Source organism: Molossus molossus, unplaced genomic scaffold (assembly GCF_014108415.1).
Source record: "Molossus molossus isolate mMolMol1 unplaced genomic scaffold, mMolMol1.p scaffold_m16_p_12, whole genome shotgun sequence".
In the NCBI taxonomy this organism is placed as follows: domain Eukaryota; kingdom Metazoa; phylum Chordata; class Mammalia; order Chiroptera; family Molossidae; genus Molossus; species Molossus molossus.
In genome coordinates this window covers 75,154,153-75,421,256 of record NW_023425347.1, presented here as the reverse complement: position 1 = coordinate 75,421,256, position 267,104 = coordinate 75,154,153, and the positions used below count along the sequence as shown (strand labels likewise).

The window sequence follows — 267,104 nt, the reverse complement described above, 5'->3', positions numbered from 1 at the left end:
TCCCATTTGTTTATTTTTTCTTTTGTTTCCCTTGCCCTAAGTGATAGATCAGAAAATAATATTGCTACGAGAAATGTCAGGGATTTTACTGCCTAAGTTTTAGGGTTTTATGATTTTGAGTCTAACATTTAAGTGGTTAATTCATTTTGAATTTATTCTGTGTATGGTATAATAAGGGGGTCTAGCTTCATTCTTTTGCATGTATCTGTTCAATTTTTCCAACACCACTTATTGAATAGACTATTTTTATCCCATTGTATGTTTTTGCCTCCTTTGTCAAATATCAATTGACCATAAAGGGGTGGGTTTATTTCTGGGCTCTCTATTCTGTTCCATTGATCTATATGTTTGTTTTTATGCCAGTACCATGCTGTTTTGATTACTATGGCCTTGTGGTATAGTTTGACATTAGGTAGTATGATTCTCCTAACTTTGCTCTTCTTTCTCAAAACTGCTGTGGCTATTCAGGGTCTTTTGTAGTTCCACATAGATTTTTGAAATATTTGTTCCAGTTCTGTGAAATATGCCATTGGTATTTCGATAGGAATTGTGTTGAATCTGTAGATTGCTTTGGGTAGCATGACATTTTAATGAGGTTAATTCTTCCTATCTATGAAAATGGTATATACTTCCACTTACTAGTATCATCTTCAATTTCTTTCTTCGGTGTTTTATAATTTTCCAAGTACACGTCTTTTACATCATTGGTTAAGTTAACTAATTGTGAATGGAATTGTTTTCTTAGTTTCCCTTTCTCATAGTTCAATATTAATGTATAAATGCAACTGATTTCTGGATATTCATTTTGTACCCTGCTAACTTTACTGAATTCACTTATCAGTTCTAGTAGTTTTGTTGTTGTTGTTAATCCTCACTTGAGGATATTTTTTCCATTGATTTTTTTTTAGAGAGAGTAGAAGGGAGGTAGGGGAAAGAGAGAGAGAGAGAGAGACACTGATGTGAGAGAGACACATTGATTGCTTGCCTCCTGCACATACCTTGACTGGGGCTGGAGATCAAACCTGGAACCCAGGTACATGCCCTTGACTGGGAATGGAACCCATGACTCTTTGGTCTGCTGGCTGATGCTCTAACCACTGAGCAACTGGCCAGGACCAGTTCTAGTAGTTTTTTGGTAGAGTCTTTAGGGTTCTATATATATAGAGTATTATATCATATGCAAATAATGACAGTTTTGATTCTTCTTTTTCAATTTGGATGACTTTTATTTCTACTTCTTGTCTGATTGCTGTGGATAGGACTTCCAATTCCAGTACTATGTTGAATAAGGGTGGCAAAAGTGGACATCCCTGTCTTGTTCTGTATCTCAAGGGAAACACTTGTAGTTTTGTGCATTTAGTATGATGTTGGTTGTGGGTTTGTCATATATGACCTTTATAACATTGACGTATATCCCATTTATTTCCACTTTGCTGAGAGTTTACCATAAGTGGGGGCTGGATTTTATTAAATGCTTTTTCCGCATCTATTAATATGATCATGTAATTTCTATTCTTTATTTTATGTGGTATATCACGTTTATTGATTTGTGGATATTGTACCAACTTTGCATCTCTGGAATAAATCCCATTTGATCGTAGTGTATGATCTTTTTAATGTATTGGATCTGGTTGGCTAATTTTTGTTGTTAATCTTTACCTGAGGATATTTTTCCATCGATTGACTTTCAGATAAAGTGGGAGGGAGGGAGGGAGGGAGGGAGGGAGGGAGAGAGAGAGAGAGAGAGAGAGAGAGAGAGAGAGAGAGACATCCATGTGAAAGAGACACACCAATCGTTTGCCTCCCGCATGACCCCGACCAGGGCCAGGGATCGAACCTGCAATCCAGGCACCTGCCCTTGGGTGGGAATTGAACCCAAGACCCTTCATTCCGTGAAGACCCTTCATTCCGTGGGCCAAACTGGTCAGGGCAGTTTGGTAATATTTTGTTAAGGATTTTAGCATCTATGTTCATCAGGGATATTAGCCTTTAATTTTCTTTCTTTGTAGTGTCTTTATTTGGTTTTGAAATTAGGATAATGCTGGCCTCGTAAAATGAGCTTGGGAATCCTTCCTCCTCTTGAATTTTTTGGAATAGTTTGAGAAGGATAGGTGTTAGTTCTTTTTTTGAATGTTCGTAAAATTCACCTTTGATATCTGATCAGTTCCTCACCCTTTACCATCCTATAGGTGATGTGTGTTCACCCTGGCCTGTCTTCAGCAAAAATCCTGTTTGGTAGATTTAGCCAGAACCACCCCCCACCCCCATCTTACCCCTGGTGCTTTCTCTTATTAATTTTCCATCTACTGACTGTCACTCTGCTCAGTGGCTATAAATTCCCACTTGTCCACTCTATATTTGGAGATGAGCTCAATCTTTTATCCCCCACTAAAATCCCACTGCAGTGGTGCCTCTACTATTGTGACAGTCCTGAATAAATAAGGTCTTGCAGATATTCTTTAACAAGTGTCATGAATAGCTTTATTCTTCAACACTTTCCAAGTTACTTTAGAAGACTATAGGCTAGTTTCACTGTTGTGGTCATTTCAAAAGTTTATGAAACCTTATTTTAGACTTGTCTTCAGAATCAGTTTGCCAGCCACACAGGACATTCTTTAAGTATTTATTGTCACAGGACTGTCTTTCTTTTTTCTTTTCCTTTCCCTCCCTCCCTCCCTCCCTCCCTCCCTCCCTCCCTCCCTCCCTCCCTTCCTTCCTTCCTTTTCTCTCTCTCTCTCTCCCCTCCCCTCCCTTTCTTTTCTTCTCCCTCTCTCTCTCTTTTTTCCCCAGCTCAACAGTTTCCTTATTCCCTACATGAAACCCTCATTTTGCCCTACTTCGTGCTTCCCGTTCCCATGCTATCTCCCTTTCCCATGGCCATGCCTCTCGTCTGAGATACTCCAAACTTCTTAAGACTAAAGGAAGAGAACACATTTCAAAAAAATCAACACTTTCTATTTTTTAATTACAGCTGACAATAATGTGTTCCAGGTGTATACTCCAGTGATTAGATATTATAAAACTTATTAAGTGGTCATCCCCCCAAAACTTATACCCATCTGACACCATACATAGTTATTAGAATATTATTGACTATATTCCCTATGCTGTATTTTATACCCCCATGACTATACTATAACTACTAATTTGTACTTCTAAATCCTCCACCTTTTTCACCCATTCCCCCAACCCCCCTCCCTTCTGGCTACTGTAAAAATGTTCTCTGTAAATAAGTTTGTTCCTGTTCTGCTTGTTCATTTATTTTTATTTTTAGGGTCAGTTATTGATAAATATGTATTTACTGCCATTTTATGAGCACATACTTTTAATTTTTTTTCTTAAAGAAGAGCCCTTAACATTTCATGTAATAATGGTTTGGTGGTAATGGACTCCAGCTATTTCTTGTCTGGAAAGCTCTTTATCTGACTTTCAATTCTAAATAATAGCTTTGCTGGGTAGAGCAATCTTGGTTGTAGGTCCTTGCTTTTCATCACTTTGATAATTTCTTGCCACTCCCTTCTGGCCTGCAAAGTTTCTGTTGAGAAATTAGCTGACAGTCTTATGGACACTCCCTTGTAGGTAAGTAATTGCTTTTCTCTTGCTGCTTTTAAGATTCTTTGTTTTTAACCTTTGCCATTTTAATTATGATGTGTCTTGGTGTGGGCCTCTTGGATTCATCTTATTTGGGTCTTGCTGCACTTCCTAGACTTGTATGTCTATTTCTTTCACCAGGTAAGGGAAGTTTTCTGTCATTTTTTCAAATAGGTTTTCAATTTATTCCTCGCTCTCTCCTCCTTCTGGCATCCCCATGATGCAAATGTTGGTATGTTTGAAGTTGTCCCAGAGCCTCCTTACACTGTCTTCATATTTTTGGATTTTTTTTTCTTTTTGCTGTTCTGACTGGGTGTTTTTGCTTCCTCATATTCCAAATCTTTGATTTGGTTCTGGGTGTCCTCTACTGTTGATTCCCTGTGAATTATTCTTCATTTCAGTTAGTGTATCCTTTATTTCTGACTAGTCTTTTTTTATGTTGTTGATGTTCTCACTAAGTTATTTGAAGTTCTCACCAAGTTCCTTGAGCATCCTTATAACTTTAAAAAAAATTTTTTTAACTGCATCTGGTAGTTTCCTTGCTTCCATTACATTTAGCTCTTTTTCTGAAGATTTCTCCTGTTTTTTCATTTGCGACAGTGTTTCTTTGCATTGGGAGCTGGATGAAACAGATTTGTTTGCCTTGCTTCTTTAATAAAATGTGCTTGTTTTAATTGCTTTATTTTTATTTTCTTTTAATCCTCACCCAAGGACATTTTTCCATTTTTTGTTCAAGTAGAGTGGGAAGGAGAGAGAGGAAAAGAGAGAGAGAGAGAAACATTGACATGAAAGGGACACATCGAGTGGCTGCCACCCGCACGACCAACCAGGGCCGGGGACAAACTGCAACTGAGGTATGTGCCCTTAGCAGGAACCGAACCCAGGTCTCTCGGGACTGCAGGCCAATGCTCTAATCACTGAACCAAACTGGCCAAGGCTAATTGTTTTAATAAATCGGTTTAATCACAACACAATCATCTAGAGTTTTCTTGTTTAATTTATACGAGAAGACAAAGACTGAGGTTGGGGATAGCCCTCTCCCTCCAACTCAGGGGTCGGTCCAATAACATCTCTCTGGTGTCTGTGAGAGGTACCTGTTCCAATAGTACCTTGCCTAAAACAAAAAGTTTGTATTGTCCCTTCTGAGGAGTGAATGCTAAGTGAATTTCAACTTGTGATCATTGATTTAAAAATTTTTTTTTTCCCTTTATTGATTTTAGAGAGGAAGGGAGAGGGAGAGAGAGATAGAAACATCAATGAGAGAGAACATCAACTGATTGCCTCCTGCACATCCCCCACTGGGGATCTGACCCACAACCTGGGCATGTGTCCTGACTGGCAATCAAACGGCAACCTCTTGGTGCATGGGTTGATGCTCAACCACTGAGCCACACTGGTCAGATGTGATCATTGATTTTTGAGAGAGCTCTTGGTGTCTCTGCAGGAAGACTGTGTAATTGAACCTGTGTAACCCTCTTGCATATCCCTGCCTGTCTCAGTTTCCAGCAGCTCTGGTTAAAACATATAAAAAGCAAACCAGGGGCCACGGGATGGTGAGTTCATGAAATACCAATTGAAAGAGTGTTTCCCTGTCATCCAGTCCCATCTTTTCTAGCAAAAAGGAGAGGGTAAAAGGATTAATCCCCGGAAGAGGCTCTTCTGACCTGTGACTTTTACTTCCATTTCAAGAGAGACAGGAATCAACTTTTGTCTCTCCTATCTAGAGTTTGACTCATGGCATTACATGTAGGCGCCATCAAGGACTTTGTCCATGGAAGTGTTGTTCGAAATGTTTGACAAGAGAGGTGAGAATTACAGAAGAATGGAGAGTGTGGGTTTATGTGGTCAGGCTCCACAGGAAAAGGAAACTCAGGAGGAGAATGATAACATGGGCAAAGAAAAGAGGACTCAGGAGCTGTTACAGGAGAAATTCTACTTCTTTCCTAAACCCATACTGTCTCTTTCTGTAGGCTCTCACAAACACCAGTGCATCCCCTTCATTCCTCATTGGTTCTTTTAAGATTAAGTTGGCTCCATACTATTTCAGCTGTCATATTTCACCTTTGGGGATCTACTGATTCCTTCTCTCCCCTTACCTAAACGTCACATAACTGGGTTGGTTGGAGGGGCAGGGATGGGAATCAGCAGTCATGAATCAGCCTTGGGGGAGAATCCCTGGCATTTCTTTTCTTTTTTTTTTTAATCCTCACCGGAGGACATTTTTCCATTTTTTGTTCAGGTAGAGTGGGAGGGAGAGAGAGGAACAGAGAGAGAGAGAGAAACATCGACCTGAAAGGAACACATCGAGTGGCTGCCACCTGCACAACCGACCAGGGCCGGGACAAACGGCAACCGAGGTACGCGCCCTTAGCGGGAACTGAACCCGGGTCTCTCAGGACTGCAGGCCGACGCTCTAACCGCTGAGCAAAACCGGCCAGGGCTCCCTGGCATTTTTTTTTTTTTATCCTCACCCGAGGATATTTTTCCATTTTTTGTACAGATAGAGTGGGAGGGAGAGAGAGGAAGGGAGAGAGAGTGAGAAACATCGACCCCGGGTCTCTCCGGACCGCAGGCCGACGCTCTAACCGCTGAGCCAAACCGGCCAGGGCGCTCCCTGGCATTTCTTAACAAAAATCAAAAGACAGGATTCCAAGAGATTCCCCCAAGGAGACTGGAGCTACTTGGAAGAAGAGGTTTGGATGCCTAAATTTGAAACTGAAGCAGACAAAGGCGCGGCAGAGTGCACACCCATATTAAGCTAGGATTGGGAATGGAACCAGAGGGTTGGAAGAGGTCACAGTGTGGTGGAGCTTCCCATCAGAAAAAGGTGCAGGAGGGAGGGCCGCACACGCCTGCCTACCCAGAGGTGCCTGTGCAGGTGTCAGGGGGAACCAGTGAGGTGACATTCGAGAAGACCACCAGCCAAATGAGAGACTCCCATGCCTTTCCCCTCTCTTAGCTTCCAAACGACGAGGAGCCACACTCCGAAGGGCAAGGGGTAGGAAAACCCAAGGCAGGCTCACCCTGGCCCGCCCTGCTTGGAGCCCCGTGCAGCGGCGCGAGCCTCTAGATGGGAAAAAGGGAGGCCATCGGCACTTCCATTGTAGGATCCCAGGAAGTAAAATAAAAAAGTGAGGTTTTTTTTAACCCCTTAGCAAGGCTGAAGAAGGAATCTCCACGTGCCGGGTCACGAAGGCAGAAGCTGTAAATACTGAGGAGGCGCCGCGGGCTGTCCGCGCAGGCGCAGTGTGATCCGGCGGCGGGCTCGTCCCCGCGTGCGAGTGCGCAGCTGGTGAGCCGGCGCATCTTCCGCTGAGTCAGCAGCTAGCTGCTCGCTTCTGGACCGGGGTTCGGAGGGGCACCCTGGGTCAGCTGAAGATGGAGTTCAGGGACCCAGAGTGGGGGTGGGAATGCGGGACGTGAAGTACTAAATCTGGGGCCCCAGGAGTGATGCAGTCACTTGCACCCAGCTTTACTCACCTCAGAAAAGAGCAGTAGAAATCAGCAGCTCGAGTGGCTCCAGGATCCCTTCCTTTTCTAGACTCCATCCTGGGCTCGGCAGCCCAATGCCCCGCTGCTTCCGGCTGTGAGCGCCCCCAGGTCCGGGCCGCCACCCGGGACAGCGGCGATGATGGTCAGCGCGGATGTCCCCGCACAGAGCAGTGTGTGCCGGGTGTCTGCACCCTTTGGGGCCTCAGCGTCCTCCCGCAAGTGTTTGGTCGCCTGTTTAGCAGTCCTGGTGTACAGAGGTCCCTAGCCTGAGTTCCTCCAGGTCTGTGTCCTGGGAGGTGCTTCGCGTAACTTTGAGCCCCACTGGGTTTCCGACTGTGGGACTCTTGCTGGGGGTACAGAGATTTGGGGCCCCAGCAGGAAGATGTCAGCCAAGGAAAGGGTGTTTCTGAGCTCATGGGAACAAAACCTTGCTCTTATGAATGAAGGCAGCTGGAACATGTCTTGAGAGGACACACCTGTGACCTGAAGCCTCCCGCCAAAACTACTGAGCCAAAGCTGGAGTCTGGAGGAGGAAGGGGTTCCGGAGCTGCTGGGGCTGTAGAGGCGATTTAGCAAAGCTTGGGTCAGGTGACCACTTTCAGAGGCCAGAGAGAGTCCATGGAGATTTTGACTCAGAATAGAGGGGAGACGACTTACTTGAGAGGGTGGATGATCTGAAGTGTGGAGAAGAGAAGGCATCATAGGGCAGAGTGGTTGAGGGAGGAATGATTCAGGCATGGCTGAGCAGTTGTCCCAGCCTGCCACTCTGGGAGTGGCAACTCAGGCTTGGTCTCCTGGCTCCTTTCTTCTGCAGTTTCACCTCCTTAACACCCTGGGACCTTGCCCAGGAAGAAGGGATGACCAATTCTCAGGTGAGGTGCAGTTTTCCTTTTTCAATCTAGAACGTGTCTATTTTTGAGGAAAAAGATTAGTTCCACCTCCTTCCATTAGGAAAGAAGGAAACAGCATATATGGAACACTTAATGCATGCTAGATACACTCAACATTGACTTTTAACTCTCACAACAATTGTGAGAAGTGGATATTCCCATTATACAGGTGTAACAACTGGCTCAATGAGGTTTAGAGGCTTGTCAAGTTCACTAAGCTATTAAATTGTAGACCCAGAATTTATCTCTTGGTCTGTTGCCTCTGTGGTACATGTTGTCCATAGACAAGTCTTCTCATCCAGGGACTGAGCCTAAATTGTCCACAAATAGAGGGCTCGGCCTAATCTGTGAAATGAAAGACTCCAAGGGAATGTTCTCTTTTTGCCTGGTGCCTTTCTTTTAGGTCTCTTCTCTACCTAACATGTTGCTCATTCATTCATCCACTTTGTCATGACTGCTCTATGCTCATTTGTAAGCAAATTGACTTAGATACAGTTCTTCAAAATGTGTAGTTTCTTTGGGGGAGATTAATATGCACATATTATAAAATAGTTATTACTATTTATCTATACATGAAATAAAATGAACAGAAGCCACTCTTAAGTTCCAGTTTGAGGACTTCAGTCAATCATATCTGTACTAGAGGAGAGGAAAAACATCAGTGTGCACTGGGGCAAGTGAGGAAGAATTATTTATTTATTTATTTATTATTTATTTATTTTTTATCCTCACCCTAGAACATTTTTCCATTTTTTGTTCAGATAGAGTAGGAGGGAGAGAGAGGAAGAGAGAGAGAGAGAGAGAGAGAGAGAGAGAGAGAGAGAGAGAGAAACATCGATGTGAAAGGGACACATCGAGTGGCTGCCACCCTCATGACCAACCAGGGCCGGGGGCCGGGGACAAATAGCAACCAAGATACGGGCCCTTAGCGGGAACCCGCTGAGCCAAACCGGCCAGGGTGAGGAAGACTTTTTGAAAGAGAAGAGATTCTATTCTATTCTATTCTATTCTATTCTATTCTATTCTATTCTATTCTATTCTATTCTATTCTATTCTATTCTATTCTATTCTATTCATGTATGTATGTATGTATGTTATAGCTGTTTCTCCTTTTCCCCCCATTGACACCCTCCTCCCCCTTCCTCCCTGCCCTGTCCCCAGCTTTGTTGTCCATGTCCCTTGGTTATGAGTACATGCATATAAGTTCTGTGGTTTATCTCTCCCCCCACGTGCCCTCTTCTGGGGATATTCTGTACCCTACTTCCACGTCTCTGGGACTACCCTGTTCTTCAGACTGTTATGTTCATTATATTCCACAAATAAATGAGATCATGTGATATTTGCCTTTCTCTGCTTGGCTTGTTTTGCTTAGATAATACTCTCCAGGTCCCTCCATGTCGTCTCAAAGGATAAGAGATCTTTCTTACAGCTGCATAGTACTCCATTGTGTATATGTACTACTGCTTTTTTGTCCATTTGTCTACTGATGGACACTTGGGCTGTTTCCAGATCTTAGCTATTGTAAATAATGCTGCTATGACCATGGAGGTACATATATTCTTTCTGATTGGTGTTTCAGGCTTCTTAGGCTATATTTCTAGAAGTGGGATCACTGGGTCAAATGGCAGTTCAATTTTTAATTTTTTGAGGTAATACCATATTGTTTTCCATAGTGGCTGCACCAGTCTGCATTCCCACCAGCAGTGTACTAGAGTCCCCTTTTCTCCACACCCTCACCAACACTTGTTTGATGATTTGTTGATGGCGGCCATTCTGACAGGTGTGAGGTGATACCTCATTGTTGTTTTAATTTGCATCTCTCTGATGATTAGTGATGTTGAGCATTTCTTCATATGTCTCTTGGCCATTCATATGTCCTGTTTGTAGAGGTGTCTATTTAGCTCCTCTGCCCATTTTTTAACAGGGTTTTTTGTCTTCCTTTTGTTGAGTTGTATGAGCACTCTATATATTTTGGAATTAACCCCTTATCTGATGTATCATTGGTGATTATGCTCTCCCATACGGTGGGTTGCCTTTCCATTTTGATGGTTGTTTCTTTTGCTGTGCAGAAGCTTTTGAGTTTGATATAGTCCCATGTGTTCATTTTCTTCTTTGTTTCTGTTGCCTTAGGTGATGTATCAGTGAAAATTCTGCTGCGTATGATGTCTGAAATTTTGTTGCCTACATTTTCTTCTAGGATTTTTATGAATTCACAGGTCACATTTAAGTCTTTTATCCATTTTGAGTTTATTCTTGTGTATGGTGTAAGTTGATGGTCTAGTTTCATTGTTTTGCATGTAGCTGTCCAATTTTCCCAACACCATTTATTAAAGAGGCTGTCTTTACTTCATTGCATGCTCTTGCCACCTTTGTTGAATATTAATTGAGCATAATGTTTTGGGTTCATTTCTGGGTTCTCTGTTCTATTCCATTGATCTATGTGCCTGTTCTTGTGCCAGTACCAGGCTGTTTTGATTACAGTAGCTTTGTAATATAACATGATATCCGGTATTGTGATCCCGCCTACTTTGTCCTTCTTTTTCAAGATTGTTGTGGCTATTTGGGGACTTTTTTGGTTCCATATTAACTTTTGAAGTATTTGTTCTAGTTCTGTAAAGTATGTTGTTGGTATTTTGATGGGGATTGCATTGAATCTACAGATTGCTTTGGGTACTATGGGCATTTTAATGATGTTAATTCTTCCAATCCATGAACAAGGTGTGTGCTTCCACTTTTTTATTTTTTATTTTATTTTTTTTGTACATGCCCCTAGCAGGAACCGAACCCAGGACTCTCTGGTCTGCAGGTTGACGCTCCAACTGTTGAGCCAAACCAGCCAGGGCTTCCACTTTTTATATCTTCCTCTATTTCTTTTTTCTATGTCCTGTAGTTTTCTGGAAATAGGTCCTTTACTTCTTTGGTTAAGTTTATTCCTAGGTATCTTAATTTTTTTTGCTGTGATGTTAAATGGAGTTGTTTTTTTAGTTTCTCTTTCTGTGAGTTCATCATTGGTGTACAAGAGTGCCATCAATTTCTTGATGTTAATTTTGTATCCTGCTACTTTGCCAAATTCATTTATTAAGTCTAGTAGATTTTTGATGGAGTATTAAGGGTTTTTTATGTATAATATCATGTCATCTGCGAATAATGACAGTTTCCCTTCCTCCTTTCCAATTTAGATCCCTTTTATTTTTTCTTCATGTCTGATTGCTGTGGCTAAGACTTCCAGTATTATGTTAAATAAGAGTGGCGAAAGTGGGCATCCTTGTCTTGTTCCTCTTCTTAAGGGAAATGCTTTTAGTTTTTGTCCCTTGAGTATGATGTTGGCTATAGGTCTTCCATATATGGCCTTCATTATGATCCCTCTACTCTCACATTGCTGAGCGTTTTTATCAGAAATGGGTGCTGGATTTTGTTGAATGCCTTTTCAGCATCTACTGATATGATCATATGATTTTTATCTTTCATTTTGTTTATATGGTGTATCACATTTATTGATTTGTGAATATTGTACCAGTGTTGCATCTTTGGGATGAATCCCACTTGGTCATGGTGAATGATTTTTTTGATGTATTGCTGGACCCAATTTGCTAGTGTTTTGTTCAGGACTTTGGCCTTTATATTCATCAGGGATATTGGCCTGTAGTTTTCTTTCTTTATGGTGTCTTTTCCTTGTTGTGGAATTAAAATTATGCTGGCCTCATAAAATGAGTTTGGAAGTCTTCCTTCTTCTTGAATTGTTTGGAAGAGTTTGAGGAGAATGTGTGTTAGTTCTTCTTTGAATGCTCAGTAAAACTTCCCCGTGAAGCCATCCGGGCCTGGGCTTTTGTTTGCTGGGAGAGTCTTGATTACATCTTCAATTTCCTTAGTTGTTATTGGTCTGTTCAAGTCTTCCATCTCTTCCCAGTTCAATCTTGGGAGACTATGTGTTTCTGGAAATTTGTCCACTTTGTTTAGATTGTCAAATTTGTTGTTGTATAATTATTCATACTATTTGTTAACAATTCTTTGTATTTCTGTGGTGTCAGTTATTATTTCTCCTCTTTCATTTCTGATTTTGTGTATTTAGGTTCTCTCTCTCTGTTTCTTGGTAAGGGTCCATCAATCTTGTTTATCTTGTCAAAAAACCAGATCTTTGTTTCATTGATCCTGAGAATTTCTTTTTTCATCTCCATGTCACTTATTTCTGCTCTGATCTTTACTATTTCCTTCCTTCTACTTGCTCTGGGGTTTTCTTTTTGTTTGCTTTCTAGTTCTTTAAGTTGTGAGGTTAGGTAGTCAATTAGAAATTTTTCTTGTTTCTTGAGGTGGGCCTGTAGTGCTATGAACTTCCCTCCCAGAACTGCTTTTGCTGCATCCCGTAGATTTTGTGTTGTTGTGTGTTCATTTTCATTGGTTTTCAGAAAGTTGTTAATTTCCTCCTTGATCTCCATGGTAACCTATTCATTGTTCAATAACATGCTATTTAGCCTCCATGTTTTCAAATGTCTTTGCATGTTCTTCTTGCAATTGATTTCGAGTTTCAGGCCATTGTGATCTGAGAAGATGCTTGATATGATTTCAATCTTCTTGAACTTGTAGAGACTTAGTTTGTGCCCTAACATGTGGTCTATCTTTGAGAATGTCCCATGTGCACTAGAGAAGAGTGTGAATTCTGGAGTTTTGGGGTATAATTCTCTGTAGATATCTATTAAATCCATTTGGTCTAGTGCTTCATTTAGAGTCTCTGTTTCCTTGTTAATTTTTTGTCTAGATGATATATCCAGTGATGTCAATGGGGTGTTAAAGTCTCCTGCTATGATTGTATTGCTGTCGATTTCTCTTTTGAGAACCTCCAGAAGATTTTTAATATATTTTGGTGCTCCTATATTGGGTGCGTATATGTTTACCAAGGTTATATCTTCCTGTTGGATAGATCCTTTCAATATTATGTAGTGGCCTTCTTTGTCTCTAGTTATGGCCTTCATTTTGAAATCTAATTTATCAGATAGAGTATTGCTACCCCAGGTTTTTTTTCGCTTGGAAGATTTTTTTCCATCCCTTCACTTTCAACCTATGTGAATTTTTTGTTGTGAGGTAGGTCTCTTGTAAACAACATATATGTGAATCATGCTTTCTTATTCAGTCAGCTACTCTGTGTCTTTTTATCGGAGCATTCAAACCATTTACATTTAAGATGATTATTGATATGTACTTATTTATTGCCATTTTTGTTTAGTGTGGTTATTTTTTTTTTTCCTGTTTCTTCTCCTAATTACAGCAGTCCTTTTAACATTTCTTGCAGTACTGGTTTGGTGCTAATATACTCCCTTAGCCTTTTTTGTCTGGGAAGCTCTTTATTTGACCTATTTTGAATGATAGCCTTGCCGGATAGAGAAGGCTTGGATTCAGATCCTTGTTTTTCATGACCTTGATTACTTCATGTCATTCCCTTCTGGCCTGTAGTGTTTCTGTCGAGAAGTCAGATGATAGCCTTATGGGGGTTCCTTTGTAGGTTACCTGCTGTTTATCTCTTGCTGCCTTCAGGATTCTCTCTTTACTTTAACTTTTGGCATTTTAATTATTATGTGTCTTGATGTGGGCCTGTTTTGGTTCTTTTTACTTGGGGCTCTCTGTGTTCCTTGAACTTGAATGCCTTCTTCCTTCACCAAGTTAGGAAAGTTTTCTGTCACTATTTCTTCAAATATATTCTCTAACCCTTGCTTATATTCTTCTTTGGGGACTCCTATGAGGCGAATGTTATTATGTTTCCAGTTGTCCCACAGTTCTCTTAAGCTATCTTCATGTTTTTTAATTGTTTGTTTTCTTTTGGCGTTCTGATTGGTTGATCTTTTCTACCCTGTCTTCTAATTCACTGGTTCGGTCCTCAGTTTCTTCTACTCTGCTGATTAGTCCTTCCAATGTGTTCATTATTTCTGCTATGTCATTTTTCATTTCCACTTGGTTGTTTTTCAGTGTTTCTATATCTTTATTCATGGTGTTGATGTCTGTACTCATGCTGTTGAGCTTCCTCAAGATCATGACTCTGAACTCTACCTCTGATAACTTGCTTAACTGCATTTTATTTATCTCACCTTCGATAGAGTTCTCTTGTTCTTTCATTTAGGATTTGTTTCTTTGTTTCACCATTTTGGCTATCTCAGTGGGTTTTGGAGCCTGCCAAATTTTCCGTGTGGGTGTTGGTGTTCTGCTGTTTGTGGCTCCCTCTACTGGGTTTGGATGAGCGTGAGAGAGGGCCCATGTTAAACACCACTGTCAAGTCTTACTTTCCTGGGTAGATTTGCAAGCCCAGGAAAAGTTCAGTTATCCTCTAGCTTTTTGCCTGGAGGCTATTAGTCTCAGTTACTCAAGACCTTGGAATGTAGCCCTGGTGTTCTGTGTAAGAGAATTTCCAGAGGGTGGGACAGATGATGGTTGTTAGTGAGCCTCAATTTGCATTTCTTCACCTCACCTGGAAGGGGCTGAATCTCTGAGGGAGGGGCTGCTGCTTTTCCCTACAGCTCTGGGAAGGAGCAAGCTGGCCACCATCCCTTGTGGCCGCCACTCAGAAAAAACTCTGAGTGTCCTCCAAATCCCAGGTGTCCCCACAGAGTTCCAGTCCAGTCCACCCTCCCTCTGCCTAAGCCCCAGGTGAGTGTCTGTAGCCAATTCAGTGCTCTGTTCCGGCCCTCTGTACTGTGGAGCAGGCTTGGTATTTTACCCCTGAGGGTGCTGTTCACAGCTAAGACTGCTGCTGTCTGTGGGATCCCAGCCTGCCACCCTCTAGTGCCTCTGAAGATCCTACCAGTGTCTCTGGCCATATGGTCCTGTCCCGCTGCTTTTCTGTTGCTTTTTTCTTATGATATGTCTTTATTTTACTTGTAATTCCCATTTGGTCCTGGGAGATTGTCCTGTGTAGCTTTCATTCACTCCACCATCATTTTTTCTCCAAGAGCTTTTATTCTTTAAAGCAGTGGTTCTCAACCTTCCTGATGCCGCGACCCTTTAATATAGTTCCTCATGTTGTGGTGACCCCAAACCATAAAATTATTTTTGTTGCTACTTCATAACTGTAATTTTGCTACTGTTAATGAATCACCATCAGAAATATATGTTTTCCGATGGTCTTAGGTGATCCCTGTAAAAGGGTTGTTTGACCCCCAAAGGGGTCGTGACCCACAGATTGAGAACTGCTGCTTTAAAGAGAAGATTTGAATATATGGTGACCTTCCATACCTCTTTCAAATCTTGTCTTGTTTTGTTGTTGCTGATTGATTTATGGCCTAGTATATGTTTACTTTTTACAATGTTTCATGTGTGCTTGAGTAAAATGTAGATTCTCTAATGGTAGATGCCAACTTCTATAAGTGTCCATAAGATCTGACTTATTCAAAATTTCTGTTTATCTACTGATTTATTTTAGTTTGCTTGACTCATCAGTAATTGAGAAAATATGTGTGGGATTTCTTTGGTAATAGATATAGGTATACCTCAGAGATATTGTAGGTTTGCATCCGGACCACTTCAATAAAGTGAATATCACAATAAAGGGTGTCACATGAATTGTTTGGTTTCCCAGTGTATATAAAAATTATGTTTAGCCCTGGCTGGTTTGGCTCAGTGGTTAGAGCGTCGGCCTGTGGTCCAGAGAGACCGGGTTTGGTTCTCACTAAGGGCATGTACCTCGGTTGCAGTTTGTCCCCAGCCCTGGTTGGGTTGTGCAGGAGGCAGCCACTTGATGTGTCCCTTTCACGTTGATATTTCTCTCTCTCTCTCTCTCTTCCTCTCTCTCCCTCCCACTCTATCTGAACAAAAAATGGAAAAATGTCCTTGAGTTAGGATAAAAGATAAAAAAAACATTATGTTTACACTATACTGTAGTTTATTAAGTGTGCGATAGCATTATGTCTAAAAAACAATGTATATATCTTAATATAAAAATGCTAACCTGTCATCTGAGCCTTCAGAAAGTTGTAATCTTTTTACTGGTGGAAGATCTTGCCTCAGTGTTGGTGGCTGCTGACTGATCAGGGTGGTGGTTACTGAGGGTTGAGGTGGCTGTTGCAATTTCTTAAAATGAGACCATAATGAAGTTTGCTGTATCTATTGATTGACTGACTTCCTTTCACAAATGATTTTTCTGTAGCATGCAATGCTATTATAACATTTTACCCAGTAGAATGTCTTTCACAATGGGAGTCAATCCTCTCAAACGCTGCTGCTACCATATCAACTGAGTTTATGTAATATTTTAAGTTCTTTGTTATCATTTCAATGATCTTCACAGCATCTTCACCAGAAGTCGATTTCATCTTAAGAAACCACTTTCTTTGCTCATCCATAAGAAGCAACTTCTCATCTGTTAAAGTCTTATCATGGGATTGAAGCAATTCAGTCACATCTTCAGGCTCTACTTCTGATTTTAGTTCTTTTACTATTTCCACATCTGCAATTACTTCCTCTACTGAAGTCTTGAACCCCTCAAAGTCATCCATGATTTAATGATGGATGAGGTGTGAGGGATGAGAGAGAAGAAGTCAAGCATGACCTGTTTTTCTGACTTGAACACCTGAGTGGTTGAGGTGTCATTTCCTGAGTTAGGGATCGGTGGGAAAGAAGCAGGTTTGGAAAGGGAGATAAAGTCAGAATTGAGCATGTTAATTTAGATGCCTTTGAGACATCCAAGTGGATATTTATTTCATTTAGTAGGTATTTATTGATTACCTCCTATAGATCAGGCACTGTGCTTCACATTGGATGTTCATCAAGTAGATATTTGGGTCTGGAATTCTAGGTCTGGCTAGAGGACTTGCCTGTCAATGTACATATGAGAGTTGTCAGCATTCAGATGGCATTTGAAGATGTCAGAATAGATGAGATCACATAGGGAGAATGAGAAGAGGGCCTAGGCTCCAACCCAGGGAGCCCCCACATTGATGAATTGAGTAGAGAAGTAAATTGAAAAAGAGTGATCAGGGAGGGAGGAGAAAAGCCAGGTTACTATTATATCCTACACTGGGTTTTGAAGAAGACCATGTGGGCAGCAGGGCCAAATAATGCCAGGGAATCGAGCATAAAAAGGATTGAAAACTTTCCATTGGATTTACCAGCACGGACGTTATCTTAATGAGGATAAATTTCTAGAACTGGAATTGCTGAATCAAAGGATATGCTTGATAAATATTGCCAAATTGTTCTCCCAGAAAGTTTGTACCAATTTATACTCCTTCCAACAGTGTATGAATTTACCTGTTTCCTCACACTCTTACTAGTACTAGATATTATAAGTTTTAACCTTTGCCCAATGGATAGTGGAAAATAATGTCTCATTGTTATCTGAAAGTTAATTTCTTTGATAATTTCTGAGGCAGTATATCTTTTTATGTGTTTATTGGTCATTTGTTTTTCTTCTAGGAATTACTCATTCAGATCATTTTAAAAAATTGATTTTATTTTTTGATTTGAGAAGGAGAAAGAGAGAGATTTATTCCATTTATTTATGCATTCATTGATTGAGTCTTGTATGTGCCGTGACTGGGGATTGAATCCACAGCCTTGATGTATTGGGATGATGCTCCAACCAATTGAGCTACCAGGCCAGAGCTTTGGATCATTTTTCATTTGTCTATTTTTAGCTAGAGCATTTTATCTTTTTAAAAATTGATTTTTAAGAGCTCTTCATACTACTAGTGTTGGTGAACCTCTATATAAGATATATGTATTAAAATATTTTTTTAGCCCTGGCTGGTTTGGCTCAGCGGTTAGGGTGTCGGCCTGCAATCCAGAGAGACCCGGATTCAGATCCCGCTAAGGACATGTATCTCGGTTGTGGTTTGTCCTCGGCCCTGGTTGGTCGTGCAGGTGGCAGCCACTCAATGTGTCCCTTCATGTTGATGTTTTTTCTCTCTCTCTCTCTCTCTTCCTCTCTCTCCCTCCCACTCTATCTGAACAAAAAGTGGAAAAATGTCCTCAGGTGAGGATGAAAGGTAGATTTATTTATTTATTTATTCTTTTAATTATTCTTATGGCTTGGGCAGAACTCTGGAGTCCCTTTTATTCCGTCTATCTTTCTTGTTGTTGCCAAGGTTATCCTTTGTACCACAGACACTAGTGTAGATGCTTGCTCACTGAATAGGAATTACTGTTCATTGGTGTTTTAGGAACCTGTTACATTCAAGGACGTGGCCATGGACTTCACTGAGGAGGAATGGGAGCAACTGGACCCTGCACAGAGGGCCCTGTACAAAGAGGTGATGCTGGAGCTCTATGGTGATGCTGGTGTTAGTGGGTGAGGACAGTTACTCTTTGGAGAATTTTGGTTTCCTTGGTTGTTAAAAGCTGTGGGCTCTAAAAGTGTTATTAACTAAGGAAGGGCTTGAGATTCAAATCTCAGTGTCTAACTCACTGTCGAAGAAAGAAAAAATATTGCTAGTAATATTTCACCTAAATAAAAACCTATTTCCCCTCCCTCATTTGTATTTCTTCTTTTCTTTTGAGGTGAAATCCACATAACATAAAATTATTTTAACTTGTACAGTTCAGTGGCATTTAGTACGTCAAAGTGTTGTGTAATTACCTTCTCTATCAAGTTCCAAAGCATTTTCATCATCACAAAAGAAGTGGTTTTGATTCCAGACCACTGTAATAAAGCAAATAATCACAATAAAGTGAGCTATAATCTTTTTGTTGGTGGAGGTTGTTGCTTTCAGCTTGTAAAAAATGCAACACCTATTAAGTGCAAGAAAGCACAATGCAGTAAGATGAGGTATGCCTGTGTTCATTATATATCTGTTTGTGTATTTTTCTGTTTATTTTACCTAAATGAGTTCTGTACCTTCTTTTCACTTATGTCACATATCTCTCTTTTTTAAAATTCTTACCTGAGGATATTTTTTCATTTATCTTCAGATAGAGTGGAGGGGGAGAGAGAGAAACATTGACAGTAGAGAGACACATCAACCACTTGCCTCCCGCACAACCCGACCAGGGCCTGGGATTGAATCACAACCATGGTACGTGCCCTTGACCAGAATTGAACCTGTGACTCTGGTCCACAAGCTGCTGCTCTAACTGCTGAGCCAAACTGACTAGGGCTATGTCACATATCTTTACATAGGCCCATTTCAGTCTTTTCTTTCATTAGTTAGAGCCATTTCAGTCCTTTTTAATGGGTGTATCACATTCCGTTGTATGATATATTGATGTACTGAAATTAAAATTTTTAAAAAATCCTCACCCAAGGATATTTTTTCATTTATCTTCAGACAGAGTGGGAGGGGGAGAGAGAGAGAGAGAAACAGAGAGAGAGAGAGAGAGAGAGAGAGAGAGAGAAACAGAGAGAGAGAAACATCAATGTGCGAGAGCTACATCGACTGGTTGCCTCCCACATGACCCGACCAGGGCCGGGGGTGGACCAAATCGCAACCAAGGTATGTGCCCTTGACCGGAATCAAACCCACAACACTTTGGTCCACAGGCTGATGCTCTAACTGCTGAGCCAAACCAGCCAGGGCCGAAATTAATTTTTTAACCAGTGCTTTATTGCTGGATATTTAAAATTTCAATTTTTCTCTATTACAAATAATGTTTTGTTTTGTTTTTATCCTCACCTGAGGACATTTTTCCATTTTTTGTCCAGATAGAGTGGCAGGGAGAGAGAGGAAGAGAGAGAGAGAGAGAGAGAGAAACATCAATGTGAAAGGGACACATCAAGTGGCTGCCACCCGCATGACCCAACCAGGGCCGGGGCCAAACTGCAACCGAGGTACATGCCCTTAGCGGGAACCGAACCCCAGTCTCTCTGGACCACAGGCCGATGCTCTAACTGCTGAGCCAAACTGGCCAGGGCCAAATAATGTTTTAATAACTATCCTGTGCTTATATTTTTGGATATTTTTGATTTAGATATTTCTATAGAAAAAATTTTAGAAGAGGAATTGGTGGATCAGAGATTATGTATTTACATTACTGTGAAATTGCCCCCTGAGAAGTTTGAGTTAATGTATGTTCTCATCACGAGACTGCCCATTCTTTTTTTTTTTTTTTATCCTCACCGAGGACATTTTTCCATTTTTTGTACAGATAGAATGGGAGGGAGAGAGAGGAAGGGAGAGAGAGTGAGAAACATCGATGTGAAGGGACACATCGAGTGGCTGCCACCCGCAAGACCAACCAGGGCCGGGGACAAACTGCAACCGAAGTACGTGCCCTTAGCGGGAACCGAACCCGGGTCTCTCCGGACCGCAGGCCGACGCTCTAACCGCTGAGCCAAACTGGCCAGGGCAAGAGACTGCCCATTCTTTACACTCTCACTGCTTCTAAACTTTAAAAAAAAAATTTTTTTTTCCTTTATTGATTTGAGAGAGATAGAAACATCAATGAGAGAGAACATTGATTGGCCGCCTCCTGCATGCCCCTCACTGGGGATTTGGCCCACAACCTGGGCATTTACCCTGACTGGGAATCAAACTGGTGACCTCATGGTGCATGGGTCAATGCTCAACCACTGAGCCACACCGGCTGGGCATCCTAATCTTTTTTTAATTTGCTCATCTAAAAAGTAGGAATTATCATCTTTTGATTTTACCCTTTTCCTTTTCAGACCTGGTTTTCCTTTAGTCTTGTCTTGTCTTTGCAGTAAAATGGAAACTCCACTCTTCAAGTTGCTTAGGCTAAAAACCTTGGAGTTATCCCTGATTCCTTTTTCTCTCACCCCCAAATCAATCCATCAACAAATCTGTCAGCTCTACTTTCAAATTATATCCAGAATCCAGTCACTCTTTACCACCTCCACTGTTGTTACCCTAATCTAATCAACTATCCCCTCTCTTGCTAAGTCAAATCAAAACCTTCCCATATCAATGTCCTTTAGTTGGTGAATGCTTAAACAAACTGTGGTACATCCATGCTTTGGAATACCATTCAGCAGTAAAAGGAACAAACAATTGATTCACACAATACCTTGGATCTGAAAGGAATTGTGCTAAGTGAAAGAAAAGTCATTCTCAAAAGATTACATACTGTATTATTTCATTTATATAACATTCTTGAAATGACAAAATTGTAGAGATGCAGAACAGATTAGTAGTTGCCAGGGATTAGGGATGTGGAAGTAGGAAATAAGATAGGTCTAGCTATAAAAGTAGCAGGAAGGCCCTGGCTGGCTGGCTCAGTTGGTTGGAGTGTCATTCTATACACCAAAAGGTTGAAGGTTTTATTTCCTGATCAGGGCACATACCTAGGTTTCAGGTTTGATCTCGGGGAGGGGGTGGGGCATGTACGGGAGGCAAGCAATTGATGTTTCTCTCTCTCACTCTCTCTCTTTCTTCCTCTCTCTAAAATCAATAATAAAATAAAATAAAAGTAGCATGAGGCATCCTGTGATCAAACATTTCTGTATCTTGACTGTGGTAGTTACACATCTACACACGTAATAAAATTGCATAGAACTAAATACACTTAGACTCACCAATGAATGCATATAAAATTGGTGAAATTTGCATGAAGTCTGTGAATTGTTGACTTTATCATCTTAAATATAAAAATTATAAAAATTCAATTTGGAAAAATGTATTTTCTGTAGAAATCTGTATTAGATAACTAATGAAATACAATTTCACATTTTATTTTTAAATATATTCCATTAAAATTGGAACATTATTCAGTGCTAAAAGGAAATGAGCTATCAAGCCATTAAAAGACATGGAAGAGCCCTGGATGGTTTGGCTCAGCAGTTAGAGCTTCGGCCTGCGGTCCAGAGAGACCCGGTTCTGTTCCCGCTAAGGGTATGTACCTCAGTTGCAGTTTGTCACCAGCCCTGGTTGGGTCATGTGGGAGGCAGCCACTCAATGTGTCCCTTTCATGTCAGATGTGTCTCTCTGTTCCTCTCTCCCCCTCCACTCTATCTGAACAAAAAAATGGAGAAATATCCTTGGGTGAGGATTAAAAAAAAAAGATATGGAAGAAATGTAAATGCATATGAGGGAATGAAAGAAGCCAGTCTGAAAAGGCCGTGTATTGTATGATTCCAACTATATGACATTTTAGAAAAGGCAAAACTGTGGAGTTTGTGGAGACCATAAAAAGATCAGTTGTTGCCAGGGGTCAAAGGGGAGGGGATGAGTAGGCAGAGCACAGAGGATTTTTAGGACACTGAAACTATTTTGTATCATACTGTAATGGTAGATACATGTCATTATACATTTGTCAAAACCCATAGCATCTACAACATAAAGAATAAACCCTGATGTAAATTATGGGATTTGGATGATAATGTATATAGGTTCATTGATTATAACAAATGTACCATTCTGTTGCTATATGTTGATTGTGGGGGAGGCTTGTGGGTTAGGGGATGGGCAGGAGGTACACAGGAACGCTATCTTCTGATCAAGTTTGCAGTGAACCTAAAATTGCTCTATAAAATCAAGTATATTAAAAACAACACTGCAGAAAAAACAAAAAAACCAAAGTAAAGGGGTGAAGTTAAATAAACCAACAAATCAGAGAAAACATAAGATTTGATGTGTACACTTCCATTATTATTTCTGATACATAATATATACACATAATGTATATTTATACAGAATGGGGTTATACAATGCATACTTTTCTAGTGTGTACTTTACACTTAATATATTGTGCCCACCTTTCTTTTTATCTTTTCTGACTCAATCTCTTCCACAAGACCCTTACCCCGAAAGTTAACAGAAGTACATGCATACAAAATTTTATATACATTTTAGGAGTTTCATCAGTTCCCTGAAGCCCATTCCTGAACCCCTATCCATTTTATTTATTTATTTATTTATTTTTATTTTTTTATCCTCACCCGAGGACATTTTTTGATATTTTGTTCAGATAGAGTGGGAGGCAGAGAGAGAGAGAGAGAAACATCGACGTGAAAGGGACACATCGAGTGGTTGCCTCCCACACGACCCAACCAGGGCCGGGGACAAACCGCAACCAAGGTACATACCCTTAGCGGGAACCGAACCCAGGTCTCTCTGGACTGCAGGCCGACCCTCTAACCGCTGAGCCAAACCGGCCAGGGCCCCCTATCCATTTTAATAGTTGCATAATATTCCACTGTGTGAAAGTGCCTTGACTTATCCAGACATTTATTAATTGAATGAAATACTTATAGTGGGCACTACTGTAGACACTGAGGATACAGCAGTGACTAAAACAAAGACCCACTAATGTAGCACTTATATGGGGGGAAAGACAGATAATAAAACACAAATATAGATGTATCAGATGATGATGAGTATGTGGAAGCAGGGTAAGGAAAGGTGGGGTGATGGTGGGGTGCAGTGTGATCAGGGAAGGCCTTTCTGATAAAGGGACATTTGCTCAGGGATCGGAAGGAAGTGAGGGAAGAAGCACTGAGGATATCTGGGGGAAGAACATTCCATAAACAATCCACTATTGTTGTCTCAGTTTGTTCAGGCTGCTTTTACACAATACCACAGACTGGGAGGCTTAGAAACCACAGAAAGGTATTTCTCACAGTACTGGGGCTGGAAGTTCCAGGCGAGGGTGCCAGCATGGTCGGGTGAGGGCCCTCTTCTGGATGACAGACTACTCCTGTATCCTCACATGGCAGAAGAGGCTAGTGAGTTCTGTGGGGCCTCTTACATAAGGGCACTAGTTCCAGACATGAGGGCATTGCCTTTCTGACCTAATCACCTTTTAAAGGCCCCACTTTTTAACACCCTAATAATCACCTTGGGAATTAGGTTTTTCAACATATGAATTTGTGGGAGACACAAACATTCAGACCATACATAGCATGCTGAATGTATGCCTTCTTTCCACGTACATGGTTAAACAGTGCTTTAATTTACATCATTATACATTTGTCTGGTTATTTCCTTAAGACAACTTTATAGAAGTAGAAATGTTATGTTAAAGAGTTTAAGATTTTAAACACTGTTCCCACTCCCACCCCCACCCCATGGAAATATCTGTATGCCAGCCATTGTTCAAAGTGCATCACTGGAATTAATTGATTCACTCTTCACAATAACCCTGTGAGATAGACGGATATTAACATTATCCCCATCTTATAGACAAGGAAACTGAGGCACACATATCTATTTTTCTATCCATTCTATAACCTAATTATTTTTTAGTCATTGGTTCATGATGGGCATGATTCCACATCAGTCTATTCAGATCTACCTCATCCTTTTTCTTTTTCTTAACTGCATCCTTTTTACAAAGCTGGACTCTATACCATTGTACAATAACATAATTCATTTGACTAGTCTCTCTCTTTTTTTTGTTAATCCTCACTCAAGGATATTTTCATTGATTTTTAGATAGAGTGGAAGGGAGAGGGAGAGAGAGAGACAGGAAGAGAGAAACATCGATTTGTTGTTCCACTTATCCATGCATTCACTGGTTGATTGTTGTATGTGCCCTGACTGGGATCGAACCCACAACTTTGGTGTATCAGGAGGACACTTTAACCAACTGAGCTACTTGGCCAGGATAACTAGTCTTTTTTTAAAATTTAAAAATATTTTAAATACTCACCCAAGGATATTTTTCCATTGATTTTTAGACAGAGTGGGAGGGAGGAAGGGAGGGGGAGAGAGACAGACAGACAGACAGACAGACAGACAGACAGACATATCGATGTGAGAGGGACACATGGATTGGTTGCCTCCTGCACAACCCCAGCCAGGTCTGGGGATCAAACCTGTAATCGAGGTACATGCCCTTGACTGGGAATCAAACCCGAGACTCTTTGGTACATGGGCTGACGCCCTATTGCTGAGTCAAACTGGCCAGGGCACTAGTCTTTTCTTGATGAACACAGGCTTTTTCCATTTTGGCAGTATTATAATGCTGCAGTTCACATTCCTATGTACTTATCTACTTAGGGCTTTTAAAAGATATATGCAGTAATTTGGGATTTGACAATTGCTTTATCATTTTTATATTCTAGTAGATTATACATTTTGTCCTATTTAGTGTGTTTTGCCTTGAATTCTGCTTTGTCAGATATTTATGTTGCTCATCTACTTTCTCTTGGTTCATATTTACCTGGTATATCTTTGTCTCTTGCATGCTCAATATGGCTGGATTTTTTTTCTTAATCCTCACCCAAGGATATTTTTCCATTCATCTTCAGATAGAGTGGGAAGGAGGAGGGGGGGGGAGAAGAGAGAGAGAAAGAGAGAGAGAGAGAGAAAGGAAGAGAGAGAAACATCCATGTGAGAGGAACACATTGACTAGTTGCCTCAAGCACGACCCCGACCAGGGTACATGCCCTTGACCGGAATCGAACCCATGACTCATTGGTCCGCAGGCCGACGCTGTAACCGTTGAGCCAAACTGTCCAGAACTGGCTGGATTTTTTATACCTAATCTTCGAGTCCCTAAGACTTCAAGAGGAATTTAGCCCATTCACATTTACTGTAATAATTGATATATTTGATTTGATTCCTGACATCTTATTTTATACATTCTGTCCCCCTCCCTTTTATTATCTCAGAGTTCCAAATGAATTTTTTCCCCCTCTATTATTATTTGGAAAATTTACCTCTTATTTTTATCCTTCAATTAGTTATCCTTCAATTAGTTATCCACATCGTAACATATTTTAAAAATTGTTTTTTTTTAATCAATAGCAAATATTAATCAGTATTTATTACTTCCATTCTCCAGAATAAGACAAGGCTATTAACATCCTTATACTTAGCTTTGATACACACACATGAGCGTTTTGTTGAGATCATAATTATTATTTAAAAAATATTGTACCTCTGTTTTCTCAGAGATGAAATTAACCTTAATTTTTATGGGAGCCGTTTCTTTCTGTAATTTCTTGTATCTTTTTTTTTTTTTTGGTACGTGTCCCTAGCAGGAACTGAATCTGGGGCTCTCTGGTCTGCAGGCCGATGCTCCAACCGCTGAGCCAAACTGGCCAGGGCTAATTTCTTATATCTTATATCTGCCTTTTGCTTGGGTTTATTTTTCATTTTCAGATAAACTCTCCGAGTCCCTCAGGTTTGAACAGGTGTTTTAGTCACCCGACTTTTGGATACTAGTTTGATGGAGTAGAGACCTCTAGATTCAAAATTATTTTCCCTGAGTGTGTTCTAGCCACTTATTTTTAAGCTTCTGAAATTGCTGATTCGGATTTGATTCATTCATTTAGTCATTTTCTCTTGTTTTACTCTATTTTGTTTCATTTATTTTATCTGTTTTTCTTTTCCCTCCCTTCTGGAAACATTTAGCATTTTCTGTTTCTCTCTTTTTTTCTGTTTAGCCTTGGAATTTTGACATTTTACTAGGATATGCTTAGATGTGTGATTTTTAAAATTAAAATTTATTTTTGTAATCATATTGCCAGTCATTGAGCCTGTTTACCTCTGAATCTTTCAGCTCAGGGAAGTTTTCTATCAGTATTTCATGAGATTTTATGAGGGAAAGGAGAAACATTATTTATTTCTACTTTTATATTTTATGTCTTCCCTTTTAAAGAGTTTTCATTTTGACTAATTTTGGTTGTCTTTGCTTTTTTTATTATTATTATTTTTGTGTATTTTCCTTTTTCTATAATAGGGGAATCACCAGTTTGGGTTTAGGATTTTTGACTATCATCTTTTTCCCTTAGGACTCTGGAGACATTGTACCACATCGTCTTCTGCCAATATTATTCTCTTTTTAAGGAAGTAACTTGTTTTTGTTTTTAAAAAATATTTTGGCCCTGGCCAGTTTGGCTCAGTGGTTAGAGCGTCGGCCTGTGGTCCGGAGAGATCCGGGTTCGGTTCCCGCTAAGGGCATGTACCTCGGTTGCAGTTTGTCCCTGGCCCTGGTTGGTCGTGCGGGTGGCAGCCACTCAATGTGTCCCTTTCACGTCGATGTTTCTCTCTCTCTCTTCCTCCCACTCTATATCTCCCTCCCCATTCTATCTGAACAAAAAATGAAAAAAATGTCCTCGAGTGAGGATAAAAAAAATATTTATATATTTTGTATGCCTATAAGATATTTTCTTGATCCTTGAAATTCAGAAATTTCATTCAGATATGTGTATATGTTAGTTTGTCTTTTTTTTTATTCAACTTTCCTACATGGTAGTGGGAGAATACTTTCAATCTAAAGAATAGAATTCTCTTTCAGATTAAGTACATTTTCATTATGTCTTCTGTTTGTTCCCTCCTTCTAGATCTCTTATATGCATATAAGGTCTCTAGATCTATCCTTCATGACTTAATATTTTTCTCATAATTTCGCTTTTTAATTTTTTTTTTCTGAGTCCTGGTAGAACTCTTTCACTTGGTCTTTTAATGGACTAACATAGTTTTCAACGTTCTCCAGTTCAATATTCTATTGCTTGCACCCTCCATTAACATTTTAACATTTGACAGTCATGGTTTTCATTGTAAACATTTTCTCATTCTCAAAACATCCCATTTTCCACACAGGAAAGCAGCATCACGACTGTGCCGAGTGTGGCAAGAGCTTTAGTCGGAGCACAGATCTCCGCTACCACTGACAAGTCCACGCTGGAGAGAAACCTTTCGTATGTGACACGCGTGGCAAAGGCTTCAGTTGTAACACGAATCTCCTGAGGGTTCACACAGGAGAGAAGCCTGTTACGTGTGAGGAGTGTGGCAAGGGCTTCCCTCAGAGCTCCAATCTCCGCATCCATCAGAGAGGCCACACGAGAGAAACCGTTTAAATGTGGGACTCTTACATCACAAGCGTTCACGCTCACCAGAAAGTCCGCACAGGAGAGAAACCTTCCTGGCAAGGACGTCGTGTGCAGCTCCCCTCTTCACGTTCCTCAGATGGTGAGATGGAGAGACACTCTGCAGACCTGATGTGTGATCAGGGCTCCTTCAGTCAGAGCATGTAACTTCGAGTTTATCAAAGATTCACGCGGGAGAAAACACATTTATATGAGAGTGGTAAGGGCTTTGGAAAGAGCACTGACCTTGAGGTCACCAGTGTGTCTCCACAGGAGAGGAGTGTTACAGGTGTAATGAGTGTGTGAAGTTTTATTGGGAACACAGATCTTCTCTATCCATCTGCACAGGAGAAATGCAGTACCTGTGGTAAGGGCTCCAGTGGCAACATTGAACCTTCATGGTCATTGGAGTCCACACAGGGTGGAAACCTTGTGCACATGGGAAGTGAGCTCGTCTTTACACCTGTCAGATTCCACAGGGGAGAAAACACTTCTGGTATGAGGGGTGTGGGGAGAATTCTGCCAGAGTACATGTCTCCCTCCGTACCAGAGTCTGTTTCTCCCACAAAACTGAGCATCGTGAGAGTACAGCTCTGTGTGCTTTGCTCACCAAAGTGTCCTCAGTGCCTAGCGCAGTGCCCAGTGCAAACAGCCACTCAGCAAATTGCTGTTGAATGAGAATCCATGTGGGAGAGAACCCCTATTCATGTGATGTGTGTGGGAAGGTCTTCAAGGTCCACACATTAAAACCTAAAGCCCGGCCAGTGTGGCTCAGTGGACTGACTGAGCGTCATCCCGTGGACTGAGAGGTCCTGGTTCGATTCCCAGTCAGGGCACATGCCTGGGTTGCAGGTTCGATCCCCAGGAGGGGGCATGCAAGAGGCAGCTGATTGATGTTTCTCTCTCACATCGATGTTTCTATCTCTCTCTCCCTCTCTCTCTAAAAAAATAAATAAAAACATATAAAAAAAGACCTTTAAAAAAATATATGTTGTGTAGTAAAGATTTCACTTGATCACAGGTTTTGTCATGAGTTAATCCTGTCATATTGCTTCAGATCTCTTTTTGTTAAGGAAAAAACCCCACAGATACAACTAAAGCCTCATGCACCATCTTGTCTCTCGACTCTGCTCAGAGGCGACAGTTATGCTTAAGTTACTGTGTATGACTCCCGTGTATGTTTTTTTTAATGACCTTTATGTTCATGGTACTTAAAAATTTTTTTTTTAAAGGAAGCTCTTTATTCAGATAGAGTGGGAGGGAGAGAGAGGAAGAGAGAGAGAGAAACATCAATGTGAAAGGGACACATCGAGTGGCTGCCACCTGCACGACCCAACCAGGGCTGGGGACAAACTGCAACCGAGGTACATGCCCTTAGCGGGAACCGAACCCGGGTCTTTCTGGACCACAGGCTGACGCTCTAACCACTGAGCAAAACCAGCCAGGGCATTAAAATTTTTATATAGATTATATTATACTGTATATTATCATTTTGCAATTTGTTTTAGTCACAAGACATCACATTTTTCAGATGTTTTATACTAATGATTTAGAACTAACTGATGGTTTTTAACTTCTGTATGTTCTAAGCTATCTCAGATAGATATCTTTTCAATAGATTATTTGTATATCCCTGTGTTAATAACACACTTTTGACTATTATAGCTTTATAGAAATTGTCTTGGCTATTTAAAGTCCTTTATTCTTTCATATAATTGTAGAATCAGCTTGTCAAAATCCTTGAAAAAAAATCTGTTGGATTGAATTTGGGGGTTTTGTTTCATTTTTTTTCTCCTTTCATTCCTTTTATTGGATAATATTTTCTCTCTTCCTCTGCAAGATTAGTAGTTAAATTTTATCTTTTTTTGCTTTATGTTAACATGCATAACTTACCAAATCTGTATTACACTCCTTCTTAACAATATAGAGTAGAACACTTTTAATTCTTCTCTCATGTTACATAATATTGTTGTATAGGGCTCTATTTTCATTATGTTTTTGACATGCCCCCACATTTGTCACTATTATTATAGTAAATAACAAATGAAATTTTGGATTAACCTGCACTTGCCAGCTTCTTACCATTGGTTCTTGCATTTCCTCCTCCTTTTTTTTTATCCTTACCCGAGGACATTTTTCTACTTTTTGTTCAGATAGAGTGGGAGGGAGAGAGAGGAAGAGAGAGAGAGAGAGAGAGAGAGAGAGAGAGAGAGAGAGAGAGAAACATTGACATGAAAGGGACTCATCGAGTGGCCGCCACCCGCACAACCAACAAGGGCCGGGGACAAACTGCAACTGAGTAACGGGTACGTGCCCTTAGCAGGAACCGAACCCGGGTCTCTCTGGAGCACAGGCCGACGCTCCAACTGCTGAGCCAAACTGGCCAAAGCCATTTCCTCCTTCTTTGAGTCCCATGTCCTCAGGCTCCCAGAGCAGAGGCAACTTCTGTAGTGGTTAGAGCACCAACTCTATAGCCAAACTCCCTGGGCTTGCTGCTGGGCTCCGGTGATCTCTAGCTCTGTGACCTTGAGCAGATTTCATAATTTCTTTGTGCTTCAATGTCTCCATCTGTAAAATAAGGAAGGTACTATAACTTACTTATGGGGTTGTTATTAGGATCAAATGAATTAATATGCGTAGAAGGATTAAAATAGTGCCTGCCACATACTGTCAATAACAACAACAAAACAATAAAATATCAGCCAAATAGGTAATAAATAAATAAATAAAATGTCAATGCCATTTTACTCAGAAATTTCACAACTAAGAATCTATGTTAAGGAAATAATCAGATGAATTATGTATAAAAAGTATATATTATCATGTTATTTATACTATTTTTAAAAAGAAGGGAGGGTTACTTTATGATAATATAAATATCTTCTAAATTATCTATATAATACAGTATTCTTGAGGAAGAAAATGTTTTGGGGTCATTTTTAATGGTGTAGGAAAATGAGCATGATTTTGCAGTTGTAAATATACATACATGGAGAAAAATGAAAAGAAACACACCAATGTATTAATAATGTCAGTGGATGATTTTTATTTTCTATTTCCTATTATTCAGGATTTTTTTTTTTTTTTTTTATCCTCACCCGAGGATATTTTTTCATTTTTTGTACAGATAGAGTGGGAGGGAGAGAGAGTGAGAAACATCGACGTGAAGGGACACATCGAGTGGCTGCCACCCACACGGCCAACCAGGGCCAGGGACAAACTGCAACCGAAGCACGTGCCCTTAGCGGGAACCGAACCCGGGTCTCTCCGGACCCCAGGCCGACGCTCTAACCGCTGAGCCAAACTGGCCAGGGCATATTATTCAGGATTTTATAAGCCATCTCAAATGCTGCCTAATCCCAACTGACAATATTGCTTCTTCTAATTACAAAATGATAAATGTCTATTATAAAATATTAAAATACTATGATGCAAAAGTGTAACTGGTTTATTATAGTGTCTACTCAGTGGGAGATATATATATATATATATATATATATATATATATATATAATCATGAAATGGTTTTATTTTTTTCAGTCACTGCCTTCATCTACATTCTGTTGACCATGAATGAATGAATGAATGAGTAAATGAGTGAATGAATACTGAGCGGGAAAGAGAGACTCTGAGAGAGGAGTTTAGGAAAGAGGAAGAATTTCTAGTTCCCTGAGAAAGAATACAAATTAAGTAAAAGATTACAAACTGGTGAAAGTATTTGCAATCCATATCATAGCCAAAAGGATTCATCTCTGTATTTATCCAGAGTTCTTAGAAATCAAGAAGAAAAGCACAAAAAATGTGAAGAGACTGTTCAGAGATAATACAAATAGCCCCTATAGGTTTGGAAAAGTGTCAAACTTTTCTCATAATATGAAAAATACACATTAAAACCATGCTGAGATACCATTTCTCACCTATAAGATTAGCAAAAATTGAAAAGTTAAAAAGCCCATCATTAATGAGGCTATAGAGAAATAAGCATTCTTATATACTGCTAAGGGGAAGAGTTTGACAATTTCTACCAAAACTATAGATACATTTGCCTTTTGATCCAAATATTCTGAGAATCTATCTCCAGATACACCAGCAAATATGCTTTGAAAATATTTGGCATTGTTTCCAATAGCAAAAAAATGGAAAAGAACATAAATGTCTATTAATAAAGCACTAGTTTAATAAACTGTACAGCCACACAATGAAATGGTATGCAGCTATAATAAAAACTGCCACTTTTCTTATTGAATTGGAAAATACTCCCAAAACATATTATTAAATAAAAAATGCAAGGTGAAGAACAATGTATGTGCATGTATATATAACTATAAATGTGTATTGTATAAAATACTATATAAAATATATATAACACATTTTATGTAAGAAGGGGAATGAGAATATGTAATGTCTAATGAGACCAGTTGCTTTTCGGCATTTATCGATATTGGTTTCCCTATTAACATTTTATGGGATTATTATTTTTTTATTTTTTATCCTCACCAGAGGACATTTTTTCCACCTTTTTTCTTTTTGTTCAGATAGAGTGGGAGGAAGAGAGAGAAAGAGAAACATCGACATGAAAGGGACACATCGAGTGGCTGCCACCAGCACGACCAACCAGGACCGGGAACAAACTGCAACTGAGGTACATGCCCTCAGCGGGAACCAAACCCGGTCTCTCTGGACCGCAGGCCAACGCTCCAACCGCTGAGCCAAACCGGCCAGGGCTTATGGGATTATTTTTAATAAAATATTTTATATGTAATTTTTGCATCCATAGGTTTGTCTGGTTTCCTTTATGGGGGGTACTATTTTAATCAGGATTTGGTATTATGATTATGCAGTCTTGAAAATGGGGTAATTCACCTTAAATAATCACCATATCAGAATTACTCAGAGTACTAATAATGTGAATGATACTTTAGTATTTAGTTCACAAAAACATCAGTACATTATTTTTGGGGGGAATTTGTAAAAATGCCAATTTCTGGGTCTCCTGCTATGTCTTAAACTTAGTCTGTAGGTGTGGGGACCAAGGATTTTCATTTGTAAAAGCTCCTCCTCCCCCTTTAGGTGATTGTTCTGTGTACTAAGGTCGGAGAATTACTGCTCTATGGGACGTTTGCATGAAGTTAGGAAAAAGAAACAAAATCCTAGGTGGCACTTTTGCTAGTGTGCTGCATCCACTCAACACAGAAGATTTTTTTTTTATCCTCACCCGAGGACATGTTTCAATTTTTTTGTTCAGACAGAGTGGGAGGGAGGGAGAGGAAGAGAGAGAGAGAGAGAGAGAGAGAGAGAGAGAGAGAGAGAGAAACATCGACGTGAAAGGGACACATTGAGTGGCCGCCACCCACACCACCAACCAGGGCCGGGGACAAACTGCAACCGAGATACGTGCCCTTAGCGGGAACCGAACCCGGGTCTCTCTGGACTGCAGGCCGACGCTCTAACCGCTGAGCCAAACTGGCCAGGCCCAGAAGATATTTTTACCAATAAATTGATTGAAGTAGGAAGTAAAATTCAGGAGACTTGAAAATGTACATCAACTGGCCCAAGGAAACATTGACAAATGGCTGACACTGCCTGAGAGGAGATGGTTGACGGCCACAAATGAAAACTAATGGGGACAAGCAGCCTTAGCTGGGCTTTTAAATGATACTATTTCTAAAGCCTCAGACCAGCTCTAAACATGGTTTGGCGTGGGAATATACAACTTGATAAAGGCCATCTGGTATGAGTCTGTTATGTATGTTATGTATGGAAAATAGAAAACAGCCCTGGCAGGTTTGGCTCAGCGGTTAGAGCGTCGGCCTGTGGTCCAGAGAGACCTGGGTTTGGTTTCTGCTAAGGGCACGTACCTCGGCTGCAGTTTGTCCCTGGCCCTGGTTGGGTCATGCAGGTGTCAGCCACTCGATGTGTTCCTTTCACATCAATGTTTCTCTCTCCCTCCCTCCCACTCCATCTGAACAAAAAATGGAAAAAATGTTCTTGGGTGAAAATAAAAAAAAAAGGAGAGAGAGAGAAAAATAGAAAACTGGTTGAGAAATGCCTGTACTAGAGAAGGGTAATGGTTCAATCATCCTAGTGCAACAATGATTAATTTAGAAATATCGGGATAAATGAATCTGTCCCTGAAATCATCTTCACTGTATCAAGCATCAGCGAATATACTAAAAATGGTCATATGAAATGGCAAAAACCTGCATTTTATACCCTCATATGAATCTGTATCAGTGGTTCCCCAAAGTGGCTGGCATCAGAATCAACTCCACAGCTTGTTAAAAATATAGATATCTTGGGTTCCACCCCAGGAGGCTGTGATTCAGCATTCCTGTGAAAAGACCTGACTAAGCATCTAAGTTCCAGGTTTGGGAATTGCTGCTTTATACACCTTTTTAAAATAGAACCTGGGCCCTAGCTGGTTTGCTCACTGGTTAGAGTGCCAGCCCGAGGACCAGAGAGTCATGGGTTCGTTCCATGCCGGTCAAGGGCACAAACCTCCGTTGCAGTTCAGTCCCCACCTCAGGGCCGTTTGGGAGGCAACCAATCAATGTGTCTCTCTTACATCAACATTTCTCTCTCTCTCCCACTCTATCTGAAGATAAATGGAAAAAAAAATATCCTCCGTGAGGATTAAAAACAATAATAATAACAACAATTAATTAATCAATTAGTTAATTAATTAGAACCTGGGCTTCCTTAGGGGCTGGCTAATTTGGAATCTTGGTCATGGCAGTTAAGATGGGACCTGGGATGCCCTGTAAAGTATTGATGCTCACAGTTTCCTGGGGTCGCAATTAAGGAAGTAAAGGAACTAGACAAGAAGAGGGCTTGTACCTATGAGGATGGTCAGGCAGTGACAGGTGGAGTTTTAAAGCTACTTTTGATCTCCCTGCCTTAGGCTGATGAATATGTTCCACAAGAACTCTTTAAAGAATATAAAAATAATCTCTCTCTCTCTCCCATGTTTTTTTTTTTTGGGGGGGGGGAGGCAACCACATTTTTGGTGGCCTTGTTTCGACAAGGCTGAAGAAAAATTTAAAAAAAAGAAAGGAATATAAAAATAATTGTGCGCTTGTCAGCAATTCCTTACTGAAAGAAATGTTTCTGGTACTGGAACATTTTGCTCTATAAGTAAGAAGCTGTTGGTCCTGTGATTAATAAGCTTCCACTTTCTGTCATGGTACTATAGGAATGAGTGAACCAACAGGACCCAAGCACCCACTCCCAGCTTCTCTATGGAAACCTTAAGATGGGGCTCTGATCCTTTTTCAGAGACATTCAGTGGAGTTCAATAAGGAGCAGGTGTCTGCTTCTGAAAACAGGCTGAGGAAGGGCAAAGAAATAAAAAAGATTGAGCAGTGGGAAACTTAGGGGTGGGGATCACTGTTTTAAAGGGGCCACTACACCCCAACAAATATACCTTTATTTTAATGATCTACCATTAAGCAACTAATTTGGTCAGTGCACATGGACAGGTTATGGAGCGTAAAGATGCACGGTTCCCCTTACCCCCCCCTCTGACTCCTCCAGCTAACCTGACCCATCTGGAACACCAAAGCATATTTTCAGATTCATCCATAAACAGCTCAAGCAATTCATCAAGCTTTGCTCCCAACTTAACATTTTCTCTTAAAGAGAACAGTCAGTTTTGAAATCTTTGTTTGGATTAAACCTTGTCAAGTTGAGGCCTAAGCCCTGGAATAGCTGTCAGGTCTCACTGAGGGAGTTACTTCTCTTCCATTCCTCTGTCCCTATTTCCGGAATCTTGAAAATATCACCCTCAAGTGACTAAGATTGCCATCTTTACTTTTGATCTCTTTCTCATCTGCCCTTTGCCTGCATACTGCTCTTCACCATTGAAACTGAGTAACATCTTATAGACCAGGGCTGTCCTATTTCTAAATCACCCCTAAGGAGTAGCTCCTTTGATCTTTGATCAGCTTCTGATGTTTGGTCTCTTCACCCAGAATTCTGACTGTAATTCTTTCTCCCAAACATCAAGGACAACCATGGCTTATTTCAAAGACTCTAAGTGGAGAAAATAATAAATAAGTATAGAATAGCTTTTTTTTTTTTAACTTATCTTTATTGTTGAATGAATTACAGATGTTCCTCATTTTTCCCCTATTGACCCCCTCCTCCCCATTCCTGCCCCCCTCCTGCTTTCCCCACATCGTTGTCTGTGTCCATTGGTTATACATATAAGTTCTTTGGTTTATTTCTTCCCACCCCCCAAACCCCCTTCCCTTTGAGATTTGTCAGTCTAGCAACCAATTTGTACTTCTTAATCCCTTCACCTTTTTCACCCATTCCCCCAATCCCCCTCCCATTTGGCAACCAACAAAATGTTCTCATTATCTGTGAGAATGCTTCTGTTCTGCCTGTTCATTTTGTTTGTAGATTCAATTGTCAATAGATATGTATTCATTGCCATTTTGTTTGTTCATATTTTTTATCTTTTTCTTCAAGAAGACCCTTCAATATTTCATATAATAATGTTTGGTGGTGGTGAACTCCTTTAGCTTTTCCTTGTCTGAGAAAGTCTTTATATGGCCATCGATTCTAAATGACAGCTTTGCAGGATAGAGTAATCTTGGTTATAGGTTCTTGCTTTTCATCACTCTGAATATTTTTTGCCACTCCCTTCTGGAATGCAAAGTTTCTTTTGAGAAATCAGCTGACAGCCTTATGGGAACTCCCTTGTAAGTAACTAACTGCTTTTCTCTTGCTGCTTTTAAGATTCTCTGTCTTGAACCTTTTGCACTTAGATGATGATGTGTCTTGGTGTGGGCCTCTTGGGATTCATCTTGTTTGGGACTCTCTGTGCTTCCTGGACTTGTATGTCTGTTTCCTTCACCAAGTTAGGATAGTTTTCTGCCATTATTGTTTCAAATAGGTTTTCGATTTCTTGTTCTCTCTCTTCTTCTGGCACCCCCAGGATGTGAATGTTGGCACGCTTAAAGTTGTCCCAGAGGCTCCTTACACTATCCTCATTTTTTTGGATTCTTTTTTCTTTTTGCTGTTCTGATTGGGTGTTTTTTGCTTCCTTATATTCCAAATCGATAGTTTGCTCCTTGGCTTTACCTACTCTACTATTGAATCTGTGTAAATTATTCTTTATTTCAGTTAGTGCCTCCTTCATTTCTGACTGGCCCTTTTTTATGCTCTTGAGGCCCTCACTAGGTTCATTGAGGTTCTCACTAAGTTCATTAAGCATCCTTATAAGCAGTGTTTTGAATTCTTCATCTGTTAGGTTGCTTATCTCCATTTTTTTAGTTCTTTTCCTGGAGTTTTGTTCTGTTCTTTCATTTGGGACCCATTTCTTTGTCTCCTCATTTTAGCCACCTCCCTGTGTTTGTTTCTGTGTATTACTTAACGAGAGGTATGGGGCTGGCTGAGACCAGATGCTGCTTGTTTCAAAGAATTTAGGAAAACCTGAAGCAGGATCCAAGACAGGCCAATCCTATGATAAGGCAACTGGCAACAGCTTGGGTGGGCCTGAAAGTTGGGTGGGGCGGGGCGGGGCCTCAGGGAGTCAGCAGGGCGGGGCTACCAGTGTGAGCCAGGATGCTGGAGTCACAGATATGGTGGCTGTCTGCGCCCCAGGGAAGGGCTTGCCAAAGGAACAAAGGCCTCTGACTGCATGTCTGTCCCGGAGAAAGCCCCCTCTCCAGCCCTTGCTCCAGTGCCAAACAGCTCAGTTCTTTCCTGTGTGTCTCTGGTGCCCCTCGAGCTGCCTCCCCCACGCTGGAGCCTGGAGGGAGCAAGTCCTTGTGAGTCCGTGCGTGGGCCCTTTACGAGGAGCTGCCTGGGGCTCCAGCCGCCTTAGCCTCCCTGAGCCTCAGTTCCCGCTGGTTTTTCCAGCCAGAAGTTATGGGGACTTCTCTTCCTGGCACTGGAACCCTGAGCTGGGTGCCTGGTGTGGGACGGGGACCCCTCAGTCCTCAGGGAGGACCTTCCCAGCCGAGGTGTCCTCCTGATTTTTATCCGCCACACGTGGGTGTGGTACCAGCCCCACCGCCGCCACCCCTCCTACCAGTCTTGATGCAGCTTCCTTAATCCCTAGTTGTAGGACTTCCATTCAGCTTGATTTTAGGCAGTTTTGAATGATGGTTGTTCTGTAGTTTAGTTGTAACTTTGATGTGGTTGTGGGAGGACGCGATACCGCGTTTACCTATGCCGCTATCTTCAGAATAGCTTATTTTTTTAACAGTACATTTTTAACAATAATTTTGTTTTTAATCCTCACCCGAGGACATTTTTTTCCCATTTTTTGTTCAGATAGAGTGGGAGGGAGAGAGAAGAAGAGAGAGAGAGAGAGAGAAACATCGACGTGAAAGGGACACATCAAGTGGCTGCCACCCGCATGACCAACCAGGGCCGGAGACAAACTGCAACCGAGGTACACGCCCTTAGCGGGAACCGAACCCGGGTCTCTGAGCCAAACCGGCCAGGGCTAACAGGAAAATAGTACACAAAAGGTAGTGTTGGTGGTACCAGTTAGCTGGCCCCCTCTCCTAGCCTTTCCTCTCCTCCTCCATCAATTCTGAATATACATTTTAGCCCCTCTCTACATTTGGGATACAGAGACAAGCTTCACTTAATTTACTCCTAGTGTTCTAGTTAAATGAATTGCAGCCCTCAGAATGAATTCGTATAACCTGATATTCATTTCATCTCACCCAGTGTCCACCCTCCAGCCCCGAAGTCCTTGGAGCTTCTTCCCTCACTCCTAAAAATTCCAGAGCTTCACTTACCCATTAAAATCGACTTGAATTCAATCATGAATTGTCCTTGACAGTCTAATTGGGTGGGTACATTTAGTAAATGTTCCTGCAGCTAGCCATTCATTCATTTAAAAAGCGTCAGTGAGTGCCGGCCTGATGTGTACAGGCTGGCCTGCTCCCTGCTCCTCCGCGCGCCCCTGCGTGTGGATGGGAAATGCCTGTCCTCCCCGTGAGTTAGCCAGGCTTGGCCGCGCTATATATGTCCCTTGGAGCATTCTGGAATTTCAATAAGAATGATTATTTTGGGGGATATGGATGAGATCACTTAAAGCATGATTCCCCTTATTCACCCCCTACAAACAGTTGGAACTCAGATATCAGAGAAGGTGCTCATCAGTGCCAGGGTAAAGTGTGGATGGCCTAGAAAAGTAGGTAGAGGTCTAGGACTTAAGGTAGTGAAAAAGAATCACTTGTGCTTTTATACCAGGTGTGGAATAAATAAAATGAGATGTTTCAGGTAGAAAACTTGGCAGAGACACTAAGGTTATTTAGAAAGTGTGTGACAGCAGTAAAGGCTATTAGGGAATTTAGTATTTCTGTCATGGATTGATGGAGACCCAACTCGGTAGTGTACAGTGGGAAGGGAGAGCATGGGAGGGTGTAAGAACTATTTTCCTAGAAAAATGATAAAAAACAAGAGGACAATTGGCAATAGGAAATAAAAAAAAATTATAGAGATTGAAAGTATCAATCATTTTATTTTATTTTTATTGATTTATTTTAATCCTTACCTGAGGATATTTTTCCATTTATCCTCAGATAGAGTGGGAGGAAAGAAAGGAAACAGAGAGAGAGAGAAACATCAGTGTGAGACACATCGACTGGTTGCCTCCCGCATGACTCCGACCAGGGCTGAGGAAGAACTGCAACCGAGGTACGTGCTCTTGGCTGGAATCGAACCCAGGACTCTTTGGTCCGTAGGATGACACTACCAGCTGAGCCAAACTGGTCAGGGCAGGAACTAAAATATTCATTCAAGCTGATGCCATAGTTTCTGGGAGAGAATGTTATGAAGATGGAATGGTCAGATTCATTTCGAGTGTTCTGAACAGCACAGAAACAATGAGCACGAGTTTTGGACTGCTGGTCTAGCTAATATTAGGCTACCGACTTCTCCTCTTGGAGGCTGTATGACTTGACAGAAGTTAATTAACATCATTGACCACTACCTCCTATCTTTCCAGTTTGGGTTCTCTGGTACTCACACTCCAATAACTCTTCAACCTGATTGGGACCTCCCAGAACCAGATGCCTACTACTTTCCACTATCTGTCTCTCCCTGCCTGTATCCGCTTTCCACCTTCCCCAGTGTAGATCCCACAGTCCATCATCATAGATCCTTACAAACAGCTTTAACCTTCTCCCCTTTCTCCATCCATCATACTAATCTAGAAAACCCTCAACCTTTCATTAACCCGCTCTACCTTTTCTGGACCTGTACTCAAGCAGCTTATTGTTGTTGGGAAAAGACCACACAACACTGAGTGCCTTCACTGTGACCCCCTGACTATAGACAAGCATGTTGAACAGCACTACTCATGCCCTGGCCAGTTTGGTTCAGCAGTTAAAGCATCGGACCAGAGAATTCCGGGTTCGGTTCCTGCTAAGGGCATGTACCTTGGTTGTGGTTTGTCCTCGGCCCTGGCTGGGGTCGTGCGGGTGGCAACCACTCCATGTGTTTCTCTCACATTGATGTTTCTCTCTCTCTCTCTCCCTCCCACTCTATCTGAAGATAAATGCAAAAAATGTCCTCAGGTGAGGATAGAAAAAAAAAAGTAAAGCACCACTCATGACATAATCAAACTTTATTTTTATCTTTTACCAATTCTTTAATATTTATTTAGTGGAGTAAACTCCTTTTTGGAAAGAGATTCTAGTGACCTGCAACTTTTCTTAGGCAATGAACAGTCCTACAATCACTTTAAGTCCCAAACTCAGTCTTTTTATTTTTTGGCTAATCCTTACCTGAATATATTTTTCCATTGATTTTTTGGATAGAGTGGAAGGGTGGAAGAGAGAGAGAGAGAGAGAGAGAGAGAAACATTGATGTGAGAGAGACACATAGATAGAGTGGTTGCCTCCACCACCCCAACCAGGGCTGGGGATTGAACCTGCAACCCACGTACATGCCCTTGACCACTGAGCCAAACTGTCCAGGGTCCAAACTCAGTCTTGATAGAGTGATAAGAATGTCCAGGCATGACTTGGTGTTAGGTCTTCGCGCCTTCCCCAGGTGGCAACTGCTTGAGGCAGGAAGCTTACTGTGAAGAAGGGGCTTCATCACTCTGCTCTCTCCTCTCCACCTGCTCATCTCCTCCCTTAATCGTTTTTATTGGGACCCACCAAAGTGTAAGGACAGTGGGAATAAGAACGTAGTCTGTGAACTGAAACTCCTGACATCTGGTTTCAAGCCCTCTGGTGCAAGTCAGTACCCTGGCTGGGTCTGGTTGATGAATAAAGCCAGTAGTCACGGGGGCTTTGGTTATTCTAGGTGGCTGCGTATGGTCCCCTCCTCAGCCCTGGGAGCAAGCACCGCCTCTCAGCCTCTGCCTGCCAAGGTCTCCTCACCCCTCCAGACAACCCAACTGGACAGGATCCAAGATGACACCGTGCCAGCTCCCTCTCTAGCTTCTGGCCCACAGGAAACATTTGTGTCCTCTTGCCATGGAACATTCCAGGAACGAGACTTGTCCCAGTGCAGTACAACGTCCTGACCAACGCAGTCCAAGAGCCCTCCTCCGGCCCTCCAGACTCCACGCCCACAGTCTGCGGCTTTCCCGGGCGCCCCTCAGCCTCTCCGCTCCCAGCTCGGAGCACAACGCAGTGCTGCCCTGGTGGGAGCTTTGAAGCCCACTTTACTAGACTTGGTTCTGGGGTAGCCTCCTCCCAGCCACCCCCAAAGTAGAGGGAGGAACCTCTCAGCCTGGCATCAGCAACATTTCTTCAAAGAAGTCCCTTCACTCATTTCCACCTCTCACTCTCTGACTCCTTTTGAGTCCCTTGGTTTGGCAGAGGGTTCGAGAAGTTCTGGAAGAGATTCTTAGGCCATTTCCTTTGTAGCTCCTCGTAGGGTCTACCAGAGGCCACTCTGGGATTTCACATCTGTGGCATCTTATTTCACATCTACTGTGTCTTGTTGCCAAGTCATTTTTAACAACTCATTGCACTTGAAGTAGTGCTCAATACCATCCAGAAATTCTTCAGTTCACCAGCTAGAGTGCTGCCTGCTTTTCCAGACAACCAGAACGTCAGGGCAATGGTATCTGAAGCTGCAGAGCCTGGGTTCAAACCCTCTCTGTCCACTTAGCTGGGTGACCTCAGGAAAGTTATTTAACTTCTTTGTGCCTCATTTCCTCCTGAAAAATGGGCTCAAAATGGTATTTACCTCATAGGGTTGCCAGGAGGATGAAATTAATTAACACCAACAAAGTGCTTAGAACAGTGTGGAGTCTACTAAGCACTCAGTCAGTCTTAGCTGTTACATTTTTTTCCTCTTTCCCCAAACCAGCTGCAGCTCACCCCACTCCCATTTGATGATGTTGCTTCTTATTTTATTCAAATAGGGCAACCAGAAAGGTAAACCCTCTTCTTCCTGCTACCAAATCTACCAGCGTGCCTGCATTGGTACTAATATGTATGTTTTTCTTTCAATCCTCACCCAAGAATATGTATTAGAGAAAGAGAGAAAGAAGGAAAGAAAAAGAGAAAGAAAGAAAGAAAGAAAGAAACAGAAAGACAGACAGAAAGACAGAAAGAAAGAAAGAAAGAAGAAGAAGAAAGAAAGAAAGACAGAAAGAAAGAAAGAAAGAAAGAAAGAAAGAAAGAAAGAAAGAAAGAAAGAAAGAAAGAAAAAAGAAAAGAAAAGAAAATGATCGAAGAAAGAAAGAAAGAAAGAAAGAAAGAAGAAAAGAAAAGAAAAGAAAAATGATCGGTTGCTTCCCAGAAGCTCCCCGACACGGAATCAAACCCGCAACCTAGGATGTGCCCTGACCGGGAATCGAACCTGCAAACTAATTATGTCTTTCTCCTTCTTAAAAGCTTTCAGAGCTTCCCCATCTTTCATAGAATAAAGTTCATTCTTTTAAAGCCCTTCCAGAAGAGACTGCTGCCCAGTGTCATCTTGTGCAGGAATTCCCTAAAGTTCCACTTGTAATGAACTTGTGGACACGGTTAAACCTCTACTACTCTGTCTTGTGTTATTTCTTTTCCCTGGACATTGCCACCATAATGTACTCACCCTTAAACTCAGCTAATTCTTTTAAAAAAAGGTTTTGTTTTTTTTTTAGACCTGGGCCACTGGCTCCGCCCCCACCAAGTGAGCCACATCATCCCATTCTTATAGGTGTCACCTGTAAGGGACCGAGAAGTCTCTTTCTCTTTCCTGAACCACCAAGTCTGTTATGGGTACCCTCCTATGTACTTCCAGGACACGCTTGGCCTCCCCTGTCAGTACTGATCACATGGTTTCTATTGACCTTTTGCTTATTTGTGTCCCCCTAGATGGGAGTCACTTAGTGGCAATGGACCAGGTCTGCCTTTTCCTCCCTGAATCCGCAGCATAGCGCAGGTGCTGAATAAAATTGGTAGCATGAGTGAAGGATGGGTAGAACCCTGAGCCGGCATTGCCTTTTTGGAAAACAATTTAGCTATCACATACCAGAGCCTGCTCCGCACAGATGTTCCCTCTGAACCGCCGGAAGAGGGGACAGCATAGTGAGGGCTGAGAGCGCATGCCCCGGAGTGGGGTTGCCTGAGTTCAAACCCCTGCTGGGGCACTTACTGGCTGTGTGGCCTTTAGGGTGGGTTGGGGACATTTAACCTCTCCTGGCTCCTCTTTGTCATTGATACAATGGGAATAATAACAGTACCAACCTTATAAGGTTGTTATGAGGATTAAATGAGTTAGTCAAGTGTCTGACATGTAGTAAGGGCTCAGTAAATATAATCTAATTATCCCCTAGAGTGCCAGCTCCCTGATGGAAAGGGGTTTTGTCCGTTCTGTTTACTGCTGTATCATCTATATGTAGAGCAGTGCCTGGCACTAAATAGGTGCTTAAAAAATATTTCTTGAATACATAGGCACAATTCATATAAAACAATTTTATTGTAGCATACTCATAATTAAAAAATCTGGAAAAATTTTAAATGTCCAATAACATGAGAATGAATGAGGTAATAAACAGCAGAATGAACAAAAAAAGGAATGTTGTGAAATTTCAGAAACCAAAGGTTTAAAAAAAAAATTCACAAAGAAAATAGATTCCCTGGCAATGGAGTAGTCATCAGTTTACTTCCGACTTTCCATCCGCAACACTGATTGCAAAAAAGGGGCAAAGCAACAGCTTCCAAAGTCCGAGAAGAAATCATGTTGAACCTAAAACTCTGAACTCAATCAAATTCTCATTCTAGTCTGGAGGCAAAAATATACGTGTTTGTTTGTTTTTTATCCATAGACACTCCCTTAAAAAATGTCTCAGGGATGTAGAAATAAATTAATCTAAGAGGAAGAAGCCAGATACCAAAAGCAATAATAAGCAAAGAAATGAGTAGAATGTATTGGTAAGTTCAAATTCTTGTTGGTTAAAAGGTATTTTTGAATATTTAGAAGAAGACTATGGAACTAAAATCCCAAATGATCTCCTCCAGTTCTTGCTTTCCCTTTCTCGGTGACTGTGGAAGCTGTGTGTCGCTTAGGACATAGGTACAAGATGTCCCGACATCACAGCTGAGAGAACAAATGCCCAGGGAGTGACCGGACCCTCATCCAAGGACATGAATGTAGACAGGCCTTTACTATACAAAGCTGCTGAGATTTCGGGGTTTGATCCAGCAGCGTGACCTGCCCATCTGACAAATAGGCCTCTCTACCCACAGGCCCTGCTGTCAGGGTGCCTCGGCGCAGGTGCCGGAGGTGAACGGCAAATAGACATGGGACCAGGATGAGGCCGGGAAGGTGGTGTGTTTGGGATGAGATTCTTATAGACTCAGAGAATACTCTAGGATTGGTTGTGGCTTCTGTCATCACATCCCTGTCCCCCTTATATTTCCATCCCATTTCCCGCTGTAGTCATTTAATGAAACGAGCACAGAACCAGGTGCCAGAAATTTTGGTACTGGTATTATTACTTCAAGGCTGTGTGGCCTTGGGCAAGTGTCTACGCCTATCTGGGCATAGTTTCTTTCTCCTTCAAGTGAAGGTAACATCCCTGCCCTGTAAACTTCTAATGAAATGAGGGAGAAAGTTGAGAGAGTGTCTAATGCGATCCCTCAAGGGAGGGTCTAAACTCTACTTGACTCCTCCTGCTCCAGGAGTCACCTCCCGCACCCCACATCCCAAACCCTAGGCCTGGATTTGAACTCGGTTATTGCTTGGTGAGCAGGTCAGTATTGGTGTTTCCTTCTTCAGGTTCAGTCTCTTTCCTGGGCATATGCAGTGGGCTTTCCCATGGTGAAGAAACGGGGGCTTATTGCAGCTGCTGACAGTGGCTAGTCAGGGACAGAGATGCTTTTCAAGGCTCCTTTTAGGGTGATAGAGAGTGGTCACCTTCATTGCCTCTATCTAGGGTGAGTCCTAGTGGTCAGAGGGGTCCCCTCCACTCCCTGGAGAGCCCAGAACTTGAATCCACTACCAGCATTCCTGGTCACCATAACCCCGCGCAGAGATCGGAGTGGACGTGTGAGACAGCTTTGGCCCAGTGAGGGTGTGACTGGAAGCTTCCTGAGATGCTCTGTTTTTCCGGTCCCTTTATACAATACAAACACTTGGTTTGGGTATCTCAGTTCGCTTCTATATCATGTTGATCAGTTGAAGTCTATTTGACCATAAGATACATTTATCTTGAGAAGGGGACTTTTTGTTTTAAACCTCAGGAGCAGAGGACTGAGTTACTATTTCTCCTCAGTTCATAACATGCTTTATCATGAGCCTGTGCACGGCCCCTGTCTTGTTTTATTAGGCTATTCACTTTTATGCCATTTCTCACTTCTACTCCCCTCATTAAAAAACCTCTCGAGATATCCTCATATGTATATATATGCATTCTTGCAAAATATATGGTGTTATTTAGGGGGTCATATTTTTAATTTTCATACATATGCACTAGACTTCATTCTAGTCATTACCTTTTCAGCCAGCACTCCACTTTTAAGAGCTGTCTATGTGTGTATCATCTGTGCCTCTAACTCCTCACTGTACCCTGTCGAGTGTCTCCTCCATATGATACTCCTCCATTTTCCCAGTGACAGACAGACATCTGTGCAGACAATTCCAAACTGACCATTCTATACATGCCCACTTTTGATACCAAGTTCTCTGGGATTGGGTCCCAGGACTGGGAGCGCTGAGTTAAAGCGTGCTCCAGTCTATTTTCCACTGATCACGTACAAGTGTTCCTGTTGGGATGAGAAATCATTCATCACCTATTTCACAAGGCATGTTCTGTAAGTTCCCTCTGGGCCATTAATATGCCTGAGACCTAAGAGGTGAAATAATTTTTCAAACCTGCAAAATACCTTTTAGTTTTGCTGAGGTGAAGACTTTTATAGCCAGCCTATAGTTTTCAGATTTTCCTGGACCTTAGCTGATGTTCTTTATCCATCCCTGGAGTTTTGAGACAAGAACACACATGTACAAATCAAGATTGTAGACTCTCCTTTCAACCACCAACACCAGCAAACATTAGCTAGTGGGTCGATGCCTGTTGTTAAGCTTTATTTATAAAGGAGCTGCCTGCCGGGCTTCTTCTGCCACTTCTTTACAACTTGTTCTTCTAATTAGTAGAATTTCTAATTACAGTTGTTGCTCTGTCATATGTCAATCCATAATGCCTCACACTTTCAGAAGTTGTCTGGATCTTTAGCAAGTTCCTTTTCCTTCAGCAGGTTGCTCCTGCATCCCTTATCCCGCCTGGTTGGTGGGCCAGCCCTGAAGGGCAGCTCTCTTTGTGAGTGTCCTTGACACCACTTCGGCCTATGGCCCAATCATGGAAGAGCAGGACTAGTGACGGCTGAGCTAGAGAACAATGCAGGGGCCGACCCTCTGAGAGACCCTCTGAACTGGGTATCCAGGCACACCATCTCATCTGTATCTCAGGAATAATCCAGACTTATCCTCTATGACCACCAAAGCTTTCCTGCTCAGAGAATCCATCTCCTGCAGAAAGATGAAAATTTCCAATGTTCGTATTGAACCTGTGCCCCCTCAATTGGCCCTTGCCCTGGAATTTACAAGGGACCAGGGCTTGGGAGACAATGGCAGTCTAGATCCTACACAACTATAAGCATCTGATTTACAGATGATATTTTTAAAATAGGTATTACAGAGGTATGATTTATCTACACTGCGTCCAGTTTTAAGAATATTGTTTGATGCATTTTGATAAATGTATGCACTGATGTAACCACGATAGCAATTCAGATATGGAATATTTCCCTCCTCCTCCAAAATTCTTTTGTGATCTTTGCAACCAATGCCACTCACCCCAAATTCTCGGGCAACACTGATTGACATTTTTGTCCCTATAGATTAGTCTTGTGTATTCTAGAATTGTGTATAACAGTATTTACCTTTTTGCGTCTGGCTTCTTTCATTCAGCATGCTGTTTTTGCAATCTATCTATGTTGTTGCATATATCAATAGTTCATTCTATGTAGTGCTGAGCAGTAAATGATACTAATATACCACAAATTGTTCTCTCATTGTGCCTATTGACAGATGTGACAGTTATCAATTTGTTGCCTCTCAAACTCCAAATCCACTCTTCATTACCTGCTCTGCGATGGTGGGATAGCCACTGGAAACATTTCTCCTTTGCGGTGAGAACAGCATTGAGCTTTGTCAGTAGATGGCGCTGGAGTGACACTGCGGGAGAAGAAACTGCCTGGTCCATGTGCTTCTGCTTCGCTTCTCTTCCAACTGCAGAGCAGCCAGAGGCTTGTGCGTGGGGACATCCTCTAGCGTTCAGGCCCCGCTGTGCGTCCAGAGCACGCAATGCCTGTGAGCTCACAGCCCCAGCCTAGCCCACCTCACTCCCATCATGGACTCTGCGCACCTCAGAGTCCTCCTTCCTTCCTTGAGTCCTCTTTACACCTTCATAAGTTACTCCCTTGCTGGTGTTAATTTTTAGCATTAAAATTCCCTTGGTTAAATTACTGTGTGGTTTCTGTATTCTGATTGAACCCTGACAGACACCTTAGACATTTGTATTGTTTCCAATTTGGGGCAATTATGAATGGAGCTGCCATGAACATTCTTGTTTTTGGGTGGACATATGCTTTCATTTTTCTTGATAAAGGAGTGGAACTGTTGGGTCATGTGGTAAGTGTATAAGAAATTGATAAGAAATCGACAAAGTGGTTGTACCATTTTATATTGCCATTAAAAATGCACAAAAATCCACCAATACTTGATATTGCCAGTCTTTAATTTTAGGCATTCGTGGTAATGCAGTTCCCTTGATGAATGCGAGTGATGAACATCTTTTCGTGGGCTTATTGGTAATTACATGTCTCCCTTTGTGACACATCTGTTCAAACTTTTTACTTGGATTGTCTTATTAAGTTGTCATCTTATTATGAGTCTTAATGGTGTCTTTCAAAGAGAAGAAATTTTAATTTGGATAAAATCCAATTTATCTTTTTATTTTTATTTTAGGGTTAGTGCTTTTTATTGAGGTATAATTGACATACAACATTATATTAGTTTCAGGTATACAATATGATTCGATATTTGTATACACTGTGAAATGATCACCACAACAAATCTAGTTACCATCCTTCACCATACACAGTTACTAAAAATATCTTTTTCCTGTGATAAGGACTTTTAAGATTTTCTCTCTTAGCAACTTTCAAATATGCAATACAGCATTATTAATTATAGTTACACTGTGATTATTAGTTTTATAATTGGATTTTGATTCCTTTCACTCATTTTGCCCACCCCAACTCCCTGACTTCCCACCCCAACACCTCTGGCAACCACCAATCTGTTCTCTGTATCTATGGGCTTGGTTTTTGTCTTTTGTTTTTTAGATTCCACATATAAGTGAGATCATATGGTATTTGTCTTTCTCTGTCTGACTTATTCACTTAGCATAATGTCCTCAAGATCCATCTATATTATCACAAATGGCAAGATTCTATTCTTTTTAATTGTTGAATAGTATTCCATTATATCTATTACATATAACATCTTCTTTATCCACTCATTCATTGATGAACATTTAGGTTGTTTCAATTATCTTGGCTTCTGTAAATAATGCTGCAATGAACATGGGGGTGGGATGCATATATCTTTTCAAATTAGTGTTTTTGTTTTCTTCAGATAAACACCCAGAATTGGAATTGCTGGATTATATGGTAATTATATTATTATTATCATCATCATCATTATTTTTTTTTTTACTAACCTCGATACTGTTTTCCACAGTAGGTGCACCAATTTACATTCTGGCCACAGTGCACAGGGTCTGTTTACAATCAGACCAGGTAGATTGGTCTCCAAACTGCCTGCGCCACTGTGTCTCCATGTCCCTGTCCTCATTTAGCATTATTCAGTTTTCTAATTTTGGACAGTCTATTATTGGCATAAAGTGATAACTCATTATTGTTTTAATTTGCATTTCTCTTATTCTAATTATACTGAAGCTATTTTCATATGCTTATTAGCTTTTGAAGTTTGCTTATTAATTTCCTTTGTTCATTTTCCCATTGAAGTTGTTGTTTTTTGTTGTTGATTTGTAGGACTTCCTTGTAGATTGTAGCTATTAATTCCATGCCTATTTTTGATGTTGTAAATTACTATTCTGTATTCTGTTTAACTTTTGTCCATGATGTCATTCATTAAATATAAATCCTTTAATGTAACACATTACACAATTTTTAGTGTATGATTTGTGCTCTTGAAATAGTAAAAGTTCTTTCTTGCCCTTAGTTCACAAAAATATTTCTCCTATTACAAATATATTACAATAATATTTCTTGTATTAATTTTACATTTTATTTTTTCTTTTTGAGTCTATTAAAACATCTAGGACTTATCTTTGTATCTTGGTTTAGGTAGGGGATTTTTTTTTTTTTAAGTTATTAATTTATGTTACAGATGTTTCTCCTTTCCCCCCCATTGACACCTATGAACTAGTTTTTCTAAAACATATTTTAAACAATCCATTTCCCCCATTATTTTTAAGGTGCACCCTTTGTCATATATTAATTTCTCAAATACATATGCATCATCTTTGAGTTTGCTCATCTTTTTTTTAAACAGAAGTTGATTTAATCATCAGTGGACTTAGATTATTGGGTAATCTAAGTTATAGAGTAAGTATAGTAGAGTAAGTAGTTCTTAGCATATCAATTGAATTTTTTTATTTAGATTACAATGAATTTACAGATTAATTTGGGGAGAGTTAATATCTTTATGTTAATTAAACTTCTCATCCATGAACAGGGAATGTCTCATTTATTCAGATAGTCAACTCTGTTATTTGTGTGAGAATTTTCTCCATAGAGACCATATATGTTCTTAAATAATCCCTACTTAATAATTTAAATTGCTATTGTGGGTAATGTCTGTTTATCATTTATTGGTTATAGCTGTTATAGAAAAATGCAATTGATTTTTGTAAGGTGATCTTGTATCCAGCAACCTTGCTGTTTTTTAAAAATTAGGTAGTGATCAAATGATCTATAAATTATAGTTTTATCTCTTCCCTTTTAATTCTTACACCTATTCTTTTTCCCTTGATAGCGCTGTACACGATTCCTACGGTAAATGGTAGCAGAGATAGTGGGCCCCCTTATATTGATCTTAATCTTAAAGAGAATGTCTCTAAAGTGTTTTCATTAGTATAATATTTGCTGTAAATTGTTTGGTCCATCAAATTAAGAAAGTTACCTTCTATTTGCTATGAGTTTCGTTATAAATAGGATTAAACCTTATTAAATAACTTTTCTACATTGAGATAATAATGATTTTTCTCCTTTATTAATGTGGTGAATTACAGGGGTGAATTTTTGTGATAATAATGAACCATCCTTGCATTCCTAGGATAAATACCACTTGATTATCATGTATTTTTTTATACATTGTTGGATTTCATAGTTTGTATTTAGAATTTTTACATCTACTAGATTCTACTCTAGATTTTAGGATGATATTTAAGGAGGATTGAGGTTATTCAATGTCTTTATTCTCCTCAAGAACATTTCAAGGACCAATTTCTATACTATTTACCATCCAATATTTTAGTTCATGCTTGTATTTTTTAATTTCACAAATCAAACATTATAGTTTTTCAATATATGTTAATATTTACTAATTTTAAAAACTTACTTCCTTGCTCACTTTTCTTTCTTGTATCTCAGCCCTTCTATCTGGGGTCATTTTCCTTAATAACAGGCACATTTTCCTATGTGCCAGGTACTTTTCTGAGCCCTTTAAAGATATTCTCATTTCAATCCCCCAGTAATCCTATGAGGTGCAATCCATATTCCTTCTGTTTAAAGAAAATCCTTTAAAATTTCTTTCTCTGGATTTTAGTTTTTGTTGTCTGTCCTTTTTTTTCCTTTTTGTGGGGGAAAGAATTTCGCTGTCTAGAAGCACAGAAGTTCTTAAACACACGAGAGTGTACAGATATCTCAGGGAGAACGCAAAAGTGGAAAAGAAGGAAAAGAACCCCGGGGAGCATCAAAGCTCATACAATGTCTCACGAGCCCTCCTTCGGAGATGGTGTGCACCGGAACTGCAAAGCCAAGGGCCAGAGCCAGCACGGTGGAGGTGCCCTGGAGAGCTCCTGGGATGGAGAACGCCAGCCCCTTCCTAGCAAGCAGATGCTCTGCCTGCTGTCCATGTCCGATACCCTTAGACCCATCCCTAGGAGGAAGTGGCACTGCCCAGTAGTGAGTAAATATCAACAGACCTTTCTGTCCCTCCCTGAAGCGGGGGTGCCGAAGGATCAATGATTGATGGCGCTCGCAGCACTGGAGGCCAACTGCTATGTTTACTGCTTATAGCACGTGTGGCTGAAATAAGCAAGACTCCCCCAGCCACGCGCTTGAGCTGAGCTGCTAGATACAAGAGCTCAGAAAGAAATGAACAGTGGGTCATAGGCAGTATCCGTTCTGTTTGGCTCTGGGCATCTCTTGTGAAGTATGTGGGAATAGACGGCTTTGTGGGCCTGTACACAGGGACCCTGGGAGGCAGAGCCAGGAAGATTCCGTGGCCCAAGGACATCACCGTGGCAACAGAGTTTCCAAACAGGAGCCAGAAGCCCAGGTCATATGTTTTTTAGGCCTTTTTCCTGAGATGTACTGCTTTTCCCTGCCTCTCAGCCAAGGCATCCCTCTCCTCCATGCTTCCGTCACCTGGAACCGTTTTCTCCTAGCATTAACAGCCATCTTCAAAAAGCAACACATGAGCCCTGGCTGGTTTGGCTCAGTAGTTAGAGCATCAGCCTATGGTCCAGAGAGAAGTGGGTTCGGTTCTCACTAAGGGCACGTACCTCGGTTGGTCCCCGGCCCTGGTTGGGTTGTGCGGGAGGCAGCCACTCGATGTGTCCCTTTCACGTCGATATTTCTCTCTCCTTCTCCTTCCCACTCTGTCTGAACAAAAAATGGAAAAATGTCCTTGGATGAGGATAAAAAAAAAAAAAAAGCAACACATGAAACTATTTTCAAACTGACTTTAATCATTTTTTTTGCTGCCCAAATACTGTACATGCAGAAGCCATGTGAAGAATTTTCTCCTCAAGGGAATTGGCAAGAACGTTTTACGAACGGCGGGCAAGCCCTTCCCAGCTGTCCACCTGCCACCCAGGAGCCACGACCAGTCTGGAAAGATGCTGCACATAGAAAATGTATAGAGCACAGATATAAAAGGCTAATTGCTTCTTATCTAAACAGTGTGCTTGTCAGTCCCTATCAGCTATCTCTTTCTTTGCAGGATGCACTTGGATATTCTAAAAAAAAAAAAAAAGGGTTCCTGCCTCCGGTGAATTTACATTCTAAAGGAGTGGACAGAACAATCCTAAGGAAGCAGCCACTCTGCCTGCTGAGATGTCCTCTGATAAAAGACATTCTGGAGAGAGAAGTGATTTTAAGGAGCAAAATAGTTGGACGGGAAACGAGATCCTTCTCTCTTCCCATCAGAGAGCATTTCCTTTTCAGTTCTCCAGTGCTCAACTCTCCCACGATGTCATTCTAGCAGCAGCAGTGAGGACCGACGCAGCCTCATCTGCTGGTGGGGATACTGACCTACACAGGGTGCAGCTGAGGTTGTAACATCACATCAGCACCTTGAAAATGGTCCGTTGTGGACACCTCTTAATTATTTCTCACCAGTACACAAGAATAAGAGGGAGTAAACCACAGAGGTGGGAGCAGTCTGTTAGGGTTCCCAGAGTTCTTGGCAGAAGCAGCATCTGGGCGTGGAGGGATGAGGGCCTGCCCCCAGCTTGGGCACCCAGGGCTGGAAGAAACCAGGTGCTAGGTACCAGGCTCACAACCCTCATCGGCTTCGGATCTGACTTTTAAAACCTGGAGGGAACCACACAGCGACTAGCAAATGCTCTGATTTTGCAGATGGGAAGGAAAGCAGAGGCCCAGAAAAGTGAGGAGTCTTGCCCATGGTCACTGGTTCTGGAAACTTTATACAACAGCCTTTGATGCTCTAGAGCCAGCCGTCCAGGCCATGGACCAATGGGGTGGGTGCTCTGCTGCCCCCAAATTCCCAGGGCTCCTTTCTGTTAGCCAGGCTCTCTGGAACCCAGTCCTGTGGGTCCTTCTGGCACCAGGGTGAGCTCCTCGGCAGGCCCGAGGCCCCTGTCCTTACTGGCCAAGTTTCCAGCCAGAGCACTTGCACTTTTCAACGAGCACTCACCCCAGCCAGGCGAGGCCCCTGCGAGAATGCAGGTTTCTCTCTCCGGTGTGGTTTCCCTCACAGGCACAGCCACGCTGGGCCCACAGAAGCCCAAGCTCAGGGACGGGGGAGGGGGAGTTGCTTTGCTACATGGAAAGATTAAGCCCTTTTGTCAGAGAACAAGGTCCCGCCGTCAGGCAGGCCAACACAGAGCTGGTGCCCAAGGAGGCCAAGTTGCTCTCTTTGGCATCACTGACACTGCTCTGAGATGCTCAGGCACGCTTGCAAAATTATCCTTTCCCAGCCAGACCGGGTCGATCCAGCCCCCATCAGGCCTCACCTGACCAGGCAGGGCTCCCCTGCCCTTCCATCACGATTGCTTTGTTTTGCCCCCGTCTCTTCTGACCTGAGTGAAAGCAGACTGCAGGGAGAAGCAGGGACCACCAGTCCACATTCCCATCTCCTCCCTGATCATCTAGTGAAAGATAAAACAATCCAGGAAGCAGCATTTTAAAGACCCTCTTCACGTGTCAGGATATTGGAGAAGAAAACGCAGAGGAGGGGAAGAGAAAGGTCAGGATCGGCAGGGCAGCGGCCTGGTCTTTTCCATCTGCTCGCAGCCACTGCAGAAGCCCTGCAGGACCACCCCCTCGGCCTGAACGCCGCGCCCTCTCTCTCCACCCAGGTGGAGGACATCTCATTACAATATCAAGCAAAGGCAGCGATTTCTTGCAGAGTTTGCACAGTGCAGGGAGCAATCAGAGAAACAGAACAGCAGCCTTACTGAAGCCGTGCTGCTTTCTGGGCTGAGGAAGTTGGGGATCAGAGGTATCAGCAGCTCTGGAGCCCCAGGGGAGGAGCGCAGGTCTCCCAGGCAGCAGGGCGATGAGCAAGAACCCTGGATGCGTGTCAGGGCTCCCGGTAACTCAGTCTAAGATTGTGCTACATTTCATACCCAAAGAAGTACTCTTGGAGGGTACTATTGTCTTTAAAGGGGGTGCTTCTGCTCTCCTCAAGGCTGGCAGTAAAGAAGAGCTCAGGCAGGCTTGCCCTGGTGGGTGTCATGCCCCTGGGGGTACTGGCTTGACCTCAGAGCCATAATGGGCAGTGATCCCACGCACGAAGAGCAGCATGGGTACCCTCTCTCTGGAGCTCCTAGGTTCTGCCTCGGCCAGTCCTGGTCATGCCTGGGACTTGCTGTACACCAACAGCCTCCTGGGAGAGCTAGGCGGTGGGTCATTTTGGAGATGGCTCTTCCCTGAAGGATCACATCCCCCTGGTCAAACCAAGACTTGACCCATTTAGTGGAGACTGATACCAAAGGCCCATCACAGGCTTCCCTGCAGGGAAGCAGTTCGTGGAGGAAGTGGGACGGATTGAACAGAGCAGGAATGTGGAGACAGATGCTCTGAATCATTCGCCATGGTTCCTGCCCACAGCCTGCTTCGCCGCAGGGCCGTTTCTGTCTGCCACACTTTCCACAAATCCTGCCTGAGCAGAGGGAGATGGAGTGACAGAGCCCCAGTCCGGTCTGCTCCGGGTCCACCTAGGCTAAGGGGGCACTGGAGCCAGGACACTGTACCTGGCAGTGGGTTGGTCCCGGGTATTCCTTCCTCTCCCACCTCCTCCTCAGAGGACAGATGCCCCCCACCAGGGATGGCCAGAGTCACCCTCGAGCTCCCTCCTCTCCTGCGGCAGGCTAGCTCGAGTGGCTTTCCAGACAAGCCCTGCTCCCAGGATGCTGAGAAAGACCCTGGAGTCCAGCCAGTCACCACCACACACACTCATCAGCCTCGCACGTCTTCACCCTCACGAGGGGAAATCTAGGTGGGGATCAGTCCCTTATTTGGTACAAAGGGTTAACAAGAATAATTCCCAAGGTCAACTTGGGGGGAAATTGCTTCCCATTAGAGGTGGATTTGTGGAGTGGCCCAGCCCCTGGGTACCCTTGGCAGCTGGGGGTGGTAGGCAGCTCAGCGCCAGTTCCCAACACATCAGGCCCCACCTCTGGCTGGACCTTCCCCTGAGCTAACGGATCTTCCCCAGAGGCAAAGGCCACCGCCTCCAGCGACCCAGCGGCAGTCTCTGCCGGCAGCTCCCACCTTCCCTCACATCTTTCCTGGAGGAGTGAGGGTGACGCCCCTCGGTGATACTCCCCCATTCCCTGGGGGCTGCCAGGTCTGAGGATCACCCTTCGCTACGTCAGCAGACGTCTCCACTGTCACTAATTGTCCCCCCACCCTCGGTGCATTTCCACAGCATCCTCGAGGCGAACACCTCACAGACAGGACATGAACCACCCTTCTGTGCGTGAGTTTCCTCCTCTCCCCACCCCAGGGTCAGAGTACCCAGCCCTTGGCTTCACTGTAGAGACGTGAGAAATGCATGCATTACCCCATCCGGACAAGGGGACAGAATTTCTGCAGAAAGAAAACGAGACCCAGCTGCCTCCTCCCGCTTCTCAGCGCACACAATGGTTCTCATCTGCGGTACAAGAATCCGGGATCGGGCAGGAGACGGGACCCAGGAGCCCACTGTGTTCGTCTTTACTGCCCGTTTTACCTACTCTGTCTGTGGGCAGGACTGACAGGGTCCGGGGTTCTTCCCCTTCTCTTTTGGGAGGAGAGGTACAGGCTCTGCCTTCAGCCCACTGTGGATCCCGCCCAAAAGGAGGCCCTTTGGCAGAGATGGCGGTAACCCCAGAGAGCCTCCCGTCCGCCCTCGGAATCCACCTCCATGCCTGTCCGGCTTTGGTTACAGGTGGAGTCCACGCACTCAGGCCCTGAGACCTCTGCTCTGCTCCCCGGGGAGCTCCCGCCGGCGTCCATGGCTGGCGTCACTGCAGCATTGGGATGATGTCTGGGGAAGAGACAGAGAGCTTGCCCGTACTATGACCCCTCTGCCACCTCTCTCCTCCCCCAGACATGGACCCAAGGGCTGCTATGTCCGTCTCTTGGGCAACCTCCCACCTTTCACCCTAGACCTGAGGAGGGAGGGGGACAGATTTGGGCATTCCTGAGCCAGCCTTCAGTCCGGGCACTGGTCCCCACCCACAGGGCTCTGAGTCTGCGGCTTAGGGGAGCTCCAGCAGATGGGTGAGAGCAGGCGGGCAGGTGCCCAGAGCAGGCCAGGCTGTCTCCGGAGGGCAGTGGCAGAGCCCCAGCGGCGGGAGATGGAGAAGGGAGAGTATTGCTTGCACAGAGCTGGTGACTGTGGGAGACCAGACCCCAGAGCCAGGCGGTCTGTGGAGCTAGGATGCTGGAGCCCACCTGAGTCTGAGCTCCCAGATAAACCCTGGTCTAGAAATGAGCAAGAAGCAGAGCTCCAGGTGACTGCTTCAGGCAGCTGACCCCACAGGCCAGACAGGGTTCTCAACAGTGGCTCAGAGTGTCAGTACCCCCCCCCCATTATCCCAGCAAACAGCCCCACCCTCAGCACCTCCTCGTAGACCAGGCCCCACCCGAATGAGCCCTGGGGGGACAGGACCACCCCCTGAGCCTGGGAAGACACAGGTGCCTCCAGGGACGGTCTGCTTTGGCAGATTACCTCCCCTCTGAGGCCAGCCTCCTGCATGTCAAGACCCTCCCATCCATAGCTCCTGGGGTCCACTGGGAGAGCTCCTTTGGCATGTCAGAGGCGAGGGGGCTTGGAGGGAGGCAGGAGGTGAAGAGCAGTGCTAAGGGCGGTACCGGAACTTCCCCCTAAGGTATCTGGCCAGCAACCCCAGGAACTAAGACCTCCTCGAGTTGCTTGCAGGAGATGGCTCCAGCCCGAGGGAGGAAGCAACCTCCGCGCCCTCAGCTCCCCAGCTTCTCTGCTTCCCGGCCCTGGCAGGGCACTGGAGGACCATGCTGCATGCTGCAGATGCGTTCAGTGGGGAAAGCTGCCGGAGCGGGGTGGGAGGGGTCAGGTTCCCAGAGGGGCCTCGTGGCCAGCTGCAGTGGATGCTACATTCCTCAGAAAAAGCAGCAGTGCTGGGAGAGGCAAAGGTGGAACAAAGAACGAGACAAAAACTCAGCAGGGACCACCAAGAGGAGGCACAGACAGAGACATACGGGCTCTGCCCCCAGCACAGGACCAGGCAGGATGGACCAACGGCCACCTCCCTCCTCCCATCCCTGGACTGAGGGCGAGTCGTGTCCACACAACACTCATTTGGGATTCTTTTCAACGAGACACAGAGGGACATGATATCAGCTCATGTAGTCACCAAGACTGACTATACCCAGACAAATGAACAGATATAATATGGTCACACACAGACACACACACACGCACACACACACACACACACTACACTCTCCACTGCCAGCTGGGACGGGCCCAGTAGCCAACAGGCATGCAGCAGGGCGAGGGGGCCAGAAAGACAATGAAGACTATGTACAGGGGGGAGGTGGGAGCCAGCAGGCACCCCGTCCCACACACATCTCAGCCTCTTCCTGAGGTCCTTAGGAGCACGAGGGGCTGGTGGCACTCTCCAGGGAGGACTGGGACAGGCGCCTGGTAAGGGATCCGAGTGTAGAGTCTGCCACAGAGGATGTGGGGAAGAGTTTGTACCAGCCGGTGACGGCAGCGCTCAAGTCCAGCTCGTCCAGCATGATCTGGGCCATGCCCATGAAGCACTTGTGGTCCATGCGGCCGTAGTCTCCCCAGACGATCACCTGCCGGTGGGGAGGAAGACAGAGAAACTGAGCCCCTCCCCAACTCCAGGGCTGGGTAGTGGGCCCAGGAACCTACAAGTTTCACTAGGGCCCAGATGGGACAGAGAGAACTGGAACTCAAACTGATTTCAAGGTACAACTTACTGTGCACTAAGAAGTGCCAGGTGCCCTCCTCCGGACTTTATATATATCATTTCAATGGGTGCAACCATCCAGGTAGAGGTGCTGTGTATTATTTCCACAAAGAATCAGCCACTCAGAGAGGTTAATTAACTAACCCAAAGACACACAGTAATTGGTGGCAGAGCTGGGAATGTACCCTGGGTCTGACTTCTGGAGCCTCCCAGCATCCCAGATGACCGCCTTCTCCAGGAAGGAGCAGACTGAAACTCCAGGACCTAGGTCACAGCTCCGCTCTGCCGCTGGCTCAGGGGCCTGGGCGGGCCTTGCTCTCCCTAGACCTCCATCTCCTCATCCATCCACAAAACTGGGACAGGGGACCTATTAGCTCAGTGATTTCCTAACTTGTGTTTTTATTGGTGAATTCTTTTTTTCAAAATGGAATCCCAATATATATAAAAATGGAAAACCAAGACCAAGTTTTCCCCACAGAACCCTCGGGCCGTCGGTTCTTACTGTTTGCAGCTCCAAGGCCCATGCTATGGAGCCAGCTCAGCCCAAAGAGACAGCCTTGTGAGAAGTCCCACAGCCCAGACAGACCCCAGCTCAGGCCTCGCCTCTGCCACCGACGTGGCCTCGGGCAGGGCTGGCGTCCGTCACCACCTGCACTGTTACGAGTAGCGAAGAGCTGTCCGTGTGCCAGGCCCTGTGTGAGGACCTCCGCAGGCTTCACTCGTTTCATCTTCACCACATACTGCAGCCAGTAAGTGACCAAGCTGGGACTCGAGCGCAGTACTGAACCCCAAGTCTGACCACCGCTGTGCTCCACCCCCAAGTGACCTCGTGTGGCCTCGTGCATTGCATCTATGCTGTAGTCATGATGACTCCTCTTCCTGGGGCTGTGGTGAAGGGTCTGTCACACTCAGGCAGTTGGGGTGAGATTCGCCCTGACCTGGGCTCAACTCGGCTCAGCAAGTCCCTAGCTGAGACCTCAGACAAATCACTTCATCTTTCTGAGACTGTTTCCTCATCTGTGAAATGGGGAGAATCAGACTTGCGTCCCAGGATCATCTCGAGGGTGAAGCAAAGTCACAACAGAATGCAGCTAACACAGCCTGGTGTGGAGCCGATGGGCAATGAGCACCTGCACCAGGTGGAACCGAGCTACCCTCCAAGCCTTGGTTTCCCTGTGAATCACCTGGAGGCAGTAACACCTGACTGGGTTGTGAAACTAAATGGGGAACGCGTATGAATGCACCTGGCGTTAGTGCCCGGCACAGAGTGAATCACAGATGAAACAAATGTCAGATTATGACTTGCAGTCTACGCGTTGCCCTGACACACTCACCTGCAGCACCTTGCCCTGGGGCCCCTCGTCAAAGAGCAGAGCCTGCTGGTACAGGGGGTCACAGGTCTTCTTGGCCACCTTTGTCTTCTTCTTGGCCAAGCAGGCCCCGTTCTCAAGCAGGTAAACCTTGATATAGGTGGCTGAGGGATGGGAGAAAGCATGATGGGGAGGGGTCCAGGAGAGACTGCTATGGCCTGCCCCATCCCCAATCTCCAGGTGGTCCTGGAGGTGAGCAGGTGAGTAGGACAAGCTGACCAGTGGACAGAAGGTCGAAGAGATGGACTCGAACACTGACTCCTCCATCCTCTGCTACCCCACCCTTAGTCACCGGCCTTCTGGGCAAGCCGTGACTCCAGTGTCGAGCAAACTGATGTAGGCCAACGGGGAATGAGGACTCGTCAGACCCGGAGCTCAGCTGCATACCCCTCCCTGGCAGGACCCCATTTCTAAAATCCTCCCAGCTACTCAGCCTCACCTGGGAGGGATTTGGAGCCAGGTTTGGGGGTCAGGCCCCGAGCCTCCATTACTTCCACTTCCAGCTGGCCACTCCGGTCCATGATGGCAATATGCACGTCCCCTGCAAGGGAGAAGAGGGACCGTCCAGGCAGAGCCAGACCAGGGCCAGGCCAGCCTCGGTGCAGCACTCCAGTCTGCAGAGGACACTGCAACACCGGAAAGGGCACGAGACGAAGAAAACTGCACGTGTGAGAACTGCCCTCCAGAGACCACTTTAAAGCAGCTGAGAAATGCTCTAATAGGTCCTTTGGGGTGGGGTAGGGGCATGTCCCTCAAAGGACATGCTTGGGGGCCAAAAATGGCTGTCAAACTCTCATCTAATTCTGGTTAACCAAGGGACTTGATTTACTGAGCAGAACAGGCAAGTTTGGGGACAGAGCGTCCTGTGTCAGGAAGACAGGGAGGCTGTGGCCTCAATGGCTCTTATTCTCTATAGCCGCCCTCAGCCACTTCCCTAAATACATGTCAAACAAAGAGAGGCTGAGACAGGAGCCTACCCAGGACACAAGGTAGTTGTTGCCGAAGGATGCAGGGAGGGCCGGCAGAGCCCCTGGGAGCAGAGAGCTGAGAATTCCTCACTGTGCCCCACAAAACAGATGACCCAGCTGGGGCAAGTTCTGTGTGTGGAATCGTGTCAGTTGTCTGACTTCTAGAACTCTAGCTCTGTTCAGATTCTGCAGGAGTCACTTGGAACATCCTTCCAAGGAGTGCAGAATCATAAGCCTGATGCAGAAAAACTAGAATAGGCCAGACTGTGGGTTCAGCCACCCATTTTAGATTCTCTGAGCCAATTGTTTGTATTTGCGTACTTGGTAAGATGTGAATACAAACAAAGACATTTTGAAATTCATCCCCCTCCCTCCAACTATTCCTGACCTTCCCACAGGGAAGTGGGAGGGACCTGTCTCAGAATTATTCCTCCCTGTCTCCCTATAACATCCCCAAGACGGGCAAACACAAATCTGTCATTCCAGGTTTCGGACACCAGAGGGCACCATATGCATAGTTCTAGGCTGTGATGGCACATTTGCCTTAAGGAAGTAGCTGGCTCCTCTCGCTGCCTCCCAGCCCTTTGGCTGGGCCAGGGCGGGGTAAAGCAGACTCCCCAGGCCCTGAAGAGCTAAAAGTAAGGGCTGAGAATTAGCCAGATCCAACCCAAGAGCCAGATAAGAGCTGACACTCGCCCTCTGAGGGTCCCATGGACCCCTCCTCCAGGAGACAGGCTCCGTGTGAGCACATTGAGGAAGACAAGGCGGGGCAGCGGGAAGAGTCCTGGCCTGGAAAGCAATCCCAGCTCCCTGACGCTCCTAGCAGGGTACTGTCTGCACTCAGCTTGCTCATTTGCTGTGAGGTCAGTGCAGATGTCTGGGTCAGACACTGCTTAAGTCGGACTGATGGGGAAGAGGGCGGAAGCGAGGAGGCATCTCTGGGGAGGCCAGGCCTGGGAGGAGCCGCTTGCAGCCAACACAGCCAATATCTAAGGGAGAGAGAGGAGGGAGCCAGACCTGCAGTGAGGAGGACCAAGCGCAGACTTTAGGAAGTACTCCTCGCTACAGGAAAGGGGGATGAGAAAATTATAAAGGGCATCTAGGTGCTAGACACTGTTAGAAGTAACAAGTCAAATAAGACACAGTTGCTAAGGAGTAAATTAAGTACTTCGCACAAAGCATAAAAAAAAACAAAACCCTGAATAAATTGTTGGTATTGAGGACAGGTATTTTTATTCCCATTTTACAGCCGAGGAAACAGGCTCGGAGCAGGGACTCCCCCAGGCCACCCAGGGAACTGGTGAAGCCGTGATGGCTTGTGCTCACCGTTGTACGTCCAGCCTTCGCAGAGCTGGGCACAGCCCGTGTGAAGTGAGGGTGGGAATGCGGCACAGCGGCTGCAGGGTAGCCTTCCTCTGAGCAGGATTCGTGAGCGCCGTGCTCACTCCTCACTGGCACAGAGGCCTGAAGGGGGCTCGGTCATGCAGGCCCCACTGATGGCCCCTTCCTGCTGTGTGGCCGCTGCCATCCCACTCGCCCTACCCTCGAGGAGACTCACCCATTGGTGGAGTTGCCAGTGTCTGTCGCCCCACAATCTGGGCTGGTCCCAGCCCGTCCAGGAAATCGCTGAACTGACTTTCGGGCCCAAGCCGGGTAGTGGGGAAGATGAACCTGGGGAAGGAGGCAGAGGGGCACGTGAGGGCATCTGGCTGGCGGGATGCAGCGGCCCTGTCTCTGAGGCACTGGGCATCCCTCCGAGCCTCAATGTCCCTTCTACATAGTGCGAGTGTACTGCTTCGGCTGGGGACAGACAGTCCTGTTCACCTCTGCATGTTAAAGAAAAACGCTTTGACATCCCTTGAGAAGAGACATAAGCCAGACATTTCAATGACTGAAGCAAGTTTCAAGAACTGGGGTTTAGTTGACCCTACGTTTGAAATCAAGTCAATAACATGAGGCGGTGCCCCAAACAGCAACTGAGTCCAAAATAACACAACTATGGGGTGGAGATCAGTGACGAGTGGTGCTAGGTGCTCCATGGTTCGGGGGCCCTGAAAATAGTAGCAAGAAAACCTGACAGTGACTGGAAGTTGGCCAGCTGCCAGGAGTACACTAGCTGCCCTGTGTGTGTCATGTAACTTAACGCTCGCAGCTACCCAGTTTTGCAGATAAGACAACAGAGGCTTCAAGAGGTAAGAGACTTGCCTACAACACAGAGATGATGCCCAACTCAGCGTAGGTTTATGGTGAGAATTAGGACAGATGGTGCATGAAAAGGTCCAGACAAACAGAAAACAGTATGTGGTAGATGTCGCTGCCGTTGTTATCATGTTCATGTCCTGAAGCCTAGGTGTTCTGCGTGCGCCAGCAGAGAAGGGACAGATGGGGAGGGCTGGCCCAGGTCTACTCATGGGCTACAGTGGACCAAAGAAAGCTCTAACCAAGATCTGAACCAGCTCAGGCTGCTGGCTAGAGAGACTGAAGTTTGTCCCAGAACAAATCCCCCGCTGGACAGCTTGGCTGTGAGCCCCCCTTGGCCAGTGACAGCTGGGAGGGGAGACAGGCTGCACATGCTTGTCAGGGGGTCTGTTTCTCTACCCCACCCTCCGGGAAGGGGCTGTGAGGCCACCCACTTTTATTGGCCACCGTCAGTAATAGCCTAATACGGCATTCTTAGGACAACAGGCTCTAGAAGGTTAAATAAAGAAATGTACTCTGGCCCCAGCCGGTGTGGCTCAGCGGTTAGAGTGTTGGCCCTTGCACCAAAGAGTCTTGGGTTCAATTTCTGGTCAAGGGCACATACCTGGGTTGCAGGTTTGTCCCCAGCCCCGATTGGGGTCGTGTGGGAAGCAACCCATCAATGTGTCTCCCTCACATCGATGTTTCTCTCTCCCTCCTTCCACTCTCCCTTAAAATCAATGGAAAAATACCCTTGGGTGAGGATTAACAACAACAACAACAAAAAAGAAATGTACTCTGAGGGGTCATAGAATTTCAGGAGCTTGGTATAGAGAGTGTACAGATTGTGAACAAAGGTTATGAAGTCAAGTGGCCTTAATTCCAGTCCTGACTCCACCACCACTTAATAGCTGTGACCGTGGGTCAGGTACCTCACCCTCCTGTGTCTCGGTTTTATAGGTAGCACTGACATCCCTCAGGATTGCAGGGGCTGTTAAATGAGACAGTTTGGGGTCTGACAGTGGTTAGTAGATACCAGAATGAGAAGCACTGATGTGAAGTGCCCAGTGATACCCTGCCTATAGTGAGACACATAAATGCTAGTGGCTACTCGCATTCATGAATGAAGAACCCTGAAATCGCCCAACCGGTGTGGCTCAGTGGTTGAGCATCGACCCATGGACCAAGAGGTCACTAGTTCAATTCCCAGTCAGGGCACATGCCCAGGTTGTAGGTTCGACCCCCAGTGGCAGGCATGCAGGAGGCAGTGGATCAATGTGTCTTTCTCATTGATGTTTCTCTCTCTCTCTCCCTCTCCCTTCCTCTCTCTCTAGAAATCAATAAAAATATATTTTTTTAAAAAAGAACCCTGAAATCACTGTACCTTAATGAGGCCAAATCAGAAAATCTTAGTTGTGTACTGTAGTGTCATAATTTAGAAGAGATCAGAGAGACTTTCAAATGTTTGACTGCAACCCACATGCAAATGTGAGAAATACATTTCATGTTACGGACCTGTGTGCAACCACACATTAACACAAACTGAAACCAAAGTTCACAAGGTAATTCATCCTTACTCCAGAGGCTACAACTGAGTTTCTATTTCTATTTCTAATGCTGGTTTTACGCCACTAAACTGATTTTACTTCCTGTCTATGAGTCGCCACCCACAGTTTGAAAAATACTGATCCAGTCCAATCTCCTTCCCTAAGCTCCAAGCAAGGCCACTTGTGAGAACTCCATTTATCTGAGACATAAAGACGGTTTTAGATTTAAAGGATTTTCTAATCACATTTTCCTTTCAAACCCTCTCCTCTGGAGCAGGGCAGTGTGTAGGTGCCGGGAGGCATAAAATACACAGAAGGGATGAACTGCTCCTGGGCCACTGGGGTATTGGAAGGAGAAACAGCAGCCTGAAGCAATAGGAAGACTGAGGCCCAGGCAGCAGCCATCCAGGGGAGGGGAATGGAGGAAGGCAGGGGCACAGAGGAACCCAGACATCTGGGCCAGAAACCCAACTGGAGATTTTCCCACCCTGCCCCTGGCTCTGTGACTAGAGGACCAAGGAGTAGGGAGGGGACCAAGGCAAGGGGGACTGCACGCACGTGCCATCGGAGCTGTTGCTGTTGGTGCTGCCGTCGGTGGACTCCCGGCTGCCCTGGCGTGTGACCCGACTCCGCATCTCCACGGCGATGCCAGTCTCTGTGCTCCGGCGGATGTTGCTGCGCAGCTTCTTGGTGGCCCCTTCTGTGACCCCTCCCCAAGCACAGAAAGGGAACAAGGTAAGATCATGGATGAGGCCACTCTGAGAGTGCTGCCCAAAGTCACCCTCTTGGGAGGGGGCATGATGGGCAGGGCTGAGACTGGAGGCAGAGGCACTGCTGAGATGACCTCTGGAGCTGGTTTGCAGCCTGGCCCCTGGCCCTCTCAGGGCAGTGACTCGGATAGAGCAGAGTAGGGGTGTGGGGCTGGGGCTGGGGTGTATGGAGTCACCGGGTAGAGCCCCCACCTGGCAGCTCTTGGCCCTCACCCTCATCCTTGCCAGGCTCCCCTGACAGCTACCTTCCCGCTCCATTTCAGCCCTTGCTCCAACGGTTGTGTTCCTGCCTCTCTTCTGGAAAGTGTGCCTTTCGCCAGACTTGTTCTCCCTCATGCACCCCATCTCACTCAGACCGCACAACCCACCTCTCTGAGACCTTCACAAACCCTGTGAAAACCCCACGTGAACTGGCCACCCTCAAACTAACATGCATTCTCAAGGTGGGTCTGGACACAAAGAGGCAACTAGAGAAGCAAGACTGAGAGGGCTGGCTAAGGCTGCCTGAATCGACTTTGGCTTTGAGAGAGAGGTCTGCAGAACCCTGGAAGCTGTGCTTGCCCCGTGTCTCCCCCCTGTCTCCGTGCCTCCCGTTCACAGGGCCCTCCACCCAACCCTGCCCCAGTGTTCAGCCTTGCAGGGAACATGGGCACTTTGCCTCTCCTAGCAGCATGCCACCCTGCCTGGGTTTCCATGGCAACCCACACAGCATTGCAGTGTGGTCCCTTTAGACACCCTCCCCTCCTGGGGTGGGGGCAGGGTCACAGCCGATGGGTTGAAGGTTTGCAGGGACTCCCCTGCTGAAGCTTGGCTGCCTGGAGAGCTTGATGGGGGAGGGAAGCGGCGCTCAGAGAGGGACTGTACCAAAGGAGCCATTTGTATCACTGGTTAGAGACCCGGCAAGTTAAGAGTAAAGTTGCCTGTAGGGATGGGGAGAGGCCAGGAATAGGGCAGGCAGTACAGTCCCCTTAAAAATACTGGGGGGGGGAGCTGGTTACATTGGCAACTCCCTCTCCCATCCATATCCAATGGTGAGAATATTCAAGACCCTGGTCTGGGAAGGGGGGGGGCCTTATTCCTCTTGTTTTATCCTACTTATCTTTCAGGAAGTCCCACTGGAAGATGAAAGGCTAAGAGAGCTAGCATCCCTGGCAGATGGGCTGGGGGGCTGGGAATGGGAGGTGGTGAGGAGAAATGTCTTCTTTGAAACATCCCAGCTTCTGGGAGACTGTAATAACTAACTATCCAGGAATCAATGAGACCATCAGTGTCTGTCTCTCTGTGTCACACACACAGTCACATTAGCTCATTCATACTCACAGGCATAAGCAGATACACACGAGTGCTGATAATCACATTCATGAAGACAGTGATCTCACATACAAGGTCACGTGTATGTTCATGCAACAGTCACAAATGGTCCTTCCAGGTCCTAATCATACATACACATGATATACTCTGCCACATAAATGTGACCTTCACACTTGCAGTTGAACCTCTCCACTCAATCACACACACAGATGCAAACCCACAAATGGTGTGTGACCCACCACACACAGAGGGCTGGGCAATAGCGGAGGGCCCTGTCCCTGGCTCCTAATTGCCAATGTCCCCAATCCAGTTAGAAGACAGATGGGTCTATGGGAGCTGCACTTTACCCTCCTTCCCCTCAAATCCCCTACACACAACACACATCCTGAGATGAAGCCACAGCCTCACCACCATATGGCCCCAGTCCCCTTCTTCTGAAGCTTGGGAAAGCTTTGACCCATTTGGGAGAAAATTTATCTTCTTTGATGAGAGTCGCCCAAAGCACTGTGATGCCCTGGTAGAGGAATCACAGAATCCTGAGATGCTAGAGACACCTCAGCTAGCCCCCAACCCTGTCATTTCACAGATGGGGAGCCTGAGGTCCAGGCATCCATAAGGCCCAGCTGACTCCCAGTCTATGATGCGTGACTTCTCGCTCTTCTCCACCAACTAACTCCACATTGGTTTGAGAAATGATTCAGCAGAGATTAAGTTCCATGTCTTCTGGGTGGGGAGAAAGGTCTTGTAACCTTAGAGAAAGGTTACTGTTTCATACCTATCCAGCCTCTGAACTCTGTTGATCCAGGGAGTAACTTTATGTAGCATCTCTTTCCAGAGAACCAGGACAAGTTGCTTGCAATGATTCTGTGTTCCCTGGAGACTAAAAGACTCCAGGAACCATCCTATCTGTCTCACCACATGCAAGGGAGAGGCAGTTACAGCTCCCACAGCACTCCAATGGCATCTCCTGAATGATGCTGAGTCTTCTTCCCAACCTGACCCAGAGCCCAGAGCCCAGGAGGGAGGAGCTGCTGTCCTTGGTGCTGACGACAAGAGCTCAATTTGGGCAGAGACTGGGACAGCCCAGGATGGCCTTGTGTGGACCCAATCTAAGGCTAGGCCAGAACCCACCTGTGTCCTGGGACCCTAAGGGTCTCACCCTACCCTCTTCATTGCTCCCACAACTTAGAGAATGTTAGAAGAATATTAGATCTAGAAGAAAGCTGAAAGAGAGTCCTTTTTAGCTCCATTTTACAGAGAAAACAGGCCCAAAGGGAAAATGTCTTTCCCAGGATCCCATGAGAAATTAGAGCAGGACTAGTCCTCTAAAATTTCAAGGCATCTTTTTGGAAGCCACTCTATGATCATATGAGGAATAAACCAGAAGGGGTAGACCAGAGGCAGGGAAACAGAGGGAAGGCTGGTGTAATAGTCCAGGCTTTGAAACAAAGAGGGGGGGATGGGCGGAGCTCAAGCCAGTGCAGGGTATGGATAAACTAGGAGGAAGGAGGCCCCTGGGAATACTGGGTCGTGGAGAGGGTTCCTCCCCACTTCACACAGTCTAGTGCTACAGGGAGCTGAGCCACCCCACCTGGGGGCAACAAAGACACCCTGCTGGGATCTTTGCCCAGAAGAGAGTTTCCAGAGCTGATTCCCAAGGTGAGTCAGCCCCATACATCCCTCTGGAGCCAGACTCCCACCCAGGATGGGACACTGGCAACCTCAAGCCTTGGGAGAAAAAAATGGGGACAAGGAATTACAGGTGGGAGAGGGGTGTGCTACAAGCGGGGGAGAGCTGTGAAGGCCAGAGAACTCACTTGCCCTTTGGCTGTACCGACTTACCGTGGGGGTAATAGTAACACCAATGATGTCCACTATGTACAAGGCTGGTGCCTTTGCATCTCCTATGTCACTTAATTCCCTGGGCAACTCTGGAAAGCATGGATTATTGTCCTTATTCTACAAACGAGGCGGTGAGCTCAGAGAGGTGAAGTCACTTGCCTGAGTCACCCAGCTAGTAAGTGACAGGGTGTGGCTCTGAAGGCCACCTTGAAGTCATTTTTCAGGCAAGTGCCTTCCCCTCTTCACGCTCAGATGCTTCACCAATAAAATGAGTCCATTGGACTAGATGAGCTCGAGGGGCCCTTCTGGCTCTGACATTTGGTGACTGGATGATTCACAGAGACGTTCAGTTAGAAGGGCCTCTCTGTAATTCCCCTGGCTCAGCTGTGCCCTCGCTTGCCACAGAGACACATGATGCAGAAGCCTCATCGTCATTCATCCCCCCCAAGGCTGGAGGTCTCCGTGGTGTCCACTCCAATCCCTGCCTGTTGGCTGGTAGTCTAGGTAGGTGGACAGCCCCAGGAAGATCACTGGAATGTCTCCCAGTGACTCAGGCTCCTCCCCTGGAACACTTTCTCCAAATTGCTTTGGGCATAAAGGGGCCTTTGGATCTGAAGCCAATACAGCTGGAGAGTAGCAGGGCTTGGTCTCCTAAAGCCAGACTCCAGGCCCAACACCTCTTCAGGCTCCTAAGTTTAATCCCACTCCTTGGTCCTGTCCCAGCCCAACTCCTGGATCTCCAGGTCCCCATCTTCCTGGTTCCCCTCATGTCAGGCCTGTCCTGCATATTCACAGAGGCCATGCCCACCCTGGGGCACTGATAACTGCAAGCCCCCTCCTCATTTAGCATTTCCCTGAGCCAGAAACCACATGGCAGCTTGAGTGCTGGAAAAGACCATCCCACATGCTCCTTGAAGGGCTTTGTAAAAAGCTATTTTAAGGCCTGGAAAAGTCCCCCACCCCCAGCCCCAACTGGGACTCTTGATGAGCATCCTCCCCTGATCCTCCGGCACCCCCGCCCCCACACCACCCCCATCCAGCTGCCTATTTGAAGATTTCTCAGGGAAGTTGTTACTCTGAGAAAAAAAGCAGGAAGAGATTTTAATACACAACCAGCTGGTGTCTGGGCTGATGCCACAAAGTGAGGAGGTCTTGGTGGGGAGGGCTGGCTCCTCCGTGACGGAGGGTCCAGGTGCGACTGTGTGTGACAAGGTGGGCCACCCACCACTCTGAGCATAACTGGGACTCCATAACGAGATGTCTGAGAAAGTATAACTATTTGTTGGGATGTAGCTGATAAGGTGTGAATGTGGGTTTTTGTGAGGTATGTGCATACACATGTGATGTGTTTCTGTGACCATGGACCACTGTGTGTGTGTGTGTGTGTGTGTGTGTGTGTGAGACAGGGCTTCTGTGATCTGGGTCTGTCTGAACCAGAGGACTGTGTTTGTGTGAATTGCATGACTGGCTTTATTTGTGATTATGTTGTCCTTAGTCGGCAGTAGGGTAGTGGCTTACCTAAGCAACTGAGCACGCTATTCATATAACTATGCAGGCATGTGTGTTTGTGAGTGTGTCTCTCTTGTGATTTTACGATGTGTGTGTGACTGTGTAACTACATTTGTGTGGCTCTTTGTACTTAGGAGACTCAGATTACTGGTGAGACTGAATTGTGGGGATGTGTGTCTGTGAAGCTGTATCCCTGAGCACAGGGCCAGGAGCCTGGTGGCTGTTTAATAAACAATTGCTGGAAAATGTGCAATTTGCCCTGGCCAGTTTGGCTCAGCGGTTAGAGCGTTGGCCTGCGGTCCGGAGAGACCCGGGTTCGGTTCCCGCAAGGGCGCGTGCTTCGGTTGCAGTTTGTCCCCGGCCCTGGTTGGTCATGCGGGTGGCAGCCACTCGATGTGTCCCTTTCACATCGATGTTTCTCTCTCTCCCTCTCCCTCCTTCCCCCTCCCTCCCACTCTATCTGTAAAAAAAAAAAGAAAAGAAAAGAAAAAAGAAAATGTGCAATTTTGTGCAGGGAGGCAGCAGAGTGTAAGGTTAGCAGCATGAACTGGGAAGTCAGCTGCTGGGGTTGGAATGGGGGCTCCCCCGCCCACTAGCCATGTAGTGGGGGGTATCTTACTCCCCTTCTCTGTCTTCAGTACTTGCCTCAGAGTCACAGGAGGATTCAATGAGTCAGGACGTGTACTGGCCCCAGAATAGTGCCTAGTGTATGATAAGTGCTACATAAGTGTTTGTGGTGTGGGCGTGTGCATCCACGAGGACAGTCCCTGGGCGAGGAGACCCGCCCCGGCCCTGGGTGCCCCAGGCCTCCTCACCAGGCTGGGGGAGCTGGAGTGTGCTCTTGCTCCACTGGGTCAGGCCTACGATGGCCACCATCTTGGCGCCGAGGCTGCTGCGCCGCTTCTTGGCCGTGGTGGTCCCGGTCCCGCCCCCCGCCTGCTGGGATCCACAGATTTCACCGCTGATGCTGGAGCTCCGGACCACATTCCTGGAGCCTGTGGCCGAGGCCGGACCCGGCTCCCCGTTAAACATGGTCCACGGGGCGGCAGGGCCTCAGGCAACTCTGTTGGGGAAATAAAGAGACAAAGGGGTCCCACATCAGACCTCGGGGCCACTCGACCGCAGCCACCACTTCTTAGCTGTGTGATCTTGGGCAAGTCACTCGGCCCCTCTGAGGTTGTGAGGATTCAAGAGTGTGCAGAGTCTGGCTCAATACACGGATCTATTCCTGTTGGCACCTGGCTCCCCTGGCAAGTGACCGGGTTTGCTGTACAGGCAGAGGCTGTGGAGTCAAATGGCCCACTGTTGAATTCCAAAGGCCTCTACGCACTGGCTGTGTGACCTTGTGACCAAGCATCCTGAAGTTTCAGAGACACTTCAGCAAAACAAGAGATACAAGCACTCACCTCAGGGAATTGCTGTAGGGATTAAATGGGCACACGTGAAAGAGAGGACATGTTCAGTACGTGTGAGTGATCGTTAATTCATAGCCACTACTGAGAACAAGAACAGGCCTGGCTCCAGCCTGCAGCTGTGCAGCCCGCTGGAAGGGGCTGGTGCAGAGTACACCGAGGCAGGCGAGTCACCCTAAACTGCGCTACTGGCAGGCACCACTATAAGCACTTTAACCCATTCCTCCCAGTCTCTTTTCTATGCATTAAAAAAAAAAAACTGAACTCATACTGCAAAAACAATTTTATATTCTGGTATTTTTCATTTAACATTATATCACAGGCATTTCCCAATGTCTTTAACGCTTTGTATAAATGTTTTGATGTCACCATAATATTCCATTGAATGGAGGTAGCATAATTGACTTAAATATTTTAACACAGTTAAAATACAGATCAGATCCAACTTTCTTCCTTCTCTCCGCCTCTCCCTCCCCCACCCCCCTTCCATCTCAGTCCTTAGGATTGATTCCCTGAAATTGAGTGACTGGTTGAGGGGGTGTGGACACTGCTGGTAGCTTCCCCAACATCCATTCTCTCTTCCTGCTTCCTGACAGAGCACTGGTTTTATCCAGTACCACCCTGTCCTCATTAGTTTAAGCTACTCAGTGTCATTCACCCTGGTAACTCTTACAGGTCCAAGGGTGGACATGTGACAAAGTTGGCCCAATCTGACTTAAGGAAAATATTTGGATTCCATGATTACAAGAGAGGTGGCAGTCCCCACCCCCCCACACACCCTGCTTCTCCTCCCTAGGTGGGGCACAGCACAGAGACAGAAAGGACTCGGGCCACCCTGGAGCCTGCCTTTCTCTGGCTTTTCCGTTATGTGAGATAATGTGCTTTCCTTTGCTTAAGTCAGTTTGACTCACGGTTCTCTATTGCATCCAAAAGCATCCTACCTGATACCGAGAAATGAACTCTCCCCATTAGCTTCATTCAACAAATGTTTAAGGGCTAAAATTCCAAGGGCTATGTTGAATGCCAAAGATATAGTAGTGAGTCAGGCCAATTTCGTCCTGCCCTGCTAAAGTCACCAGTCCAGGAGGACAGACAGACAGTAAATAACTAATAATGCAATTAAATATTTAATGACGGTTCTGATGAGTGGCAGGGAAAAGGACAGAGGGTGCTGGGAGCTACTCTGGGGTCAGGCAGCAGGTACCTATAGCTCTGTGTTATACAGAGGTGGCATCGAAGGCTGCTCTGGCAGGCTCTGTGCCCAGCCCTTCCTGGCTCTGTCCTGGCCCACAGTGTTTTCCCGGGGCAGCTCTCCATCCCAGGGCTCAGGGGCACTTCGCTTGACCCTCTGCCCTTAGGCCTGTCACCTGGAGGAAACCCAACTTTTCAAAAGATCAAAGAAAGGGGTGGGAAAATGAGGTGGTATGAGGAAGGCACCCCTCCAGCTAACGAGGAAGTCAGACTCCAGGCAGCTGAAAAAGGCCACCTGGTCTCCTGGTCAGTGTGGCTTCTCCAGGCTGGTGAATTAGGGCTGCCAGTGGGGATGAGTCAAACATGTCTTGCCTTCTAGGTGGCTGTCTGGACTGTTCTCACTCATCCTGTGATGTGTGCAGAGCCCCGGATTGTATTTCTCCATCCATCCCCCATCAACTTTGCAGCTAATGGAAAGTCCCCTGGACTTGGGCCTATGATGATCTCTTCTCTTTACTTTCCAATTCGAGTGCCAATTGGTGTGTCTTTTTGGGCATCTGCATGGTCTTTTGGTGGATGATAGGAGAGCGCTTATCTGATACTTACAATCTGCTACAGCGTAAGCCTAACTTGCTCTTGAAAGTATTTCTATTAGGTGTGTAGTTATCTCCATGTTGCAGATGAGAAAGCTGAGTCTCAGTGATGTCAAGGACTAGTCCATCTTGCTCAGCTAGGAAGTGGCGAAGCCTACACTCGAACCCTGGTCTCCCATTTCCACAGAGACAGACACACTCTGCAGCCCCTGCCCCTTCAACCCAGAACCCACCCAAAGACGGGCCCATCTCTCCTGCTCAGGCTTTTCCCTGAGCCTCCGGGCTCTCTGAGAAAACTGTCCCAGAGCAGCCAGCCTATAGGAATCTCAAAAACACCCCTCCCAGGGGATGAGAAGGCAAGAGGGTAAGGACAAAATCTCTGACCCTGCCAACCCAGGGACTCATATTTCCTCGTGAATAATGAAATGGCACCGACAAGCGGACGGTTTGACATCCAGGACTCTGCAACAGCCAGGGCCACTTTCTCATCTTTAACCACCCAGGGGGCCTGGAGAGCTGACAAGTGCCTGGGAGGGCTGGTCAGGTCTGCCATCCCCAAGGGGACAGGAGGAGCCAGACCCAAAACACTGGACCCAAGGCCATAGGGCCTGAACCCCAGGACAGGAGTCCTGGGTAGGCAGCCTGGGGTGGTTACGAATCGGGAGGTGGTCCTGGCCGGTTTGGCTCAGCAGTTAGAGCGTTGGCCTGCAGTCCAGAGAGACCCGGGTTCGGTTCCCGCTAAGGGCATGTACCTCAGTTGCAGTTTGTCCCCGGCCCTGGTTGGTCGTGCAGGTGGCAGCCACTCGATGTGTCCCTTTCACGTCGATGTCTCTCTCTCTCTCTCCCTCCCTCCCTCCCACTCGATCTGAACAAAATATGGAAAAATGTCCTCGGGTGAGGATTATAAAAAGAATCGGGAGGTGGAATTAGAAGGTATCGGATTCCTGCGTTGCCTTCTCCAGGCCTTGGTTTCCTTGTCTGTATGTACAACAGAGGGGTTGGTTAGGTGGTCTCTGAGTCCTTTGGCCTGGGAGAGCAGTCGGTGGCAGGCTCAGGACCAGGATGCTAGTTGCTCCTGTGGCAGCCAGTCTCGCCCAAGAAGGACAGAACAGAGAGACAGACAGAGCTGGCCACCTGGCCCCCACGAGGAGGGAAGTCCTACTGCATAGCAACCCCTGAGCCATCAGACCACAGGGACAGGAAAGGGGCAGAGGTGGAGGTGGCTGGCAGGACACAGAACACAGAGCCTCACCTCTGGTGGTTTACAAGATGGCTGAATGAATGACATCCTTTCCACAAAAATCACTTTCAAATTTCCTGCCTCTGAGAACTGTCCTTTTCCCAGCCCAGTTTGGGGCACCCCAAGGAAGGGAACTCTCCCCCGATCTCACTGGGTCATGGGGACCTCACTGTCAAGTTCTCTCTGCCGACCCTGCTCTGTGATAACAGCAGCACCTACAACGACAGCCCAGATTCACCTCTAGGTGGGAAGCTGCCGCCCGACTCCCGCCAAAGCTCCACACAGCAGATGCCTTCCGAGCTCCCCAAGGCACGAGCCTGGTTTTCTTGCTGGCCTTTGACATTTGGCCTCTACTCTGAGGTCTCAGTACCCTAAGGGCTCCCCAAACCCTCTTCTGAATCTTGACAACAGTGGGTCTCAGGGCTCTGCCAGGCCACCCTGGGCCCTTTGGTCCCTTTTTTTTTGAGAGTCAGTGAGACCATCCAAGATGAGCTTAGCCTCTCACCCTTCAACAGGAAAGAACAGGTGTCTGTCACAGGCTGACAGGCTGCTGGGCTGGAAGGGATGGCAAAGAACTGAGGCTCTTACCACCTCTCCCCATCCCCCGCCCACAGCAGACACCACAGATCCATCTCTTCCCCAGCAAGGCAGGTGTAACCTCAGAATCCTCTCAACACCGTGCTCCAGAACCAACTGATGAGAACCAGCCCAGGTTCTCATGGTAGATGAGTTTCCATCCCTCTTCCAGCCTGAGCCTTTCATGTTGCAGAGTAGGAAATCAAGGCCCAGAATGGGAGACACACCCCGGGTCACGTACAAAGTTGGCGACAAATCAGAGCTCCAACCCGTCTCCTAACTTCCAGATTCCACATCACCTGTCAGATGCTTCTTCCTCACCTCTCACCTTAAAGAAAACCCAGACTCACCAAACTGATGAATCTGAGCGTGTTCCACATCACAGGGGCTGTGCCCCTCCCAACAGCACTCCCCTAGGGCATGGACACGAGGCTTCCATTAACTTCTTCCGAGACACCAGTTTTCAAGAAAGGTGGTGAAGGCAATCAGGGTAGCTCCCAGGAGGAGGTGGTGTGATAAGACTCTGGAAGGAAAGAGGAGAGCTTAGAGGACGCGCTAGAGAAGACTTTTGTCCTCAAGGGCATCCAATAGCTTGTGGAGTAAAAAGGCAGACTTTGGGTGTAGCTATATGACCTGAGCAAATCATTTTAACTCTCTGATTCTTTGTTTCCTCCTTCATAAAACTGTCCAAACTCCTGGCTCTCCCCCCACACCCTGGGGCCTTTAGGAACTTTTAATGTCAAACTGCTGGTACTGAAGTTCAACCCACAACTTTAAGACTTTAACACTTATCCAGGTCCACATGCTAATCAGCTCTAGACCCTATTCTTCCTTCCTCTGCCCTTCCCCTGACTAATGGGGTCTGTGTCCCTCCCCAGACACTCTGTGACATGCCCAGCAGTCGGAAGTGTTGGGGTTGGGGATGGGCGGGGGGAGGACTCCTGGCGCCACCACCAGTCATGTGCCCCTGAGCAAGTCACTCAGCTTCTCTGAACCTCCATCTCCTCTTCTATAAACGCATCCACTGGCCACCTGGCCAGGCAGACTCTCCAGGCTGGGCTGGGGATCTGGTGAGATAACGAGGAGCAGGAAAGCATGGTGATTAAACACACAGGCTTTGGAGGCAGACAGACTTAGTTCAAAGCCTAGATCTGCCACCTCTAAGCTGTGCAACACAGGGAGATTTCCTTCACAGACCCCCTGAGCCGACTGTTCCTCATTTCTAAAGTGGGAATAATAATGACAGCCTTAGGATTCTCAGATGAAATATTATAAAGTCAGGATTGGTACATGCTAAACGCTCACTTGGGCAATTACTTATGACTACTCATAATGGTGACTTTGTAAACAGTAAAGAACTGTACAGGTGTTAGTGCTTATTGGTCTGGATCACATACCAGGTGCAACCACTTTATGAGGAGCCTCAGAGACAACAGGGTCACCTGCCACTCCAGCTCTAGGTGCTCTGAGGACAAGTGTGGGATCTGGGTCCCTGCATTCTCAGTCGGGGCGGGAGCTGCCTTGTGAGGCTGTGCTCTCCTTTGCCAGCACCTCAGCTCCTGGCCCCTCCCCGGAGGCTGAGCCTGGCACTTGAGATCCCTGTGCCAACCCCGATCCAGCACCAGGGCTGCCCACCACATCACTCGTGCCACTCTGTGCCCATGTCCAAGGCCAGGGCCCGCATCCACAGAAGGGGAGAGGAGTTCCTATGTTTCTAGAATCCCCCCCCCCCCCGGGGACATACTGGTGGGTGACAGGGCTAGTATGTGGCAGGAGAGGTGGGCCGGGCTGAAGTAGTACACCCAGCCTGAGTGGGGGACAATGTGACAGCTCCTCTCCTGCTTGTGCAACCTTTATCTCCCCCAAACCAGGCTCACACACACAGGGAGAGACACAGGGCACAGAATTTCAAATGTGTGGTCACTTGCCATACAGACCCACACAGACGATACAAGCCTGAAAGACACAATCACATGCATACACAGATACACACACACTTTTAAGATACTCAGCCACACAAAGGCACATAGGAGCAGCCTTAAGCCTTCACACACCCACACACACCTTTTCCTGGGCCCTGTCCAGCCCAAAGAGTCAGGAAGAGCCCCACCCCTTTAGTGCGCAGAGACCTGGGAAGTGTCTTACCCGGATCTGCGGGTCGCCTTGGCCAAGGCACACACACCGGCTCTGAGCTGGTGCTTGTGTAAGCTCGAACACACACTCACACCCATATATGCTCTAGCCCCCTCTCACCCTCCTGCCCGCCCCCCCCAGCAGGCCAGACAAAGGAGCTCGTCAGTAAGGTTTGTGGTGAGAAGATGAAAAGGCTGGCAGGGAGCAGCTGCTGTCACCATGGCTACCGAGCTGACCCACTTCTCCTCCACCCAGCCTGGCCCACCCAGCCCAGGCAAGGGCAGACAGGCAGCTTTGGGCACGGGGGACCTCTCCCATCACAAACAGTAGAGGGGAAGCCCTCTGAGGGTGCAGTAAGGGATGGGTTGAGCATCATATAGGCCAGGCCCGGTATGGGAAGGCAATCTTCAGACATCCCTTATGGAGAGCAGGGTGCTGAAGAGATGGCCCCTGCATGACCTAACCCCTGGTCTCCCCAGCATTGGGCCTCAGGGACCCACATGGGTCATGCACTTGTCCTGGACACATTCTCAGACACAGTCCTCATGGCAGGACCCAAACCTGTGTCTCCCAGACTCCAGGACTCAGGACATACAGTCAGGCAGCTTAGAGCTGGTTGAGCCATGTCCTGTTCGGAACGAGGTTCCTGGGGGCAGGGCTTTCCCGGCCCCTGGGGCCAGGGGCTGCTGGGGCATAGGCATGCCTTCATTGTTTGGAAGGTACTGTCATGTGTCTTCTCCCAGCCAGGGGGCTCCGAGGACATGGCCGTGCTCTTTCCCTCAGAACGGGGGACACAGGAACAACAGAGCCCTCAGACAGCTCAGTCTTGTGAGGAGACAGCTCACAAAGCAGAGTGAATCACTCCTGCGTGACAGCCTCCTGTAGCTCCCATTGCCTTCAGGAGAAAGTAAGAACCCTTCACCGAGGCCCACGAGCCAGTGACCCAGCTCACCCTGCGCCCTCGCCCTCCTCTGTTCCAGTCGCTCTGGCCTTCTTTCCGTTCCTCCACCGGCTGCCCAGAATGCTCTTCCCCAGTCTGCCTGCACCCTCGCGATCTCCGAACCTGGTCTGTTGCACCACCTTTGCCTGGCTGGTTCCTACACATTGCTCGGTCCCAGTTTGAATGTCATATCCTAGGAGAGTCTTCCCAGATGAGGTTAGTCCCTTGTCATGCCCCCCCCCCCCCCCAGACTCTGTACTGTCCCTGCCTGATATGGATTGAATTGTGTCTCCACACAAAAGATACGTTGAGGTCCTAACCCTGGTATCTCAGAAAAGACCTCGGAAGAGGGTCAATGCAGATCTGATGAATTAAGTTGAGGTCCTTCTGGAATACAGTGGGTCCTTAATCCCATATAACCGATATCTTGTAAGAAGCTGGCCACATGAAGACAGAAACACATTTGGAGAAGGCCATGTGACAATGGAAGCAGAGATTCGAGTGATGCAGCAACAAACCAAGGGACATCAAAGATTGCCAGTTGTCACCAGAAGCCAGGAGGGACCCATGGAACCGTCTCCCTCAGAGCTCTCAGAAGGAACCTAACTTGCCAACACCTTGATTTTGGGATTCTAGTCTCCAGGATTGTGAGAAAATGAATTTGTGTGGTTTAAGCCATCGAGTCTGTGGTACATTGTTACAGCTGCCCTCGGAACGAATACACTGCCATTCCTAACTTGCTCAGTGCCTGCCTCCCACCCCCAGCCCCTGGCTGTGAGCTGCTAGGAAGTAGGAACCATGTCGTCTTCTCTACCCTGAATTCCCAGCGCCTGCCACATAGTAGAGCTCTGTAAATATTTGATGAATGAATGAATGGTGATCTAAAATAAATATGAAATTAACAGTATTTATAGCTGGGTAGTAGAACTGGGAGTCGTTTTTATTTTCTTCATGTGACATATTGTGTTTTCTAAAGTTACCTTTTTAGAAACTGTATTAATGTTACCATAAAGGAAAAACTAAATATATATTTTTGTTTGCAAGTGTACATTAAAATAACAGACATTTTTACCACCGTGTATTTTGTGAAGACAAAAAAGTTCTGCTATATTCTTGATAACTGCTTTTTTATTGATTAATTGATTCCTCCTTGTGTCGCTAGAGTGCTTTCCGGAGTCAGATTTACGGAGTTTGAGCTCTGGGGACTCGTGGGACATAGATTCCAGGCAGAAAGGGTCCAGGCAGACTATGCATGCTTCTCAGCCATCTCTACTGTCCACTGCCTCTCAAAGCTCATGGGATTGGGCCAGATGTGGCACCTGTCACCTGACAGGGGCTGCTAGACTTGGCACTTGAGAACACTACCAGCCCTGGCTGAAGACCTTTCCCCCCCCAAAAAGCAAGCTCCTTCCCTCAATGAATGCACTGCCCAGTGCTCCTCAAACTTAAATGTACACACGAATCACCTGGGCATGTTGTTGAAATGCAGATTCTGATTCCATGGGTCCCAGGGGGAGCATGGGATTCTGCATTTCTTACAAGCTCTCATTCTGCTGGTCCATGGATCACCCAGGGCACTGAGAGACAAAGATAAAATACTCTGGTTGCTCTGCAGAAGGAGTGAGCTCTTGTGGATGGGGAGACCAGAGAAGGCATCATGGGGGAAAGCACTGCAGAGCACCCCAAAAGACAGGGGGCATTTGGAGAGGTAGAGGTGGCAGGAGAGAGGTGGGAGCTACCTGGGAAGGTCCAGAGAGAAAACGTGATGCTCAGGACTGGTGCAGTTGGAGCAGAAGGTAAGTACAACTGTGAAGAGAGGGCTGGAAAGGTAGGCTGGGAACAGCCAACGAAGGGCTCCGAATGAGGGCTAAGAGGCTTGGCTTCAATCCCGAAGGGAGTGAAATCTGACATGACTTAGATGCAGTGTTTTACAGAAATCAATCTGACACGGAGTGCAGAATCAGAAGAAAGCCGACAGCAGGGAGAGCAGTCAGGAGGCAGGTAAGGACTGCACTGCTTCGCAGGTGTAGAGAAAAGGTGGCCAGGAGTCATGGGAGGGCTTGGGGGCTGCCTAGAGTTAGTGATGGGACAGGTTGGGGAAAGGGGAAAAAAACCCCACAGAATCCAGATTTACAGGAAGGGTGGGGGCCGGGAGGTGCCATCGGCAGATCCTGAGGTCCCAGAGGAAAAAGTTGGCTTGAGGGGAAGATGAGTCCCCGTTTTAGATATGATAAGTCTGAGATAATACTGCAACTCCCACATGGAGGTGTTGGGCAGGTAAGCAGATTCTTTGGAGCTCAGAAGAGCAATGTGAGTGGGCAGGATTTGAGTATGTTCCCCAGAGGGAAAAGTGGGGTATGGAAAGGAAGGAGAATGCCCAGAGAAGAGGAGAGTGAGGAAAGGGCCAGAGATAATATCCAGAGTCAGGGGCAGGAGGAAAGTGGAATCCGTGAAGGGTGGAAAGTCGGTGGTTAAAAGTGGGAGAAGTCAGAGGAGATGCCACGAGTACACAGATGGCTGACCTGGAGGCCCCACCACACCCTGACACGGAGACCAAGGCCTTCCCGGCCCAGGATGCAGGAGGAGGCTGGGGACCACCCTTATTCTTTCCTAGGGGCAGGGGAAGTCCAGGTCTGAAAATGAGCACAGCTGGAATGGGAAACAGACTTCGGATGGGTAGAGAAGGGAGCTAGACCCCCTGGGGAGGGTCTAGGCTGCAGCAGGATCCTAAGGGTCCTGGGGCCCCCACGCACTTATTCAAGCTCAGCCCAAGCACAGGAAGAACAATCCCTCCATCCAAACATACACACACCAGTTACACACTCACATAGCTACAGCCCCCCCCCCCCCCCAGGAAAGGGCAGAGCAGAGAAGGTGGGGAGAGGTCTTTGGAACAAAGCCTTATTGCTGGGGAGTACATTGTTTATCATTTTGAGAGTAAGAGTGAACAAGGACACTACTAACAATCACACAAATAAATTAGTAAATTAGGACTATCCCAGGCAAATCCAGCTGTGTGGTCATCCTAGCCCTGGCGAATACTGGATCTCAACAAAATACCCATTTGGTCTCTGTTCCTCCTAGACGAGGTGGAAGAACTAACAGACAGGTGGTAGGGAAGGGACAGGCTAGCTCATCCTCGGAGGCAGGTGGGTGGGGAAGTCTCTCCTCCTGCCAGCCCCGCCCCAGCCTGAGCTCCGATGCCCCCGTTGGGGGAGACGCAGCAGCACCAAGGACAGCGGCCGGCCTCGGCTCGCTCCCTGCCCGCCCGCGCCTCTAGGTCTGATCAATATTTCATGGGGCAGGGGCTCGGGTTACCAGCTCCGCGCCGCGCCGAGCCGGAAGGCGCCGCCTGCGCCTGCCACCAGCTCTGGGGACCCTCCTCGGGAACTCAGCACACCCGCAGCCCCAGCCCAAACAGACACCGCCCTCAAAGCACTCCACATTCCGAACACCTTTCTGCCCCCTCACACCCCGTCCCTTTCTAGGGCACAAAGACCCGCGTGCACAGCACACACCTTCGCGGCCACTCAGACACGCTACATAGCCAGACACGCGCTGTACAAAGACGACGACAAAACAGGCGCACGCCACACCCAGCAAGCAAGCAACCTAAACACACACACACACACACACACACACACACACACACCATATGCCTCCCAGACACACTACATGGAGATGCATTTACCACAGACCTACAGGCACATTACACACAGACACATGAGACACCCTGCCACACACCCTGCACAAAAACTCCCTCACAGAAAATCTCAGACATGATGCAAAGATGCCTTGACCACAGACACCACGTCACACAGCCCACACATGCACACATGTGCACGTACACGCACATACACAATATGCTCTCAGAGAGACCCCCAGACATGTCATCCAGAGCTACATTCACAAGACACACACATATTGCACACACATACACACACAAACTTAAACTCTCTCACACACATACACATGCACATACAATATACCTTCACAGAGACACTCAGACATTCACCTCAGATATACAAGCACACGCCCCACACTACCAGGCCCCCCACCCTCCTGGAACATGGGACTGGGGCAGGGACAGGCAGCTCTTGGGCCCTGTGGATAAATCCTGTATCCTTTGAGGCCTCCTGGGGTTGATGCTCAATCCCCAGGAGCAGGCAGTCAGCAGCACAAAGAGGTGGGAGAAGGTGGGGCAGATGAAAGAGGACCTTTAGACCTGAAATCCTCCTGGCTTCTCCCCCTAGGCCCCGTGTTCTGGGGCACGAGGCTCTGGGGACAGCCTTACACTCCCTGGGACTCGGCCTCTGGGAGGCTGAGACCTGTGTTGTGCATGGAGACCAGGAGAACTGTGGAGCCTGCAGTTCCTGTTCCCCAAGGAGTACCCAAGGCCTGACTCGGAGATGAGGGGGCATCCCACCCCATCCAGACACCCCAAATCCAAGAGCCCCCCAGTAGGCTGAGGGAACAGTGGCACGAATTCTCCTGTCTGCAGGCACAAACATGGCAGGATTCTCCGAAAGAAAGCCAAGCCAAAACACAAGGTGAGGAGAGGGGTGCAGGCCGGCACTGCAGGGAGAGACCCCTACATTTTCCAGGGAGGTGGAAGGAACCTTCAAGATCATCTAGGCCAGCAGTCCACATCTCTGCCATCCCTGTACCACGTCCCAGTTTTGCATTCTCTACATAACACTGTGTACCCCTCAACAGTATCTGTCGAATCTACATACTCCTGAGGTGCTCATTTTTATTTTCTTCAAATTTACACTTTTAACTTAAAAACAGTTCCTTTAATTAAAAAGTCTGTATTACTACTATAAACAGAAAGCCAATAAAGCTTTCAATAAGTAGAAACTGACAGTAAAATAAATACAGTCTTAACAAAACGATATTATTAAATTTTAGCTGCATGGAGCTGCCAGTCAAGATCTCTTTGTTAAAAAGGGGAGGCAGCAAGCACTGGAAGCTGGTCCCGACACACCAGCACTACACGACACTTTGTCCTGGGGACAACATTGGGCTTGAGAAAGGTGAAAGGGAACCAACTTTCTCACTATGTGAGCCAGTGCTATGCAATGGCAGGTCCACAAGCCACTGGAAGTCATCTCAGGTCTCACCAAAGGTACCACTCCCCACGTCGGGAAGCTCTAGCCTTGTCCGCCTCCTGCAGGAGTCTGGGCACAGTGGCCAGCTGGCACCCTGGTAATGACAATCCTTAGAAATTGCTCAGTTCTTTCCTATTTACAAATTGTCCTTACACCCACCATCTAATATTAGACTCACAGCAGGAATTATCAGCCCCATTTTTTTAATGAGAAAACCGATGCTCTGGAAGGTTAGAGTCACACAGCTGCACAGGGTAGGTCTATGAGTAGGAGACCCTCAACTTCCACCCAGATGCCTTTTCTGCTCTACCTGCACCCATTCAGGAGCCTCGCTCTGAGCTGACCTGTGCTGGGCATAGAGGGAAGATGGTATCCTGGGGTCTGCCTGGTATCTGGGGTTCTCACAATCCTGAAAGGCAAACAGGCAAGTGAGTAAGTAGCTGAGTTTAAAAGATATTAAGAGCTGTTACTCTGGAAGCATACTGCTGTGTGTCCTTAGCCTGCAAATGTCCTCTCTGAACCTCAGTTTCCTTGTCTATAAAATGGGTTTAATAATAGTACCCATGTTATGGGGCATGAGGATTAAATGAAATAATGCATGTGCATAGTGTCTGGCACAAAGTGGTCGAAAATATGTATTACTAGGGAAGTACAAACAATAGAAATAATACAGGTAAAGAATAACGGATGGGGGAAGGGGGGGGTAGGCGTGGCATAGTTCTTCACTGAGGAAAGAAAATGACCTACATTTTAGAGGATAGATATGATTTTGGTAGGGAGAACTGTCCTGACTGTTCATGCCCTCCTCCTCCCTCTCTTGACACTCTAAAATTCAAGGTGTCACCTCCCTATCTCTCTGCTCAGGCCTCTGAATGACACTTGACATGTTCTTCAGATCCTGCCCTGGGCACTACTTATAGGGCACTAAAGACCCCTATAAGTCACAATGCACAGTATGTTTCTACCAGGTGCTGTCCAGATGGAAGGCGGGGTCAGGCCCACCCTGGCCCTCCTAGGATTCTAGCAGATGTCCTTTGAAGTACTTGCTATGATAACAAAGACCCACCACTTTCTTTGAGGAGGTTAAGAGCCATGTTTGCATGTCTGACTTTGTGACCCTTCCCAGCAGGCTGCAGTTGATTAGACCAGGGTGGTCACCTGACCCACTCAGAGCCAGTCAGATCTTCTTCTGGAAGTTTGGACTTGGATCTGTCAAGCCCTGTGGTCTATCTCTGAATGTGGCCAGAACTTAGGGACACAATACAGGAACTATAAGGGGCCCAGTGTCTGGGAAAGCAGAGAAAACCTAGTCTGGAGACAGAAAGTAAAGGCAGTCAGTGCAGATGCTCCCATTTCTCCTTGTCTACAGGTCCCACTTCCCAGAGGCTAACACTTTTTTTGCCCTAGTTCCCAGGAACCCCTTATATCCTCATAATAAACCCTTCTGTATCACTGAAGCTGGCTTGAGTAAACTCACTGTAAACAAGCAGAGACCTAATTAAGACAGGGGAGAAGCTGGGAGCTAGAGACACAAAGATGAACAATCCTGAAGTATAACAGTCACTGTGCCTGCACTGGAGGAGCTGTCGAATGTGCGACAAGGAGGACGAGAGGCAGACTCGGTGCAGATGTGGCCCAGGGAGGTGGCTATGTCTGCCCAGGGAGGGCTGGGAGGGCAGAGGCTTCACAGCAAAGGTGGCCCTGAGCTGGTTTTGAAGAATAAAGGACTTTCTGCAGGGAGACAAAACAGGGGTGGGGAGGCTTTACAGACAGAGGGAACAGCAAGTGCTGAGGGATAGAGGCACAGAACAGCCTGACATGTTAGAGGAACTGCCAGGAGTTCAAAGTGTGGTGGGGGAGCAGGGGAAGCGAGGCTGGAGTCTTGCAGCGCACAAAGGGCTTTGAATACCACGCTAAGAAGCCCAGGCCTTTCCTGTCAGCAATGGGGAGCTACCGGAAATATTTTAAGTAGCAGGGGGTGACCGGGTTAGTTCTGTGTTTGAGAAAGATGGCTCTGGGGCCATAACGAGAAAGGACTGGAGAAGGCAGGCCCAGAGGGAGGCAGGGAGGTCAGTGAAGATGCTAAGCAATGATTCATCTCTATTCCTTCATTCACTGAATAACTCACTGCGTACCTACTACGTGCCGGGCCCAGGCAAATCGAGATTCCTGACCCCAAGGAGTTCACAGTCTAGCAAGAAAGAGAGACAAGGAAAAGACAATTCCAGTGTGATGAAGAAGTACAGGTGCTATGGAGCGGGGAGGTGTTTAGTTTCTGTTTCAGGCCTTTGCGGAAATGATGTTCGAGCTGGTATCTCTCTGCAGGATAAGTAGGAGTTAGCAGGGCACCAGGAGGAGGCGTGCCTTCCAGGGCGAGGGCACTCGCGCGAAGTCTTGCAGCTGAGGGAGAGGGAGAATGGTGCAAAGTGATGCAAAAAGATAGGCAAGGGCCAGATCACACAGGGCCTTGTAGATGATGTCAGAGTTGGGCTTTTGTTCCAAGAAGTCTTGGAAGGGTCTTAAGCAGGGAAATGATATAAACATTTACGTTTAGAAGATCACAGTGTGAAAAATGAAATGAAGTGAGGCAAAAACTGACACATAAGGAGACAAGTTCAGGAGGCTGTCGCAGTGGCCCAGGTGAGGGCAAACGGTGGTCTGGAATGGGGCGGAGGGCGGGGAGAGGAATGACAGAGTCATGAGATATTCAGGAGAACTAACAGGATTGGCTGAGGATTGGCTGTGGGATGTGGGGGTGAGGTGTCCAGGAGAACTTCCAGCTTTCCAGCTTGAGCAAGTGGGTGGATGGTGGTGGCAGAGAAAAGCTGGGGACATTCGAGGCAGAGCAGGTGCCTGCAGGCAGAGCTGGGGACCTAGGTTTGGACTTGAGGTTAACTGACACATCTAAATGTGGCCCAGGAAGCATTTATACCTACACATCTGGAGCCCAGAAGAGATCAAGTCAAGAGAGTAAAGGAGATGACCTGGTGGAATGTGCAACAAGGAAAAGAAAAGGGGCCTGGGCAGCTCTGAGAAATCGTAGCAGCAGCAGGGCTGGGGGCAGAGTGACCAGGAGCTCTGAACTTGGAAAACCAGAACCATGAAATCTAAAGGGTACTCCACTCAGCCCTGGGAGCATCTGGCTTTGGCCCCACCTTTCCTGGCCAAGCATAAGGCCTCGGCACAGGCACTTCCCAGCTGAGACAGCCCTCCCTTCCCCACAATACCTTCCTCGTTGGCAAATTCTGTTATCCTTCAGACTCAGCCCAGGGGTCCCTCCTCCTAGTCAAAGACTCCCCCGTTCTAGGCATGCGCTCTGCAGTCTGTCAGCCTGGGTTTGAATCTCAGCTTTGCCACTTGATGACCAGGAAACTTAACCTCACTGCCTTCATCTATACAACGGAGATAATAATAGTACCTACCTCATAGGGGTGTTTGAAGATGAACGTGTAAAGAGCTTAGCAGAGAACCTAGCACACAGTAAGCACTAAATAAATGTTACTATTATTAACATGCCACCCACCTTGGGGCAGTTAGTCACGTCCTCCATCTAATACCTCCTCCACTTGGGAACTATTTGCAGGTCTGTGTCCCTCCTTGCCTCGTCCTACCCCTACCCAATTTGTGGGACTATATGATATGCAGGCCCAGCGCTAAAATGCAGGACCCCTTGTTCAAAATTATTAAGAATTTCAAGATGGTGACAGCAGAATATTAAACCAAGTGTGGGATCCTTCTACGTGGAGGGTCCTGTGCAACCACAGATTCATGAAACCAGCCCTGTCCTCACCCCCAGCCAGCCCTGGGCCTGGGCCTGGACCAAGCAGGTGTCACCTCAATGCAATAGAGTAAAAATGCCAGCTGACAACTGAGAGTTTTGTGATTTCCATCTGGAATTTCATTGTATCCTTCCCATAGAGAGAGAACACCAATCCCATTTTATAGTCAAGGACATCGAGGTTCAGAGTCAGGGTATGCCTTTCAGCCGGAATGTGAACATAGCCCAGTTGGCTCCAAAGCCCTTCTGGTGCCCTCTGGCTCCGTAGGGAGGTCAGGGGAACCTGACCCAAAGGGATGAGCTTCGTCAACGAGGCCCAGAGAGAGGGAGCAGGAGGGACTGGGACTGGCCCCTTCCCTCCTGAGATGAGCCACACAAACAACAGCTCCCTGGGCACCAGGGCTCCTGCACAGGGAAGGGGGTAGGAGAGGACAAAAGGGCACCCCCGAGAAGCTTCTGTCTGAGGGCCGTAGACCCCAGCTCACACCCTCTAAAAATCAGACCCTGCCTCCTCTGCTTAAAATCATTTAGGGGCTGCCCTTGGCCCCAGGGTCATTCCCAAGTCTTTAGTACCCTTCTAGAGCAGGGAGTTCTGGCCTGGCTGTGCAATGCCCGCCCACTCCCTACCCTCTCCACTGCTGTCCTCCCCCACCACACCAGGCCTGTTCCCACCTTCACCAAGGCTATAGCACACACTGCTCCCTTTCCTCACCCCTGCTTTGCCTCTTTAATCCTTGTCACTCAGGTTCCCCGAATCCCTCCTTTCAACACACATCACCTGCTCTGGGCTGTTTCCTGGCTGGAATATAGGCTCCCGGAGGCAGGGGTGCCTGGCTCACAGAGCTTGGTACATCAGGTATCTGAATGCAACCCCTGTAATAGAGATGGGGGGCCCTACACTTTCTCCCCTTCTCTCCACTCCTCCCCAACCATCCTGTTCTTGTCCAGGCATCTTGAGCCCAAGATGTGAGGAGCCCAAACTTGCAAAGGAAAGAGGATTGTCGTACAGTATGCAGCCTCCACCTGCCAGCCCTGGGCTGGGTGCTGTAAGTCAGTTAGTACATTTAACCCTCAAGAACCTTTCGGGTGGGGGTGGGGCAGTCTGGGTGTAAACTGCTGTTCTCCAGAGGTGTCTGAGACCACCAGCCTGGAATAGTAACAGAGCCTGGAAGTGGAGGATGGGCCATGTGAACCGAGGTCTGTCTGTCACCCAAGTGCCTGGTGTCCTTTCTGTCCCTGTGACTCACTTTTCATGCCAGCTCACCTCCAACCAGAGAGCAGTTGCTTCTCACCCATGCCCTCAGTTCACACACACCCCAGGAAGCACAGCTCCTCTGTTGGGTCAGCAAAACACCAGTGGAGAGGCCAGAGCAGAAGTCACTCCTCCCCTGGGTCAACAAAATACCAGTGTGGGAGAAATACCCGCCCCAGGTCAGCCAAACACTAACGGGGGAAGACACCCCCATTGTCAGCACCCCCAGTCAGCAAAAGGCCAATGTGAGAGACACTTCCCCGTAGCCCCTCTACCTGGGCCCATGGCTAGGTGCACAGCTAGAGTCCTCCACGGTGGTGCTCCTGGGGTGTGTGTGTTGGGGGAAGGCAATAGAGTTGGGGCTGGTACTGCAGCTGGGGAGTGGGGCAGACTGGGGTGAGAGTTCTCACATGGCACTAATGAAATCAACACCCAGCCTGCCCCCCCCCCCCCCCCCTGTTCCCCAGGGACCCTCCAGGCTCTAGCTGATGCAATGCCCAGGCCAGATAATTGTTTTCTTCCCTCCTTAAAGGGCCAGCTGCTATCGCAGTTGCAGACATCACCCTGACCTCTGACAGACCCCACAGAGTTTAGCACCTGGTTAGGGATAGGGGGAACCCAGAAAAGAGCAGCTCAGCCCTGGGTTCTGCTGAGTAAAATTCAATTAATATCCAGAGGCCAGAAGTGTCTGTGAGCAAGAAGGGAAGGAAAAATAATAAGACAGAGACAGTGCTTGGCCCAGTAGAACACATGCCCTGAGGCAGGGACCTTGGTTCCTGCTGGGTCCTCAGCACCTGACTCCTGCCTGCCTGTCCTGTCAAGTCCTTGGCACAAGAGTTGCTCCTGAGTTCAGCAGTTATCTTACTGAGCTTCCCAGAGTTCCAGGCACTGTGCTAAGCAGCTTAAACCCACCATTTTATTTACTCCTCCCAGCAGACCTAGAAGGTGGGTCTGTTTTACTGAAAGAGACTCAGAGAAGGAAGTGATTTCCTGAATAGTACACAGCCAGAAAGTGGCACAGCCTGGGTTTGAAGCCAAGTTTGGCCAACTCTGGGCTTCATATCCTGCAGAGAGTCAGGTAGGTTTCACACTCCAGGGCTGGAGATCCCTAAGCCAGGTAACCTGGCACAGAGGGCAGAGAAGGTGTCTGTGAGTTCTAAATAGTCTCTGAAGGACATGATGTTTGGTTTAAACACAGGGTTCACAGACCCCTTCTTCAACCCCCCCCTACCCCCAGGAGAATGCCCCATTAGGTTGCCCACATACCCCCAGGGACAGTTGGCAACTGCTTGATTACAGACTAATTGGTGGCTGCCAGCAACTGTGGGGTTGTCTGGTTAACCCCTTGGTGACCAGGCCTAACCCAGAAAGGCCCTCTCCCCACCAATTCAGGCCCCAAACCCAAGGACCCTAGACTTAAGAAATCATGGGCAGAGGACAGGGCCCTCCTCTACACACTCAGACAACACCCCTGGAGCAGGGGTTGGACACTGACATTCACCTAAGCTCCCCAGACCCATAGGACCACATCAAACAGCCCCGAGGTGGTAGTGCCAGCCACCAGCCCTTGATCTCTGGCCTTGGGCATGGCATTGCCCACCCCATCTAGGACCACAGGAGCTATGGACCCCTTCTTGGGTTTCCAGGCCCAGGATACTGGGAAGAAACACACTCCTCAGGGTTGGGTTGTCCAGAGAAGGTGATGTGGGCATGGGTCCAGGTAGCCTGGAGGCCAGCCAGTGATGATACCTTCCCCTGAGTGAGAGGGTGCCCAGGTTGCTCACCAAGGGTCTTGCCAAGCTTGCCTGAACCCTGGACTCCTTCCTGTAGATTGACCAACTGCTTTTCCCAGCTTCCCAGAAGCCCCCTCTTCCCACCCTAGGGCTAGAGTGAGCACCACCCATTTTCTTTCATAGAGTGGGGGGCCCTCTAGGCACCATAATGGTGTCTCATTGGGAGGAAAGTGTGGCCGCTTCTCAACCAGGGCACAGGCAGGAGGGAGGAAGGCAGGCAGGCTGCCTTCCAGCTCCCTTTCCAGGAGGAATTTTAAGCACTTTCCAAAAATGCTATGCGAGGCAATGCTGTTGAAGACCAGGGCCCCAGATGCTCTGAGCTTTACCAAAAAACTCAAGACTCTAGAGCCCCATACCCCATTTTCCAGGCTTCCCCAAACACCTTACGTTCGCTTCTTACACCTTAGCCCCCACCCCAGAGCCATCACACACGCTGTGCTCATCCCACCCCCCTCGCCGGCTCCCGCCCCCTAGACCCTGCAAGCTCAGATCTCTACGTGGCGCCTCCCGGCCGGAGCCCCCCTCCCCTCCCCGGGTGGTCCCTCAGACCTCGCAGCCCTCTCCCCACGTCCATTCCCAGGCAAACAAGGCCTACCGACTTACCCGGGGTGGGGCCGGGGTCCATACAGGGAGGGGTCTCCCGTGGCCAAGGCGGCTCTGCAAGGCGGGGCAGGTGCTGCCCCGGGACCCCGCCCCGCGGACCCGGCGGTAGGCGCGGCCCGATCTCAAGCGGGCGGCGGACTCCGAGGGGGCAGGGGCGCGGGGCGGGGAGGGGCGGCGAGAGAAGCTCACGGGGGCATTGCCCGCCACCCGGCCGGGCAGCTCCGCTCTGTCCGCCTGCGCTGCCGGCTCCGCAGCCTTCAGGGTTCTCTGCCGCTGCCGGGTGCAAAGCCCAAGCCCTGGCTGGCGGGAGGCGAAGAGGGAGGCGGGGCCTGATGGAGGCGGGGCACGAGGCGGGAGGGGCCATGGTGGGGGCGGGGCCAACGGGCTGGGTTTTCTAGTAGTGGGCGGGGCCTAGTGGAATCCGGGGAGTCTGGGTTTGCCAGGTTGGAGGTGACCCACGCTAATAAGGCCTCGAAGGGGGCGGGGTCTAGAAGATGCCTTAAGCCTCTCCACATCCCTAGGACACTCCCACTCACACCTTCCTCTCCACCACAACCTGTTCTTTTCCATCATTTCTTTCCTTAATGGCACTACAGTACCCCTGTCCCACCCTGAACCAGATCCAGGAACCTTAGATAATGAGAGAAGAGGGAAATGACTTACAAGCATCAAATCCAATTTACAGATGGAAAAACTGAAGCCCAGAGAGAAGACTTATCCAAGTGCCTGCTACCAGGAAATAGACTTTATGGTATCCCTTTCAGCCAGAAGGTAAGGTTTAAAAGTTTCCTGCCCTGAGACCCAAGGGAACCTTCCTCCCCTTCCGTCTCTTCTAGATCAGTGTTTTCCAACTTGAGGTGATTTTGCCCTCCTTTTCCGGAAATATTTGTCAATGTCTGAAGACATCTTTGGTTTTCACAACTGGGGCTTGCTACTGGCATCTAGAGAGAAGAGACAAGGCATGCTGCTAATCATCCTCCAATGCACATGACTGCCCCACACTAAAAAATTATCAAGCCAAAATGTCAGTATGCTAAGGTCAGTATGCCTTGCTCTAGGACTTGGTGTCTGTCTAAATGAACTTCCAACTGGGCTCCCTGAGTCCTGGGCTCCTTGGCAGCCAGGGACTTGAGGAGGATGCTGTATGAAGTGTTTCCTAGGGTCATGTCTATCCATTTTGCTTAGCTGGTTAATTCCACTTCTGGGCTCCAGTGTTCTTAATTCCAATCATTTACAGAGGGATCAATATTATTAGTATTTGCCTTCCTAATTTTATGCTGGAGGCAGGCAAAACAAGCAGTGTTTCCTGCTGAGGGCATGGATTAAAATATGAATAGGGAATGGAAAGGTGTGGGGAAAGGAAAATGATTGGGATTAATTGACCCTCCTGACATAGCTAGCTGTATCTTCTACATACCCCTCACCCTATCTTATCCCTTCTCACCTGGTCTGCGAGACGGGTAAACTGAGACCCAAAAATGTGGGTAGCCCAAAGTTGGGTCCCACAGCTGGCCAGCAGTGGTGTTGGGTCTCACAATTCTACTCACTTATTAACTAAACTTTTGTTATCATCTAATCTACATCAGGCCTAGAACTAAGGCCTGTGATGTAGAAGAATTGCTCTGTAGTAGCAAGGGGGACTAGATTCGCTGGGACAAAATGGGGGCCAGGGAAGTAGCTGGGACATGGTGGAGGTGAAGAATTCAGGGAGCAGAGCCCGTGAAGATGTGAGAGAGAAGGGAGGAATTAAGATTCCTCTATGCTCCTCCCAGGCATCCCATCACAGAGACATGTAAGCGAGGGGCTCCCTTTGGATCATGGTCCCTTTGCACATCTGATAAAAACTTGCACTTTCCCTGTAGAGAAATGTGCAGGTGTACACTTTCTATTTAATTTCCGGGGCTCCAAATATTGACTTCCAGAAGAGTTGGGAGGGTAGTGGTAGAAGTTGATTCTTAAGTGCATATAGAAGAATAAGTGTGCATGAATTTTTTAAAAATCTAGGAAAAAGTAATTGACAATGATTTACTTTACCTGATATTAAACTATATTATAAAGTCAATATATTTAAAGCAGTATGATATTGGAGAAGACCTAGGCAGTGGCTCTCAACCTTCCTAATGCTGCGACCCTTAAATACAGTTCCTCATGTTGTGGTGACCCCCAACCATAACATTATTTTTGTTGTTACTTTATAACTGTAATTTTGCTACTGTTATGAATCACCATCAGAAATATGTGTTTTCCCATGGTCTTAGGCAATCCCTGTGAAAGGGTCGTTCGACCCCCAAAGGGGTCACAACCTACAGGTTGAGAACCGCTGACCTAGAGGAATTAGTGGGACAAAGTGGAGTACAGAAATGGCCAACCACAGAAGGGAGTTCCATGTATGATAAAGATGCACTTTGGGTAAATGGGGGAAAAATATAGACTTGGCAACAAATGGGTGAAATAACTGGCAAGTCATTTGGGAGAAATAAAGAAAGCTGTTTCCTGCCCTGGCCAGTTTGGCTCAGGGGTTAGAACATCGGTCTGCAGACCAGAGAGTATCGGGTTCTGTTCTGGATAAGGACATGAACCTTGGTTGCAGTTTGTCCCCGGCCCTGGTCGGGGTCGTGTGGGTGGCAAAAAGACATTCCAGGCATTGGGGCCAGTACATTCTGAAAACATGGGAGTAAGTTGAGGGGCCAGCGAGTAATTGAGTGTGGCAGGAGCATAGAGTGCAGGAGAGGGGAGTGGAAAGACACCAAACTGGGGACATAGGGATTTGAATGAACTTAGGCTGTCAGAAAGTCCTTATTAAATCTAACCACCTTCACCCTGGCCGGTTTGGCTCAGCAGTTAGAGCGTCGGCCTGCGTCGGTCCAGAGAGACCCGGGTTCAGTTTCTGCTAAGGGCATGTATCTCGGTTGCTGTTTGTCCCCGGCTCTGGATGGGTCGTGCGGGTGGCAGCCACTCGATGTGTCTCTTTCACATTGATGTTTCTCTCTCTCTCTCCCTCTCTATCCATCTCACTCTATCTGAAAAAATGGAAAAATGTCCTCGGGTGAGGATAAAAAAATAAAAAATAAATAACACCATAATGTAACGTAAGAAAACATACTCAATGTTTTAATAATCTTGGAAATGAAAGGCTTTCTAAGCATGATGAAACCTTCCAAATGGAAAACATTAATAAATTTGACTATAAAGCCCTGGCCAGTTTGGCTCAGCGGTTGGAGCGTTGCCAGTGAACCTGAGTCTAGGTTCGATTCCCGTCAAGGGCACGTACCTTGGTTGCGGTTTGGTCCCAGCCCTGGTTGGGGTCGTGCGGGAGACAACCAATGGATGTGTCTCTTTCACATAGATGTTTCTCTCTCTGTGTCTGTCTCCCTCCCACTCTATCTGAAGATAAATGGAAAAATATCCTTCGGTGAGGATTAAAAAAAAGAAGGTTTAACTATAAAATTTATATAGATAAGAAGTGATCATACTCAAGTTTGAAAGACAAATGACAATCCTGGAGGGTATAAATCCCAGTTGACCTCTGCTCTTGCCCCCTCAGACCCACCAGTCCCTCCCCCAAACCAAGAGGGGGTCAAGCTGGAGGGACGGCTGTGAGGATTGAGGCCGAGCACATATCTGAGGCTTGTCCCGGGCACCCTGGCCAGTGCCCACCTGTTCAGGGGCCGGGAAGTCCCGGAAATCCCCACCAGGCCATCTGGGTCCACAGCAGGTGCTTTAGCACAGCGGAGCCAGAGTCCTCCCCGAGGCTGCTCGCCACTTCTCTCGTGTGGCCATCCTGGGAACTGCAGCCCGCCGTTCCAGCTCATGCAGCTCTCCGGCGTTAAGGCGGGAATTTTTTTCCTTAAATAACATTTAAAATTTCGAGGGAGCGAACAATGTTCTAGGCACTGTGCAAACTCTTAACATAGAGTATTTCATTTGATTCTCAAAACAACTCTGCTAGGCGGGCCCACTGTATTATCATGTCCATTTGACACGAGGAAACAGGATTTGAAAAAAGTGACTTGTCCAATCTCTAGTGGTGGCCTCAGGATTCCATGTCTGACTCCTGGACCCTTTCGTAATGTAAGAAAGCCAAGCCTTTGGGGGAATTCAAGAAAAAGTGTTTTGAGGTTAATCTTGGTCCAGACTTTGTCTCAGTTTCTGGGAATCCATTCAGAAGACAGAGAAACAGCCATTAGGCAACACAGGTAGAGAGAAACATTTCTTTTTTTTTTTTTTTATCCTCACCTGAGGACATTTTTCCATTTTTTGTACAGATAGAGTGGGAGGGAGAGAGAGGAAGAGATAGAAAGAGAGAAACATCGACGTGAAAGGGACACATCGAGTGGCCGCCGCCGCACGACCAACCAGGGTCGGGGACAAACTGCAACCGAGGTACGCGCCCTTAGTGGGAACCGAACCCGGGTCTCTCAGGACCGCAGGTCGACGGTCTAACCGCTGAGCCAAACCGGCCAGGGCGAGAGAAACATTTCTGATACAGTGAATCCTGGAGACAGCAGAGGACTTGTTAACCCCAGGAAGCGGTGGGGGCAGTGGGGCGAATTCCAGAGGTGTCCTTGAAGCTGGGTCTTGTGGGGTTTGAGGGAGGGGTGAAAGAGTGGACTAAACTCACAAGCCTGGGAGGAGGAGGGGGTGTCAGGGAGGAGAGGTGTTCTAGGTGCCCTACGGTCCTCTGGAGCAAGTTGGAGATGACACTGGCCAAGTACACCAGGACTAAATTAGAGTTTGGGCCCAGAGGAATCTGAGCATAGGTTCTGAGAACTTTTCCATGTTTCAGTTCACTTGGTTTAGGGGCCACCTGTGCTGCCAACCCAACCTTCCTCTTTCCTTCCAGATGCTCCCCACTTGAGTTCAAGGTACCAGCTGCCTAAGCCAGAATCCTGGGAGTCGCCTTGACTCCTCCCTTGTTCTCACTGCTATCCTGTTAATTGTCAGGGTCTGCCCAGTCTACCTCCTAAATATTCCCCAGTTTCATTTACTGCTCTCCATCCCCATGGCCACTCGCCCATCCAGATTGCCCTCCTGAACCCAGCTGCTGAGAGTGTCTTGGTTTTTACACAAGAGAATCCTTCTAAAAAAAATCTGACCACAACTCCTGTCCTATTAAAAACCCTCTTCAGCCCTGGCCGGTTTGGCTCAGTGGTTAGAGCGTGGGCCTGCGGTCCCGAGAGACCCGGGTTCGGTTCCCGCTAAGGGCATGTACCTCGGTTGCGGTTTGTCCCCGGCCCTCGTTGGGTTGTGCGGGTGGCAGCCACTCGATGTGTCCCTTCACATCGATGTCTCTCCCCCCCGCCCCAACTCTATCTGAACAAAATATCCAAAGAACTAAAAATGTCCTCGGGTGAGGATAAAAAAACAACAACAACAAAAAAATCCTCTTCATTGGTTGCTTCCCGCACCAGGGTCGGGGACCGAACTGCAACTGAAGTATGTGCCCTTGACTGGAATCGAACCTGAGACTCTGGTCCACAGGCCGACACTCTAACCGATAGGCAAACTGGCCAGGGCAAGAATCTGGTTTTTTGTTCCATGTCAACAGTTTCCCTCATATGTGAATAAATTAGTTGGCATATAATTAGCTAAACATCTGATTTATTTTGTGAGATACCAATTTTCAAAAGAAGCTACAAATTTCTATTGGTGTCAGCCTTCTACTATTTCATACTGAAAAATGGATATAATATCAGCAGAAGAAATATGTACTATATAAATGATTATTTCCTAACAGTTTTTTTAGAAAAAATTATATAAATACAATGGTATAACAAAAAAATAAAATAAAATAAAAACCCTATTCACTGATCCACTTAACAAACATTGAGCAAGCATTTGTTACCTGTTGAGTGATGATGAGCAAAGCATAGAGTTTAAAGCCTGCTGCAGTGGCAGATATCAATCAAATGACCCCTCCCAAAATAATATGTAAGTATAAACTGGGATACTTGCCATAGGAGGGCCTGACCTAGTAAGGGAAGTCCCAAAATGCTCCCCAAGTTTGAATAACAGTCAACCAGATCAAAGAGTTAAGGATAGGGTAAGAGCTTATGCAAAAGCACTCTGAAGGTGCTTTTCTGAGTCTCAGTTTCCTCATCTGTATAATGGGAATATTTAGAGATATGAGGATTAAATGAGTTAATAGGCATAAAGTCCTTAGAACAGGTCCTGGAACATAATAAAATTTTCCAGGTTAGCTATAATAGCAATAACAATAATTTTTAAAAGTAGAGAGCCACTGAAGGAATATCAGTAATGAAGTTAAATGAGAAAGTTGCATATTTTAAAAAGTCACTTTGGCCGCAGTGAGGAGCATGGATTGGAACCAGGAAAGACCATATTCAGGGGAACTAATGAGGAGACTCTTGCAGGGGCCCATTGAGAGTTGTGGAGCATTTACACCAAGGAAGCAGAGAGGACTTGAAGAGATTTTGTGATTTAGGTGTTAGAAACTACTGGCCTTGGCATTTGATTGGTGGTGAGAGGCTGTAGGGGGTGGCAAGGAGACTCCCAACATTGTGGCCCTAGCAGCAGGGTGGGGGGGATGTTCTTCACCAGGTTAGGGAAGCCCGGAAGAGGGAGCTGCTGAGTCCAGTTTTGGACATGTTCAGATGCAGGAACTGTGGGGCATCCTGGATGCGGGCCTGCAGAAGCAGCTGATTAGGTCTGGAATTCAGAGGAGAAATTATGTCTGGAGACATTAAATTGAGATTGTTGACAAATACATGAAAATTGGACCTCAATCATCCCATCTGTGAAAAGGTAGGAGATAGCTAGATACTTTTTAAGGTTTCTTCTGGCTCTGACATGTGTAGAAGTCCAAGTGTTGAGGTTGGTAGGACCCAGAGACAGAGAGGGAAAAAAAATGCATGTGGCCTGAAATACTTGGCAGAGGCTATTTGTCATTCCTTCCTCTGATTGTCTTTCACTGAGCAGCTACTGTGAGCCACATGCTCTACTGGGGATGAAAGGGTGCATAAGACCCAGCCCATGCAGTCAGGGTATTCACAGCCTGGTAGGGAGACAGACAACACATAAATCAATTATAAAATACAGTCAGCCCAGCCGGTGTAGCTCAGTGGTTGAGCGTCGACCCATGTACCAGGAGGTCACCAGTTTGATTCCCAGTTAGGGAACAGGCCCAGGTTGTGGGCCCGACCCTCAGTGAGGGGCATCAGGAGGTGGCCAATTGATGTTCTCTCTCATGGATGTTTCTCTCTCTCTCCCTCTCCCTTTCTTTCTCTCAATAAAGAAAAAAAATACAGTCATGTGCCACTTGATGGGGATACATTCTGAAAAATGCATCATTAGGTGATTTTGTCATTATAGGAACATCACAGAGTGCATTTACACACACCTGGATGGTAGAGCCTACTACACACCTAGACTATGTAGTATATATAGCCTATTGTCCTAGGCTACTAAAGGAGACCTGTATAGCATGTTACTGCACTGAATTCTGTAGAAAATTGTAACTCAGTGATAAGTATTGATGTATCTAAACATGTTTAAGTATAGAAAAGGTACAGTAAAAATACAGTATAAAATATAAAAAATGGGGCATTTACCATGGATAGAGCTTGCAGGACTGGAAGTTGCTCTGGGTGAGTCAATGACTGAGTGGTGAGTGACTCTGAGGGCCTAGGGCATCACTGTACACTACTGTGGGTTTTACAAACCTTGTCTCCAAAGCCTCCCCCAGCTTCCTTCCAACAGGGTCAGAAATAGACCATCAAAGCTGTCAATGCTTCTCCCTGAACAGGGATGTGGGCTGGATTGACTGCAAATATCAGGAGGAGGAAAGGTAAGGCGTAGATCAGGAGCACGTACCTGGGTGGCAGGTTTGATTTCCCACCTGGTGACTGTCAGGAAGCAGTGAGAGGTTGGCCTGAGAATCAGCAGAAATAAGAAGTCAAGGTGCAGCAATAAAGGAACATAGCGCATTGCCATGGCAATGTGGTTTTGGCTATTGCATGTTGGAGCAGTGATCAGATTAAGAAACTTTATGGTATCCCTGGCTAGTGTTGCTCAGTTGACTGGGCATCAGACCATGCACTGAAAGGTTGGTAGTTTGATCCCTGGCACATGCCCAGGTTGTGGGCTTGATCCCTGGTAGGGGCCATGCAGGAGGCAGCTAATTCATATTTCACTCTCACATTGATGTTTCTCTCTCCCCCTCACCCTTCCTCTCTTTCTAAAAATCAATTTAAAAATCTTAAAAACAGCCCTGGCCGGTTTGGCTCAGCAGTTGAATCATCAGCCTGCAGTCCAGAGAGACCTGGGTTCGGTTCCCGCTAAGGGCACATACCTCGGTTGCAGTTTGTCCCCGGCCCTGGTTGGGTCGTGCGGCTGGCAACCACTCAATGTGTCCCTTTCACGTCGATGTTTCTCTCTCTCTCTCTCTCTCTCTCTCTCTCTCTCCCTCCCACTCTATCTGAACAAAATATGGAAAAGTATCCTTGAGTGAGGATTAAAACAAAATCTTAAAAACAAACAAAGAAACAAAAAACATTGTGGTATTTATTGGGGTAAAAAGCCATTCCTTTGTATTTGACCTACATTGTGTTTTGCATAAAGAGAGTGTAGAAATGAGGACTCAATATTTTGATTTTGGAAATTTGACTTTGGTTCCTTGACCCTGTCTGGCACAAAGGTCTCTGAATTGATGCTTTGAATTGATGGAAGAAATAAAATGTATCTATGCTTTACATCAGTGATTTTCAAGTAGTGTGCTGCAAGAATTTTTAAAACATGCAATACCGTACTATTTAGTCAGGGGCACTGACCTTTTCCCCTCTTATATGGTCAATCTAAAAAAAATTACAATGGCCCTGGACAGTTTGGCTCAGAAGTTAGAGCAAAGACTCTCAGACTGAAAGAATCTAGGTTCAATTCCCAGTCTAGGGCACATACCTGGGTTGCAGGTTTGATTCCCCACCAGGTCACAGTCGTGTGGGAAGCAACCAATCTCTCACATCGATGTTTCTCTTTCTCTCCTTCTTTCCCTTCCACTCTATCTAAAAATCAATGGATAAATATCCTTAGGTGAGGATTAACAATAACAACAACAAGAAAATGACAACAGCCTTGGTCGGTTTGGCTCAGCGGTTAGAGCGTCGGCCTGCACTCCGGAGAGACCCGGGTTCGGTTCCCGCTAAGGGCATGTACCTCGGTTGCAGTTTGTCCCCGGCCCTGGTTGGTCGTGCGGTGGCAGCCATTTGATGTGTTCCTTTCACATCGACGTTTCTCTCTCTCTATCTCTTCCTCTCTCTCCCTCCCACTCTATCTGTACAAAAAATGGGAAAATGTTCTCGGGTGAGGATAAAAAAAAAAAAAGAAAGAAAGAAAGAAAGAAAGAAAATGACAACAACCAACACAATTGCCATTCATGCGTGTTGGTCATATTGCATAATAAGGTTGCATCTGATCGTTTAATTCTTTTTTTTTTTTTTTTTTATCCTCACCCGAGGACATTTTTCCATTTTTTGTTCAGATAGAGTGGGAGGGAGAGAGGAAGAGAGAGAGAGAGAAACATCGATGTGAAGGGACACATCGAGTGGCTGCCACCCGCACGACCGACCAGGGCCGGGGACTAACTGCAACCGAGGTACGTGCCCTTAGCGGGAACCGAACCCGGGTCTCTCTGTACCGCAGGCCGACGCTCCAACCACTGAGCCAAACCGGCCAGGGCATGCGTGTTGGTCATATTGCATAATAAGGTTGCATCTGATCGTTTAATTCTTTTTTTTAATCCTCACCCAAAGATATGTTTTACTGATTTTAGAGAGAGGAAAAAGGAGAGAGAGAGAGAGAGAGAGAGAGAGAGAGAGAGAGAGAGATATGAGAGAAACATTGATTGGCTGCCTCCTGTCTGGGGATTGAACCTGAAACTCAGGTATTTGCCCCGACTGGGCATCAAACTAGCAACCGTTTGGTGCATGGGACAATACTCCAACCTACTGAGCCACACCAGCCGGGGCTCATTGGTTAATTCATGGTACCAGAAATTCTATTTATGTACAAGTATAGGCACCTGATTTTTTTTAAAGTTACTTTAGAGCAAAACTTCCCTAGCCAGTTCGCTCAGTGGTTAGAGCGTTGGTCCATGACTGAAGGGTTGAGGGTTTGATTCCCAGTCAAAGGCACGTACCTGGGTTGCAGGTTCAATCCCAGCCCTGTTTGGGGTGCATATTGTAGGATTGTAGGCAATAGATCTCTCACATGGATGTTTCTCTCTCTCCCTCTCTCTCTCTCTCTCTCTCTCTCTCTCCGCCTTCCTTTCCACTCTCTCTGAAAATCAATGAAAAAAATACCATTGGGTGAGAATTAGCAAAAAGAAAAGAATAGGTAATTACTATTACTTTTTCTTGTAAATCTATTGAAATTATACCTATTTTTCTGTCAGATTGGCAAAAAGTATATATTTTGTTGTGCTGCAGAATTTTAGTAATTAGTTTCTGTGTGCCATGAGATGAAGAAGGTTGAAAATTGCTGCTTTACATCATTACAACCTGAAAATATTTTCAAAGTACAGGGGCAGGCTGGCGCCACACTGCCACACAGAGCTTTTACTGAAGTGGCAGTGGCACTTGTTAGGGTAGCTCCTGTGGGCCTGTGTCCTTGTTCAGGATCTGAGGTCCTCGAAGGCTTGACTGCAATGCTCTCTGAAGACCAAGGTAGCTCTGGGAGGGCTGGAGGGCTGGGGGACAGGCTCCTCTGCCTAAACCGGTCAGTGACCGGGATGTCATCTGTGCACTCAGAACTGGAGTGTTGTGAGAGATGAGATCTATTGCCAAGCCCCACAAATATTGATCCCATCAGAGAAAAATACTCCTGAACCACTTAGGTCATTGACCAGTCTTCCTTATGCAGTGCATGACTGTAGTAAACCAAGTGCCTTAAAGCAAGCTTGGGAGACCAAGGAATGCTTCCTAGAGGAAGTGACTCCCAGACAAGACCTGAACGTAGGCAGAAAAAAGCTGTGTGAGCAATCTGGGCCTGGAAAGGTTGTTAGTGTGATTGTTGTTTGTGTGGTTATTTTCAAGATCTTCATCCGTCTTGAATTTTTCATTCTGGACTCTACTTATGCACCTTGGGTCCATTTCAGAAACAAAGGCCCAAACAATAGTAGTTACATTTCTTAAGCTCTTTTGAGTCTGTCTTCTTCTCCTAGAGCCTTGTCCTCTTTGCTCCTCATGATCTCAACTCCATTCTCTCTGCCAGGGCTTGGACAAGGGTGGGCAAATGGGGCTCCCAGGGCACAATTTAGAGAGGCTCTCACTCCCAGGGGCATGCGATGTGCTCCCAGCCCTGCTCCCTGCTCACATCCCGCTCCAGCCTCAAGTGCTCCTGTGCTCACATATTGCTGTTCAGTCCCTACCTGCCTGGTCAAAGCTGGCATTGCTCCAAGGCTCAGCTCGGTTATCACTTCTTCCTGGAAGTCTACTGCTTTTCGCAGTTATCCCTGCCTCCTCCCTACGCCAAGATGATCCTCTGCGCTCTAACAGCGTGATAAAGGCTGCATAGCACACAGTGGTTAACAGAGCAGGCTTTGGCGTCAGAGTCTGGCTGTGCTGTTTATTACCTGTGCACCACTCTCTGAGCCTGTTTCCACATGTGTAACATGTGGTGCTGACTTCACAGGGGAGCCATAAAGATTAAATGAGAAAATGTATGTAAAGTGATCAGTAGCGATTGGTACAGGGTACTCAGTAAGTGGTAGCTATTATTACTTTGTTTATACCTCTTCTAAAGCACTCATATATTCTAACTATTTTCCTGCCTTTATCTACTATACCGTAAGTTCCTAGGGCAGGGAGGAGGAGGAAGAGGAGAGGAGGAAGAAGAAGATCTTTATATGACATTTAATGGGCGTTAAGACGTGTCTCCTGCATAAATTAAAAAAAAAGGAAATGATAAGTTCCTTGGGAAAAGTTCTGGGCAGAAAATCTGGAGCCTTGGACTCCTGTCACATGGTCACAGTGATGGCACAGTGCCTGCCTGGCTCACATCCACTTTGAAGAAAAGCTGCTCAGACCACAGACTCTATTGGGGCCATGCTTGAGACCACTTGAACCCTCCAGTCTCTAAATTTGAGCAGATAAATGGGGCCAGCACCAGAGCCAAGGGTTACCATTTCATATATTAGCTGGTGACCTTTAACTAATGGGCTGGCACAACAATCAGAGACAGGCCACTTAGAGTCTCTCTTGAATGAAGGAACAGAAAGAAATTATGAGATGGCAGAGGGAACTAAAATAGGGAGGTCAGAAACAAGTGAGCCTTAGCCAATAAAGCCATGTGCATACCAAGATAAGAGGCAGCAGAGAGCAAGAGTAAGTAGAAGCCTGGTGGGTAGAGGGAAAAAGGAGCAGCCCTGTGCAGAGACGCAGAGAGTGAGGAGAGAGAGATTGAAGTGAGTCCTACACCTGCCTCCTTCCAGCTGGCGTTTCAGTTTCAGTCCTTACCAGAAACTCCTTTATATTTGAGCTAGATTGAGTAGGTTTCTGTTCCTTGCAGCTTGATGAGACTAACTTTACTCATTATCTTGGCAAATCGCTGCCCCTCTTTGGGCCTTAGTTTGACTAGACCATCTCTAAGGTCTTCTCCAGATCATTGTTCTCTTTGAACACCATGTAGAGAGAATGGTTTTTAGGTTGTTGGCAACTAAATTCAGTATTAGTTACAAAGTGTCATGACATCCTAGTTCCCAAAATAGCTGGTGGCTGGATGAAGAGCCTATGGGAGGATCCCACACACACCTGGTTTTGAACCTGAGCCCTGCTGGTACAATCTGCCTTCCCCTTCCATTGAATTCTTTGTTGAATCACAAAGGAACTGAAGAACCAGGGCTGGTGTTTGTCCAGTGTCTTTTAGCTGCTGAATGCCCTACCTACGTTCTTAACACTTTCCTGGAACCACTTCAGCATCTCAGAGGATTCCAGTGCCAGGTCTGCTCCAAAGAAAGTGCCCCTCCAGGTAGAATTTGAACAAAGAAAGTTTCCTTTTTTGGTGTTAAGCTATCCTGTCTTCCAGCTGTTTGGCTCTAGGCCTGTGCCCTGCCTTCATCCTTCTAAGCTAACAACTATGTTGATAATAACACTTCCTTGCTTTTGTGTAGTGCTTTGTACTTTTCAGAGCATTTTAATGCTTATTATCTTATTTGATACAGAAACTAGGGAGAATGGGCAAGAAGGAGGGAGAGAGGATAATACCTATAATTTCTTCTATATCATTCACCCCCTTAAAACAATTTATTTTAAAATAATTTAGAGAAATTATCCCTCCTCTCTTTTTAAAACAGATGGAAATATTGAGACTGAGCTTGATGAAGTAACTTGCCCAAGATAACAGAGCAAGTTAGTGGCTGAGTTGGATCTAGAAGTTTTCTAATCATGGATCACACTTAAGCAGGACTTGCCTAAGACCACCTTGCAAAACACTATTGGCCATGGCAAGGGGTCTCTGACAGAAAATGGTATTCTCGGCACTGCTGCCCTGTTGAGACCTCCAGGAGTCATTCACAATCTTACCCCTTCAGTCGCTACAGAGACGTGGCTACCCTCTTATGGCTTGGGTAGCACCAAGAGCCCACAGAAGTAAGCTAGGTTAGATATAAGTATTTCGTAACAGTATTTCAGGATAAATGCCATTGGAAGAGTCAGGTTTCTTTTTTGTTTGTTTGTTTCTTTTTATTAATTTATTTTTGTTACAGATGTTTCTCCTTTTTTCCCCATTGACATCCTGTTCCCGATCCCGCCTCCCTCCCCCGAGCATTGTTGTCTATGTCCAGTGGTTACACATACATGCATATAAATTCTTTGGTTTATCTCTTCCCTCCCCTGCCGTCCCTCTCTTCTGAAGTTTGTTCTTGTTTTGATTAAAGAGTGCTTGGTGGAAGGTAAGGCAGGAGAGGTTGAGAACCATCAGTCATTCTTTCCATCAGCACCTCTGAGAAAGAGGAAGCAGAAGTGTAGTCCACGTCCCTCCTCCCTTCCTAAACTCTACTCTGCAGCAAGGGCAACCTTCCCTGGGCCCTGTGTTTTGGGCCCCCTTGCCAATTGTACTCATTGCTTCACTCCCACCCAGTTGTTCTGGAGCCTATGCCTCCCAATCACAACACAAGTCAAGTTATCTTGGGAGGCAAGCAGTAAGTTCTCCATCACATAGTTAGAGGCAGGCAAAGAAGGACAAGGAGTAGGAGGCTTTATCTGTGCTTTCTCCAGAATCCATCCCTGCTCTGTTCTCAGTGTCCTAGTGGAGAGCTTAGTGTGGTTCTCTTGTGGCAGCACCCAGCCCAACAACTGCAAACAGCACAACTGGGAAATCAGTCACGGCAGCCAGCCTATCCAACGGTCAGGGCAACACTGTGTCAGTCAGGGTGAAGACAAGAAAACAGGAAAGGTGCTTGGAATTTCAAACAGGGAATTTATTTCAGAGAACTAGTTGGCTTGAAGGACCAAAATGGTAAGGTAGGCAAACTAGAGATTAGTAGCTATAGGAAGCTTCTACCAACCCTAGGCCTGGGCGATCAAATGGAAAGGTGTTACTAGACCCAGAATTGCACTTACTGCTGACACTACTGGGGCTTTTTTTGAAATGATACTGCTGGCAGAATAGACAGAGGTCCCTGGAGCCTACAGCTACCCGTTGCTGCCCCTCCAGTACCACTAACATTGCTGGAACCTGTGGTAGTGGCCCACCACTACCAGAAACACTGAAGGTCTCTGAGCCCATAACTACCAGCTGCTGTCAGAGTCTCAGGTAGATGCAGAGAGAATAATGGCTTCGCCTCTCTTCCCACCATCCCATCTCCAGCTATAGTTTCCCATCTGTACTCCCCATTGGCTGACTCTGACAGGAAGCCAGCTGGCAATGGGAGTCTGGGAAATGTAGTTTTCCAGGCCCAGAACTCTTCAGTACTAAGCAGAGCATGAAAAGGCTAGAACAAACAGGCAAATGACCAGTACAAATGCTATTAAAACTTTCAACTAGTTTTGGCACTTTAAAGGCCACATGTATTGGACATTAGTCGATTACCTCATTTCTCTATTTCCTCCTTTCCAATAGCTCCTGAGCTCCTTTCCAGGATCCTGTGTTTTCAGGAAACAACCCCATCAGGGTAGGGCAGGGCTGAGTCAGTCCAAGGGTAGGGCAGGGCTGAGTCAGTCCACTCACTGGCCAGAATGATTGGTTCAGGGTGATCATATGAACTCAGCCAGTTCAGTCAGGGTGACTCTCAGGATTTTTGCTGAAAAGACTGGCACATAGACTCTCTTCCTTTCTAACCTTAAATGAGGACCTATGCAGCCCCTGGCATCTGATGGCAGTCATCTGGGGCAATAAGGGGAGCAGAAATCAGGAAGAAAGAGTAACCCTGAGGACTAGGAAATTAATTTGGGACTCATATGGAACCCACATGCTGTAGCCACTGCTTAGGAAGCTCTGGTATAGTTGATCAGGCTCATGCTCCTTAGGGTGCCTATTATCTGTCACAAAACAAGACCAATTTACAAACATCATGGAAAACTCTAGGAATGAGACACTTTTCCTATGGTCACATCCTAGACCAGTGGCTTTTAAATATTTTTTTACTGCACTCTCAACAAAAATTAATTGTACAGTGTGACCAGTATATACTTAGCTGTATATATAACTGTAACAAAAGTTTCACAATAGTTTTCACAGTATTTACCCTTGCTATGTGCAATGAATTCAAATTTTCAATTCTACTCTATTCCATTGTTAAACTAAAGCCAGTTACAACCTCCTAAATCAGTTAGTGATCTACTTTAATGGGTTATGACTTGTAATTCAGAAAACACTGCCCTGTATATACCATGCCATCATAAACTGCTACAAAACTTAACTCTTGACTTTAAGTATCCTATCCTTTACTAATATTCCTGCTTTTGTACAAAGCATGTTCTCTATCTTTCTTTGTTCTGAAGGGAAGTCACAGGGACCCAGCTCCTATCCAAGGCCAACCTCTGCCCAACCTATGCTGAGGACCCTAAAAGTTACATCTGCATATGTTCTTTTTTGCATGTCAAATTTTGCTTGTCTACTGAAATATGTAATTTACAAAATTGCTCTAGAGTCTCTCTTCTTAAAAGCAAAAACAAACCATCAAACAAAAAGCTTTCTTTGACCCCATTTCAACTCCTTGAGCCAAACCAGAGAAGACATGGTTGAATGGGACAGGAAGCAGAAGGGTGGCCTGGAGTTGAGCTCAGTAGAACAGATGAGAATCTTGGCTAGAAGACAAGTAGTGGGTGTGGAAGGGAGAAGAAGACATCGAGATTTGTCTGAATGGATAGAAATCAGAAGTGAATTTTTACCCTAGAACTATTTTCCTTAAACTCCCTTTTTGAGAATCCTGCTTCCTGGCTCCCAAATCTTTGTTACTGGAGCCTGGACTTTAGTTAGTGTCCAGTAAGTTCAAGTTCAACAGCGGCTTGCCATTTCTGAGCTGGCCAACTTTAGATAAATCACATTTCATCTTTAAGTTTTCTCATCTGTAAAATTAGACCATTAAAACTGATCTCATTGCCCTGGCCAGTTTGGCTCAGTGATTAGAGTGTCAGCCTGTGGTCCACAGAGACCTGGGTTCGGTTCCTGCTAAGGGCATGTACCTTAGCTGCAGTTTGTCCCCGGCCCTGGCTGGGTCGTGCGGGTGGTGGCCACTCGATGTGTCCCTTTCACATTGATGTTTCTTTCTCTCTCTCCCATTCTATCTGAATAGGAAATGGAAAAAATGTCCTCGGGTAAGGATAAAACAACAACAACAACAACAAAAAACCTATCTCATCAAATTGGCTTAAGGATTAAATTAGATCAACACACTTAGCTCTTGTTATTTTCAAGGCCTACCCCCATCCTTGTACAAGAAGGATTCCCTGGCATCTTACTGCAGAATTTTCTCCCTCTGATAATTAACATTTATAGAGTGAATACCTCGGGCCAGGGAGTGAACTGGGTTACTTGCATTCATTCATTCTACAAATGCTAATTAAGCACTCATTATGGTGCCAGGAACATCGTAGATGTTGGGAATACCAAGATGAGCAAAGCCCTGAACCTTGAAGAACTTACAATCTAGTCAGACAGTAAGTGCTATGTAATGAGGGTATGTATGTGGGACATTCTTTTCTATTTTTTTTATTTCTCACCTGAGGATATTTTTCTACTTATTATCAGATAGAGAGGGAGGGAGTGAGAGAGAGAGAGACAGAAACATCGATGTGATACAGCCACATTGACTGGTTGCCTCCCACACAACCCAACCAGGGCCAGGGACGAACCGCAACTGAGGTACATGCCCTTGACTGGAATCGAACCTGTGACTCATTGGTCCACGGGCCAATGCTCTAACTGCTGAACCAAACTGGCCAGGGCTGTGGAATGTTCTTTCCTTGTGGCTTCCTTGGTCTTTGGCTCTAGACCCCACAACTGACAGTGTTCTGATTCTGGTGTTCTGGCTTTACTTTGGAGCCCTACCTTCCAGATATGCCTTTGAATTCTCAACTGCTCACATGGCCACCAGGATTAGAGACAATTTTTGTGTTCCTCATCTCTTCCAGCCTGGGGTTCCCCCTTCAGAGGAAAGAAACAGCGTATGTCTAAAAGACAGGTAGGTAATTGCTGGTCTGGCTTTTATCCCATCACACTGTTTACATTTTTTTTTAATCCTCATCTGAGGATATGTTTTTTTTTATTGATTTGAGAGAGAGAGAGAGAGAGAGAGAGAGAGAGAGAGGGAGAGGGAGAGGGAGAGAGAGAAACATGAATGTGAGAAACATAGGTTGCCTCCTGTGAGCGCTCTGATAGGGGATCGGGCCTGCAACCTAGGTCATGTGTCCTGACTGGGAACCTGCAACCTTTTGAGATGATGCTCCAACCAACTGAGCCACCCGGCCATGGCCCCATCACACTTTTAACACTTCTTTGTCTTAATTCACCCAGTCTCCTAATTGCCAGATCCAAGGACTCTGTCCCTTTGCAGATATTTTGTCTCTCTATTTTTGGTGTCACATACTGTTTACTGTCCTTTGCATATTTCACTTCTATAGCTCAGAGGGGTTAAGTAGCCTGTTTAATTTATACTACTAAGAAGTAGAGTTGGGCCTTGAACCCAGATAAGGCTGACTTCAAAGACATGCTATAGCCACTACTCCATGCTGCCTTCCCAAGGTCTAGTCCAACAGTCTAGATCTGTGCTGACCAGTATGTACTCATTAACTACACACAACTATTTAAATTTAAATAAAAATAAAATGAAATTAAAAATTCAGTTTCTCAGTTGTACTGTCTTCAAGTGCTAAATAGCCATATGTAGTTTGTGGCTACTATATTGAATAGCACAGATATAAAAACATTTCCATCATAGAAATTTCTATCAAATAGCATAGGTTTAGATAAAATGTGGTATAGCATTGGGTTAGATAGTGTTCTGTCTTCCGAGCTCTTCTCTTTACCCTTTCTCCCCTTATTTATTCTCAGGGAGTGGGCAGCCATTGTTTGGTTTGCCCAACTCTCTAGTTCACTTTTCTGAGAAGTGTTACTCTATCCTGCACCTTGCTGTCACACACCTCTATTCACAGGGGTAGAGTGGATACAGCCATGTTTATACATGACCCTAAACCCTGCTCACAGCAATGTTGGTTTGTTCAGGGGCAGACACCTGGCCAAATCTAGCCCGAGCAGCAGCTTTCTCCTAGGAATTCGAAACAGAGCCTAGAAGTCCATTCACCTGCATGGTCTCTTGAATAGAAGTGACCTGAGATCCATGGGACCATTTTTTAGTTGATTCAGATGTGGAAAACTGGTCTTCAGAATGATTAAATAACAAAACAATTACACATATTCAAGAGAGTTAGTTCTAGGAACTCAAAGGATGTCAGGACTCTGTCCGTCTCTTTCTGTGAGCTCTGCCTTCCTCTGTGATGCCTTCATACTCAAGCATGTTTGCAACTAGTTAGCCTCAGTCAGCAGGACAGTAAGGCCTCACTCAGAGTTGGTCAGCCATGTCTGTGGTTGAGTTGGACCAAGTAGCTATTGGTCTGGGAGCCAAATGACACTCAGAGACTCTGAGGAGCCACAGGGCCAAGATGTGGTGATCATTATTATTGGTCAGACTGGATTGTATGCCTCCCCCTATGGCCAAGGTACTATAGAAGATACTATGATAGAAAGTGTCCCATCCTCTTTCCCCTCATGTCAGTTCAGATCCTCAGAAAATCAGAGACCAAGACAGGATTGAATGTAAGAAATTTATTATGGAAAACACCTATGAGATATAGATGGGTAGGAGCTGGGGAAGTCTCGAGAGAACCATCAGACAATAATGCCGATCTGACCCTAAGTGAAGGAGAGAGAGAAGGAAGGAGTTCTAGGTGGAAGTATCTTAGACTGCAGTGCAGCTCTAAGGAAAGTTTGACAAAGAGGAGTCCTTGAGACAAAGTCATCCATCAAAAGAGTGTCATTTATCCCAGGGAAACCTCTGTCCTAAAATCCATGCTGTGCTCAGTCATTGGCCAGGAGCAGCCTGTGGGAAGTGAGGCTGGGAGTGAAGCTTAGCATGGATTTGAGAACTTAGCAGCTGGACTGTTGGTGAATTACACTCCCCCCTGTCAAGAGACATGCGAAGTGCATTCCCATGGCCACATGCCCTCCTGAACCAGCACTACACAGAGACGAAGGATGATTCTACAATCTAAAATAAATAAATAAATAAATAAATAAATAAATAAATAAATAAAGTGCCATTATCAGTTGAAAGAGCAAGGATGTAGAGCAGGCAAGACTACAAATGTTCATCCTATAGCTTACAATGTGCCATTTATAATTCAAACATGTCCAAATCTGAACTAACGACTTCTCCATGATCTGGAGAAGTCCAGAAGTCTTCATCTGGAACTACCATCTTCCCAGGTGTGAAACCTGTCGTCACATTAAACACTTATTGATCCCCATCCCCACAATAGCCAATTAATAGTCAAGTCTTTTCAGTCCCTCCTTAGTGCCACTTCTGCATTTGTACCCTCTTCCCTCCATTCTCATTGCTATTGATGTGTTCAGGCCTTCATTCCATCTTGCATGAACTATTGTGGAAGTCTCCAACTGGTCATTCTGCAACCCTATTCCATCCTACTCTCTCTGCAAGACTGTTTTTAAATGCAGTTTTGACCATGTCACTCCTCTTTGTAAAAACTATCATTGGGAATGTAAAATGATGTGGCCATTGTGGAAATAGTATAGTGATTTCTTAAAAAAATTAAACATAGAATTAGTGTATGACCTAGCAATTTCACTTCTGGGCACAATTTCACCACAGAAGAATTGAAAGCAGGGACTCAAACAGACAGTAAATAGATAAAAAAAAGAAAAAAAAGAAAAGAAAAATACTGCATAATTCATAATAACCAAATTCATAGAAAATAGAACAGTGGTTACCAAGAGCTGAGGAAGGGGAGGATAGAGAGTTATTGTTCTATGGGTACAGAGTTTCAGTATGGGATGATGAAAAAGCTCTGGAGATGGAAGGTGGGACGGTTGCACAACAATGTGAAGGTACTTAATGCCACTGAACTGTATACTTAAAATGTTAAAGTGATAAAAGTAAAACCAAAAAAGTTCCACCACTAACTCTCTACAGCAGAAAAATAAAACCCAAGAGCCTTAATCTGACCTTAATATATCTTTCCAGACAATTCTTCCTTTTCCTCTTACTCTATTTTTCCTCAGTTGATCCCTGGCTCTAGTGGCCACCTACACATGGCATGCCCTTCCCCTAATTCTACTCATTTTTCAAGACCCAATTCAAATGTCATCCTTGCAAAGCTTCCCTGAACTCCTCCCCTATTTCATACTAAGTGGAAGTAATCTCTCCCTTTGTTGAACTCCCACAGCATGAAATAGAGGGGTGTAGCTTAAGGTCATCCAGCTGGCCCTCTAGACAGGTCCATCTGCAGTGCTATAACCTTAAGAAATTTACCATCATCCTAGAACTGGTCTTCAGCCTTGCAAACTCAGAAGCCTGATTTTAATAGCAGAGTGGAACCATCTCTTGAGGGACTCTTGTATTCACTAAGTTTACAGAAACGGATAGTTATATAAAACAGAATCCAATAGACTACATGAAAAAAAAATGCAGTTATCAAAAGAACTGGAATCTTCAAGTGGCAGATCACTAAATTCTGTCTCTATAGGCAGGACATTTTCACACCAGGAAAACATGTTGAAGCACTTCTTAGCTGAGGCAGCCTGAAGTAGTCTCACCCACTATAGGGATAACATGGACAAGGAAATCTGAATGCTCAGGTTGGCTTAACTGACACAGGGCTTTGAGGGGCAATGCTAGTGCTTGCCTCTGTGACTGCCCTGTCTTAGGCTGTCATGGCTAATTAAGCCCTTTGGTTTATAGAATCACTCTCCAAACAGGATACAGAATGACTGGTTGACAAGATTGATTAAAGTTTCTTTTACTAAATTACAATCACTTCTGCCTTCTTGATTTCTCCTATATGACCTGTATCAGAGTTTGGTTTGTTTTTTGACCATGTTGGCATACATGCTCTTGGCTTACCCACACAGACAGCTAATTTCAGTGCTGTGTCAGTTTAGCCTAGCTAGGTTATGCTGCAGTCACAAACAACTAAAACAGTCTCAGTGGCTTACAACAGAGGTTTATTTCTTACATTAGATGTCATGTGTGCCAGCTGTGGCTATGCACATCTTCATTCTGGGACCAAAGCTGAAGTACCTTGATTTGGGACATGCTGCTCTCATGGCAGGAAAAAAAAAAAGGCAGAATCATGAATGAGATGGCCCATAAATTTCTGCCCAGAGATGGCTCATGCCATTTCTATTCATACTTCATTGATTAAAACAAGGCTAAGCTTGGTAACATTAAGGTGAGAAGTATAATCTCCTAAGGACAAGCCCTGATAAGGAGGGTTCAAGAAAAGAGAGGGGTTGCCCGGCCAGTGTGGCTTAGTGGTTGAGCGCCCACCCAAGCACCGAGAGGTCAAGAGGTCGCCAGTTTGATTCCTGGTCAGTGCACATGCCCAGGTAGTTGGTCCAATCCCTAGTGGGGGGCGTGCAGGAGGCGGCCAATCAATGTTCTCTCTCAATGATGTTTCTATCTCTCCCTTCCTCTCTCTAAAAATCAATAGAGGAAAAAAAATTTTTTTAAAAGAGGGGCAAAGTATATTGAAAATAGTCTACATCAAGGACTAATATTCCCTGTTTTTACTAGTATGATTGTTACATTATAGTATCGAGTATTAAAATACTGAAATACTTTCATACTAGCTGGTAAATAGCTGCTGTCCCAAGCCTCCTGACAACTCCTATCCCCTGTGATTCTACTGGGACCTGCTATTTACAAACTAGCAAATGAGGGGTTAGTTAACACCTGGCACAGAAGGGTAGCTCCAGGACTTCAAATCTGCTAGATCAATGCTTGAGCACTACCTGTTGTTAAATATGTTTAGTACCACCTTTGGCTCATTTCCTCTACTATGTAAATTTTTATTAGTTTAATTCTGAGTGCAACCTGATTTCCAGGCACTTGGAGGGAAACTGCAGCTCCTATATGCTGTCGATATTTAATGGTAACAATAATACTAATCTGTGTTGCTTTTTACACATTTTGACATCATTTGCAAATATAGTATATGCAATATATGCTCAGTATTTGTCTTACATAACTTTTCCCCATTAGCTAAGTTTACCTCTGTTATTTCAACATACTATTTATTTTGTATATCCATTTTTTTAATGCCATTTCGCATGTCTGAAAATAGTATTATCACTAACTTCTTTGTAACGCGTTTGCAATTTACAAAGCACTCTCCCTTACACTATTTCATTCAATCTCCCCAACACTCTTAGGAGGTAGAAATTAGATCATTTTACAAATGATAAATTTGAGACTACATGAAGTTAGGTGTCTTTATAGCTAGTTAGGTTTCGTTCATTCATTCATCAAATATTTACTGAGTGCCTAAAGTTAGATTTATTAAGGTTGGGTTTGAAAACAGTTTTCCTGAATTCAGGTCAAGGGTTTATTTCACTATTCACAACTATGTTATTACCAGGGTCATCAACTCAAAGGAAGGAAATAAGTCTGCTAATTTTTTTGTTGTTGTTGAGGACCCCTGCAACACAGGTCTCAGAAAGGTTCCAAGGTCATTTGTGAAATTCAAGGTAACCACTAGCAGGAGCAATCTCATTTCTGTCTGTGCTCGGTAAAGGCACTAACGGTCTTACTGCAGATAATTCCATTCAATACTTATTTGATGAATTTATCTACAGGTTTTGGAGCTATTCAAATTGAGTTTTAACACTTATTAGCTGTGGGACCTGATCAAGTTAGCCTTTTGAATTTTAGTTTTGTCATCTGTAAAATAAAAATAATAGTAACATCCTAGGACTAAGTAGTTGTGGAGATTATAGAGAAATTATGAAAAAGATGTAATGCTCATTGTGGCTGTGGTTTCCAACTGTCTTTGATGAAGTTTTAAAGTCTGCATTCAAATGAGAAAAACAATGTCCATATCGTTGTAAGGCTACAAGCTGACCATTCATGGGGCGTGCGGTTCTTTATTCTCGAGTATATTTTACAGTTCTGGTGTTAAATCCTCTCTTGCGGTGTTGGTACCTATCTTCTTCAGCAGCACACGTAACCTGGCGTCCCCACGTCGTCCTTCGTCCACCAGCTTTCTCTTCCCCAATCAAAAATGACCCCTCCCTCCACACACACAACTACTTATTCCTTAAACTCAAAAGTGTGCGTATCACATCAGAGGTCCACAATTATAGAACGCCACACGGAGGTCTCCAGGCAACGCCCTCAAAAACCTCTAGAAAAGGGCGGAGTCAGAAGACTCTCAGATCTCTTTCCGCCTCACCATGTCGGCGCCGTTGCCAATTCTCGCGAGACTTCAAGCAACTCAGCTTCTGCGCATTACAAGTTACTGGGAGTCGAGGCGCCATGAGAGGGAGGGCGGGGGGAGTGTGGGGGGGACGGTGCAAACGGCGTTGCCGCCATCTTGTTTGTGCCCCCGCTTCGCGCGCGCTCCGCTCTCCGTGACGCACGCTTCCCCTCCCCTCGGTGCTCAGGCCTCTGCATTGCCTATTCCGCTGGAGCGCGGGGGCGGCTCCTGCTCTTCCCTGGACTTCTAAGCAGAGGCGTGTAAGTGTGCGGGAGCTCTGTGGGAGTGAGGGTGAGAGGTGAGCGGCGGCGGCGGGGGGGAGGGGCAGCGCTTCCCGCCTCAGGTGGAGACCTCACTTCCCTCGCGCGGCCACTGCTGTAGTTCGGTCCGGCCTGGCCTGCCCACCGCCATGTTGTCTTCGCTCCGGGCCCGCCGCTGTCGCCGCCGCCGCGCTCGTGGGGTCCGTGTGCCTCGTCGTCCCGGCCCGCGGGCTTTCTCCCATTGGCGGAAGGCGACGGCGGGGGGGCTCGCTCGTGATTGGTTGGTGGCGGGGAGGCCGCGGACCTGGCACCTTATTGGTCGCGCTGGCTCCGGCCTAGGGGTGATGAAGGAATCGGAGGCTGCAGGGATGCGCGCGTCTTGGGCTCGGGCTGCAGGGTGATGACCCCCCTACGGCGCAGGCGTGGGGTGGAGGCTGGGGCGAGCCTAAAGGCCTTAAGGGGGAAGAGAGGATGATGGTTTGGCAGGTATTTTGGAGTAGCTTGTGCATGGTCGGGAATGGGAGGCCTAGGATAGGGGCACGCAAGCCTCAAGGGTGTCGGGTTTGGAGACACTGAAACCCAAGTTACAGGCTGAGAGGATCTTCGAGCTCCAGGGGTGCTAAACGTGCAGGCTAAGGCAGTGTGGAAGTGATCTTAATGTCCTCGGATGCCAGGTCTGAGAGCATGGTATAAGAGGGAAGGGCATCAGGGCCCTAGGAATACATCGGAAAGATAGGAGCAGATCAGAGATTTTGCTCGACAGTGCCAGCATTGAAACACCGAGGTTTAGATGGAGCCCTGGAGTCCCAAGTTACCACATCTGGTATTTGATGTGAGGAGGAAGTAAACAGACTCAGCCTGAGGGAGGGATCCTGTTGGATAGGTGTGCCAGTGTTAATTGAATGCCAAGCCTAGGAGGCACGGCATTAAGTAGTGATAGATCTGTAGGAGTGAGAAAGTACAAAGCATTTTGGGGAACATTTTCTGACTTGGGAATTATAGTAAAATAGCAATTATAGATTATTGGGGCTGAGGACCGTGCATCTAGTTTTGAGATGGTCTCTATGAAGTTTTTCTGCTGTAGGAAGTATATGGGTCAGTGCTGAGTTTCCAAAGCTACACTTTATAGCAAATATTAGATACTTGGTAATTATTTGTTGAATGGATAGTCTTAGGTTCCTCTTTAAGGGAAGAGAGCTTGACAGAGATCCTGGATCTTGGCCTATTTATTTCCTTTTATATGTGCTTTTAAAAAGATACCCACCCTAATAGCATTAAAAAATTATCTAAAAAATAAGCAGCCCAGAACGAAAATAAACTAGTGCATAACTTCTTGTATCTTGTCTTAAGTAACAGGACTTGTCAGCACTTTCTGGTTCATGTTTCAAAAAGCTTTTGTTTTAATTGAGAGTTGTTAGAGGTACATTCCTTTCTCATTGAGTGGTAATGACTTGGATTGTTTTACATTTGTATCTTCCAAGGTTTGGGGATCAGGGAAACACATTTATGTTAAACCTCTGTGTTTTCCTAATTTGTTTTTCTTTATCTATATTAGGTGGTTCTTTCTAGCTTTAGATATTTGTTACACTTCTGTTTTCATGTCAATTTCAAATACTTGTGGTTTTCAGCTTTGATCATTTTATGTGAATGCAGCTACATTTTTGAGAGAAATAATACTTTCTAGTGGTAAAGGAAGGGAATTGACATTGTGGCGCATATTTATTTATTTTATTTTTATTGATTTTTAGGAAGGGAGAGGAGGAGAGAGAGAGAAATATCGATGAGAGAGAACATCGATTGGCTGCCTCCTGCATGCCCCCCACTGGGGATTGGGCCCACAACCTGGTCCTGTGCCCTGACTGAGAATGGAATTGGCGACCTCCTGGTACATGGGTCGATGCTCAACCACTGATCCACACCTGCCGGGCTTGGGGCATATTTAAAACAACATTCCTGTTAGATAGGGCATTATCATTTTCATATTGCAGATGAGAAAGTTGATCAGAGGGTTAAGTAACTTGTCCAGTGCCACTCAGTGATTGAACTGGGTTTCAAATCCAAGTTGCCTGATGCCAAAGCTTGTGATTTTATCTGCTACATCATACTGTCAACATAAACCTGACTAGTCAAACTCCCAGATAATTTTATATTCCAAAGTGGATCATCTTTCTTTGATTTCTGGGTGTTAGGAGTATATTGAGTGGGAGAATATAATTATTAAAAATCTGTAGTACTGTTCAAAGATTCAGACCACAGAATGGTAACCATTTGAATATAGGGCCTTCAATTAAGGTATTTAAAATCTTATCCTTGATTTCTAATGTGAAGGGAAAGATTTACAAAGTAAACTGCTGAAGTATTCCTGAATCCAGGTAGATCATAGTTAAAAAACATGTACAGAAAGTTTAAGAATCTGCATACTTTTTGGAACCAGGCTTCAGAATATTGCTGACATAGTCTTTCTATTTATGGAAGTGATTAATGAATGCCAAGCATGAAGAAACTACCAAGTGTATATAGGTAAAGAGCTCACTAGGGAGCTTTCTTAAACATCATCTATTCTTCAGGATGTTTGCACACACTGGGGCCTATACAAAAGCCTAGTGCTTTCTCCAAACCGTGGAATAATGATTCTAGGATATACTTATCCTGAATGATGTATAAAATTAAAACTGATGCAACAGTATTTGCAAGTCCAATATTGCATGGAAATTTTTAAATAATTCAGGTTTCAAGGTCTTAACTGCTTTGTTTCTTGATGTGGTTAGGTGAGATTCTCCCATTTATTTGCAGTTACATACACCGAAGTGTAGAAGATACTGCATTTTGTCCAGTGCTCATCTTAGCTTCATTTGGCTCAGTCATTAAGTTAACTAAATAAGAATGTTATGGCGCCCAGCCAGTGTTGCTCAGTGGTTGAGTATCGACCTATGCATCAAGAGGTCGCCGGTTCGGTTCCCGGTCAGGGCATATACCCAGGTTATGGACCCAATCCCCAGTGGGGGGCATGCTGGAGGCGGCCAATCGATGTTCTCTCTCATTGATGTTTCTGTCTCTCTCCCTCTTTCTCTCTCTCTAAAAGTCAATAAAGGAAAAAAAATTTAAAAAAAATATGTTATGGCATCTATAACTTAATTTCTTTTTAGTAAGTCTGGACAAGGCTACAATAACATGCATATGTATATATATATATTTTTTATTCAGCAAGTATTACTTGACTACCTGTTCTTCAACACTAGTGACCACCTTCATTCCACATTAGCTCCTTACACCTATGGCCACTTGCTGGGCCTTGTTATCATTTGGAATTGACTACTGTAGAAATTTTGAACTCCCAGGGCATATGAGTAGGTCAGAGTTTATATTAAAAATTTAAGAATATCAGCTTTGTCTTCTAAGTAGAAATCATACTAATGTTTTATACTTTACAGACTATGTTCATGTCATCTTTTTTTTTTTTATCCTCACCTGAGGTCATTTTTCCATTTTTTGTTCTGATAGAGTGGGAGCGAGAGAGAGGAAGAGAGAGAGAGAGAGAGAAACATCGACGTGAAAGGGACACATCGAGTGGCTGCCACCCACACGACCATCCAGGGCTGGGGACAAACTGCAACTGAGGTACGCGCCTGTAGCGGGAACCGAACCCGGGTCTCTCTGGACCACAGGCCGACGCTCTAACCACTGAGCAAACCGGCCAGGGCTGTTCATGCCATCTTATTTAATCCATATGACAAAGAATTTTAATATTTCACTTATACTTACACATTTTCCATTTGGTCAAAACTGATTCATTGTACTAGAAAAGATAGAGGTTTTTTTATCCCCCTCTACAGAGAAATGGAGGCATTAAGGGCCATTCTAGGTGTCTTTTTGAGACAGTTTTGAAATTCACATTTCTTACCTTTTAGTTCAGAGGTACTGAGCCACTAGAGATACTCAGGAATAATATAGTCACTATCTTTTATTGAGTGCTTACGTGGGTAGAAATGTATTACATATATATGTCATTCTCACATAGTATGAGGTAGATACTATTACCACCCTCATTTTTACATGTGAGGAAACTGAGGAGTTAAGTAATTTGCTCAAGGTAACATAGCCAGTAAGTGGCAGAGCCCAGATTCAAACACAGGTCTGTAACTTTTAATTCTTACACAATTTGTGGAGGAGCCTTTACTCTTAAACACTGTATTCTCTTGACCATAGAATATTGTGAGAAAAGAAAAATTCTTGCATCTGAGGAAGTGACCTTTAATTCTTTCAGGAATGTCCTTTGTAGTGAGGCCCTAAATAGTGTGATGACCTTGACAAGGTCACATAGCTATAAGGGCAGAGCCAAGTCTAGGCCAGTACACTGGATTCCCAGACCAGTGCTCATTCTGCTGGATAGCATTGCTTCTCCTATGGAAGCATTGATTTGATGGCAGAGATAATTCTAAGCTTCTGTTTTGACAAGTTTGCCTCATTCACAGAAGGAAGAATGGCAGAGGACATTACTAGGTTCACAAGTGACCTTTTTAAAAAAAAAAAATGTTTTTAATTGATTTTTTTAGAGAGAGAGGAAGGGAGAGAGATAGAAACATCAACCTGAAAGAGAAACATTGATTGTCTGCCTCCTGTACCACCCCCACTGGGGGTTGAGCCCGCAACCAGGGCATGCCCGGAGCAGGAATGGAACCAGGACCTCTCAGTTCATTGGGAGGACGCTCAGTCCACTGAGCCACACCAGCCAGGCACAAGTGACCTTCTTGAGGTTCATTCCAGCCTTAAGCATACTACCTGGGAAGGACATTCCTTAGCTAACAAGTTGTTCTTTTCCATTCTGTTTTTTCTGCTCAAAGTAAACTGAGTTATCTGATGTCTTACAGTCTCTCTTTTCATTTTGTTTATTCAGTTTTTCATGCATGCACTGTAACTAGTTAGGAAGGGTACAAGGTCATTTTAGTGTTTTCCCACAGAGGCTCCAAGTACCTAACGTAATGTAAGTAGATTAATTGTAGGAGGAAATGAATTTAAAATACTTTGACCAGAAAGTACCTTTCAGAGGAGGTGGTGTAGTTGCTGACATTGGAGTCAGACCTGGAAAAGAATTCTGTCTCTGCAATGCATTTACCCTCTGTGTTAGCTGGGGGCCAGATTCTTAACCTGTCTGAACTTTAGTTTCTTACTGTGGAAAGGAGTGGTATTAATCCTGTCTTATAGGGTAATTATGAGAAATGAATACAATAGCATATAATAAGTGACTGTCAGTGAGTGGACCTTTCTTTTTAGAGTAGCATAAAACCTTACAGCTTCCTTGACGAGGAGTCCTATAATTATCTACTCTGTTGTGTACATAAGATTTCTACATGGGGGAGCAACCACTTGACATGAAAGAAATAACCTGATTTTTTGTGCTGTTATGTGCTGTAATTTAGTTTGTTTTAGGGTTAAGTTGTCTCCTGAACACCTCTTTTAATCCCCAGTTGCCAAATAGTAATGATTCTGATGAGATGAAAACTTTCATACTTGCCAAATAACAATCATTATTAAAATCAGAACAACCAGTTTTGCCCTTCTGTCCAGAAAGAAATTTGCATTATAGTCATTTAAAAGTTTTTTGTTTGTTTGTTTGTTTGTTTGTTTTATCCTCAACCGAGGACATTTTCCATTTTTTGTTCAGGTAGAGTGGGAGAAAGAGAGAGGAAGAGAGAGAGAGAAACATCGATGTGAAAGGGACACATCAAGTGGCTGCCACCCGCACGACCAACCAGGGCCGGGGACAAACTGCAACCAAGGTACGTGCCCTTAGCAGGAACCGAACCCGGATCTCTCTGGACCGCAGGCTGACGCTTTACCCGCTGAACCAAACCGGCCAGGGCTAAAAGTTTTTTTAATTGTAGAAATTGTCAGTTGAAGTTAGAACTGTAAGTTTGTTTTATAGTCACCTGGGTAACATTTTTGTTGAAGTAAGCAGGAAGACAACATTGTGGAATGGTTGAGGAAAAAAAAAATCTCTCAGGAAAAAAATCTCTCTGCCTGCAGAAATTTTTGCTAGGTTGCAATATTTGTACCCTTCCCACGTATCTCCATGTTTTAGCAGTGATGTACCTGATAGCAGTGAGACAACACCTGTACTCATTTTCAGTATTGGAGTTGTATTTTTCATTTTGGTTTAAGTTCTTTTTTGTTTGCAGACAGGTTACTTCTAAATTCAGTGTTTTTTCATTTTGCAGGGAAAGCTTTCTGATGGATAAACTTCAGTTTAGAGAAAGGGACTAGTCTTTCCTCTGCATTCGAATGTTTCCAGAATAGGTTTAAATTAAAGGTTCAGATTTGCATGTCCGAGGTATATAAGGTATCTTACGTAAATGAATACCCTCCATTTAAAATCAACAGTATATTATTATAAATAAGGTTAAAGAATAATTCTAAATGCATTCATGGGTGTGCATTTGATCTTGAGCAGTGCTTTAGTAAATGCTTCTTTGACTCATAGGAACTACATTGAAATATAGAATATTTTGTATCATGTCATTGGTTAAAATTTGAGTTACATGTGGTTTGCTTATCTCAGTAGGTTCCTATTCCTAGGATTTTAAATATCCCAAGATATCTTTTCTGACTAGTTTGAAATTGAGTTAGGCCCTGGGTTAGGTGCTTAGCTTCTGTTCTACGCATTTGACCCTAATGTAACTCTTAACAAACAGCAGTATGATTGTCTATTTTAATTTTCCTGTCTGTTATAATAGTCTTTAATCTCCTTGAGGACAGGCACTGTGTACTTAGGATCCCCAAATCTTAGTTAGTACAGTGCCTATACATATAAGTATTTATTGAATGAATGAAAGTATCCTAATCCTTACAACCTTGCAAGATGTTTTACACTTTAGGAAATTGGCCTCAGTGGAGTTAAGTAACTAGCCCAAGGTTACTGAGCTAAAAAGAGGTGAGGAAGGATTAGAATCTAAATCTGTCTAGTTGCAAAGACTGGGCTTATTTTTTTCCAGCTTCTCCACATGGCTGCTCTTTTTCTTCTTGTCTTTACATATTTCTGTCAAGTGTTCCAACAGCCTGTGCTAAGGAACCCATCCATGGCTTCTGTGGCAGCTTGTGCCATCTTTGGATAGCTGTGAGGGCTGAAATAGGTCCCTCTAGAATAGTTTTCAGTCCACTGATCTTAATTTATGCTTTGGAGAATATAATTTATTGTTTTAAAAGCAAATACTTCAGAATTTATAATCCATTTAGTAGTTTATTTTATTCATTCATTTATTGAGCAACCATATACTGAGAACCATCACTAGGTTCCTTATTCTAATGATGCCGTTGTTCAAAATGTTTGAGGACCAAGCTAGGTGAAAAATATTGGTAAGAATTTACAATCTGGCAGTCCTCGGTTTTCTTTGATTTGCTTATACTTTTTTTTAAAAAAACCTCACCCGAGGATATTTTTCTATTTATCTTTGGATAAGTCGGAGGGAGGGAGAGAAAGGGAAAGAGAGAGAAACATCAACATGAGAGAGACAAATCGACTGGTTGCCTCCTGCATGACCCTGGCCAGGCTGGGGACAAACTGCAGCTGAGGTACGTGCCCTTGGCCGGAATCGAGCCCAAGACTCATTGATCTGCAGGCCAATGTTCTGCTGAGCCACACTGGCCAGGACTGCTTATAATTTTTTAAAAATTTAAACCAAATTGAAAATGGGAATATTTAATGTTAAAACAGTTTGGCTTCCTTTAAAAAAAACAGACAAAATTATATTATTTATGAAGTTCTGAAAGAGATCATGGATGTTCACTGTGATACTATCTACAATATTTTAAATGTGAAAATACTGAAATTATTAATATGGAACTGATTAAAAATTATGACACATCCATTCAGTGGAATATATTTTAATTATTATAAATGACAAAGATATATATTTGATATGGCAAGTTATTCACATTAGTTTCTTACTATTTTTAAATTCTCACTTGAGGATATTTTTGCATTTATTTTCAGATAGAGTAGGAGGGAGGGGTAGAGAGAGAGAGAGAGAGAGAGAGAGAGAGAGAGAGAAACACCGATGTGAGAATGAACATCGATTGGTTGCCTCCTGCATGACCGACAGGGCCGGGGACTGAACTGCAACCAAGGTATGCGCCTTGACTAGAATGGAACCCGCAACTCTTCTGTGAGCGGACGCTCTGACTGCTGAGCCAAACCGGCCAGGGCTCAAGTTAGTTATTTAAATGAAAAGATTACAAAACAGCTTGTATAGTATTTTCTAATATTGTAGGAAACTAACAGCTTCATATCTTATTTACATAAGAATAATCTTTAAAAGTATGTAACCTAAAATACTAACAGTGCTTGATTCTGGGTGGTTGGGTTAAGGGTGTTTGTAAAAAAAACAAAACACATACACACACAAAAAACTCATCCCCCTAACCTATAACAACATCAGTACAAAAACAACTGTTATATACATCTATCTCATTAGCTGACTATATAATACATACATACAACATATTTAATATTCAAATGACTATGGCTTTGTGTTCCTATCCCAATATATGAAAAGTTCATTTTTCACTAGATGTTTTCTTCTCTGATATTTCCTGGGACCCACAGGTTTATTTAAGTCTGAAGGTTAATTAAGGACACCATCAATAAAATATTCAGGCCACCGAAGAGCCCAGTTTCTTTGCCGCTGTTTTTGCTTCTGCTGTAATAACAGTGTAACCTCCGAGATCAGGTAATCTGGAGTACTGAACAAGACCCTGTTTTGCCTGAATTGTCATGGTGGTTGAGGCCAACTTCTGCCATTACGTTGGTCCTTTAGTCATTCCTTAGGATGCCAGCTCAAGAGCTGTTCCAGCATCAACTTTTTGTGTCCAGGATCTGGCTTTTGCTTCGTTTATTCTGTCTGAAGCTCTTACTGCCGTGGACCAACATTCCTCCATGGTCTTTGTCTCAGTTGGAGCTGAGTAGTAGTTGCCCCTTTATTTATTTATTTATTTATTTATTTGGTTAGTTAGTTATTGGTACGTGCCCCTAGAGGGAACCAAACCTGGGACTCTGGTCCGCAGGCTGACGTTCCAACCGCTGAGCCAAACCGGCTGTATTTGCCCCTTTTAGATGGGACATACACTCTCTAGTTTTCTCAGTTCCTCACCACTCCCTGTTATTTCATTGACACTATGGTTAAGGTTGAGTTTGATTTAAATCTCTGTGCTGAGCACTGGGGATATATGTGGATATAAATAAGACACCCTTCTCGCCCTGGATGGTTTGCTCAGTGGTTAGAGCGTCGGCCTGCGGTCGAGAGAGACCCTGGTTTGGTTCCCGCTAAGGGTACGTACCTTGGTTGTGGTTTGTTCCCGGCCCTGGTTGGGTTGTGTGGGAGGCAGCCACTTGATGTGTCCTTTTCATGTAGATGGTTCTCTTTCTCTCCCCCTCCCACTCTATCTGAACAAAAAATTGAAAAATGTTCTCAGGTGAGGATAAAAAAAAAAAAAAGAAGCCCTTCTCTGGTAATAGAGACATGGTAAAAAGTAGTTATAATATATGATAAGTGCTATATAATTATAATATATGACAAGTCAAATGTATATTTAGATATTAATTGAACATGTATCACATACCAGGTATAAATGCTCATTGCTTTAACTTATCTCATTTAAGCCTCAACGCTCTTGTGAGTTGGAGTTATTTATTCCACTTTACAGATGAAGTAAGCTCAGAGATGGTTAAGTACCTTGGTTTGGTCATGCAGCTAGTAAGTATACGTAGCTATGATTCAAAATCAATTTTCTGACCAAGAGCATCAGTTCCCACCCTGCCTTCTTTGAGAGCATTAATGCTTGAACCATGTAACCAGAGGTTTTGGTTTTGTCTTAGTGACATTGGTGTTTTTTAGAGCAAGACAATTACTTGTCTGATATAGAGAGGTCTGCTGAGATCCAGAACCAGGGGAGAATGTGAGTTGGAATCCCAGAGATCCCATGAGGCTTTTAGTTCAGGCTACAGAAGGGAAAGCTATAGTAAGCAAATGGATCAGACCGCCAAATGGAAATTCTAGGATAATTTGAGTTCTCTTTCCACTAGTGGCTTGAATTCTACTAAAGTGACTATTGATGAGAAATAGGAGTTGAAGTATTGTGGTTTTTTTTGTGTTGTTTTTTTTTTTTTATGCAAACTGCTAAGAACTAATAAAAACTATGCCAAAGACCTTCACAAAGTATCAAGAGAAAGGTTTAATTTAATCTGGTACATCAAAAGCAGAGTCGAAGGGTAGGCTTTTGGAACAATAAACAGACCTAGGCCAGGATTGGTGGTGAAAAGCATGGATTTCTGGTATAAAAACGGGAAGATTTTTAGTAGCAGCTGGTAGTCCTCCCACACTGCCCTTTATGGCTCAGGAGTTGCTTTCTGCAGGGTTGCAGAGTATGCTGGAGATGAAAGGCATTCCCTCATAGTAGCGTTAGGGCCTTAAGTACCGTGTAAAGCAAGGAATTTGGATTGGATGATTTTTAGCATTTTCCATTTTTTCAGTGCTTATTCAGTACAATATACCTTACATATGTTATTGGCTCATTTAATTCTTACACTGGCTCTGATATAGGTGGGGATATTCAAATACTACAGATGAGGAAACTGAGGCTCAGGGTTGGTCCAACGTCATACAATTAATAAGTAGAGGAGTCAGAATTTGACTCTAGCTCTGCCTGTCTCCCAAGTGTTGTTTTGTCATAGTGACACTGATTAATAGTCAGTGATGTGAAAATGTTCTTTCTATTCTTTGGCCTCTCACTCCTCAAATGAGCTTCTTTGCTTCCTTGCAGCTGATTTGACCCCCACTGTTTTGGGGTTAAAAGAGGCCCTAGCATGTATAAGGCATACAGTTCTCCTGTTGGCCTTCTGCCTTCTCTTCCCAGGCTGGTAGCTATTCAGAATGTGATCTAAACTTTTGAGAAAAGAACTGTGATACTTGCAACTCTGTGGCTTCAGAAATTGCCCTACAACACGCCCTGTTAGCATAACTAAACACTTATTTTACATGCCATAGTGAAATTGCCATGTAATTCCTTAATATTTTTTATTGTTTTTTCCCTCCCCAGAGAGGAAGGGGCGAGGGAGGGGGAGAGACATCTATTTGCTGTTCCGCTTATTTATACATTCGTTAGTTGATTCTTGTACGTGCCCTGACTGGAGATGGAACCCACAACCTTGGCATATTAGATCGACACTAACCAACTGAGCTACCTGCCCAGGGCCTGCAATCCCTTAATATTTTAATGTATACTACTTTTAATGATTTGGTTGTTAGTTATTTCAAGTCCTTATAAATTACAAATGTGATTTGCTACTAGTTAAATGCTAGTAATAGTTAAGTAATAAAATTTGTATCAACTTGCCCTGGCCAGTTGGAACATCATCCCATACACCGAAAGGTCGTAGGTTGCTTTTCCTGTCAGAGCACGTACCTAGGTTGTAGGTTGAGACCCCCTTTGGGGCATAGGGAGGCAACCAACTGATGTTTCTCTCTCACATTGATGTTTCTCTTTTTCCCTTCCCCTCCCTCCCTCTTCGTCCCTCTCATCTCCTCTCTCCCTCTCCCTGAAATCAAAGAGCATGTCCTCTGGCGAGGATTTAAAAATATTTTTTTGTACCAATTTATAGGATATGTTTTTTGTTTGTTTTTTGAGATACTTAGCTAGATCTCTAACAGATTAAAGTCAACATTAGTCAAATCTGTGATTCTAAATTAGTGAATTAATAAAGTTAGGTGTAATGGTTTATGCTATCTGTACATATGTGTGACACCTAAGAATTTCCTTGGATATGTCCTGAGGTGCCCTATGTTTTGGTAAGCAGTGTGGTGCAGTGGAAAGAACTCTGACCTAGGTGGGACCTGAGTTCGCATACTAGATATATGGCTAGGGGCCAGCCAGCTGTTTGACTTCTTTGAACCTTACTCTTTTTACCTGTAAAAAAGGATAGTGAGCATTGGATGGTTAAAGTACTTAGCACAGAACCTGGCACTGATTGCTGTTCAGAAATTACTTCATTTCAGTGTGGGATATGAGTAGAATGTGTGTAGGGAAGTTAATATGACAAAACGATAGGATAGAGAGCTTTGCTTCTATTTCAGGGCTCTACCGAATCTCTGCATATGCACATAATGCACTCTCATGTGAGAGAACCGAGGTATTTCTAGAAAAGATCTAGTCTACCTGGCAAAACAGATGTGTTGTTTAGTCTTGGGATACTTAGCTTTAATGGGAGGAAGCAGATTTGAGGAGACTGTTAAAAGCCTCAGGTAATAGTGAGATGTTTCTATTTGAATATTTTGTAAAAAAAGAAAAAAAGACATGTTAACTAATTTTCACTGTATTTGAAGGCTCCTCTTTTTTTTTTAATCCTCACCTAAGGACATTTTTCCTTTTTTTGTTCAGATAGAGTGGGAGGGAGAGAGAGAGAAAGAGAAACATCGCCGTGAAAGGGACACATCAAGTGGTTGCCACCCGCACAACCCAACCAGGGCTGGGGACAAACTGCAACCAAGATATGTGCCCTTAGCGGGAACCGAACCCTGGTCTCTCAAGACTGCAGGCTGCCACTCTAAGCGCGGAGCCAAACCAGCCAGGGCTGAAGGCTCCTCTTAAAACCTAAACATCTGGGTCCAAAATCCATAAGCAAATCTTCAACCAACATTGATAAATTTCAGGACCCCAGAATATCTTCAGTAACCAAAATACAGCAGGTTTCCCTAGCCATCTGAAAGTAGATTATTCCTATGAAACCTTTGTAAGCTGAAATAGTGTAAAGTGAAGAAGCATTCACTTTAGGACACATCTTGCTAACAGATGCTTATAATAACTTGAGATAAAGCACAGATGCTCACAGATACAGTTTTAAAGCTGGTTGATGCTGAGTGTAGTTCCTGGGAAAGGAGCTTTGCACTGCTACTCTCTCTGCTAGGGGCGCTTGCGGCAAAACAAATGCTGACTACTATTTTTGTTTTTCTTCATAAAAGAGAAGCTCCTCTTTGGATTTCTTTTGGTTAGCAAAAACAGGTACTAATGTAGGTCTTTTGTAAAAGTGAAGTTGCGTAAAGCGAACTTTTGAAAAGCAGGGAATACTTGTGTTTATAATATCTCAGTCTGAGATCAGCCCTACTGTTTATTTAAAATGTGGTAGAAAAAATTATCCTCTATATCAGCAATTTTCTACCGGTGGGCAAGAGGCACACTGGTGTGCCGCAAGAATTTTTAAAACATGCAATACTTGACTAGTCAGGGGCACTTATCTCTTTTCCCTTAGGTTGTCAAATAGAGAAATGACAACAGCTAACACAACAATAGCCTTTGGGTGTGAATGAATTAAGATTATACTTATTTGTTTGTCAGATTGGCAAAAATATATTTTTTGGTATACTGCAGAATTTTAGTAATTAGTTTACATATGTGTGCCATGAGATGAAAAAGGTTGAAAATCACTGCTCTATATCAAAACTCTGTGGTATTTTTATTTATTAATTGATTTTTAGAGAGAGAGAGGAAAGGAGAAAGAGAGAGATATTGATTTGTTGTTCCACTTATTTATGCATTCATTGGTTGATTCTAACTGGGGATCAAACCTGAAACCTTGGTGTATTGGGACAAAGCTCTAACCAACTGAGCTATCCAGCCAGGGCCAAAACTGTGTAATATTAAAAATTAGTAACATTTTGCAACTGCTTTAAATAAATGTGTTAATCCATTAAACTATAATGTGCTTTAAACAATACATTCACTGATGTTCTATCTTCTTTGCCAATTCCCCCCCACCCCCTTTATCATTATATTTCCCTCTTGGGTTCCTGGTAGACTTTTTGGAAATGCCATTGTTTCTGTCCCTAACTTCATACATGACCCCAGAATTTTCCTATTTAGATTAGTTTGTGTTTCAGAATAAAGTGATTTACCCTGGTACTAATATGTGCTTTTATTTAATTTTTATTTATTATTATTTTTTTATTAATTCTCACCCAAGGATATTTTTCCATTGATTTTTTTTTTTAGATAGCTTGGAAGGGGGGGGAGGGAGGGAGAGAGAGAAACATCGATGTGAGGGAGACATATCAATTGGCTGCCTCCTGCCTGACCCCAGTCAGGGTCAGGGATCAAACCTGAAACCCAGGTGTACATGCTCTTGACCAGAATCGAACCTGTGACCCAACAGTCCACAGGCTGATGCTCTAATCACTGATTTAAACCGGCCAGGGCCTAATATGTGTTTTTAAAACTACCAGGGACATAATGACAGATGCTTTTTTAGAAATTATGCAAACTATTATATGGCCATTGATACCACGCTTTGTTACGGTTAAAGAAGCTGTATTTTCTTTAGAGCTATTGGCTTACCCCACCCAATTTATTTTTTCTTCTGTTAATGCTCAATAGAAAACTGAAGATAGTTAAAGTACAACTTTCCAACCTTGTGTACATTGCTTCTCTGGTTTACTGCCATAGGATACTGTAGCAGTGTCTTATAGACATCTTTGATGGCCAATCAGAAGCAGTTAAATTACCTTAAAAATTTTAAATGGAAATCTGACAGCCAATAAGAAATCCTTTGGGTGGGAACTGTAATAACCTTTTCGTGTGATTTTATAAACAATTCTAAATTTGCAGTATCCTGTGTTTTGGAAGCGCGTGAGGCCCTACTGCATCTGCTGTGTGCATTTGCCAGGCATTTCCAAGCCTAAGTTCCCTGTAGTTTGAAGTCTGGATCTGACCCCTGTTCTGCTTCTCAAGGTAACTTTAAAACAGGAAGTGTACAAAGGAGGTAACTGATGACGTTGACAGCCAATCATGGCTTTGTGTTCTTAACCAATGAAGCAGCTCAGCCAATGGGATCACTCTGGAGGCAAGGTTTGGTGTCAAATAGCATGCTAGATTGAATGCCTTTGACTGTTAAAGTGGAAGGAGGCTGCAGGGCTTCATTGGAGCCTCGGAGTTTTTCACTGAGGCAGGGGTCAGCTGAAAGACAAAGAAAAATGGCGAATAGTTTGCTGGGGGGTGGGGGGGACAGCTGTTCGGGTTTTCACTGGACTGGACATTCCAGACTCAGGTTTCTGCATCTCCTGCTGCCTTTTGTTTCCATCGTCCTTTTTGGGGGGAGGGATAGGAGTGACTTAAATTCTCCCTGTCCGAGGAGATATAAATAACTACATGTAAAATTAATGCAGTTCCCGGTAAGTTTAATTCTTTGTTCTGTGTTAAAATGGTAGAAACTGTTTAGCTTCAGAGAGTGTAGACAAGTTGCACTGTTTCAGAAAATGGCCACTTTACATTCCATGCATACCTTTTGATGCACCTAGAATACCTTGCTCTATTTAGATTTTGCATGCCCTTCAACTAGGATTTCTTTTCCTAGTTAAGCAACAAGATCAGGTACATAAAGAAAGGCTAATAATTTTTCAGGGGCACAAGGAAGCAAAGCACTTTCTCTTTGCATTGGGTAAACTTAGCTGTTTTCCAAATAATTTTTCTTTGTTCAAGTGCACTGAAGCTTTCCTACAGAATAAGCTGAGTTGTTGTAAGACTTCTTTTATTTCCATGCACTTTGTTGACATCTGTGTTTTCAGAGGTGGAAGCAACACTATTGCTGTTCTAAATTTGTGTTAAAATAGGATTTGCACTGATGCAGGTTCTAATGAAGGCCCACATGCCAATGTGAAATTCTCGCATAACTTTCTTGATTTACCTGTCTGCTTCTAATTCTTATAAGTACCAATTAAGTAAGTATCAATCTTTGTTTTAAAATGCACATTTTAGCATAGAATGCTGGTTAGAAGCAGACTTCTCCATTGTATTGACAATGACAAGAGTAAATCTTTTTCCACCAATTTCACACATTTTGTCAGGTGTTGATTTGGTTCTTTAAAGTGATGTGAGCAAAATGCTTTTCATTTTCTGTGTGAAATATTTAAGTCTTAATTTACCTGCAGTTTGTGAATAGGAAAGTTAAAAGTGTAGGCACTCTGTCTTTTGCCCTTGATATATATGTATTTTTTCCTCTTTAGGCTATGAAGGTAATGCAGGTTGCTAATCAATAACCAGTCAGTTCTTGTGAATAGTGAAATCTTCCATCCCATGTACCAAAGATCTATAATGCACTTGATTTTAAAAAGCAATTCTTTATTTTCTTTTTATTTGCAAGTATGGAATGAAGGTCATTGGAACATTTCTGCAGTGTGGAGCAGTGAGCCAGCACTCAGTCTCTGGGTAGGGAACAGGAGCAGGCCCTCTTAGAGGAGAAGTTTGGAGGGTGCTGATTTGCCTTCCCCTCACTTCCCCTTGAGTAAAGGATTTACCTGAGAGGATCGATAGGGGTTTAGATTTTGGACTCCTAGAATTGGCATGCTATAGCAGGCAAAGTTGCTAGATGCAGGCTTCTGTCTCTGCTTGCAAAAGTGACCTTGAAAAACTGCCGAGGAGTTGAAGGATTGAAGGACAAAGTTTGTTTATACAGATTTGGACTGAAAAGCTCTATTTAAGATGAAAAGAGACTGTGCTTCTGATGTTCAAGTTGAGTGGTTAGTAGGAATATGTTATAGATTCAAATTAGGAGTTTTTAAGCAGTAAGACAATAGAGCTGTATTCATTCTCTCCCACTATTATCTTTTCCCTCCCCCCAGCAAAAAATTTTAAAATCCTTTTGGTATGATAGTTGAGTGAACGGCCTAACAGATTTAGAATTCTTTGCATGCTACCTTGTCTTCTGTGTAATCTTAGAGGGTTCTTAGTGAAGAATGGTATTTCAGGAGTTCAAAGTAGTGTTTGTGAACCTTCTTTTGGGAATTGGAATGTTTATGGTAAGAAAACAGTCATTCTGGGAAGTTATGTCATAAGAGAGAGGAATGTTAAGGATTACATTTTAATATAATTTAATTAAAATTAATTTTTTTTACAGTTCGTTGATTTATATGTTATCAGTTGCTCTAGGTTTTATATATAATTAAAAAAAAATTTCTAAATACTGAAGGGCTCTGTGCCTGGAGCAGGGGAAGCAGAAGAAGGTAAGTGGGGCACAGTATGAGGCCTAGATAAAATTCTTTATATTAAGAACTTTGTGGATTTAGCTTCTTGGAGAGATATCTAGCCACTATCTCTGGCCTGGATTCTTAACCCTTTTAGGGTCATGGACTCTGAGAATCTGACCTACTACCTGGAAAATGCATGTAGGCATGTCTATGCAGAACCCCTGGTGACTAAGATATTTTCCAGTGGATGTCAAATGGTGTTTATATGATCTCTTCATTTACACTTTAACCAGTTACATGTTTCCCAGAGAAATGAAAACTCTACTTCCATAAGGAACAAAGACTTTCTAAAGCTAACTATAACTTAGACTAGGGGTAGCTGTATGTGGGTGGGGAGGCTTAGATGGGGTCTGAGATTTGGGCATTTATTTTACTCTGATTACAGTATTTGAGGCAGCATGGTGCAGTAGCAAAAGCAGGCTGTTTAAAGACAGGAGACTTGTGTTCAGGTCCCTACACAGCTGTCTCCAGCTTTGTGGGCTTGGGCAAGTCAGCCATTTAGTGTCAGCTTCCTCACATGTAAAAATGGGTCCTAAAAATAGCACCTTCCTATTTAGTGGTGAGTCTCAAATGAGATCATATATGTCACAGTGCTTTTGCAAATTGCAAAGTGCTACATAATATTACTTGTTACTAATTTAAACTGGGGGGTGGGGTAAGTGCTTATAAAGATAGGGGTGGCCTCAAAGAAAAAGAAATGCCAGTATTTTAACGTTTACAAAGAAGTTTGTTCAAACCCAACACATCTCTTTTAAATTGATTCCACATGCGTTCACCTGCATATTTCTGTTTATGCTGACATGATTCTATGTAATGCATACATTGAGACCATCAAACCTTCCCTTACCGAGATTCCTATGAAATAATTTTAACCCCTTCGTCAGAAATTAGGGTCTTCAGAATAAGATGATATGGGAATGCTGATTTTTTTGGAAACCCTTATAAGATTTAGGAACCTTTCAGATAAAAAATTGGAAACCCGTTCCAATTTGATATGAGATTTGCATTATAATTCAGGTAAATTGTAATAGTTTCAGATGTTTACCATTAGAGGTTACATTTTTAGTTTATGTACCAAATATTTATAAAGTGAACTGGGAGCCATTTTTTGGTTTGTTTTGTGGTCATAAGATCTCCTTTCTGCTTTCAAGCTTGAGAGGCAGTTAATAGCTTGCACAGTAGTAGCAAGCAAGTAAGTGTTTGGGTGAAAAGATTTTATAAAAATAATAATTGGTCTTTCACCGAAATATAAACATTAGCATAAATTTCATATAGTTGATGTCTACTGTGAGGTAGATAAATGGTGGAAGTCCATGGGGATCTGGTTCTCACCCATTTTATATGCCTGCTGTCATCTATTTTTAGGACCTTTTTTTCTTCTTGGGGTGGGGTGGATATTTTGTGATCTATTTGATTTCCTGTCCTATTAAGTTATATTCGTTCAGGCATGGTCATTCAGCACTGATGTCTGCCTCCGTTCTGTGCATAGAAAGAATCATATTCAGGCAGAATAAAGTATGGCAAAATTGGCATTGGCCTTTCCAAATGAAATTTCAGTTCCAGGTATGTATATGTTGGATTATGTTACTAAAATATGATGAGGTCTCCTTTTAAAGAAGCTATACTTTTGTGGAGGCTTTAGTTACCCAAAAAGCATTCTTAAAGCTAATCGTTTATAGATGGTCTTCATGAATGAAGTTATTTTGCCTATCCTTACCCTTACTAATACATGCATACAGAGTTTGTATATTCTTGTTAGGTTTATGAAAGTCACTTACGAATCTGATCTAGTTCCCTTCTTGTAAAATGGAGAAGTTGAGGCCCAGATAGGTTAGGTGCCCCAATCTTTAAGCTTTTTTTTTTTAAACCTCACCTGAGGACATTTTTGCATTTATCTTCAGATAGAGTAGGAGGGAGGCGGGGGGAAAGAGAGAGAGAGAGAGAAACATGGACGTGAGAGAGACACATTGAGTGATTGCCACCCATATGACGCCAACCCGGGCGGGGACAAACTGCAACCAAGGTATGTGCCCTTATTGGGAACCAAACCCAGGATCCACAGGCCAATGCTCTAACTGCTGAGCCAAACCGGCCAGGGCTCTTTTAGATTTTTTAGATGACTGGCCTATGTAAGTTCAGAGAAGGAACAGAGAGAAAATGGACCATAGAAGAGATTCAAAAGTCTCCATGTAGAATCTATTGGTTAGAAAGTCTGCCGTGGTAGCGGACTTTCTATCCCTTTTGGGATCTGAAGATTTCTTGCCTCAGCCAATTGTTTATTCAGAAAGTGGAGAATCAGCTAGGAAGCTAATGGTGCCCACCTGGCTGAGGTGTCCCAAAGAGCATGATTACTTTTATGCATTACAAGGAAGAAGGTATACAAATACAACACCTGCGTGCTAGCTAGTTTTTTTGTTTTGTTTTTAATGTTTTTATTGGTTTTAGAGAGAAAAGAAGGGAGAGAGAAAGAGAAATAGAAACATCGGTGAGAGAGAAACATCGATTGGTTGCCTCCTGCTTGCTCCCTATTGGAGATCAAGCCTGAAACCCAGGCATGTGCCTTGACTAGGAATCGAACCAGTGACCTCTTGGTGCATGGGACCATGCTTAATCCACTGAACCACACTGGCTGGGTGGTTTTGTTTTTTGTTATCACTCCTCAAGAACAAGCTAATTCCCACAAGTTTGGGCCTGGTTTTTCATGTGAGTTGCTAAGCCAGCCTGTATTTAATAAACAAAGATCCCAGGATCATTTCAAACATTTGACAAGTCTGAAATAGAAATCATTGTCAGTATATTCCCAAAATAATATTTTAATCATGCCAACTTTAGTCTTTACCACCAGCAAAGTGTCAGTGTGTATCGGCACATGTATGTAGTGTGGATTTGGTTTTTCTTATTTTGTATATTCTGATAGACTATACTTTTCTTGAAATTTAAAATTTTTTCTCTTGTTGAATTTCTTTCCACCACCTTCATATATTTGAACAAAAGTTACAGTTTATTGAAAGAATGAGAGCTTAGATGGTATAACTTAGTAATATTTAAGTCCTGAGAGATACTGTGACAGAAAATTATAGTAGACATAGCTGAGTGGTATCTGCCTCTTGTCTTTATTTCCCAGAAGCTTACCTTTCTGCTGCATCAGTATTGGGCCCAACTCTTTAAAACTTGATCAGATTCTATTTGTAGAATCGCCCTTATCTTTCTGTCTCTCCCTTTGTCACATTCCAAAACCAGACCCAGTGTTCAGTAATTGATGAAAAGTTTTTCTCTATTTAGATTGTTTACTATAAATTAAATTACAGTTTCACACCTTGCAATGAAAAAGGGCAGTTGAAGGATAAGAAATGAAGGTAAATTCCAGTGTAAAAACAGAACTAAAGAAAAAAAACACCTAGTAAATGTTTAACTTTAAGAGGCATAACATAGCTTGTGACCTTGTGTTCCTTAGTTCAAAGGAAGAATGGAGACTAAAATAACCAAGCAAACAGGCAGTGCTGATTTGCCTCGTTATTCTTTTTTTTTTTTGAAAGTGCTATCATTTTGGTCTGTCTCCATAGTTTCAGTTACATAGAAGACTAAAGGGAAGAAGACCTGCTTGACTAGAAATATCCAGATAAAATGAATTTTTCCTTTATCTGTCTAAGTAAGGTATATAGTTCTTACCTTTGAGAAAATTCTGAAGTTGGATGCTTTTACTCATTCACCATACATGGATATCTTTTATGTGGGGACTTTAAAAATGTATACAAATAAAACCTTACTCCAGGATTTAACAATCTGGTAAGAGAGACAGATGTTGTATATCAAATATACGAAACTGATATGGGAACTACAAACACAGGACACTGAATTTAGAGGAGGGGAAACCTTTACTTTTGGCTTAGGAATGAAGGAGGGCAGTTTAACAGGGCGTTGGACTCAGGGAGGTAGGGACAAGAGCATTCTAGGCATGAGAACAGGAAGAGCAAGGTCATGGTTCAAAAAGTGCAGTGTGGGCTGAAGAGAGCAGTAAATGGTCTAGTCTGTTTAGAGCATAAGGAGATGAGTTAAGGACAGGAGGGAGTGGCAAAAGAAAGTGTTCAGACGCAAATTGGGTCAGATGGAGGGCTTTGACTGCCTAGCTAAGAAATTCAAACTGTCTGCTTGGCATTGGTGAACTGTTAAAGATTTGGGGTAATGGGTTGATGTGGCATTATCAGAGATGTGTTTTTATAAGATTAATCATATAGAAATGAGCAGAATTTGAGTAGAAGACACTAGAAACAGTGAACAATGCAGTGAGTTCACATACTAGGTTTATAACTCTTACTGACTGGATTGTTATGAGGGTTAAAAGTAATGTCAGCATTAAAAGCAGACCTGGCATACAGCAAATACTAAATGAGTATTAGTTATTATCGTCATCATTTTTATTATTATGTGGAGGTGATGAAGGCCTGAACAAAGTTAGTGGCAGTGAGAAGATGATCAGGACATGGACACTGTTATTACAGAATTTAGAAGTTGGTTAGAATTGAAGAACAGAGACCAAGATGACTCGGAAATGTCAAGCTTGAGTACCTGGAAGATAGAACAAAAAGTTAGAAGGAGCAGGTTTGGGGAAAGAGAAAGATAGATGTGATTTTGGATACCAGGGGTATGAGTTCTGGGTGCCTTCCAGTTGGAGGTGGTCAGCATGTAGGACTGGAACTTAGGAGAAATACCAGAATTGGTCATATAGATTTGAAATTTAAGCTCATAGAGATTATATCTGAATTTGGGGAATGAATGGGAGAGGGAAAAAAAAAATGGATGGAAAACTCAGAAGAATAAAGCTTCATGTTAAAGATGGAAACAAAAAAAGTCAAACCCTGAAGTTGAGACATTTAGAAAGCAGCATGGCTGAGTTCTCTAGGTCAGTGTTCTCTAAGCTTTTTTTTAATAATCCTCACCTGAGGACATTTTTGCATTTATTTTCAGATAGAGAGGGAGGAAGAGAGAGAGAGAAACATCGATGTGAGGGAGAGACATCCACTGGTTACCACCCACACAACCCCAACTGGGGCCGGGGACAAACTGCAACCGAGGTACGTGCCCCCAGTGGGAACTGAACCCAGGACTCTCTGGTCCGCGGGCCGACGCTCCAACCGCTGAGCCAAACCAGCCAGGGCTCTCTAAGCTTTTTTATTTATTTTTATTATTATTTTTTTAATCCTCACCAGAGGACATTTTTCCATATTTTGTTCAGATGGGGGGGGGGCATTGACGTGAAATGGACACATCAAGTGGTTGCCACCCAGACAACCCAACCAGGGCCGGGGACAAACTGCATCCAAGGTACAGTGCCCTTAGCAGAAACCAAACCCAGGTCTCTCTGGACCACAGGCTGATGCTCTAACCGCTGAGCCAAACTGGCAAGGGCTCACTAAGCTTTTTAAATTGCACACCCTATTACCTGAGCGTGTAACTCCCATATATGAATTAGTATTCCTTACCCTTAATGTTACTTGGTCATTTTTTTGAATGTTAGTTTAGTTAGACCAGAGAATACTTGTTATTTCCCTATCCAGGCATACATGACCAAGTAAATGTGTCACATTTTCCTCAGACTACTTAGAGCACCATGCACGGTACATGATCTTGTGACAAATTAAACTGAGTGAGGGTATCAGTATCAGCCCATAGGTTAAATATTCAAAAAGCTAATATTAACATTTTTAGTGTGTGCCTTGATATGTAAAAGATGAAAAATACTGCCCTAGAAACTGGTGGCCTTTACTTGTTCTGAAAATATACAAATATTTCCTTGAAATGTTATGCAGCAGTTTCTTGGGACTAGTTATATATATGTACGTGTGTGTGTGTGTGTGTACGTACAACCTGAAACTTTTTTGTTTAAGCTTTAAGTGTACACACATCTCTATCTAGTGTAAAGACTGGAGTTTTTTCCTGTGTTGCATTGGGTTTAATCTTACTAGTATTAGCTTTTGAAGTCTCAAATGGCAGCATTCTGCATGAAGCCAACCATAAATACACATGTAGGAATTTAGCAACATTTGCTGAGCAAGTAATTTATAGCCACACGATCATGATAATAGTGATGGGCAGCATACACAATAAATTATGAGGCATAGGATAGCCACATCTGTAGGATTTTTTTCTATAAGGCACCTATATTTAGTTTCTAGGCTAAGTATGTTGTAATTATCCTCAATCTAAAATAAAGGCAATAAGAAACTTTTCACTAGAGAAATAGTGGTAAATTTCCAGCCATCTTACCTGGTTATTTATATTCTGAACTTCATGATGATTTCTCTCCTGGTAATTAACTGGCCATACGCCCATGAAGCTACCCTTGGAGGCAGTTAAGCTTTTAAATAGTATGTAATGTTTTTATGAAATGCAGTACTTTACAGTTAATGGAGTGACTTTATATTCTCTCACTTGGTATTTGCCTAAGGTAGGTAGGACAAAGGATTACTACCCCATTTTGTGAGTGAGGAAACAAGAGGCAGAAGCTAGTGACATAAGCCCTGTGCTCTTTGCACTGCACCTTGTTACTGTATTTGAAAAACAAGTTAAAGCTGATTCTATTTTGTGGGACTAATTTCTCCTCCTATGCTTCTCTTCCCCCAAAAGGCACAAGGTTTTGTTTTGTTATTTTTTTATTCTCACCCGAGGACATTTTTCCATTTTCTGTTCAGATAGAGTGGGAGGGAGCAAGAGGAAGAGAGAGAGAGGGAGAGAAATATCAACGTGAAAGGGACACATTGAGTGGCTGCCTCCCACATGACCCAACCAGGGCCAGGGACAAACTGCAACCGAGATACATGCCTTTAGCGGGAACTGAACCCGGGTCTCTTTGGACCACAGACCAACGCTCTAACCGCTGAGCCAAACCAGCCAGGGCAAGGCACACAGTTTTTAAACAGAATTTTCTCAGAGTTCGCATATAATCTTACACTATGACTAAACAGGTTGATCATAAAAGGATTATATATTTAATAAAATTGAATTATTTTTAAAGTTTTTGTCAAACAAGATAGGTGACCCTAGCCACCTTTCTTTTCAGAACAAAGCATGAATACTACCATTGTGTTGGAAAATTGTCTTTCATCAGTACTAAGTTCACCAAGGTCAGATAAGTCGTTGAAGGACTTTTTCCATATAGATAGGAGGTTAGAGTTGCGTTGGGTGTGCTTTGGTGTTCCATAGCTTGTAGATGCACACTGTGTGTTATGTATTGGGCACCTCCTAGATTTGGATTCTTATCTTGAACCACAGAGATTGGTATTTTTAGATAAGTCATGGTATTCTTAAATAATCAGTTGCTTTATAGTTCTTAGCTGTGATTTATACTCATTGCTTTACCCTTAGGGAGGAAGTTGGAACAAAGGAATTCACCATATTCACAGTGTAGCAATAGCTATAATTTTGAAGGACAACATGAATTTAGCCAGACGATTCCTCCTATAAGTGCAGCTATGGAACCATCTCAATAAGGGGGCTAGCCTAAGGCCATTCATTTGAACTACTGTATAGTGAAAAGATGACTAAATGGCTTTTCATCACCAGGCCCCCAGAGTGAACTTTGAGCTGGATTTACCAGAACTTTTCATCTTCACTCTTGGTTGGTGACCAGTTATCTCTAAGTCCCCATCCTTGTGGACAGCTGCAGCTTTAACAAGCTTGAAAACCTTAAGTTTTCTACTTTGAAATGTCTAAGAATCTGGCATCTTGGCATTTTGGAGTACTTTTTCAAGGAGGAGGAACAGGATAACTAAAGATAGAAGGCTTGGTGGATTTATGTTCCAGGCTGAGACGTCTCATAGGTTCTTAAGTTTTTGACCCTCTACTGAGTTGTCAATTCGAAAGAGAGAGGAGAACCTGCAGTGAAAGAGCACACAATTGAAAATCAGGGGCATGGGTTTTAGTTCCAGCTCTGGCCTGTACTTGCCTTGTGACCTAAGGCAAGAAGACCCTCAGTCTGGATAAAGTATCTTCATCTGTCAGATAGGAATTACAGTACCTATACTATGTTTGCAGTGAAAAACAAATTAGATAATGTGAAGAAAGCTATTTTACTAAGTGTAAAGCATGTACAAATGTAAGAGATTAGCATAACCATCTCAGTTGCTTTGCACTCTTTGAAGTGGTCTTTACATTCTCAGTTCCTGACAGCTGTCTACATGGAGGTGGGAGATTCAAGGTTTGGCTGGCTTGGAAAATTTGTTTTTTCTCATGCCTGCCCTCCTCCTCCCCGTCCTCCCCAATCTTTTTCTTTCTTTCAACATTTAAATCTGTGATAAAAGACACTAAGCAGAGGGCAGAATTCAGTGTGTCTGTGAATCAGCAGAATCCATACAGTCAAATCAATACAGCCAAGCTCATCTTGACATTCTTTTAACACCATCCAGGATTTTAATTGAGAATTCTTTGAGCAATGCTGATGACATGCCATCTGGCTTGTGTATGATGCTTAATATTTTTTGTGACCTTCTAATGTATTTTCCCGTTCATGTGCTGCAGCTTCCCAGTGAGGTGCTTTTGTAGGTGAGCATAGGCTCCAAGAAATTAAATGATTTGTCCAGGATCATGGACATATAGCAGATTAGTAGCCAGAGAACAAGACTTTCCAGGTCCAGTACATTTTCTTTCTTTACCCTGTACTTTACTGCCCCCCACTGTTGACAGCTGAGTATTCGTAGGTGCTACTGACTGATGTAGAGACATGCAAAGGGGAAGGATAAAATAGAAAAGAAAAGAGTAATAGAGTGTGGAAAGAGACAACAGAGAAATGAAAGAAAGATGCTCATATGATAGGAGACAGCGGTATCATTAGCATCTTCTCTTTTATGATTGCTACAGAGATTTTGGGAACAGAGAAAGTGGATGAAAACAATCTTTTGGATTAAGGATTTTAAAGCCAGTAATCAAAGCTGAGGCTGCTCATCTGTCTGAACACTTTGAATAGACATATACCTTAAAACAGTGCAGAAAGTGAGAATAAACAAGCTATACTAAATCAAGAACAGAATTTTAGAGCTTTTACATTTCCAAATCCACCCTTTACTATATTGTGACCTTAAGCAAGTAACTTAAAATACCCATCCTTAGCTTTCTTATCAGTAAAGTTGGAATAATATCGATGTCTTTATCACTGAGCTGAGTAACACATCAGTTGAAGGTAATGCATATGACAAGTAGTTTCTAAACTCGAAAGCTCTTGAGTTGGCATCTTTGAAACATTCTTCAGAGTCACACGTTCACCTCTTCTGAGTATACACAAATACAGGATCCTGCCAGAAGCTGGACAAGAAGTTCTCAGGGTTTCTGAATCTTATAAGTGATCCGGTAAGCAAAATGGCTCTTTGTTTTAGGATACAATTTGACTCAGGCTACTGGCACTATTTCTGTCTTTAGCTCATGTCAGAATTCTCTTTCAGGCTCAGAGCCTGAAAAACCAGTTACTCATCATTCTTTCTGCAAGAATTTATTGACTCCTATTAGGTTGGAGGGTCAAAGAGATTAACAAATATTTCTGTGGGGCAAAGGGGCTAGCCCAGATTATTCCTGATGGAGGCTGAACAGGTGTGGGAGCCATAAAACAGCTGTGTGATTTAGGGCAGGCTTCTCAAACTCTGGCACTCAGTTTCTCAGTAAATGGAGAATAACACTACCTTTGTCATGGAAGGATTCGGTGAAATAAAACACTTAACTTTCTTTAGAACTGGATTCTAAATGTTACCTGACCCTTTTTTGGTAAAGAGCCATATAATATTTTCAGCTTGCGGGCCATAAGGTTTCTGTTGTAACACTTCGACTAGTCATAGACATTGTAAATGGATGAGTATTGCAGTTTTCAGTAAAACTTAATTTACAAAAGGAGGCTGCAGACCTTTGCTTTAGAATACTTCACTAAAGTATTTGGTCTTTTTCCCTCCATCATACAAAATACTAATACTGTTTTATTACTGTCGTATATGTAGGGATGGTTTAAGTGGAGAATTAATAAAGGAATGAGGAAGAAAGTGTGTGAAGTAAGGTGTTTACATACCATGTCTATTCCACAGAAACAGGTTATAAAATGTTCTGTTCATGCCTTCCTATCAGTTTCATTGCTTATACCAGTTGCAGTGCCTTTATTTATAATGATTTTATGATCTAGGCCCTGTTTAAAAGATTATGTTGTAATAGCAAACAGAAATATGTTTTTGTTTTTGAAGGGAAAAGTGTTTCTACTGCCAATCTAAAAATATGTCCTTGTGAGCAGATCTTTAGGGAGAGCGGTATGCAGCCAGTTCTAACCCTTAGTCTTTTGGGAAGCATGGTTTTTCCAGTAGGCAGTTTGAAAAGCTTCATACTTAGCTTTTTGGAGCTAGAAACAGACACCCTCAAACACTAAACTTGGCATTAATAAGGAAAGGGGTCTTTAGTAAGGGTACATTATGCGTTCTTATCGTGGTGTGTGCCATCTGTATCCAGTTATGTAAGGGTTTGGAATTTAAGTAGTAAGGTTTCTGGCACTAAGCTTAGTGCTTTCTTGCTTAAGTAGAAACCTTAGATGAGCTTAAAGACTGTTGAACCATCTTTTCTGTCTAGTCACCCTGTCTTCCCTTGTATCATTCATTTATTGCATCCTCAAGTAGTGAAGTGTAGGCCTTCCATATCAGACCACTCCTTAGCATGTGTGTTCAGTATACATCAGTGCTGGAGTGGCTTAGTAGAGTGACTGGACAAGGCCACCAGCATGGTGGGCAGCGGGCCAGATCACAAACATATAGGTCTTTTGATTTCCAGAGCAGTGTTATTTTTCTTTTTCTGAAATTGTCAATTTGAGGTTGGTTTTATTGTGGCATGCATATACCTCCTTAAATCTTAAAAGGCTTTTTAGCTGTGTTTGATAATGGCATTTGTCCTTAGGTTCGTCTCTACAAACATGAGAACCAAATTATCTGTTAGTAGAATTATTTTGTTTTTGAAAAACCTCGGTTCTCAAATTTAGTTTTAATTTTTCTTTGTAGTTTCGAAGAATATCTAAAATAGCAAGCACAAATTAGCTTTTTGTTGTTGTTGTTGATGTTAATCTTCACCTGAGGATATTTTTTCCATTGATTTTTAGAGAGAATGGAAGGGAGAGGGGGGAGAGAGAAACAGTGATGTGAGAAAGACACATTGATTGGTTGCTTCCCACATGTGCCCTGACTGGGATCAGGAATTGAACCCAAAACCCTTAGGTGCATGGGCTGATGCTCTAACCACTGAACCACACTGGCCAGGGCACAAATTAGCCTTAATCCTATCCCCTTTCTTCTTACCCATCTAGTTACAACATCCCAACAGTTTTAGCTAATTCAAATAAACGAAGCCTGGAACTAACTTCAGTGAATACCTGAAGCAGTACTGGAACATAAAACGCATGTGATAGTGCTCCTGATTGGGCTTTAAAATAAAAATCATGTCATCTCATGACAGAGGAAAACACAATTACGTAAAATGCAAGTCAAAAAGGTAGTGCAGTGAAGATAATGTACTTTGAACGTAGAGAGCCACTTGGAGTATGTTAAGTTGGAGAGCCAGAAATGATTGAGGATACTCACAGCAGCCTAAAGGTTGCAAGTTGGATTGTGGGGGGACATTAAGGGGAAAGATGGTAACAATGTTTAGATTTGTTTTTCATTCAGAACTGGGCTAAGAGATATTTGCTTACATTTGACAATGAGAACATGACTTTTTTTAGGTAAAACTTGACTGCCTGGGTGGAGTAAGCATTGGTCAGGGATTTGGGCTTCATTTTAGGGGAGCTTTTTGTGGTCTTTTTTTTGAGTAGTTGTTGTGATCTTAGTGTTTTAAAGTATTATCATCCCCAAACAGCTAATTAATTTTAGTTAGTTCAAAGAGCAGTGTTGTGGGTTTAGGCATATTATAAAGGACTTTTGCAGAGAGAATGAGGTGCATGCCAAGAAATAGGAAAGCTAAAATCTAAAGGTACAGAGGTTTAGAAATTAGGGAATATTGCAATAAAACCTTATACTTGTTTGTATTTTATGAGGATGATCATTTTGATACATCCTTTCCATGTCTAGGCATATCACTAAGGGAGGATTTGGCAAGCATGGTACCTGGTCAAAAGCGAAAGTTGGAAAGATTTCCAAGTGAGTCTTAAAAGAGGAGTACTCTGCTTCTGGGATATTTTGAAAACTGCTTAGGTCTCTTCTTTTTTTCTTCAAGAATGATAAAGAGTAACTGGATATTCGAGTGACAGCTAGATTGGCAACCCTTGAGTGATCTGATTGAATCATCTCATTTCCTCCATGGTTTTCTCCTTATCTTCCTGATAATGGATAGCCAAACAGAGGTATTTGCCCTCCTTCTCCTCCTACTTACCTATTGTCATAAATGTGTCATACTTTATTAATCTATCCTGGTCTTTCTGAGAAGGTTCTGACTTTCAAAAGATTTCTATTTGGGAATGGTATGCATCCATGTTTCCTGCTTTCCAGTCTTCCTTGCAATGTTCAGGACTGTGTGTGTGTCCTCCTAATCATGTGGATTTCTAGTTGTACTCCTTATTTTAAAGGCCCAGCAAGAACCTCATTTATTTTTTATAACCACTTCCTTTGGTTGTTCAAATACTCCCAATAAGTTTACTTCAGGGCCAAGCTTTCTAAGCGGCCTCCTCTTTTTCTCAGAAAGGCCCTACCCAGCAACTCTCTTGCTCTCTTATTCAGGAGTAATCACTTATCAGACTGCATGCTAGATGCTGTGAGGAATCCAGAAATGAATCACGCTCAGGTCCTAGCCACAAGGGTCTTGTAAACAAGAAAGGGGAAATAATAAGAAAGAGATACAGATCAAGGCCTCTAGGTTCACAAGAAGGAACTATCACTTCCAGATGTGGATATTTAGAGAAGACTTGTAGAGAGATGACAATTGAGTTTAACATTGAGCAATAACCTTTTCATGATGGACTTGGATTCTTCCCTTTCTAGCTTTGGAAAGCAAACTGCTTTTAAAACCAAATAAATGTATAGATACTGAATTGAGACTGAATCTAGCAACAACCATTCAATACTTCATCTGAGCCTTAAGTCTTTATTAAATAGTCAGGGAGTCTTATTCAAGTACTTATAAAGTAATTAATGAACATGAGTGATAAATCTAATATCAATAATGAATTAAATCTAGGAAATTCTGTACTGCATTTTTCATAAGACTGAGCTAAGCTAATGTGGCTTGGTCTTAGGCAGTTTTGTCCTTGTCAACTGTATATAAATAGCTTTATCCCATGATAGAGATAGCAATTTAAAATGGAATAAAAAGGATCCCAGAATATAAATATCTTACTTTTAAATACATACCTTCTCTCATCATCCTAAAAGATGAACCCAGCATATTTTCCATGGACTGTAGATGTTATAAATAAGCTACTTCTGTAGCAAAATTAGTTTTGTTGCAATTAATGCATTAATTATAAAAATAAGTGATAAGATTAAGGTTGCTTTATATTTTTTAACTTTTGGGGATGTTTGGTGAGCAAAAGTTATTTGTGTTATGATGAGGTTTTATTATTTTAATGTTAAATTGTGCCTTGGTCAGAAAACATTGAGAACATCAACTTGTTTTCATAAAATCTGTTGCTTGAGATTTGGTCTGATTTTTTAATTTTAATTGTTTTTCCTTTATTGATTTTCGAGAGAGAGGAAATAAGAGGCAGAGAGAGATAGAAACATCAATGAGGGAGAACATCGATTGGCTGCCTCCTGAATGCCCCCCCACTGGGGACCAGGCCGACAACCTGGACATGTGTCCTGACAGGGAATCGAACCAGGGACGCTCAACCATTGAGCCACACCAGCAGGAGGAGATTTGGTCTGATTTTTAAAGCCCTGTATAAAGACTAGATCTGCTTTAAGGAAAGCCTTTTTAAATTTTTATTGTTTTAGAGAGAGAGATAGACACATCGATGTAAGAAAGATACATTAAGCCCTGGCTGGTTTGGCTCAGCGGTTAGAGCATTGGCCTGCGGTCCGGAGAGAAGCAGGGTCGGTTCCGGCTAGGGGCACATACCTCGATTGCAGTTTGTCCCTGGCCCTGGTTGGTCGTGCAGGTGGCAGCCACTCGGTGTGTCCCTTTCACGTCGATGTTTCTCTCTCTCTCTCTCTCTCTCTCTCTCTTCCTCTCTCTCCCTCCCACTCTTTCTGAACAAAGAATGGAAAAAAGTGTCCTCAGGTGAGGATAAAAAACAAAACAAAACAGTGAGCCCTTGTCGGTTTGGCTCAACGGTTAGAGCGTTGGCCCACGGTCCCTAGAGACCTGGGTTCGGTTCTTGCCGAGGGCACATACCTCAGTTGCAGTTTGTCCCCAGCCTCGGTTGGGGTCGTGTGGGTGGCAACCACTTGATGTGTTTCTCTCGCATCGATGTCCCCCCCCCCCTTTTCTTCCTCTGCTCTGTCTGAAGATAAATGCAAAAATGTCCTCGGGGTGAGGAAGGAAGGAAGGAAGGAAGGATGGAGGGAAGGAGGGAGGGAGGGAGGGAGGGAGGGAGGGAGGGAGGTTGATTGATTAGCCACCCCCCACACGCCCGCACCATGGATCAAGCCCAGGCACGTGCCCCAAAAGAATCAAACAGGGCATGGGACAGTGTTTAATCCACTGAGCCACACCGGCCAGGCAAAAGCCTTTTGAATCAAATAACTCACTTTTTTCTAGGAATTTATAGTAACAATTTGTGTTCTTTAATAGGTATTAAAAGAATTAATTAGCTACTAATCATCTCTGTGCAAAGATGCTAAAAATCATGCTCCAGATTTTGTGTCTTTTTCCTCAAGATAGGATCTGTTTCTAATGAGGAGAGTATCTTGGAAGTCAGGAATTTATAAAACGGTTCTGGATGGAAAAATCATAAAAACTATAATTCTAAATCCAAAGCTCAAATGGAACTTTGTTTCTAAATTCAACTTAACGTATAGAACTGCGTCTAAAGATGGAACAGAATGTCTTACCAGTTAGCCAGTTTCCCAGAACTGGAGAGAGAGAAGCTCATATTTAAGCTAATGACCATGTAGGGTGAGATTGTGGGAGTTGGGCAGTAGAGCTGTGCGCATCTTTTAGAGGGGTGGACCTGCATGGCTCTTAATGTTTTTTTCAGTCCTAAACTTCTGTAATGCAGTAAAATATAAAGGACATTTTTATTGATGTATTTTTTGCCATCATTCATTTATGATTATCTAATTCAGATGGGCCTCTCAAGCTAAAAACTTAACCTTTAATTCATTTTTTAGTTTTAGAAAGATTTAACTTCTGTTTTGTACCTAACCCTTATTCCAACAATGTGTGGTTCTGAGCCAGCCAAAGAATCATTCAGGATCTATTGACTGCCCATATGTTTGGGAACTGATTACACCAAGACATCCTTAGTTGGGGCAATGCAAAATTTAAAAGCAGACTGTGCACAGACAGTTTTAAAAGTGTTTCTTGCCCTGGCTGGTTTGGCTCAGTGGTTAGAGTGTCGGCCTGCGGACCAGGGAGTCCCAGGTTCGGTTCCTGCTAAGGGTACGTACCTTGGTTGCATTTTGTCCCCACCCCGGTTGGGGTCGTGTGGGTGGCAAACACTTGATGTGTCTCTCTCACATCGATGTTTTTCTCTTGCTCTTCCCCCCTCTCTCCCTCCTGCTCTATCTGAAGATAAATGCAAAAAAAGTCCTCGGGTGAGGATAAACAACAACAAAAACGTGTTTTTTTTTATCTGTTCACCTTTGTAATGATTGTTGGAAGAGTTCAGAGGACAACCAAAGGTTGTTACCAATTTTCTAAATCTCACAGACTTTTACACTCAAACTAAACCCACTCATCATTAGCAAGTATATAAGATACCACACTGACGATTGTGCACATTCCTCCTTTGACTGTAGTGGTTTGCGTGGCAGATTTTGCTAAGATCAGGCCTGTCTATGGATCCATGCAATAAAAGGATAAATTCTTATTTTTAGTTTTTAAATAATTACTTTCATTTCCAGAAAGAATTTTATTTGCCCCATTTTAAAAGGCTAGTGAGTCTCACTCTCTTTGTTGCCAAGAGTACCTCCTAACTATCTGTTAATAAAAATAAAGAATTAAACTTCTCTAGATTACTTTGATTTCTTTGTTCTCAGTACATCTAAGAGAATAGTGTATAGGTTATACACATATGGTGATAAGTGAAAATGTAATGGGAGCTTAGTTGGTTATTTAGGACTCAGGATTTTATCTGGTCATTTCCAACTGTGATTCAACACTCTTCACTTTAATTCCCTCCAGAAACTCAAAGATCATATTGCTTCCTAGTACTTAGAGTTCCTGTTGATGTATACAGCTTCTTGTAGGCCTCCAGCACTAGAAATTGGCTCCAAACCTTTTCCCATTACATCATCACCCACTAATGTCATTACACCAGAGTGAAATGTGCTTTGAAGATTGTACTCTTGTTTTCCTTCCATTTCTTTCCTTTGATCATTTCCTTTAGAAGGAAAAAGAAAAAAATTAGACACCTAGGACAATCCCAGGCAAACATTTAAGAGTAAATCAAACATCCTCACAGTCTAAACCTAGATTTATCAGCCTTCGTTCCACTCTGCCAATGGAGAGTGATATTCCCAGCATGCATCCACATGGAGCCTGGAAAGTAACACGTTTGTTCATGTGACACCTGCTTTTGTGCTTTTCTTTCAGCCCTTCAGAATTAGTGCTTAATGATTTACATAGCTCTCCCACCAGCATCCTGTCACTGGCATTGTTAAACCTTTTCAGATAATTTCCCAGAATAGAAATTCTTAGGACACCACTACGTTTCTAGTTCTTTGTGTTGGATTAAACTGTTTCTTGCATTTAAGTATTTGCCAGATAAGCATTTAAGCCATCTGGAGTTTTTTACTTTCCCTTGAAAGTCTTTTAAGACATTATGACAATATCTACCGTTATAGCTGATGTGGGGTTCCTAACTGATCTTCCGTTACCCCATCACAAAGCAGTTGACTAAATGTAGGTTCTGACCCTCTTCTTTCTCTCCTAAATTTTATTCCCCATTGTTGAAAAGTTGAATGAAGTACTGAAAACATCCACAGGAAAGATATAAATAACCTGGACCAAAAGTCTGACTTTATTATTATTTTTAATGTGTCTCATGTATGTGTTTGTTTTCAGTTGTCAGAATGTCCACAGAAGGAGGATTTGGTGGTACCAGCAGCAGTGATGCCCAGCAAAGCCTACAGTCCTTCTGGCCTCGTGTCATGGAAGAAATCCGGAATTTGACAGTGGTAAGAAAGAATGAGAAACTGTTAGAGAATGTAAAGATCGCCCTGGCCAGTTTGGCTCAGCGGTTAGAGTGTTGACCTGCAGTCCAGAGAGACCCGGGTTTGGTTCCCGCTAAGGGCATGTACTTCGGTTGCAGTTTGTCCCCGGCCCTGGTTGGGTTGTGCGGGTGGCAGCCACTCGATGTGTCCCTTTCATGTCGATGTTTCTCTCTCTTCCTCTCTTTCCCTCCCGCTCTGTCTGAATAAAAAAATGGAAAAATGTCCTCGGGTGAGGATAAAAAACAAAAAAAACAAACAAAAAAAAGAATGTAAAGATCTATGAGATGAATAACCAAATCTTACACTAAAACATGTTTAATTTCAAGCACATTTACAAATAATTTATTCCTGATCTTTGGGTAGGAAAATGAAAATACAATTTACCTTAGGTGAGGGGACTATAAGGATTTTTTTTAATATCTTAGTGATTTTCCTTAGGCATGTAGGTTTGTAGTGGATGCTTTGACTTGGAGGTAGTTTAATGTGAGATATATTTTAAAGAATTCAGGAAAGTAGAGCTCTCACTTTTCTTCAGTAGCATCAGCTCATTTCTTAGGCCTACTTTAGTGGCCCTTTCAAATTTCTAGAGCTTGGTGAAAACTGTTGGGCAGTTTATTCAACAACAGATCTGTTCTAAGCAGTCTCTCTTTCTAGATTTTTTTTTTTTTATCCTCACCCGAGGACACTTTTTCATTTTTTGTACAGATAGAGTGGGAGGGAGAGAGAGGAAGGGAGAGAGAGAGAAACATCGATGCGAAGGGACACATCGAGTGGCTGCCACCCGCACGACCAACCAGGGCCGGGGACAAACTGCAACTGAAGTACGTGCCCTTGGCGGGAACCGAACCCGGGTCTCTGCGGACCGCAGGCCGACGCTCTAACCGCTGAGCCAAACTGGCCAGGGCTCTCTTTCTAGATTTTAAAAGATACACTTAGATTAAAGTTTCTCAGCAGCGGCATTATTGACAGTTTTAGCCAGATAATTCTTTGTTGTGAGGGTTGTCCTGTGCATTGTAGGATGTTTAGCAGCATCCTTGGCCTTGACCCACTAGATGCCAGTAGCACTCTCCCTACCTCCTGACGGTTGCTGCAATCAAAAATGTCTCTAGACTTTGGCAAATGTCTCTTGGGGGTTAAAATCATCCCCTGTTGAGAATTGCTGACTTAAAAGAATCCAATATAACCCTGGCCCTTGGGGAATTTACAGTCTAGTAATTATAACTAGAGTTATTTATTCAATAAGTATCTATTAAGTACTTACCGAGTCAGGCACAGTGATGAGTCTGAAGCAGTAAAAGTCAAAAGTGCTTGTTCCTGGTTGAGATAGGAAGGCTCTAATTAATGAGGACATTTTGTTGGGTCTTGAAATATTAGTAAGTATTCACTAAATGGAAAGGGTAGGAGAGTATATGTTCAGCAGAGAGGACTGGCATTTGTAAAGACGTGGAGGCCCAGAGGGGAGGGCCTTATGTTGAGAGGAACAGTAAGAAGTTCAGAGTGGCTGCAGGTTACTATATGGATAGTGGGGGTTGGGTAAGATTAAGGAGTATAACAGTGGTAGCAGGAGGTGAGACAGGTTGGAATTGGATTTTTTCAGAGTGTAACGTCATGTCCTTAGTGAAGAATGTTCCATTTGGTGTCATTTCAGTTAGAGGTGTCATTCCTGCCCTGAAGGTATTAGCATCTTGGCAGAGCAGACATTGGGTTCCTTCCTAATGTAGAGCTAATGTTGCAATTTCTTAAGAGTTACTGGCTTTTAACCTCTGACATACAAGGTCAGTTTATTTGTTCACTCAATAAATATTCATTATGTACCTACTGTGGCTTTGCTCAGTACTGTGGGTCCAGTAGTGAACCAGATGGATAAGATCATTGCACTCACAGAATCTATATTCTGGTGGAGGAAACAGACCATAATAAATAAGTAATGAATGAATAAAATAAAATAACTTTTCATTGTGATTAATGTTCACTGACTTCAAGGGTAAAAACTAATTCATATTCTGGATGTGCCTGTGGGTCATGTTTGTTTATATGGTAGATTTCCAGAAGTTGAACTTGGCTTGGCCTTTCTCAGAGTGGCCTGTGTTCACATGTGGATTTCCACTGAAAAGCCAGTGTTTATCTTCTGCAGTCTAAAGGTGGTGATTTATCTATACTATCACAGATATAAAAGAGAAGGGAGGAAAAAATGAAATTATATAATTATTAGTGGGGTCTTTTGTTCATATTTTAAGGGGATAATCTCCTGGTTAACTTTATCAGGTTTTAGTGCTGGGGTCAGCCTGATATAAAATTAGTGTCCTTCTAGGGTATGGTGGGATTGGGCCAGCACAGAAGTCTGCATTCCAGTGGAGCACAGACACAGAAATCCAAAGTCAGGCAGGTAGCCAGGGAAACTCTGGAGATTCAGGCTCAGCACTTAACTTTTTTGTATTTTGTCGGGCTTTGATTTTTTTTTTTTAATTATAGTAAAAACCATAGAACAAAATTTACCATCTTAACCATTTATTTATTTATTTATTTTCAAACTACAATTTCCATTTATTTTTTCCCAGAGAACTTTTCTTCAGTCATTAAGAACTTAGCTTCTTACATGGGCTTTGGTGGAGGTCGTGGGGCAGCACCCGCGGGTCTAAACCGGGGTGGGGTGTTCGGTCCTTCCAGGCTTCACAAGAAGAATTCCTGACTACCTTGCTATGAATGGCACAGCTCACACTGTAATGTAGTTTTACATACAGCTTGGGAAGCACATAGGCATCAAAGACACTTGGTTCGGAAATGTCCCTAACAGCTGCGGCCTCTATTATGTTTCGAATGATGAACTTCTTAATGGCCTTGTCCTTGGGCACACATCGGGTGCAGTTGGTGCAGCAAATAGGCTGCACATGGCCACGGCCTTTTTTGGCATGACCGTTGTTCTTTCTTGGTCATCTTGGAAACAAGGACCCGAGAGGGCCCATCTTAACTATATAAATAGTAGTGTTAAATACATTCACATTGCTGTGGACCATATCTCCAGGACTTTTTTATATTACAGAACTAAAACTTTATACCCATTAAACAACAACTACCATTTCCTCCTCTCCTCAGGCTCTGGTAACCACCATTCTACTTTGTTTCCATGAATTTCACCAGTCTTAAATACGTTATATACGTGGGATCATATAGTATTTATCTTTTTATGACTGGCTTTTTTGACGGGCTTATTTCACTTAAGTTTGAATAATATTCCATATATGTGTATATTTATTCATTCATCTGCCTCTCACTATGACACATAAAGGCATCTGCTTCTTTGACTGCACCTCTGCCTGTGGAACGTCAGATATTTTAGCATTTAGTCTGTGCCTCTCCAGAACTCAATAGCACTTATAACCAGGCTTCCTCAGGCATGCTAGAGCTTCTTAGGTTGACCTCTCAATCTATGTAACAGATTTTTAAAAAATGCAATGTTCAGCCCTGCTGGTGTTGCTCAATGGTTAGAGTGTCGGCCCAAGCACTGAAGGGTTTCGGGTTTGATTCCTAGTCAAGGGCAGGTACCTGGGTTGCAGGTTCAAACCCCAGTCCCATCAGGGACGTGTAGGAGGCAACCAGTTGATGTCTATCTCTCTCACATCGATGTTCCTCTCTTCCCCGCTTCCTCTCTCCCCTCCTCCTCCAAAAATAATTGGAAAAAATATCCTTGGGTGAGGATTAACCAAAAAAAATCATGTGTTCGGACTAGCCAAACATAAATAATCACAAGGTGGTGTGGTCTCTAAGACTGGGACAAAGATTATTCTAAAAACAAGTAATTGAAGTTTGCTATGTGATATGTATTACATGATGTTTTGGAAATACTGGCCCTAGTCATTTGGTCTTAGTTCTGCAAAAGCAATTTATCTTTCCTCTTAGTGTGGCCATCACACTCTCTTTACTCTGTAATTGTGCATAAATTCAGGTGGTATTCAGCTGGAATTGAAGTTGGTTAAAAATTATACCAAAGTGATTGTACACAAGGATAATTGTGTAAAATGCTGTCTTCCTGTTCAGCAAGCTCTGGAAACAATAATTGACAGACTTTATAGCATTGGATTTTATCCCTCTAGACCTCTTTGAAAGTGGGCAAGAAAAAGCTAAGTTTGTCTTTTGGCGGGTAGGTGGGCAAACAACAACGCTGAATCTTAAAAAGAAAAATCTAATCCTCCCCTAACTTAATCCCTACAATTCAGCCTTTAATGAGCTGTAATGCAATGTCTAGGTCATGTTCTTTTACTTACCAGTTACATATTTCATTCCTTAGTGCCTCCAGATTGGACAATGGCATTTCTAACATTACAGTCAAATCAGATATCCATTTAAAACGAGAACTTGGAGGTGAAGGTTGGTGCATTGTTATAAAACAGGTCCTGTGTTGTTTGAGCCCTTCCTGTGTAGCAGTGCTTCTCAAACTTCGTTGTCTAATGAACCACATGAGGATCTTGTTCAAACATAGATTTTGATATAGTAGGTTTAGAGCAGAGACTGAGATTCTGCGTTTCTTCTGAGTTCCCAGGTGAAACCATTGCTGGTCTATGGACCTCACTTTGAGTAGTAAGGCTTTAAAAGCTGCAGTGTCCTTTAACCCTCACTGTGGATTATTGTCACCAGGGGAGTTTTCACAAAACGTGATGCCAGGAATTCCTGATTCAGTTAGTCTTGGGTGTAGAGCCCCGGCGTCTTGTTTTTCAAAAGGTGATTCTAACATGCAGCCAAGGTTGAGAATCACTGCTTTTGAGAGAATTCAATCTTGTCTTTGCTGGAGTGTCTGACTGGGTAGGCCTGGAAAAGATTTCTCATTATTATTTGAAACTCGGGATGTTCTTTAGTGCAGCCTGAGATCCATTGACTTTTCTTTGGTTCTGAACTCTCATTGAGTGAACTCAGACTTCTCAAAACTCAGCAGGTTCAGATGACAGTATTTTTAATGTAGTTCTTACATTGTGGGAAACATTCTGAGAGCGAATCTGCTTTTCCACCTTGCTTATAACACTACCAAGAGTAGAAAGAATCAGTCTGTCTCAGTTGTCTTGCACTTGAATCAGCATCAGGAGAAGTTAACACATCAGTTGCATTGTTGCCAATGGTGAAGGAGGGAACATTGAATTGAAAGCCAATTTAGGGGACCTCAGCCTACTGATAATGAAGGGGCTCCCCTCTCCAATAAACTTATCGTAATCCCTTACATGTGACTAGAAAGCTAGGATGAGATTATAGAAAACTGGGCTATTGTCAGTAATAATGAACCACACACACACATCTGAAGATCCACTTTCACGTACTGCCCCTAGAGAGCTCAAAGTTTGGGGGTGATGAGAAAGTTTCTCACAAAAGAAAGGGTTGGGTGGGGCTTAGAGCAGAGATTTTTTGTACATTTCTGCCTCATTTTATACCTCTCCAAGGTAGGGATGTTCTGAGAATCTGCTTTATCCTTGACCCTTTCTTGTTGCTTTTGATTAAAGACTAGTCTCAAAGAAATTCTAAAAGTGATATTTTACTCTTTCAAGTTTGGGAAGGAGGTCTTTTTATCAGTTTTGGGCTTTGGTTAAGTAATCTTAGAACAATCTTATGGAAATTATATTCACTAACCAAGTCAAATGAGAGCACACTTGTAAGAGAGCTAAATCTTATGGTCATAATCTTGTGCTGTGTGTATCATCCTGGGAGGCCTTCCAAAGGAAAGATCATCCCCAACATTTTCTTTGGCATTTCTGTTTAGCATCATCATTTTCTGTGATAATGCCACACAAGAAGGAAAACCAGTGATTGATTTCTGTGGTAAATGTTTTGTTTTGTTTTTTAAATCCCTTTAGGGTCTGGCCTCAATTCAGCATTCTCTCTTGTGTTGTTCCCCTCTGTAAAAGGTCATATATCTAAATTTTAAATAGGCAGTGTTTTTTTGTGTCTCTTTGCTTCTGCGCATGCTGTTCCCTCTGTTTGAATATGAATTCTCATACTTTTCCAACAAGCAAATTTGTAGCATCCCTTATACACAGTTCAGATGTCAGCCCCTCTGTGGAACATTTGCCAGCTCCTCTTGCTCACTCCAACACGCCATTGCCAACTGGCTATTTTCTTCTTTGTTTCTGTGGGATTTTATACCCTTATTCTAGTATAGGATTGGGGATTATAATGTTTTTATGTGACATTCTCTAACAATTAAACTATAAGGTAGCTGTTCAAAAGTAAGAATAGATTTTCATCTTTCACATAGTAGTAGGTATATTAGTTGAGTTACATGGATGAGTAAATGAAAGAGGAGAAAAAAATAAAGAATAGAATGTGTCCTGTTCTCCTTTTGGTGAAATTTTAATAAACTGGACTTCTAAATTTCTGCCACTCCAGGGTTAGTTTTAGTAGAGGCTTAATGGAATGTTGACACCTAATTTGAAAAAGGAAAAGATGGAAAATTGGAGGTGGAAGTTTGTAGAGGTGAGTGGTAGCTGGTAGCCAAGCAGCTTGCTGGGTTTGTGTGGAGGAAGTTAGGTATCTTTGTGTGCATTTTATCCTAATAGTTGTTCTTCTTTCTATAATTATAAAATGGATTTTGGGAAAGCTATTTATGTTTTTCCAAAATACACCCTTCTTTGACATACAGTTGAGGTTTTCTGTTGGTCTTGGAAAAGCAAGTTCACAGTTTTAATTATACCAAATTTCAAATAATAGTTTCTCTTTCCAGAATGTCATGATGCAGATTCCCAGGTGAACATATTGGATTTGGTGTGAGTCACATTTCAGACCACTTATAGAATCAACCATTTGACACTTAGTCCCAGCAGGGAGTTTGCTGATTTTAGCTAATCTGTGCCTTTGCACGTTTCTCTCCATTGCAGCTCTGAAACCCAGAATTGATTTTTATTTCTAGGATTGCATTCATCATTGGGCATGCTCTGGAATACCAATAGTGTCAAAATACAACAAAAAAGGGCTTAATCACAAGTAATTAAGTAGTGCTGGTCAAAAAGCCCTTTCTAAATCCTATTCACAGAAGTTGATATGATTTACTCCCAGCCTAGTCTTGTTTGTTAAGAAAAAAAGTGCCAGGCTATTCCAAAAAGTCAGCTGATAAATTTACCCTCACTCTTCTTTCATCCTCTTTTAACCCACCCCCGCCCTATAAGCTGACTTTGTTTTTTGTTTGTTTGTTTTCTTTATTGATTTGAGGGAGAGGGAGAGATAGAAACATTGATGAGAGAGTATCAATTGGCTGCCTCCTGCATGCCCCCCACTGGGGGTTTGGCCCACAACCTGGGCATGTACCCTGACTGGGAATTGAACCAGTGACCTCTTGGTGCATGGGTTGATACTCAACCTCTGAGCCACACCAGCCAGGCCATAAGTTGATTTTGGAAACACACCCTTTGCTACTGTCATGGGAAAGGAGCTCCTCCCCAATTTCTGGTGTCAGGTTAGTGCAAAGGTCAGAAATAGCCAGTATCACAGTGGCTGAAGAGAACTGGGGGTCAGTGTGGTCAGGTGCTGCTAGCACTTGCTCTTGTAATCCCCTAATAGAAGAAAAAACTGGCAACTCAGAGGAGTGAATGCTCCTGAGGCAAAAATCTCATTTTAATCAGCATGTGGCATACTGCCAAGTTTTCTTGGGAAGAAAAAGACGCTCATAATGCACCTCTATATTGTGCTGGCAATGAATCTGGTATTGTTTGGGGCTACCTTTCATGAGGGCACTGTTAGAAGCCATCATAAGTTTATCCTGAAACTCTTTGTTTAAAGCTCTGCATGGGTTAAGAAGAATTTTGCTCTGGAGCTTGTATTTTTATTTCATCTGTACCTTCTCTCCTGCCATGTTTTCTGAAAGGAGGGACTAGGCCAATCAGTGTGCTTCCTGATGCCTGTCTTGCCCTATTAATTGTCCCCACCATTTATGCACCTTTTGTTACTCATTTCAGAAAGATTTCCGAGTACAGGAACTCCCACTGGCTCGTATTAAGAAGATTATGAAATTGGATGAAGATGTGAAGGTGAATTCACATTCATTTTTATTTATTTATATTGAAGCTAAAATGATGGGTAGGTTATTGCTCATTTCTCTAGAGCTTAAAGTTTAATTTAAAAAAGTGAAAATATTGTTACTGTCTGTTGCTTTTTTAATTTGGTTCCTTGTAAAATTGTTAAGTGAGCCGAAATTGAACAGTTTTAATTATTGTATGGTGCTTTTCTGAAAATTAGGGATATCCTGTTTTCTAGATGTTGAAAAGGTGCTGAGTGCTTTTTTAATCACTCAGTTCTTTTCAGCATGTAGTGTCAACATGAAGCATCAAATCAGCAGGACAGTGCCAACTTCTTAGCATCTTATTACAGTTTTTAGTGTATTGATCTGAGCTCTAAGAAATGTTTGATAATGATATTATATCTGTGAGTTGTTTTACACGAATAATACTTGTGAGTGGGTTTACTTGGATGGGGCCGCTACTGTGTTCCTAGGAGCCTACCACCTACTACAATTGTCAAAAAAAACAACTCTCTCTACCACTTAAAATTAATAGTTTCTTGTATTTGTATAGAGAGCTAACAGTTTACAGCAATCTTCCCTTCTCTTCATTCCTCCTGTGAGATTTGATAGGATAAGAGTTATTAATTTTATTATATAGATATGGAAATATACAAAAAGGTTAAAAGTGACTCAGTGTAGGAAAACCAAGAACTCAACACTCATCTCCTGGTTCCTTAATTCCAGAGTTCTTCCAATCGCTGTATCCTGTATTGACCACCTCTATGGGGTTTAGAGCCTTGTTTGACCAAGAGTTTTCATTACTTGAGCACTTACTATGTTCCATGTCCTGTGCTGGGTTCTTTTGCATATGTTTTTTCATTTGATTCCCACGATAGCACTGGAAGGTTATCCTCTTTTTCAGCATGTAAAAAATAAAGCTCAAAAGGATGGCTTTCAAACTCATTATTTTCCCCACATTGTCTCACTTTGGATTATACCACTTAACTGGCTGTATGGCCCTGGGCAAGTTATTTCACTTCTCCTAAACCCTAGCTTCTCAAAAAGGCTATTATGAGAGTAAGAAAGTACGTGGTAGGTGCTAGATAAGTATTCCTTCTTCCTCTTTTCTTCTACCTACTTTGTTCCTACTTGTGGGTTTATTTTACCTCGGAGACTCTTGAGGCTCACTTTCAAACCCTTGCCCCATAGTCTAATAGCAGGACACGAGGTAAGGGACAAACTAACTGGTTTGAATGACTTGCTGGTGATTGACAGGGCCTACATCTGTTGCAGATGATCAGTGCAGAAGCCCCTGTACTCTTTGCCAAGGCAGCCCAGATTTTTATCACAGAGTTGACTCTTCGAGCCTGGATCCACACAGAGGATAACAAGCGCCGGACTCTACAGGTAATGTAGACCTACCCTGGGAAAACTGGGCAAGCAGCTGCTTTTGCCTGCTTCTCTTGCATGGCTTTAGACCAAAGATTGTTTTTCCTTAAGCTGACATGTGTAATTGGCATCTATCTTCCTCTACTGTTAGGAGGCAGGCATACCTTATAACCATGATAGTATTTCTCCGTGAAACATTTTTTTTTTTTAATCCTCACTGGAGGATATTTTTCCATTTATCTTCAGATAGAGTGGGAGAGAGAGAGAGAAAGAAACATGAACGTGAGAGGGATACGTCGACTGGTTACCTCTCGCATGACCCTGAACCACAACTGAAGTACGTGCCCTTGACCGGAATCGAACCTGAGACTCATTGGTCTGCGGGCTGATGCTCTAACCACTGAACCAAACCATCCGGGGCAAAGCATTTTAATTTCCAACTCTCTTATGGTTTTTACAGCTCAGTGACTTAACTGTTCACTTGGTGACTCCTGGCTATAAACAGAGACTAAAGTGATATTTATCTATTTCCAGATGTAAACAACTTCTCTTTGGAAGCCTTAAGAGATTTCAGGAAAGAGTAATCCCAAGAAGAATCCGTTTTACTGACCTCATTAGCCTTTTTGTTCCTTATCTGCTTTCCTGGGAATTCTTTTCATCCTGTTTTTTGTTCTCTTTATATTTTAATCCAGTAAACCAACATTCATATTGTATGCAAACCCCTTAGTCATTGGCTCTACAGGCTCTCCCCTCAGCAACTAGGCCCTAGCTCTTGAAGTAACATTTCTCAGACATAAGAGTAAGGGTGTGACAGGTGTAAGACAGTGATAGTATTTTAATAACAAAGCCAAGAAAGTAAATTATGTTTTCTCCTTTTGTTTCCCCTTACCTCCAAAGTTGAAAATGCATGGATTTATTTATTCTGCAATTATTTATTGAACACCCAATGTGTGCTGAGCAATGTTCTAGGCTCTGGGGATTAATACACAAAACAGACAGAAATCCCCACCCCTGGGAAGCCTACATTCTAGTGCAGTTAGACATTGAGAACTTTATGGCTGACTTGAAGGAAGACTGTAGATCTAGAGAGCTGGTTGAAGTTACCTTTAAGAGCAGTTAAGATTAAAAAATAAATTGGGCAAAACACTTGAATGGGCCCTTCAAAAATGAAGATACCAAATGACCAGTAAGCATATGAAAGGTATATAACATCATTTATCACCTGGGAAACAAGTAAAGCCACAGTGAGATACTGGTTTATACCCACCAGAATGACTAAAATCAAAGTAGGAATATATAAAAAATTGATATATTCATAAAATTAATTACTGTTTATCAATAAAAGAAACAAACTATTGATCCATACAGCAACATGGATGAATCTCAAAAATATTATGTTAAGCAAAAGAAACAGATAAAAAAATTATATAGCACATGATACCATGTATTGTCCATAGTGATAGAAATAGGAGTTTTGGTTACCTCAGATTGGGGAGTGGGGGTGATAATTGGCTGGAAGGAAACTTTTTATATTCTTATCCAGGTGATCACTACCTGGGTGTATATATTTATTAAAATTCATCCAGCTGTGGGTTTTTTTGTTTTTTTTTTTATCCTCACCCGAGGATATTTTTCCATTTTTTGTACAGATGGAGTGGGAGGGAGAGAGAGGAAGGAGAGAGAGAGAGAAACATCGACGTGAAAGGGACACATCGAGTGGCTGCCACCCGTACGACTAACCAGGGCCGGGGACAAACTGCAACCAATGTACGTGCCCTTAGCGGGAACCGAACCCGGGTCTCTCCGGACCGCAGGCCGACGCTCTAACCACTGAGCCAAACTGGCCAGGGCTCCAGCTGTGTATTTAAGATTTCTGTATCTTACTGAATATGAGTAATAATAATTTAGTAAAATACTAGAACTTAAAAAGACAAAATTTAAAATTTAAAAAGACCGATTTAAGTGCATCTATGTTTCCAAAATACTGTAGAATACTTTGGTGTATGTTTGAAGGTGATTATTATTTCTTTTCTTCCCACCCCTCCTCATTCCATCCTTAGATGAGCCGTTTAGATAGCTTTGAGTAGGTGACATCATCAAGAATGTGATACTGTATCGTACTAATCTTAAATGAGTCCTGGCAGCTTTAAGATGCGCCCTGCTTCGGTAGGATGGGTTTATTATCAAGCTGGTGGTTGGCAAGAGTGGTGGACTGGAGTTTTGCATTTCAGTGGCTTGGGGCCATCACAGACAAGGGAAGGAAAAAACAGAAATTTTCCATCCCCTCCTATTTTGTGTGATGAGTCACCTTCTCTTAAGGTGTGATATATAGCGGTTGCTAAGGATTTCTGTTGGTAGGTTGGCTTCTCCCCCACCCCAACATTTTATTATGAAAAAAATTGTACATAAGCAGAGTTTATAGTAAACACCTGTATACTTACCACCTGGATCCTACCATTAAGATTTTACCTGTTTTATCTGCCTATCCCCCGATCTGTTCATCAAGTCATCTGTTTTTAAATGAATTTCATAGTTTCCTTTTCCGTAAATACTTCAACATGCATATCATTCATCAGAGCGCATTCTTTCCCCTTATTTTATCTTTTTCTTTTTTTCTACATTTTCATACGATGTTAGTGTGTTGGTTTTTAGTAAAAAAAAAAAATATATATATATATATTTTTAAAATTTTTATTATGTAAAGAAAGGGAGTGTCACTCTTAGAAAGAACCCCTTTGGAGCAGGCCTTGGTTTCAATATCATTAGTCAACCGACTTCTATGTTCTCTGCCCACCACGGTCTCTATTCTAGTAACTTTAGACTTCTAGTATTTATATCACATTGCACAACATTTAAATCGTGGATTTTACATTACAATTTTGAATTCCAAAATTAAAATTATAGTTTTTTTTTTTGGAAACCAAGATACAGATCAGTAACTAGAAAATACTGCAGAAAGTTATTGAATGGGGATTTCAGCCAGAAAATCCAAAATAGATTTTTACTTGTGAACCAAAGAGGTAAAATATTATTTAGTGTCTTAAAAAGATTATAAAATCAAATGATAGCCTAACCTTGCTAACCACATAATGACCAGAAACCTGCCATTTGAGATTGCTAGGTTTGTATAATTTTAGCTGGAGGATAATCATTTAACAAATCATGGGAAGGACGTTGGGGCAGAATCCAGCAGAGGCAGTAGTAGTTGGAGGCTTGAATATTTGGTTTGTGGAGCAGGAGCTACAGATAGCTCTTTTTTGTTGATTTTGTAGGTATCTTTCCAACAAGTCTGATCATTTGAAGTTTGTAAGAGTTTAGCTGTGCTTATTTCAGCTATAGACTTGGCCATGGGTACTTAGTTTGGCTTAGAAGTCATCGTCTTCTCTTGTAACTTGGAGGGTATAAAGCCAGGTGAACTAGTTTCTCCCCAGGCTAATTTTTCACCTTGCTTTTCTTTGTTACAGAGGAATGATATCGCCATGGCAATTACAAAATTCGATCAGTTTGACTTTCTCATCGATATTGTTCCAAGAGATGAACTGAAACCTCCAAAGCGTCAGGTGAGCTGGGAAGGCATAGCTGCTGCTCTTGGCTGAAGAGCACCTTGCATATGGGTGTCAAATAATGTTCCTTTTCCTGTCTCAGCACAAGTCATTAGCTATTTCTTTTGCTTCTTCTCTAGACCAGGTCCATCCTTAACATCTTTTGCTGCTCATTTATGGATACTTTTGACTCAGTGCCGCTGAGGTGGTATTTCAGTGAAAATAGACAAAGTTAAAATTAAAGACTTTGTTTATACACAGTGACGCTCATTTCAAGGTATCCTAGGAACTCTATCAGAGTTCTTAATCTGGGATGGGAGAATATACCCAGTGAGTTACAGATTTTAGATTTTCAAGAAACACCCTCTCTTATTTGCACAGTGGTGGTTGGAGTGAGTGGACTTTGGTTTTCTCTTACTCTTGATTGTGGTTCTCTACATAGTGCTATAGTTACATATTAGAGTCACCTGCTAGGGTTTAAAAACTATCAGTGCCCAGACTCCACCCCACACCAGCTGAATCAGAGTCTGAGAGGGGGAAGCTCAGACATCAGTACTTTTTAGAACTCCCCAGATGCTTTTAATATGCAACCAAATTTGAGAACTACCACTTAGACCATTTTCTAAGCAATGACAAGAAAGAATGTGAATGTCTGTCTGCTTGCCTGCCTTTCCCTCTCTTCTACCTGCCCCTCTCCAAAGGTCACACTGCTTATTTTTTTCAGCACCTTGGGTGCATAAATCTCTTAATTGCTGTTGTAGTAGACCTCTACCCCATATAACCCATTGTTTCAGGCACACAGATTATGGGACTCACCAGGTGTAGTGGAGACAGTTGGGGGGTAGTGGCAGAGTCTGGCAGGAGCAATGCTGTGCCTTGTTCTGCTTGTTTTGTTTTCTTAATAAAATTTTAAGTGGTTTTAATGAATTATTTCATAGTATATTATCCTTAAAAACAGGGTCATTCAGTGACTCCCATGCTGTCTCATATTAATAACCAGTCAGAAAGTGCAGGAAGAGTGGGCGTCTTAAAGGACATTTATAATCCTGACCCTGCCTGGGGGCCTTTGGATTAGCAAGCCCTCTGTCACCTCCTTACTAGAGCAGGGAGCCTCACTGCGTCTCCGTTCTTTCTGGGCAGTCTTTGCTACTGTAAACATCCTTGACTGGAAGCTGTAAGGTGTTCAGAGGAGCTTTCAGTCGGATGTTTACAGCGGCAGGCTGCCACAGTCGTCCCCGGCTGCGCATCGCCTTTGAGACATTGCAGGTTAGTTTCCATGGGCTCCATTCCTCCTCTTGGGGTGCTTCCCTCCTCTCTGAGAAGTCACTACAACAAGAACTCAGACCACTTCTCTTCCTTCAAAACAAACGATAACAACACACATGCTTTTGTTGGAATTTGTTTCAGAAGCCCCCTTTACAAACAAGTGGTGAGCTCTGTGACAAAATCTGGCCTTGCTCATGCTCCTTGTGCTAACTCCTGCTTATTCTCTGTGGGCTGGCTATTGAACCAACTGGCTGGAGAGAAGGGTCATGTCCTGTCCCTTCCTCAAAAATCCTCATTGCTTGGCTCTCTTAGGGTGTCAGACAGCTCCTTGTTCCATCCTACTGTGACTCAAATGCTGTGATTCATCTCTTTTTAAAGTGTGTCTAGCTGAAACAGCTCCTTGCTGTCTGGACTCAGTTCTTTGTAGGTTTTCAAGCCATTGATTGGCATCCTGTTTGGGACAGCTGCTGCCTGGCCTTTGAAAGGTTGAGATTGCTGAAAGCTGACCTGAAATTCTAAGGTAGCACTTAATCTTCTGTAGGCATGAGTTTTTCCCAAATTCCAAATTGGCTGGCACCTCCTTAAGTCCTTTAAAAGCATCTACTCTCCAAAATCCACCCTTTCTGAAGCAGTAGCAGTTCACTCTTGCTACTGAAACGACTACTTTTTTTCCAGTCTGTGGCTGGCTGCACAACACTGATGGGCCCTAGGAGGTGATGCTGCTTATTCTCTGGCTTTGTTTGTCAGTCTCCACTTCTGAACACATTCTAAGAGCAAACCCTCTGGTTGGGGGTGGGGCCACAGCTAAAGCTGGCAAGTAACTCGTTCTGGATTGATCTAGTCATTCCGAGATTGTTCTAGCATCGGGGATGATGTTCCACTGCTGGGGAAAGGAACTAGCCACAGACATTGAGTTGGGAATCTAAGGCCCTTGACTTCTCACAGATGCTTGGGAATTCCTCTTGTTCTTTGGGAAAGCAAATAAAAACTATTTGAAAGCGGAAGATAGTTGAGGCCTGTCTTCTACCCCACAAAAGCTATGAGTTGAAAGTTTCTGCCCATTGAAATATCATTTCTTTTCACCCATCTCTTTAAACCAAGCATAATCATTTCCTTGCTAGCTTGACCTCCATTGGCCAAATGAATCTTCATAATGCTGAAGAACCTTAGATATACCTCCTTCCATTCCAGTGGATTGAGAACAGGCATGCCCTCCTCACAGCACAAACTTGCTCGGAGTGTCCTAGGCACTGCCTGGTTCATAAACAAGTTAGGAGGTTATTGTAGGCAGCATAGGAGAAGCTCTTCACCTGTTCTCAGCTTTTGGCAAGGGGTATTTTGGCTTCTGAAAGGGGTATTTAAAGGGTTTGCTTTTTGTCTGACATAAAGACCATATTCACTTGTATATCAGCTGCAGTCAGGGATAATAGGATACAGAACAGTCACAGGTCAGGCTAGGAAATGCCAGTCTCCCTACCTCCTTACTTCCTACAAATTCGTTTTGAGGGCTCTCGGTCCTCTAAACCTTCTCATCACTCAAAAGCTTTTTCAAGTTAGGTCTGAGAAAGTGGGCAGGGAGATCTCAGTGGAAAATAAATACATTGAACTCATTTCAAGAGCTTTGAAAAAGAGCAGTTTCATGGCTAAGGAGGGTATCAGCATTTTATCCCTGCCACAGCTGAGATCTAGTTGACAAGACTGATCTTTATTTATAATGGTAAGAAGTTGGAATTGAAATGAAGGTGACATTGTCATAGTTAAGTTGTTCTGGAAACAGACCTAGATGAAAATAAAAGGGGACCTCCTCTTTTTCTGCCTCCGCGTGATCACATCAGAGTTCACACTGTTTTGGTCTGAAGCACAGAATACATTAACCTAAGAAATTGGTTCATGTATGAGGACTAGTTCAGAAACCCAGCATGTTAGAAGTGTCTGCCTAGGCTGGGTGGATGGCCATTCGGGAGCCTGGCCATTCAGAGACCCAAGTCTGTCATAGGCTATATATTAGCAGTTCTAGTTTTAGTGTCCTGGGCCCCCCAGTCACCAGGGAAGCAAATTAATACCCAGCCCTATTCTACAAGGGACATGAGCTTCTCCCTGCACTAGACCACACAATCCTAGAGTTAGCAAAAAGAGTTTAGGGACTCTTTCCTATTAAGCTGTTGTGTTCAAGAGAACTTGCCCCACTACCAACTTGGATTAAAAAAATGTACAGACATACCTCGGAGATATTGCAGGTTCAGTTCCCAATCACCACAATAAAGCGAGTACAGGCATCCTGGGAGATAATGTGGGTTTGGTTACAGACCATTGTAATAAAGCAAATATCTCCATAAAATGAGTTGTAATCTTTTTGCTGGTGGAGGGTCTTGCCTTCAGTTTATAAATAAAATTCAGCACCTGGGAAGTGCAATAAAGCAAAGTGCAATAAAATGTTTCCTGTCTCTAACTGTCTGTCTGGCTCTATAAATCCATTCTCATTTAGCAAATGCTTATTGGGTGCCTACAAGGGAGTGAATAGTAGGGATAGTGGAGAACAAGAGAGAGCTACGCTTTGTCCTCATGGGAAAGCAGTTAGTTTAACAAGCAAGGACAGAAAAGTGTAATGAGAAAAGGACTGTGGGAGCACAGATTAGAGCACCTGACCTAGTGGGATGGAGTCAATACCAGCTTTGTAAATGTCACTTCACGGAGCTTTGAGGCAATTCACAGGGCCTCTATACCTTGAAGAAGTGTCTTTTCCTCTTTTCTCGAACCTGGCAAACTTAGCCCACAACAAGGGAGTGAGTCAGTTTAGCTAATTTTTTGCTCAGCCAGCCCAAGTTGTATGTTTCTGTTGTTTTTGTTGTCCCAGGCAGGGGCACCGTGTGTCACAGGGCCCTCCGGAGCAGATGCCGATCTCTGTCAATGGTCAGGGGCCGACCAATCCTGGACCCTCTGGCTATAACCATGCCGTAGTGTGTGTAAACATCCTACACTCTCAGCTGTGAGCTCAAGGTGGCTGGGAGAGGGTTGTTTACTCCTTCTGCCATGGAAAACGTCAGCTGAAGAAGGAACAGACTCTTCACCCAGCAGATCGGACAGAATGCGACCTCCCTAGTCAGCCAAGGCAGCACCCAGCGGAGAGCTGTCCCTCAGGCCCCCTGGGTTGCTCTTCTGTGGCTAAGTACAACCAGAACCAGATGTGACACTGGATAGATGTGGCCCTCAGTGACTACTGTGCTCTTAACGTGCTGTGAAAAGCCGGCACTTGCCTACTGGTGCTCTCAATCGTAACGTTTGATTCTGAAATTTCAGCCCAGGAAATGCCCTATGTCCCTTTCCCCTGCTCTGTCCCTCCTGAAATGGTGAGAACAAAATAAAGCGAGCGCTGCCTGTTTGGGAGTTTGGGAACTGGCCTGAGAGCATGATGTATGGGAAGCATCTTCTGGTGCTCGCAATCAGCACTGTCTTCACAAGCCTTGACAGCATTTACTGACAAGCACTGCTAGTGCGTGGCTTTTAGAAATGGTAAATATTTGCCCATTTGCAACTCATCACGCAGTAGGTGATAATTCTGTACTTCAGAAATTGGCTGTAAGTTTTGTGAAACCTATGGAATCTGTTATTTTTAGTTTGATTTAACACAACTGGTCTCTTTGAATTCCACTTTCTCTTGGCTTCAAATGTGGAGAGCTCAGCATTCAGCAGGCAACTGCAAAGAGCCGTTTGGGGGAAGAATGGAAATTCACTCTGCCGGCTGCTGAGTCGGTTCTTTTCCTCTTACCTGCTTCTCCTTCTACCCCACAGGAGGAGGTGCGCCAGTCTGTGACTCCTGCTGAGCCTGTCCAGTACTACTTCACGCTGGCTCAGCAGCCCACCGCCGTCCAAGTCCAGGGGCAGCAGCAAGGCCAGCAGACCACCAGCTCAACAACCACCATCCAGCCTGGGCAGATCATCATTGCGCAACCTCAGCAGGGCCAGGTCTGTGAGCTGCAGAGGGTGCCTGCCAGCAAGATAATAAATACTTCTTAGGATTGGGGTGGCAAAAGTTTGACCAGAGCAAAGAGGTACTCAGATCATTATAGAACACTAAATTTGAAGTCTGGAAACCTGGGCTCTCCCCCAGACTCAGCCCCTGAGGTGACCTGTCACCTAATCTCTGGGCCCTGGTTTTCTCATGGGTAAAATAAGCAAAGTATAGTGGACAAGATTTTCCTCAGGATCCTTATGAGCTAAAAAGTTTTTTTGTCTGGCCGGTGTGGCTCAGTGGTTGAGCATCGACCTATGCACCAGGAGGTCGCCAGTTCGATTCCCGGTCAGGACATATGCCCAGGTTGTGGGCCTGATCCCCAGTGCGAGGCATGCAGGAGGCAGCCAGCCAGTGTTCTCTCTCATCGATGTTTCTATTACTCTCTCCCTCTTACTTCCTCTCTCTCTCTCAAATCAATAAAGGAAAAAAATATATTAAAAAAAGGTTTTAGCCCTGGCTGGTTTGGCTCAGCAGTTAGAGCATCGGTCCACGGACCAGAATGTCTTGAGTTTGGTTCCCGCTAAGGGCATGTATCTTGGTTGCAGTTTGTCCCCAGGCCCGGTTGGGGTTGTGTGGGTAGCAGCCAGTCGATGTGTCTCTCTCACATTGATGTTTCTCTCTCTCTCTCCTCCCTCTCTCCCTCTCGCTCTATCTGAAGATGAATGCAAAAAGTCCTCAGATGAGGATTAAAAAAAAAAGTTTTAGAATAAAAAACTGTATAATGTCCCCATGAAGAGTGGTGGCATCTTTGTAGAAGGTGTTTTAAGTGAACTCCATGCCTGCTGTCTGTGTGTCTACACCAGAATTGGAATTTGTATACTTGAGGGGGAGGTCAGGCATGCATACCTGTCCTCTTCTCCCCATCATTTCTGTGTCCTACCATATTTGTGTCAAGTGACCTCATTTTACAATAGTAATCAGAAGATTCTTTCTCTCCCCAGTACAGTTGTTAGAGCAGTACTGTCTACAGTTGTTGGGAATCTCTGTTCTCTGAGCTCAATCCAAATTCCTTGTCTGTCATTTATTTGTTCATCAAACATTTGTCATCCTCTGTAGGTAAAGTCCTATGCTATGTGTTGGACACAAGCATGAGTCAGAGACTCCCTATTTTTAAGAATTCACAATCTAGTTGGGGCTGCAAATACTTAAAGATTTTACCACTATGTGGGAAGTGTAAGATATTCTTAGGATATGTAAAGGATATGGGGATGTATCAAAAGGGGTACCTAACAAAGATGTGAGGGGGCGTGGTAGAAGAGGATGTCAGAGCAGGTTCCATTAAGGCAATCATGAGTTTTAGAAGGAGTAATGGAAATGAATCAAAATGGGGAAAGAGGGCTTTCCCAGTAGAGGGCTCAGCATAAGCAAAGACTTGGAGATGAGAAGTAGCACAAGGCAATGGGGAAAGGGTGCAGCACAGGGAACCTCTAGGTATTCTAGTAAGGAGCTGGGTTTGCCTAAAGAAAAAAAAATTGGCCCTGGCCGGTTTAGTTCAGTGGTTAGAGTGTTGGACTTTGGACCAAGAGTCGCAGGTTTGATTCTGGTCAAGAGCACATACCTTGGTTGCTGTTTGTCCCTGGCCCTGGTCAGGCTCGTGTGGGAGGCAACTAATTGATGTGTCTTTCTCACATTGATGTCTCTGTTTCTCTCTCTCTCTCTCTCTCTCTCTCTCTCTCTCTCTCTCTCTGCCCTTCCCATTCTATCTGAAGATAAATGGAAAAATATCCTTGGATGAGGTTTAAAAAAATATAAAAAATTGGAGTAGCGGTAGATTTAAATTATATAATTATGATTTTATTCCTCATTCCCTGCTCATTTTTTATCCATGTAATAGAAATTTATTAGTTGCTTGGTCTTTGCCAGGCACCATGCTAGGCAGGAGGGGTTCGAAGATGATTGCAGCCCAGGCCCTGCCTTAAGGAGTCCATTGCACTGTGATGCCTAAGGGACCTCCTTTGGCTCTTGCTTGTGCATCTGCAGTAGTGAGAGCTTTACCTGCCAAAGGCTTTATTCCATTATAGAGCGAACTTCAAGGGAGTCTGCTAAGGGCTGGTTCTGATGGGCTGATCATCCTAAGAAGCTCATGGCTGTTGTGCCCTGACAGCAGGGCACACCATACGTGATTTGACAGCTGCTATGCTAACACAAGCCCTTGTTTTCCTGAAATGATTGAGAAATACTTTGGAAATCCTCTCAGGAAAATTGAGTTGATAGAGTACAGTGATGAGTTGGCAGTATGCATTTTTTTAGTCAGCGAGAATTTCATGTATCCTCTTCTCTGTCACCCCAAACTTTCTCAGCTTGGAGCTGATAAGGCTTGTGAGGATGGTAAAGTTGGCCCCCCTAAAGTTGTAGCTGCTATTTTACTGTCTTACTGGTTCAGGGTGGCCTGTGCTGTGTGGCACATCCCTGAACCTCTAGTAATGGCTGTTTCAAGTTGAGTGCAGATAACCTTTGCAAAACAGAATGCATACTAAAGTTGGAAGGAAAGCATATTTTGATAAAATGAATCCCATGTTTTGTCATAAAATTGGAAACTTTTCCTGCAGGCTTGGAGAATAGGCTGAGTTGAAAACTGTGGTGTGAAAATAGATGTTTCCTGTTGTCCAAGCCCACTGCGTGCATTTCTTCATAGATCCCTCTGTCACCTTTCTTCCCTATGCTCCACCAGTTTATAGTCATTTCTCCTTATCTTGTAATTCCTTGAATGTCATCTGTAGTTCCCAGGGCACATCCCCTTCCCATGTGATTTTAGATGCATAACAGACCTTTGCGGTCAGAAAGTAAAGAGCATCAGAATAACAGTGTTGATTGAAGCCCATGATCCCTTGAGACTCCCAGGGTCCTCTTATTGAAGTGGGAGAGAGCATATCCAAATCAGGGGTTTTGGGGTTTAGTGTGATTTAAAAGGTTCCACCTTCTTATCACCACCACCCTCCACCTCCTACCACCACCAGATGAACAAGATGTGTTGAAAGGTCACATCTGGGGCTAAAGTTTTGAAATGTAAAGAAATGACCAACTGATCCTTTTGACAGTTCAAATCTTGTTCAAGTCTCTCAAAGGAGTAAGTTTCATAGGCCTACAGTCTACTAAGTGTGTGTGAGACACAGAATCTGCCAAGTCATATACATTAGACAAATTTCTTAAATCTGAGATTCCGGTTTCCAGAAAATGAAAATGCTTGCTTTATCAAATTTTGTTATGTAGGGGTAGTCTCAGTTAAGATCCAGGAGTTACGTGTCCGGTGTCCAGTGCACTCACCAGTTCACCTTTCCCGTGGCTAGCTGTGCTGCGATCTAGAGCAGCCAGCTGGCCACTGTGGGCTGGGTCGCTCTGCTGCTTGAGTGGGGGTGAAAACCAGTGTGCTCTTTATTTTCCTTCCAATGTCTCAAAAGCCTAAGAAGAAACTCAGGATTCTGAATTTAGTAAATTCACACGGACCCCACTTACCATTTAGTTTGCCCTCCAAATTCATCCCTTCCAGACTTGACTTTGGCCATTTCTCAAGTGAACTGTTGTGGTTACTTTTGATTCTTTTGTACCATAATGTGCCTTATTATCATTGTGAAAAGTTGCTGTGAAGAGTTGCAACATTAAAGCATAGAGATGTTTTGGGCCTGGACACATATGTAGTACTATGAGCCTAAAAATCTGTTGGGCTTTTTCATCTTTTACTTTTGGTGAGTGGCTTTCACAGTGCTCTAAGCCCAAAGGACTGTGCAGGTTGAGTAGTATTGTTAGTGTTGAGATGACTTCAGGCATTTATGAAGAGGATTTGCTCCCAGTTACCCACTGGTTATTAACCCCTTGGTAAGCCTACTGACTCTGAGCCAGACCTCCATCACCTTTCTCCTGACTTCTTTCCAGACCACACCAGTGACCATGCAGGTTGGAGAAGGTCAGCAGGTGCAGATTGTCCAGGCCCAGCCGCAGGGTCAAGCCCAGCAGGCCCAGAGTGGCACTGGACAGACCATGCAGGTGATGCAGCAGATCATCACAAACACAGGAGAGATCCAGCAGATCCCGGTAAGTCCTGCCCTGCCTCGAGGTCTGCATGGCACTCTGCCCAACGTCATAGCAGAAATACTTAAAGATTTTATCTGTGTATACACACACAATAAAAAGATGCTGTGCATATATGTGTGCATATGTATGTGTTTTGTGTGATTATGTATATAACCCACACACATATATACATACATACATACATTTTTTAAACCTATATTCCTATTACCACAGACCACAACTTGCTTCACTGTATGCTCACTGCTTTGTGTTTTTTTACATCCTCACCTGAGGATATTTTTGCATTTATCTTCAGATAGAGTGGGAGGGAGAGAGAGAAACATCAATGTGAGAGAGACAGACACGTTGATTGGTTGCCACCCACACAACCCCATCCGGGGCCAGGGACGAACTGTAACCGAGGTATGTGCCCTTAGTGGGAACTGAACCTGGGACTCCCTGGTCCGCAGGCCGACACTCGAACTGGCCAGGGCTCACTGCTTTCTTTAACCCAAGTTCACCACTATGGGGCAGCTTCTCTTAATTTCCCCTCACTCCACCTACGCAGAGAAGTCATTGTAACCACTATTCCATGCCAGGGTCCAAAGACCCTGTGAGACAGTCCTGTCTTTTGATTAGTAGAGAATAAGAGGGAGGTGTATAGGGAAGGCCATAAATACACTTGTTGCATATTCATGAGTCAGTTCCCAGTGGAGCCTGCAGCAAAGTATATTTTTGGCTTTCATTTAACTTATCCAATCCTTCACTGTGGACTGCTGCTTCCTGTGTGCCTTGGGGGATTTCATTTCTTAGATTTGTTGGCTTTTTTACTTGTACTTGTTCTTTTGTTAAAAATGTTTTTGTATTAACACTTGCCATTTATACACTGGTCATTTTGCCACCAAAAATGTAGAAAAGTGAATGACATGGAGCGGTTCTATTTCCTGCCCCTTGCCCTTCCTATTGTAAATGAAATGTAGGCAGATCTAGAAATTCACTTGGACTTGATTAACTACTTTCTCTTTTAAAAAAGCTTAGAAGTATCTTAAACTCTGCTTTTGGAACTGTTCTTATTAAGTTAACAGAGTGATAGGCCAGAAGAAAGCTTAGGAAAGTGGAGTGAGTGTGCCTGTCTCTTTCTGTGTCATCATACTCTCTCACACACAGTACCCATCAGCTCCAGGCGCCTCGCCTCACCTCACCTTTTCAGCCACCACCCCCAAGACCGCTCTTGAATGGTTTTCATTCATGTGGAGGTACCAAAACTCTTCCCATTTCAGCCACAGAAGAGTTCCCACTTTGCAATACCTGTACCTCTAATGTATTTGACCCTCTGGGGCACAGAGCTTTAGCACAGGACCTTTGTCTTCACAGTCTCTGATAGGAGTCGTATTTCTGAACTCATCAGTGTACTTGAAGTAGTGATGACTTTCAGGAAGGAAACTCTACTTCTCTTTAGAAAGCCCAAAGGGTAGACTTATTTGCTCTATAATTAATGTAAAAAAGCTGTGAGAATCCCCAGACCTGTCCTTGTGGTAGAGGACTGAAGGATATCACCAGATATGTAAACCTAAGCCTAAAAGAAGAGCTTCTTGCTTCTTCTAAGAACTGCTTAGAACTATTTGGCTCACAGCTTTTCAGTCCCATTTGAGTTTCTGCAAAGAACTCTTCCTGACCAGGAAATGGAAAATCCCTATGGCGTCAGTACATCTTCCCTCACTCCTGGGTCAAGGCTTTAGTCTTTCATCCTGTGTGCCTTGTCTGGGGTTCTTGAGTGCTGGGACCAGACACCGCCAGTCTCGGCAGATGAGGTCTCCTAAGCCTCCACCCAGGTCCCTTCATCCCATCTCCACAAGTGACTTAACATTGTTGCCTGGAAGCTGTATCATGGGACTGAGGTGGGGAGGGGAGGCTTGGCATCAAGCTTCCCAGCATATTCCTAGGAAATAAATGACTGCAGGTCACAATATTGTGCCTTATCTCCTTTGAACGAGATTCTTACAGGTTTGGATTTTGTGGTCCTCCTTGCCTTAAGTGGACAATTCTGGAGCAGTCTACCAAAACTTCAGGATTAGTCTGTCTTGGCGGTTCCAATCCTCTTGGAGGCTGGCAGCTTCAGAGAAGCAGTTTGATTTAACACAGCATGCAGGAGTGTGGCTTCCTCCTGTCAGCATTTTCCTCCTGGAAGTAAAATTCCCTTCAGTGACATTAGCTCTTGAAGGCAAGGGGGACGCTTACTCCAGGGTAAAGAGGCCTTTTAGCCTCAAGAAACTCACCCTGGCAGCCAGGGAGGGTGGTGTCTGGGCACCCAGATGGAGAGAAACCAGATTTGCTGGTCTCCTGGAACCTCTTTCATCCCCCACATCCCAAGTGTGAATGTCTGCAGTCCTCCTCTGCTGACTCTTCTCTGCTGAGCCACAGCTCCTCTTGCGTTGTAACCGCCTTGCTCCTTGCTTCATCCTCATGTTCAAAGCACTGGAACTTTCGTGGTACACTGGAGCATTAAGAGCCTGAGTTAAGGCTTTTAGCACACAATTAAATGCAGCATGTGGTATTATTGTATTATCTGAGACTTAATCTTAAGCATGATGGACTCTAAGGACATTTTTGTAGATTTGGTTTCCCATGATGGGGTTTTCTGTGAAAGGTTTATTGATTCAGCTTCCCCTTGGGAGGTGTTTGGCCAGAAGCTAGTGCTGAACACCAAGGATCCTAAAAGTCCCTCAGACCCCCATTGGTCCTGGCTCTTGGGGACAGAGATAGTAAAGCAGCCCAGATTTTTCTTCCAAGATGTGCAGCATAGAGATGGGCAGTTCTGGCTGCGGTGTGGAGTGACGGCCATCTGTTCCGTGCTCCTGGCACACACTGGAGCTTTGCTCAGTGTTACATCAGCCATTCTGGGGACTGGGGTGGAGTTGTGTGGAGATGGATGGAGAAAGACTCACACTTCAGATACAAAATTCTAATAGTGTTAGACAGCCTTTAGGATAAAGTCCTAAGGTAAACTGAACAAACAACTAAGAGCCAGCAAATGTTGAAGCTGTAGCCATGCTGTTCTCACATATGTGACAAGATCCTCAGGGAATGTTCTCAAAGTCCATTTAGGGAACTGTTTCCTCTTTTGTGTTGTGTGATTCTGGGGTGAGGGGTATTATGGTTTTGCTTATTTTGACCTCTGTTAAAAAGGTACTATTCAGAGTAGGCTTCTTTGGCGGGCTTGTGGAGTAGGGCACATGAAGAGTTTGCCTGTTTGAGGTTGTACTCAATCTCCTGTGATCTGTTTGTCTCTGCCCTGCCCTAGGTGCAGCTGAACACCGGCCAGCTGCAGTATATTCGCTTAGCCCAGCCTGTGTCAGGCACTCAAGTTGTGCAGGGACAGATCCAGACACTTGCTACCAATGCTCAACAGGTATGTGCCCCAGAGATGCAGGGCTTGCGTTGGGGACCAGCAGGAGCTGGCTTCTGGCTTGAAAGGAGTGCTCAGCACACAACTTTCCCGTCCATCTTATTCTTCAGCAAGAGCCACTTCCACACCCTGCATGTCTATTTTGCACCCTAAGGGACAGGTGGGGTTTTATGGAGGATTGTATTCAAAGCATGTCTCTTATCATCTTATTCTGGAGGGACAAGGAAGTGCAAAGCAGGGAAGTCTCAAGGATACCTACATGCAGGTCTGACCAGAAACGTTTTGACAGACTGCTTCACGGTCAGGCTGAGTTTCCAGCTTTAGAACTGAATAGCTGTTATGTTCTGGCACCTCCTGTGCCCTTTGGAAAGCTTCCTTAGATTTGACCCCCACCTCCTCAGGCAGCCTTAACCAGAGACTGCCCCTCATCTCTCCTCATGCCCTAGGATGTTGAAGGCTGTGAGCCACAGTTGCTGAGGGGCCTCCCTGGGTTTGGGGGTTGGGGAATATGGGCATCATTTGAAGGGGGTGAGGGGTGCTGGTCAAGGGGAGCTGGTCAAGGGGAGGCATTGTTAATGGATTTTTTTTGCCTCAGACCCAAAAAAAGCAGCGATCGTTTAAGAGCTGGATCTGTCTGGCCCCGTTGCATTTCTGGTGATGTATCTATTGACGGCAGTAACAGGGCTGAGTTTGTAGAGCAGGTCTCCAAAGATTTCATTTGGGAAGATGTGAGGAATGAGCCAAAAGTTAGTCTTCTGAGTTCCATAGAGTCTCTGGGATCATTAAAGGTTTACATCGGACTTGGGCTTTTCCCTAATTTCTTTGGGGCTCACTGACATGGAATCAGAGCTCAAGACTGGTCACACCCTTGGATTACCTCCCGTTCCCCCTTTCAAAAAACAAACCATACTTTTGTTTTTTAAGATTCTAACCTGATGTGAGTTTTGGAACCAGAAACTGAAGCCAGGAAGTGGGGAGAGTTGGGTATATAGGGAGGAGGGGGAGAAACTAGAAGAGAGCACCTGAGCGTAGTCAGAGGCTGTGTAACAGATTGTAATTTTGGCACCTGTACATGGTAGGTGCTCAGTAAATGTTTGTTGAATGAATGCTGAATAAATAATATGTAAACAGAATTTAAAGGTAAATGAAACTTTTTTTTCAGCTGATATAGAGGACACTTCTACTGGCCATGGCATATTTAACCTTATCTAGGAGGAATATTTTCTGTTTGTCTCAGGGTCATTCATTTATTCTGCAGACATTTCTTGAACACTTAATTTGCACTGGGAAGTTTAGAGACAAAACTTAACTTCTGCCCTCAATCAGCTTATAAACTGGTAGGTGGAGAAAGGCCCAATAGTAAGAAAATTTTATGAAGCTCTTTTACACCTGTCCCCTAGACCTGATGGATTGTTTTTGGCCATTGTGAGGACACTTGAGAGGACAGTCCTTAGCTTGCAGGTTGGCTGTAATGATTCCAGGAGATGTGCACAGAGGACATTACTAGTCACGTGTCCCATAGATACACATGTGCACACAGCGTGCTTCAGTCTTCTTTCTAGTCTACCGAGCTGTTTCCAGCAACTGGCCTTGTATTATGCATTTCTTCACGTCAATAAATTTCTCTTAAACTCCGCATCTGAAATTTTAAGTTCACGTGATAAAATGTTTTCTTTTGTTTCCTCCACCCCTCCCCCATCCTTGGCCCAGAGGGCTGCACGTGGCCACTATCGGAAAAAGTGCTTCATAGCTTTGCCACAAGGGTTTCTAGGGCCAAGGCCACCTGCTCGCCAGGGTGTTTCATATTCCAGTCAGATAATCTGGGTGATACGGGTTTGGTTTGGAGCCCACCTTCCAAGAATGAAAGGGACCACTCACTACTTTGCCCAGTGTTTTGCAAACTACCTTCACTGGTTGAAAGACTCTTAGAGTTTCTGCCTAAACCATAAATGTTATGCCCTCTCATGTCAGCACCCAGGAGCTTGGTGTTTGTTTGATTTGAGCCTCAGGCCCCAGAAAGACCTTGGAGAGAGGGTAGTAAGTGGCTATTAATGTTATGTGCTCCAGGGTCCTCTATGTGGTGCCAACACTGAGTAGCCTTCAGGGCTAGGGGGTGGGAGGCACTCTTGTTTTTCTGCTACTCATCAAAGCACCTGTTCTATGCCAGGCCTTATTCTGGGTACATTATATGCGTTGTCTCATATTGATTTTCACAACCTTCTCCTGGATGGTGGGCTGGTAGACCAGATCCTGCAGCTGACCTGTCTACTCTGCCATCTTGATTTTTACAGATCACACAGACAGAGGTCCAGCAAGGACAGCAACAGTTCAGCCAGTTCACAGATGGACAGGTAGGACACCCAGCCTGGGCAGGGGCAGAGGGTGAGTAGTTAAGGGGTGGGGATTAGTGGATGACATCTGTGGGTTTGGATGGTTAGGGCAGCTGTCCCATTTTCTGTTAACAATGAGTGGAGAGAAATTGTTAAAACAAGTATAGCCTTTAAATCAGGGTGCCTGTCCTTTAGATTTATAGACATTACATAGTCCAAATCCTCATTTTGCAGATGAGTAAACAGCCCTAGAAATGGGAAATGCCTTGTCCATGTTCACTCAGCTGTTCATTGCAGAACCAGAACCAGGTCTCCCGTTTCCCTCTCTAGGACTAGTTTTTCTCTGCTGCTTTTTAATGGTGTGGATCAGTTGAAATGCAGAGAACATGTGACCTCTCAACCTCTCTCAGTGCCTGTAATTCAGTAATTCTAAACCTATGTGAGGAAAGAATTGTATTTTTCCCCTCGGCCTTTCCCCTCATACTGTGGTCCCAGACACTCCTGAGGACTTGATGGGATGACATGCCCAAGCTTGTGTTCTCTGCTGCATCATCCACTCGTTTCTCCCAGCACCAGGTGCTAGGCTCACATGCCAGGGCTCCTATGGCAGGGGTATTGGCTTTTGGTTTCTTTTGGGGACACCTGAGAAACCACATATCCAGTTGGCCCTAACCTTCCAAAGTAGCTATGTGAGCGTCCGCTTCACCCCTCACGGGTCTTGGCTGTAGGAAGTGTTTAATCCCAGGCGACCTCCTCAGCAGGGCCCATGTAGGATAGGAAATGCAGGTGCAGTGTAGCCAGATAGTCGGAGGAAAGGAGGAGAGGGGGTAATCCCACTGCCCCTGCCAGTGAGGATTACTGAGAGTTGGGGAAATGCTGACTTCCAAGCTGCTGGTACAGTGGTTCGAATTGCTTGTGTTTGTCACAGAGGAACAGCGTGCAGCAAGCTCGAGGCTCTGAGCTAACGGGAGAGGCAGAGCCCAGAGAAGTGAAAGCCACAGGAAATGCAACTCCCTGCACTTCTTCCCCGCCCACTACACACACCCCCTCACACCGTGCTGGTGGCTCCTGTGTCTGCTGCTCCCAACCCCAGCAGAGCTCCACCTCCCCTCCTCCCTCTGACGCCTTGCAGTGGGTGGTGGTTGAAGTATCTGGGGCCCCCAACCAACTCGAGGCCCATAGGGAGCTGCATGCCCCTCTCCCAGGGGTGACCTCACTCTCTCCTCTCCACCCCTCGCAGCAGCTCTACCAGATCCAGCAAGTCACCATGCCTGCCGGCCAGGACCTCGCCCAGCCCATGTTCATCCAGTCAGCCAACCAGCCCTCCGACGGGCAGGCCCCCCAGGTGACCGGAGACTGAGGGCCTGAGCTGGCAAGGCCAAGGACACCCAACACAATTTTTGCCATACAGCCCCAGGCAATGGGCACAGCGTCCCTCCCCAGAGGACCCCGCCGACCTCAGCGCCTCCTGCAGGCTAGGACATTGGTGCGCTACGCCCCACGCCTGGGGGCCGAGATTCTCCAACAGAAAGATGCAATATTTTTTATTTCCTGTTTTCCATTTTTTTTCTTCAAGGAATCAATATTTCAATATGTTGAGCTGTGTGTCCAATGCTATGAAATGAAAATATTAAATAACATATTTATGGCATTTTCTTGAAGAGTGTGGTTAAAGAAATATTTCTTTTGTTTTTCTTTTTTGAGGGGTTTACCTCCACTTCATTTTAGGAGCAAATCTAACAGGTATATGTTATCTCCTGACTCTTGGAACAGCTGCCGCCCTCAGGGTTTTCCACCTTATTCTGCCCTCAGATTAAATGAGGTGAATGTGCATAGCTTCTTCTTCATTAGTGGTCCTCTCTCCTTGTCCCTGCTCTGGCCCTGGAGCTCTGCATTTGCATCCAGAGGTCCAGGAAACATCCCTTGCATGGAGAGGGGATGGTTTCATTCCCAAACCCTACTCTCCCAGGGACTCAAGGAGACTAGAACTTTGTGCATTTACCTCCCATACACACGTTTTTATTTTATTTTTTAAATGCATTAAAATTGTGCTAGTCTTCTTTGCTGCATGGACTTCAAACTGCATGACATGCAATAAATCTCATTTTAGACAATTTAGAGTCTGAGTTCTGTATCTGGAAGCATCATTGGACCACTTTGTTTGAGAAAGACTTGGAAAGGTTTATTTGCCCTCAGGTTGGGTGTCTGTGAATGAGGGAGGCCCTTTTGAAAAAAAAAAAAAGCTAAGGGAAACTTACACTGCATATCTGATTCAAACTGGTCTTCAGCTGACTTTAAAAATGAACTTCAGCCCTGACCGGTTTAGCTCAGTGGTTAGAGCATCGGCCTGCAGTCCAGAGAGTCCTGGGTTCAGTTCCCGCTAAGGGCACGTACCTCAGTAGCAGTTTGTACCCTGCCCTGGTTGGTCGTGCAGGTGGGAACCACTCGATGTGTCCCTTTCACGTCGATGTTTCTGTTCCTCTCTCTCCCTCCCATTCTACCTGAACAAAAAATGGAAAAATGTCCTCGAGTGAGGATAAAAAAAAATAATAAAAAATAAAAATGAACTTCAGCAGGATGTTTGCTCCTCAGAAGTCTGCCCACCTTACTTCCTGGGCTACCACCATGGGCCAGATTCCCTTGTGTCCTGCTTGGTTGCAGGTCAAGAGAGCATCTGTCATTGAGAAAGTTGTCTCTATCCTTCAAACAGGGACCCAGGTAAATCCCTCCTCTTCTGCCTTGGCACAGGCTGCACTTGGAGTTGCCTGTTGTGGCCATACCCAATTGCATCTGCCGTGGAGGGCAGCCCCAGCCCCTTGTCAACCAGCAGGTCACAAGAGGTCGACAGCCAGGGGCTGTATTCTGTTAATTGAAACAGGAATAGGAATAGCATTCTACTTCATTGACCGGAGCGGCCAATGGTGAGCCGTCTTCCTTACTTTCACCATTCAACAAGAATGAGGCCCAATGTCTGGGAAGATCAGAGAACTGGATGCCAGGAAAAGTAGGTATTCATTTCTTCTGATGGTGATGTGCCATAAAACCTTGGGCAACTCCCTTTTCACTCCCTTCTCTTTGGGACTATCTCAAGGTGTAAGGTGGGCATGGGGAAGAGCCTTTAATAGATGATTTCAAGCCTGACCTTAAAATTCTCTCACCAAATATCCGCTGCTGTCAACCATGGTAAGAACTTGGCCATCTATTTTATTTCCAGTCATTTACTGAAAAGTACTTGACCTTATTCTGCACGCAAAATTCAGGTGGCTTACATTGAAAACAAACAATGAAATAAAATATTACAGGTTAGAATTAGGAAGAATATAATTGAGCAGGAAGTCAGAATCAGAAAACAAATATTCTGGCTGTCAAACCTAGATAGTTGTTAGAATTAGGTTTCACACTTCATCCAGGGCTTCTGGACCACCAAAGCAAAAAGAGCCAGAACCAGGTGAGATTCACACCATGAAAGGAAGAAAATTAACATTCTTTTGCAAAAGCAAAGATTTTACTACTTTTAAGGTTTGGGATACTCGGTACCTCTCCAGTGTCATCAGGGTAGGGGAAGCAGGTACTAGCACATGGGAAGTCCATAAGAAAGTCTGGCAGCCCCACAGGTGACTGACTCCCAAGTTCAGTGCCCATCCTCCTCCTGTGTCTAGTTATTTTCATTCTACCTCTGAACTTTTCTCTCAAGGCCTTTCCCACTGTGCTGGACCCAAACACATGCAAGCACTTGCAGAGAGCTGCATCCGCAGCCCCACGTGGAGAGAGTGGAGCAAGTGTACAGAGGGGCCCTGGCCTCAGAAAAGGCAGCTGTTCTCATTTCCGGGCTAACCTACCATGTCAGGGCCACTGAACTGGCTCACCTTGCTACTCTTGGGCTCAGTCCTAAAATCCCGAGCATAATTGGAAACACAGACCAGTCCATGGCTCCCCATTTCCCCATAGACTTCCATTCTTACTTGGAGATGTTCAGTCAGTTGTGATTGGCAAGCAGCTTTCTTGCTGAGCACGTTCCCTTTAAATTTTCCCCGCCAGCAGTGCCCATCTGGGTGTAAACAAACACTTCAGTGCAGCCCAAGACAGCCCCTATCTAATACCCAGCACGATCCCCTTACATCCGGAGCACTCTTTAAACATTTTTCCTAGCACTTGCAGCATTCGTCCTCCGGATGATCTTCACAGTGACCCTGCAGGGAAGACAGGAAGAGGGATCGTGATTCCTGTGTTGCAGATGGAGACATGGGAGGCCCATCAAAGTGCAGTGACTTTCCCAAGGTCACTCCATGAATAAGGGTGGAACTGAAACCAAAACATTGGTCTTCTGATCCCCTGTACATACACAGCTGCTTTCTGGCGAAAGGTGTGTGTGTGTGTGTGTGTGTGTGTGTGTGTGAACAAAGCTTTACTAAATGTGAACTGACTCCTTTTGCTCTGCCTCTCCAAACCCAGTGGCCCAACCTTGAGTATATGTGGAATAAAGGAAGCAATTGGATCTGGTCTGTGGACAGCTGGTGGTTGGGATAACTTTCCTGGAGGCTGATGCAGGAGACTGGAGCCCCCTGGGATTACCAACAGACCACCTGGCTAGCTTCCTTGCTGCTCAATTCTGGTGAGGCCACACGGGGGCAGCATGTAGCACTCACACAGGTCCCAGAGATGCCATGTCTCACCCTCATCCAATTCTAGGAACTCTGGAGGTATGACTGCCCCTTTCTAGATCCTTGGCCCCTTCCTGGTAAGACCCTTAACTTTGAAGGGAGGGGCCTCCCTAGGGCAACAGTGAGGGCTGGAAACACTACTCTCTCTAGAATATTACATCAGGGAAGGTGGTTAGGTTTTTTTTTTTAATCCTCACCCGAGGATGCTTTCCCACCTTTTGTTCAGGTGGGAGTGGGAGGTGGAGAGAGAGAGAGAGACATTGACGTGAAAGAGACACATCGAGTGGCTGCCATCTGCACGATCCAACCAGGGCGGGGACAAACTGCAACCGAGGTACATGCCCCCAGCGGGAACCGAACCTGGGTCTCTCTGGACCGCAGGCCGACACTAACTGCTGAGCCAAACCGGCCAGGGTGAAGGTGGTTAGATTTAATAAGGACTTTCTGACAGCCTAAGTTCATTCAAGTCCTTATGTCCCCAGTTTGGTGTCTTTCCACTCCCCTCTCCTGCACTCTATGCTCCTGCCACACTCAATTACTTGCTGGCCCCTCAACTTACTCCCATGTTTTCAGAATGTACTGGCCCCAATGCCTGGAATGTCTTTTTCCACTTATTGATCTCCTATACATCCATCAAGGCCCAATTTAATGGCCCTTGCTGAGAAACCTCTAATTCCTGGAGCAGAGTTAGCAAAGATCTCTTCAATGCTCCCATAGCAACTTCTACAGTCTCTATTATTAGTGCTCAAATACACAGTCATTCAGCAAATGTTTCTTTGGCACTTCTGTGTGTCAGACATTGTTTTGGACATTGTGAAGGCAGATGAAAACAAGCAGGTGAGGTTTATGCTATCCTGGAGCTTACACTGGGTTGGAGGCAGAGGTGGGAGAGAGAGAGAAGAAACACAAGTTAGGCCCTGAAGAGACCCCCGTCACTCTGAGTTTTCCTTCCATATGGTTCTCCTCCAGTTCAAGGTCATCTCTGCACCTCCTGAGCCCAGCATAGCATTGGGCCTGGCACCAAACGAATAATAGTAACTGATGAGTAAATAAACCCTTCTTCTCAGACAGCCATCAACACCACACACATCCCACCTCTGCTCTCACTGTTTTTTCTCATTGTTGCTCTTCTCTTGTTAACAATTTTTTAATGAGTACTGATAATATGCTGGAGATGTATTAGATGGAGATTATTCTTTTGAGAAATTTCTGGGTGGGAAGAGATTAACCAATGAACTTACATGCATGATCCATGGACACAGACAGTAGTGCAGTAAAGGTCTGGGGAAGGGGGGTAATGGGAACAGGGAGAAGGAGGTCAATGGGGGAAAAGGGGACATCTGTAATACTTCTGACAATACAGATAAATTTTTAAAGAAGAAAATTGGGATGACCGGCTCTAAAAACATTTTTTTTTCCCTCTGAATGAAAATATATCTAAAGCTTGGCACCTAAGTGGATTATCTCATTTTATCTTTGAATCCTCATTAGGTAGGTATTCTCTCTCTCTCTCTCTCTCTCTCTCTCTCTCTCTTTCTCTCTCTCTCTCTTGTTAATCCTCATCTGAAGATATTTTTTCCATTGATTTTTTTTTTTTTTTTAGAGAGAGTGGAAGGGAAGGAGGGAGGGAGAGAGAGAGAAACATCAATGTGAGAGAGACATATAGATTGGTTTCCCTGCACACGTGCTCCGGCTGTGGCCCAGGGATCAAACCTGCAACCCAGGTATGTGCCCTTGACCAGGAATCGAACCTGGAACCCTTCAGTCTGAGGCCAACGCTCTAACCACTGAGCCCAACCAGCCAGAGCTATTCTCTCCATTTTGTAAGTGAAAAACTGAAGCTCAAAGAAGTTAAATTATCCAAGGCACCAGCTGATTAAGTAGAGCCAGATGCTCTAAGCAGCCTCCTTTCTCCGTTGGCTCAGGTCCACTGATCTTGTCCCCACTCTTTATGATTGTTTTTCCTACAGAGAATGAGAGCCCTCATCCCTTAACTCCTGGGTAGGGATCCAGCCTTTGTCCTACCTCTCCAGCTATCCACAGGCCCGTAAGGTGGCACCTGACCTCCCAGGAGAAGAGGACTCTAGGGTAGAGGTCAAGTGCCTGGTCACATGAGCAACTTGAGTGTGGCCTCCTTAAGGCCCCCTGAGCCAGGCTGGCAGCATTACCCCCTAGCTTGTGTGCTGGGCCACTACACAGCCCAGGAAGAGAGAATAGGGGACAGCAAGGCGGGCATTCCAGGGGAGAACCAGAGCTGAGTTCCAGCTGCGCCAGACTGGGCTGGGCTCCTCTGGTTGGCTGGTGCTGAGGAGAGGTACAAACAGAACCTAGCCTCCCCCGCAGCTCTGGCCCTCCACTAAGCCCCCTCACCTCTCCAGCTCCCAGGCCCTCCTCTAAACCACTGTGCCTCTCTCTTTTCTATGGGACAGAAAAGTTCTAACATCTTTTTTTTATATATATCCTCACCATTAGGATATTTTTCCATTTATGTTTAGACAGAGTAGGAGGGAGGGAGAGAGGGAGAGAGAGACAGAACAACATTGATATGAGAAAGACACATTGACTGTTGCCTCCTGCATGACCCCGACCAGGGCCAGGGACAAATTGCGACCGAGGTATGTGCCCTTGGCTGGAATAGAACCTGGGTCTCATTTGGCCAACGCTCTAACCGCTGAGCCAAACTGGCCAGGGCCGTTCTAAGATCTTGTATATGTCAAAATGTCTTTATTTTGCTTTGTATTTAAATGATGGTTGGCAACGTATGAATTCTAGGTCCACAATTATTTGCCCTAAGCATTCTGAAGATACTATTCCACTGTCTTTTGGCATCTGTTGTTGCTGATGAGAAGCTTACTGTCAATTCAATTATTGGACCTTTGTAGATAAGCTGTCTTTTCTCTCTGGTGGCTTTTAGAATTTCCTTTTTATCCTTGATATTCTACACTTTTACTATAAGGTGTCTAGAATAATTTTTGTTTTGTGTTTAAAGATAACTCACTTGGCAGTCTATGGGCCTTTGAAATATTGAAATTCATGTCTTATTTCTGAAAGGAGCTTAGACACTCCAGTATCTTTTCCTACAACTAATAATATATATGCTGGATTTTTTCATTCAATCTTTTATGTCTCTTTTCTTTCACATGTTTAATCTATTGTTCTGTGATTTGTCTTGGAGGATTTCCTCAGGTTTATCTTCTAATTCATGAATTCTCTCTTCAGCTGTATTCAGTCTATTAATCCATCTGATTTTATTTGTTTAATATCAGACTTTTGTTTTTATTTCTAAAATTCCTAGTTTTTGTCATGTCTGCTACATGTCCCTGTTTGATATCTTTCTGTTCTGGTGTTATAAATGCTATTCCTTTATCTTCTTGAAGATTTTAACTATATTAAACTTACTTTCAGATTGCTTATTTATCTCTAGGTCTCTAAGTATGAATTCTCTCATGAGAGATGTCTCTCAAGATATTGTACTTCTTATATGCTTTGAAGTTTATTCTTGATTTAGTTATTTTCAGCACTTTTTCCTGACTGTGCCATGGGATATGGAGGCTACCAGAAGGGATGATTTTTCAGCTGCACCTGCCCAAGCCATGTGGAAGTGCACCAGCCCCAAACTTGCTCTTGTATTACTGTCTTGGCTTGGGATTTTCATGGGGTAAATATCAAGTCCTGAGCCCACATCCCATGTGGACAAGCTTGAGGTATCATACGTACATGGGTACTCTTTCTACCCAAAGCCAAGGCCAGGTAGTGAGCAGGCAGAGCCATCTTAGTCCCATTTATGGCAGACGGCACTTTCCTAGATCCCCCTCTAATCGGGGAGCCTACTGTGCCACTGGTGGGGTCTGCAAATATACTTCCCATTTACTGGAAGGCTGACTCAATCCCTCCTCAGAGGTAGAGAGCTTCAAATGCTGCTCACCACGGGAATTCCCTCTTATTTCTGGCCCTTAGAGATTTCTCATTCTTGTTTTTGAACTTGGATATGTTGTTGTTGTTTTTAATTATCCAGCATGTATCGTGTATATTTACTATTTTAAGGAGAGGGGACTCCAAAACGTTTGATCAAGTTTGACCTGGAAGTCCCACTTTCTAGGCCTCATGGCCCTGTCACTGAGCCCCCATTCTCTTCTCTGAACCTCTGTCTCCTTTACCATGACTCACCTCTTTTCCGAACCTCCTTCCATGCCACCCAGTCTGCAGCCCCTCCAACTCACACCACCCCCCATCCTGAGCCCTCATCCAAGATTCTCCTACCAGGGGAGTTGGGTGCAAGGAAGCTTTTGTCCATTGTACTCTTAGCAACTCAGAAAAGTCCTTCCTCCTCATTTTCCAACCAACTCCACTGTGCCAATGGCTGCCATTGAGAACATGGAGCCTTCCAGCAGGACTGCAGTAGTGGTGCCTTCTGCAAGGTCTTCCAGGAGTTGGGATCAAGGAGGAAGAACCCTGAAGGCGGAGGAGGAAGCAGTGCAAGAGGAGAAGGCTTTGCCCTTCATTTCCACACCCCTTCTCCCTCAGTGTCTCCTCCTTGTAGGCCCCCTCCAGCCCTGAGGATCAATGGGGGTTCACTTTTGCGGAGCTCAGGGATACTGCTTCCTCCCTGCTTCCTGTGGCTCATAGCCGACTGGCCTGCATGGTCTGGGCTGGGGAGAGCTCAGTGGCATGTCCAGATCTAGGGTCTCCTTCCCGGACCTCTCACCTGTTGGGTGGCCTAATTCTCTTGTCCTCTCAGGCCTCATTGGGAAAAGGAAGCAGGCCTCAGTTTTCTTTTGTACTTCCTCCTCCTGCTTTCAGTGGGGGTGGATCCCTAAAGGGAAACGATACATGTGATGCCGTCACTTCATGAACACGCTCCGCTCTAGTCCCCCCTCCCACTGAGAAGAGCTGGAGAACTAGGGGATTCTCACAGCATCTCCCCGCTCCGTAGAACACACGCCTGAAGAGCAGTAAAATGATGGTTCACATTTACACAGCTCCCAGCATGATCGTGACTTTTTCATGTATTATTTTCAGTCCTCCAGTCAGCCAGGGAAGGTGGGGCAGAGGTGGAATGACTTGCCCAAGTTCACCAGCTAGTCCAAAGGTAGAGCCAGGAAGTCCAGCCATGACTTGTAATTCAGTGCTTTATCTGCCCCTGGCACTGTCAACCTCCCTGGGGGATGGTACTCCCCCTCCACCCCACTGAGCTCTCTCCTGTAGAGCCCCAGCCTCTGTGGCATGCCCAGGCTTGGGCCCTGGTTCTTATCAGGTCAAACTGGACACTTCAGCCTAGCATTCAAGACCTGCTGTGTCCCCTTTGCCAAGCTCGCTCTTTCTCGGCCATGCTCTATAACATCCTCCCCATCCCCACACCTCGCCTGCCCATGTCACACACACAAAGAGCTGCACAGGGGCAAAGAGCTGTACTAGACAAGTCTCCTCATTGAGCCTCAGTCTTCTTGCCTGTAAAATGGGGTATGAATAGTATTACCTCACAGGGCTGTTGGGATGGTGAAATAGACAATGCAGATAAAGCCTCCTGCATGAGGCTTAGCATTCAGCTTGGGCCTCATCAGTGGGAGCTGCCAGCAGCATTGGTTGTACTTCTCTGTGCCTCTCCAAGTCCTCCCTACCTCTGTCCCAAGGAAGACTCCCTCTGCCACTGTCTGTGATGTCTCCCTCCCCTGACCTCTAGCAACCCTAAGCACTATAAGGAAACCCAGGGGGTTTCTAGGGTGCAGGGAGGGAGGAGGAGAAAGTCCGGTGGGTAGAACTCCAACCTGCTCACCCCAGTTTAACCAGAGCACCTCTGAATGAATGCTTTTTACACACTGGGGTGGTACCTTATGGTTCTGTCTGTAAAAAAGGATTCCTTTGCTAATCGAGTCTGAAAACCACTGACTTAAACCACCTCTTCCCACTCCAAGGAAGCCCTTGGTTGACCTGAGGTCACACTGGGAGTCAGTGACAGGTTTGAACTTGGCCCCTGGTCCCAACCACTTGCAGACCTCAACCCTCTCATACTTGGGAGTCGCTGCCCCTGGTAAAAGTGAGTTCTCGAGAACAAGGCTTGGGCCATCTATGGCTCCCCTCAGTCCAGAGCACTGATCCCAGGACCGCATGCAGGGGCCAGCCAGGGGAGAGGACAAGTCACAGACAGTTCCAGGGTCACCCACTGACTGTACATCCTTAGGCGAGTTCCACGCCTTTCAGCCTCAGCTTTGTGTGTGTGCAAAAGGCTCTAGGTCCCAGAAGAGGCAGGGCCTGGTACCAGTTGGTGCCCTGCAAATGGGAGCTCTCTCCATCTCACCCTTCTTCTCAATCAATACCTGCTCCATTGATGGATGATAGTGACAGTGATGAATTACAGGAGATCCTGGAGCCCTGCCCTCTTCTTGTTGTACAGATGGGGAAACTGAAGCCCAGAGCCAGGAGGGAATTGCCCAGTCTGGGTAGGGCAGGGACATTTTGGCAGTGTTACCAGGGAGAGAAGTTGGGGTGGGGGGTGGGAAGAAAGCTGCTAAGGGTGGGGTGAAGGGTGACAGGTGCAAAAAAGGGACAGAGGAGGGTGGGAAACCACAGCACCCCTTCCTCCTGCTCTCCTGCTCCCCTGCTCCCTCCAGCACAGAAGTTGACTGAGAGTCTGAGACAGCTGTTTGCTCAGAAAAGTATCATTGTCACTAAAGGCTGGGGTAGGGAAAGTCCATTTTCCCAGTCATGTCTTGGGAATCCAGATGGGGGCAGGAAGTCAGCCTGATGAGTGGCTGCTTGTCCTCTCAGAACCGGACTTTCTCCATTGCTTTTACACACACACACACACACACACACACACACACACACACATACTAAAACTTTGCTTACAGCCTCCTAGAACCATCTTCCCATCCCCTCATTTCTTAGGAAGAGTTTCATGTATCTCCACTTTAAAAACGAGTGGGCCTGACCCTCTATTACACATACACCTGCAGGAGAAATAGGCCTCTGTGCCCTATGAAAGTCCTTCCTGAGATCTAACTTCCATCCCTCTAGCTGTAACCACAGTGTCTTTCCTCCTTCTGCTGCCTTTAGTGGGGTGAGCTGGAGTTGGGAAAGATGATGAGAGACCCACTCCCCACAGCGAGGGTTCCTCACAAGGAAAGGAAAGAACTTCCGCAGTCCTCCAAATGGGAAGGGAGGTGTGGGGTCCAGAGGTGATGCTGAGCTTGAGAATCAGATTTCCCAGAACAGACACAATTTCAGATATTCTGGGTGTTGACAAGGACAACCTGGGTTCAAGTGCCATTTCTGCCCTACAAGAAGAGCCTCAAAAAGACTCCAAGAGACACCCCCAGATCCCTTACCATCATTCAGGTCCCCAGACCTTAGTGCCACCCCCATGAGCTCTGATTGATGAGGCTCAGACAGACAGTCCCATAGACTCTGGGAGAGTGGTGCCACATATCCAGGGGGTGCTAGCTTCAGCTTATAGGGAGAAGATGGGTTAACCGAGCAGGGGCCCTTCATCCATAGCTAGGCCCTGGGGTCCAGAAACCCTCCCCAGTTACCAATGAGGACAGGGCACAACCTGCCCAAAGGCCTGGTACTCTGGCCCTGAACGCACCTGGAGCCAGAAGTAGCCAGAGAAATTCAGGTCAGACCCCAAAAGGCACCCCCTGCTATGCAGAGGGAAAGGGTGAAGAGGTGTGCGCAGGTTGCCAAGCTCAGCTTGGAGACCCCCTAGGTCCCTGAAGCCCCCTCTCTGCGCGCCCGCAGCTCTGCCTGCCTCCCTCCCCCACTGGCGCTGAGCAGATCAATGTTGCCTTTGCTGACAGCTGAGAATCGAGCTCGCCTTCCCGCCCCCTCTCCCGCCCCTCCCGCTCGGCTGTTCCGTCCCCCGAGATCCTCCCGGAGGAACTGGAAGAGTTTGCTGCGGAAGCGCTTCACCCTGGGGCAGGGCCTGCAGAGGGAGCGGCTGGTGTGGTCCAAGCTTTCCGCAGGGGAAGAGGGAAGGAGGTTGGGGAAACCCAAATCACCGCTCTGTGCTGGGCCGAGAGGGCTAAAGAGAACGAAAAGGGCCGCCCCCTATACAAGCTAGAGAGAGGAGGCCAGGCACCAAGAACTTTTCGCTGGAAAGGGAGTGCGGTGATGAAAAGTCTCCCCGTTTCTGGGTGGGATTCTGTGGACCTCCAGGGAGGGGATAGTCCAGCCCGTACGCTGGCTACGAGTTCACCTGCTAGCACCCATGTACCCTGCACCTGGTTCCCTAGCCTGGGGTCAGGTCAACGGAGCATTTCAGACCGAACCTGGATCGGAGGAGACTCTTCTTTGGGGCTGGGTGGCCTACCTGGGGGCTCTTCCCCCACCATGAAGAAGGGAAGTTCATAGGTGGGAGTGGGTGGGGGACCTACTGTGCTACACACACTCTGACACAACTCAGCAGCGCTCGGGCATCGGACCTGGCGAGTAGGAGCTGCACACCTAGCCACACGCTGCACCGGCACACTTTCTACACCCTACACAAAGCGGAAAGGGCACAACTCGAGGGGACACAGCTCATCGCTTACACGGCCAACACCCAGACGGCCGGACTCTGCACACCCATCTTCACACCCATCCACACCTTACCCACAACCCACACCTCCACTGACTCAGTTCCACTACCTAGCAAACCCACTCTGCACAAACAGAAGCCACTTCTGTATCCACTCGCACCCAAACTCTACGGGACGCGTGTCCCATCGCGACCGCAGCCACAACTCCACACTCTATGCCCCACTTTCCGCTACTACACACGAGGCGTTCCAGCCTGGCCTCCAGGTCTGCACAGCCCCGCACAGCCCCTCGCAGCCGTGCACGCCCCTCGCGGCTCCGTGCGCTGCCCCCGGGCCCGCCGCCACGCGGTCGGGTCAAGGCACCGCCTGGGCGGACCGCGCAGCCAGTGCGCCCGGGCCCGCCGCCTTCGCCACGCGTCCCCTCCCTCCGCCCTGCTCGCTCGCTCGCTCGCTCCCTCCCGATTTGGGAAGGCGGCCGCGGGGCGGGCGGGGGCGGGCGGGGGAGGGGCGGGGCGGGGAGGGTGACATGTGAGCAGCGCGCCTGGGCAGGTGGAAAGGCGAGCGGCATGGAGCGCGTAATAAGAGAGTTGGAGTCGGAAAGAGCCGCCCCAGTCGCCGGGGAAGCGGGCGGTCAGTTCGGGCTCCGGCGGCCCCCAGGCTCCGAGCGCCCGCCCCCGGCCCCGGCGAGGCCACTGCCTGGACCCTAGCCCCCGCCGCCTGCGTCCTCCCCGGGCCGCCCCGCCGGCCTCGGGTCCGAGCCATGTGCCGCTGAGCGCCCCGCGCGCGCCCCCGCCCTGGACTGTCCCCGGGCCCCGGCCCCCCGTCAGGCGCCGCCCATGGCCGAGGCCCCCCCGCGCCGCCTCGGCCTGGCCCCCCCGCCCGGGGACGCCCCCCGCGCCGAGCTGGTGGCTCTCACGGCGGTGCAGAGCGAGCAGGGCGAGGCGGGCGGGGGCGGCTCCCCGCGCCGCCTGGGCCTCCTAGGCAGCCCCCTGCCTCCGGGTGCGCCCCTCCCGGGGCCCGGCTCCGGCTCCGGCTCCGCCTGCGGCCAGCGCTCCTCGGCCGCTCAGAAGCGCTACCGCCGCCTGCAGAACTGGGTCTACAACGTGCTGGAACGACCCCGCGGCTGGGCCTTCATCTACCATGTCTTCATGTGAGTTTGCGACCCCGCGCCCCTTGCCATACCTCGCGCTTTCGCCCCGCGCGGCGCCTGTGGGAGCCTGGGCTCCCCTGGGTCAGCCGCCGGACCCTGGCTCCGCCTCCTGTCTCTCACCCCCATCGCTGACCCTCATCTTTTACCCCCCAGGCCTGAGCTCGATGACAGATTTCCCCCAGCCTGCTCCTAACCCCCAATATCCAAGCCTTGACTCCTACTTCGACTTGCTTCTGACCTCTCCCACCTCAACTCCTTATTTCCATCCTGACCTCCAACCCCTGCTCCTCTGTGCCAGGTGCTCCCCACATCCTGCTTCTTGTCCCTCATCCCCTCTGCAATCTGGATACACTACAGTGAGGCTCCCCTTTCCTTATATCACTTCTGTCTCCCTATGTCGCAGACACAAAGGGGGCCCTTTGGCCTCCACACACTTTCTGTCACTTTCTCCCCATCTCTGTCACTACACTGGATTCCCACCTGGGCTTTCCTTGGAGATGCCCCTCTCCAGAGAAGGTTTCCACTCCAGCCCAGAGCAGGCTCCCGATTGTAGGTCTTTGGGGTTCCTGGTGAGCCCCCCAAGCCCCGACACTCATGTGTGCTGTATGACTTATCTGAGTCTTCACTCAATCTCCCCTCCACCCTCATCTTCCTAGCAGCAGCAGCAGCAGCAGCAGCAGCAGCAGCAGCAGCAGCAGGCTGCCCTGCCTGCCCTGCCTGCCCTGCCTGCCCTGCCGCCCTGCTGGCCTGCTGGCTAGCCTGCCCAACTCACTGGCCGCTGCACCAGGCCTGGCTCTGGGCACCCCGGGGTGGGGGGTGAGAAAGAGGAGAGGGGTAGGTTTGGAAACACTGACGCTGTGCCCCCCTTCCCCCAGGCTCCTACAACTTTTAAAAAACACTGACCCCTCTTGGATGTAAAGAGTGAATTTTGGCAGCTCAGAGCTCAGTCTTGGGGGACGGCCTGGCCCAGCTGGGAACATGAGAGGCCCCACTGATATCAGTTGAAGGGCCAGGCCTGGCTCCGGGACGCCAGGAGGTGCCGAATAGAGACCTCTGGTTCCTGGAAAATACGCTGCTGTTAATCCCTTCTTGCTGCACGGAGAGAGGACCCTCTGGTCTTGGGGTCTCCTGAGTGGTCCCCTTGCCTGCCCATCTGACCGTCTGACAGTTCTTTTGCCTGCCTGGCTGTCCCTCTGCCAGACTAAGTTTCCACCTGTGTGCGAATTGGCCTGTCCATTCATCTCTCCACCTAGTTGTCCAATAGTCCTCCTTGTCTGTTTCCATCCCTCTGTTGACCTGTCCAGTTATCTGTGTGCCTGTCTGTCCATTAGTTTATCTGTCTGTCTACCTATGTCACTTCTCCTTGTCTGTTTCTATCGTCTTTTGGTCTGCCTTTCTGCCTGTCCCTATGTGCCCGCCTCTGCCCCTTCCTAACTGGGCTCACAGAATTTCAGAGGTGAAGGGGAGAGAAATGCTGGCACAGGAGCCCCCTGTCCGCAGGGAGGGTAGAGGAAGCTTACCCTCAGCCAGTAAACTTCCGGGTGGCAGCCTTGACTGTGCAGAGACCCCGGCTAGGCTAGATGAGGGGTAGAGAATTAGAACTAGGAGGATGAGGTTAGGCTTCGAGTCAGGCTCAACAGTTAGGAGTAGCCTGGTCCCCAGTGCCCACTGGGAGGCCTAGGATGCTGTTGGAGTGATGAAGGTTCTGTGCTGGGGTGCAAGGAATGGTAGGGTTGGGGGCCAGGGCAGGGACTGCTAATAAGAGTGGCAGCATTCTGGTGTCCTTGCCCATACTACAGCCTGGGGTGCCCAAGGCAGGAGAGATACTATACAGGGAGCAGCTGTGCCTTCCATAGGCTCCTCTTGGGAGATGACATTTTTCAAACCATGGCTGGGCCTAGGGAAGCCAATGGAGTACTGAGGTGGGGGTCCTTAGTCTCCAGGCCTGTTCTCTCAGCCCTTACAAGGGTCACTGAAGGTGAAGGAACTGCCTTGTGTCCCCTGGCCAGCCACTGTCTTCACCTCCTCTGGAAGGGCCTCTCCTTCCTCTCTAGGAGCTAAATCCGCTGATACCTTTGCCCCACATCCTGCCTTACTGGATGCCAGGAATGCCCTGGCCAGGGGCATGCTTGTTCTGACCACTTGTCCCCAGGAGCCCAGAGCTGAGGCATCTCTTAGGAGCTCTGGGGGAGGAAATGCACTGTGATCTCAGGGAATCCAGTGTCTACCTTAGGAATCAAAGGCGCCTGAGGGATCAGGAGCACCAACTCTCGCGTGCTGTGTGATTTTGGGTTGATCACTGGGCCTCTCTGAGCTTGAGAGCTCTAGGCCATCAAAACCTGCAGAAACCCCAACCTTGTGGCCTCCCTCTTGGATGAGGGAATGGGTGGGAAAGAGCTTGGTGAGCTGCAAGAGTCTGTCGGAGCGTGAGGGGTGGGTGTCATCACTGGGCTGGCGCAGGGCTGCACGGGAGGCCGCCTCTCCCGGTCTTCGGTCTTCGAGAGCTTCAGATGTGAGGTTTCTCAGTCACTCATGGCAGGGCCTTGAGTGAGCCAGGAAGTACTTCCTGCTGTTGGACTTTTAGCCCTACTGGGGCACTTTTGGTCAAATCTTTCCCCCTTCCCCAGTGACCCTCAGGGGCAGCCCAAGTGAGGGGAGTCCAATGTGCAGTTGGCTGACCCCCTTCCCGGAGCCTCAGGCCCTGGTAGGAGGGGCCCCAGCAGAAAAGCCTGGAAGAGAAGGCTCAGGAAGGAGGGAATTGGGCTGAGCTGGGTCCACTCATCCCAGGAGACACCTCCCTCACACCTGCTAGCCGGTCCCACGGGGCCCCACACAGAACCCGCACCGTTTCTGGCACCGAGGTGCGCGAGGGAGGTGCGCGAGGGAGGTGCGCGAGGTTGCCCAGCGGCGCGGACGCCCGACGCCGACTCCACCTCTCCTGCCAGCAGCTGTGGCCTCTGGGACGTGGGAACCCGCTGACTCCTATCTTCTCCTTATTGAGATCTAGAATGAGGGATTGCTAGCCCCTCTCCGCGCTCTCCCTCCTCTCCTTAGGCCCTTGGTCCTGTCACCAAGCCCCTTCCTCCTCCCTGTGCCCTGTCCCTGATCCAAGCCCTCTGCGCCTCACAGGCCCTTCTCCCTGAATTTTGAGAAAGAACACATCACGGCCCAGGCCCACCGTGCTTTTTGAGCGTTTGGAGGAATGCTTACCTTGCGGCACCCTGTCAAAGGCCACCCAGCTTCCCTTTGGAAGTCAGAAGGCTGGAAGGGGCTGGGACAGAGCAAAGATGGGGGGACAGAGCCCCCATCTTTCTGGAGCCCCTGTGAGACTGCTGCTCCCAGGCCCCAGCGGCCCAGCAGAATTTCTCTATGTGAAGGTTTACACTCTGTAAACATCCTCTGTTAGCCTTGTCCCTGGGGTCAGAAGCTGTGGGAATGGGGAGGGGAGGAGGTGGCAGCTGCTCCTGGGCCCTCAGACTAACCCAGGTCCCCACCAAAGCTCCCCCTGATCTGTAGAGGAATGTCACCTGGCTTGGAAATAATCCCAGCAGAGGGTGCCCACGGCCCTCAGGCATCTCTGCCAGGTGGGTTCTCACATTTGACAACCCATTTTGCTTATGAGAAAACCGAGGCTCTTGGAGACAGCAGCAGATGGAGGTGTAGGCCAGACCCGAAGACTCCCGACTCCCCGTCCTGACTCTCCTGTTCCCTGCAGCCACCTGGGTTGGCTCTTGGAGTTTGAACCGTAGTTTCTTATCACGCGAGGAGCATCAGCTCTGTGCTGGGCACCGTGCTAAGTGCTCTCTATAAACCACTCTCGTGTGTCCTTCACCAAGGGGTGAGGCAGGTGCCCTCATCCTCATTTGCACGTGAGGAAACTGAGGCCCAGGAGAAGTCACCCAGTAGCATGAAGGAGCCACAGCCCAGAGCTGGGTCTGACTGGGAGCTGACTCTCCTGCACCTCAGCTTCAACAGCACCCCACCCTAGGCTCCTCAGGAGCAGCATCCCGTGTATTCCTCTCTGTCCCCAGCACCCAGCTCACAGGCAGCAGGAGGCAGGCAGTGGCAGGATTCTGTGGAATTGAGTGGAAACTGCTCAGCCTCACCCCATGCCATCACACTTTTGCTGTGCACGGCTTTGCACACATGCGCATCCCTCCTACACGCCCGTCTGTCTGTCTTATGCACATACTCACTGCAACTTGGACACTCACGTCCATGAATGTCACAAAGCACAGGCGGCATACATCCAATGAAAAGAAACCTACTGCACAGCTGCTCGTACCTTCTCCCTGACTCCACAGACTCATCCCTGGGCCTGTGGCCCCAGCCTGGACCCCAGGACAGAGTCGGCCCCCTTCCTGAGCGTGTTGCCTCCACCTGTCCACACTGCAGGGCTGCCCGTATGGGTCTTGTGTTTGTGCGTCCACCTTGGTGGGCAGCCTCAGACCGTGTGAAGCAGGGTGGCTGGCTTCCTGGAACTTTGCTGGACTTTGCTCCTCCTGAAGGGCCCTCTGAGACCCTTCTGTCCAGCCTGCAGGTGGACTGGTGGGTGCACCAAGGCACAGAAAGGGGTAGATACTTGGCTAAGGTCACACCTGCCAGGCCTTTTGCCTCCCAGATTAGGACTTTAGATAATATTTCTCCTCACCCCAGCCGACAGGAAAGACTGAGGCTCTAAGAACGTGGCCTTGTGTTGGGGAAAGTCTTGGAGTATGACCCAAATGTTTCATGCTGCTGCTTTTCAGTCTCTGTCCTTTTGTCATTCTGTTTGGTCTTCGTAAAATGGGCAAGTGGAGAGACCGTCCGGCCAGCCTCCTAGCCCTCTCCCTCCTTCTTATGCCTCTTTGCCCCCTCCTGCCTGAGTTCTACTTTGGGGGTCACTGGGGAAGGTTCGATCTCTCATTGTCTGTCACCCCACCCCAACTCTATAGTACATTCATTCTGTTCATTGAGGAAGCCCTGCTGAATGTCTGACTTCAATCCATATTGCTGCAGAAGCCTCTATTTTCAGTGTTGGAGCCAGGAGTGTTTCAAGAGGTGATTATCTTTGGGCTGATGGCAGCATCTTGAGTGGGTGATTAATTTAAGGTTCTCTGAGCCAGTCAAGGGAGCTGAAACCACCTGGGAGCCCTTCCCCTGTCTCCGCCCCCAGAGGGAGTCCATGCAGGGACCATCCCTGGATGGAAGTTTTCTCACTCCCCTTCCTCCCCTATACCCAGGTGGGTCTTTGGCCCTCTTGTGGGCTATGGGGCCCCGCAGGGAATTCTGCATGTCTGACCTGGGGGCAGCCCCTCATTATGGCCCTCCTGTGGGAATTGTAGGTTTGGAGTAGAGGAAGAGGAGGGACTTGTCATTTCTCCAGTGACTGTCCCACAGTGGGTTCAGAGCATGGGGTCTGACAGAGTTGGGTTAATTTCTGGTTCTACTCTGAGCAGTTATGTGTCCTTGGGCAAGTTACTTAACCTCTCTGAGCTTCAGTTTTCTCATCTGAAAAATGGGAATAATAATAGCTATCTCTAGGATTGTCAGGGCTAAATGTGGTAAAGCACCTGACACCAGCCTGGGCATACGTGTTCGCCACCATCATCATGGCCATTGTTATGATAGCATTACTGTCATTCGTCCCTGGGGAGGGATCTGGCCAGGGTCCTTGGCTCAGCCCAGCGAGGTGAGTGTCCGATGTGCAGGATCTGTTTGCCCGTGTTGTGGGGACCCCCGCGGATGCGTCTCTGTGGACTTCTGAGGAGCACCCAGAATGTGCCACGCCCGCGCTGAGCCTCTTACTTTCATTCTTTCGCTGAACTCTCACAACCATTATATCAGGCTGCACGAACATTACCCTCATTTCACACTTGAGGACAGTGAGGCCGGTGAGTGGTCCTCACCCAGTTGCCCACGGTCACACAGCTAGAGAATGGTGGCCCAAGCACTCCAACCTGGGTCCTTAGGACTTTATTGATTTATTCCTTCCTTCACGTGACAAATATAGCTAAAGGGCGTCCATTGTGCACCGGGCCTGGGAGGCAGAGGGAGGTGGACCCCGCCTGGCCCTGTCCAGGACGGTGGGAGGACACAGTGAGGAGGTGCTGAGCCTGCTCCAACCACTGTCCTCTCCTGCTCTCTCCCAGGGACTCGCAGAGAGGCCTGGGTGCAGGTGTGAGTGTGTCTGTGTGTGTGTGTGTGTGTGTGTGTGTATGTGGGGGGTGTATGTGAGTGTCACTGTGAGGCTGAGGTGTGGGCCTCATTGTCAAACTGTGCAGGTAGCCTGGCCCCCGGGAGGTGGAGTGGAGCCATGGTGTCGGGACAGCCAGGGACCCCTGGGAGAAGAGGGCAACCCCCACTCTCTCCTCAGCATATCATTCTGGGGAATGGGGACAGGGCATCCCAAAGGAGATTTAGGGATCTCAGTCCCAACACTTATTGAAAAGGTGCCGCCCACCCCAACCCCCAGCCTCACTTTCCCCTCTGTAAAGTGGGGCTAAGCAGGGAAGTGGACACTCGGGGCTGCCTGGCACAGGGACTCTGGATGAATGGGAAGAGACGCTGTCTCAGAACCCTGAGTTTTGTAGGGTTGGGGGTAGGGAGTTCTTTCAGCACCTTCTTCCTGGCTTTCTCAGAGGACAGACACTACCTGGAAGGGCACCCAGAGAGCTGCCTGCCCCCTCACCCCTGGCTCTGAGGGGTTGGGGAGAGGATGCTGGTTAGACCTCTGGGACCCCCAGAATGTCCCCCCACCCAGGACTCCAGGCTTTCTGGGCAACTCTGTCCCTAGAGCAGGATCTGTGTGCCCTGGGGGTTGGCACCTGGGAGGTGAGGAAGGAGGGGCAGCCCCAGGCAGCAGACTAATTGGGCTGGGAATCCGTGGGCAGCGCCTGAGGGAGGGAAGGAGGCAAAGGGAGCAGGGAGCTCAGCGATTCCTTCTCTTTTCCCTCTCTCCTGGAGATTTGGGCAACAGTGGGTGGAGTGGGGTCTCTGGGGCCAACCCCAATCCCTGCAGGAAAATGTGGGGCACTTTCTTCTGAGACTCCTTGGACATCTAGGCCAGGCTGATAGGACAGGGGGAAAGCTTGCTGGAAATAAATGGACCATGTTTACCACTGAAGCAAAAGGAATGGAGGTCAGACAGCAGGAGGGACTGCCCAATAACCAGGAGGTAGAGTGAGATTCCCTGAGGTACTCTTTACAAAACCTGGGGACTCATGTCTAGTTGGACTGGATAAGATTTGCTCTGATAATTTTCCTGATCAAGCAAGTGGCATCCTTCCCTCACAATATGAAGGATGGAGAGTAGATAGAACCTGGGAGGGAAAGGGATCAGATCAGGTACTTGGCTTTTGGGGGTGGGTGGGCACAGGCCGCCTCTCCTCCACCCTTCCTTCCCTATCCCTCCTCCCTGGGAGCCTCAGCTCGTCCAGGTCATCGCTTTGGGTTTATTTTTTGCTGGGCTAGGCTGTCCCTGGGGAGGGGAGGGGGCAGGGAGAAAGGGAGGGGAGAAGGAACAGCTTTGTCAGCACAGTCCCCGGAGCCTCCGCTCCTGCCCTCCTTGGCCTGGCTGCCACCCTCTTCTGGAGGGACCGGTCCCTGGGCACAGTGGGGACCTGGGGGACCTCCTCCCTCAGGCAGGGCCGGCAGGTTGGGAATAGGCCTGTCCACGCTCACCCTTTTCCCTTTCATCCTGCTGCAGAGCCAGGAGGGTCTCAGAGCTGCAGCAGAGCCATGGCATCCTTTCAGAGATGGGGAAACTGAGGCCAGGAGGAAGGACCTGGTGCCCAAGGACACAGCACACATGGGGCTTCTCTGCCTCCCCTCCTCACGCTGGAGAAGCTGAGAACCCAGGAAAGCTGCCTCCCACTTCCGCCCTGATCTCAGGGGGAAGGAGCAGCCCCTGATTTTATTCACTCATCCAATTCTCCTTTCTCTCGACCTCTGGGGATTGGGGCAGTCTGCTGGGAGAGAGAAGATGGGGGAGGAGAGTGTGGCCCACGGCCCCCCGCCAGGCTGAGGGAGGGAGGCTCGGTCTGGGGATGCCATGAAGGTCTATCTAGGATGTCAGCCCCTCCCCCATGCTCTCTATCCTCCTTTTTTGTTAAAAATAAATTAGCCCCATTTCACAGACAGGTGAATTAGGGCCCAAGGTTAACATGGCTAATACGTTGTATAGTTGGGACTCAGAGCTAGAATCTGGTTCTGGGATGCTGCCAGGCGCCTCCCGAGGTCTGACCCTGTTGGGCCCCCCATTCTCTAGCAAGCCCTGCCCTTGATTCTGGTCAGCTTGCCTCTTTGGCTCTTTCCACTCAGTTCTCAGCAACCCTGCCTGCCTTTCTGCCCCTTGAATGTTGGGGCTCCTCAGGGCTCTGTCCTGGGTCCTCTCGGGGCAGTTTGCATGGAGGGGTTCTCTTGCACCCCTGTGACGTCAGGGGTCACCTCTGTGATATCAGGCAGCCTCCTCCCCCTCTTAGTTTCCTCCCTGAACTTCCATGTAGCTGCCTGTGGATACCTCACTCACCTCCTCACCCCTTCTGCAAAGTCAGCATCTCCCTCTGAACATACCCGCCTCCCCCACACAGTGACTTCTGCTCCCTCAGTGCCCACATCAGGACCCCCCTTCCTCAAGTGTCCTTTGCTCTCTACCTGAGAAACATGTGTGTCCTCATGAGTGCTGTTTAATGTTCCAGGTATTCTTCCTTCTGCCTTAAACTCCTGCCCCTCCCACCTACCCCATCATCTGGCAAACTCCTATGCATCCTTCAAATCCCAGTATGAGCATCACCTCTTCAGGAAATCACTCCCTGCCCACCCTTACTCTGGGCTGGATTAGGGGCTTTGGAGTCCCCGGAGCTCTGCTCAGCCACCCCTGTGTTCTTCTGCACTCTCTGCATCAGATAATGAGGTCTGGGTAGTGGGGGTGGAGCACAGTGCTTGGCACATGGCTGGTGATTAGTGAATGTTTGCTGAGCCAGGAAACGAAGGTGGCATTGAGGCCGGGTTGTACGGATGCGAAAGGTTTTGCCAACTGGAGAGAAATTGGAGAAAGGACCCCGAGGTCCGCTGCTGCAGGCTCTGAGCTGGCCGCTCTCGTGGTTTTTGTCCTGAGTGCACTCCAGCGGGAGGCAGCAGCTAGAACCAAGGCTTTGAGGTGGGACTCTCTTCCCCTGCAGGACCCTCTTCACCTCAGGGTCCGCAGTCAGAACAGGGAAGCGCCCCTGGCTGGGAAGCAGAGCTTGACTGATCTCTTCTCATGAGCTGTGCTCTGCACACGTTAGGCCATTGGATCCTCCCGCTGCTGCGATGTGGCAGGCACTGTTCCCATTTTGCAGATAGGAAACTGAGGCCAGAGGGGACATGGTGTGTACCAGATGACACAGCTTGTCTGTGGTGGAGCCGGGAATTTTAATCCATGTCCGTGTGACTCCCGAGCCCAAGCTCCAAGTGGTTCTCAGAGGCGTCAGCAGACCCGTGGCAGTTTTCAGTGGCCTAAGGCGAAACCGAGGGAAATAAGGACAACAGGATGACTCTTTCATAAAGCTAAATTTATTCCATTTAAAGGGCTGTCTTTTAGTCTGAGATTATGTCCTTTCTTTTATGAAATGATGGGGCTGGGAATTTTTAAAAATGTCCTTACTTGGCAAAATAAAAAGTTGACAACCTTACGCAGTCCCCAAAGTGTTTTTGAAAATGTTACCGGTGCGTGAAATCCCTGAGTTTGGGCGCCATCCTGCCTCCTCCCTCCTGAGCTCTGGGGCCAGAGTGGGAGGAGCCTGGGTGGGAATGGAAGGATTAAAGGGATGGAGCCCTCAGTGTGCACTGTGTGCTCCGGAGCCTTGGGGCCTGCCTGCCCTGGAGGGCACTGAGGCGCAGCCTAGGCACTCAGTGTGCAAGATGGGAAGGGGGTGGGGGGAGAGTCATCCAGAATCAGTACTCGCCCCCAGTGATAGGAGCACTGGACTGGGAGTCAGAAAGCTGGGATTTGGTTCCTGCCTCTGCTTCCTAAAAGCTGTGTGACCCCAGGCAGGTGACTAAACCTCTCTGAGGCTCCAGCTTCTGTCTGTGAATGACCATGATCATCTCTACCTGCCCACCTTCCCGGCTGCCTGCCTCACCGAGTGCTTCCTCAACCACCAAGCGCTGGGAAGAACAGCGGCTTATTGTGCTTTAACTGCTCTCGCCTTCCCCCCTTGAGTCCCGGGCCCCTGGCCTGCGCCAGTTTGAGCCCTGAGGAAGGGACTTTGCGAGGGCTGGAGGGGTCTGGAGGTCCTGTAAGAGCACGTCGGCCAGACTGGCGGTGCCTTTCCTCAGGAGCCCCAGACAGGCTGGCTGCTGGGGAACGGATGACAGCGGTGCACCTGCCAGGAGCCAGGCTCTGCGTTCTAACCGAGTTCTCGCAGTGTTAGCACTCATGTCTAATCTACACCAGCTATCGTGCCAAACGCTCTCCACATATTACTTCATTTAATCCTTGCAAGAGCCCTAGGACGTAGGCACTGTCACTACTCCATCGTGTAGAAGGGGACACTGGAGTTTAAAGGTTCAGCCTGTCACTGCCACGCAGCCTACAAGTGGTGAATACTCAGCAGGATGGGAGTTTAAGCCTGAGTGTGCAAGGAGTCTGTGGTGTGAGAGGGCGTGAGTGTGCAAGGCGTCTGTGGTGCGAGAGGGTGTGAGTGTGCAAGGAGTCTCGTGTGAAAGGGCACGAGTGTGCAAGGCACCCGTGGTGTGAGAGGGCACGAGTGTGCAAGGCGTCCGTGGTGCGAGAGGGTGTGAGTGTGCAAGGCGTCCGTGGTGCGAGGGGGTGTGAGTGTGCAAGGCGTCCGTGGTGCGAGAGGGCGTGAGTGTGCAAGGCGTCCGTGGTGCAAGGGGGTGTGAGTGTGCAAGGCGTCCGTGGTGCGAGAGGGCGTGAGTGTGCAAGGCGTCCGTGGTGCGAGAGGATGGGAGCAGGTTTTCAGGGTTGCGGTGGCCAGGGCAGCTGAGGGCACCTAGGGGTGCGGGTGGGGTGGGAAGGCAGGAGACACCTTCCTTCGGGGTGGCTCCTAGCAGTCACTTCCCTCTCTCCTCTGAGTCGCAGCCTCCTTCTCCTGTGTGCTCTCAATAATAACAAAGATAATAATAGCAAATGCTTATCAGGCCCGTACAGTGCCAGACGCTGCTCGGAGAACTTGCCACACCTTCTCTCCCTTTTCCTCTCATCAGCCAATGAGGTGGGCACGATTGTTCTGCCCGTTTTCCAGATGAGGAGGCCGAGGCACAGAGAGGTTGAGTAGCTTGTCTGAGTTTAGATAGTGGGGCCAGGATTTAGACTCCAGAAAGCCAGCTCTCGGGGCTGTGATCTCATGTGCTATACTACACCCACTCGCCCTGCTGGGCTGCCTGCTGGGAGGCTGGTATCAGGACCAGCTGAGGCTTAAAGTTCAAGGTCCTGTCCCCACCCCAATTTTATACTGGAGACTCACTTTTTCCTTCTTGCTCTCTCACATGTGGGAAGCCTTCTCTGACAATCCCTCCAGGCCAGGCCCTATCCAAGATGCTGGGTTCAGAGCAGTGAATCAGACCTCCTGCTCCCTGGGGGAGATGGGCCAGGAGGTTGGCAATTGTCTGGGCACCATGGAGTCCTGTGGGAGTTCAGCAAAGAGGGGCCAAACCCAGCCCCAAAATGGGCATGGCTGGAAGACTCCCCCCCGAAAGAAGTTTAAATTGAGAACTGAAAGATAAGAAGTAGGAGTCCATCCGGCAAAAAGGAACAGGGGCCCGGCCAGTGTGGCTCAGTGGTTGAGTGTTGACCCATGCACCAAGAGGTCCCTGGTTCAATTCCTGGTTAGGGCACATGCCTAGGTTGTGGGCCAGATCCCCAGGAGGCGGCCAGTTAATGTTCTAACTCACAGATGTTTCTATCTCTCTCTCTATTTTTCTCTCTCCCTAAAAATCAATAAAGAGCCCTGGCCGATTTGGCTCAGCAGTTAGAGCGTCAGCCCGCGGACCAGAGAGACCTGGGTTTGGTTCCCGCTAAGGGCACGTACCTCAGTTGCAATTTGTCCCCAGTCCCAGATGGGGTCGTGTTGGTGGCAACCAGTCAATGTCTCTCTCATGTGTATGTTTCTCTCTCTCCCTTCCTCTCTTCCTCCTGCTCTATCTGAAGATGAATGCAAAAATGTCGTCAGGTGAGGATAAAAAAAATCAATGAAGAAAAAAAAAAAGGAGCAGGGAACAGTATTCCAGGAAGAGGGACCGGCATGGGCAAGCCCAGAGGTAATGCTGATCATGGCATTTACAAAGAATTGCAAGAGGTCAGGAGACTGGGAGCCTAGAGGGGCAAGAGGTATGCAGAGAAGAGGCTGGCACATGAGCAAGGCCAGGCTGGGGATGCCAGGCTGAGGAGCAGTGAGTTCCTGGATGAGACTGAATTCAGGAAACGGAACTGAAGGCCGGAGTGCCATGGGCATGTTAGTGTTTTAGAAACATCTCTCTGGGTCTGGCAAGGAGGATGGTAGGGGAGGAGACTGGCAGGGAGCTCTGGGAATGCCATCCACTTGGCCTCTTCTTCCCTCTGCCTTCCCCTCCTGGCCCAGCCCTCTGAGTGGCCTTTCTGGAGCTGCCCACTAACCCTGCCAGGGCCTGGCTGGACCTGGCCTGGAAGCCCAGGACTTTGCCTATAGGGAAAGCACAGCTGCTTATGCAAAGCCTGGCCTGGGGGAAGGTGTGTGTGGCTGAGCTGAGGCAGGCCTTGGAAGCAGAGGGGGTGGGTGCAGGCCCGGAGGCTGCCTGCAAAAGGACTCTAGGGATACGGGCTTGGGGTCTATAAAACTCCCCAGAATAGTGGCCTTACAACTGCCCCAGAGGACACCTAGGGATTTGGCCCAGTTAATGGTGGGGTGCCCTGGAGAAAGGGGCAGAGCCCAGGTGGCTTAGCCTGCTTCAGTTCCCCCCTCCCTCCCCTCTCACAGCTCAGTGAGGGTTAGGTCTCACCCAGCCCCTCATTCTACTGATGGGGAATCTGAAGCCCAGAATAGGGTATGGGCTAAGGTCCATGACAGAGCCCAGACTGGAACCCAGGCTCAGCCCAAGAATCTCAGCCGTACCCAAGAACAGTAAGCGGCTGTAAAAACCTCTCCACAAACTGGCAGCTCTGGTCCCCTCTGGGTGGTTTTCGGCAGTCTCTTCACAACTCTGAGCATCACCCTCTGGGTCCAAAATGCTACCTCCTACTAGGAAGGATGTCCCCTCTCCCTCCGGATAGTTCACACATTTTAAGGCATGCCTAGTCCAGGGTGGAGCTTAGTTAATGTTTGCTCAGTGAATCCTACTGAATTCTCATACCTACCCTGGAGGAAGATCCATTATTCTATATTGAGGATCAGAAAGAGGAAATGACTTGCCCAAGGTCATTCAGCTGAGAAGTAGCTGATATAGGGCTGGAGCCCAGGTGTCCATGTACCTGTCTAGGACCCTTGACCAACATAGCCCCAATTTTGAGCCTCTGCTCTCAGTGAAAATCAGCTGATGTCCCAAGCAAAACCCATCAGTTGGCTGGACAGAGTATGTTTGTGTGTGGGCATGCACGTGCGTGAGTGTGCGACCTGGCTCACACCAACTCCTGTGCCTCAGTGCTCTGGCCAGGCTGCAGCTGCTGCCCCATGGGGAATCTTTCCACTTGCCCTCCTGCACCGAGGGTTTTTTCTCTTGACTTGGTTGGCTGGGGACAGGAACTGGCTGTGGAGTGAGCAAGGATGGTGTCTGGCCATCTAATGCCCTGCACATGACAGGCATGGGGTGGGCACCAGGCTGGGAGAGGGATTTGCACTCTCCTAATCCGGGGGTGCAGCCCTCCTCTGCCTTGGCCAGGGCCGTGGGAGAGTTTGTCCCTGCCCCCATGCCCAGCAGCCCCAGCTCAGATCCCTGGCACACACCCAGCTCCTCTACTTGGGGCCTTCTCCTGCCCTGCTCTTGCTCCTCACCCTCCCACGATTTGAGCAGAATTGGGACTTATGGGGGCAAATGCTGGGCCATTTGGATCTGATGAAATGCAATGCTATGCAGCATTTGGGCCTGAAAAATGAGGGCACTGTCAGGGAGGTTCAGAGCCCATGCTGGAGCAGAGTTAGGGGGAAGACCTGATAGGGGTGCAGAGCTGGGTGTTTGGGACTAATCCTGGGCCACCCCTTCTGGGAGAAATTTGGCTACAAGTCAGGGAGGCAAATGTGTGGGCCATGCCCCCCTTCGCTGGGCAGTAAACACACAGCCGTAGCCTAGGAGACAGCCCAAACATCTCGGCCCCCCACGGTTATTTATACCAGGACTCCCTCTCCTTCTCGGGCCTGGTCTGGGCCTCAGTCCACTCCTGAGCTGGGTGATCTGAATTGAGGGTGCAGCCCCCTGTCAAGGCCGGAGGCCCCTGCTCTGGACTAGGCACTCACTACCTCCCACTGGCCTGTCAAGGAGGCACAGGGTCCTACTGATCAGAAATGTGCTCATGGAGGCCAAGGCCTGGGCAGGTGGCAGGAGTCCGAGGCTTGAGTCCCGGGTTTGCTGTCATCTGCTACGTGACAGTGATCCCTGGCACCCTGTAACTTCAGTTTCCCCTGTGTTCAGTCGGAGGAAAGGGTCTAGATCAGTACATTGCAAACTGCTGGAAGCAGTAGATCTGGTTCTTAAGTGAAACGTGACAAAGGAGCACAGTATATACATCAGAACAAAGCAGGGCTGCTCTGAGCGGATCCAGGGTGGGAGTTCAGAATTCTGCCCGCTCAGCCTGTGTGGCCCTGTGCACCACCAATTCAGAGCCTGTACACGGCCCTCCTTATTCTAGAGCACATTCCAGGTAACCCTGGAGTTCCCTGGCCAAATTCCCATGCCTGTTTCCAGGGCTTGCACAGGCCTCCGTCCTGATCCATCACCCCGACTCACTGTCGTGTGAGCACAGGGTAGCCTGGAAGAGCAGGCTAGGGCAGCCACACGAGTTTAGCTAAAGCCCCTCCTGGCGGGAACAGAAGAGGGCACATAGGCTGGGGTTGGGAGGGTAGCAGAGGCTGACCTTCTCTTCCCTACCAGATTCCAGCCTGGGACTCCAAGGGATCCACGGTTTTAAATTCAAACTTGGCCTTCCAGATCCTACCAAGGTATATGTGTCAGGAAGGATAGAACATATGTTATTTAACAGCTTGTTAGCTTGATTTAAACTTATGAATATTTAGACTTATAGTATATGGGTCTCCATTTGTATTCTTTCCCAGCTCTACCAGTGTTTGGGGTGGGCTTGCATCAGCCCTCCCTCCACCCACCCACCTCTGCAGCAACCCAAGCAAGACGCCCTTTCTCAGAACTCTCAGGGTTCACAGGACAGTGGGAGAATCCCAGCTCACTGATGCTCAAGGCCCTAGTGACCCAGGTCTTTCTGTTCCCTCCCAGATACTGTCTGAGCATCTGTGGGGCCAGCCTGAGGAATGTGGGGGTGTCAGGATTGTCCTTTTCCTTGGTGAATGGATTCTAATGAGATGGTGGTGGGTGGTGGACAGAATTAGAAACAGCCTCAGCATAAGGAGGGCCTGGGGTGCCCAGAGAGGGTGAGAATCTCAACCAGGCTGGGAGACCACTTCTCTCCAAAGCAGATCAGAGATTGGGGTGGGGAGCAGGAAGAGGGACAGCCCAAGGAGAGGAGAGAGCATAAAAGTCACCAAGGTGAAAATGTATAAGGTATGGTTGATGTTTAGTGTGGGTACAACCTCATGCTCTGAGCTGAGGAGCTTGGGTTTTAGACTATAAACAGTAAGGGGCCATTGTAGTATTGTAAAGAGGGGAGGGGCACTCAGACTGCGAGGTAAATGGGGTGGGGTGGGGTGAATCTGGAATCTGGTGGTCAGTGAAGAGGTGGCTGGAGGAAGGGGGAATGCAGGGAGTCCTTGGTTGGACAGGAGTGGGAAGTAAAGATCTAGGAAGAAGGAGATGATCTCACCACTGCCCTCTAGAACCTCTTCTATCTCTTCCTCCTTTACTCTGTCTTGGTTCTCCCACCATTCCATTGCTGAGTCTCCAGTCTGGGGAGAGGGGCACATCACCTGAAAATCCCCTCTGCAAAGCAGTCCATTTCACAGAGGTGGCGGAGTGGAAGACCACAGCTGTATAAAAGGGGGCCTGCTCATTCATTTACTCATTCATTCACTCAACAAAAATGTATTGAGAACCGACAATGCATTAAGCCCTATTCCAGGTGTGGGAGAGAGAGTGGTGAACAAGATAGATGAAGTGGCTGCATTCAGGGAACTTACATTATGGGAGACCCTGGTCAGGTGGTACCCACCCTCCGGCTCTCTGGCCCATGCCCCTGGATGCCTGAGAGTGGGGACTCTCTTCATTCCTCACTTATTTGTTCCAGCTGCTCTGGTAAGAGCACCCATCTCTTAGGGCACTGAGCAGGGGTGGTCCAAGGCCCAGGGCCCAACCCCAGGGACCACCTGTCTCCATAAGAAGAGGCCCAAGGGTCAGGACCTGGGCTCAGGCCCTAGTTCCTTTCACTCACAGGTGACTTGGAGCCCCTTACACGGATCTTCCTGGCCTCAGTTTCTTTGGCAAGTGGGGCTTTGGGGAGGCCCTAAGGAAGTAAGAGGAGAAAGACCATTCAGCTCCAGTATTGCCCATTGGTGGACAGCTCCTTTGACTGTGCCTGGAGGTGGAGGTGCCAGGGACACAGTATCACCATCATTATCAGCGTAAGATAATAATAGCTACAATCTATTGTGTGCACTATGGGTCAGCCTCATGCATCTTCTCATTTAATTTGTTCCTCACAGCAGCTCTGTGTGGTCGCTTATCTTCCCTCCCAGTTGTCCAGATGAGAAATTGAGTCTCACTAAGGTAAAATGACTGGCTCAGTAAGGTGAAATGACACGCGAACCTACCCGACTCTGGGAGCCCTTAAGGACGGTGCTATAAGGGTGCTGCTTGGCACCTGCCCCTCCTGGGCATTCAGCCTCGAGAGTGGTAACCCAGCCTTAGTGCCTTCCGGACCCCCCTGGGGGCCTGGCACCACCCTGAGCCTGGGCACTGGGTCCTGCGACACCGGCCAGGGAAGTACCAGAGGCCGGATCAGGCCAGGACCTGACTTCGAGCGTTGGCGCCCCTGGGTCCTGGGGCACTCAGTCCCCGCACCCAGCACTGGTGGGTGGGCGAGCCCGGGGCAGTTAGGGTGTCGCGCCCCCTTCTCCGCCCCGTCGTCGGGGGCGCGGCGGCACCTTCACACTTTCCGCTTGGCCCACTGCTCGCCTTTCAGGCCGCCGCGTTTTCAATTGTTAATTTGGAAACGGAAAAAGAAGCCGGCGGGCTGGGGGAGGCCGCAGGGAGGTAACCGGAGCCGCAGCGCCGCCCCGGCCCCTCCCGCGTGCGGTGCCCGGTGTCGCCGAATCTCCGCCCCGCCCAGGCCCGGAGCCCCGCCCACCACGGTGTCCACCCCCCAGGCGGGCCCCTCCCCTTCCAGCAGGCCCTTCCTCGCGCCGAAACTGTGGGGCTTGCTCAGCGGATCCCGGGGCGCAGACCCGGCGCCTCTGCGGAAGAGGAAGGACCCCTGCAGGGGAGGGAGGCCGAGGGCTCTGACGGGGGAGGAGTCCCCCAGGAGCCCTCCTCTCCAGGAACCCCTCCCTCTCCCGAGGAGCCCCGCCTGGTGTCAACCTTCTTTGTGTCCCCAAGTGAACCCGACCAAGCCTTTCCCCAACCCTTCAGCGCGGGAGTTCTACGGACCGGACCCCTGCCTTCAGACCGCCGCACCAGGGGTCACTGGCGCCATCCACAGAGAAACTGAGTCCTAGAGAGGGCCAGCTCACTTGCTCAAGGTCGCGAGGTCAAGGCTGAACTCTTGAGCCTGGCAGGGGTCGGGGTCAGAGCTGGATTCAAGCCAGTTCTTTTGGCTCCGAAACATGTAGGGTTCTGTTTTCCTCAGAAGAGGTGGGGGCATCAGGACCAGAGGTGCAATTTGTCCCTTTCCAACCCTTTCTGTGGTTAATGAGCTATTGACATTCTGTTTTGGTCTACCCTGACTCCTCCTTGCTATCATTATATATTCAATTACGTATAGGGGAGTTTGGAGGTAGAAGAAGGTCTTGCTAGACTTTCCATGCACACAAGTAGCACCATGCAATGAAGTGTAAAGGACCCTCCTCCGGAGATTCTAGAAGTCCCTTGGACTGGCACTTCCCATTTGGGAAGCTGAAATCACTAATCCCAGAGGGATCAACGAAAAATAGGGCCCTCCTTACCCCTTCCTTGTGCTGAGGAGTTAACTGAGATTCCGCAGTAGTTTCCCAATTCCTCAGCTGAGCGTGGTAACTCTATCAGAGTCAGGATAGAGAGCCCATTGACCCAAAGTCCGAGCTCTGTCCACACCCTGTGACTCCCCTTCTGCTGCCCCCAACCCTGACACCTCTCGCAGAGCCGCCAAGCAGGCTGCTGCCTTCTCCCCTGAAACTGGGAGGGTCTGCGGATGTGCTTCCAGCTTCCAGCCTCAGACCCCCTTAACTACCTTAGCTGTGGAACAGGCCCAGAGAAGTTGCACTCCTGGCCCAGCTGAAAGGGTCCATTGGAGTCAGTCTTGCTGGTCCTGGACTTGGGATTCCAATGAGAAGCAAGGCTCTCAGGGCAGCTCTAACCAACTGGCCTAAGTGTGGCCCGTGAATTTGCATGCTGCTTTGCTTATTAGTAGCAAAAGCATTGAAACTCTCCCACCATGCCCCCTAAACCTCCCACTGGATGGGATCCTCAATGGCTGAGTCTGCAGGACTCCCAGGCTGAGCTGTCTTAGGGCCTGCGCTCCCCAGGCGGCCCAGCCCTCCCCAAGATCCTGTTCCACCTTGTCAGCTCTTGGTGCCCTCTCTGCTCCTGGAGTGCTGAGAACCAAGTGGTGGGAACAAAGCTCTTCCACTGTTTTGGACTCTTCCCTCCCTCCTCCCTCCCCCCTTTGCACAGGTTCTGCTGATTCAGAGGACACAAGGCTCCTTAGAGGTGACCCTGACCCCTGCCAGGCTCAAGAGCTGGAGGCCTGGGCAATCCTTGAACCCAGTGCCACCCTGTCACATACAGCAGGAAAGGCAGCGGGATGAGGGAATTTTTGAGGTGGGGGTGAGGGGTAGGTGCCTGGGTCCTTCTACAGAAAGAGGAAAAATCAAAAGAAATGACCATAGAAATTGGGAAATCTGGGCACCAGGCCCAGCTCTGCCTCTGATCTACTGTATGATCACAGGTAGGTCACGTCCCTCTCTGGGACTTAGTTTCCCATCTATCAATGAAACAAAAGATAAGGGATCTTTCAGTGCCAAAATATAGTCAGTATTTGATCACCTCGTGCGACCTCCACTCCCCCCTGGTACAAATCACCATCATCTCCTGCTTGAATTATACTATTAGCGTCCCAACTCACAGGGGGCAAATGTCATTGCCCCCTCCTCCACCCTCTCCCTGTGCCATTCAACAGCCTGTGTGATCTTTTGCAAACATAAGTCAGATCATGTTTCCCCTGCTCAAAACTCCTCATGTCACTTGGAGTAAAAGCCCAAATCCTGACAATAGCCAATAGATGATCTGTTTCCCACCTCCGCTGCCTCTCTGCCCTCTCTGCCCTCACAGCCTCCCATTCTCCCCTTGCTTACCCGCTCCTGGGGCACTTCTTCCCTGATGGTCCTGGAACACACCAGGCACCCTCTGGCTCAGGTCTCTTGCACTTGCTTATCCCTCTTCTCCCAGATACCCGAATGGCTCACGCCCTCATTTCCTTCAGATCTCTGCTCAAATGTCACCTTCTCAAAGCTGCTTTCCCTGACCACTCTCTATAAAGTAACCTCCCCCTGAGTCCCATACCAATGTTCCTCTTCCTACTTAATTTTTCTCCATTGTCATCTGACATAAAAATTTTTTTTTTTCTTTATTGATTTTTAGAGAAAGAGGAAGGGAGAGGGAGAAAGAGATAGAAACATTGATGAGAGAGAACATCGATTGGCTGCCTCCTGCACGCCCCCCACTGGGGACCAGGCCCACAACCCAGGCGTGTGCACTGACAGGGAATTGAATCGGTGACCTCATGGTGCATGGGTTGACTCTTAACCACTGAGACACACCGGCCGGACATCATCTGACATTTTTGTCGATGTAAGAAACGTCCAAACCTATAGAGAATTTTGATGAGTTATTTGATCCAAACTGATGACATATGCCAAGGAGCAAGATCTCAAATGCTCTGGAGAATAATAGTTTTGCAGCTTATTTTATACATTAGACTTAAAGGAGGAGAGTAAGGAAGGTACATAAAATCCATTGGTTGTAAATAAAGGAGGCAGGAGAAAGCAAATGGGGAAAAATCTCTTGTGCTTTTGAGGAAAAGAAAATTACTTTGACATTTCCAAGGTATGTTATCCTGGATGCATAAGGACAATAGACAGAGCTCACATAAGATAAAGATTGACCTTTGCTAAGGAAACTACAGGCCTGGGACATGAATACCTGCTATAATCTTCCCAGTTAGGAATTTGTCATCAGAACATCCTGTGTGGTTACTTTTGTCAAGCCTGCCATGTGTCCCTCCCCACCTCCAAGCTTGTGAGGTTTATTGCATAGCCCCATTTTTGTCCACACTTTGAATCTTTATTTGCTTATTATCCACCTCCTCCCCATGCAAGCTCCATGAAGGCAGGGACGTTGTCTGTCTTTGTGCCCACTCTGTGGGGAGCACTCAGCAAATGCTTACGAAATGAATGAGGGAGTGAGTGACTGAGCGAATGCTCTGTCGCGCTGGCTGTTTGGTTCCTGGAGTTGCTACCCACCCAGGTTCTCTCATAATCCTGTCTGCTACAGGGAAGGTTGAAGTGTGGAGTCAGGAGTGGCCAGCAGGGCGGCCCAGCACCAATCTGAGTTAGGCACAGGGCATTGAAGGAGAGAGGACAGGACCTCAACCAGCTCTCTGTCTGTAGGAGGAGGCAGGTACTCAAACAGAGCTTTTCATGGCTGAGGTAAATACTACAGTGGAGGTGAGCATAGAGGTGGGGATGGGAGATTAAGGAGCCTGAGGGCGCCCTGGGGATGGCGGGGGGGTGGGGGTGGGGTGGGGTGGGGTGGGGTGGGGGGGGGTGGGGTGGGGGGGTGGGGTGGGGTGGGGGGGGGGGTGGGGTGGGGGGGTGGGGTGGGGTGGGGTGTGCTCCCACCTAACTCAGCCAGGCTGCAGGAGGGGCAGCATGAGCAAAGGTGGGGAAGGAAGGAAGAAAGGCCCTGCTTGCTGTTGTGGGGAACAGAGCTATGACAACAGAGTACCCAGTGCCAGGTTGAGCACCAAGTGGTGGAGAATGAGGTGGCAGGGTGGACAAGGGCCTACTTTGCAGTGATGCTAAGGAGCGTGGGCCTGAGCCTGCAAGTCGGTGGATTTTGCCCGTTAAAAAAAAAAAAAGCAGCAAAGCTCTGTGTTCAAGTGAAATCGTTTGCTCAGCATAGCATGTAAAACAGTCACCCCGATCCACATGGAGCTGATCAGGTGGAACTGGGGGGACGATTTTCACTGACCATTTTGTTTAAGTTTCTAAAACCTAGGCCGCCTGAATTCCACCCTTTAGTTCGCTCTGACTTTGCTGGCCTCCCGCTTGGGTTTCCCACGCTCTGTTTATTTGAGGAGTCAGCGCGGCTTGGTCAGCCCTGAGCGGATGGATGGCCCCTGCTCCCTCTCGTTCCCACCCTTGGCTCCTGTTGCTGTGTTGCTCAGCCCACTTACCTGGCACACCAGGTAGTCTGGCCTGCATGGCGGAGGGAAACAGTGAGAACAAGTAGGAGGGGTTGGAGCGGGGCCAGGTGGGCGAGGACCAGGCTAGGACTCATTAAGCATCTGGTCCAGAAGACACTGCCTTCCGTACTGTAGCGGGACCGAGACCCTTCATACTAGCTCAAGAAACGTTGGCTGGCGGCAGAGGATCCCTGCTGCGGGGAGAGGGAAGCCGCTCTGGCGTCAGGGCAGGAAGCACATCTGGGCGAAGCACATCTGGGCTTCAGGGAGCCGAGGTCCTGGGGCAGCGGGCGCCGCCCACTCTCCGCACCTCCGCCCACTTTCCTCTGTGGTTCCCGGTTCCACTTCTGAAAGAGACAATCCGATTGGCTGAGCCCAACCGAGGGAGCAGCTTTCTTGGGTCAGTCTCCAGTTCACGATGCATCAGTGGCAGCCAGGAGAGGGGCACGGAGCCATGTGGTACACAGAGTTGGCCCTTCCAGGGCTGCAGCGGCTGTCAGGGCCGTCCTCGGGGCTCCCCTTGTCCTCGGGCCTCCTGCGCCTGCCAAGGGGCCTGGCCGCGAGGATGCCGGTGGTGCTGGAATCTGACTGTGCCCAGGGGCAGTCAGCTCAGAGTAAGGGTGCCTGTTTCTAACACGGCCATCTAGAAGAGTCAACTTTTTATAATTTTCCAGGCGAAATAGAATGCCTTTTTCTAATTGGTCCTCCAAGGGGGGCATTTTTTTCATAGTTTGTACTATGTGCTGGCGGCTGCTGTCCCTCCAGGGACATCCTCCGAGAATCTGGAACTGAGCTGAGGGCCAGCCCTTTCCTCTCCACCCCACTGCTGCAGAGTCAGAGGCTGAAGGGACTTCCTCCCTCATCGAGCTGTCCCTCACCTTCATGTTTTGGACAGGGAAACTGAGGCTCCATGGCGACTTCGCCCCTGGCCCTGAGCCCCAGCACCGGCCCCTGGACCAGAGAAGCAGCCGCGGTGCAGCAGCCCGGGTGTGGGGCCCCGGGTCACATGCTTTGCTCCCTTGGCCATATTTAGAATCGCTGGATCAGGGGAAACTTCTTGTCCCAGCCCCTGAGGATTCTTGGAAAGAGCCTTGCTCTGGGGCCTGGCTGACTGCCCCTCCCCTTGGTCCCCCTGCGCGAGAAAGAAAGAGCCTGTTCTTCCCAGAGGAGCCTGGGGCCCTCCAGGCCACACCGCACCATCAGGAAGTGCCTCTCAGGTCTAGCTGAAGTCCCTTCTGTGGTGCCAGCTCAGGTTTGGGGCCTAGGAAGCCCCACCTGAAGCTGGTAAGGTCATGGCCTCTGCCCTCCAGGAACTTTGGCTAAGTGGGGACAGGTTGGACCCATCTGTCCCCAGGAGGGAAGACAGCACCTTGCCTTTGAGGTCCTGGTTTGGGAGCTGAGGAAGAGGTTACATACTCCCAAGGCCAGATGAGGGAGCCAGCTAGTGGCCAAGCAGGTGGCAGACACTGGCAGGACTGTCTGGGAGGAGGGACAATGGAGACAGGGAAGGAAGGAAGGAAGGAAGCCCCGGAGGAAGGAAGGGGCAAGGCTTGGTTCTGCATTCATTTTAGCCTGATTTTAATGGGGTGTCCCCTCCTCCCACACAGTCTGCTTCCCTCTGAGGATCATCAAGGTTTAAAAACAAAAACAAAATTCCCTAAACCAAACAAAACCAAAAATGTGTGTGTGGAGCACCTGTAATATTCTAGATCTTTCCTCCCACCTCACTGTGTTCCCCAGGGACCCCTCTCTAGGGCTCGGTCAGTTCCCCCTCCCATCCTTGACACAGGCTGTCTCAAACCTCTTTAGACCCCCCCGCCCCGCCCCCGCCATCCACCCTGTTCCCCACCTTGGAGAAGCGGAGCTGACCTCCTCCTCAGAGGAGCTCAAACTCCTGTGGGAGCTCTCTGCCCCCCCCCCCCAGTCTTCCCCCTTCACACCTGCCACCAGGGAAGCTGGCTGGGTCCTTTCTGCTCAGCACTAGCCCTTTGCCTCCCTGCTGCCCTGGGGACTTGATCCATTGATCACTCCCTCTCTCTCTCCCATGTCTTCAACTTCTCCCTCTCTCATCTTAAAAAAAAAATTCCCTGTGCTCTGTATGGTTCTCCTGCTGCCGATCTCAGCCTCTACTCTGGGCGTCAAACTTCTTAAAGTAGTTATACCTACACTCTCTGTCTCTACTTCCTCACTGCCCCTCTCCCTGCCCCACCCCCATTGGCCTGCTCTGGTCCTCTGCTCCCTCTGAGGCTGCCCTTGCCAAGGTACCCAGTGACCAACTGTCACCAAACCCAATGAACATTTTTCAGGGCTTATGTCGCTTGACCTCTTGGCAGCATTTGACGCTGCCGTCCACTCCCTCCTTCTTAAACACTTTCTTCGCTTGGCCTGGCTCCTCTCTCTTCTGCTTTCCTTCCCAGTCTGGTTAGAGGGCCTCTCCTCTCTCTGCACATCTGCGGTTCCATTGGGCTGTCTCTAAATTTGTCACAGGCTCTCCTGATTGTCTCAGCTGCTCCCATGGCCTCAGTTGCCACCTCTACCCTGATGACCCCCATATCTGCATTTCTGGCTCGGGTCTCTCTCTTCATACCTACAGAGTGTTTGCCCAGTGTCCCTTGGCCCTCTCCATCTCAACACGTCCACAGTGGAACTCATCACCCCCACACCTGTTCCTCCACTGGGGTTTCCTATCATAGTTCACACTTGGCACCTTCATCCATCCTGGTGCCCACCCCAGAAACATGAGTCCTTCTCCCAGTTAGTCACCAAGTCCTACCTACCTACTTCCTAAAAAGTTCTCCAGGCCTCCACTTCCCTTTAGTGCTCCCATCATCATCTCTCTACAATCTTAATTATTGCAGAGCCTTCTACTTGCTTTTCCTTATCTGTTGCTCCTCTTCTAATCCACACTCCACACTGGCCCTGAGCGGCAGTCCTGAAACACAAAGCGGACCTGTCATTCTCTCTCTTAGAACTCTTCAGTGGTTCCCCATTGCCTTTCGGACAATGTTCACAATGCCTGAGGGTGCTGCCCGAGCCCCTGGATCTGGCCCTCTCTGGTTTCTCCAGCGCCTCTTTATTTCGGGCCATCACCACCCGGAACTGGTGGCCGCCCTGGGCTTGCACTGCTTCCTCTGCTTGGCACCCTGTCCTCATCACCTCCTCCAACAAGTCTTCACTGACCTCCCACTTGTCTCTGCTAAAGCTGCCCTGGGGCTCCCCCCACCCCTGGGCACACTGTCATCACCTTGTCCATCATGTCATTGCTGGGTGATGCTTGTTAATTTCTTGGGGGCCTTGATTATTTATTTCTAGCTTTACAATAAACCTGGCTGTACGTAGATAGCAATTAATGTTTCTTAAGTGAATGTGACTCAGAGAGGTTAGGCAATAACCTCTTTCCTGCTGTGTGGACAACTCCCTATATCCCCAAGTTTCTAGCCTCCAGGCATCTGTTTCTCCAGGGAACATCTCAGAGGATCTGGAACTGAGCTCATGGCTGCCCTTCTCCCTTCTACCCCACTGCTGGAGAGTCATTAGACGGACATCCCCAACCTCATGGTACAGACAGGGAAACTAAGGCCCTGAGAGGCAGTATGGCTTGGTGGTCAAGGTGGGATTTGGTTAAGGTTCCAACCTTATGATTTTGGACAACCTAGTATAATTTTTTTCCTATCTTTTTTTCCTTCTGAATAACAGCTTCATTGAGATGTAATTCACATACCATATACCCCTTTCCAAGTGTACAATTCAATGGTTTTAGTATATTCATGGAGTTGTGTATCAATCAGAGTACACCTTCCTGAGCCTCCACTTCCTCGTGGGTCAGCCGTGGGTGGTAGGGCACTGCTCTCACGGGGTTGTGACGAGTGATGAAGAAAATGCATGCCGAGGGCCTGGCACAGCGCCTGGCCAGCAGGAGCCCTGGTTACAGGGTCACAGTGAATCCGGGGTAAAGCCAATGTTGGCATGAGACCCGCCTCCCCAGAAGGGCTTTCCTCGCTCCCCTGCTCTGTGGCTCCTTCTGGGCAGTGATTTGAGCTATGCTGGGAAGGTTGGGGGAAGAGGGGCAGAGAAGGCAATGAGTACGGTTGTTTAAGAAGCCTGATGTAGCTAATAATTGGTCAACCACAACCACTCCCATTAGCTAAGTCAGTGATTTTCAAAGTGTGGTCTCCAGAGGAGTATCATCAGCTGGGAACTTTGTAGAAATGCAGAGCCTCAGGCCCCACTTCCCATTTCCTGAAGCAGACTCTAGGAGTGGGGCCCACCAATCAGTATTTGCACAAGCCCTTCAGGTGATTCTGACGCCTGCTATAGTTTGAGAACCGCAGTTCTAAGCAAACTATTCGCCTATTCCTTGCTGACCTCTTGAGTGAGTGGGATAGTCACAGAGGGGTGGGGGTGGGGGTGGGGTATGGAGGAAAGGTTGTGAGGAGTCTCACAATAGGCCCCAGCCAGGGAGAGCCAGCCTGGCAGCACCCACCTGTCTCAGCTCTGCGTCCTGGGCTGGGCAAGGGCTCCAAATTGTCGGACATGATGGACAAAGATGCTCCAGAAAGTGGCTACCAGTCTGGCCTCTCTGCTGGGGTGATTATAGAGGCCCAAACAGCCAGCTCCTGTGTATCATCTACAATTGTATAGATGGAGAAACTGAGGCCCCAGATGGGGCCAGAGCCAATCTTTACAGTCCTTATTGGTTGCATGAATGAAGTCACACTGGTCCTGGCAGACATAACCGCACCCAGCTCAGGGCTCCTTCCCTCACCTCCTCCTCCCCTAAGCTCCAGACACCTCTTCTGCTGTCCAGTGAGTGGGGGGGTCTGTGTGAGGACCCCTCAGGAGGGCCAAGGCAGCTGGAGGTCAACCTGAGCTGGGCTTCTAGCCCCAGCTCAGTCACTGATTCACTGTGTGATCTTGAGCAAGTGTGTCCCTCCCTGGGCCCCATTTCCTCAACTGGAAGATAGGAACAATTATTCAGGTGCCCGGAATACAAGATGTTCTCTATCAGGCTAAGTAACGGTATGTTTGTTTGGCTGTACTGAGCATCTAGGGTGAGGAAACTCCTGGCCAGGGCATAAAGGCAGAGGGAGGTCCAGGGGCTTTTAAAACAGCATCTATCAAATGGAGCTGGTTAAGGTCAGGGGCCTGCCTTCTCTTCCCTTCTCATGAAGATGCTAAAAGCTTTGGGAGCCTTTTCAATGGGTACAGACTGGGGACTTTGGTGACATGATGTCCTGATGTTTGTTTAACATGCAGTTCTGCTATTCATTTACTCTGGCTTTCAACAGTGCTATGAAAAAAATAAACAAAGCAGGGTAAAGGGAGAGAGAGTGCAGATGGGCTGTTCTTTTGGAGAGGAGGTGGCTGGGGACTCCAAGGAGGTGATGTTTCAACAGGGAGGTGGATGAGTAAGGGAGCAATAAATAGGCAGAGAAAACAGCAAAGTAAGTGCAAAGCCTGGAGGTGGAAAAAGGTTTGGCGTGTCCCAGGAAGGGCAAGGATGGCAGGATGCTGGAATCCAGTGATGGAGGGTTGAGAGGGGAGATCAAGTTCAAGAGGTGGGGGTGGGGCCGGATCTCAGAGGGCCTTGCTGGACATGCTGCGGGGTTGGACTTCGGTCTCTCAGTGTGATGGGGGGTCAGTGGCGCTTTTTGAGGAGAATGCTGCTTTCTGGTTTTGCACTCCCGGAACATCACTCTGGCTGCTTTGAAGAGAGTGGGTGACAGTAGGGCCAGCCTGGAGGCAGGAAGACCAGTCAGGAGCCAGAAGGTGGTGGCTGGGTCAGGATGGTGAGCCATGGTCTGTCCGGGGATGGATTCTGAAGGTAGAGCTAATAGAAATTTCTGAAGAATGGGATGTGGAGGGTGGTAGAAAGGAGAGTCAAGTCGAGGCCTGAGCCCCTGGGTGGGGCCATTACTGAGATGGGGAGACTGGAGAGGAGCAAGATCTGAGGGCAAACTGGGAGTGTGTCTTTGGACACATTAGGTGTCAGAGGCCACTAGACATTTATGGAGAGCATTGAGTAGGCAGCTGGACATCTGGGCTGGGCTCTGGGGAGAGACTGTCACCCCTCACACCCGCTAAAGACTAAGGCTATTGTGTAAGGGGGTGGGGGCAGGATTGACAGTGGACTCCCCCTCCCCCATTTGTGTGTGTATGTATATATATACACACACATATATACACACACACACACACACACATATATTTTAATCCTCATCCGAGGACATTTTTGCATTTATTTTATAGAGTGGGAGGGAGAGAGGAAGGAAGAGAGAGAGAAACATCAATGTGAGAGAGATACATCGAGTGTTTGCCACCTACACGACCCCAACTGGGGCCAGGGACAAACTGCAGACTGTTCCCTTAGCAGGAACTGAACCCAGGACTCTCTGGTCCGCAGGCTGACGATCTAACCGCTGAGCCAAACCAGCCAGGGCTCCGGTTTGTATTTTTAAAGAATGTGCTTTAAAATTTATATTAGTTTGTGATTAGTCATGTTTATTCTTTTTTATTTTTTTTAGAGTATGTGAGGAGCCCCATCAGCAAATCCCTGCTAAACTCTTATTATTTATAAAACTTGGGCCCTCAGTTTACCGTGGGAAGTCCATCTCACCAGATAAATTTCTTCTCAGGGTTCACATCAAACAAGTTTCTCCTCTGGGTCCACAATATTGATGTTTAATGGCTAGAATACTGTGTCAATGTTTTAATTGACATTAATCTCCTTGATAAAGTTGTTTACATTGTAAGTAAGGATAGGGGTTCAGAATGAGTCACCCCAAGATTCACTACTTGGCATGCAGATTATTTCAAACGGAAAACAATCAAAGCCCAGAAAAATCAGAAAGAACATTTGACCTTCCACCTTATTGCCTAAAAGGAATTTAGAGCCCAGCCAGTGGGGCTCAGTGGTTGAGCGTCCACCCGTGTACCAAGAGGTCGTCGGTTCGATTCCTGGTCACGGCACATGCTCAGGTTGTGGGCCCAATCCCCAGTGTGGGGCATGCGGGAGGCGGCCAATTGATGTTCTCTCTCATCGATGTTTCTATCTCTCTCTCCCTTCCTCTCTCTCTCAAATTAATAAAGAAAAAAAAACACACATTTCTTCTGTAAAAAAAAAAAAAGAATTTAGTCAAAGAACTTGCTCCAGGAAGGGAACTATCATCATAGATAAGTGACTGTATTTTAACATGGAAAACATTAGGTGTAATTGACAAGGAGGGACCAGCAGGACCCATTTGATTAAAGCCCTTTTTGTGACTTATTGTTTCAAGATGGCTCAATATACTAAGCAATAGCTCTTTTCATCTACCTGTGACTTGCTTTACTTCTCCCTCCTTAGCTCTGAATGACATTTACGTCTCATTTCGCTTTATGTTTTTGGGATTTTCATGCTCATGTGAATTCCCCATGTGCACACGTTGGTGGTGAACCGGCGCCAGGTGTTAGACCGGGGGAGTCAGGCCGGACCACGTTCAGCAACCTTGGGACTTGAGTTCTGGCTAAGAAAGAGGTCAGAGAGAGACTACTATAAAAAAGTCAAACTATAAGAAAAAATGTATTTAGGAAGTCACAGAGGGTGAAAGTGAGCTGTAGAAAAAATGGGCTCAGGAAACAAGGTACAGAGGCAAAAGAATATTCATGTTTATTCTAAAAAATATTAGGAAATGCAGAGAAGCAAAAAGCAAAGCAAAACCACGTCACTCTTAACTTTGCCCCCAGAGATAAGTCCCACTGACTCTTGGTCTACTGTATGTAAAAGACATCTACATTTTAAAAACTGGGATCACACTGCCCTTAAGGTTTTATAATTTACCTTTTTCACTTAACCTATTGTGACCTGGACACTTATAGATGTGTAACTATTGGTGTTGAAAGAAAAATGTTGAGAAAAAAAATTGTTTGAAATACCCAGTAGGCAACCCCTGGTGTGGCTGAGCAATGGACTGAAGGCTGACTGTCCAGCGTTGGGGTAAAGGTCCATTGAGATTTGGCTGCAGCCCTTCCCAGAGGAGGGGGCTGGATGAGATGACCTCAGGGAGGGTCCTCTGCCCTTAAGCCCTGTGTCAGCGACAGTTCCTACCCCAGTGGATGTGGCTGCTGTTTTCTGTGGTTAATTATTGAACAGGAGGAGCGGGTGCTCTCCCCTGTGCCCTATGTCTTCGCTGACTTAGCTCTTGTCTGGAACTGGCCAAGGAGGCCTCCTCCTCCCTCATTCATCCAAAACCCTTTACTGCCACCTGCCACCTACCTCCTCTACCCAGGGGCATGTGCTGGGACGCAGCCCTATACCTGCCCTCCAACAGGCAGGGAGCCCTGTCCAAGGAGGTGTAAGTGGGTCAGGGTGGAGCCATACCCTTTCCATGTTTCTGTCCTGCCAGACCCCGCTTTACAGATGAGGAGACTGTCTCAGGGAAGGGAGGTGACTTTCCCAGGGCCACACATGGCAAGACTGGAATTCAAACCCAGGTCTTTCTGACTCCCAGCCCATGACTGACACTATGAAACATGAACATAAATAAAGCCATGTAGAAAGTGACTTGGGCCACATACAGGGACACCAGCTCTGAGAGGGGAAAGTAGGAGGAGGGGGCATCCCTGAGGGCCCCTCAGAACAGGGAGCATGTGTGGAGGAAGGGGGGGTGGCTCAGCAGGCTGCCATGCTCCTGTGTGGGGGAAGGGCGGCAGACTCAGCAGGCTGCCACAGTGAGGTGTTTTAGGCAGAATGCAGCATCAGCAGCCCCAGGTAGGGAGATGGGACATTTGGGGAAGACTGTGTGGGTCAGTCCACAAGGGATGTGTTTCCAGAGAAGTCCATTCCCTCAGGCGTCTCTTCCAGGGCACGTGCATGTTCAGCAGGGTGCCCCTCCCCCCATCCCGAAGAGGAGGGCCTCTGGGAGTCCAGCCGCGCTCCCTTTTGCTGCATCTGCAGCTGTGCCTCTCATCCTGTCTCCCTCACACTCACATCCTCCCGAGGCCACCAGCTTCTGTCCTTGTGCCCTTTCCCTTCTGCCCATCCACTGGGAAGTTAGGATCCTGGCTCCCATCTCATCCTGGACGTATTCAGTAACTTTAGGCAATGCCTTTTGCTCTCTGGGCCTCAGTTTCCTTACGTGTGCAATTGGGGTTGAGGAAAGTGGTGGAAGAGTCGGATTCTCAAGTTCCTTCCTTGTCCAAGCATCTGGTTCTGGGCCACTCCATCCCTTCCCTCTGCCTTCAGGGGAGTTGTAGGCCTCCATGTCAGGGCTCCTCGCTGCCTGACTCCCCTCTTCACACCCTCTCCCCCTCTGCACTCTGCATCCTTCTTTCCCTACCTGATCTCCCTAGTCCCCATTCCTTCCATAGCTGTCTCATTATCTAATTTCTTAAGTGCCCACAAAGGTAAGGGCAATTGACCCCATTCTGCAGATAAAGCCAAGCCACCGCAGGGATCATAGGGAATGGGGGCTCCCTCCCCTCCCTCAGCTGCTGACCTGTTGTATTTCTCTCAAGACAACCTTGAATCTGAGCCTAGGGGCTGAGGCCACACTTGTGAATGGCTGAGCCTGGTGTTGTTCCTGACTGTGGGACCTTGGGCCAGTCTGTTCCCACTGCCAGCCCAGATCAACCTACCCCTCAGAGCTGAGTGACCACTTCTCTAACTACAACCTGCATCAAGGGCAGTTGAGAGCATTGTGAAGTGCCTCTGAGCTCAGCAGCCCAGAGCTTGGGGGCTTCTCCCTTTGGTGTTCAGCACAGAGCCACACTTCCAGGGAACTCTGATTCTGATTCTTTTATCTGCTTTCCACATAACTCTTCTCAATTAATGCTTTCCTCCTCCTCTGACTCTACAGCCCCCTACTGAGGCTCCTTGGCTGTCCTGTCCATCCAGCAGTCTAACCCTTCCTTTCATGCTGCAATTGCAGATTTTTGCTGGTGTTCACCTGCCTGGTGTTGTCCGTGCTGTCCACTATCCAGGAGCACCAGGAACTTGCCAATGAGTGTCTCCTCATCTTGGTGAGTGCTGGAGTCCCCGTCTGAGGGAGGCTGTGTGAGGTAGGAGAGAGGCTCAGGGTGAAGGTTGGAGAGAAGCTTCTTATACCATGGCTCAGAGAGTGGCCTGCTGTGCTGTGTTCCCTGAGCTGGTGGCTGCCCATCTTTGGGTTTCTCCTGCTTTATAGCAGGTGTTGAGGGACCTCCTGCCTCTATGCCAGGGCTTATGATGGGTCGAGAGAGGAGGTGAGTAGGTCACCACTCCTTCTCAGGACCCAAACTGCTAACTCCACCCCTAGCGAGCCTCCCCACTCCCCGCGCCAACAGAAGCATCTTGGAGGGGGTCAGTTAACACACAGCCACCCTTTATGTTACTTAGTCTGCTTCACAGAGTCTGGGATGACTGGGAGGGGGAGAAGGGGTGAGGAGAAAAACCCAGACAGCTCATGGGGATGTAAAGAGAGGACAGACTTGGACTTTCAGTCTCTTTGGAAGGGGCCACCTGCCTTTTAGAATCCTCCTCAGGGTCATCTAGGTGTAGGAACCTGCAGAAGAGGTGATCTGAGGAAATCCTAGTACCCCTAACCCAGGGACTCCAGGCTGTTTCCGGGCTGGAGACTGGGGAGAACTCAGGCCCCTGGCCCCGCAGGAATTTGTGATGATCGTGGTGTTTGGCCTGGAGTACATCATCCGTGTCTGGTCCGCTGGATGCTGCTGCCGCTACCGAGGATGGCAGGGCCGCTTCCGCTTTGCCAGAAAACCCTTCTGTGTCATCGGTAACAAGGCCCGCCTCCCACCCCCGCGCCTTACCCTTGACCCCAAGCCCCAGGGTTGACACCCTGACCCCATATCTGACCCGGACCCTGGCTTCTGGCACAGACACAACGGACCCTCCCAATCCCCAACCCGGCCCCACGATCCCAGGAGTCCCCGACCTCGGGTTCACTGGCGCTGGCCGTGACCTCGCCATCCCCACCCTTGCAGACTTCATCGTGTTCGTGGCCTCGGTGGCCGTCATCGCCGCGGGCACGCAGGGCAACATCTTTGCCACGTCCGCGTTGCGCAGCATGCGCTTCCTGCAGATCCTACGCATGGTGCGCATGGACCGCCGCGGCGGCACCTGGAAGCTGCTGGGCTCCGTGGTCTACGCGCACAGCAAGGTGAGGCCGGGGGGCGTGTCGGGGGCGGGGCCAGGCGAGCAGGGGGCGGGGCCGGAGTGCAGCCCGGGGCGGGAGGCGCGACCGGTCGAGGCCTGGAGGTCAGGACCCACGGTCCAAGCTGGGTCCAGGTGGGGTCCAGGAGTCTGGACCAGGCCAGGAGGCGGGGCCTGAGGGGTAGGGCTTGAGGGTCTCACTTACAAACTTCTGGGTTGGAGGGTCTACGTGCACAGAGAAGTGGGGAGCTGGGACGGGGTCTGAGGGTGGGATGGGGATGAATCTAGATGTGGGACCAGATCGAAGCCTGAAAGTGGGTTTTGGGGGGCGGGGCAAGATGGGTCTGGGGGTAGAGGTCTGCGCGGTGGAACCTGGAGGGTCAAGGGCGGGATCAGGGCGTGTCTTGCGGTTTTAAGAGGGCCTGGCCCTTTCGGGAGGGAGGGGCAAGGTCTCCCTGAAGGGAGCAGACGAGAAAGGCGGGTAGGACCGGAGCCCGGGAACTACAAAGCGGGGTACTTCTTTGTTGTTGTTAATCCCCACCCGAGGATCTTTTCCATTGATTTTTAGAGAGAGCGTAAGGGGGAGGGAAGAGGAGAGAGAGAAACCTGGATGTGAGAGAGACACATCTATTGATTGCCTCCCCCATGCGCCGGACCTGGGCTGGGGATGAACCTGCAAGCCAGGCACGTGGCCTTGACCAGGAATCAACAGGCGACCCCTCACTGCACAGACAAAGCTCTAACCACTGACACCTCCACTCTCCCGCCAAGGGTGGGGTGCTTTTTATCCCCTTCCCCAACACCTTTCATTGGCCATTGGGAACCTCCCACCTCTCCCTGGTGGGCATAGCATTACCCACTTCCTCCTGCCTTTCCCCCTCCGCCCTGCCTGTGGTCTCACTGGTTGCTGTACCCACAGGAGCTGATCACCGCCTGGTACATTGGGTTCCTGGTGCTCATCTTCGCCTCCTTCCTGGTCTATCTGGCCGAGAAGGATGCCAACTCTGACTTCTCCTCCTACGCTGACTCGCTTTGGTGGGGAACGGTAGGTGGGGGTCTGTATAAGGCTGCCCTTCTCCTTAGGACCATCCCTAACCCTTGTGACCTCTGATTCAAGGTTGAGCAGGCCCTTCCCTGCTGTCTCTGCTACGGCTGGAACCCCCTATGACCAGCCTGTATGCTAGCTCCCCAATTTGCCCCAGTGGACCTGCTTGTGCCCGCATCTAGTCCCAGATTCAAACTCCTGTGACTTGTATCCCTGCATGGGGCCTGGGGCAGGGTGTGGAATTTGTCTGTGCCCCTAACCAGTCCCCATGACAAGTCCTTGTGACCAAACCTTTGTGGGCCACTGTGGGGGCCCCTTCCCTCATGATCAGGTTTCCATCTGTCTATGCTCCCAACAAGTTCTTGTGGGTAGCCACCTTGGGTAATCTGTTTGTGTTCCCAGATCACACTGACAACCATCGGCTATGGTGACAAGACGCCTCACACGTGGCTGGGCAGGGTCCTGGCTGCTGGCTTCGCCTTACTCGGCATCTCCTTCTTTGCCTTGCCTGCCGTGAGTCCCTCTCTGCCTAGGATCACCCAGCCTAGGAAGAGGGGCCTGGGGGCAGAGCTTGCTAAGTCCCTATCCCACATGAGTGGTGGGGAACATCTAACATGGGCAGAGATTGCCTCTTGTGGTCCCCACTACCACATTCCCCCAACCATGCCTGTCCCCCTAGGGCATCCTTGGCTCTGGCTTTGCCCTGAAGGTGCAGGAGCAGCACCGGCAGAAGCACTTTGAGAAGCGGAGGATGCCAGCGGCCAACCTCATCCAGGTACAGGATGCCTAGGGAGCCCCTGAACTGAATCGATGTGTCCACAATGTATGCTGACTCTGTGTCCCAGCTTCACAACTGTGACTCCACTTGGAAGCTCAGAGAGGAGATGTGACTTTTCTGGGTCACATGCCAAGTCAGGAACAGAGCGGGGATGCTGACTCAGATTGTCAAAAATGTCCCTCTGTACCGAATGCCCAGTTTAGGATTAGCCAGAGCTGTCCCACTGGCCGACTCTGGTCCCAACTCTACATGGCCTGAAGTGGAATACAGCCTGGTCGAGAGGCCCTAGGTGCTTGGCAGAGACACCCGTCAGCTGCACAGCCATCAGTAATCCTGTTCCACTCCTGACATCTTAATTCATTAATTCATTCTACAAGCATTCACACAAATAAATGTTGTAACTACAAACTGAGATCAATGTCTTGAAAGAAAGAAATGGTTCTCTGAAGAGCTTTTAACAGGGAACCTTGAAGGGGGATTCAGGGAGGACTACCCTGGGAAAATGACACTTGGACTGAGAGCTGGATGATGGGTAGGTATTAATTAGGTGATGAGGTGAAGGAGGAGCATTCAGGGTAAGGGGACAGCATGTGCAAAGGTCCTGGTGTGTCTGATGAACTGGAAGGAGGCTAGCAGGGCCGGAGCAGAAAGCTGAAGGAAGAGTGGATAGTGGGTATGTGGACCAGGCCCAGGCCTGGAGCCACAGGGAGGAGTTTAACTTTTCCCTAAGAGCATTGTGGAACTACCAACAGGTCTGAAGGAGAGGAGTGGGTGACACAATCAGATTTGTGTTGAAAAGTACTGAATGGGTGGAGGGTGACTCAGTATGTGTGGAAGACCAGATGAGAGACTCTGGCAACAGTCCGGGCAAGGCAGGATGTGGGGGGTGTGGACTAGGGTCGCAACAGGTGAGATGGAAAGAAATGGTCAGATTGTGCATATTTAGGAGGTGAAATTGGTGACATCAGGAGTTAGGATGAGGGAGATGGTGGGGTGAGTTCCACGTGGGATTACTGCCGGGCTTGCCCATCTGGATGGTTGATGGCCCGGCTCACTAGAGTGGGACCAGACTTGGGGCATGAAGAATGTGAATTTGGCTAGAGCATGTGGAGTCTGAGGGTCTTCTCGGCTCCTGGGTGGCGATGTTGAGCAGGCAGCCATACGTGCTGGTGTGATGCTGAGAGAGAAACGGGCTGGGCAGAGATGTAGACCCATTGCGTGTAGACGGTAACAGAGCCCCGGGCATGGATGAGCTCCCTAGTGGGCAGAGGAAGGAGGGAGCAGAGATGGTCCAGAACTAGGCTTTTCAGAGCCTCCACATTGTGTGGCTGGGCAGGCAAAGTTGAACCAGCCAAGAAGACAGAAGTAGCAGCCAGAGGGTGGGGTAAAAACCAGCAGTGTGTAGCCTCAGTTTCTCCCACTATGCTGAGGCATTCTGACGGGTCACAAAGGCTCTGATTTGTATGACTCTGTGACTCAGCCCTGGCTTCTCCCTGGTCAGGTGTGTGGGCAAGAGACACCCCTGCAAGAAACAGTTCAGGGAATGTTGGCACAGCCCACGTCGGCAGCTCTCCAGCATGCCACCCTCTGACCCCAACCCAAGTCTGATTCAACCCCTTGTTATCTCTCCTCCCCAGGGTGGAATTCCCCTCCCCATCCCTGCTATCGCCGGCCACCAGCCCAGCCTTTTCTTCTCAGTGTCCCCTGGGGCACAATGGCTACTGTCCCCTGGGAGCTGGCCTTTGGAGGGGCATTGTAGGGGCAAGCGGCTGGCACTGTCCATGCCGAGAGACAGCTGGTATTGTGGTGCCCATAATTAATGAGACAGTCTGGCAGCTGCTCCCCAGCCTAAGCCAGGGGCCTAGGCAAGCAGGAAGTAAAAATATTCCTGTCCTGGGAGGGTGCCCGACTGGTGAGTTCATCACTGGGCAGTACCTTAAGGACAGGAGGCACCCAAAAAAGGGGGGCATCCAGGGCCAGTTCTACTTTGTGCTGCCTAACAGCTTCCATGCCTCCCTACCCTCGTTGATGGCCCAGCTCACAGTCCCTCCCCAGTTCTTCCCCTTACCTGGAGGGAAGGAATCAGACCTTCCTCTTGTCTGACCCTCATCCCTCCTGCTGCAAGGAAACCCTGCAACTCCGTGAGTGCTGAGGGAATTGATGCTCTGTCTTCCCCTCCTCAGCCCACGGGCAGAGACAGGCTGCTGGGGAAGATGGGGTGGGGTTATTATTAGTAATGATTCACTCAGCATTCATTCCTTGAACATTTGCAGAATATCTGCCATGTGCCAGAGGATACAATGGTGACCAAAACACAGCTGACAGTCTAGGAGGAGAGAAAGACAATCAAATACACAATGATTGGATGTCTATCAGCTATAGTAAGGGCGATAACAGGAGGGTTTAACAGGGGAACTTGGCATTCAGTGCCAATTAGGTGCCAGGTACTGCACTTGCCATTTCACATACATTTGCCCCATTTAATCCTCACAACACCTGGTTACGTGAGTAGTATTACATCCATTTTACAGATGAGGTAACTGAGGCTCTGCTGCTCTACTTAATTTGCTCACACTCATAAGGGGCACAGTTTGTCAACCCACATCCGCCTGATGACAAAACCCCAGCTCTTCTGGCCGCCCTCGAAGGCCCCTGGGTCTGAGGCTGGTCTGCTCTGCACCGTGGACAAGTCATTTCTCTCCAGAACTCCATGTCTTCGGCTGGCCCTACTGGCGGCTGTGGAATTGGAACTGGCTTCTGGTTCTGAGTACCCTTCAGCTGGTCCAAGGCTTGGGTTCTCTAGGGGCAGAGGGCTGGTGGGGGTCCGAGAGGCCTCAGTGATGTCTCGTCTCCCGTTTCCCTTCCCCCATACCACCAGGCTGCATGGCGCCTATACTCCACTGACAGGAACCGGGCCTACCTGACGGCCACCTGGTACTACTACGACAGTATCCTCCCCTCCTTCAGGTAGGCCCTGATGCAGGGGGAGGCTGGGTAGGGGCTGGCGGGAATTCCCCTTGAGGACAAGCGGCTGGAACCCAGCCTGGAGGGTGGGAAAGGAGTGATGGCTCCCAGGGGTGCTCCTGGGGCTGGCTCTGCAGACCCCCCTAACTCAGAGCCTGGAGTGCTTCTCCCCCACTCTCTGTGCCCGGGGAGGCTGTGGACACTGAACACAGGGCATGAGGTGGAGCCCTGCCCCTCCGCTGAGCCCGGAGTCCTGGAGCGCCGGCCGTGCACATGCTAACCTCGAGTTGATGCCACTCCGGGCGGTGGCACAGCCAGCTCATCTCCCCTCAGTCTGAGTGGGGACAGTGTTAGCCCTTCCAGCCTGGCACAGTGCAGCTGGACAGAGAAAGTGTGGGATGCGCAAGAATGGGTGTGCCAGAGTTGGGTGCAAGGGCCCACATAGCACCCCTGTGAGTGAGTATGTACCTCCTTTTACTGTGCCAGGCAGCAGCCTTAGGGCCCAGAAATGAGTGCACCCCACAGGCCAGGTCAGGGTAAGGTTGCTCAGGGGTGGCTCCATGCAGGGGATTACTAATAGCATCATCAAGGTTCGTGTGGCCAGGTGCCTGGCCAGACCCCTGGGCGGAAACGAAGACCACAGAGCACTGCTCGGTCCCGCGGGCCTGCAGGCATCAAGCAGCATCAAGGGGGCCAGGCTGCTGTGCTCAGCGCTTCTGCCTTTTTTGCCTCATTAGTTCTTCAAGAGCAGCTGTTGCATGATCCCACTCATCCTACACCTGGCTGCCTCCCTCCGTTCCCTCCAGCCCCGGGGAACTCCCAGGAGAGGAGCAGGAGAGAAGGGGCTGGGAAGGGGGCTCCCAGATCACACTGGTTTCCCCATCCTGCGACCTGGCAGAGGCAAGCTCCCACCTCAGAGACAAGGAAGGTAGTTAGATTAGAAGCTGCCCTTTCCAGGAGGAGCCCTAAGGTCTCAGGGCCAGGCCTTGGGGAGTGGTGCAGGGGCTGATTTGTTAGAAAGATGATGTGTGTGTGAGGGGGAGGGATGCTTTTGGGGTGGGTTGGTCTTGGATCCTCTCATAAGAGGGACAGAGCTCAGTTTGGAGATTCTGGGTCCACTGGGTCTTCTGCTCCTTGGACCTCAGTTTCTTCATCTATACAATGGGAAGGCAGAAAGGGGCTATATCTTCCTTGGGTTATGGAAATGCCTGGGGAATTAGGAAGAAGCTGAGCCCCAAATCTGGTGTTCAAGAACCCAGAGCTGCAGGGAAGGAAGCTGGCCAGCCACCGTATCGAGTCTTCCTCTTCAGCCCCAGTTTCCCCCCTGAAATCCAGAGTCAGATGTGGAGGGTGAGGATTTCAGGGCTGCCACTGGATATGGTAGGCACAGCTCCATGCCCAGGCAAGCAGCTTGATGAGCAGAGTAAGTGGCATTTCAGCTCCCACTTGCCCCCTTGGGAGGGTGGTCTGGAGAGTGCCCAGCCTGCACAACCATACTTGGCATCCCTAAGGATTCCCCAGGAACTGAGTGTAGAAAGGGAGGAAGGAAGGCTAGTCTCTCCCACCCTGCGCCCTACCTACTCTGGCCTGGACTGTTTGATGAGCACCTCTAGAGAGGCAGGGCCTGGCAGGATGTGAGCTCAGGAGCTCAGTGCCCACCGGACAAGGGGGTGGTGCCAGGGCCCTGCCTGCTGCTGACGGCACCCTCTCCTGCAGAGAGCTGGCCCTCTTGTTTGAGCACGTACAACGGGCCCGCAATGGGGGCCTACGGCCCCTGGAGGTGCGGCGGGCGCCAGTACCCGACGGAGCGCCCTCCCGTTACCCGCCCGTTGCCACCTGCCACCGGCCGGGCAGCGCCTCCTTCTGCCCTGGGGAAAGGTAGGGGCCCTCTGGGGCCACCGCCTCCTCTTGCTTCTCCTCCTCTTTCATTCTTTGTCTCATCCTTTCTCAGACTTGCGTCCAGTCACTACATGGGTGTCTGGGCCTGTTCTGGGGACTCCCGGGCCTTGTCATGAGGCCTGGGCACTTGTCGTCGGACAGCCTGGCAGGTGCAGACTGAGAGCCCCTCTGGAGGGGCCAGGCTGGACTCACCTCTTTTGTCACCTGGGAGACTGGGGAATCTGTCCACACCATCCTTTCCCATCACCTCCTCCATTCATTCCATTGTCCTCTTTCTTTCTCTGCACGCCCCCCTCACTCTTCCGTCCCTGCACCCCCATCCCTCCCGAAGCTGGAGAGAGGAGGAGGTTGCTGGCCACAGGTGCTTACGGCTCAGGTAATCGTGGGCACCATTCTGGGGTGTGAGGGCAGGGGCCCCTCCCCCAGCATGTTCCTCTAGAAAGGGCTTGACACTGAACTCTCCTCTCGGGAGGAAGATGCCAGCTGGAAAGAGAGCTCTGTGACTAAGAACCGCTGTAGGACCTACGTAAACTCAACCAATGACTAATGCTCTTGTCTCGTGTAACCCTTGGCACAGCTTTGCTAATCCCAGAGGATCCTCCTGGGATTCTCCCACAATGCCTTTCTTCCTTACTGAGGGACATTTTGCTGCTCCAAACAGTCTTCTTTCCCTTGACCCGACTCTCCTGGAGCTTTTGTATCTTGAAAAAAGAACAAAGAAATGATAGTGTCTACCCTCCCACATATAAATAAATGTTCATAACAATGGAATCTCAAGCCTAGTTGAGTAAGGGAAGTCCCTAACTCAGAATGGGGAAGTAGTGCCCCTGTGGAGGTATAGCTTTGAGGTCAAGGATTCAATCCCCCCTCATGTCTCACTGGTCCCCTACCCATCTCTTCGTTTCGTCTCATCTTCACTCATCATCCCTGCATCAGCCAGCCGGGCGTCTGGGCCTTGAGCCTCAGGTGTGATGCTGAGCCTGCAGCCCAGAACTAGGCCGGGGAAGGGGTGAGCCACTCTGTGGTCAGGAGGTCCGGTGAGAGCTTGCCTGTGCCACCTGATGCTGTGCATCCTTGAGAAAGTCATCAAGTCACTCTGAGCCTCTGGGTCCTGGGCAGAAAATCAGTGATGTTTAAGCTGATAAGCTCGTTTCTGGACAGAAAAGCCTGGAGAACCGGGAGGAGGTGGTTTTGGTGTGGGGGATTCTGGGAGCAACATTTCTTTCCTTTTCTCAGTGAGGACACGTCCGGCGGGGGGGTGGGGGGCTTAATGGGAAGAGGGTGGAGAGGCAGAGCCAGCCCTCCGGGTCCGGGGCTGGAGGAGGGGGTGGAACATGGCTGTCCAGGCCAGGCTGGCAGTTCCCTGGAAGAGTGTCCCCTGTGCAGCCCCACTCGGATTCTCTGTCATGGCCTGAAGGCCGTCATTGTTATCCCCATCCCCAACCAGGCCCGGCCTCCAGGCAGAAACTCAAAAGTTTTGGCATTGGTGCCACCCTGCCCAGCTGAGCCAGGGTGCTCTGTAGCTTCCAGTTCGCTCTGGTCTCACCCGACCTGACTAGGAAGGCCCGGGAATGGGGATTTGCCCGGAGACCAGCACCTGCACCACCCCTCACAGCTGCCGGGGGTCTCCAGGCCCCCCAAGGCCTGTGAACAGATTATTGCTGAGAGCTTGGCCATCACTAACTCCCAGCCTATGTTCGTCTGTCCTGGAGTGTCTATGTGGCTGGGACTCGTGGTGATGGTGGTGTTACGTCCCTTCTATCAAGGGCCCCAGGGGGCTGAGCTGTGACTTCTAGGAGGTCAGGCACCAGACTCAGGTCAAATGATTATATCCTTAATCTTGGCTATCTGGGACCCATGGCATGGGTGTCCCAGGTGGGACCCCACATGCATACACATACAGACACCTGATTGGTCACTCCATCAGTGGTGCTTGTTTAGACCCAGGCCGAGCACATTCCCAGGACTACACGGAGCAGGACTTCCTGGGACATGGCATTGTCGGCGCCTCCTCTCTTTGGGGTTTTGTGATGAGGTGCCAGTGTTTCTCAAAGCTTGGTCCACTGACCTCTTGAATCAGCATCCTGTGGGGTATTTGCTGAACATGTAGATTGCTGGACCTCTCCCAGGCCCCCAGGAGACTCTCTGGAGAACAGACACAGAATTCTGCATATTTAACCTGCTTCCCTGGAGATCCTCATGCAAAGCTTGAGAAAGTCTGCATTCTGGGAATGTGGGCCGGAGGATGATTTGGGTCGGGGGGCCTTCTCTCCCACCAGCAACAGGAGGCCGGACCCATCCTGGCAGCTCCCCATGCTCAGTCCACCTGTCTCCTTCCCACTAACCTCTGTTTGTGTCTTGTTCTCAACTTTCCAGCCAGATGTTTAGTAATAAACGGAGTTTCTTTCGGATCCACGCCAGCTGGAGACCGAGGTACCCCTTACCTGCTCCTCCTGCCCCCCCTCCTCCTTGCCCCACCCAGTTTGGGGGCTGGAGAGGGGGACAGGATGGGCCAAGGACAAGGTGCATGTGCCTGCCGCCTGCCATCTGCCTTGGGGCCCTGATGAGCCCCTCGCCTTCCTGGGAATGCCTCTGCCAAGTCTGGGGGCATGGGCCTGATGCCCATTCTGCCAGGAGGGACACTTACAGGAGGCTTGGGATGAGTTCTGGCTCTGCCGCTGACCCCTTGTGTGACCTTGGCCAAATTGCTTCCCTCCTCTGGACCTCAGTTTCCCATCGGTGGAATGGGCAGATTGAACTAGAGGCTCTCTGAGGGTCCCGCCCACTCTGACCTTTGCTAGGCCTTGGGTTTAGCTTCTCCATTGCCCACCTGGGGACCCAGCAGATGCCTGAAGGAGTGGGATTGACATTTCCTTCGCTAACCCCAGAGCCAGCTCTTTTAGCCACATCACCATGCCAGGTCCCACACTAGGGACACAGTGATGAATAAAACGAGCCTGGAGAGTTGCAGAGTAATTGCTCTTTGGTGTGGTAAGTGTAGCAAAAGGAGGAAGCAGAGGGCCTGTGGAGCCTGAGTCAGGCACTTCACCCCAAGGAGGCCCCAAAACGAGTGGGTATGAGGGAGGGCATTATAGGTCAAGAAAGTGACAAGGTGAGGAGGTGAGGGAGAGCACAGCCATGGCCAAGGGCCAGCAGCCCAGCATGGCCAGATCTGAGTGGGAGGTCAGGAGCTGAGACCGGGGGCAGAGCTGGGTCATGAAGAACCCAAAAGCCCAGTGTGGGCCTCATCCTGTTGGCACTGCCTGGAAACTTGGGTTCATGGAGTCCTAGGTTTCCCAAAAGTTCCTCTGGAGCCTTGGGGACTGGGGGCCGGAGATGACAGAGCGCCTGGCTTTTCTCCCCGGAGGCAGTGTTTCTTAGAAATGTGGGTTCTGGGTCTGAAGCTGGCTGCCACTCAGTACAGTAGCTCAGGGACCTTGGACATAAGCCCTGTGCTCCTTGGTTTCTCAGATGTGAATGTTAGATGGTAGATGATAATAGGATCTGCTTCTGCACAAACTGTCTGACTCATAGGCAGGTCTATATGATGCTGGTATGTTGAGCAGTTAAGATCTTACTTGGAAGAGCCTGGAAACCATGGCTTTAGGAAGTGGGTACACACTGAAGGGTTCAGCCAAGGAGTCACCAGCTCTGTCCCTTTGCAAGATGACTTTGGCTGTGTGGGCATGAGAGTCACGAAGGGCAAGGCCAGGGCAGAGGGGCCAGTGATGAGGCTGTTTCCACAGTCCTGAAAAGAGAGGCTGTAGGCAGCCCCAGAAAGGTAGGCTGCCTCTCTTCCCATGACCTTGGCCTTTGGCAGGCAGATGGGGAGTCCTTAAAGAAACCCCCCGTGGAAGTGAGTACAGGGATGGGGTCCAGCAGGACAGCCCTACTCAAGCCCACCCCATCCGTTTCCCAGGCACCAACAGGTCACTTAGATCAGAGTTTCTTGACCTCGGCACCATTGACATTTTGGGTCTGATCTTTCTTTGTTATCAGGGGCTGCCACATGCATTGTTGGATGTTTAGCAGCATCCCTGGCCTCTACCCATTAGGTGCCAGGAGCACACCCTAGTGTGACAACCGAACGTCTCCAGACATTGCGAAATGTCCCCTAGTGAGCAACATCACCCCCCGTTGAGAGCCATCGCCCTAGACCCTATCCTGATCGCTTGTCCCAGAGAAAGAACACAGTCTACACAGGCAGAAAAAACCGGGTTCCAGTCCTTGCTCTATCCATAGGTGCTCTGTGAGCTTGGGCAAGTCATTTCACCTCCCTCTACATCTATAAAACAGGGATGGAAAATACGGAACCCACCACACGAAGTGGCTGAGCACTGGAGGGCTGAGGCAGTGAGACAGGACCTTGCGTGTTCGAAGGAGCCTGGGAAAGGAAGGCGCTCTTTCGATGTCCACCGTGTGCCAGGTTTCTTTCCATTTTCTTTGAGCTTTTAGGCTCCAGAGAGGCTCATGTGAGCCATTTTCTGGGCCCTGTCCAAGGAGCTGGAATCCAGGGACACCCCTGGGAAAACAGAGCCTTCTTACATTGAAGAGGAGCGCAGGGCCTCTGGCTGGCTGGAAAGTTACAGAACCCACAGCCCATCAACCAACACAGAATCAGAGCTGGAAAGGGACCTTTCAAGGCCTCTAGTACAAGCCCCCAGACCTTTTCTTCCACAAATCCTGCTGAGTGCAAGCTGCCTTGCTTGCACACTTCTCATGACAGGGAGGTCATCCCCTTATGCCAGAATACCATTGGAGTGATGTGCTGGGTGCAGAGACCTGGAGTTCCAGGCCCTCGGCTGAATGTCGGGGTCTTCTCCAGCTCCCCCTCTTCCTCTCCCCCTTGGAGGAGTGGAGGACAGGAGAGGTTGCACGGGCCGGGCGGGTGTGGGGTTGCTTGCCAGCATGAGGAGAGCTCGAAGGAATGGCTCTGCAGAGGAAAGTTTGGGAGAGCCAACCTCAAACTTTGGTTGGAAACTTTGCGATGTGTTGAAGGGATACTGGGCCAGAAAACAGCATGCTAGATTTCAGGGGCCACCCCTGCCTTCCCTTCTGATTTCAGGTCCCCAATCCTTGATCTATAACCTCTCCCCTCTGGGCAGAGGCCCCTACTTTAAGGATGCCCTGCATCCTGGCTGCCTTCCCGAAGGTGCCTCTGGTTTCAAGATCTCCGTCACCTCAGTGCCTCGACTCTGTGCTCTGGACCCCATGCCCTGGGCATGGTGGACCCCGGCTCCCACCCAACTCTGAAACCAGAATCTATCCTCTGCTATACCCTTGATCTGAAAGTAGGTGACACAGTCTGGTCCCCCAATTCCTGCCCCACCTCAGGCCTCCTCTGAGACTGGCTGGTGCTCTACTGAGCCAGGGCCCTAGACATTTGGGGTAGAAGGGCCCTGGAACCTATCTGCCCGGGGCCCTCCAAGTGGCAAGCCACGACAGGGAGGCAGCTGTGATACCCACAGGGCATGGGATGGGGGACGTTTGCATAGGTCCTACTCCAACAGCGATAACATGGTCCTTGAACCTCTTGGACACAGAGTTACTCTACCAGGTATTGGTTATCCAGGGCCTGTTCTGGGGAACCTGAGCTCCCCCCAGCCTGTCTTCCTCCATGGTTTGGGGATGTGGGGGGCTCTGGGGTGTGGGAAGGGGAGTTTGAGCAGGCAGACATGCACTTGCCTGCTCACCTGAGCACAGTGTAGGTGCTGTTCTCTGGGGGCTTAGTGAACAGGTATGGGGGGATGGGGTTGTTGGGGGGGGCGTCCATAGTCACACGGGCAGGTTATCAGTCCAGGTGGGCAGAGTTCAAGCAGGGGAGACCCCAGAAGAACAGGTTATAGACCTTCACTGGGAGGGCAGGCACCAGACACGTCCTGGGCACACGTGTGGGCCCAGCAACTAAACCAAAGCCCCAGCCCCTCAGCAGGCCAGTGCGCACTGACACTGAGCCTGCGTGACGTCCTCTGGAACCGTGCAGGGCACTACCGTCCTGAAGCCCTGACCAGTGCGGGTTAGATCGCTCCAGGGGTGGAAAAAGAAGAAAACAGAAATGGACACGTGTACACACAACCCTCAACATATGTACACACACGGGTTCATGTGTACCCACTGTCACATGGGTGCATGCACACGTACACACACACACACACCCTGCACACACCCTCAAACCCACATAGCCTGCCCTGTGTACAGTGGAGAGCAGGAGGCTTACCTCACTGGGCATGCCCAGGAGAGCTTCTCCACCCCTTAGCAGCCTGTCTGCCCCGCTGGTCACCACCTCCACCCACCCGCCCATCTGGGCCAGGCCAGCTCCCCTGTCCTCCTGTGTGTCTTTGACTTCCTTCTTGGGTTTCTATCGCTCCTTCCACTCTGACATCTGTCTCCTGTGCACCCCTTATCTGTCTGGGCAACGAGGGGTGGGAGGTGGGAGTGGGGCGGGGAGAGGATCTGCTCAGACTGAACCTGGATTAGGAGTCAGGGCCCCCCTCACCACACCCTTGTCCCATCCCAGGAAGTCTCCACTTGGTGGAGAACTAAGACCCAATAACCACCCCCAAGTTCTAAGTCAGCTGTGTCTGCACTCGTGCCTACCTTACCTCCGGCTAACTTGGCTCTCTCCCCCGTCTGACCTGACCTGCCAGCAGCCGCATGGGCATCAAAGACCGCATCCGCATCGGCAGCTCCCAGCGGCGGACAGGCCCCTCCAAGCAGCACCTGGCACCGCCACCAATGGCCACCTCCCCGAGCAGTGAGCAGGTGGGTGAGCCCACCAGCCCCACCAAGGTCCAGAAGAGCTGGAGCTTCAATGACCGCACTCGCTTCCGGGCCTCTCTGAGACTCAAACCCCGAGCTTCTGCTGAGGGTGAGCCCTGGGGGTCTGGGGCCCAGGACCTGCTGAGGGTGGCAGGGTGGGGACAGAGTCTGAGCTGGGGGTGGAAAGACTTGGTTTTAATCCTGGCTCTGCAACTGATTGACCATCTTTGGGCACTGGTCTTCTGGTCTGTAAAATGGGCATCATGATACCTGTTCTGCCGGGCTCCCCCCTGAGAATCCGAGGAGAATGCGGAGGGTGGCATTTGGTAGTGGTTAAGGACACAGGCTTTGAAGCCAGGCTGCTGAGTTTGAATCCTGCCTTTGCCATTGGTCTTGAGTAATCTACTCTTTCTAGGACTCATTCTCCTCATCTGTAAAATGGGGATGAAAATAGTACCTACTTCATAAGATTGTTATGAGGATTAAAGGAGATTATCCATGGAAGGTGAACAGAAGAGTTTTTGGAATATAGTAAGCGCTCACCTAAAGCTAGCTGCATCACACATGTGCTGTGGACGGAGCAGGAGTCCATCCTTGGTGGATTCTCTTGTTCACTTCTGCCAACCACCCTGGGAAGTAGGTTCTGTTTTTATCCCCACTTCACAGACGTGGAAACTGAGACCTCTCAGCTGGTCAGTGGCAGAGCTGCTGTCCTCAACCGAGTCTGTCCAGCTCCACAGCCCATGCTCCACACCCTGCCCCTCTTCTCCCAGCCCAGCCTGGCGGGGCTTGCTCTTTAACCAGTTAGAGGTCACTTTTTTTTAGTTCTAGCTTCGCTCCTAACTTGTACTGTGACTTAGACAAGAAACTGCTCCTTTCTCTGCCCCAGTGTTCTCTTCTGGAAAACGGGAGGTTCCCTGGAAGAGTTCTCCAGCGTTGACATGCTTCAGACCCCTGGGTGGAAAAAGGAGGGTGTGGGTGGACAAGGATGGAGGATGGGGACAGGAAGCCCCTTTGGCCTTGGAGGGAGGGGCCTCAGCTATGCTGCCCCTGTCTGTGCTGTGTCAGCCCCTAATGTGCTGCTGGCTGACAACTGGGAGGGTCCTTTCCTAGAAAGTTACAGAACCACACAGCCCAGTCTTTGGGAGGTGCTGACCCATGACAGCTGGTGCCCGGGGCCTCCTCTTCCATGTCCAAGAACATACCTGGCCTCCCACCACCGTGTGCCCCTGTGAGGCCAGGATAGCATCACCTCTCTGTGCACTGCTGGGCACCAGGCTTGGAAAAGCCTTTGCTCTAGTCTGGAAGGAAAACAGGGAAGCCAGCCCCTCAAGCTTCCTTCCCTGTTGGCTGAAGGAAAGGCTGTGTGCGTGGTTGTGTGCAGAGGCCGCAAGCCGCCTTGCTCTGGACTCCCTGTGCCACGTGGCGGGGCCGGCGGGGCGTCCTCCAGGGCTCTGGGCCATTTGCCCCAGGCCAGACCGGATGTGCTTCAACGCACCTGGCCACAGGGACATGTTCACCCTGTCTGGCCACAGGGAGATGCCATGCAGTGAACTGGGGGTTTCCACTCTGGGTAGGGCATCCGGGAGGCTAGAGCCTGGTCTGCTTGTGCCCCCTGGAAGGTTCTAGGTCCTTTCTGGGCCTCAGTCTCCCTATCAATACTTCTAAGGACGGTTTGGCATGTAGGAGGTGGGAGTGGCCCCTTCTGCTGCCACCACCTGCGTCCCCTCACTTTCCAGAGGGCCCCTCCGAGGAAGTGGCAGAGGAGAAAGGCTACCAGTGTGAGCTCACGGTGGACGACGTCATGCCCGCTGTGAAGACAGTCATCCGCTCAGTCAGGTGAGACTTAGGCCCGAGGTAGGTCGTCCCCCCATTCATCTGCCATCCACTGCTGCTCCCCATCTGGGGCCTGCCCTCATGGCCAGGCCTGGCCTAGCTCCCGGGCACACCAGCTGCTGCCCGCCTGGCACCCCTGTGTGGGTGAGTGAGGAGGTGGCATATGGCTCCCAGCAGGGTTTCTGCATACTCTTATGTCTAGAGGGCTTGCTGGGGGGGGGGGGGCAGTTGGCTCAACTGCCCATCACGGCCCCTCTCCTCACTCCCAGCACCCTCCCTGCTTTCTCTTGCTTGTTTTACGTCCGGCTCTCTCCTCTCTATTTCTCTCTCCCTGTGTGTACATCAGCATCTGCCTGCCTCTCCCTGTGTCTGCCTTATGCGCTCCTTCCGTGTCTGAAACTTTCTCTCTCTCCTTGGGTGTCTTGACCTCAGCCTGTCTGTTGCCCCAGGACTTCCTCTAGAGCAATGCTTTTCAAACCACAGGTCACAACAGTTTGAAATCAACTTAGTGAAATCAATTTAGTGGTCCATGGTCAGCATTAAAGAAAATCGAATCGAATAGAAAATATCATTGTGCATCCTAGTAGTAAGGGTAAATCATGTTTGTGAAACTTGTGTTTTTAGTTGTGTGCCTCTGTGTACTGGATTGTGAGGTAAAATATATTTCTTATGGGAGGTCTTAGTCAAAAAGTTTGAAAGCCCTGCCCTGCTGTCTCCATGCTCCACAATTAAGGGGTGACCAGAGTCTCCTGAGCCCGTCAGGCGTGCCCAGCCGTGATCTGGCCCCTGCGCCCCTTGGCGCGGAGTCCTGGCCTAGTCTCTGTCTCTAGCCTGCAGCTCGAGTTCCAGAGATGCCTTCACCCCCAGGCCTTCCAGACTCACCTCCTCTCTTCCCTGCCGATGCACCTGCCCACAGGCCTCTTCGCTTAAAAATCAGAGTCAGCTGGGCCCCCCCCCCCCGAGAATCTGAATTCTCTGCCCACTCTCTTTTTGCACATCCCATCTCTCCCCTCTAAGTGACTAGCTTCTGGAACACAGTGCCCAGGCTGCCACCTGGCCCGGGTCAATACTCCTCGGCCATTCCACAGCCTTATCCCCAGCATGCCCAAACCTCTTCCTCTTCCTGGGTCCCCATTTCGGGCAGTGGTACCACCGTCCACCCTGTTGCCCAAGCCATGGGCGTCACCCTGAACTCAGACTTGGAAGCCTTTTAGTTCTGAACTGCTCAAGGCTGCCCCGTATCTCCGCCCCCCCGGCCCCTGCCAGCTCAGGCCCATGCCCTGGAGGTGGTCTTCCTGTTACATTTATTTTAGGGGAATAAGCCCCAGGTTCCCAGGTTTCCTCCAAGGCTGGCAGAATGGACATGCTAAAGAAGAGTAAACATCATGGCCCTTTCCCTACCACCCCAATTTCCCATCGCCCAGTCTCTGCCAGGGATTCGGGGCTCTTGGGCGTACCCTCCTCCAGCGCCCATCTCAAGGCCAGTCTCTCCCTGGCCTCTCATGTGCCCCATCCCCCTTCCCTTCCCAACTTATTTCAGCTGCTTTGAACTGGCTCACACACCTTCATGCCTGCCTGCGTCCAGAAAGCCTCCCTTCATCCCCTCCTCCGGCCTGGGACTAAAAATGTCACTCTCAAGACTTGTTCCCTGACCTCACCAGCCAAGGTCTCCCTTGTCATTGCCCCCAGCCCTCTTTCTCTATTGTCCCTGTCCTCTGACTGCTACCTCAGAACAGGGCTCCTGAGGCCGGTGATTGGACCTGATGGCCTCTTGGGTGCCCAGGGTCCAGCACAGCTATGCTAACAAGCATTGGGGGAGCGAATGCAAAAATGTCTTTCTCCAAGCTGTCATCAGCAACAGTGTCCCACCTAGCAGGGAGCAACCAGGCCCAGTCCCTGCCCCCCCCCAACACCCCCCAGGCTAAGGCCACTGCACATACAGGCACATTAAAGAATACCCCAGAAACTTTGGGTGGGTGGGTAAGTGGGGAGGCTGGGAGACTCAGCAGGGGCTGTTTGCCGTGGCTCAAGCAGGAGGAGTCCTGGTGCTGGACAAGGGTGTAGCAGAGGGACACAGAGGAGGCTGGAAAGGAACTCCTTCCCTCTGAGACACCCTCCCCCGACAGGATCCTGAAGTTCCTGGTGGCCAAAAGGAAATTCAAGGAGACACTGCGACCATACGACGTGAAGGACGTCATCGAGCAGTACTCGGCAGGGCACCTGGACATGCTGGGCAGGATCAAGAGTCTTCAGACTCGGTGGGTACACCTGTCCCCAACCGGGAAGCTAGGCAGGGAGGCGGCCTCAGATTCTGCTCGAGGTCCCAAAGCCAGAGCCCCTTCGCCAGCACCCGAATGAAACCCGAGCGCCTCCTAGGGGCCGCTGCGGAAGCTGGAGTTTCTCACCGCTGAGGCTAGACCCTGCACCTGTCTTGAACCCGAAGAACCACCCAGCGGCAGGTCCTCTGTGAGAATTCTACTGATCTGCACAATTCAGGAGACGTCTTTAGATGGCTGTTTCCTGGCTATAAAATAATAGGATTAAAATAAGCAATGACCTCCCATCGTCCAAGGGGATAGGCAAAGTGTCCCCCTCCATACTGCCCACCTCTTGCCTCTGGAATCCTCTGACACTTTTCTCCACCCAGCATGTAGGAAGAATTCATACCAAGACCCCAAATCACCTACACCTTGCCCTTCTCCTCCGGTGGCCGGAACTCTCACTGCCTGCTCATTCATTTGTTCTTGCAAGAAACAGTCATTGGGTATTTGTTACATGCCAGACAGGTGGAAAGCAAATCAGAGTCCCTGCCCTCATGGAGCCTTCATTCTAGTGGAAGTAGAACAGATGCAACATGTCAGACAATAATAAATGCTATGAAGAAAAATAAGGGATAGGGTGTTGGCATTTGCTATTTTAAATAGGAGAGAAGGTGATATTTGAGGAAACAATTGAAGGTGAGACAAGCCGTCCTGTGGCTGTTTAAATATTTTCCAGAGGGAACAGTCAGTGCAAAGGCTTTGAGATGGGCAGGTGGCTAGGGTGTTGTTTTAGGGACAGCCTACTGTGCCTGATGAAAGAGAACTAGCAGATGAGGTTAGAAGGCTAATGACATTTAGACTGTATAAAGCCCTGTAGGCCACTGCAAAAATGTTAGTGTTCATCTAAGGTAAGATGCAAACATTGGAGGGCTTTGAGCAAAGGATTGATGAGATCTGAGTTATATTTGAAAAGGATCACCCTAGGTGGTGTGTTGAGAATGGTCTATAAGGGAGCAAGGTTGGAAGGAGGGAGACCAGTGAGGATGCTACTTCAGACATCCAGGCGAGAGATGATGCGGACTTGGAGCAAGGGGAGAAATGATTATAGATATATTTTGAAGATAGAGTTGATAGGGTTTCCTGACGGTGTGTAAGAGGGGGAAAGTGTCAAGGATGAAGCCAAGGTTTTTGGCTTAAGCAAGAGAAAAAAAGTTGCTCTCTGTTGACACGGAGAAGGCAATGAGTGGAGCAATTTTTGATCAGAAAAGTTGGGACATGTTGGGTTTATGATGCCTATCAGACATCTAATGGAGTGTTGATCTGGCAGTTATAGGAGTGTGGTGTTCAGAGGAGAGGTATGGTGCTGGAGGTATAGATTTGGTGTCAACAGTGTATAGCAGAATGAACATCTGGAACTGAAGACATCACTTAGCGAGTGAGAGTAAGTTGAAGAGATTCCAGTGAAGGAGAGTCAGTGAGGTAGGAGAACTGGGAGGGTAGGGTTCAGGAATCCAGATGAAGATAGTACAGGAAGAAGGGGTACTCAGATGTGCCCAGTGTTGCTAATAGGTAAAGTATAATGAGTACTGGAAGGTGATCCTCAAATTTGGCAACATGGAGGTCATTTGGGATCTTGACAACAGATTTGATGAAATGGTGAAAATAAAAGCCTGACTGGAGTAGGTTTTAGAGAGAATGGAAGGAGAGAAATTGGAGATAGAGAGTAAACACTTCCACGAATTTTGCTGTAAAGAAGGGCAGAGACATAAGGTGGGACCAGCTCCAGTCTTGTCTAATAACTCCCACGCCCATTCGTGTCTCTCCCTCTTTTCTCGGTCCATTTCCCACCTGTCCTCCCACCGGGTGGTTGTTATACTTGTCATGCTTCTGTGTGATGCCTTTGCTGGGCTAGTTGGAAAATACTTGCAGCAGTGGCCAGGTCCCTCCGTTGGGCTAGACAAAATAGCCCCTCTTCAGGTAGCCCCCTCCCACCGGTGCAGGTTGTGCCTTCCCTTTCAGCTGGCAACCTCGAGTTCTTGGGGGGGGGGGGGCGTGTGTCTGGGCCCTCTGACCAGTTCCCTTTCCCCACAGGGTGGACCAGATTGTGGGCAGGGGCCCCGGGGACCGTAAGGCCCGGGAGAAAGGCGACAAGGGGCCCTCGGACACCGAGGCGGCGGATGAAATTAGTATGATGGGACGCGTGGTCAAGGTGGAAAAGCAGGTGAGTGTGCGAGGGCCTTTCATTGGTGTGGCTGAGCTAGTCGTCAACCGAGACGCTCTGGAAAGTCGCGGGACAAGCACGAGGGGAGGGTGCGCTTCTCAGAGCCGCAGTCCTGATCACTTACCAGCCCAGGAGGCCCAAGCAGGACCCACGAAGCTCTGCCCAGCAGAACCCTGCCCCTCGGATAAGCCCTGCCTCCTCCCAGCAAGCCCGCCCACGATAAACCCACCCTCTCCTGCCAAGCCCCGCCCCAGGTTGCTATAGTCTCAGATAAACCCGCCTAAATCCCACCTACTTAATCTAACCCCACTTTGGTTGTTTCTCGATCGCCTGGATTATTCCAACCAGTCACAATTTAATTTGTTCGGGGGGGGGGGGGGAAGCCCCAGGTTACCCACCCTCGGGCCAAGCTCAGCGTTTCCCAGATGCGCCCCGCCCCGGACAAACCCCTCCTCCTAGCCGTGTCCCGCCTCCAGTCCCGGCCAGGCCCGCCTTCTAGCCACGCTCCACCCAAGCCCCACCTCCAGCACCACCCCGCTCCCGGCCCCCCAAGTCCCGCCTCCAGTCCCGGCAAGTTCCGCCTCCATCTGCACCCCGCCCCCAGGTGCAGTCCATCGAGCACAAATTGGACCTGCTGTTGGGTTTCTACTCGAGGTGCCTACGTTCTGGCACCTCGGCCAGCCTGGGCACCGTGCAAGTGCCGCTTTTAGACCCGGACATCACCTCGGACTACCACAGCCCTGTGGACCACGAGGACATCTCCATCTCCGCACAGACGCTCAGCATCTCCCGCTCGGTCAGCACCAACATGGACTGAGGGGCTTCTCAGTGTCCGGACCGCACTCGGCCAGCCCCTCCGCCTGGCGCTCGGACCCGCCCCCTGAGGCCTCGGGACTCTTCTCTTACTTGAACTCGCTCCCTTGTGGGGAGAGAGGCCACACGCAGTATTGAGCTGCCTAGGTGGGCAAGATACCCGCTGTGGGTGCCAGAGACGCGCCCCACCTCAGGAGCGTGAGATGCCAGGCCGCACAGAGGGCAGCAGCAGCGCTGCCCAGCGACTTCTGGGCCCCCCAGTGCCCTGCGCGTTCCATCAAGGCCCAACCCGGCCCGCCTGGCACGGGCACTGCCCCGGGAGTGGGAGCGGGTCGCTGGGGCTCTGGGTCCTGAACCAGCTTCCAGCTATGCAAGGTGAGGTCTCTTGGCCCGCCCTTCGGACAGAGCAGGGAGCCCTCCCGCCAAGTTCCCACCCCCCTTGGGGGTGGGCCCAAGGTGCCCTCACAGGTACCCACAAGCATAGGACCCTGCCATAAGGCAGGTGGGCACCATATATGCAAACCATGTTAAATATGCAACTTTGGGGACCCCCATGGGGTCCCTTTGCCCATCCCTTATTGGGAGATGGGCCCCCAGCAGTAGCTGGTCTCAGGCTGCTTGGCCATGATCCCCATTTCCTCTCTTTGGCTTATCACCCCTCCCCACCCAGCATGGGGCCTGTTTCTCCCTTGCCTCCTCCAAGAGCTGTGCCTGGGCCTTTCTTCCCCTTTTCAGTGTCCCCGCCCAGGAGGCCTCTCTTCCTGCCAGATGTCTATTCCCCTCTTTGGCCCTCCATTCACATTTGACAGCACAGGTTTCTGTACTCTCCCCCAAACCTCCCAGATAATGCTCCCATGTCCCACAAACATGTCCCGTTAGTTTCCCCAGACATGCAGAAAGTCACTCACACTCACACTGACACACACACACACGCATGGAGACATGAGTACAGAGCCACTTAGCCTTTCTGGGGCCTCTGCCGCTGATGCCAATGGACTGGCCTTGCAGGATGATGTCCACTAAGTGGTGCCCCCACTCCATCCAGGTATCAGAGGGAGCTCTGAAGTGAACCCAGGCCTATCCAGGCCCCACCCCAGAGCTTTACTAGAGTCCCTTTCTCAAGAAGATCTACTCCTCACTGGTCCAGGAGCCCTAACTGCTGCCTCTGCTTGTCCCCAAGGGCCCTTCTTGATGTTCCCCCAGCACAACTCAGGCCTAGGCCTTTGGGGCCTGGATAGCACTGGAAAGACCCCAGGCCCTTCCCCAGGTGGTTATCAGGCTTGCTTCTATCTAAGCTTGCCTTTCTACTCACTGTAACTCCCAGAGAGAAAAATAATGCACTAGCAACCACCGTATTCAGGCCCCAACTGTGCATCTGACACTCACATGCACTGTTTCCCCTCCTTCCATACCCTACTTTTCACTTTAGTTGGTAGCCCCTATACTGGCATAAGCCCTCATCCACTCCAGGCCCCCAGCACTTCTTTGGTATTCCTACCCCCTTGCTCCTCTTCTGCAAAGTTACTGCAGGTGGCAGGAGAGTGATGGGTAGTGGCTGATGAGGGGACCTTCTTTGGGGTACCAGTGAACAAGGGGCTGAGGCCCAGCTGCCTGCATCTCATGACTGGGGACCTGCATGCACCAGCACCAGGGCTGGGGTTGGATTTTGCTCAGCCCCATGGTGCCCAGCCTCTGCCCAACATGCCCTCTGCATGTCACCATCATGCCCTGGATGGAGCCTATCCTGGCTTACCTCACCTGCGCTGCACTGTCCCCAGCGAGACACCCCTGGCCCCTCAGAGACAGAGATGTGGAGAGGGGCAGGAGAATGGAATTATCCTATGACTAAAGGAGACTGGGGAAGAAGCCCTTGCTCCTTCCACAGTCAAGGTTCCCCACCAAACCGGTTCTCAGATATGCAAGTACCTCACTTTGTTAACTTATTAACTTATTGGTTTCATTAAAGTTTTCAGTAGGAGGTGGTTGGCCTTGGCTGTTTGGTGGCTGTGGTGTGGGGGTGGAATGACATGATTTGGATTAGAGGACTCTTAATTGTAACAACAAAACTCAATGCGTTATGGCTTAAGCAAAAAACAAACAAACAAAAAAAAACCAACAACGAAACCTATTGGCCCAGATAACGAAAAAGTCCAGGGCTAGATCTGGCTTCATGCACAGCTAGATCTAGGTAATAAAACGTGTCAGCAATCTGTCTTCTGTCTCAGCCTTCCTCTCAGGCAAGCTGACCTCTCATGACTCCCCTGCACTTCCAAATTTACTTTCTTTTGACTCAGTGACCCAGTGAAAAGTGGTGCCATTTTCCTCAGCGTTTGCATCCGTCAGGAAAACAGAAACTGTATTCGAGTTTTTTCAACACAGAGAATTTACTATAGGGAATGGGTTACACTGATGCAGGTGGGCTGAGAGAACAAGCGAACACCGGGACAACCTGGAGAAGAATCACTGCAGTAAGCAGCTACTGCTCCTCAAGCAGGAATAAGGGAAGAGGTTAGGGTTAGCAGAACCCACAAGCTTGACTGGGGGGGGCCCTCTAGAGCTGGGCTCAGAGGTCTGAAGAAGGGTTGCTGTCTGGTTGGTGAGAGTACCTCTTACAGATACAGTGAAGTTTGGGAATGCAGAAAAATGCTGAAGGCTGCAATCAACTGTTGCTACCAGGCTGCTGCTGCTAAGGTCAGTAAGCAAAGGAAGAAGGTTTCTACTCCTGCTTTTCAGTCTTTCCCTAGTGCCCCTTATTGTCAAAGGCAGCTAACAAAGGAGTAATGTGGTTTGAAGAGTCCCAGCCCCAGTGTCACAGAGCAGAGTACAGAAGGCTGCATTTGGAACTAAGAGATAGTAACTCAGCAACTGCTGCAGTTCACCCCTTTGGACACTCAGTGTCCAAACACATCAATCCACACATATTTGAACCTGCATACAGCAACAGTAGCTTCATACAAATCACCCCCCTCCCCCAATGGGAAAAACAGAGTTCCACCATCCAACAGATGTATCCATCTCTAGAAGTTAGTTGTTGAATCCACATTTGGATAATGTTATTCCCCACCTGCAACTAAACAATAAGCTGTTAAGGTAGCCAACACACCTATATAAAATAATAGAGGAAAAGAAAGAGGGAGGAAAAAATAAATTACTTAATGCTGTATATAATGTGCACACATACCCACACACACACACACAGCAAGGAAGAAAATATGCATAGCTGCAATAGACCTTCTGGTAACTCATCACAGTGTCATAGTTGATCTATACTATATATCTGTTGATCATACGTATCTTTTTTTCTTCTACTGTCCTTCTATGTTCCTTTTCCCTCAGCCTGGTAGTGTTCTTTATGTGGTAGAGTGACTCAGGTAGTCATTTCTGAAGGGTCTGAATTTTCAATGGTCTTGCATGGTTTTGGATGCCATAGCTTTTTGTTAACTTAGTACTGTACACAGACGTACTGAGGGACCCTAGGGAATCCCCTGGGTTGTGAACATAGTCCTCCTCACCCTTACTGTGTAGCAGAACCCCTGTTTCCCTTTGGTAATGAAAACCAGTAAGGCAGCCAGTACATTAACTCTTTCTTTACCTGTTGGTTTAGTGGCATGAAGAGCCCCAAATGGCCAGTTAGAAGTTTCAATTTCCAATTCAACAAAAACTGTGCTGCTTCCCTTCCCTTGAGAACTGAGACCTCCAGACTAGCAGAGCCCAACACTGTGGGGACAAGAAGCAAACATTTTGTGAGTGGGTGTAGTAGCTTGAATAATAGCCACCCAAAGATATCAGGTCCTAATCTCTGGAATTTGTAAAATGTTACCTTATAAGGAAAAAGATCTTTGCAAATGTGATTAAGTTAATGATCTTGACATGAGGGGATTATCCTGGATTAACCGATAAACCCTAAATGCAATTGCAAGTGTCCTTTTAAGAGAGAGACAGAGGGGGAGTTTGTACACACAGAAGAGGAGCAGGCAATGAAGGCAGACACAGAGACAGGAGTCATGTGGCCACAGCGAGGGAATGCCAGCAGCCACCAGCAGCTGGGGGAGTCAGGGTACAGAGTCTCCCCGAGAGCTCTGGAGGGAGGGCACCCCGACTGACACCTTGATTTAGGTCCAGTGAAACTGATGAAGTTCCAGCCTCTGGAACTGAGAGAGAATACATTCTGTTGCTTTAAGTCACCAAGTTTATAGTAATTTGTTACGGCACTTACAGAAAACTAATACTGTGGGGTTTTTGGTGTAATAGTGAGAAAGCCACTCTCACTACCTCCCACTGATGCCCAGAAATTTATATTCGGGCTTTTAATGAGGAGAAATCTCTGCTCTCTTCATGCTGGAAAGGATCCAGTGGAATCAACCCGGCGCAGGTGGCTGGGTGGACCCTCCTGAATGGTGATACATTGTGTATTCACCATTGTCTCTGCTGGTAGGTTGGACATACAGTAGTGGCATTAGCCAGATCAGCCTTGGTGAGGTAAGTCCATATTGTTGAACCTATAAGTAGTGCCTATTCTTGTCACCATCATCCCGTTGCTCAAGAATGTGTCAAGTGAGCACTGGAAGGGCTACAGAGAGAGGCTGACCCACATCCACGGGACGTGCCGTCTGGCTCTCTCCTCATCCAGAGCCGCCTCTGCCGTGGGTGCCCTTCAGTAAGATTTCACTGGGGTCAGAAATACCTTCACATTCTGTGTCCGTTTCTGAAAGTCCATCTAAATAGCTCTTTCCTAAGTCTTCCCGGTCACAAATCCTCCATTCTGTGCTTTCTGAGTCCTTGAACATTCAGCCAAACCATTAACCACTGCCCAGAAGCCACTGTTGATCCCTACTTCTTGTCATTGCTCAATCCAGGCAAAACGGACAACCAAATGGACTGACGTGTGAGTAGGATTTAGCCATGAGTGGAAATTGGGTGGTGGTGAATGTTCCATGTAGCATGTTTAAAGGTCCAGAGGCACCAGAGAGTGTGGTACATGAAAGGAACAGAAAGAAATCCATGTGCCTGGGCCCAGATAGCAAGGAAGAGGGTGGTGCAAAGTGGGACTTGAGGATTAGACAGGGGTGGAGGTTGGCCAGATTCCATAACTCATTCCAAAGAGAGAGGACGTAACTGTGAGGGCAATGGGAACCAGTGAAAGAATTTGATCAGGAATTAAATCAGGACATACCTGTATTTTAGAAAATGTTCTTCCTCGGATGGAAGATGGATTTGAGGGAGCAAGTCTAGGTGCAGAGAGACCAGCTAGGGGAGCAGGAGATGTTGGTGACCTAAACAATTCCCATAACATTTCACTAATTGAGTAAATGTCTGTGGAGCACCTGCTGAGTGTCAGACCCTGGCTCAGCATAACGCACAGATGAACAAACGCAGGAGACCCAGTAATGGTCCTGAGCTCACCTGGCCCCCGGGGAAAACAGATGCACAAATAACCGATGCACACACCACTCTTCATTTTCTAACTTTGTCTGGCTCAGCAAGGAGGGGTTTGCAGGTGGCTATGGGAGTCCCCAAACTGTCCTCAAATATGGTCTCAAGAGCAGATATGATTTTAGCTTAATGTTCCGTTTATCTATTGCTATATAACAAATCACCCTAAAACTTAATAGTTTAAAACAACACCCGTTTAATTTACTCTTGATTCTGTAGGTCAGCACTTTGGGCTGGACTCAGCTGAGCAGTTCTGCTGGTCTCACCTGGGATCACAAATGGGGTTGCAATCATCTGGCATCCTGACTGGGGTTGGAGGGTCTAAAATGACCTCACATGTCTGGTGTTGGGAGCTGACTGTCAGCACCCTCGTTGGCCCACGTGATGGCTCGTTTTTGCTCTATATGCCTTCTCATGCTCCAAGAGATTGGACTGGGCTTCCTCACATGACAAGAGTGCAAAAGCAGAAGCTAGACGGCTTCTCAAGGCCCAGGCTCTGAAGCCTGGGTCGTAGTGCCGCAGGGCTCAGCTCACATGGGTGTGGGGCGCTCTGAATCTTATATTTACCTTCTTGCAGGTCGAAGAAAACCATGGCGCGTATTTCTCAATTTAGATAACTTGTTTCCTGTACTCTGGAAAGCTGCATTTGTCAAGACTGCTCTGTTTCCCCTCTGAGAAGTAGAGCAGCACACCTTCCTTTTGTACCCGCCTGTGTGTGCGACAGGGTTGTGAAGGCTGCTACCCTGGTGTATTCGTTTGCTGGGGCTGTCAAAACAAATGCTGCATACTGGGTGCCTTCCACCGCGGGAACTGATTTCTTCACAGTTCTGCAGGCTGGAAGGCCAAGATCAGGGTGTCAGCAGGGTTGGTTTCATTCTGAGGCCTCTGTTCTGGGCTTATAGATGGTCATCTTCTTCCTATGTCTTTACACGATGGATTCTCTGTGCATCACCATGTCTCTTTTCCCTCCCTCCCCCCTCTCTCCTAATCACTTCTTCTCATACGGACACCAGTCGTGTTGGATTAGGGCTCACTTTGAGGCAGGTTAGTAAGAAACTAGGAACATTCCTTGGCAAGTAGAATGGGGCGACTGAGACAGATAGCTGAGCAAACTGCTCCAGCAATTTACAGCCAGATGATAAACCCAAGGTTTTATTTTCCCTAAACAAGGATACTTAGGAACAAACAGTGTACACATTCCAGTCTGTGTTGGGGCAGACCCGCCTGGCCTGGTCCAGGTCCCTCTTTAGTGATATTCTTTGAAGGTGAAACTGACCAGAAAATGACCCCAGTTCCTCTATGGATCATTTTGGTGCATCAACATATTAAAAAAAAACTCACCTGGAAAGCTGCTGAGACCCTCCCCAGAGACCTCCCCTAGGATTCCCTCCTGCAGAAGACATACAACCCTCAAAACACAGGAGCTCCATGGGACTTGCACCCAGGGGAACAGCAGGCGGCCTGTCCCCAAGGCCCCCTTTCCTCGGCCTCTCCAGGGAGCTGACAGCAGCCCCACCTTGGCTCACTTCTCTCCTATACTGTTTCTGCGGGGTCAGAGCCGCCTGCCTGGCTCTCTGCTGTTGCTTCTTCCATCCCAGGCCCTTCTTGGTCTCACTGTCCCCAGCTGTACTAAACGTCCTTTCACACACGGCAGGCCGGCCTGAGACAGACCCGCTCTGGGTCAGTCCCAGGTCGGTAGCAGCCCCAAGAACCCCATTTTAACTCAATTGCTTCTTTAAAGGCCCTATCTCTAAATTGTCACATTTTGAAATATTGGGGGTTAGGGCTTCAACATATAAATTTGGGGGTCACAATTCAGCCTATAACACCTGGAGCGGGGTTTAACCCACCGTCTAGCCCCCTTTCTGCCGTAAATGCTCAGGGCAGAGAGTCTTCTGGGGCTGGCCCCATCGGCTGGACAGATCCAAGCACATGTCTCGATATCATGGAACCAAGTGGTTTGGAGACCATTGTTTTTTTTTTAGCCTCAGAAGCTTTGCTACAATGTAACCTATTTGGAACCCCAGTAGAAAAGATAAAATCATCACAACCAAAAAATGACGGCCTCAGTTCTCACCCTGCACACGTGTTGATCACGTGTCCAGCAGTTTATTGCAGCCAAAGTAAGTCAGATCTGTCTCCACAATACGTTCTTTAACGATGGCATTAGATTGTATTATTTGTCTAAAAGTCTTCCTTCCTCATCGTTACCATGGCTACCTTTGGGCAAGGTATCATTTCCTACCTGCGTGACAATGGGTTTCCTACAGACAGGCTCTGAGACAGTGGTGTGCAGTTTTACTGAAGAGTGCTCTCAGGAGAGTCATCTGTAAGAATGTCAGGAAGCCAGGACCCGGCTGAGGGAGAAGTTGATCTGTAATGTGATTTCAACTGAGGCATCTGCTAATCTTAGGGAGCTCCGGAGCTCAGATAGCCCTTCAGAGTTGTGCCAAATTGAGGGATGAAGGCAGGCCTTTGTTTCTGTGCCTCAGCTCATCACAGGCCCTGGGCGGGGCCTCACTTTGGCTGAGGCAGGTCCCTATGGCCAAGGGCAATTCCCAGCCCGTGGTGAGTCAGCAGCTGAGATGCCCAGAAGCTGGAGAAAGGGTGCACTGGCTTTGAAAGGGGCATCTGAGCACCACAGAATGTATTCCACCACCCCACTGACTTTGGGTTTGGCCATGGGATGTACTCTGGCCAGTGGGATGTGTGGAGAAACACAGTGTGTTTATTCCAAGGTAAGGCCATGAGGGCATGGCAAGTTCTGCCAGACCTCTCGGTGCTTCCTTCCTCCAACACGAGAAGACTCAGAGAGCTATTCCTTCATCCTGGGTCCAGATGCAGTCACATGGAGCAGACCTGAGCCAGACTAGAAGTCAGGAGGCCAGCCTGGCCGGCCAGCATCAGCTGCAGTCGGCTTAGACACTTCGCAGTGTGCAATGATACTTGGTTTTCTCGGCCACTGAGATTTGGGGTGGCTTGTTTCGTAGCATATTACACCAGGACCTGACCCCTACAGCTAGCCAGGTGAATTTAGCCGGAAGCAGTGAGGTCGAAAGTTTACATTGTACATTACAAAGCAGAACATTCTTTATACCCTCCTGAAACATCTTTGTTTTTGTCCGAAATGGCTTTTCTGGGCACCAGACACCTCCTCTTTCCCCCCACCCACCCACAGACTCTAAAGTGGGTGGAAGATGTGGAAAATTTCTTGGAGGGGGCGGAAATTGCTTCAGGGAGGATCCCAAGGCTTGAGACCCAGGCTGCCCTGCCTGCACAGAACCTGGGCGGGCTCTGCCCTTACCTTTTACCCTTACTCCCACCAGACTCCCCCTCACCTCCTCTCCTGGACCTTATCACCCACCACCTCCCCTTACCCAGATGTCACTTCAGCTCCTGGAGGGCATCAGGCACCGTCCCCTGCGCAAGGCTGGGCACACAGATGACTAATACATGCTGGTTGGTGGGACAAAAGGGCAGCAGGGCTACCTGGGATCTCACCTCCCACCTGGGAATCCTCCTGGCCCCTGTTATGCGTGCCCACAGCCACAAGGCGTCAGTAAAGACCTAGGCTTGGTGTTGCGGTGCCAGCCTGGAGCCAGGAAGCAGACTGGACTTTCAGGGCCAGGACCTCACCATGAAAGCCCGTTAATTAAGATGGGGTAGGGGGGCAGGGGAAGAGAAAGAGAGACAGAGAGAGGAGTGGCAGAGCTCAGCCGTTCATAGGTTGAGAAACAGGGACTCCAGGACTTGCGTCACAGAGTAAGGGGCTGTGTTCTCTGCCCTTCATTCATTTATTCTGCAATTGTTTGTTCATCTCTATCTACGTGCCAAGCACTGGTTTAGGTGCCAAGGTCTATCAGCTCTCTCAGACTCACAAAGTCCCTGTTCACAGGGAGTAGACAGTAGATTACTGTCTAGACAGAAGATAAACAAAAAACAAGATAATTTCAGAGAGTGATAAGTGCTGTGAAGAAAACAAGACAGAAATGGGAAAGTGACCACATTGCGAGGCAACCTCAGTGAGGGGCGGCTGGGGAAGCTCAAGGGAAACAACTGCTCTTGCTCTGGTCTGAGCGGCCAGTGCTCCCAGGGGCTGGCTGCGTCCAAGCCACATTTGCAGACAGGGAAACTGAGGCCCCGTACACCAGCACAGAGGCAGAGCTGAGCCCACATCTCTTGACCTCCAGGCTTGTCTTTGGGTGGCATTCTTCCTCTCAGGTCCTTAACCTGCCCCATATAATCTCTTGGGGAAAGGAGATTTGGGGGTACTCTCAGAATGTGTGGGTTAAATACGAACCAGGGGTGAAGGACTCCTGTAGTAGTCCTAAGTGCAGAAAACACACAACCACACTGTAGTGGCAAAAAAGCCCCACAGAGTTCTGATTTTCTCAGGATGCAACCTCGAGGCATCAAAGAAAAATTAAACATCAAATTCTTTTCCAAATTTTGGTTTTGATGTCTCGCCTGTTTGAGGGGTGTGATCCTGGAAAAGTAATTTCTCTTTTCTGTGAGCCTCAGTTCCCTCAGCTGCAGAATCAGAACCCAGCTTTCCTGACCCCAAAACCACTGTTCTGTCCAAAAATAGAAAAGAAAAAAGAAAGAAGAAAGAAAAAAACCCACTGCTTCGTCCAGTCCTGTGAGACCACTGGCAGCCCCCTGGGCTCGTCAGATCGGAATCCCCTCCTTCTGCCTCTGAGCCAGTCCCCTGCCCACCTCTGCCCTAAATCTGCCCACAAGACCATCAGACACAACCACACTTGTTTAGAGACTCCCAGTGACCCGATGGGTAGGTTTGAGTTTGTTATTCCCAGTTTGCCAACCAGGAAGCAGGACTTGCTCAAGGTCACTCAGCCAGTAAGCGACAGAGCCAGGATTTGAATCCAAAGTTACATTCAGTTTCCTCTGCTCAAGGCTCTCAACCAAGATGGAGACCCACCCCCCCAAAGTTTTTATGTTGGGGGAACTACACTTCATTTATGTGCACTGTGTTGGTCAAGGTGGTGTCACTTGGTGTGGTGCTGCCACCTCCTGACATAGGGAGGTGTTTCACCCCATCTCTAGCTGGCACTATCTGGGCCAAACCCATTGGTAACATCCAGCAAAGAAGCCCGACATGGGTCACTCCACCCACAAAAACATCGAGGTCCCAAAGATGACTCAAGCCATCTTCCTCTTTTCCCACCTCCTGCTGACCCACTGCAGCTGACTCCCACTCTCTTCTCCCCAGAACTGCTCTGCATTTCGTGGTTGCCAAACTGAACAGCCTTTTTACAGCCCTCATTTTACTTGACTTTTCAGCAGCATTAGACATTGCTGATCACACCTCCTTCAGGAAACACCTCCCGTGGCTTTCACGGCATCCTCTTTGCTGGCTCTCCTCCTGCCTACCCAGATGCTCCTTCTCAGTCTCTGTCCCTCCTTCTCTTAGATGTCTGTGTTTCCCCAAGCTTCTGTCCTTGGCCACTTTCGTCATTCCTGTGGCAATCATGGATGTGCTAATAACTCCACAACATGTTTATTCTTAGTCCAGACCTCACTGCTGAGCGCTTGGCCCGTTTACCTGGCCTGCCTCCACCTGGACATCAACCCCAGATGACCAACATATTACTTGTTTTTATAGTCTCTCCATCTACCTCACCTCGTCACCAATTGTTCTAGGTCTCTCATCGCTCCCTGAAACAGTGTGACAGTCTTCTCAGCATTCTCCATTATTCCATTGTGTCTGTCTCAGATCCATTCTGCTCACGGGGTCAGAGTGATCTTTCCTAAGCCCAAATCTAATTCTTTTGCCATCCTGCTCATTATTCCATGGCTCTCCATTACCAACAGGATCAAGTTCAAGCTCCTCAGCCTGCCACTCAAGGGTCATCCATCTTTGATCCTTGCCTACTTCAAATATATCCTTTGCCCCTCTGAGCATCCATCCACCCTACTGCTAACCACACTGGACTTGCTCCCTTTCCCAATCAAGCCTTATTCATTCATGCCACTTGGCCATTGCACACGTTGGCACCTCCCTTGGAATTTCCTTCTTTTGTGTGCTCATGTCCAAATTCCATCCCCTTCACTCCACCATGTGAGCACCTAGTATGTGTCACAAACGTTGGTAAGTGCTTTCACAGCAGCCCCCCATGGGTAAGTCCCATTATCATCCCCATTTTACAGATAAAGAAACTGAGATTCAAAGAAGGGAAGTGAATTACTCAAGGTGTGCATTCACAGTGATGACTGACTCATACCAATTCTTCTAAGTTCCAACAGTTCTCTTTATATAGGACTCAGGCCTCTGACATCTTTCCCACCCCTACCAGTACCCAGAGGCATAGGAGACTTGAGTTCTAATCTCAAGTGACCCACTTATCACTACCACTTGCTGTGTTAGAGACTGCTGGTTGTCCACCAAAATCCAGCCTTCCCATCTTCCACAGTATCTGAGTTGTTGATGAACACATGGTTGCTAGCTACATACCATATTTCCCAGCCTCCCTTGCAGCTAAGTGTGGTCATGTGATTAAATTCTTGTCAAGAGAATCTGGATGGAAGTGATGTTTATACCTGGGCCTAAAAACACTGGGTGTGCTCACCTCCTCACTCTCTTCCCTCTGAGAGCTGGGCGTGTAGGTATCCATGACCCAGCTTCCCGTCCATAGACAAAGACAGAAAAAAAAAGGCAATTTAGACTTGGAGTGGGTGCATTGGCTCAATAGGTGGAGGTCATGAATGGCAGAGCAACAGAAGGAAGCAGTCTGGGTCTGGATGACTAGGTGGGACTGGAAAAAATCTTTTCTGCTCTTTAAGTCACTTTTAAAATGTTTTGTTTTCCCTTGTTAACAGCAACTGAACTAATACTTAACTATCTCTTGCTCTGTGTACTATCCTAAATACATTAAATATTTTAACTCAATACATTACTAGCTGTGTACTAGTAGGCAAGTCACTTTACCTCTATGAGCCTCAGTTTCCTCGCCTCTACATAACTTGAAATAATAATATATTAAGTCAGATAGATCACTGAGAGTATGAGGTGAGATATTATAGGTCAGTACTGGATGACCTAACTAGCAGACAGCTCGGGTGTTTAGGGCGCTAGCTGAAAATGTGAAAAACTTAGAGGTGAAGAAGAGGAGGAGAAGAAGGTAAAGCATCGCTATTTCAAACTAGTCATGGAAAACTGCAGAGTTGGGGGCATTTCTTACATTAATTTGACAATTTAGTATTATTTTATCACATATAGGGGAACAGGCAAGCTTACCCAAACTAAATGAGGGAGAGGTGAGTCCCCAAAGGAAATATGGGGAAACCGTTCACCAGGAGGAGGGTGACTGGATCTCAGAAGGTATAAACAGCAGTTGTCCACTTTGCCTCTGGGTCTCCCCCGCAGGCCGAAGAGCCCCGTCCTTCCGCCATTTACAGGGGACGAGCTTGATGTCCCCCTCCCACTCTGGACTCCTTTTCTGGATGCTTTTAACAGCTTTCTCAACACCTATAGTGTTAACGTGGGAAACAACTGTCCCTAGTTGGGAACTTACAGTGTGCCAGGCACTGTGCTGAGCACGTCAGCCTTTCGCTTATTTAATCTGACCAGTTGGTTGTGCGTGTATTGGCACGTATTTCAGATTAGAATGAGAAACAAAAACAGAGGCTCAGAGTGTAAAGTGGCTTCGACAGATGTCATATATGTAGTTTGAGGTCAGAATGTAAACCCAGGCCTGTATGAGCCCAAGACCAGGGCTTGTCCTTCAACCCTGCAGCAAGCCAGCCAACCTTGCTCTGAAGGTAGGTCCCAGGCAGAAGCCGGAGTGTCCAACTAGCTCGGAGGCCAGCCAGACCAGTCCTGTGCTTTATTTAAACCCAGGAGCTATGGAGGGAAAAAATGGAGAGATTTGATGACATAAAAATTATTAACTACCAAAAGGCAAAAGATACATAAACAATGTCAAATAACCAGCAGCTGTTCAGGAGAGAATACTTGCAACATTCACAAAAGACAAAGGTTTGCCATTCACAATAGAATATGAACTCTTAAAAATCCATAACAAAAGACAAACAACTCAGTAGAAACATGGGCAAGGATATGAACAAGTAGTTCTTAGAAGAAATACGAGTAGACAATGTCTTTATAGATAATCAAAGAAATAGAAATTAAATAACCCTTTTGTTTTCATTTAGAGAGGTAAAAATTAAAGACATCGCTAATGTCCAGGGCAGTCACAGGTGTGACCCAACAGCGCTGGCAGGAAGGTGAATGAATCAACTACTCAGAACTATTTGGCAGTGACGATCACAACTTTATTTGCTTGTATCTTGTACTCCAGTAATTCCCCTTCTAGGAACCCATTCTACAGCGATATCCCCACAGGTGTTCAAGGGTAAATATACAAGGAAACTCCCTGTAGCATTACCTGTAACAGGGGAATATAGAAAACAAGCTAAATTTCTATCCCTGGGAGACAGATCAAGTAGATTATAAAGATCAAGGTAGAGCTGTATTTACAGATATGGGAAAATTTCCAAAATATACTAAGTAAAATAAATCCACTTATATAAAATAATATAATCTCACTTATGTAAAAAAAGTGTATATTATATATATGTATATAATATATGGTACATAATGTGCACACGGTGTATGTGTGTGTGGAAATACTGGGGGGGGAGGGCTTTGACTTTTCACTTTAAACTTTTGAATTGTTTGAAATTATTTTGTTTCAAGCATGTATTACTTGTGACTATAAACAATGTGTTTGATTTAAAAACAAACAAATACCAATTGGCTCATATTGTCTGTCGGCCAGAATAGGCTGAGGGGAGAGGGGAGGGTCCTGCTGCCTGGGTGTGCCAGCCGCCTGGATGTGCCAGTTTTATGGCAGAGCCCCAGCTACACCTGCTCACAAGGAAGGGGCAGAGGAGAAAGTCCCTGTGGACACCACCCTCTAGTGAGCTGTGTAGGACTCCCTGTCCTGGCCGTACCCCTGCTCTGTGGGGCGTATCTGGACTTTATGCTTACTGATGTTCAACCTCCCTTCATCCTGCAAATAAGAACAACCTCTTCCCAAGAGCCCAGTGTGTGGCTGAGTAGGTTGCTTCACCTCAACTGAACGTGGCCTAAAACTCTACCGAACTCCCAGAGCTACTGTGAGGACTGCGGGGGAAAGCGCATGTCAGCCTGCTGCCCTCAGTGGCCCACCCGATGCCAGGGAAGCGTGTGTTTCCCCCCCCTCCTCCCTCGTCCAGCCTCACTGCCCGCGGAGCCTGTGTGGTCTGAGGGGTGAGGAGTGCGGTCCTGTCTACAAGGTTTAGAGAGCTCACCTTAATGGTTGCGCTGGGACTGAGCTCAGAGCTCCCAACTCCAACGTGGACCCAGCCCAGGGTCATCTTTCAGCCTCAGCTCCCACCTCCGGGCTGGGGAGCAGCCACTCACTCTGGCACTTTCTAATACCCACTCTGAGCCATTCGTGGGGTGGAGGTGAGGACGATGAGGAATCAGGTTCTGTCCTCAAAACCTTACAGTCTAGGGGAAAAGACTCCTCATCAGCCCCGATATGTGATGAAATAGGCCTTATCACAGGTGGACAAGGGCTTGGGGAGGGCATTTCAGGCCGAATAAACAGCAGAGACCCAGGCACTGAGGCATAAGGAACACTGTGAATCGGGGTGGCTGGAGGGAGGCTGGGAGGGCTGAGGCTGGCTGGGACAAGGCTCTCTCTTCCTCATCTCCACGGTCATGTTTCCCAGCAACAGCTCCTATCTGAGCAGTGCATGGGGCAGGCGCTCACATCACCTGAGCTCATTCTCACAGGAGGCCTGCGACATTTCCATTTGGCCGATGAGGAGAGTAGGCTCAGAGTAGCTTCCTTTATTTCCTCTATCTGCCAGGGCACACTCTGGGCCTTGGGCCTTTCCCTGGATGTCCTCCCCAGGGTGACTCACACCCTACGCTTTCATCACCACTAGCTCTCAGCCTGATCCACGTGAGCAGCACCTGCCCAGACCCCCCGACGTATGTCTCTACATTGCACATTCCAGGCTGGCCCAGATTTCAAACCCCAAAGTATGTGCGTGTCTCCTCTCTCCAGACCAGCAGCCTAGGAATAGAGGGCGTGGCTGTTCACCCCAACTCACCCCAACCAGACAGCACTGCACTGTTTGCAATGTGCTCTCAGAAGCCACATCTCATTTGAATCCTTGCACACACACCTCTGAAGTTGGGATTATTCTCTCCACTGCACAGAGGAAGAAACTGAGGCCTAAAGAGGCTCCGTGACTTCCTCTGCATCCATGGCCACAAAGTGGCCAAACCAGGTCTGGGACCCTGCTCTTGTCCCACTCAGGCTCAGATCCTTGGCCAGCCCCAGCGGGAGGGGAAGGGTCCTGGATGTACTAGAGTGGGCATGCTCACCCCACTTGGAGGAATAATTCACTGTCTGAGCCCCAGTATCCTGGCTCCTGGAATGAGGATGAAACTACCTAGCAGTGCTCATTCACAGGGCTGGGTGGTGGTTAAAGGAGAGGCTGGAGGAGAAAGAGCACCTTCTGGGTGCTGTTAGGTCCCATCAGGCCTGCACGCAGCAGGCACAATAAATTCTGACTGAGTCCTACAATCAACAGTAACCCTGACCCAGCATTTCTAAAAGCAGGGTGGCGGGAAATTAGGCAAGAATTTATTAAGAAATTCAAGAGGGCCCTGGCCAGTATGGCTCAGTGGTTGAGCATTGGCCTGCGGACCAGAGAGTCCTGGGTTCGGTTCCTGCTATGGGCACGTACCACAAAAAAAAAAAAAGAAAAAAAAAAGGAAAGAAATTCAAGAGGAATACTTAATAATCAACTAAACAGTCTAAGCAGTCTGGGAAGAGACTAGGACCAGACCGTTCATTTAATTTATTCAACAAATGACTGTTGAACACGGAGTTGAGCTGGAATGGTGATGATGATGGTGATGATGATTATGGCAGCTGCTCTCAATCAGTAAGAATCTACCATGTAGTAGGTACTTTATATAGAATCTTATCATATCAACCCTGTAAGGTTGATGTTCTGTAGAAAGAATTTATTTCCTCTAATAGGAGAGGTACTAGTCAGGGTTGGGACTGGGGAGAGGCAAACGAGGCACCCAGAGCACAAGTTTAAGGAAGCGCTTGCTGCTGTCACTCTTATGACACTTGCCTTACCTTAGTCTCCACCCCATGCTGATGCCATGATGTGCCTCCCAGGCCCAAAGACCCAGCCCAGGTATGAGAGTCAAGTCAACAGGACTGAGGGAGGCAGGATGCTTTACGGAGGTAGCCCCAGGGAAGAGGTGAGAGATACCTGTTGAATCCACAGGAAGCTGGTGTGATTACAGGCATACTCCGTTGTATTGTACTTCGCTTTATTGCATTTCACAGATGTTGTGTTTTTTACAAATGGAAGGCAAGCAGAAAGGATTACGACTTACTTTATGGCAGTGATCTGGAACGGAACTCACAGTATGTCTGTGCTGTAGGAGAACCAAGACTCAGAAGGCAAGCTGACTTGCGTGAGGTCAGGCAGCTAGTAAGAGCTGCTTCTGGAACTGGACCCGGAGGCTGTTAGAATACAAGCCTCTACATCAGTGGTTCTCAACCTTCCTAATGCCGCAACCCTTTAATACAGTTCCTCGTGTTGTGGTGACCCCCAACCATAAAATTCTTTTCGTTGCTACTTCATAACTGTAATTTTGCTACTGTTATGTCTTAGGTGATCCCTGTGAAAGGGTCCTTCGACCCCCAAAGGAACCGCTGCTTTACATGCTGGCAGAAAGGTCACTCCATCCTCCCTGCCAACTGGGAGGGTCAGAATCCTCAAGTGTCAGGGATTTAGGGATACGGTGGTGGACTGCCCCAGCCTTACCTTCTCAGCTGTCCAACTTGCCAGCAGCCCCTCTGGGAGGGATGGGGGTAGAAAATCGCTCAGTCGCTGGACTCCCTCTTCTACCTCCCTTTTAAACTCTAGAAAGAGGCAGGTGTTGGGTTTTCACTGTAATCTCTTCCACATGAAGTTCACCTTTTCAACCTATCCCTGAATTTGCTCCTCATCTATTGTGAGCCTTAATGCCTTGTGAAATAGCAGGTCAGGGATATTAGCCCTATTTTACTGGTGGAGAAACTGAAGCCCAGAGAGAAGAGAATCAGGACAGTGTCCAGACCAGGGCTAGACCCCTTCACCCCAATCCAGCCCCCCAGTTTCCATCTCTGGCCTGGGGTCCCCGTTAAAGACAGGGCAAACACTGGCCTTTTTGAGCCCAGAGCTCAGGCCAATCCCTTTCCAGAGGCCTCTCTGCCCTTCTCCCCATCCTGTCCCAGAAGGCCCCATTATCTTAGGGGAGACCTTTATTCATTTGCCAAACACTCCTGTTGCCCACGCCTGTCCTGCTGCTCCAGAGCTGGTGCCGATGCAGTGCACGCTGGTGAATTCACAGGCTGGAGGGAGAGTCATGTTAACAAACAAGTTTGAGTAAAGCCCGACCATACAGAAGGTCTCAGCTCTGTGTTCTTCTCCAGAGTCTCTGGAGTTCTTTCTCTCCTCTCTAGCCTCACTGCTCATCCTAGTCTGGTCCTCGGAGTCTCTGACCTGGCCTCCTTCCTGTCTGTCTCTCTCTTTCAGCCTTTCTCCTATACCCCTGAAACACCTAGGGATCTTTCCAGAGAGTTAACAGCAGAGGGTGGCCAGGAGCTCACACTGGTGATCAGGACTGAGGCCAAATCCTGCTAGGCCTGGGCAAGCTCTGTGTCCCTCATCTGTTGAATGGGAACTATGCCTACTTCACAATGTTGCTATAAAACCATTAGACCTTGTCCTTTCTAGACACCCCATGCCTTCTCTGTGCATGTCCTGTACTTGCATACCTCCCGCCTCAGAATGGGCTCTTCACTTGCACACCATCTTCTCCAACTTCTAAAGACACCATTCAAGGCTCTGTTCACCATATCAAATGTCACCGCCTCCCTAAAGCCCGAACTGACCCCATCCCAAACAGCTGAAACAGTTTCCTCTTTTGGATTTACCTGCTGGGACATCCTATGTTCTAGTCTTTATCATACTCTTGTATGAACATGAGTCGATGTCCAGGTCTGTCACCCCCTACTCCCACTTGAACTGTAACTCCTTAAGGGCATGTAACAGTTGGCACAGGGACTGGAATAAAGCTAGCACCAACTTGTAGAATAATCATCACTACCCTTTACTGAGGGCTGTGTAGGTGCCTGGCACTGTGCTAAAGGCTCACATTGCATTCAGTCCTCACAACCACCTGAGACTGGGACCATCTCTCTGATGACACAGCCTCAGAAATCTGAATGACTGGACAAGGGGGAGAGCCAAGGCTCAAAGCCAGGGTTTTCTGAACCCTCATGTACCACCCAGGTCCCCTCTGACCTTCTGTGCCACCTTCTTCCAGCAACAAGTGGGGGCAGCAGCACCACGCTCCCCCTCCCAGGAGCTGGGAAACCTAACGTTGGTGCCCTTGGGTTACCCTGCCATCTGGCGGTGGCAACCTCTGCCTTCCAGATTATGACATAACAATTGCACAACTCAGATATTTTTGAAAGAAACTGTCAATTTCCTCTCCTGGGCACTGCCAGGGGTTGTGGCCTCCATCCCACTCTGGGTCCCCAACAGTCTCAGTACTCTAGAAGCCAAATATAGTCAGGGGTTGGAGTGATAAGGAAATGAAAATGCAAGACTGTAAAGCGACCCAGTTTTATTTTGGTTTATTGGAGGCCAGATGGGGCACTGCTCCACTCTGCAGGGGTTAGGGGGTGTATGTACAATCTTCCCCTCCCAAGGCGGGAGGCCCAGAGACCTCAGGGCCCAGGCAGTGGGGGCAGAGGCCCCAGTGGATGGGCAGCTCCAGGGACCTAGTGACTGCAGTAGGTTGCATAAGGAGAGGGGGGCTCAGGCAGAAGCCTGGAATGGCTCAGATTGGGGGATTGTGGTGGGGGAGAGTGGAGAGGAGAGGACTCAGAATCCAAGAACATGGAGTCGGAAAGGGGGTCCAGTGCCCATTTTACCAGCTGAGGCTTCGGGTCATAGAGGTGATGCCAAACTGTCATTCTGCAGGAGGCAGGGCCTGGAGTGATACCAAGTGTCCCAGCTGGCGGTAACTCGGTGCACCAGCCGGCTGCCTCAACCCTCACGGAGGGTGCGGGGCCCAGGCGTTGGGTGAGCAGTCTGAGGGAGGTCAGACTCCGTTCTCTTCTCGGGCGCACCAGGTAGACGGTGGGCCGCGCTCAGCAGCTCACAGAGCCGGCGGGAGGCCCGGATCCCAAGTCCGAGAAGCAGTCGAACTCACTCTGGCCCAGGAATAGCTCCGGCAGCTCGCGCACGCGGTGCAGCCCGAGCTCGAGCTCCAGCGACGTCAGCGCCTCCTCGTCGATGAGTTCGGCGTCCATGCCGCCCAGGGCGTGCACGGGCGGTGGCGGGGCCGGGGCTCCGGGCGCCGGCTGCAGGCCCAGGGGACCTCCCGAGGCGCCAGGGGACGCGGTCGCGCGGCCGGGGTACAGCGTCGCCACCGGCTGCAGGTGCGCGCTGCCGGAGGCTGGCGGCGGTACGGCCGCAAAGGGCTGGAAAGCAGGCGGCGGCCCGAAGGCCCCGTACGCCAGGGCCCCGGGTGGGGGCGGAGGCGGGCCCAGCGGAGCCCCCCGTGGCCGCAACCCGCTGTCCAGGCCCTGGCCCGCGAACGGCTGCAGCGTCCGGAGCGCCTGGGGACCATGGGCGGGCGCGGCGGGCGGCGGTCTCTGCACCAGGCGGTAGCCCTCGGCGAGCATCAGGTGGTCGGCCATGACGGCGGGCTGGCTGCCTGCGGGGACGACGGGCGGATGGTCAGCGCAGGAGTCCCCTCGACCCGGCCAGCTGTTCCTCTGCAACGAGGAATCCGGGTGCCGTGCCCTCCCCGCAACACAGCCGGACAAAGGAAAACCGAACCCGACTGCCTAGCCCAGGACGCACCGAACTCAGAGCTCCTGTGCGTCCCGTGGCGGCAACTCGCGGAGGCGAGGAGTACGAACACCCCACCGGCTCAGGTTCTAAGACCTCCGCGGCGCGTCCCGGAGCCTCGGCTACTTATATCCAGAGGCGGGGCTGCCCCGCTCCCGCGCGCTCATTGGCTGGATGAGACGCGCCTGGGAGGACCGCGCCGCGCCTCCAGGAGATCTCAGCACCGCCCCCGTCGGAGCTCCGCCCTTCGGACACCCAGCCACGCTGCAGGTTAGGAGTGTCGCTTTGCAGCGAGGTGTTAGGCACTTTTCAAGAGGTTTGGTCTGAATGTCCCAGGCTCTGCCTCGAGGCTGGCTGAGGCCAAGCTTGAAATGACCAGAGGTGGGGTAGGATGGCCAGAGGTTTAGGCTCCCAGAGCTGAAGGATTACGAGCCCAATCTCTTAATTTTTCAGCTTGAGACCGAGGCTGGGAATACATAGCAGAGCTTTGACAGAAGCAACACTAGAACCCAGGCCTTGTGATTGCCATCACGGCCACCTTTGCAATGCAGGGTTCTACGGAAGAAAAGTCAATTGCCCATCCCCATAACCCCAGGGAGCCAGTTGCCCCTTTTCTGGCTCTCACTCACTTGTCTGTGGAAGCATGTACTGAGTTATTATTAAAGTAATTTATGGGCATGTCTCCTTGAAGGACTAGTTCATCTTCGTGACCTCAGCGCTTGGCCCAGAGCCTGGCCCAGAACAGGCTTTTAAAAAAGTTAGGTGAATGAACAAATGATGGAATGAATTACAACTCATTCTCCTGAGCTTCAGTTTCTTCACCAGTGAAATGGGGAAACAGCAGCAGCAACCCCACTGGGTTGTTGTGAGGGTCAAATGAGGCCATGTGTGTACAGTGCCCAGCGCAGTGCCCAGCACAGTGCCTAAGCCATAGTACGTGCTCAAAATGTATCTCAAATGAATGAAAGACTGGATGTAGTTCTGTCCCTGGAGATCTGAGTGGGGAATGTTGCACCTTCCCTACATAATAATAATATTAATAATTAAAATGTTTAGAGTTCTTTACATTCTACAAGCTTCTTATTTGGGGCAGGGCATGGAATATCAACCCATTTTGCAGATAAGGAGATTGAGTTAGCATGTGAATGCCCATGTCCTTAGAGCAGCTGGGGAGTCTCTCCCAGTGGCCAGGAGGCAGCCTCCCTGAACCTTGCTCTCCACAGTTTGCCACTCCACCCCTCCTTTCGTTGGCTTCCCTCCTCTGGTGGTGACTTCCTGGAACTTGGGTTTATCCAGTTGGTGCAGAGAGGAGAACCCTAGAGTGAGAGTCCAGAGGCCCTAGTTCTAATCATATCTCCACCACCTGAAGACAGTATGACCTTTGGGTGTTGGAGGAGAGTGTCATTTGGTTCCCACGGCCTCATCTTTCTGCGCAGAGAGAGATTGTAATCCCTGCCTTGTCACCCTAAGAGCTTGCAAGAAGGTCACAAGTGACCAAGGGTGTGATCACATTTTTTGCAAAGTGTAAAAGCTGCACATCAGAATTGATTGTCCTGAGCCTCTCTCCAATTAAGGCTTCAGACAGAAATTCCTAAACCTAGAGGCGCCTCAGACTCACCTGAGGTGTGTGGGGGTGGCAGGGCAGGGGGCTTTGGAATACCCAATCTCTAGCCCCACCCCAACCTCCTGACTCAGATTTTCTGAGGGTACTTTAAATCATAAGAATTTGTATTTTTCAAATGCAACCCTGTTGTTCTGATATAGTTGGTCTAAGGACACCAACCTTTGGGAGCCATTGTGCTACTATACAGTTGTCCTTGTTTAAAAAAAATAGTGTGTGAATATTGTTTAAAAAGTTATTTCATTTAGTCAACAACTACTCTATGCCAGGCATTGCTCTGTTAGTGGTTTTTAAGGCTTCGGGATCAAGTAATTCTGTGAGAATCTAATGAAAGCTATAGACATCATGGTCACAAACTATTGCATAGAAATTGGATGAGTTAGCAGCTCTCTGTGGGACCCATGGGGCTGTTCAGGAGTTCATGGAGTCTGGGTTAACAATCCCTCTTAGGTACTTGGGGACATATAGTTAACTAAGCAAAATAATCATCCATATGTTAGAAAATGGTAGGTGCTATGGAAAAAAGAAATAGAGCAGGGAGGAGATTGAGGGGACAAGGGGGCAGGTTGCAGCATTGCACAGGCTGGTCAGAGTGGGCCTCACCAAGACC

The 267,104-nt window shown here is 47.3% G+C and overlaps 4 protein-coding genes and 1 pseudogene across 19 annotated transcripts; 2 read left to right on the top strand and 3 right to left on the bottom strand.

The window, feature by feature from the left end:
* Positions 1-56,783: 56,783 nt before the first annotated feature.
* Positions 56,784-90,259, bottom strand: RIMS3 (regulating synaptic membrane exocytosis 3). Of its 2 annotated transcripts, none has more exons than XM_036256468.1 (8): positions 90,220-90,259; positions 74,960-75,132; positions 70,413-70,660; positions 64,724-64,874; positions 61,999-62,111; positions 59,912-60,013; positions 59,437-59,576; positions 56,784-57,968 (listed from the first exon to the last, which is right to left on the bottom strand). In XM_036256468.1, the coding sequence occupies exons 3-8, from the start codon at positions 70,627-70,629 to the stop codon at positions 57,756-57,758; spliced, it is 936 nt and encodes a 311-aa protein (XP_036112361.1). In that variant the 5' UTR covers positions 70,630-70,660; positions 74,960-75,132; positions 90,220-90,259; the 3' UTR covers positions 56,784-57,755. The 2 variants fall into 2 exon arrangements, with proteins under 2 accessions (XP_036112361.1, XP_036112362.1); XM_036256469.1 differs by having other exon boundaries at positions 57,462-57,968; positions 64,724-64,865.
* A 23,979-nt stretch (positions 90,260-114,238) lies between these two features.
* NFYC (nuclear transcription factor Y subunit gamma) lies at positions 114,239-178,832 on the top strand. Of its 14 annotated transcripts, none has more exons than XM_036255403.1 (12): positions 114,239-114,421; positions 129,068-129,190; positions 143,553-143,621; positions 148,648-148,760; positions 156,725-156,796; positions 158,044-158,175; positions 161,622-161,717; positions 166,755-166,928; positions 170,848-171,006; positions 174,287-174,394; positions 176,683-176,742; positions 177,650-178,361. In XM_036255403.1, the coding sequence occupies exons 3-12, from the start codon at positions 143,582-143,584 to the stop codon at positions 178,079-178,081; spliced, it is 1,386 nt and encodes a 461-aa protein (XP_036111296.1). In that variant the 5' UTR covers positions 114,239-114,421; positions 129,068-129,190; positions 143,553-143,581; the 3' UTR covers positions 178,082-178,361. The 14 variants fall into 14 exon arrangements, with proteins under 14 accessions (XP_036111296.1, XP_036111302.1, XP_036111301.1 ...); XM_036255404.1 differs by lacking the exon at positions 114,239-114,421 and adding an exon at positions 123,017-123,144 and having other exon boundaries at positions 158,062-158,175; positions 177,650-178,832; XM_036255406.1 differs by lacking the exons at positions 114,239-114,421; positions 143,553-143,621 and adding exons at positions 123,017-123,144; positions 143,698-143,824.
* LOC118626096 lies at positions 151,357-156,719 on the bottom strand (annotated as a pseudogene).
* Positions 178,833-190,421: 11,589 nt separating the features above from the next.
* On the top strand, positions 190,422-246,628 carry KCNQ4 (potassium voltage-gated channel subfamily Q member 4). 2 transcript variants are annotated; one of them, XM_036256466.1, is made up of 14 exons: positions 190,422-191,048; positions 222,690-222,780; positions 223,406-223,532; positions 223,741-223,916; positions 224,829-224,954; positions 225,357-225,467; positions 225,634-225,729; positions 228,611-228,699; positions 230,413-230,574; positions 237,243-237,463; positions 239,094-239,193; positions 241,317-241,448; positions 243,543-243,672; positions 244,277-246,628. In XM_036256466.1, exons 1-14 carry the CDS (start codon positions 190,735-190,737, stop codon positions 244,487-244,489), a joined length of 2,088 nt encoding a protein of 695 aa, XP_036112359.1. In that variant the 5' UTR covers positions 190,422-190,734; the 3' UTR covers positions 244,490-246,628. The 2 variants fall into 2 exon arrangements, with proteins under 2 accessions (XP_036112359.1, XP_036112360.1); XM_036256467.1 differs by lacking the exon at positions 230,413-230,574 and having other exon boundaries at positions 190,735-191,048; positions 244,277-244,526.
* A 17,058-nt stretch (positions 246,629-263,686) lies between these two features.
* CITED4 (Cbp/p300 interacting transactivator with Glu/Asp rich carboxy-terminal domain 4) lies at positions 263,687-264,957 on the bottom strand. The gene has a single exon (XM_036257202.1). The coding sequence runs from the start codon at positions 264,717-264,719 to the stop codon at positions 264,168-264,170; it is 552 nt and encodes a 183-aa protein (XP_036113095.1). The 5' UTR covers positions 264,720-264,957; the 3' UTR covers positions 263,687-264,167.
* Between the last annotated feature and the right edge of the window lie 2,147 nt (positions 264,958-267,104).

What these genes read in the sequence shown, in the direction of transcription:
- NFYC (XM_036255403.1), top strand. Translation starts at nt 143,582, where the DNA reads ATGGTACCTGGTCAAAAGCGAAAGTTGGAAAGATTTCCAA. An exon ending in AAAGTTGGAAAGATTTCCAA is followed by an intron (nt 143,622 to 148,647) that starts GTGAGTCTTAAA and finishes GTTTGTTTTCAG; the next exon opens with TTGTCAGAATGTCCACAGAA. An exon ending in GAGAGATCCAGCAGATCCCG is followed by an intron (nt 171,007 to 174,286) that starts GTAAGTCCTGCC and finishes GCCCTGCCCTAG; the next exon opens with GTGCAGCTGAACACCGGCCA.
- KCNQ4 (XM_036256466.1), top strand. Translation starts at nt 190,735, where the DNA reads ATGGCCGAGGCCCCCCCGCGCCGCCTCGGCCTGGCCCCCCCGCCCGGG. An exon ending in AAAACCCTTCTGTGTCATCG is followed by an intron (nt 223,533 to 223,740) that starts GTAACAAGGCCC and finishes CCACCCTTGCAG; the next exon opens with ACTTCATCGTGTTCGTGGCC. An exon ending in TGGTCTACGCGCACAGCAAG is followed by an intron (nt 223,917 to 224,828) that starts GTGAGGCCGGGG and finishes CTGTACCCACAG; the next exon opens with GAGCTGATCACCGCCTGGTA.
- CITED4 (XM_036257202.1), bottom strand. Translation starts at nt 264,719, where the DNA reads ATGGCCGACCACCTGATGCTCGCCGAGGGCTACCGCCTGGTGCAGAGA.
- RIMS3 (XM_036256468.1), bottom strand. Translation starts at nt 70,629, where the DNA reads ATGTTTAACGGGGAGCCGGGTCCGGCCTCGGCCACAGGCTCCAGGAAT. An exon ending in ACTCCAGCTCCCCCAGCCTG is followed by an intron (nt 64,875 to 70,412) that starts GTGAGGAGGCCT and finishes GTGCTTGGGGAG; the next exon opens with GGGTCACAGAAGGGGCCACC. An exon ending in AGCAACAGCTCCGATGGCAC is followed by an intron (nt 62,112 to 64,723) that starts GTGCGTGCAGTC and finishes CTCCTTCCCCAG; the next exon opens with GTTCATCTTCCCCACTACCC.